General features: G+C 36.9%; 15 protein-coding genes and 3 long non-coding RNA genes across 38 annotated transcripts; 9 read left to right on the top strand and 9 right to left on the bottom strand.

Annotated features, from left to right (window-relative positions):
- Nucleotides 1-11,512: 11,512 nt before the first annotated feature.
- Nucleotides 11,513-19,076, top strand: LOC124180187 (cardioactive peptide-like). 2 transcript variants are annotated; one of them, XM_046565359.1, is made up of 5 exons: nucleotides 11,513-11,709; nucleotides 17,907-17,984; nucleotides 18,093-18,165; nucleotides 18,355-18,618; nucleotides 18,720-19,076. In XM_046565359.1, exons 1-4 carry the CDS (start codon nucleotides 11,689-11,691, stop codon nucleotides 18,612-18,614), a joined length of 432 nt encoding a protein of 143 aa, XP_046421315.1. In that variant the 5' UTR covers nucleotides 11,513-11,688; the 3' UTR covers nucleotides 18,615-18,618; nucleotides 18,720-19,076. The 2 variants fall into 2 exon arrangements, with proteins under 2 accessions (XP_046421315.1, XP_046421314.1); XM_046565358.1 differs by having other exon boundaries at nucleotides 18,355-19,076.
- LOC124180184 lies at nucleotides 18,611-27,767 on the bottom strand. Of its 2 annotated transcripts, none has more exons than XM_046565351.1 (5): nucleotides 27,632-27,767; nucleotides 25,228-25,362; nucleotides 23,266-23,469; nucleotides 21,603-21,853; nucleotides 18,611-20,111 (listed from the first exon to the last, which is right to left on the bottom strand). In XM_046565351.1, the coding sequence occupies exons 1-5, from the start codon at nucleotides 27,732-27,734 to the stop codon at nucleotides 19,839-19,841; spliced, it is 966 nt and encodes a 321-aa protein (XP_046421307.1). In that variant the 5' UTR covers nucleotides 27,735-27,767; the 3' UTR covers nucleotides 18,611-19,838. The 2 variants fall into 2 exon arrangements, with proteins under 2 accessions (XP_046421307.1, XP_046421306.1); XM_046565350.1 differs by lacking the exon at nucleotides 27,632-27,767 and adding an exon at nucleotides 25,970-26,470.
- Nucleotides 27,768-28,034: 267 nt separating this feature from the next.
- Nucleotides 28,035-31,547, top strand: LOC124180179 (5-aminolevulinate synthase, erythroid-specific, mitochondrial-like). The gene is made up of 3 exons (XM_046565336.1): nucleotides 28,035-28,165; nucleotides 28,906-30,226; nucleotides 30,429-31,547. The coding sequence occupies exons 2-3, from the start codon at nucleotides 28,940-28,942 to the stop codon at nucleotides 30,684-30,686; spliced, it is 1,545 nt and encodes a 514-aa protein (XP_046421292.1). The 5' UTR covers nucleotides 28,035-28,165; nucleotides 28,906-28,939; the 3' UTR covers nucleotides 30,687-31,547.
- Nucleotides 31,548-31,734: 187 nt separating this feature from the next.
- On the top strand, nucleotides 31,735-33,749 carry LOC124180181 (tubulin alpha-1 chain-like). Its single transcript, XM_046565340.1, has 4 exons — nucleotides 31,735-31,891; nucleotides 32,089-32,311; nucleotides 32,389-33,218; nucleotides 33,288-33,749. The coding sequence occupies exons 1-4, from the start codon at nucleotides 31,889-31,891 to the stop codon at nucleotides 33,582-33,584; spliced, it is 1,353 nt and encodes a 450-aa protein (XP_046421296.1). The 5' UTR covers nucleotides 31,735-31,888; the 3' UTR covers nucleotides 33,585-33,749.
- A 59-nt stretch (nucleotides 33,750-33,808) lies between these two features.
- Nucleotides 33,809-41,596, bottom strand: LOC124180175 (NHL repeat-containing protein 2). 3 transcript variants are annotated; one of them, XM_046565325.1, is made up of 10 exons: nucleotides 41,436-41,596; nucleotides 40,872-41,062; nucleotides 39,261-39,427; nucleotides 38,091-38,250; nucleotides 37,479-37,894; nucleotides 37,096-37,325; nucleotides 36,783-37,008; nucleotides 35,721-35,915; nucleotides 35,161-35,274; nucleotides 33,809-34,401 (listed from the first exon to the last, which is right to left on the bottom strand). In XM_046565325.1, the coding sequence occupies exons 1-10, from the start codon at nucleotides 41,489-41,491 to the stop codon at nucleotides 34,012-34,014; spliced, it is 2,145 nt and encodes a 714-aa protein (XP_046421281.1). In that variant the 5' UTR covers nucleotides 41,492-41,596; the 3' UTR covers nucleotides 33,809-34,011. The 3 variants fall into 3 exon arrangements, with proteins under 3 accessions (XP_046421281.1, XP_046421280.1, XP_046421283.1); XM_046565324.1 differs by lacking the exon at nucleotides 41,436-41,596 and adding an exon at nucleotides 41,188-41,378; XM_046565327.1 differs by lacking the exon at nucleotides 41,436-41,596 and adding an exon at nucleotides 39,569-39,923 and having other exon boundaries at nucleotides 40,872-41,181.
- Nucleotides 41,597-42,434: 838 nt separating this feature from the next.
- LOC124180183 lies at nucleotides 42,435-45,891 on the top strand. 4 transcript variants are annotated; one of them, XM_046565347.1, is made up of 4 exons: nucleotides 42,437-42,584; nucleotides 42,664-43,100; nucleotides 43,299-43,733; nucleotides 44,221-45,888. In XM_046565347.1, the coding sequence occupies exons 2-4, from the start codon at nucleotides 42,849-42,851 to the stop codon at nucleotides 44,689-44,691; spliced, it is 1,158 nt and encodes a 385-aa protein (XP_046421303.1). In that variant the 5' UTR covers nucleotides 42,437-42,584; nucleotides 42,664-42,848; the 3' UTR covers nucleotides 44,692-45,888. The 4 variants fall into 4 exon arrangements, with proteins under 4 accessions (XP_046421305.1, XP_046421303.1, XP_046421304.1 ...); XM_046565349.1 differs by having other exon boundaries at nucleotides 42,435-43,100; nucleotides 43,299-43,752; nucleotides 44,221-45,891; XM_046565348.1 differs by having other exon boundaries at nucleotides 42,437-43,217; nucleotides 44,221-45,889.
- Nucleotides 45,892-46,808: 917 nt separating this feature from the next.
- Nucleotides 46,809-110,463, top strand: LOC124181387 (protein hu-li tai shao). Of its 7 annotated transcripts, none has more exons than XM_046567913.1 (19): nucleotides 46,809-47,139; nucleotides 64,894-64,926; nucleotides 84,506-84,643; nucleotides 84,932-85,121; nucleotides 85,904-86,286; nucleotides 87,451-87,897; nucleotides 88,287-88,423; nucleotides 89,418-89,535; nucleotides 92,277-92,300; nucleotides 94,112-94,225; nucleotides 94,411-94,503; nucleotides 94,614-94,809; nucleotides 94,953-95,090; nucleotides 95,290-95,361; nucleotides 96,362-96,466; nucleotides 97,497-97,574; nucleotides 103,465-103,532; nucleotides 104,121-104,264; nucleotides 104,631-110,463. In XM_046567913.1, exons 3-18 carry the CDS (start codon nucleotides 84,536-84,538, stop codon nucleotides 104,247-104,249), a joined length of 2,400 nt encoding a protein of 799 aa, XP_046423869.1. In that variant the 5' UTR covers nucleotides 46,809-47,139; nucleotides 64,894-64,926; nucleotides 84,506-84,535; the 3' UTR covers nucleotides 104,250-104,264; nucleotides 104,631-110,463. The 7 variants fall into 7 exon arrangements, with proteins under 7 accessions (XP_046423869.1, XP_046423870.1, XP_046423866.1 ...); XM_046567914.1 differs by lacking the exon at nucleotides 46,809-47,139 and adding an exon at nucleotides 47,747-48,185; XM_046567910.1 differs by lacking the exons at nucleotides 46,809-47,139; nucleotides 64,894-64,926 and adding an exon at nucleotides 83,503-83,622.
- A 4,498-nt stretch (nucleotides 110,464-114,961) lies between these two features.
- Nucleotides 114,962-115,347, bottom strand: LOC124179526. The gene is made up of 2 exons (XR_006870090.1): nucleotides 115,221-115,347; nucleotides 114,962-115,135 (listed from the first exon to the last, which is right to left on the bottom strand). It is a non-coding gene; the product is annotated as an uncharacterized LOC124179526 (long non-coding RNA).
- A 4,214-nt stretch (nucleotides 115,348-119,561) lies between these two features.
- LOC124180697 (cuticle protein-like) lies at nucleotides 119,562-128,392 on the bottom strand. The gene is made up of 4 exons (XM_046566442.1): nucleotides 128,265-128,392; nucleotides 126,940-127,415; nucleotides 120,707-120,812; nucleotides 119,562-120,393 (listed from the first exon to the last, which is right to left on the bottom strand). Exons 1-4 carry the CDS (start codon nucleotides 128,274-128,276, stop codon nucleotides 119,812-119,814), a joined length of 1,176 nt encoding a protein of 391 aa, XP_046422398.1. The 5' UTR covers nucleotides 128,277-128,392; the 3' UTR covers nucleotides 119,562-119,811.
- A 7,091-nt stretch (nucleotides 128,393-135,483) lies between these two features.
- Nucleotides 135,484-137,048, top strand: LOC124179705. The gene is made up of 2 exons (XM_046564380.1): nucleotides 135,484-135,566; nucleotides 136,003-137,048. The coding sequence occupies exons 1-2, from the start codon at nucleotides 135,555-135,557 to the stop codon at nucleotides 136,738-136,740; spliced, it is 750 nt and encodes a 249-aa protein (XP_046420336.1). The 5' UTR covers nucleotides 135,484-135,554; the 3' UTR covers nucleotides 136,741-137,048.
- Nucleotides 137,049-137,519: 471 nt separating this feature from the next.
- On the bottom strand, nucleotides 137,520-138,997 carry LOC124179706 (pupal cuticle protein C1B-like). Its single transcript, XM_046564381.1, has 2 exons — nucleotides 138,841-138,997; nucleotides 137,520-138,368 (listed from the first exon to the last, which is right to left on the bottom strand). Exons 1-2 carry the CDS (start codon nucleotides 138,850-138,852, stop codon nucleotides 137,682-137,684), a joined length of 699 nt encoding a protein of 232 aa, XP_046420337.1. The 5' UTR covers nucleotides 138,853-138,997; the 3' UTR covers nucleotides 137,520-137,681.
- A 4,631-nt stretch (nucleotides 138,998-143,628) lies between these two features.
- Nucleotides 143,629-216,690, top strand: LOC124179618 (rhotekin-like). Of its 5 annotated transcripts, XM_046564201.1 has the most exons (9): nucleotides 146,943-147,255; nucleotides 154,162-155,554; nucleotides 210,917-211,107; nucleotides 212,080-212,289; nucleotides 212,428-212,607; nucleotides 213,136-213,230; nucleotides 213,392-213,606; nucleotides 213,717-213,987; nucleotides 214,663-216,690. In XM_046564201.1, the coding sequence occupies exons 2-9, from the start codon at nucleotides 154,550-154,552 to the stop codon at nucleotides 214,866-214,868; spliced, it is 2,373 nt and encodes a 790-aa protein (XP_046420157.1). In that variant the 5' UTR covers nucleotides 146,943-147,255; nucleotides 154,162-154,549; the 3' UTR covers nucleotides 214,869-216,690. The 5 variants fall into 5 exon arrangements, with proteins under 5 accessions (XP_046420159.1, XP_046420157.1, XP_046420158.1 ...); XM_046564203.1 differs by lacking the exons at nucleotides 146,943-147,255; nucleotides 154,162-155,554 and adding an exon at nucleotides 143,629-143,775; XM_046564202.1 differs by lacking the exons at nucleotides 146,943-147,255; nucleotides 154,162-155,554 and adding an exon at nucleotides 185,245-186,470.
- Nucleotides 181,029-184,821, bottom strand: LOC124179620. Its single transcript, XR_006870111.1, has 3 exons — nucleotides 184,720-184,821; nucleotides 184,118-184,244; nucleotides 181,029-181,639 (listed from the first exon to the last, which is right to left on the bottom strand). It is a non-coding gene; the product is annotated as an uncharacterized LOC124179620 (long non-coding RNA).
- On the bottom strand, nucleotides 215,797-217,693 carry LOC124179619 (HIG1 domain family member 2A, mitochondrial). Its single transcript, XM_046564206.1, has 2 exons — nucleotides 217,373-217,693; nucleotides 215,797-217,287 (listed from the first exon to the last, which is right to left on the bottom strand). Exons 1-2 carry the CDS (start codon nucleotides 217,509-217,511, stop codon nucleotides 217,127-217,129), a joined length of 300 nt encoding a protein of 99 aa, XP_046420162.1. The 5' UTR covers nucleotides 217,512-217,693; the 3' UTR covers nucleotides 215,797-217,126.
- Nucleotides 217,694-218,991: 1,298 nt separating this feature from the next.
- LOC124179636 (U4/U6.U5 small nuclear ribonucleoprotein 27 kDa protein) lies at nucleotides 218,992-226,916 on the top strand. Of its 4 annotated transcripts, none has more exons than XM_046564233.1 (4): nucleotides 219,000-219,156; nucleotides 219,422-219,582; nucleotides 220,461-220,541; nucleotides 226,897-226,916. In XM_046564233.1, exons 1-4 carry the CDS (start codon nucleotides 219,050-219,052, stop codon nucleotides 226,899-226,901), a joined length of 354 nt encoding a protein of 117 aa, XP_046420189.1. In that variant the 5' UTR covers nucleotides 219,000-219,049; the 3' UTR covers nucleotides 226,902-226,916. The 4 variants fall into 4 exon arrangements, with proteins under 4 accessions (XP_046420186.1, XP_046420189.1, XP_046420187.1 ...); XM_046564231.1 differs by lacking the exon at nucleotides 226,897-226,916 and adding an exon at nucleotides 224,413-224,546; XM_046564232.1 differs by lacking the exon at nucleotides 226,897-226,916 and adding an exon at nucleotides 221,056-221,320.
- On the bottom strand, nucleotides 220,959-230,488 carry LOC124179634 (Fanconi anemia group I protein). The gene is made up of 21 exons (XM_046564228.1): nucleotides 230,348-230,488; nucleotides 229,961-230,244; nucleotides 229,169-229,336; nucleotides 228,860-229,083; nucleotides 228,585-228,781; nucleotides 228,193-228,329; nucleotides 227,884-228,110; nucleotides 227,254-227,594; nucleotides 226,303-226,435; nucleotides 225,599-225,906; nucleotides 225,145-225,336; nucleotides 224,912-225,069; nucleotides 224,363-224,539; nucleotides 224,122-224,279; nucleotides 223,642-224,003; nucleotides 223,337-223,517; nucleotides 223,021-223,237; nucleotides 222,396-222,468; nucleotides 222,176-222,325; nucleotides 221,966-222,064; nucleotides 220,959-221,104 (listed from the first exon to the last, which is right to left on the bottom strand). Exons 1-21 carry the CDS (start codon nucleotides 230,429-230,431, stop codon nucleotides 220,973-220,975), a joined length of 4,002 nt encoding a protein of 1,333 aa, XP_046420184.1. The 5' UTR covers nucleotides 230,432-230,488; the 3' UTR covers nucleotides 220,959-220,972.
- A 91-nt stretch (nucleotides 230,489-230,579) lies between these two features.
- LOC124179638 lies at nucleotides 230,580-233,116 on the top strand. Its single transcript, XR_006870114.1, has 4 exons — nucleotides 230,580-231,576; nucleotides 232,038-232,270; nucleotides 232,354-232,563; nucleotides 232,768-233,116. It is a non-coding gene; the product is annotated as an uncharacterized LOC124179638 (long non-coding RNA).
- On the bottom strand, nucleotides 231,737-234,178 carry LOC124179635 (intraflagellar transport protein 46 homolog). The gene is made up of 4 exons (XM_046564229.1): nucleotides 233,953-234,178; nucleotides 233,321-233,730; nucleotides 232,813-233,019; nucleotides 231,737-232,571 (listed from the first exon to the last, which is right to left on the bottom strand). Exons 2-4 carry the CDS (start codon nucleotides 233,542-233,544, stop codon nucleotides 232,004-232,006), a joined length of 999 nt encoding a protein of 332 aa, XP_046420185.1. The 5' UTR covers nucleotides 233,545-233,730; nucleotides 233,953-234,178; the 3' UTR covers nucleotides 231,737-232,003.
- Between the last annotated feature and the right edge of the window lie 17,381 nt (nucleotides 234,179-251,559).

Here is a 251,559-nt window from a genome sequence, read left to right as displayed (position 1 = left end):
AAGAAGGCACCGAAAACCGGATTGACCAATGGGAAAATGGGAAATGCATATCGTCAGAGAAGCAGGTACGAAAAATTTTATCTGGGTTGTTCGGTAGCGTGTTCTCGCGTAATAAGCACGAAGGAACTGCTTGTTATTGAAAATTGTAATAGAGTCAGCGTTGAAAACTTTTTAATTGAATGGATACGATGCTGAAAGAACGCGCGTTTCAGCAGTTAAATACATTATTAATGTCGTCAGATTATCAGGATGACAACTTAATACTGTCTGGTGCTCTGTTGCAAAGTGAACGTTTTTTGCGTGCTTCTCGCGTGTGAATCTGGAGAAGGCATCTCGCGCTTTCGTATCTTAATTTTCTTCCAAGAATTATTATTGATGTCTACTTACAATTACGCGCTCGACGTCAGATATCATTATATAAACGAAATGACGAATCAATTTAAAAATTAATGCAATATACATCGTATGAATTCCTTTCGATGCAACAAAGATTTTTCATTCAAGACGAATATGACGACAGTAAGGGACACCTAGCGAGGTCTCATTCGCAATCGATTGTAGACGGTACAAGAACGGCTGATAATATCGAAGAAGATAACTCGAACGAAGAAATGTTGGCAATCTTGGATGCTGGAAGAGAACTGACTATGAATCGAGCACCAACCATTGCCAAAAGTATTTCTGACTTGCTTTCACGTGCTGTCAATAAATGAGAATATTTTATTCCTGATTCAGGTATAATTTTTGAAGTGAAAGGAGCATGATATTCAAAGTTCATTGCAAGCACGGAAGTTATTGTGAATCAGTCGTATTGTTACAAAGGGTGAAATCACCCGTCTTACCCCCCTTTTAATGATGTAGTAGTCATCACAGATGGAAGACGTTTATAAACCTCTTATGTCTTTAAAAAGAATAAGGTCATAAATAAGGTATTTTCATCGTCATTTTCTCCCACTTTTCGTGATCCGGGATGAACTGTCTACGTACGTATCTCGAGTCCTCTACATATAAATCCAAACTAAGTATGTAAAAGTAAAAGTATGAACTCAACCGTTCGAGTCTGACAATAAAGGCGAATCCTGAATTGAATCTGCAAAAGACTAATCCTATTTGAGCCACAGTTCTGTCCCTCCTAGGAGAAGCCGAAATGCTTCTGAAAATCTTGTCGTAAAACACTCACTTTTTCGTACGATCGTCGAGTCAACAAGGTGAGAACAATGTTACGGAACAGCGAATCCGTACTCGTACATCGTTCAGAATTTTCAAGAAAGCGTGTAGAGAAATGCAATTTAACGTGGTCATAGAATATTTGCAAAAGAACATTTGAAATTAGGTTACCCTTTACAATATTAATGTACTTCTAATTATTACTCTCTTGTATGGGGGTAGCTGGTAGCTGATGAACAAAGAATCTTGTGAAATACACGTCAAACAAAACATTATTTTCGTTGTAAGCGAAAATCTTTTTCTCACAAGGCACAAAGACCTTCTTAACTACCTCCTTCCTACGTTGCTCACTGCTCAGGAATTTTAAGATGTAAAAGTTTTATACGCGCAAATGTTAAATCGTTAAAAATAACAGTTTGTTATATCGGACCTCGATATTGAACACATTCCTTGTTCTTTGCATGAGCTCTGTTTTGCCCATTTGTCCTTCTTCAGCGTTCAAATCTTGTAACGGTATAATACGGTCAAAATGTACGTGACTTTTATTCAGGAATGAAGTGGAACTCGACATTTTTTACCAGTAAATGTCATGACTGGCAAAAAGATTTCAAGTTTTTGAATAAATCATGTCCGAGTTTTGGGCCCCGTTATTAATTAAAAATTGAAAATACTACGAATTCTCGTCATTTTTTCCCCCAAGACTTTTACAAGAAAAAATATGAAACTAAAATCGCGCGTCATACCGTCTTCCACAAAATATATACCATGGAAAATTCCCATTGCATTTTACAGGCTGTTTTCGCATTCACCCTAACGCCGAGCAATCTAATTCAATAAGAAAAGTACACCAAGCTTACCCGGTCACGGCTTATAACTTGTTGTAGCAACAATAAAAGATCCCCGAAAAGATGACGTTCCTTTATATCTTCTGCACGCAACGTCTGACAGAGCGTGAAAAAATCACGATCATAATTATTTTTGGTGCTTGAATTCAGGATAAATAACAGTTTTATTTTCAACAAATCGAGTATTTTTTCCGAGGAAGGAAACGTTCAGCTTACAAACAAATGAAAATAACGTTCCAGATTCCAATCAGCTCTTTCGAGACAGTCTTCTTTTTCAGAAACAAACGAATCATACGACGCAACGCAACTCCCTGTCTACTAATTAACGAAGATGCTAATGCTCGCCAGCATCCAGGGGTACAAACCGGCCTATTTTATGTACCAGAGCGTCACTCATCTTCTAACCTTGAATATTGAACACGAGATCGTGTTTTTTATTCTCACCTAGCACCGAACAAAACTAGAAATTCCCGACCGAAACACGGCTACTCGAACGAAGTTTGACGATCATAATCTCAAGGGTTGAAATGATCGCGAGCTGTATGACGTGAAGTGAGAGCAGCTCACTTTTATTTTAGATATCGAACGCAATGAGAATTTGTGTTTATTACCTTTGACTGCAGGTGAATCGAAGAGTTGTTTATGCTCGCAATCTCCCTCACTGGCACACACGCGTTAGGGGTCGAAACACGTCTGTATCGGCCGATTGTTATGATCTGACTGATGACCCGTTATCGCGCCCACGAACGGTACGTAAACTCGAAAAGCTGTATTTCCGCGCCTTCGCGTTACAATGGTTCAAATTAACAGTTTCTGTCGTATGAAGTTCGAGCGCGTTTTTTTAGATCTGCAGGTGTAACCTCGCGACAGCTTGTCTCACGCGTCTTGAAGCTTTCGTCTCGTAGCACCAACTGCGGGTGGAACGCGGACGCGCGGGTAAGAAAGAGCTGCGACCGAGTAACGTTGAGTCGATAACACTACCTTACCGACCGAAGTTAACGTCATGTTTTCGTAAGAGCTGCCGAAGGACAGGACGCGGGTTCAAATTTTCAAGGAGTCGGAGTAGAGCGGACGATGAGAGACAACACAAGTTGACCTAAACTCCGTATAAACAAAAAGCTGCCGAAAATGAGACGGGACAATTGTTGTTCCGTATCACAGACAGACACGTTAAAAATTATAATAGTAGAAAAAAGAAGCCGAGTCGAAAGTGAGGACGATACTGACGAAGAAATCGGACGCAAAAGAATCAGAAGGCGAGGATGATGAGCTTAGGGCAAGGGTCGAATCTCTGAAAAAAAACTATTGAAGAACGAAAATGCTTTCGAACTTTCTCTTGCCAAAAAGAATTTAGAAAATTAAAATTGTAAAAACTTACCGTACGCTAGCAAAGTTCCTCTTTCATGATTTTAAAGGTATTCTTCGTCCAGTGCCAGGTCTTTGTTATCTGATAAGTATTAGCACTGTGATCAAAATTGAAATAACGATCTATCAGACTTGTGCTAGAGAGCTCATCTTTTGGGAGGATCTTTTGTTATCAAACACTAATATTTGAAGGGGTAAGAACGAATCTACCCTGATATACATACCGGGACAATCTCCTGAAACTTGAAAATCAACCGTGCATGCGCCAAACAATTAAATCTCATTGGTCGGCGAAATCTTCCCGCAGCGATATTCTTGTCTGCGATACAGGGAGCCAACGAACTCAGGATGCGTACGTTTGAATTTTCAAAGAGCATAAGCATTAAATTCCGACCGTTCTTTGAAGAATCAACTTCCCGACCCAATAACAAATGCTTCCCAAAACCTTTCCGAGTTACTGCCTCAATCATTTGAGATTATGACCTCGAAAATTCGTATCAACTACACGGCTGCCAGGAACAGTATGACAACTGAAACTCGGGATGGCCAGCCTGCATGAACAGCCGATAAAACTCGCGCATGCGCGGTTGATTTTTTAAGTTTCAAAAGATTGTCCCGCTATACCTATATTATACACCCTGAAACTCACACATGCATATTGAAATTATTGTACTTCAGTCGAAAACTGATAACTCGACGTGAAATGTGTTATTCGCTAATCGTTTATCTATTCTGCGCCCCTTCAACTTAAAAAAGACGTTTGGATGAGACGCTCAAATGATTTCTACAGATCAAAAATTAGTTTTCAATTCCCCAAGCATAACACACAGCACTCGGAAGAAACCGAGGCTCGTCATTTCGGAAAACTCCTCTATATGTATGGATAATATTATAGAGCGTGGATTTAAAGAGATGCAAATTTTCCATGCATTCAATGTGAAAATTATTTCTCTGATAACGCGCCAATGCTCTTGTTCACAATTTGTATGTAGATCTTATTGTCACATCATTGCACACCCAAGGATACCGGGAACCACAACCTGCATCAGTGCTCTTAATTCACTTCAGATTGAATATACTATACGTAATATATTATCAAGCGACTCATACACATGTTACGCATGATAAAATTGAAATATGCAACTCACTTAATATATGAGAGGTTTCCTAAAATGACGAGGGTCAATTTTTTTGCATATCGTATAATGTTATCCTTGGGGTGTAAGAAACAAATTTTTTATTTGTAGAAATCATTATAATCGTATGTAGATGGATGAGTAAAGTTAGAATAGATACAGATATGCATACGCATTTTGGAGTCAAAAAATAATAAGAAATAAACAAACGAATACAAGGCAAGAGCAGACCGTGACATATAAATAAGACAGGATGCATGCGTGGGTGGGAAAAAAGATTTACGCTACTCTGGCCTTGTCAAATAAATCCTTAGCAGACGGCGCTTGCACGCATTCCCGAGGATTTTCTATCTTGCTTATCAGTGTTGTACATATTTTTCTGCACGTTTCAAACCCAACCAATTCTATCTGAATGACTGTACAGTGTACGCGTGGATATGTGGCATGTGATCCCTCTTCGACTAATCTTCGATCCTAACCATTGCGGGTTTGACGTATATTGTTAACATTGTTAATTTCGCAAGGAAGAGTGTCAATTATTGAATATTATTGACAAAATTCAGACACCATTTCGTTGTTGTAATTGTCCCAATTAAGTTATAACAAGATACTGCACTCACTCAGTGTTACGCGGATTTGATCGAGATGTCTTTAGATGTGTTTTTCTGAAGACACAAACATGATATGAATTTTTTGAGTTTCATCTCATACGGACGAGTTTTGAAAAAATTCGTGATTAGAAAGCAGAAAACTCTAGACTGGATTAGACATCAATGGTGCAATAAATGGCTGCACTTTCAGCATCCTTTGTCCAACGATTGTCGAAGCACAGAACCCTCCAAAGTATATTCGAAATCGTGAGACATCTCTCCCCTACTTCTGCGGCGGCTCTCCCAGCGTGTGTGAAAGGGATGCGTTATCAACTGATTTTGTTTCCGAATTCTTCATATTACAACGAAAATTTTTCAAACCATTGTTCATTCAATATAAATTATAATCAATAATTGAAAAAATATTCACAAATTAAGTCATATGCTTATATTGATTTTTGAAAAAGAAACTCCCCGAGTTCCCGGTTATTCCCGTAATAATAATAATAATAATTAGTAATAATTTATTATGCCCACGAAAATGTTGGACAAATATGACATGGAAAGCAAGAAGAGTACAGAAGTTCCTAAAACTAATTATTGTAATAAATAAGCCGAGTAAACGAAGAGCTAACGAGAGAAAGATTGACGTGTAAGCATCGATCATACATATAGTTATCCTGACCATTCGTCATCTCAATGCAAAACTCAGTTGGCAATGTAAAACCGAATAAACGAACCCAAGATCGTTACACGAGTAAAACTATCGTGGATATAAAAACAGCAGTTTTAGGTGCAGTTTTTTAGGTAAGCAAGACACTATTGTGTTTGAATCAGGAAACCAGCAAGGGTGAAATAAAAGGAGTAATTTTGCATGCCGGGCTTTATATACGAGTATAATTTTATATGAGAGAAAAATTATAGTGATATACTAAAGTCCGATCTTTTATTCATCTGTTGTACGTGGCGTCTACTTCAGAGCCAAGCGATATACGCACTACGAAAACGTTCTTATGAATTATTAAATATATTTTTAATGCCGGTGAGTTGAGTTATAGCTATATCTAAATTAAATGTGTCCCGTTCGAAACACACACGGTCTCTCGTTATTATGCTTTTCAAAATAAATTTCCATCGTCATGTACGAATACATAAAAGATCGCCTTGATGGTCTTCAGAAATACACGCTTTTTTCTTGCGCATCAATTCGTTACGTTGGTCGATTTCGACGTCGACGTATATATCTTCAAGTGTCCAAGTCCACGTATCGCAAACGTGTAAAAGGGCCTAACAGTGCGATTCTTTATGCAATTCTGAACAAGAATACTGCACCATATTTTCAATTGAAGCAGAAATAAAGAAACGGCATGGTTTCTATGAATTTACGATTGCGACGTCGTAGAAAGCAAAAATTCCCTCGCGTCCGTAGATCATTACACATGATCCATCGTGAGAATTGGCATGAATCATTCGTTTCATTTCCCTGTAATATTGTGCCCGAAAAGTCTACTTCAACTGGCAAAAATTATTCAATCAAAAGGAGAATGCTTAATTTTAGAGTTTACGAATAATTCTCTCTTATCACAATCGGGAAAGCTCTCAAGCAGACACTCCGAAATTCTCGGTTGCTTCAAGAAAACGGCAGAGGTACGCACAATAAATGCGGAAATCCGAAGTAATTATGCTCAAAGAGAAAAAGTTTCGAGAGCGTCAAGGTATGATATTTGATCAACCGAAGGGTAAAGAAAGGTCAATATTTAGAAACGAAAAGAGCTTGTGAGAGGTGGTTGTGTAGGAATACCAGCGGCGGATTTCTGCTATAATTTTGTACAAAAATCCATTAGAAACTTTCTCAATCTCCGCCAAATATAAAAGGGTCAAGGACTACCTTAGCAGCGCCTGCGATAAAAAAATCTTTACATGTCAATTTTACAATAAATTTTTTAACGCGAAGAATATTTCCCGCTTCATTGTTCGATTATCGTTTGATTTACAATTCCACTTTTGACGAGTAACGATGTTTACTTACAATATACCATATTTACATGGAATTGCAAGATACGAAAGGATATCTTTATCGTTTGATTCTGAAAACTGTAAGATCTCATCGTAAACACTTGGTCGAAATCATTGTTCGCGCCAAAGTATAACATTCGCGATGTAACTTGATGCTCCTTTACCGCAAAGTTTGAACAATGGAAATTGATTATACAAGAGTAATTATATTGTGCCGCCCTGGTGCAATTAATTCTTTGAGATTTTTTAAACGCCTTTTAAATCTCTTATGCAAATTTCTAGAATGTAATATAAACTCCCTTTAAGAATAGTTAAATCAGCATCGCTCTTTAGAAAAAATTGTTTGCGTTAATTTGGGGGCAGTTTCTCTTCGAGCTTGTGCAAGTAAATACTTAATTTTCAGTCACTCGCCCTGCGAAGAAACAAATCGATCTAGAACTCAATGCCCGTGCAAATATTTCACACAAGTCACTGCGGCATATCTCGGGGTAACTTAAGCCGAGTATTTGCGCCTGCATATTCAAATTCAACGGGATAGCCAGCAAAGCTGTTATCTACGCTACTCTTATTCTTAGAGCCTGAGTATTATTGAACATGTTCATTAATCGAGAACCTCTGCAATTCTAGCGCTAGTTATGGATTGGTTGAATGACTCCTAAATTTCATTATAATATAGAATAAAAAGTGATTGGACAAATAGATTTCCAAAAAAAAATTAACAAAGTATAAATAATATCGAAATAAAAGTGATACTGGAAATGATCCCCTCAAAAATACCAAAGGTTCAAAAACCTTGCGTCAAGTAACGCGGACGTCTCAATGTGATGAAAAAATAATCCTTCACGTATGTTTAAAGAATCGCCTGTACAGCGACAAAAGCAGCCCCAAAAATTATTAATCAAAGTCAATTAAAATCCATTTATTGAATAAATGAAATTTTATATGTTGAAATAAAGATTTAATTGATGCTATTCTAGAATCGCATAATTAATTATTGCACTTAAAGGAGAGACTTTCCAATAAATGAGATAAACCTTCTCTGGATTAATGTAAATGATATTTGCGTAAATTTAGTTTGGTGCTGTATCGAGAGTTTATACGTCTAAAAAGGGAAGGGATGTACATGTATGTTACCGCAATAACGGTGAAGTAATCTAGTTCCGCTTTACAAGTACACAGATCCCAATTCATCGGTTTGAAAAATAATACTGCGACAATAAAAACAGTCCATTCTTATCATAAATTCTAAGTAGAACATTATCTCGAATTGAATAGAGTAATTGGACGGTATTTGCCTATCCCTAAAATAATACCTACCAGTATATTATCTTGAAATGTGGAATAGTTTGTAGAAAAACTACATGTGTCAAGAAATTTTTAAATGTTCAGAATAATACCTGCGTGTTTAACTATCCACGCACAAAAACCTGTATTAAAACCGCTTTCTCTCGATTTAAAAAAAAAAGAAATCACCACAAATACGTTTAGCGCGACCTTAATATTTACATTCAAAAAAATATTTCTGCGACAAATGAGTCTGGTGAATATTCACCTTAATTACGACAGTATTCCACTCTTCATTATTGGAAATGAAATACTTGAGCAAGAAAAAATTTGATTACTCAGGGATTTTGAGAGAGAAAAAAAAACATCTCCATTTGTTATTCTCTGAATGAGGATGAGAGAAAAGCTTGGAATTAACGGAATTATAATTTTTTGGAAAACAAAGTTCATACAAGAAATTCTAGAGTAATATCAGTACAATGATGAAATATCGAAATTTCTAAAGGCTAGTAATACGTTATGGAAGATCGCTGTAAAATTTGCATGCGAGGTATTGAGATAAAAATTACCATCACACGTAGTAGCGGGTCATTTAATTTTAGTACTAACGAGTTTTGGTAATTATACAAGAAAACTAGGATACCGAGACCGCCTATGTGGCTACTGCTTGATAAATGATGCTTTCAGCGAAGGGTTTGATTCCATACATTGTTTGAAAATTCATTGACTACAACGTAACTGCTGATCCATTAATCAGGTTTGAATTCCTGTGTTTGATGGACGGTCGACTGACGATGTTAAGTTTTCTTTCCAGTACACCTAAAGTGTGTACCCACTTTAATTTGGACCTTTAAAAACACCCTTTAAATTATTTCGAACTGATAAAAAATTCTAAATTCATTGTCAGGTGGTTCAATCAATTTTCCAAAAGATGAAAAGTCGACGATGATACCCTGGCACCTCTCCAAATTAAGGCTTTCGATTCGCGATTCACGCTTACTGAGTTCGCGTAACGCAAAGCTCCCACATTTTAGACACAGCAGGATCTGATGGGTGAACCTTGTTACACTACTCAGCTACTAAAAGCTCCAGCAGTTTTTTCAGGATTTATACAGTCTGTTACGCGTGGGGTAATAACACCTACTTCCGGTTAACTCTTGATCATGCTTTAAATACTGTATACATACACGTACGTTTGCAGAATTTGTACGTCGCACACTCAAGGAATGTACGAAGCTTTGCTTTGCTCAAATCTATTTCCGCGAAACAAACCTTGCTACACCATCTTTAACAACTTCTCGCTGTAAGAAGTCCTAGTGCCTAAGAAAAACCGTTCACATCCGTTTCAACTAATTTTCCTTGTTGCTAGTTGTGAAAATTCCGTTGTGCTTACATCTTTAACTGATATCAGGGTCAGTTATAAAACTCGTATTTAATCGATAGCGAAAAACCAATCTTCAATAGTATCAAAAAGCGCATTCGCCATCATTCGCAACTCAATCACTTTCGCAGCACGCGCAAGCTCAACAACAATTCATGCGTTGAAGGAAGTTCTGAAAAAAAAGCCCCGTCTCTTGCAAAACATCGCCAGAGAAAAAAAAATTTTCGAAACTTAAATAGTCGGGAGGTTTTCTAGAAAAAAGAAATCGTATAGATTAAATATAGGCTCTGGATGAGGACTGTTTGAGTTGCAAGTCCTGAGACTTGTTACGCAGTTGCGATTTTTATCACTGAACTTAATTCTTTTCGAAACTATCACCGTTCGTAACTATTGAAGCTCTGGTTAAGTCGAAAGCGTTTTTCTGACCTAGTGGAATCTCGAAGTCAGTGAAATTTCACTTGTCATTGTCACGGCCTGGCGGGCTATAATAATTTGTCATTTACACCGAGTGAAAAATATGATGCATGCATGGTTGTGTAGAGTCCCAACTCTTTCATTGATGGGTTTGAGTAACCCAAAAAATGGCAGTTTTTATCATTTTGATGGTCACGATTACATTTTTGACGGCTTATCTTATCTCCCCGAATGAAATGTTGAGGACAATTTTTACCATATTTTTCTCTCTCGTCATTGTAGCGCATCATGCTAAATCGAACTCTCGTAAATTTCATGTATCATTTTTCGAGGTAACCGTAATAAATTTCTCTTCTACGCTGTCAAAGAAGTGTATTCAGATACATTTTTGACACGATTGCGTGTTTTATTTTTTCAATAATGAAGGACTATGTTTAATCCGATGGAATCGCCCGTGAAAGAAATAACTAAATCGATAATATCGATAAATAACTAATTCTTACATTGTGATTCGTCAAGAAAAAATGCAATCGAAATCACAAATTCCAACATTTATCTATAGAACTATAAACAAACATTGGCTTGTGGTATTTGGATAATAAACAGTGAAAACAACAACGTAAAAAGCAAATGAAAAATATTTGGAAATGCATACTTCGGCATTCCCAGTTCTTCTCCGCTGCTTTTCGTTGATCAATTTACCGTTCATCAAAGTAATTGATAAATCATTCTATTAAATCACATATAAAGGATAATTTCCAGTCCGAAATTCAACAGATATGAATTAAACAGTATTCAAAAGTTAAATACGAAAGATTGATTAGGTATCCAAAAATCGAATCAGCTCGAGTCTCCCGATTTCCGATTCCAGTTAAGTACATGAGAGGATTCTGGATTCTAGGATTCTAGGATTCATTCCTTTAAAAAAATCTAATTGTAAGAAAAATCATATTTCGTAGGTTGAAATAGATACCTACTGATCGAGACAGCGACTGAGAAAAATCTGAGTATAAAATTGAAAACCGAAGAAGCTATTCACTTGTCGTTTCGAATAAGCGATTACCACACGGAGGGTTAATCTCTGTAGTCCGTAGTACGATGTCTACGATACCCAAAGTTTTCAGCAGAATTATATCGGGGGTTGGGGATCATTTTCCTTTTTATCAACATTGGATTAATTGTTTTCTAATTATTATGCTGCCTACTCACCCCGTTCAACTGTTTATCAGCGCGTGTCAGGCCTTTGCGCATGTCTTAAGCTTCGGAGGGTTGGTGGAAGGATCGGAACATGACGTATAAGCAACGACCGCGCTGTTTGACTCGCATAGAGGACCGCGCGCCGATACCTACAGTTCTGACCACGATCGAAAGAAGTGCCCTGTTACACGATTCGAACGTTTCAATTTATTCGAGTAACGAGTAAATCGAAAGTACTCCGAAAGCTACGAAGGATTTCGAAAGAATCCACCGCGGAAAGGTTACCTGTTCTCATGACCAACGGCGCCATGAAGGTAAGATTTTTTATCGAAACAATATGAAATTACTGTTCGACTCTATCGTGTAGATTTTTGTCAACCTGGACGAAAAAATTTTAAGTCAAATCGTTGGATAATTTAATTGATGGCAGACGCAATTCAAATCGCAAACTCCGCAATTCTCTGTAGAACTAAGAAGCGTTCAGCTACTTGTTTTTGGAAATTCAAAAGTGAGAACAACCATTCCAAAAGTACGTAAAAAATTTAACTGAAAATTTGTACTAAGATTCTGGGCTTTCCGTATAACATCCGCACAGAGAACGCCTAATATCTTCTTTTTTTTCAAAATCCAAATCCAGAGTCAGAGAAATAAATTCAAAACCTAAATTTTGCTCAATTTCTTGTGATTTTTGTGCTGTTCCTCACGTTCCTCACCAACTATTCGCCACTCTTCCCAATTTTTTGCGACGTTTCCAGGATTTTAATTTGCAATTCCTGACATTCTCATTTGTTGATCATAGTCAATATCGATACAATGTTGTGATATAAAATACCTAACAATGATAGCGTTATGAAAAAAATGTGATGAATTTTTCAAAATTAGGCTTTTGAATAAAATGAGACAAAGTCGAGTGAAATCCAATGAATTTGCTAGATGGTGAGAGATTTTTAAACTATTTGAAACGAAGCACCCATGTCTAAGCTTTTATTTTTAATTCCAGTGATTTCTGTTCTTGTATTTTTTAACTTACAAATTTAATGGCTTGATAAACACTCGTCGTCAGTTTTGACCATCTCGTAATAAAATTAATATGCAGCGTCGATTTTTGGCCAGTCAAGCTCCTTGCAGGATTAGACAAACATCTTGGACCAAAGTTACTGGGTTTCGCTTAAAAGTTTACGTTGAGCCAATGAAATTACTATAAATCGATACGCCCAGAGAATTATAAACCTACTAATACTTGTTTCGTGTGGAAATCGTACCTTGCTAATTCTGAGTACCTTTGAATATCCTACGCAGTCCATTGGCAATGCGTTTCGTCTGTTTATTCTACAATTACAATACAGTAAGCCGTTCGTTATCGGCCAATAATCTAATAACTCTCTCGTTAAAAATATTTCACCAATGACCCTTTGCATTTATAAGAAGATATATCGCAATTGAAAGAACCCAAATGTAAATATTTATACACTAAATTCAAGACCAGGTAATTCCATTTCCCCAATCCATCTATCCAAGCTGTTTAACTACTCCTTATTTACTTATAAAACAAAGTTCATTCAATTATATTAAATAAATAATTTTCACGATGTATTTATCCAGAGTTCCACTTATTGTTAAATGGATAAATATGTTGTCCAATCGAGCAGATTATTACTGAGCTATACTCAGGCAATTAGAACACTCTTTACTGTCAGTTAAATATTTGACCGAGATCTCGGACATTTACTAAACTGTATGAAATATTGCAGTCATGTGTATATGTGTAAAAATCCATAGTGTTTCCATTATTCCTGTACGTTCTTATAAACATAGCTAGACTCTTCAGTCAGTCCTGATCGTCTAAATATTTTCATTACCGGAGCACAGGTGAAATATTTAAATTCATATCCAACCACCCGAATAATCACACATTTGTGTTTAGAGTAAGAAAACGATAACGTGAAGCAGAATCGAATAATAATCCATGTTATAGAAGAGAGCAGGTAGTTTAGTATGCCGTTAGCAACGTACCGCAGTTGCAATGCATTTTGCATATTTTCCACGTCGGTGTGCGGCGACGTCTATCAGTTATGTGAATTGACATCACGTCGAGTATGAGTAGATTTTACACGTGCAAAATCTTGAACAAGAGGTGAAAGTTCTGGTACAGCTCTGGAATGGCGAATCTAATAACGTAGATAGATGAATCGTCATATTTTTTCCTGATCGTAATTCACCTTAATTTTTTTCCGTCTTTATTTTATGACAAACCTCGAAGCCTCGACGGCGTTCTAACTTGTTGCTGTTGTCCAACAGTTTCGTTATTTACTCGGGCAACGGCTTGGCTAATTGATGGTGGAGCGAATTTGTTATACAAGGGATAATTAATGGTGCATACATGTTTCGGCATGTATAATACGTATATCTAATTAGGTTTTACAAGGTATTTGAGGATTTTATTACGCGCCATTACTGGAGGAAAATCATAAACGTGTTGTTGAAATACCAACCATGTTTCACGAAGTCAGGGGTAAAAGTAGAGTCGCCACTCGTGTCATGCCAATAAGACTCGCGTATCGCACAGTCAACTTGTAGTTAGTAGTGACGATCAGTCGAACAGAGAAAAATTTCATTTGTTATTGATACCAGAAAATTATAGTAAAATTTATACAATTACAATAACGATTTGAACATTGTTGGAATTACAAGAAAATTTCATACTAGTAATCGTTTAGTCTGATTTTACTTGTTAATACTACACTTTTTGCACCAAAGACAAATTATCATAATCGTTGCAAGAAACCATGCTACTAATGAACATAATAGAAAAAATAGTAAAAAAAAACTAATTTTCATATTGTACCTAGAACTATATTTTTCATTTACGGTAAAAAATAAAAACAGTTGAGTAGCGTATAATACCACAAATAGAAATTTCTCTCGGTGAAATAAACAGACTGTCTTTCCATGAAAAGATCTTTGACAAAGTTTTCTCGACGAAAATTTTCTCTGTCGCAACAATTCAAGCTTGATTTAGAAACGCAAAGAAATACTAATGATTAGAATCAGTTTACCGATAAGCTCTGACCAAATATAAGGTAACCGAGTTAACCGGTAAATTTGCTAATTACTCTGTACAGACAATCAAAAGGTTCAGTGATTATCGGAGATGTTGAAATTCTCATTGTTTCACTGGTTTTAATTTTTTCCAATCAGAAAAGTTACGTCTCTCAGGTAGGACTTGTACAACACGACTGAATCTGTATTTTACCCATTTGTCAAAATCGACTTGCACGTACAGTAATATTCATTAATGCCTTAAGATTCCGGCTAACTTGTTTGCGGTTCGAAAGAAAATGCGAGTTCGATTCTACACGAATTTTGTGACAATGTCTGGCGATGCGGCCGACCTGAGAAATTGGGAGTCATTGTCACACAATTCGTGTTGACTCGAATTTGCATTTTGTTTCGGAGCGAAAACAAGTTAGCCGGAATCTTAAGGCATTAATGAATATTACCGTACGAACCGGCTTTCGTTGAATTTGACACCTTAAATTTTTTTCCCAGTTTATGGTTACACGATAAATTTGCCCTTATCATAAATTCGTACTTAAACTTGAACGTACGTTCCTGGATTAGTGAGAGCATCGAACCATCATCGAGTAGAGTAAAGGTGTGAGTAAATTAACACTGCCATAGATCTATGGAACGTTTCCACAAACTTCCTTGTGTTTTAATCTGTTTCCAGTGTGGATTAACCGGTGAATCCGGCCCAAGTGATTTAAAAATTGATGTGAAAAAATCTTTTAGATTTATTCCGTACGACATGACTTCGCAACGGAGCTCCTCTCACACGGAAATGCATAACACATGTGGTGTCGCGTTTGAATGTATTTCGCCCAATTCTTTGAAGCTTGGAACGTATAGGATGATGTCGTACATCCATGCGGGCCTATCTCGACTGCCTGACAGATCGGTTCAGCAGACTTGATCGGATTTCGTAGCAATATCGCAGGGCAGATTTTCGGATTGCATTATAAACGAGACTTGACACTTTCACCGGGTTTTCACGCTTCGTGGTACACGGTACTGTTAAAGTATACATATTGTATAACCCGGCACGCGTTGGCGTGTAAATTTTTCACTTTGTTTTCTGAGGTTGACGAAAAGCCTGAATCTGTTCATTTCCAAAAACCGTTTCGTTGGTATCGATACGTGTATGTATATTTAGGGTGGCCCCCAATACGGTCATCGTCAAATTTTATTGCTTCCACTCATTGTCGGATATAAATTTTAAAAAGTACATAAAAAATCTCGGGCTCCTGCCTCGACCATAAATTCTACCGCAAAACCTTCGAATCTTCTCATTTGAATAACGTGGAATTTTTACCACTGTATGGTTAATTTTATTTTATATACGATGTATTGGTTGGATAATCTGAACACTGGCCAATTTCCTAGGCAGTCGTAAGCCGATCGATGAAAAATTTGGATCTCAGAAAAAAATAATTCACCGCAAAGTGCCAAAAACCCTGTGGTATTCAAATTAAAAAAAAATCTGAAGCCTTGCGGCAGAATTCGTCGATATTTTTTTACTCACTTATTTGTGGATTTTTAGCCTGTGGGAGTAACACCGTTCGATAATGACCGCAATAAAGATCACTCATTTTCTAATGTCTTATCTCCATTTCTAACCCTAGCAGTTCTTCCTTTCAAAGGAATAACGAAAATCCTGCACATACATATTTTGGACATGATTTATTCTAGAAATTTCTATAAATATTGTCATTATACTTTGTCGGACAACAATTTCTATGCATACCCACGGAGTCACTGTAATGCTATCGTCGGGTGACAAGTCATTGTGATGTTTCTGTCTCTTTTTTTTTGAGTTTTTATTCATGTGTGTGAAAGTATGGTAGGTACTGGGAAAAAGGTTTTTTTTTCTAAAATACCACCGGGTCAAATTTGCTGAATTTCTTTCTCAATCATGTTATTGTAAACATTATTGTACAAATAACATGGTTTATCAAATTCCACGTTGAAGAATTGGATTACCCCACGTTACCTTGCACGTTGAGTCAACTTTGAGTCAAACAATCGATCTTCTTTTGAGTTTGAAAAGCAAAATCTAAGCTCATTTTCACGATACACCAAACGAAATAACCATTTCAGTAATCCATAACCATATTCCATTCGTCGAAGCTGTATTTACACAAGCCTTATTATTCTATCGAACTTATTTATGAATAAATATCTACGTACGCCCAAGAATATGTAGGTAAAGATATTATAGGACGGTGATGACACATTAAAAAATATGCATGCCTCGAAGAGACCAACCAAGTATTTCATCTTTTGTTTCGTGCATCAATAAAATGGGACGAAAAAAACCTCGCATATGTGAAACAATGTACACAAAGTCGTTCATCTTTGTATGAAAATTTTTATGAATATTTTACGAAATTATAGCTCGAAGATATGGCCATGTTGATCCGGTATCATTCTTTATTTCCAATCGAATGGTGAAATTGAATAACAAATCGGCTGGCAAATACGGTTTTACATTATTCATTGAACACATAATAAATGTATCGAAAAATTTTACTTTGCCCCGTCGTACAATGCCGTCCACGTTCCAGCGATTCTGCTATTTACCTTGCTAAAATGATCTCTGCCACTTTTGCGCATTATAGATTTCAATACGCGATATTGTATTATTAACGTTACTTGTATTAATAATATACATATATAATTGTGATATCGAGGACGAAAACGGTAATCTTTTGTATCTGACATTTTAACAAGGTGTCGTCTGTCGAACGAGCTGCCACGGAATATTATAAAACACGGTATTGACAACCTTTTATAAAAGGCAATTACAATTTTCTATCGATATAAAATACGCAGGCGAACGTACCCTGATGAAATCCGTCTAATCGAGTGTCAAGTAAACACCGATTACACCCCTGAATATTACAACAACGAGATCAAAGTTTCCTTTCGACCTTCGCGCAGATTTAATTATTGCCTTAAACTCTTCCATTCGTTATATCGCCCGCAAAATCGATCTCGAATAAAGGTTTAAAAATTTTCCCAACAATTTATTGCAACAATATGATAATTTTCGCTAAGCAACTCCAACTGACATACGGATAAACGTATTGACTCAACATCAGATTATAATATTACATTCGCTCGTAATTGTACGACATATGTTGTTCCGTAACTATGTATAATTATCAATTATATTCGTTACGCAATTCGAGATTAGGCCTAATTATTCGCTTTAACGGCTAATCGTAGTTACCAATTAACACGCGTTGTTTATTCCACATGACGTAACAGAACACAGAGATGATGCGTAACTGCTGTTGAGTGCGGACGTAATTTGGTCCAGGTATAATTAACATCGATGAGAAACGTTATCGTGCAGTTTTGAACCCAGGCAGTTGTTTCTGCTTTCTTTATGCTCCATGCAATATTGAACATTGTCGGCATGGTGTTATTACTACTTTTTTAATTACAGGTCTCAGGATTCGTCTCTTGTGCCATTGTGATTATTGTTTTCATTGCCGTCGTAAATTCAGCCGTGCCACAGGACAGGGTACGTAAGATGTAGAATAGGAGAAGCGAAAACAAGTTTGCATAAACTGCGCGTGAATGAATAAAATATTGAAACTCACGACCACCTTTTACCGTTCCGCGAATACAGATAGACTCGCAGATTTTGGATCCATTCGTGGTGGACGCTAAGGCAAAGAGACCGTTCTGCAATGCTTTTACCGGTAAGTTTCACCAATCGAATGTAATATGTAAACGAGTCTTCAACATTATATCGTGTTTCTTGGTACGCTGGAAATTAGCATTTTTCGAAAATGTCAATTTTCTTCCAATGAAAGTTGGAGTTTCGTAACGTATCTGGAATTTCCGAATCCCTAACCATTCCGTATTTGAATTAATTTTTTTTTTTAAAGGTTGTGGCCGAAAGCGAAGCTCTCCCAGTGCCATCCAAAACTTGAATCCCCTAGGTGGGGAAGGTATGAAACTCGTTCGACTTCCGCTTCCGTTGTACCGCGCTCTGCTGCATGCCGCCTCATCCCAGGAAATGAATAACCAAATAATTGACCGCCAGGATCAATCCGCCGGAGACTTTAACAGGCTTCAAGAAATTCCCGTTCAAGAGTTTGAAATTCCCGCGGAAAAAAACCAGCTACGTGATCAATACGAGAGTTAATTTGTTAGTTTAAAATATATTAATACATGTCATGATACATATGTGCCAACTATAATGACTAGATTAACGAATACTTAATTGATATCGGAGCTATCTCACTTTAAATTCGAAAATCGATTGTCTTATTATTTGATGCTGGATCCCGTCAACGATGTTAAATCAGATTATTTTATTCGGTATATTCTAGAGGCAAATTCATCTGTGGTTATCGCTCTGTCTAAGTATCTGGATAGATAAACTGTACGTTGTTAAAAATTAATCTGGCATTTTTTCACTCTATTCAACATAAATGACGATTAAACAATAGGAACACCAATTTTGTTAATTTCGAAAACGAAACTCAGATTATTATGCTACATGAATTACCTGTACGATTACTACACCTCTATAATAACACTGCGATAACCTATATATGCCGATATTTAAATGTAATGTCTAATAAAATATCATGATTTCCTGTAACATGCGCAAGTGCGTTGATCGATTCACAGAAAATATATTATATCCTCTTGCACCTTCCCATCCGCGCGGTTCGCGTATGGTGTGTAAAATTCATCAACCGAAAATAATTCATCCACGAATATAGTTCAAATCCGTCCAAAAGTTAGTTTCATTGAGTAAAACTAAAAATCCACGGAATTGCTTCAACTTTCATTACAGAATATTCCGTTTCGTTAGTTAAAGGCTTTAAAATATACGTTACAGAATCCTATTTTCTGTGATTTCTACATTAAAACAAAAACTCAGGATCTTTCATTACTGCTTTATAAAGAAAAAAAAATGATATATATTTGCATAATTTCAGATTGGATGAGTATATTACACGTGAAATAATCTTATTTCTTACGATTGGAAAAAGTTCTTTTATCAATGACGTGTGGCCAGGAATGTTTGACGTACATTATCGTACATCTAGTGAGAAAAAATGTCAAGGTCTCTTTTGTGGAAAACGTGTGTCAGTATCAGGATTTACGAATGGACAAATCAGCAAGGTAATTTACGGGTATGCATTAATTGAACGGCGATTAATTCGTTATTCGTGTAACATTGGTGTAACGAGGGCATAAAATCTTTATCTGCGTGAGCGAATCTTCGGGAAAGAATAAACTTATTTTAGATAAGGTCTAATTTGACAGCTTCTGAATTTTTACACAGCATACACGTGGAAAAATTAATACTCGTCGCAATATGGCGTTAACGGATCACGAAACGACTGCAAATTAGTTACAAATAAACTGTGAGCTTAATTAACAAGCTACCCTGCCAAAGGTATTTCCGGTTACCGTTGTCTAAGCTGGAAAAATAATCGGACCTCCGGTTGACACTGTCTAGAATAATATTCGCGGGGATCTTTAAATTGACTAGAGCTATGTTATCATCGTTCCCCAGGGTGGTAATCGGTCTCTTCCATAAACCTGCGTAATGTCTGTAGTCCAGAGGATCGAATGTCGCTCCGCTCAAATCGTGGCGATATCCTTCCTTTGAGTGATCAAGGATCTAAAAACGAGAGAAAAATAAGCAGCAAAATTCGATGTCATCTCAGGAGACACGTCGATGAGACTTCAAACTTTTTCGACTGAGGTGAAATTTGAAATATCGATAATGTTTCACGGAATAAATATTGAATTTTGCCGGTTTTGATGGAATATTGGACAACACGTTAATGGTATATTACTTGGTGTACACACAATTGCACAGATTTTCCTCAAATTTTTTCAAACGAAGCCAACGCTACCAGGTTTATTTACTAAGTAGTGAGGAAATACTTGATTTCGGATGATTGGAAACGGCTTGTAACGTCACTTAATAACTTCTTCTCATACAACACGGAGATTCGTTACGTGAATATAACAGCTTAGATAACAGATTATAGATCTAAACGCCGGGTCAGCTATTCGGCCTGAACCCCTTTCTTTTCTTCACTCGATCCAACAGTCCCTCTTTTCGTTATCTGGTTATGAAATAAGTCTACAAAAGAGAATGAATTAAAATCTTGAAAGCTTGCCCATTCAATTTTCTTTGAAGGAATAAGTAGTGCTCGACTACAGTTCTCTTTTTCCGTCGGATTCTTTGAGAAGAGATGTCATATCTTCGCCAGTTATCTTGAGGGAGTATAAAAATCACCGGCAAGAAAGAAATGCCATATTTTCAGAACATCTTATCCTTGTAAATTTTTAAATTAACTCCGAACAGCTGCTATTAATGCGAGAAGGTTCGTAAACGACCGACAAGTATTTATTTATAGTTCAAGCTTTAACATTTGAACAATAGCCCGTGATTAATTAATAGCAGTCATTTTCCTCGAAGCAAAGATAAAACGAAAGAAAGCCGGCATCATTTTTTACACGATTAACTTTAGAACCGTAATTAATTGCAAGTTGCGATTTTTCATCAAATTTGCAGATGTATAATACTTGTTACTCTGACACGTAATATTCTCAGGAATTATAACGATTCATGTCTAAACTAGACTTCGTAATTAGCTAGAAATTAAATACGTGCTAAAATTCATTAAAATTATCACTGTCGACGATAACTACGAGTGTGTTGAATCAAAAAATACCTGACCTCGTCGTTTCTCATCAGGAACAATGTAACGACGATGCAAAAACTACAGTCCCGTGGATGATTCTGTTACCATTCTGCTGAAAGCGTGATAACTCGTACACTAAACAGACCTGGATGTTTCAAATTTCGAAACTTAAAACGAGGACGAATCTAGCGTCTTCAACCGCATAATCGCAGGTTATTCGCGAGCTTTCCTATATCGGTACAAAATCAGATGTTCAAAATTGAACTAAAAAAAAATGAAGCGCTAAAATACGATCACCGCCTCGTATGCTTTTTTGGACCTAGCCGGACGATGAAATAAAACAAAACGCCCTCGTCCAACTCATCCGCTGTTTTCGTTCCTAATTGCGAGCTTTCACGCGCTTTCCGAGAAAATTTAGCGGAAAATAATGGGTGTCGAGTAGCTGTGCGACTCACCTCGACGCGATACTTGAGAGCAAATGGCCAGGTGAGGCTCGCGTCGTACTCGCCTCGAGTAAGTCCTGCACCAACGCTCACGAATACCTTGTCCCCCTGGACGTCCCTCGGGATTACTTTCAGGTACATCGCGTATCCCCTGGGACCGACTTGAACGTTGGGGCTGCGGAGGTACCCTCGAGAACCCCACTGCGACATCTTATCGTCGAAGTGCTCGACCCGCAGGAAGTGGGTGAACGCCCGGATCGTAGCTGCGGTAGATTGTGCGGAAAAAAGAACATTTTTTTTTTTTTTTATACCTAACTCGCTACTTTTTTTTTTTCCTCTTTACTCGCGCTTGTTTCACCCTTTTATTCTACCGCAGACAGCGCGCACACTGAGAAAAATTTCATTTGTCACAGTAACTAGGAAAAATTCAGTGAAACGGGTATCGTTGAAAAACTGTTTGAATATTGTTGGAATTACGAAAAACGAGGCACGCGTAACCATTTTGCGCTGTCGTCGATCTTTTTTTGGTAATTGCAACTCAAAATCAGTTTTTGCGGGTTACTCGACTTTTTTAGTTAAATAAGGCTTTAGCGTCAATTTATTGTTGGAAAAGCGTTAAATTTTTGCAACACTTGCAAGAAAATATAGCAACAGTGATCGTGATGAAAAAGAATAGTAACGGATACTCGACTTTCTGGTAACGGATACAAAACTAATTTTTATTTTGTACCTAGAACTATATTTTTCGATTGTGGTAAAAAATGAAAATAATTAAGGACTGAGCGGTAACCGGAAATAAAAATTTCTCTCAATGCAGCGAGGATTTCTAACCGTGCGAGATTCGCTCGTTTCTCTGCCATTGCACTAGAATTATTTAGTATGAAATTTTGAAATCTGCAGGATTTCAACGACTGTTAAACAGTCTGATCGAACTTATATGGTTGCCGTATACTTTGAGCGGATATTTTAGGGGATGTTTTGCCGTCTAGGCTTCGGGTTGAAATTACGGGACCATCAGAGAAGTTCCCAAAAACTTGGGACCATTATTTTTTCTTTGTCTACGTATTCGTTGAAGAATTGTTTTAAATAATTTTGATAAAATGAAACAGGTTGTATTCTTTGACAGAATTAAGTACGTAATTTTAGTAATCTTTAAAGTAATTTCTGGGGAAAATTGGCGGAATATCTTAAATGTTGCGTTTTCTGTATAATTTTACTCGCACTCGGAGGACGGTTATTGAAAAGACAAATAAAAATAATGATACTAAAAGTAAAAAATTTGGATACATGTAGAAAAACATGGTAAACGAAATCTGAGAAAGGAACATCACAGCTTAGACATCTACCGACGCACGATTTCGCATGATTCTGGAATCATTAAATTTTTGCAAGGATATGAAGGCGTTTGAACGTTGGAATTGGCGTAACAAATTGTAATAACCCCTTGAAATCAAACGTACCATTTCAAAGGTATGTTATATAATATTAATCATGGTGCGGCAAGAGCAGATTGATAACCGGTGAAATACAGAACCCGTGGGTGATGAAGGTAGGAAATAAATCATTCATTGCGTAATGATGAAATATGAGTAAATTGAATACTCCAGGTGTGAGATATGTTTTAGGTGATAAGGAAATCAGCCCAAATAACATGACCTATGCATTCATTGAATACCTTGCGCTGTGGAAATTTCACTGATGGTGTTGTTCATCCTATCGACCTCTGCTTGTCTGGGATCGACATCCAAGCGACCTGCATCACCAAGGGACCGAAGCCTGGATGACGAAGATCTAAGCAGGATATTCAGCTTCTGATTTATCTCATCGATTCCAATTTGGAACAAATTTTCCAGGCTTTTTAGTCGCTGGTCTACCGCTTCTGTAAATCAGATAAATAATATTATATACCTAAGGATTATTGATCAATTTTTTTAGGATCGAGGATTTCGGTTTTTCTGACAGTCTACTACTTATCAATTTTTGCGAAAGCTTCCATTGACAGCATTTGGATCTGCCAAATTTAGATAAAATCTTGATGAGAAATTACTATGAATAATTTAAAGGCGATATAAAACTTATTGAACTTGGCTATTTTTAATTTAGAATAATCCCTACTCTCGTCTATTCTTTCAAAATAAACATTTTTCCACGTTTTGGTCGAATAAAAGGTATCGTAAGTGTCTCGACGCTTGAAGAAGATCGTTCAACATCACGACTCACGTGCCAAAATATTCGGAATGAAATGCAGCATTTTTCAGATTTTAAAACTGGCGTGTTTTCACGACTTTTGAAAGTTATTGCTGGTAGAGGATTCTTCAAAAAAATGTAGGAAGAACCAGTATACACTTTTTTGAGGTACCTACGCCCCCAGAAAATTTCGGGGAGAAATATCAGGACCCGGTTGAGTTGACACGGAAGGACCGAGGTATGTGTATATTTTAAAGAAAGGCAAAATTTTCTAGAAAATCGTAACAACAACACGGTTGGAAACGGCATTTTAATTGCTGTTCAACGTCAACGTCTCCGCCTCGTTGGTCACTTCGTGTTCATTAGAGATTTTCCCTATTCCGATACATTGTCATATCGGAAAACTAAACACAAATATAGGTTTTCATAAGTGGGATAAAATGCATCGGCGTACGTATTCTCGTTATAAATCGCTCTCTAAATGAAATTCCGAAAGACGTCAAAGGCATACCAACTATAGTGCCAAGCCTTTCCTCAGACATTACCAAAACATTTTCTTTTCCATCCACTATAAAATCAGTTGAACTTTTTGCTATTATGTAATTAATGATTGACTGTGAGACGTTGACTACAATGATGTCAGAACAAAGCCAGTGAGTCTGCTGTCCATTTATAACCTATTCTCGCCACAATACGGAGATGCGTTTGGAGCTGTCAAAATCAGGCCCTGTTACAGGTAGATGAGCATTCAATATAGCGCGAATATCCGCGAGATATTCTTGGTTATGACGGTATAATTTCGTTATCTTTAAACCCAGTTTAAAATAGTATTTGAGGGTCACCTTCAACAAGAAGTTACAAACAAATAATCAGCTTCCTTTCCCATTCATGCGCCCTCTCCATAAAGGCTATTGCGTAGACCGATTAAACTGCGAAGATTGATTGTTCAATACGGTATCTTATCTTACGGTATTGTAAGGTCAGTTAAATACAACGTGTTTAGGAATTCATTCACGGTATACATTCTGGTATTTATTTCAGGATAATTCATTGCAAACTTGTCGATTTTTTTTCTCTTTGTACGATTTCAAATACACTGAGAGATTTGGCTGCAGAGATAGTGAATTTGAACTTTTTCACAGTGAAGTTAAACAATACATTTCTACGTTTCTTCCGTTGTTACAACATTTCTCAGTTGAATTTGACGGATTCAGAAAAAAGTAAGAAATTGTCGAACCTGTGCAAAGTCTGATTCGGCTCTTAATTTGGAAATTATCGACTTTTGCTGGCGGATTCTACTTTCACTATCCAAGAAACTTGAATAAGCCATAACTTCTGTAAAAGTCAAATCATGGTTCGTTCGGTCCAATTTCATGTCGCAAAGTACGAAAATGTCCGAATTTCTCAGCGAATCGGGCATCTGAAATGGTCATATATAATTCTTACAAACCTGCTATACACGCGCCTGTAAGAACTCTGGTGACCGTTGCCTGCGCACTGGCAACTAACTCTTCGGTAGTGATTTGGCAGGTAGCATGTTGCGTTTCCGAAACACTTCCGTTGCCATTGACCGCTTGTGATCCAGCTGAGTACACGAGTAATCATAAAATGTAAGATATAAGAAGTAATCGTTACATTCTTGAACTACACAATTAGTCACAGGCTACAAGTCATAAACCACGGCTAAAATCCGCTTATACGAATCTCCCTGTGGACTAGCTTTATTTCTTTTGCGATGTGTTTACGTTTTTTCTTAACGGATATAAAAAGTTTGCACGGAGAGAAATTTCTAGTTCCGGTTACCGCTCAGTCCTTAACTATTTTCACTTTTTACCATAATCGAAAAATATAGTTCTAGATACGAAATGAAAATTAATAAAATAACAGTGGTTAGTAAGATTTCATGTCAATGAATCTAGAGTAAGCGTAGTTTTTCAAAATTTGCTCCAGTTATTTATTTTATCGACATTTTCATATATCACTCAAAAAATCAATATTTAGACGAAAAATTGGATTTTTTTTTTTTAATATCAAAAGTTGAGGGAAAAAATACTACAGAGCTTAGCAAAATGAAGATAATTTTTTTTATCCTGATTCTTTTCGTGAAATCAGAGCAACAAAAAAATTCATTTTCATTACGAGTTGTGAAAATTGAAACACAACTAATCGTGATTAAAAAATACGCTACTCACAATGATCTGGTGACTGAACTGTGATATTCTCTCCGAAACAGAAGCAATCATCGTCAATATTACAGAGAGAAACAAGTAATATTATAAAACACCGCGGAGCTCGCATTTTTAGTACAGCACGTTGTTAAACTTTTCGGAGAGTGTTAAGCCTCGGGTAGCCACGGTTAACGGGAGATTGACTGTATTTTCGGTGGGACTATTTCGGGCACTTGAAGAGATTGGTTGATCAAATTTTATTCGAATTCTTGTACTAAATTAGAGTTCGTTTCTTAACTGTTTTAAAGTTTTTTAGTAATTTACCAATGTAACACTGGACGGCACGGCGACGGGTTATTTGGATTTATATACATATATCGGCGTCGGGACTCTGCTGCTACATTTTATAGAATAATATAATTCTGTATTGTGCTCAGTGAGAAGGAGTGGGGTTCATAATTTTTCAGAGGCTGGAAATAAGATGACTACGTACGGTCTTAGGGATTTTCTGGATAATCAATTCTTTAATGTGTAATGATAATTCTTGTAAGTAATTAATTCTACCCTTCGATTTCATATCTAATTGCGCGACAAACTCGGAAATACCATGAATCGTCTGGCGTCGTATAACATATAGAATAAGTGGAACGATCATAATAATTAAACGTTCAAGATGATACTAAACCTAATTAATTGGCAGGGTATCTCTATTCCCTAAATCTAATTAATTACTCGATTCACTTTCTCCATCATGGATTCATACCGCATGGCATTAGCGTACACAGTGTTACGTGACACATACCTTTTTATTCCGATTCATAAAAATATACTGCTCGAGAAAAGAATAAGGTTAATAACCAACCTTTGCACAACAAACTGATCTGGAAGTAAAAAACTGCTTTATTTGAAGAAAAATTAACAACGCGGTCGCGCTCGTTACTGCAGATCCGCTGCAATTTCTTTTCCAACAATAACACCGATTTTTCATTTAAATATTTCCGCTTCTCTTTTGTTCGTGGCTACGTTCAGCGTTCCAAAATAAGAATCCAGCCCATGGGTAAAGGCATAGTCATAGTAGCAGTATTACTGAGCCGGAGAAAATATTGTCCCAGGGCTGAACGTCTTCATATATTTTCAATCAAATCCTGTACGCCGTATCCGATGTGTAACGGTTTGAATTGATTCAAAAAACATGAGTTCAAAGAACTTGAGAATCTTTCTGATTTAGCATAGAATTGCCAACTCATATCGTGTCTTTTCCTTATTCAAAATACCACGTTTAATTGATCGGAAACAGTACCGCATCCGTTACGTTGACTGAAGGCACCCATCTGTTACCGGTCTACTAATTACCTTTTTCTTCTCAATAACGCTTTTAAAAAACTATGCTCAGAGTCAACGCCGCAGAAGTTTTAAAGCTAAAATAGGCACGTGCTATACTGGCGCACTCTGTATATTTCTACAGCAACTGCACCTGCGTATTAACGATGAGACGTTTACCGTAACACCATTATGCAACGAACACAGATGTAAATTCAAATCGTGATGTGTCAGGATATTGTCATGGGCAAAAGATGTACTCATAATTACCACGTTTAGTTCTATAAATCAATGCACCAATCTAGCGATCGAGCTTCTTTCAAATATCGCCCGAGGCGACGATAACATTATCTCGAATAAGCTTACAATTAGACTGGTAGTTGCTGGTAGTCAGATCGGAATTCCCCGATTTCGTCAGGCCCAAGGCACGGATATTGTCCACCGATATATTTATTACACATGTGTCCATCCGTCTTTATTCCTCGCGCCTGCCAACGACAACGATCAGTGCGTTGTGCAAGGTTTTTCGGACGGTTAGTACGATTGATCCTTGACGTTTCACGTTCGGGTCACCCTGTGCCTGTGCCAATGCTTCGCACAGCTGGTTGCCGTCAGTCAGTTCAAGTCAGTCACTGACTCGCTGCCCAGTCACTGCTCAGTCACTTTCCACTGGCGTTCGATTCGCGTCGAGTTGTCCTCGTTTGAAGTTGCAACATAGCCTGATTTAAAAGTCTCCACTCCAGGGTCTTCACTCTTGTGCCAAACCGTTGGCCAAGGTGTCTCAGTTACTCGTCTCGCCAATTTTCGTTCGATTGTCTGAATATTGATCGAAAGTAATAAAAGCTTCCTCCGAATAATAATACATTACCAGTTCTATTGACGTTTCGTCCGCCCTTGAAGGTGAGTTTTAAATTGTAACATATGTATGCATTAACGGAAAGTGTAACGCCTTCTCGCATTTCCTCCTTGACACGTACATACGTGCAGCAAAAGTGAAACCGCTTTCTACTCACGTACATCTTTCAACCAGGACTATATCTCGCACTGCATTTACCTGTTTCCCCCCACACATATCCCCTACGATTCGTTATGTAATTATTCACTACTTATTATTACCGTGAATCGTGTTACCTGTAGATATTTACGAGATCGAAGTTAAAAACTTACAATTAACTTCTTTAAATGAATTCTTGAATTTCGGAATACTTATTCATGTTTTTAAAAATGTTTCGTAACGTTAATGTTACTAACTTCAATTTCCTACTACCTTCTGCTTTCACGAGGTTCAAGTTAGTAATATTAACGTAACGAAACATTTGAATAGCAAATCACTACTATGTTGCAATTTTTTTGAATGACTGAAGGTATTGAGATCATTGAATATAAGTGTATATTAATTTATCACGATTCACTGAATTTTAAGCAATATTGCAATAGCAAAATATCGATTTTCTTGAAAATGCATCATGTCATTAACGATACGACCTTCGACTTTATCTACTTTTCTAGTCCCCTTTCACATGGAAATGAAATCAGGAATAAATTTTCATATTGCTAAATATGTCTGTATTGAGTTTGGACTCTTCTTTAATTCCCGCTTCTTTAATACCTCTTATTTCGAATGCGTTCTATTATTTTAGGTTTAAAAAGTAAAACGAACAAAGAAGAAAAAAAATGCCTTGTCCATTTTTGGCCCGTCTCTCTGGCAGCTATGTTAGGAATTACGGTGCTTCGTTGCTAATGAACTACCGTCAGCATTGCCCAGTCATGTCACGACTAGCAAGTTCAGCTGCGGATGATGCGGAGCCAGAAAGAGATCTGGGAAAACATGCAAAGAGTCAATGTCCTTTTCTTTCCGCCGAACAAGGTGCGGTGAAAGAGGCAAGTACAGCAGTTCAGGAGGATGTGATAAAGCTGAATGACAGACCCTGGATGAATTTAGAAACCGAGGAGCAGACCTTTCCATATGAGGATTTCTTCCATGAGCAAATCATGCGCAAGAAACTGGACCATTCTTACAGGGTATTCAAGAAAGTGAATCGGCTGGCCGAGGAATTCCCTGCAGCTGTCGAATACTCTTGGGGAGAGAAACCCATAACAGTCTGGTGCTCCAACGACTATTTGGGCATGTCGCGCCATCCAGAAGTTACGAAATCGGTTAGACGAGCCTTGGATAAGTTTGGCGCCGGTGCCGGTGGCACCAGGAATATATCTGGTAATTCCCTCGGGCATGAGCTCCTCGAGAATCGGCTTGCAGCTCTGCACCAGAAGGAAGCAGGACTTCTGTTCACTTCTTGCTTTGTCGCCAACGATTCTACTCTCTTTACACTAGCCAAAAGCATGCCAGGTTGTCATATATTCTCAGACGCTGGCAACCATGCGTCCATGATACAAGGTATTAGGAACAGCGGCGTTCCCAAACACATATTCAGGCACAATGATCCCAATCACCTGGAACAGCTGTTGTCAAGGGTAGAAAAATCTGTGCCAAAGATCGTCGCCTTTGAAACTGTCCATTCCATGACCGGGGATATATGTCCTCTTGAAAAGCTATGCGACGTCGCAAAAAAGTACGGTGCACTTACCTTTGTCGATGAAGTACACGCCGTCGGTTTGTATGGATATTCAGGGGCTGGCGTTGGGGAGAGGGACCAGGTGCTCCACAAAATGGACATCATCTCAGGGACTTTGGGTAAAGCTTTCGGCAATATGGGTGGCTACATCGTCGGATCAACCAATCTGATTGACATGGTGCGCAGCTACGCAGCTGGGTTCATATTCACCACTTCCTTACCACCTACTGTACTTTACGGAGCTTTGACTGCCATTGAAATTCTCGCTTCGGAGGAGGGTCGATCCTTGAGAGCAGCACAGCAACAAAATGTTGCATATTTAAAGACTGCACTCAACATGGCCGATCTTCCAGTCGAGTTGTCACCTTCACATATCATTCCGATAAAGGTAAGAGATTCGATTTTCATAGCGTTAGATTGGGAAAAAAAAAATGGATACGTACTTGTATACATTGTGTCTAGGACGTTCCATGCACTATCAATAGCTTTTGTATTAGAGTTGGTTTGCTTTAGTAGCTCCGCGGTACAAAATATGGCGATAAAATTCTCAATCTGATTAATACATGTAACATATCTTTTTACTTTCACAGATCGGAGATCCTCAAATTTCTGCCCAGCTAGCTGATACGTTGATACGAGAAAAAGGTCACTATGTTCAGGCTATTAATTATCCTACTGTGGCCAAGGGAGAAGAAAAGCTGAGACTTGCACCAACACCATTCCATACAAAACAAATGATGGACAGTCTCACAAGGGAGATTAAAGACGTTTGGAACTCCCTGGACCTTCCAAAAGCATCCGAAGAACCTAAGCCAAAGCACATTGCTCGGGTGATTTCGGTCCATTGACAGTAGTAAACTATTAACTTGGATCAGGAAATTCAGTCTACCAATAACCAAAATATATATTCAAATAAAATTATTCATAAGCGTTCAGGCCGTACATATGCAGGTGTTAAATTACGTAAGCTGCATAATAATTTGATTGTCACGTAAACACGCCACGGAAATGATGACGGAGGACTTATTTGCCGCAAAATTGTTATTGTCATTCATTGTTATACAGCAGACACGTATTTTCATAATATATTCAACAACTTGACCTTATCACTCCGTTCCGTGTTTAAAAATGGACAAACCTCGACACATTCTGTCTGTACAAATATGAAGTCTACTTAGACGTTTCGAACGAGTTTATAACTATCATTGTTACATGTTGAATTATCTTTGTTAAAGAAACGGCATACTGATGGGATATTTTAATGTATTCATTATTCTATACGTGTATCAAAACGAGTTCTTTTTTTATGCAGTACTGATAACACCTGACTCTTACTTATTGTTGATAACATTTTTGGTCTTTTAATCTCGTGATTGATTTACGTACTGTATTTGTTGAACAAAGAGTTGAGTACTATATTATATTGTAGTAAATTACAAATCGAAGTTTATTTAATACGATCAATGTTACTACTGCGCACGTTCATACTTATATTAGCGCCAAAAGTGAGCAAAAACTATTAGTTAGAAATGTTGAATTAGAAAAATACATAGTACATATGTATTTGTTCCATTAACAGACAAAGTTGTTGAACAGCCGTCTACTTATAAAAGCTCTCTTCGTGTTTTGAACAAGCACGACCTGCTTACAATAATTGATCTGCTGAACTAAATATTGAAATAAATAAAGGTGAAAGATTAATTTTAAAACTGGATTTTGTTTTTAACATTCCCCAACATCCCGCAGTTTGAAGTCTATTTTCAGCACTAAATTAAAGCATGACATAAATGATTGATGATATTTAGGATATCGAATATTGCTGTTTATTCGTTACCTAACACCGAGTATATAAGAAAATAGTTAAACAAATTCACATAGCTTCACACCCGAAAACAAAGCATTTATTGCATGTCAATTATTGCTCAGCTGCTTTGTTTCTGTATAAACAAACGTTATTGTTTTCAGTCATCCGCGATAAATAATTTAGCAGAGAAGCACAGATCTTCTCTATTATTTCAGCTTAAAAAACCGTTTAAATCAACTGCACAACATGGTAAGTCAATCTAACGATTTAACAATCTTAAGTGAACCATTTATCTAAGTTGTGTGTACTTTCCGTAGAAGCCAAATAATCTTACCCATCTTTCTTGAGATAAAGAAAAATGTCCGTCTTGCGATCATAACTAAACAGACAATTTACTAGTTTATTGTAACATCTCTGAGCCTTACAATTATTCTTTACTTTTGCAGCGTGAGTGCCTATCAGTACACGTGGGTCAGGGTGGCGTGCAGATTGGAAATGCGTGCTGGGAACTGTATTGTTTAGAACACGGAATTCAACCTGATGGTCAAATGCCATCCGATAAAACAGTCGGCGGCGGCGACGATAGCTTCAACACATTCTTCAGCGAGACGGGCGCAGGCAAACATGTACCCCGAGCAGTATTCATGGACTTGGAGCCAACGGTAGTCGGTAAGACTTAGGAATTATTGGTGCAGAATTTCCCCGAAATTCGATTAATCGTCACAACTGAATCCATCTGTCTGCAGATGAAGTTAGGACTGGAACCTACCGCCAACTATTTCATCCCGAGCAACTGATCACAGGAAAAGAAGATGCAGCCAATAACTATGCCCGAGGTCACTACACAGTGGGGAAAGAGATAGTTGACCTTGTTCTGGACCGCCTTCGTAAGCTAGCCGACCAATGCACGGGTCTACAGGGTTTTCTTATATTCCACGCGTTTGGCGGAGGAACCGGATCAGGCTTCACGAGTCTGTTAATGGAGAGACTCTCCGTCGATTATGGAAAGAAGTCTAAATTAGAATTCGCGATTTACCCGTCACCCCAAATTTGCACTGCAATTGTGGAGCCCTACAATTCCCTCCTCACAACGCACACGACTCTGGAACATTCCGACGCAGCTTTCATGGTAGACAATGAAGCGATATACGACATATGCAGGCGTAACTTAGACATAGAGAGACCGACTTACACAAATCTGAACCGGCTTATCGGTCAAATAGTTTCATCGATAACAGCTTCGCTCAGATTTGACGGTGCCCTCAATGTCGACCTCACCGAGTTCCAGACAAACTTAGTACCGTATCCCAGGATTCACTTCCCATTGGCAACTTATGCACCGGTAATATCCGCCGAGAAGGCTTATCACGAGCAATTGACTGTCGCTGAGCTGACAAATTCATGTTTTGAACCTGCCAATCAAATGGTCAAGTGCGATCCTCGGCATGGAAAATATATGGCATGCTGCATGCTGTACAGGGGTGACGTCGTGCCCAAAGATGTAAATGCCTCTATCGCCACGATAAAAACCAAGCGCACAATACAGTTCGTTGATTGGTGCCCGACTGGGTTCAAGGTAATGAATTATCTTATGTTAGGTTTGTGTTCACAGGGACTGTAACGATTGTGTTATACGTGTTTTCAGGTGGGTATAAACTACCAGCCACCCACAGTCGTCCCTGGAGGAGACTTGGCTAAAGTACAGCGGGCGATTTGCATGCTTGCTAATACCACTGCGATAGCGGAGGCGTGGGCTCGACTGAACCACAAATTTGACGTTATGTACTCGAAACGTGCATTTGTTCACTGGTACGTCGGTGAAGGAATGGAGGAAGGTGAATTCTCAGAGGCTCGAGAAGATTTAGCTGCACTGGAAAAGGACTACGAAGAAGTCGGACTTGATTCTGTTGAAGGCGAAGGCGAAGGTGGCGAGGAATACTAATCAGTTTTCATATGCGACAATTTTTGTACAGCGGATTGAAATGGAGAAAAACGTGACTCTGATCCAGATTAACAAATGCCTGCAGAATTGTAGACAATGCATGTTGTGCATTAATATTAAATTACTTTTATTTTGTTCCTGTATTAATAAAAGATTTCGAAAATTATGAAATAACCATCGAGTTAACTCAATTTGGATAAATTCCAAGAACAAAAATGCCAGAATTTATCAAATGTAGACGTTTATATTTTCATTATAAAAATATTATTGTTCTATAAAGTTGAATATAACAGTTAGTGTGCGATGCGACTTAAGAGACATCCAGGGAATTCTCAAGCCAAGGTAATTATTGCCACATTATTATTTAACCTAAATATGTTTGTGTTAATGAAGCATGTTTATATCCTATTAAATGTGAAATAAGTGTTCATTCAATTTCTAATATTTCGTTAAGCTTGACTTTTGATTGTGCTTTGGAATTTCTACGTATGGTAAATACCAAGTCTAATTTTTTTGGTATACATTCATCAGTCTTGCACGTTATTATATCTAAACTAATGATGAATTCCACTGTCAATTCTCCTTTGGGTATATTCAGAGTTATCGGAGTTTTCAAATCACCTTTAGAAGCTTGGGTAGTCCATTTGTCTGGCAAATTTACCGACCATCTTTGGGGAGCATCTGAATTAAGCTTGAGATCGTTCATGAACTTTACGTCCAATGCAATCTCCAAGTTACCACCGTCTGAACTAACTTCTGCATCAAACTTGTAAGTACCATCAGAATGCGTTGTTTCACTTGGCAAATCAACAGAGATCTGTAACGTTTGGTCAGTAAACATTAAGCTGTTTCAAGAAAAGCAGCGATTTTTCATTCCAACTATTGCCAACACAAAGCTGTAATATTAATTTTTGCCAAAATTTCGAATATTCAACTCAAGTGTAAGAGGTACCGCACACTATGTAACTACCTTCCACTTAAATTACATATAAAAATCCATCCTCTTATTATTTAGTTAGAAACATTGTGTCGAAACAGAAAAAATATTAATTTTTATGAAGGAATTATTCAGATAAAATCGTAAAATGTTGTTTCTGTATAAACGATGGAAATGTTCAAATTCGACATTTTTGTTTTAATCATTGCATTTTACCCGGAAAAATCTTTAAGAAAGTAGATGGATTGTTTTTGCGATTGGAATTCAAACATATATCAAGTGCTCAAAAGTAAACAACTAAAATGCTAAGAAAATAAAATTTCATCAACAGTTTTTATTCTCTACCTGAAAATTAATGGAAGGGTAGAAATTTTCATTTTCTCTGATGTACCACATTTACATGAAAAATAGTCAAATGGCATGAGGCATGTCGTAGACTTGAGCTAAAAAATCAAAATTACAAGAGGATATCATTTTTGGCAAAAATTAACGTTCTAAATTTTGCACGGGCAAAAAAAGGTGTTTTCTATTAACAGTGCAGTAAACATTAATTACTAATTAGATGCTTTAAAATGAACTTTAACAATTTGTACTCTACTAGTAACTATGTGTAAGTCAACACATCATTAGATATCTTACGGTGTCAATTTTATTGTCCTCCAAGCTTATAGACACAATACGGTGGTTATTAGTGTCAGCGACGTAAATGATTCTGCTGCCTAGATGTACAGCTAATCCGCTTGGTTCATCAAACTGAAAGAAGTATCGAGAACCGTGTAAGGAATAAATGAAAAATCCAATCTTTTCAATAGTGCTGCAATAATTCGACGAAGTGGTACCGTACAAAAAAATGGATGTTCATGTTTAATTTTACTGTTATGATATGAGGTCTCGAAAATGTTAAGGTCCGCTAAACTTCTATCAAACCATAATATATAAAAATAGTTAAATCTTGATAGGTGGCTTTTGGTTTGGAGCTTGATGTTTGTGTCATGATATATGAATTTAGAATTACAACTGAGAAATCTCAGCCTTATTGGGTTATTGTTAAGAGCACCAGCCTTTTTATGTCTACGTTATCTGGATTAATTACAGAAAAGTAAGTGCAATAGCATCGAAGGAAAAATGAACAGATAATAAACTAGAAGACTGTAAATGTAATAATACAATGTGATCACTTTCATTCAAAATTCACACACCTTGTGGTTTGCAGTTGGTTTTCCGGCTCCGTAAAGAGTGCGACAGTTTCCGAGGAGATCGACTTTTTTTATTTTATGATTGTATGTATCTGCAATATATACAACCGAATCAACGGAATCCCAAGCCAAACCTAACGGGTGCTGTAGCTTTGCTGAACATTGCCTTCCATCTATGTCTCCAAAGTCATGTAAATTCTAAAACAGTTGGAAGCAATATTTTTATTCTAATATTAATAGTACCACCCATATGTATTCGGAATTCTTACGGGTTATCATTTATTTTTTTAAATAGCGTAAATTGAGAAGCGTATGTTGACGATACTGTGTGAAACAAGAATGGTTTCCTATTTAATTATCCCCACATCTGGTCATACACCAGTTTACAACACTGTCTAGAACTTTTTATGCATAAATCTCTGATGTTTGATCAGATTTTCAGTTCCTTTCACTAGGGAGGTTTGTTGGCCAAAAATCTATACTTCTTATGAATTTTATTAAGAGATAATCATACGTTGAGTATTTGTCAAATTATGATATTTGCAAACCGCGAAGATCTCTAACAATACGAGAACTGAAAATACTGGTATCACGAACATAAAGTGCGTGGTTGAATGTTTAATTTACAACATTGCACCGATAATAATTATAATGAATATAACGAATGGCAATAATGAATTAACTATTTACTGACACAAAAAACTTCGTTTTAGTGACTTTGTAGAAAATAGGCTCCTGAATAACATTAGTGATCAGAAAACGTAATTGAACAAAACTGTAAAATTTATAAATTATGAAGCGATTTGATATAAAGCGTCGATATCTGAGCTTTCGTTGATAGTTCCAGTATTCTCAATTCTTGTATTTTCAAAGAGATCCTGATAGCTTACAAGTATAAAAATTTGGTAAATACTCAATGTATAACTATCTCATGAGAAAATTAATAAAAAGTATCATATTCTCATCGACCAATCTTCTTCATTTGAGAATGTCCAAATTCTTCTCAACTTTTGAGATTTGTAACGAACCTGCTAGTTCACTTAAAAAAAAATTGCAATCATTTACCCCAGGATTCCTATCACCGCCGCATACACCAGAAACTTTTCCATCATCCAAGTGAACAACTCTGACAGAACTGCTCTCACTGTCTGCGAAAAAAAGCATATTCTTTTCCCTTGCCAACGCTAAGCCCGAGGGTTGGGCTAGGCCAGCAGCATGAGGATAAGAGTTATTACGATTTTCTTCTCTCCCACTTCCGACTATTGCGATACAGGTACCTGCCGTTATTGATCTGCATTGTGGAAAAAGAAAACGTTATACCATTGGGTACGGCGATAATGTTGAAAAAAAAAGAAGCTGCAGAGACTTAAAAACACACTTCTTTTTCCACCATATAGTGTCTTCCAAGAAGAAGCCCCATATCTGATGTGTGCCTGCAATGGCAATCATCAAGACTGGCACAGATTTTTCTTCCTGCTTATGGTGATGTATCGCCACATCCCATGGGGAAGATAGGCTCTGAGCCTTACCAACATTTCCGCCAACATAATCATGGCTTTGTTCACCTGTACCTACCAATGTTGTCACTGTTTGCAAAACAAGGTCGATCTGCAAATAGCAAAGGACATTTCCTTAATTTCAAAAGTTTCAATTATTCGTGTGTAAGATGACTGAGTTCTTAGTACCAGATGTCGTAAGTCACTTAATTTTTGAAGAAGAAGCGACCACGGTAAAGTATTTTTAATTATCAGGTTTCCCTACTTTTCTAATTGCGTGATTTTCTGTATCCGCAACAAAAATTTCATCCCCGAGACTGCAAATTCCTTGCGGCGCATTAAATCTAGCAGTTTGAAAATTGCCATCTCTAAAAGCAGGAGCGTATCCACCCACAACATGTTCGACCTTCCCTTTAAGGTCCATAATCAAAATCCTGTTATTTCCTGTGTCAGCGATGACCATTCTGTCCTTATTTTTAATATTAGCCAAATGTATCTTGCCAGGAAATAAGAGAGTATCTTTTGAGACCGGTAGCAAATGTTGTGATGGCTTTAGCGGCAAAGAATGATCAGATATTTCATTCAAAGACTTGAAATACGCAAGGGCAACTTTAATGTACAAGAACATTTCTTCTCTGTGGCCTTCGCCAACTAAGGCAAACAGTGGTTGTCCCTTTGGTCCTGCAAAAATTCATACTGGGTTTGAAATCTGTTTTTAGGCTACACACATTGACGAGTCCTAATTACTGAAAATTGATAGATAACGAATCACGTAAATCATATGAAGTCGAGGTGGCAACAGACCGGGAAATCCAAGAATAGCCAGGGAATTCTATTTCAGCAAAATTGCTACCATTCACCCTGGAAGTTTACTTACCTAAAATCACTAAACTAGGCCAACAGACAATTCCAATGTCTTGCCACATAGAAAGTTTGGCATCATTAACAACAGGATGTGCAATATTGTATCTCTGAACAGCAGCTAAAATTTTACTCGAATCCTTTTCATTGGCAAACTTTGCACTGTGAACACCGATCTATGAGAAAAGTTAATTTAACAAAGGTATCGGAAATATTCAATAGAACTTTAATATTGTTGTATTAGTATGAGACTGGTATTATAAAGAACACTATCGATGAATCTTATGAAGAAGTGATCTTAGATGGAATCATTTCAAAACAGCATTTAATGTATGCTACCTTTGACTGGATAAATAATCACTGTTATCTAAGACATATATTTTCAAGGAACCAAAAGAACTTGGTTGTAACAGAATAGTGAGATACACGAAATTGAAGAAAATAATATCAATTTCATTGTTGATACCAGTTAATATTAAATAAGAACATTTTAAATTCTCAAGAAGTTGACCAATGGCTTTTGAATAAATAATTGATGCGCCCAACACAAATCACAAAAACCTTCATCATTAATTGATTGTCGGGATAAATTTTTCCGCAAGGTAAATCGTGAAATTCCAAACAGCGAATTACATTACAACGTACTACTGACTGTGGAAAAGGTATAGGAGAAAAGAAAATAACGAATATTAGCTGTATAACAGCACGAAGATCAAGAAGCCTCTCTTATTCAATTCAGATGAAAGCACGCAAGCTGTTTCAATGAATTTAAGTCTGTTCAACTATCCACTACGATATGTTGAGTTCCAATGTAGATTGCGCTTGAACTTAGAAGTGGGACACTGTAATTATTTTGAAAATGGACCATAGTCATAAAGTAGAGATTACATAACCATGATAAACAACCCAAAGACTTTCCATAATTGTGTCCACAAAATTGAATTTGAATTGAATGGTCAAGGCTTGTTCCATTGAAAACTGTTGACTACAGTGGTCAGTTTGTTGATGCGAAAAAATTACAGCCAGTGCAAAGAGCTAGGTGAATATTTTGGTCATCAGATCTTGGACTTCTCGCAAATTATTTACAGTTTTGTGCTAATTCATGAAAGGAAATTCACATGATTATTCAGTCAGATAAACCGATGAAGCAGTCACAGGTCTGTACGAATAGAAACAAGGTACTAACAACAACAAGGCCATCCTCGATAGAAAATTTTTTCTCAAGAGCAGCCAAGTCTGGTAATATATGCATGCAATTGATACAGCAGTAGGTGAAGAAGTCGAGAACGCATATTTTCCCAGTGAGGTCCTGGCGCATAGAGATACTCCGCGAGACGTTGAACCATTCTAAGCCTATAAAAGTATAAACAAAAATGCAAATATTAATGTTAGGCATGTAAACAAAGAGAGAAGGACAAAATAACATCTTCCCGTTGAGTAAATAACGTTTATTTGTTCCAATCATTTTATATTAATCACTGTTTATTAAATTACAGGTTTTGGTCTAGATTGTTAGATGAAATCAGTCTTCAAGGGGTAAATCATATTTCTCATGCAAACTGGCGATCGTGACTCCATTTGCTCTGGCCATTGCTCCAAGGATGATTTGAGCGGCGTCTTTAATATCGTTATACTTATGAAGCTGATGCATCGTGTGTTCCATTGAAGATCCGTCAGTTCCTTTGGCTTTCAGCTGTTTTAACTCTTGGTCAAGCTTCTGTTCTGTTTCCACAAGCTCTTGATACTCCTTTGTAATTTCAACCCTAGATTCTTCATCTGACTTGTAATTCAATGACTTTTTTAATAGCTTCACGTCCGGGGATGACATTAGGAGTAAAGACTAGAATACCTGTGATGTAGGAATGTTCAACTACTTTGAATGTGAAAATGGTGAATTACAAAAAAAATTGCATTTTCCACAAAAAAACCATAGGCAAAATCTATGGAATAATCTAAGGAAATATCATTTTCAATCTAAACGTTTGCCATAAAACCTTTTGATGAGCTATGTGTACCGTGGTCATTTTATAGAATTTAATGTATGAAAATGTCACACATATGGAAAATTGTTGGTAAATTCACATGAAAATGTACAAGGTGCAACTTGTTTGGAGTGACTTGTGAAATTGTCTCAGGTTAACGTGGTCAAAGAAAAACGGTTTTGGGCCAAAGAGGGTACATCTGATTTTCAGCTTTAACAAGTGGCGAACTACCATTTCTCAATGTTTGACAAAGTATAACATTGATATACGTAAGTCGTAGCATTATTAGTACAGTGGGGAAAAATTTGACTATAAACAAAACTTGTTTTTCGCAGATAGTATTTAGATAACAATTGTACGTAAAAAAAAGTTGACAGAACTTGCAGTAAAATTCGTATAGTGAAACAAAGATGTGTCACACTACAGTAACAAACACAAAATTTGTTTCACTGGAATGACTTGTGACAATGAAAGCTAACCTATAAATTAAATTCCATTCTCATCCAGCAAACATATTAACTTCGATTGTGCTTGCATCTAGAGTGAAAAAACCTAAAGATTGGGTAATTTATCGCAATTAATAGCCCTAGATTTTCAAACTATGACAGTGTTTAGAATTATTACAGAGTACAGCGTTGAAGAAAAATAAATTCCGCTAGGCTATATTGTAATACATTGTTAAACGTCGAGTCATGGCAAGATTTTTGACATCAGACATAACGATGACAATGTTATCGTTTTATTTTTCAGCCAAGGTTGCTCCCTGTGTTAATCAGAAACAGATGAGGATCGTCACAAGCACAAGAAAAACATACCTTTTTGAAACTCGTTGGCACACGCGTCCTTTGCAGCGTATTTCTTGATATGCCGTAGAGCAATCTTCTCTTTTTCTCGAGGGTTCGTGACGCTCGTCACCTCTTGTCGTACCTCGATAGACACTTGTGTTAAATCTTCAATAACTTCACGGACGTTCATTTTTTCAGCACCGCTATCGCCGGTCCAGAAACTGTAAAGTTTATTCCAAATCATCCACTCGCACGTTTATTAATAGACTCTCAAGTAATGACGAAGAAAATCAACTGAGTTATCACAAGTCACAACCACAAACACGCCTAACTGACGTAAGCCTACGTGAGATTATGCAGCTTCGTTGCATATTTTATCTGATGGTGAATATCATTGGGCTCCATTACGGTTCTTCCTATTTGTTGAACCTAATACGCAACGCTTTGTATAGCCTTCTAAAATCTAACTCACATTCTCTTAATTACTAAAATGATAAGTTATTTGACGACTTGAAGCCTCGTCATTTTGTGAGTTAGTAAACACCAAAGCAACCGGCATATCTAGATCTAGTCACTTAGTTTCGTACAACTTACGAACGAGAAAGAAACGGAGTTCTTTTCAACAGGCGCAGACACCCGTAGCTCATCATGTTTGACAAATTTTTCAACTAGACGTCACGTTTTCAACGCAATACGTATTGTCTTTTACTGCTGAAATTTAAAAGTTCTAGTTCGCTGTGACAGATTAGCATGTTGGAGACGTAGACCTGAGCCTGGTGATATGCAACAACGCAGACATAAAGTTGCATAACCTTCGGAACATAAGGCGTGTGAATCCGGCATTTATAGACTCTTGAAGCGACAATCCTATTGGTCGATCCTTAGCTACTACGTCTCCGTCGTACGGTCAAATAACGGTATACGAAACGGATTAACCAAGCTCAATAATGTTACATAATTGATGTATTTTCCATTCTTTTAAGTTCGTGCTTATAATGATCAGGACTGTGCTATGTAAGGTGAGTTGCCTATAATACGGCGCTATGCGATGGCATTCATTTTTACCGGTAGTGATGAAATTCCCGTTAAGAAGAAATTGTAAACGAGTTTATTAAATTGAAAAGAAGTAATTTTTATTTAACTTTTTGGAATTGCGAAAATAAAAAATGATCATCAACTTAATTACTCGAAATAGGAAAATGAAATATAATTTCATATTCGAATGATCGAATTAAGAAAATAAAGGGTGATTCCAAATGTGGATGTTTAAATTAGAAAAATGAATTAATACTTCTTTACTCAATGTTTTGGAAGAAAATGAAAACTAGTCCCTAGTTTAAATTTTTTACTTGAAAGTTCAAAAATAATTCTTAATTCAATTTTCAGAGTTGAAAAATAAAAAATAATTCTTAATTTAATGTTTCGAAATATACAAAAATCTCAACCAATTTTTTGAATTAAATAGGTAAAAAACAATTCAGAATTGAATTATTGTATTGACAGGGTAGTACACTTTAACATTAACAATTATGATGGGTTAAGAATATACGATATGAATTGCAGTATAATTTACTTAAACTTAAATAAACGAAGTCTAGCAGTGCGGCCATTTTGTACCGAACCGGATAACAAAATCTCACATCTCTATCTATTCTTTTATATTCTATAGTTATTATCGGAAAGTAAGAGGGATTGTGGTCTGTCGCTCCCAAAGCAAAACGAAACTGTGTTGTCTCCATTTAGGTGCAAATAATGACAGATTAATTACATATCATGGACATGGTCAGGAATTAGCTCTCCACTTACTAGATTCTGCTCATAGTATCTCTAGGTAAGCCAATCAGAGCCGCGTGGAAGTTTCGTAACCTTACTCGCTGATATCGCCTGTCAGAACGGTGCCGTCACAAGAGCCGTGTAATTTGCACCCTGTTTTGCGGTATTCGACGAACATTGGTGCGCCTCCAATACTCAACGCGAGTTGAAGTATTTAGAGGAAAAGAAACAGAAATGGGAAAACGATGCCATGTGAAAAATTGTCAGACTGGACACACTGTAGATGGTATCACGGTATCAGACTACTCCGTTTTCAGAGTTCCGCAAAACCCCATTACTCGCGAAAAGTGGATATCATTTTTAAAATTGCACGGGAGTGGGCGTACTAATCGAAAAAATCTTCACGTATGCGAGAGGCATTTTCCAGAGAAATACGTTGAAAAAGAGTATAAATGTATCGACAGCGATGGAAATCCACTGCTCGAGGTGAGAACATTAAAGATTTATGATATATATATATCGGAGAAAGAAGTGTGTTAACTACCCTGAGTGTGGCGGATTGCTGCCTGCGTTATTCTCTCAGAAGACTCGACAATTCAATAGGTGTGTGAAAACATAAGGCAAATTACAGTTTTGATATCGCTTTTCATCACTGACACACTATGCGTTCTTTTTATATTACAGCGCAAATTTCTGAAAGTTAGACTGGCGTATGGCGCCGTTCCCATATATCCTGCCCAACAAGAGGTGAATGTTGTCCCAGGAAAGTCTACAGTGGACTCCTCATTATTGAAAGATGTAACCAATACTGCTAATATGGATGACGAAGAACACCCAGAGATTATAGCAAAAGATGTTAACAAGTCTATGGAAGAATTGATGATTTGCACCAGTTCTGATGAGTCTATTGAGGAAGAAATAATTGATGAGCCAAATCAAGTATTTTACCGGCACAATGAAATTTTATTTTACGAAGTATTTAGTGAGGCATCAACCCTGCAACTACCAGATAAATCGTGGGGCATTCATCGAGTTGAAACTCCAAGAAAGACAATCTGTGTTACTCAGATGGAAAGAATGCCGAGTGAGAAAGAAGCACCACTTGTAGCAGTGAAACAGGTGAAATTTCCATATCAGTGTTAGTATGAGATTGAAGTTGGTAACATAGCGTTACAAATTGTTTTAAAAATTAGTATTATGCAACTGTAATGGGTTTTGAAGGATTTGAATGTGTCAAATATGATTATGGTTTACTTTATTATGGTTCACTGAATTTCAGACTAACCTTAAATTGTAAAATCACCATTTCTTTCAAAAAATGCATTATTTCATCAACATTGCAACTACAAACCTGTGTGTTGATTCGATATTATTAAAAATATTTCGTGAAAGTGGCTACTCATACTTGAGGAGTTGGCCGTACTACACAATAGCACACAATGCAAAATCACCTTCAATAGCTTGAGTACCTACTTTCATTGCATATACGGTTAACCCTTATGATCATACAGTTTCACTGATCAAATTCACGTTTAAATATATCTTCCAAATGCATCAAATACGTATTTTCCAGGTTATTTCACTGTTCACGATGTTTCTTTTACAGATTGTGTTTTACGAGAATCTAAATTTTAACACGTACATTTACGATCGATCAATCCCCATACCAAAAGCAAATCCAAAGACCACCAGGGACATGGAATCTCTCATTGCATATTTCCATGCTATCAAAGTGTGTAGGGGAGGCCCACCTGTCGCGATGTATAAGGGTATTGTCCTTCGATGCGCATATAAGGATAAGATAAATAGATGGCGACACAACCTTTGTCCATTAAAAACACATGGTGAAAATATGTGTAAATATTGTGTTAAAGTATATAGAAATGCAGATGCTTGTATCTTTTTCAAAACAAAGGGGCATATACCACGATCACATCTGTTACCTTCTACGAAAAAAACGATTGCGATATTAAGAAAGTTGAAACGCAGTCAAATTCAAACACTCTACCGTAATCAAGTGAAATTGTCCCAGATAAACGAAATGTTAACAGTTCTTTATCGAAGAGAAATGTCTTAATAGAATAACATAAAAACGTGATGGCATAGTTCAATATAGCTAAGAGTCAAAAAATATTTTGCGGTGTACACTCACATATACAGAAAAATCAAGTAATTTTAGCTATTATTCAGTAATAGTGTTCAACGTAATTCTATTATGCATTATTAGAACCTCATTATTGTACGGAATTTATGGACTTGCAATGCACTACAGTTCAAAATAATTAATTCTAAAATGACTGATCAGAACTCTTAAAAAAAACTAAAGTCAATTGAAGACTAAATTCACGAGTAATAAATCGACTTCAATTTCGTTCATAATTGGTGAATCATCCTTACAATCCGTTATACATCAATTGTCTACATTAATAATAAATACTTATATAAATTCAACGTTTACATTTTATAAAGTACAGCTATTTTCGTATCTAAGGCATAAAGTATCACACCTGTGGTGCGAACAATATTTTTCCTCCTACGTAGGCGTAAACGGGATTTATCGGTTCGCTGCGCGGGTGTAAAATCCTGCTTTATACCTACTATAACAAAAAATCTATTTCAGACTGTTGAAGGCAACAAAATATTGTGTAGCTTTTAAAATCATATGTTACCGATCAGTTAGAATTTACCACTAGGTCTATGTGTTCGTACGTACAGTACTGATACGAAACAAGCAGATCCTTTATTTGCTATATTGTGACGTAATCGAAAATCTGAAGACTGACATTATAGCCTTTGCATATGATATGTATGGTTCAAGTGTCAAAGGTATATTCATACATACATGAGGATTTTACTCACATGTATTATGTTGTAGATAAATAATTTTAATAAAGCCAATCTATTATATTTCAAAAAAGTTTGTGTGTTTCATACTTGATTTTTTGCACTGTTTTTGACATCTTCGTTCTCGATTGAAAATATTTATTCACAAAACTCTTGTACATTTATCCAGAAAATTGCAAATTATAAATACCCAGTACTTGTGAGCAAGTGAGCCAATATCAGTCCTGGCAGAACTGAACGTTAATTAGAATTTATGTGAAAAAATTAATTTGAAATATATGAAATTTTAAGATGAATCCTCTAATTTGAAATGCCAAAGCCAAGCAATGAGACCTATCCTTAGTACAATATACACATTACACAAGCTGTAACGTCCTATTACAATCCTGCTGGAAGCGCAACTCTATTTAGTTACAGTAGAAAATGCTTATAGAAATCATTTGTTGGTGTTGTTTTGCTGATTTTTGACGTTGTGATTAAACCTTTAACTAATAACATCGAGTAATCCTAATGATATTAATAACAAATTTTCTAAAATATATTTATAAATATACATTAGCCCCTCCTTAAATTTATTATCAAGTTTGATTTGCCTATATGTAATCGTTGGTTGGTCGTTCTAGATGACTGACATTCCCAATCGCCAAAAATTGAACCGTTTATGTGTGGAGTGGAAAAAAATTAGCAAGGGATGGACTTTTGAGAATTCATCTGGGGGTATCTCAGGTATTTTGTTTTGTACCACTGGCATCTCGTATAAAGTGCAATTTAAAAGCCTCGTATTCGTGTTCAGTAACGAATGGTCCCACGTTACGTTACATCGATTTGATTCAGCGCATGCGTAATATCAACCGATCACGTGGACGGTTTCAACACTGTTGATTGAATCAAGAGGAATATCCTAGATTTTATTCGCTGTTTGATTGATGTCTTACGTACCGCGTCAAACCGATTTGATGTGGATATGCTCAATAAATGATCCTGTATAATTAAGGTGGGATTCCATGGGCAGCAAAAGGTAGCAGCAGTTTGGTAACTTACTAAATGTTACTAGCATCTGTCTATCGGTTTGACGCAGCAACATCGTTGCTCATTAAATGCTTAGAGCATGTACAGTAATTAAATGTCATACGTTTGCTGCTCTGTTGTTCGGATGAATGAACTTAAAGCAGCAAAAACTTGCGCCGAAAGTGCTAGTAACTTTCAGTGAATTGAGTAAAAATGAGTCGGTCGGTAAGGATGAGATTTTCTCTTCACAGTCATTCGCGATATTTTGTTTTGGCGCTGCGCGAAGCGGTCATTTCCGGTACGAAATATAGTACCGGGACGGGAGTATAGAATATTGTATTGCATTGAAAAAATGGTTACATATGGACATGGATGAACGTTCGTGCGCGTTGAATGAGTATGAGATGCAAAGCAGATAACGCGTGAATGATCGTGAATAAAAATCTAATTCCAAACATCACCGGAGTTCGTTAATGCGTAAAAGATCGTGCGATGATCTCTCTCGAAATTATAACACTACGCCACTCGACTCAAAGCGAGGAGTTTGACGGTTGACATTTTCCACGCGCTGGGGAGTCCGTCCGTCCAACGGAACGGCCAGTCACCCGGAATACCGAGGATACTGATTAGGCGAGAGTTTGCGGCCTTCGTTATCCGCAGGATTAGAATACACGTGAGTCATTTCCACATTGTACTACGATAGCTAGGTTAAGGGGTAATCGACCCGCCCATTCTCCCTGAATCCTCACCCGTCACACTCCCTGTACATACAAAGCCGAAAACTGAGCCAGGCATCAGGGGTGTGTCTCGCTCTCGGGTGTCGTAGGCTAATCGTAAGAGTGCCGACACAGCCATCGAGTCGACTGTATATTCACCGACATCCAACCGCCTCGCACTGATAATCATACATGTATCATTGACGACTGTGCAATTGGGTACAACACCCTTTGCAGAGTCTCGAATTCAAAATATTCGACAAATATACCGATCGCCGCCATTGGCCGTTGGTTGGTCGGCATCGACGTTGATGCGGCCAATATCCAGGGACGGTTGATCATGCGCGTATTTTCCGACCTGTCATCGAGCGACTGCACAAGGCCAGTCGCTTTTTGCAGCAATTTCGTCTTTCGGCGTGTTGACATCGCCGCCGTAACGAAATTCGTTCAAAAAATAGTAGATTCAGCCGAAGCGATGCGCTCGCGCCCCACCCCGAGTCCTTCCGTCGAGCGGATCTTCTCCCCCCTCCCGGCGTTCAACCATCGCAGCTTCGGTCACGAAACTGAGCCAAATCGCTCTGGGATACCGCGGTGCGAGGTTCGCGTGCTTCTGCCGGTTTCACGAATATACGTACACACATCATCATACGCGGTGCACGCGTAGGTACAGACGAGAATTTGATTAATATGAGTTACGACCGTTGCTATCGACGCGCTAATTCCGGTTGTCTCCTTGTTAATACTTGGTTAAATTTGTGATAAAGTAACGAGTTGCTGTTAATTCTTATTTACTTAAGTGGTGGTGTCGAGTGCGCGGAGTGATCTCTATATATATATCTCTCTCTTTCATTCACTTTTATCCTTTTCTCCGCGACTTATGTATTCGCTCATACTGTGCTAAGTATATGAAAGTGGCTTCCAGGTATTTGTTGATTTATTAATCCATCGCCGTGGACCTACGGTTTAAGTGACTACGACGGTAACGGCACACGGTCATCTCAAGGTGCGTGCCTACTTTTTACTCTTCGTTACTCATTTATTTTAGGTATACTCTCGACGGCGTTGTCGGCTGTGGGCCGCCACATCGAATATCAATGCCCAACTGTTCACGATGATTTTTCGAATCTTCACTGCTATTCGCACGTTCCGTAATCTCGCAATCTCGCCAACTCACGCGCAACAGATTTCTTGGTTTTTTGCAAATTAGTTGGCTCTAGTTCTTCGTTCGGAATCGATGCCCCGAATCTCGAGCTGTCAGTGAATTAATTTCAGATTGCCGAATACGTTACAGGTACAACGTATTTTTGAACTTGGTTCGCTTTGTCGTTACCCGATGTATCGGTGTTGTATTTCTTGGCATTACAAGCGAAGCGATGCCCTTTCGGATCTGGTTCAACTGCTAATTCGGATTCAAATATTTTCACACGGCGAGACCGAGCGGTTCATTGCTGATTTCTCGTTTCGGTAAAGCTTTCTCGTACCATCTGCATCTCGATTAATACTCACGAAGTTGATCCGGATTCGCTCTTAAAAAATTACGCGTAGAGCAATATTCTTTCACAACAAACGTTCCATTTTTGCAATGGATCACAATCGAGTTTCAAATTTCGCTTGAAAATTAATCGTTCACCTTAGAACGAGTCGTCGAAGTCTATTATGCAACACAACGGTAAAATTATTCAAGATATGTAAAGTTTAAACGTTTATTTCAGGTAAAAGCATTTTCATTCTTTTGTAGACCATCTAGAGCAAAGCGATAGAATTTGAGTTCATACAACTCGGCATCACCCTATTTTTGTCCTTTGACCATCGCTAGTCATTGACGTGCTTGCAGTGTTTGCCCATGATCAGATAACGGCAGCTTGCTATGCAGTTTTGGAAAAAATCGAAAGTTTGTCTGAAATTCAGTAAACCATTACGAAAGAAGACATACTTGCTAGACTGTTACAGATTAGGGCAAAATTTTTTTTTTCCGTTTTTGGTGGCGAAATTTAAAGTAAAGAAATCAAACTTTGATGAAACATCCAAGTTTCTAATGGTCCGAAACCCGGCGTTCAAAATTCCGAAAGGACCAAATGCTAAACGGGCATAACGCCGATAAGTCGAAAGTTCCTAAAGTGCTAAAATGAGAAATTTAAAAACTTTTAAACGTCCAAATTCCTAATGATGGAAAATTTTCAGTCCCCTAAATTTCCGGCTTGGTGAAATTTTACGACTTGGGTCTTTCTTTGCTTAGGATTTTCGACATGTTTACGTTCGGAATCCTGGTCATTCTGATTTTCGGTTTTTCTGATTTTTTACACCTACTCGTTGAGTAAACTACGCCGTGTGAATATACATTAATTTTCGGAACTTTACTCTATCGGAACTTTAATTTTCTCAACTTTTCTCTATCGTAAGTTGAATTTTCGGAATCGCGTTTCGTAACTTTGAGCCGTCGGGTATTCGATCATTCGAAACTTTGTTGTTTCATAAAAGTTTGATTTCCAATGCTTCAAATTTTGCCACGAAATAATTCGGAATTAGACGCTTTCGGAACTTCACCCCCGCCCTGAGTATATCCATGCAAGGATACGTTATTCGAATGTGAAAAAGTTACAAGTTGCGATGCATCTCTTATCGTTAAACTCGCGTCGTCGATCCTACACTCCACAGGATTATCTTTACGATGAAAACTAACGTTAAGACCTTTATCCAGCGAATAAATAACATTTCGAAGAAATACTCACATATCGCATACCGCGTACCTTCAAAGTGATTTTAACGTTGAAAAACGCTGAATATCTTTGGACGTTTCGTTATTTCGATATCTTAATACTGTTAACAAGTTGGGCGTCGTCGTGTGTCAGGCGTAGTATTTTTCTGGCTTCTCGTGTGTCGCACATGCTCTGCCTGTCTGTCAGGCTATCGATTCCATTCAACTACGTGTATGGGCATATTCGATGTACGGGGGACCGTTTTTCGACCCTCATATCCGGACTAACTTGACGGTGGGACAAAACACGGGGTGAAACGCGTGACGGCGCGGAACCGACGATAGCGGCCTTTTTACAAAACCACGTATATCTACAGGAACGACACTTGACTCCTGTTTGGCCGGATGGATAGAGGCCGTGTTACGTCATTGTACGGTATCACTTGTTGTTCGTTTTTTCTGCAAGAACAAAAACAAAACAAAACAAAAATCTCACAGAGTCAATAATGGGTTTACTGTTATGTGAATGAAACTTTCGTTCTTATTCTCTTTCTTTCCATCTCACGCGTGTCTCAGGAATATGACCGGGTTTCTCTGTAGGCGCATTGTCTCACATGGTGTCTATACGCCTGTGTTGTCGCAGAATTAATGAGGGATTGAAGAAGTTCGTAACGTCGACGTAACTTAGAGTATTGAAAAAAATTACTGTTTGGATTTTACTGCCTGAGAATCAGTTCACAGACGTTGTTTGTCATTTTTCATTTTTCTAAATTGGTCCGTTGCGTTAATTTTATCAACTTCAACATCTGGAATTAATTTATTCAGGTTAGTGTAGGTCGAGCTTCTGATTGAAATTCCTCAAACAAACAACGCATTAATGTTCGTTCGAATCGAGATTCAATTCATTGGATTCAATTCAGTTGTTGTTGTTAGGCTCGTCACAGACGTTGTGCAGATTCTAACGTTTATTCAATAATGTTCCCCACTTTTTACTTCTATTTTCAACGATTAGAGAACCTTCATTGGCGGCGGTTACCAGAATGCCAGAAAAGTTAAATTAAGGATTAAAATTCTAAGCAAAAGTAATTATTTTATAAAATGTAACGATGCAGTTTCGGGAAAAAAATTTCTATCGAAGTTTAGGATCGTTGTATAAGTTTGGTTAAACCGCGTAAAGCGATATATAGAATGACTGAAAGAATAAAATTCGGAAAATATGTTTATAATATTGCTTCGACATGGTCTGCTGATTTTAAAACCATCGCATAAAAATGGTTTTACTTGAAACCATGAATAAATATGGCTCGCAAACTTAACAGTACTCTAGATGCTTGATCGAAAATTCAAATTCCTATTTCTGAATTTCGATATCAGATTTCTCTCGATTTCAGAGAATGTGTAAAACCTCATTATCCGCTTGCGAGTAAAAAACGGTGAAATTATAGCTAAATATCGCATTAATTCAAAATTTCGTCGACTGCTAGAAGAGTTTTCAATCAACTTTCATACGGACAATAAGAACATTTCAGTCACTTTCCCCAAGTCGTCGGATCGATTAACTGTACTCTTTGGAAAAATAGTTGGCTATTTTTTTTTAATCGACATGAAAACAAAGGGATAAAAATCGACGCGTATAATATCCTAATTTTTTTCGTTTCCTTCGTTACGTGACGCATCGCGATTTCCCCGACACGTATCGATGGCTAATGATATACGTGTTATAGAGGCTGGATCTCGCGGCTGACGACGAGATGTAATATTCTTGAGAGGGAGAGCGGGAGAGAGAGAGAGAGAGAGAGGTGAAGAATTCTATGTTTAAAGTCTGACATCAATCAGTTGCCCGAGCAAGCGGCAATAATCCGCCCAGTTATACATGCACGCGTATCTCTGGCTGTACACGATATCACTCACGTGTAGACGTACGTTATACACACGTACATGCATTCACAATATGCCTACAGCTCAACTTATACGTCTTGTGGCGAATGAAACGCGCGCGAATCGCAAAAGACAAGTATACATATAAGTTTTGTGTAGGTATGCCACCAACTAGAATTGGACAATTGACGAAAACTGTATTTGAGTCTTCTTTTTCTATTCTGACGCTAACGCGACCACGGAATAGATGAACAAGATGAAAGTTGGTAACGTTAATGTAACTGAACATTCGAAAGGAAAAACACCGTTTTTAATCTGCGGCTCAATCTGCAGTAGTTTAATTTTTCAAGTATATACATATAGTAAATTCGCTACGGTCACTAACATACAATGTCAAATTTTCATATTTTCATGAAAATTTGTTGTTACAGTAACGTTGCAAACGTCTGTCGTGTATAGATGTATAGGCTATTCCTTGTCAACAGATCTGATCGCGGGACCTTGAAATTTTCTATTCTTTCAGTCGTGTGATAGTTTTTGACGAACGAAAAATGGATACTAAATTTCAACAAGTTAACGAAGTAGTGCATTCGTTGAACTTGGGTTAATTATAATTCCAGATCGCAAAAAAAGACATGGTAGTTAAACAAGTACGTTTGTTACTTCTAATTTACTTCTGCAGGAACTTTATCACAGCATGAAAACAGGTAAAAATGTACAATGTTGACCCGATGATTGTGCGTGATGACTTTGTAGTGATGAAAACAGCAGTACCTGACTAATCAACAACACAAAATTTCTGAATATATTTATACCGTGGAGGTGACGAGAAAGAAGGATTGAGAAAAAAAATCTCACAGGATGAAATAATTTTTCACTCGTATGCACGTCCGTTTCTTTGGTTAGAAACTGACCGCATCGCGTATAATGTTGGATTATGAGTTGCGTAATAATTAATTTACGTTCATAATCAGACCACCGCAACTTAATTTTTTTTTCCCCTCTCTCCATTTTTCTCGCTTGCTTTCGCATAAGCGACGATAAATAAGGAACGCGATAAGAGGGGCGATATTGTTTCCCAGATAACGACGGTGTTGATTAAATTATGTATAACTTTATGTTCTACTTGGTGTTATACTTGAGTGCCTTAGTTACCTTCGAATCGCAACAACAAAAGCTTTTTTCGCAAAGAAAATGTCTGAATAAGCAGATCAAAGATACCGTGTCTTTATTTACATGTTAATTTCCCGTTCGGAACTCGATAACCGCAAATGTGGGAAAAACACATTTTTTTTTCTTGAGATCCCCGGGATAAAAAATTGATGTTACAAAGTTATTCAAAAACTGGGAAATATATCGAAAATACGGCAAAATAGAATTTCGGCATTGGTCGTTTACCTATAATTGGCATAATTGTCTGACGTCTGTAATGTATGGCGTATTCCATGCCAAGTCACCTAACCTGTGACACTGATTATGTCAGATTTTTCTATATCACATAACGACAGTCCCCGACTAACAAACGTGAAACATGTAAAATTTATCATCTCAATAATTTATAACAAAATCGAAAATCATGTCTTTGTTCATATCACATTATCATTCAATTTTGTGAGAGCCGAAAAAACATTCATAACTTAGACTATGTAGAAATAACTGAACAGCAAGTTGAAAAACTTAAATTCTTCCGGAAAATAATATAGAAAAACGCGACGTTTCACTTTCGATTTGGTCTGAAAATCATCGGCCAGCGTCATAGAATTTGTGTAAACTTTATTCCAAAATCAAATAAGAATTGTTCAAGAGGAATGGTTGATTTTATTTTTTTGGCTTTTGGAGTCAAGACAGTCACGCTTAAAAAAACACCGCATTGTCAGGGTTACAGACTGCGTGAATTGGCACGGAATGCCTCATACAGACGCGGACAATGCGCATGCGTGAAACATGTACACTCCGACACATCGGCCGCGGCGTCTATCCTTTTCTTTTGTTTATACTGCGGTGACTAACACTGTATTATATACATTTTATTTACAGACGTAGGTATATTATTACGTAGTAGTAGACATAGGTATGTAAATACTTTATGTACAGCTATTTTTATGCACGCAGTAGACGTAATAGTCGTAGCTGGTACTTTACACTCTGTACGCAGCAGGATTTTTTTTATTATTCCCCTTAAACTCGCCGTATAGAATTTGTACGCGTATACATTTACGATCGACTGTTTTTCAAATTATTTGTCGTCTCTAAATTTATACCGTCATTCTTATATTTATAAAATTTTCAAACCAAAGTTCGACAGCGGCAGACTCGCCAAATTTTACCGCCAAGTCATAGTCTCTACGTTATTCTTAACAATCGCGATAATTCCAGTACGCACTATTTGACTGCCTTACATAAATGCTTGTATATTACACGTACACCATGTGTGGATCGTGTTATGCTGCACTTGCGTGGATACCTAGGTACGTAGAATTACGTGACAGGAGCACTCGCAGTCAGGCACAGAGATTGATTAATTATTGTGGCGTCTCTGTGATGCCGTTACGTAAGATAATATACAGTTCGCCAATTTCTCGGATAACTGAATTCGTTACTATTTACGTGTCGCGTGACTATAATCGTAAGGGCGTATGAGAAGAAATAACAATATGAGATAAATAAATAACGAGACTGGTTTTATGACAAAAGGGCGGACATCGATATCCTCGCATAAAAATTGGCGTGAAAATTGAAGACTTGTACGCTTTTTTGATCTTGTCAAATGCAAAGATAGATAATAAGTCTATTTACAGGGTGTCTAGTGCTTCTTCAATACCTTTAAATCGTGGAATTATCTTGGAAAGCAAAAGCTGCTCGGAATTATATCGCATGTTCTTATCCTCGCCATTTTTTTTTTTTTTATTTTTCAAACTCTGTTATCAAATTCATATTAAACGGTAGATTCTTTTCTTATACGTGATACGAGGTTCAATTTCGTAACGTTAATGTAACGATACAATGTTATAAAAACTACTTATTGTTTCGCGCAACATCGAAGCTGTCTGAAAAACAGTAAATTGCATTAATTGTAAGTAATTACGAAAAGTATGAATTTTCATGCAAATTGCGTGTTTTAAGTCAGCCGTTGCGAGTGAAAAACCGTGAAATTGACTTAAGAAAGAAAAAAAAAAAAAAAATGTTGGACACCAAAGTAGTATTTCTTGATGTGTTTAACGTAACATGCATCTGAATGTTTTGAAATTCTTTTGTTCGATTATTCGTTCGTTACATAAACTGCAAGTAGGACAAGTCAACCAGCTTTGAACTTCCCGCTATTCCCGTTATCTGCGAAAGTAAGTATACGAATTTTGAACAAGAAGATTTTTATCTTTCCAAAAACTCGGAGACTGCTCCCGCGATTTCAAAGGTCAAATTGCGCAGGCGTCATTCCCTTAATGTGACCTTGTTGACCTTGTCAGACGAACGCTCACCCTTCTGTACTTCTCGTTTTGAAGTGAGAAGCGAGGACGCGACTCTCGTTGAGAACCACACTGCTATGCCGGTACGTAGGTCCAGTTCTATGCGATCAATCGATTGATCGGCAGCTTATCGGATGTTTCGATTAATCGATTCAATTATATCAAGAATACAATTTTTTTCCCGGAACACTGTCTAAACATTGTTTATTATACTAGTTAAAAAAAATCTTGTCAAACTACAGGATTTTTAACTCATCGTCCATACGTTGGTAAAATCAGGACCTTGTGCACCTTTTTTGAAACTGCTGAATGGAAACTCCGGTATTTCTAAGGTCTGCGAAAACAAATACATATGTATGTTATATTAAAATGAAGACAGATGAACTGTCGAAAGCGTACTGCGTGATTGTTTTGTAAAATTCCGTGAAAGATTTGAATGAGAGTGTAATTTTTTTACACGTTATTTAAAAGGGTAATAAGTCATACGACGTAACGAAGAAATTTTTGGACTTGAGTTAAATATTGTTTACACATCAGGAGGAACGTTATAAGTTGTGTTAAAAATTATAAACGTTCAAACCTTGTATCAACGGGTCCAATGCATATGTGTGCATGTGTCGTACTTATTTATACTCCATGGGAAAGAAAAGGACGATTCTCGCTAAGCCGTCGCGTTAACTTCCAGAGGCTGGTCGTTTACACGTAGCGGTTTCGTGCATGCATCGTTCCTTCGTTGGTCAGATCGTTTCTTCTTCGCTTTGTGCCAGTACCGTCCACGTTGCTACAAACGGTTTGTTAGACCATAGTTTGTTAACCCCGTAACCATTAGACGCCAGGATTAAAAGTGTACGTACGTTCTCCGATCGGCAATGTTCGAAGCACAGTCAGAAGATGAAACTGATTTGTTGGAGAGTATCGAAAATAGAGATGAGAGATGTCAGGGTGGGCCTTATTTTCCCCGACCCAATTAAACCCGCTGGGTTTTACCCGAAAAAAATCATTTGAAAATTTTTTTTTTTTCACTTTTAATATCGTTTCCTTTTTTTCCTTTAGAAAGGTGAAAAGAGTATATTTTCAAATTATATTATATTTGTTTATTAACTGGTTATTTGTAATTTAGTGAATCGCGATAAAACGAAACTGTATAAACATATTGAGAAAAAAAAAGATCTAGACTATTGAACACTTTGAAACTGTTCGAAAATTGAAAATCAGGTTTTTCTTTTTTTAAGTACAACGTCACGTTAAGATTAGTAACTTCAATTTCATGTTATCAGAAGATGAAGACGATGACGATAAAAAGACGACAATAATTCAAAATAACGCATGGTTTTCCGATATCTTTGTAACGGTAACGAGTCAATAAAAAGAACTGAGTGGTTTTAACCCCTCGTCTCTGTAATACAGAGTTCCGTCGACGCTCGAACCGGTTTTTAAAATTTTTCCGTCTGGTTCGCGGCTGATTCCCACTCCTAGGTGTGAGTTTTGGTACCGCACTGTCAAGTAATACAAGTAATTCACGTAATACCCACGTGAAGTTTGCGTAAGGTCGCGCGTTAACCGTAATCCACTATAGTTAGTCAGTAAGTATGTAAGTAGGTAGATATAATAGTTAGTCTTGTAACGCTCGCCGTATCCACAAACTCGTGTCTGTACGAGACGGCTAAGTACACCGGTTGCGGAGGGGGGGGATGCATCCGGCCTCTTCTTGCCGCTGTCCGAGTTCGAGGTTAATTGCACCGTTACGTCATCCCCGGCACCGCTATGACTAAAAGCGTTCACATTGTTCACGCATCCCACTCCCTGTGGCTGGCTACTGGTTGGCTGCAAAAATCATCACTGTATTAATGCCCGTTTACAACGTCGCGGTCAGGAGAGTTGGTGATTCGAAAACGAAGCTTGAGGATTCACTTATAACGGAGCAATTTGATCTGTCGGTGCTCGATGCTTTCTTAATTTCGCTGAAAATTTTTTTTTTTCATTTTAATTTCATTTCATAGCTAATTCCTGTGAGAAATACTTTTTCCTTGTGTACGTAACCCGAATGCAAAATAGTTAGACTAAGGTTCGATTAACAAGTTAGACACACGTGTGTACGAGACGCCCTCTTTAAATAACGAACCTTCTATGGAAGACGACAACCGGTGTCAATTCGTTATGAGACGCGCGATGTAAAGAAATGTAAAAGTCTATCGTTCGTTAGTAAACATTTATTCGTTACGTTGTGAACTCCTGTGGGATTTTATTTAGGTCAGACGGGCGAGTAACTTTTCGAATGATACCACACTTGTCGAACTATCGGCTCAAATTTTTTTTTTTTTTTTTTAATTTACTGTGATCTAAATTCTAATTATCATATATTTTATCGACTGAAGAAGAAAATCATTAATCGGTAAAATTTATCTTGAGGAATCGATCACCAGATTGTGAATCTAGCATCAGTTCAGTCTTACACCGATTTTCTGATCAGGTAAATTAGTTTTGTTATGTGGGCGGGGTTTTTATTTTCTCTTCGTTGTCAAATATTTTATTCTTTAGTTTTAAAAGTGTTGGAAAAGAGTGTTTACCTGCGTATGATTACAGTGGTTACAAAATTTTTCTCAAATATTTTTGTTACTCGTTTAGGCTCTTTGTATTTTAATAATAATTGGAAGCCATAGTTCGTCAAAGTTATTCTGATGTTGAAAAACAGTACGTTACGTTAACGTTTGTACTAACTTCGACGACCGCGGGAATTCTGATGATTTTCAGGAGACTAATTTCGGAAAATTCGATTCAAGATTCCGATTTGGAACTCACGACGAATTAATTGAAGAAGCCCCTCGTTTACAAAAATCTTATACGCACCTGATATTTCAAAAGTATGGAGCTGATTTTAAAAAAAGAACACTTTTCGACCAATTCGCATCGGTTTTATAAGTACTACAGATATCAATTGTTATAATTTATTAAGGAGGTTCTTGAACGTTTTAGTTGTAATTAATTTTATTACTTACTAATACATTATTAGCGCGATCATTCGTTCGGTATTTAAAGTAGGCTTACGTTTGAAATCCCTCTTTTTTTAAAAATTTTATTCTACGTTCGCCTATTCAACTTCAGCATTAATGTAAATGCAGCCGATTTAGTATTGAGGTCATGTAACAGTCCTACTTTTACCGACTGAGTCACCCAATTCTCATTTTTGTTTATTCAACATACGCCTAGACAGAATCAGCTCGGGAAGATGTTTCGGATCGCCAACACCGAATTTCAGATCATCCAATCATTCGTAATTCACATTGATATGGTATACTTACCGGCTGATAAAAAATGAGGCTGAAGTCAATAACGTTATCGTAACGAAACGTCAGGAAATAAATCATTATTGCGCAATTTTAGAATTACTTTTCAAGGAGTTGGCTTTTCAAAATACTAGTGTCTTGTTTTTCATGCTTCATCAAATTTCGGATATTCCCAAAGGTGGAAACTAACGATTTTTCTTAACTTCATCCTTATAATAAAAAACGAAAAATATAAGGTTTATAGTTTTAGAACTTGCTAATCGGCTATTTTTTGGATCACTATTTGTGAATATGATATGAAATTTTTCAAACTTGATATGACAGACCTGATAAAACTGTCCAAGGAGCGCTGAGCTAACGGATTCACCTCCAACTTGGTTTTTGAAAGTCCGAAATTGTTCGGACATTCGATTAAATTATTTATTCACTCATATCTTACAATCAAATTTCAAAGTCTTCTCACCAAGTAAAAGCAATCTAACGGATTTAGTTACCTACGTACGGATGTGTTGTCTAAAACTGTGATAACCGAAGTCAATATTTCTTCTTCGTGATATCTTTGAAATAATTATAATCTAGACTGTTAAATTGGCCGAATCAGATTAGCAAATTACCGAATGAATTACTCAACATCATAAAAGAACGATAGTACATGTAGATTTTTCACGAATCTCTATAAATCGAATCGACCTAGTTTTTACCCATCTCAACTCGATATTAACCTTGACTAAATCTGTCGAGTTTACATCGAAATTATACGAAAAAAAAATACGGGTTCATTCTTTTTAATTGATGATAGTTTGGCACATTTTAATCGAGTATACGTGTGAGGGATTGTGCAACAAAGTACACCTCTGCAGCCGATCGATTTTACACCGTTACTAGTCGCACAGTATCTTCTCGTCTCATGTATAACGGGAAACTTATGCTTCGACGGTCTGGCTGGACAAGCGATGGAAACTATTATATTTGGCCAGACGCCCAGACACAAGGCTTGTGTCGTATACACCGACGGAAATAATTCTGATGGTCACCGACAATCTCCACGATGTGGCGAATAGCGCGAGGCTTGGTATCAATCAAACAAGTATTAGTTTTACGCATGTAGAACAACATTTTGTCTTAATTAAAAAAAAAAAAGTCAATTCAACCGGTCTACAAGTGCCGACTTTAATATATTGAGATCATCTATACAGAAATTTAACAATATTCGAATTTGGTACAAGGTCCGAGATTGATTTTTAATAAAAAATTTATGAAATACTATGTATAAAAGAAAAAAAAAAAAAATTGTGAAAAGAATTCAAGTTTGCGATAATCTTTCTTACCTGTTGAATGTTGTTTCAACAACCATTCCAAAGTTATTTAATTTCAAATGTGTAAAAGTTACGTGCGATTTTGATCATTCGTCCAGCGAGAAATGAATGTTGGGCAGAAGTTGATGTAAAAGTAGCACATAGCACCTTATAATACGTAATTCCAAACTGATATTGCCAGGTTGTTATCGCCTTTAGTACCTACGTGTTGTTTTAATCGTCGATAGATATACAATATGTATATAAAATGTTAATGTATAAAAATTACGCATCGACTTACGTGTCTCTTATCGGTTTACACTTTGATAACGAATCAGTCGCGATTAGCTCAGCCCGGTTATTCACTGCATTTCTTACCTCATCGAAGGCAAAACGTATGTACGTACATGCCTCGCGTATCGTTCTCCTGATCGATAATCCGATAATCACTCAACATTTTTCATCATACATTGATATATCTATATCTAAATTTCTTTTTTTGCTAAAAAAGAAAAAAAAAAACAGGTGCTTTTAGAGTGGAATTACATAAATTACATACTGTTACTTGTAATAATTAGAAAATATAATTGCATAAGTTGAAAATGACTTGAATGACGTGATTATAAAGCGGTTGAAATGCTTTATGAAAAAACAAAAAAAAAAAGAAACAACATTTTGTAATAAGTCTAGTATTTTGAATGTTAACCTTTAAAAAAGCGAATTTTTACATGATTTCAACTTTAACCTTGAGTAACTTTTGAAATAATCGAATTATTATAAAATTATAACAGGCCTTATTTTGTAGAGCATTGATTCCCAACAAAAATATGTATCGGACATTTGTGTACTCGTATTATGCCGCGTTACTGAGCTACAAAATTCAGAAATGACTAAAATTATTTTCACGTGTTAATTAAATTGAAAATTGCATTAAGGAACCACTAAATATTAACATTTAGGGCTCAAATTATAACAGGTAATGTTCATTAATGGGTTCCCATGCACTGACTTATTATTTTGTTGGAATCAAAACCCATACAAGTTTTCTTTCTATGGACATTTTACTTGCGTCGCTAGTCATTGGCACATAAAATTCCCTTACAATTCGAAAGAAAACTCGTTCCAATTTTTATTCCACAAAAAATAGTCTCTCTCTCTCTCTTTATATTCGCAATTTTGAAAGAATCTACTCAAATCAGTCCAGATTTTATTCCAATACTACATTCTATACATTTTCGTAATTTTTCTATGATACGTACTTTAAGAAAATAGTTGAAAATATGTTTGTCGAACAAATGTATTTACAAAAAAAAAAAAAAAAATTACGCAACAAGTTATTTTCAGTCTAGCACAAGCGCTTAAGCTGATGATAAGTTAACTGCCATCTTCTTGAAAAATGATTTCGAAGTAAAGTTTTTGCTACTCGCAAGATGTACCTAATTTTTTTTTTCCCCATCTTGTTTTATTCAAGACTTTCTTGAGTTTCCGGAAATCCTGTATTTTCTTCGATATAATTGCGCGCATTTTGAAGGTTTTCATGTATTAGTGTATACGCCATAGTTCACGTTGCGGCCGGATCAAAAATTTTTTTCCATAATAAGGTAGAAGATGAAAAGATGGATTACGTGTTCACATGCACACCTTTATTTGGCGTCTAAGAGTCTCCCGTGAAAAACGTTGCGCAACGTGACGCCGTCGTTGGGGTTGGTTGGACGGGCGGGTCGTCTTGAGACGCATGGTGCGGAGGGAAAAGGACGATTGACCGAGAGGCAGAAATCGAGCGAGAGAGGAGAGGGTGGGGGGGGGGGGGGAGGTATGGGGAAGGAAAAAGAGAAAGGGCCAGCAGACGATGGCACGTGTCGTCGGGGGGGGGGGTCATTGACCATCCTTGTATATTGTGTCCAGTGCTACGTGTGTTGGTGATAAATTGCACACACATGTGCGAATTTCACCCGATTCGCACCCTTTTGTTTGTCTGGTTATTTATTATTATTATTATTATTTTATTTTTATTTTTTGCTCGTTTTTTTCCCGACACTCCCATTTCTCACATGCGTTTCAACAGAAGAATCCCGGGGAAAGTTTTTTTATTTTATGTAATCACCTCGAATTATGTTGATTCTTAATTTTTTTTTTTTTTCTTTCTAGAATTTCATGTTTTTGCGACTAAGGGGAGTAACGGGCAGCTTTGTAGGGTTGGTACTTTCGATGCAAAAAATATCAACAGTTTGCTTGGATACCATTTAGTAGAGTTTGGATAAAAATGAGGAGCAAATCGAATTGATACTATATATTTCTTTTTTTTTTTCCAAGGTAGACAGTAAAATGTTGTTATCACTGTTTTCTCGCACGTAAATGCGTAATGTGATATGCAAATTTTTGCTATGAAGTATTGAGGGCGAAATATGGGGGTCGTTGGATCTGACAACAGTTCAGAGGTTCTACCGTGTATCGGTGAATTTGACTTGTTACAATGGTCACTTGAAGAATTAAATTTCATTTTTTATAGTTTACCGAGGTCAGATTTGCGGAATCGAAAATGGTGAATCCAATATGGTTGTAAAAAAAATCCCATGTATTTGGATTTTGGTTGAAATTAGTTTGCGGAGGTTTTTCAGGGTACCGGTAACGAATCCAAGGTCAGACTTCCAAAATTTTTATTGTAATAAAATAAAATTACAGTGTTTCAAAATAAAATAAATTCGCATTTCCGTGAAAAACAAAATGGTACCTGAATGGTTTTAAATCGTTAATTACGAATCTGAATTCGTAGTTCGAATCGTATATTAATTTTTTCCTTTTTCCTGGGAAATCCGGACCTGCAGTGTGAAAACGGGCAGTTCGAGTTCGAGGGCTGACTCACGGCCAGCCTAAATCCGCTAGTTATTTATTCAGTTGGCTCGCTTACCCTCGTCGTGAGGGTTGCGACGAATGCGGACAGGTATAAGAACCCCGTCGCGTGCAGGTGAAACCCGGCCATTCCGTTTCAACCCTCGCGTGCAATTCGTACTACGCCACCTCCTTCTTGTTGCCCTCCTCCTCTAAACTGCAACGCTGCGCTTTTAGCTGCAAACCGGAAGTGGTAATTGTCGGACCTGCGCTGCTATCGCGCGCTTCCGCTTTTGGTTTTTGCACCTTGCGGTATCTCGCTTCGTCTCTTTCGATATGCAACGACTTATTATTCGCATGTAATACCTACGTTGACACACACACGTGATGCGATGTCGTATGATCTATACTTATTTACATCGCGAACGGTTATTTGTACAAGAAATATGTCATGCGAGCAGATACGCCAATTACGAACTAAAATGATGAGGTGCAAAAGTTTTGATTAGACTTTCATTTTTAGAAAATTTGACGAATTTGAAGCTAACAGCCAGAGTTAGCAGCCAAACGTGGTTAACTTTTTGGAAATAGAAGAACGCAGTTCAGTTTTACCCTTGGAATTTTAGAAAAGTATTTGGGGTTCTAGGTATTTCACAAAGTTTAGATTTTCGGACTTTACTGCATTAGTACTGCTAGCTTCAGCCTCGTGACAATTTTTTTTGTTCGCTAAGATGTGAAATGCCTTCAAATTTTAGACCTCTAGGTCTTAACGCTCGTCGGAAACACGTTAATTTTTATTTTCCATCGAATTTTGGCCCACTAATTTGTTTTTATCATTATTTTCTGCGGTGGAATTTTTGTAAATGAAATTACTTGAAAAAAAAAGTGCTCAGTTAAATCGAAATTCTGATAACTGATCGCTTATCTGTAATTGGCGGAATTCGTTACGTAATTTAATCTTATCTGAGGTATGAATATTTATTTTAATTACTACGTGATAGCTTTTTCTCTATTTTTTATTCGACATCTTATCGAAGAAAATATGCCGCCCGAGATTTTTTCCTCCATCAGAAATTGAAGGATAATTTTTTTTTAATCTAATTCGCACAAGTAACGACTGACGCGATTATGTTACAGAATTTTTATCCTTGTAGTAGAAACTCAGGTCTAGCATTTTATCCACAATATTAACGATAAAAAATATTTAAAATAATAGTACATACATGAAACGGTGAGAGCATGGGAAGAAAGAAAGTTTGAAAGTACTGTAGAATTATTGTCTATGTAATACATGCTCCGAATAATGAACTTCCGGATTTCGGGTGCGTGTGAACGAACGACTTAATCCTGCCTACAGACTAAACACAATGGTGTGAATCGAACAATGAAAGTCCACGTTGTGTGCATTTGGTATCGAAAAATTTAAATACATTCAATATAAATGGAAATATGTATTTTTAGTCGAAACATCGGGCTTTGATGTTCGCAAAAAAGACATTCGGTATCGCGGTATAATAATTATAAATTGTAAGGAAATTGTGAATAATTATGGTAATTCGCTATTCAATTGATTTATTTAACGGCTAAATCTCTAACCTCAGATTTGTCAATCTATAAGCGATTTATTTTAATTTAGAAGAGACCTTTGATTTATCCCTTGGCACATGTGTCAAGATGCAATCTCGATCAATGATCTCTAAACGAAGTTTAGACGATCCGTTAATTCTTACTCCGCGTCAGAGGTTACATAATCAGTTTTCAATCTAGAATTAAATTTTATTCGACCGCTTTTGTTGTAAATACTTTTTATACATTTTTCTTCTTCTGTGTAATCGAAGATCTTTTGAAAAAGTAACATCATATGCCGAATTAGGATTTCATTTGCCAGATCAGATTAAAGGAGTCATTTTTCAGGGAAAATGTGATATTTGCGTCAGACTTTCTCGCATTTCATCTTTTTACGCACCCGCTTTACAAATTGAACTGAATATTAGGAGTTTTTAAAATAATGTTTCTTCGCCGTGATGCTGCTAGTTTAATTCCCAAAAATTAGAAATACAAGATGATGAAGGAAATAGTAATAATTCTCACGTTTTTCCAGCTCGGCCTTTTTCCGATCACGTAGCTAATTTCATACTTTGGGATACGTTGACTGTAGTGAAAATAAACTCGAATTATTTAGATAACTTTGTAACGTTGAACCGGCGTTCAAATTATTTTTATACATAGAATTTTAAATAATGTTTATCTTTACATTTTGTTACAGGGTACAGCGAGTTAGAAGGCTAAACGAAAAAACGTGAGTATAAACTTGATTCAGCATACTCTGCGAATTGAGAGGCTACGCGTACCTTCAAAATCCTTATTCATTTTTTTCATTTAGAATTTTACTACCTCTCAAACTATTGGGATAATTAGTCTGATTTGAAACACCGTAGTTTTGACGGGTAATAAATACAATGGTCACAGACGTGCGGTGGTCGCCAACCATCTTTTTCCTTTTCAATGATGCAATTTATTGCCTAATGTTATTCTCAAATTCAATTTGCACGCCTTATATGTATTCAGCGTAGGTAATTACATCCGTGCATTCTTACATATTTATAACACACGGACGTTTGTAGCATTTATATCTTATAATCAGATGTAATATATATACATGTATATCATGTCTGTATATTCACAGCTTGCGGGTTTTGGCGATTATCATACACCGGTCTTGACCAGAGTTGTTGAAAAGTTCGAATTATACTGTATACTTGAATTATAGACGTGTAATTTAATTTATATATGTATAGGCGACGATTTAACGCTCGTCTCACACCTATCAGGCAGTCTTAACGGTTCCCGTAGTAGAAATATACACGACACGTTTGATCGACCCGAATGATGATCCGAGCGTATTACATCAATGGTTTTATCAAATTAACCGATAACTTTTACTTACATTTACTTGTAATAATTAATAAATAAGTATAAGATCCCGATTGCAAGATACAGATTCGTGAGTCAAATGAGTACGGGCAATTCTTTGTTCTCATCATCGTATATTTAAGAAGAAGAGTCAAATTGCATACAGGAAATTAAACTTTGGGACACACCTGACCGTTGTACCCAGGCATTCTTACGTCGTATACTTTTGACAGATATAATGCATGTTACATACACGTTGTGTAGGATATCTAAGGTATTCTACGTGCGGTGAATTCATTCAACGCAGTCTGATGCCTGGTCGTTAATATCAATAGACGAAGGCGTTTTGTCTGCGCGTTGCATGGGCAGAGGCGTACAATGGAATGTAGATTATGTGTAGTTAACAGTTCCTTACGGAGTCTTGAAATTAACGTTAATGATCTCGTACAGGGATCGATATGTCGAGGCACTTGCATATGGGGCATTCCATGCGAGCCCGATCAACGTCTGACCCTCGCTATTTCTGATTTTGTTTGAAAAAAATTTCTGCAATTGCTTCAACTTTGAAAGAGTACCATGAATTTTTTCAGATTTATTATTTAACTGCTCAATTGTTTACAAATATTTAAAGTGATTTGAAAATGAACCTTTTTTTAAATTCTTATATACTCGGAAACTGTATTTTCTATTCCAAACGTTTCAAGAGTGGGTCAGTGATAAGCCGATTTTTTCTATTCTTTTGCGCAATTATAACATTGTTCCAACGGTTATTGTTTTGTCGTTTTTTTCCCCCTTTTTTCTTTTGGCACATTCAACTTTTTTCCACCGACTTCATAATGGTTGGCCTTGGACGGAATCCCCTATACGTACGTAGTTAACGACAGTCGCAATGATCAAGCATCTCCAAATCGTCACATTAACTTCATCTATCTACTAATGGACAATTCTGGTTGCAGTCATTTCCATAAAGTTAAAACGATATTACTGCATAATTACAATTTTGCGTTTAGTTTGTTGTTGTTCTTGTTTTTTATTTATTTATTTTTTGTTCTCAATTTTATGCAGAAAATATTATTTGTATCACATTGTAACCTGAAATATCTATTTGGCTTTTATTTCTAAATGTAGTATAAACGTAGACTTTTTAATGACACTCGTTTTTCTCGTCCTTTTTATCAGAAAAATACAAAAATTTCACATTTCCAACCTTTTTTTCTCCACGACCAAAACCTTATCTCGGTATTTGAAAGTATGTAGTCAGATCTATCGCACGTTCAATTAGTCACGTGGGGCAGTTACTGAGAAAATTGGAGCTGATCCCGCCTTGGCCTATCGGACACGGTTTATAGCAGTTACATATCTCTATAAATAAAGTGACGCTCTTTACACAAAAACCCACTGTAATGAGATTGAAGAAACTTTGCTATTACGATGCTCACCGATATCAATCCGTTAACAAACTCCAAGGTAAACTCGAAGCGCAAATTTTCTGCTACACCTAACAGTGTCGAAACGTACGATGTATAAACTATGAAACGTGAGAAAATAAATGTTTAATTTTTTACCCCCGTTTTACGTAAAAGATTAGAAGCTTTTATCGTAGCTTCGGAACGGGATTAATTAATACACGTTTCCGTTGTAATTTTTGAAACCGACAAGTACGTTACACCGGAGGACGACGTATAATCCTCTTGAGCACGGCTGCAGCCAAGCTTATCACATCTACCATTATACCCAGTGGCATTATATACGCGTAGCCGATTTAACGAGCGATGACGTAAGCCATCCGCGTGACGTCACAACCCGCGTTACATATCCCACCTATCATCCCATGTATCCGTTAACCGTAGACCGCAAACCTCTCGCTTTTTATAATTCTTTTCCCCTCTTATTATTCCCCACGTTCGTTCGTTCAGGTTCGCCTAAACCACTCCACTCCACTCCACTCTCTCTACATCTATCTCTATCTTTATCTCACTCTCCGATTCCTTTTTTTCTTTTTTTTTCAATCTGGTTCCGTTCCTCTACACCATTCAAAAGTCACGTCGACGATAGTTTACGCGAGTCTCACAGAATCACGTTTCACGATGATGTCATCGCTAATCTCAATTACCTGCTGAAAATTTCTGTAGTCGAGGAAGCCGTTTTATAACAAGCCAGTGCATACGCTGCTACTACTACATATGTATATATACATATATATATATATATAATTGTATCAGTAACGCTGTCGCTACACCGCCGTCACCGCTGATTGTGAATAATTCACTCACACTCTTTGCAGTTACTTTTCGTGCCCGCAAATACAGGATATATACCTATAACACACATACCAGTTAGTTTGATCTCGGCCTCGACTAGCAGATCGGATTGCCGACCGCTGCGGTCATCGAAGATTTCGGCGGCTTCGTCTCTCGGCTTTTCTGCCGTTCTTTTGCTTCCTTACTATATGTATACATACCTACCTCTGTCACTTCTCGTGTTCCGTATAATCATATTTTTCATTTTAAAATCACGTATTTTTCTCAGCCAAAACCGCTTTCAGTAGTCCTGTTCGTATTTATACATTATCAGTGGTATTGATTTATTCGTACGTAATGTTCGCGTTTAAACACGGTTTACTCGTCGTCTGTTTATTGTAAACGTTGCAGCATACGTTATAAATAAATCGGATTTCAACACAATCTTAAACTAAAATCAATTGGAGGTAAGATATATTGGAGAAAATTTTCGTTGACGCTGTAAGACATTATTATTACTATTGTTGTTGTTATTATTATTATTATTAATTTTTGACCGTTTTCAAAATCATACGTGTATTATATTAAAGTTCCTTGATCGTTATCTAATCGCTGGATTATTTCAAGGATTTTTAATCGTCGCGAATCTGATATTCTTGATTCACGATCAGAGCCTGCTACTAAAGGAAATAGTTGACTTTGAACATATAATACCTTATATATTTTACATATAAATATGTACGTGCGTGTATTTTCTACTGATTTAAAATATTCGAAAGAAAAATTGCATCGTAATATATTTCGCCCTCAAATTTCATTTCTCACCTAAAATTATATATATAACATTTAAAAAATAGCTGATTGCTAACCACAGCAGTTGAACGAAGACAAGTATATTGCTTTCTTGTTTCCTGTTCCAATGGTCCAGAAATATGAAAAATTTGAAAAGAAGTTTTGCCAGTTTACCTGAATTCTCGGATTCGTAAGACCAAGCAATTCTCACACGTTGAAAACAAGAACTGTAAATTTTTCCTCAAATAATAATCCACCTTCGAAAATGTGCAAATCGTCCGACATGCAATTTCCCCAAAATGATTATAAGTTTGTTGTAGCTTAGCGACGTTTGATTGTGGGCAATAATGCTCGTGTAACGAATCAAGTTGGGGGAAAGAAAAATTGATAGAAAATCGACAATTACGACGAGCCGATATCGCTGGCAAGTACGGTGCGTCTTTCAATGTGTATAACACCTAGGTACAGAGTCGGGGGTGCTGTAGGATCAATACCTATCCCACCACCCTACGGCAAAAGCTGCTCCGTCCTCGTTGCCGCCACCTCGACGCCAGCCGGGGTTTCCTGCTGCTGCCACAGAAGTGGTGGGCATTTGACGACCTACCCTGTCTCACCGGCTGGATCGAGTGGCGAGCGCCTCCCGGAAGTTGGGAATTCGTACCGATGACGATACCGGGAGAGGGGGGGGTGGGGGGTGGTATCTTAGGGGAGTGATTGCCGTAGCCGCCATCTTACGTTGGGTGTTTGAGTGGAACTGTACTTATGCAAATATATGTATATATATAGGCGAATAAGAAGAGCCACAGACATGTCGAAAGTTTCATATTTTGGGGTAAAAGAAACACCAGTGAAAGTTTTTAGTTTCGGCAGAATCTGTGAATCCGGAGGTCTGACAATCTCTTTGGCAGTGAACAAAGGATCTTTTTTTTTTATGAATGATTCCCGCTGCCTAAAACAACAGAGGTACATGTAGAGAGAAATAATCGTTTATAATATTGAGGGTGAACACTGATGAAATCATCATTTTTATCATGTGATAGAAACGATCGAAACGAACCTGAGCGAATTGCCAATATTAGTACAAGAAAAGCTGAAATTTATCGTAAACAAACTGTGCTAGTGTTTCTGATTCGACTCCAGGGGCTTTGATCACTGTGCAAAAATGACGTACCCTGATTACAATTACAAAAATTATAAATTTGTTACAATAATTACAGGGGTTGCAGAAAGATTGCAAATATTACAAACGATTACAGCACGATTAAAAATTATTACAAATATTGTAAGGGTTACAAAAAATTACACAGTTTACAAAACATTAGAGTGTAGATTGCATCATTACAAAAGATTACAAACCATTACGGAGGTTGCAAAGATTGCAAAAGACTACAGAGATTGCCGCAAACTACAAAGATCGCGTAGAACTTGCAAAAAGATTGCAAAGAATATACGAGATTACAGTAACCTGTGGACACCAGATTCCATCAGTAATTAACCCCTTGTCCGACTCGTAATCATTTTTACATTAATATTAATACTCGCTGATCAGATCCTGATATATTATCCGAAAAGCATTCCAATTGCGAGCGATTTGTGCTCGAGCCTCATATGATTTCAAGTTATTTTCATTGATTTTACACGCTGGTTCTAACCTAAATTTTCAAAATTCGTCATCATAGGACACACTTAACCATTGCATAAAAAAATGATCTAAACACGGATGCAAATTATCTTGCGCAACACCTGCGCTAGATACACTCGACTGAAACACCCAACGTGTAGTATCTTCGCTCTCTTTACGTTTCCGCAGACATCAGTGCTTTTGTCTTTATTCTTGGGTTACGCCCCGTCCTGCTATTCCTTATACCATAGAGCTGGGTCCGTGGGAATTTGGGTTAGGCACACACGCGGGCATGCTTACACTTTTTAATACGCCCTCTGTCGATGAATACCCTAGAATCTAGATACACATTGCTGCGGAAATGAAGTAAGAATAAACACAAGGCTCCAGTCTGTCACTTGGTCAGGTTGTGCAGGGTTACTGAATGACTAGTCCCATTTTTAAGCTGCACTTTAATATTCGTCACAGAATTCTTATGAACCTGGAAAAGTTTGAGAATTTTATTTGAAATCTTGACTAATGAAGTGAAAACGAAGTTACTGTTGCAATTTCGTTGAAAGTGTGCCGTTTCTTTATTTCTGCGTCAGATGAAAATGTTTTGGACTGTTTTTGATCAGAATTGTACGGAGAATCGCGCGGTGAAGCCCTTTTCCACCTTTGCGATAAGTGCAGTTAGATATTTGAAGATATACAGGGCAGGGGAGGGCAAAGTGAACACCCCTGAAAATGTTTCGTAATTTTGAAAAATTGAAAAAGAATTTTAAATTTCATTATTTGCTTGCTCTGGCAAACTTCAAACACGAAATCAACTGCATATCTTGAAAACTTAGGGAGAGGCGGGCAAAATTTGCCACCCCTAAAAATTTCAAAATTTTATTATTTACTTGCTCTATAGCAATTAAATCAATTACATATTCCGAGAACTTGAAATTCGGAAAAATACAGCCCTAAAAAAGTGAAGCTCCAAATCGAGATTCTACTTATTGAATCTTTTAAATGTGCGCGCAAAATGGGTCCCGTCCATAAGTTTCTCGTACTTTTCCAAAATTGATACACAAAAATAAGTTCAGTAGCCTTAGAAATTTGGAAACACCATATTGTGAATGCATTGAAAGAACCAAGGAAGTGAGAGGCGTAATGCCCCTGGAAATTTTCGGTAAAAATTTTGCGATCCATTGATTCAAACCTCTGTTCGAAGCGTTAACTTCTCAGGGTGTCCACTTTGTCCGCCTCTTCTCTACATAAACGTCGAAATCGACGAGGGCACCTCTTAATCCACCCTTTCGACGTAATTAAATTTCGCGAACATCGGCTCTACGGCACGAAAAAGTTGTTCGGTTGTCGCGTTTCTTTGTGTACCTACCTATGCCGTTCCACCCGTAATAAACGTCGAGTACCGGCTCTCTGTGTCGTTGCAATACCGCTATCCTGTAACTCCGCTGTACCGTTCAGATAATCTTTTCCATGGTTCCGCACCGCAGTCGCGCAGACAAGGTAAACCGAGGTACGGACGCGGTTTGACTGCGTAATCGTGGTCAAGTAACTGTCATTTTGGTCCGCTGACGATGAGTTTGAGATCAATCGACCATCGGGCATATTTATTCACAGTCGAGATCTTCCTTTGGCCGACGTTACACTGACGACGTGACGTTATACCTTGGGGAAAACAAAACATACTTATGACTCATTGAAATTCAAATGAGTTATGAATAATTAACGCAATAGTGTGTACCAGTGGATATGTTGAAAGTTTTTGATACATTAATGACTGTGAACTTTTTCAATGTGACTTCTCAACTTTTCGAATATATTTTTTTTTTTTTTGAAGTCACAAGTTTCCATTATCCTTGTATTCACTTACATATTTATTGTTTTAAATCTGTTCTCGTGATATTAAGTTGTTTATGGTTACGAAATACAAACCCGATAAACGTCAGCATTATGCAACTGTCGAAATGTGTTCATTATAAGAATAATGTCAGTAACGATAATAACGGCTATGACGATTATGATTATGACGAGAATGAAAATAAGAAAGAAACGATGTAAGAGGTTGATGTACCCGTGTTGAGTTACTTGCGGTAACGTGATTAAATACGTATACTTACAATGACGAGGTTCAGGTAGCACGTATTTCGCATTGAACCGATGATTTAGTGCAAACTTTGCTGTGAAATAATACATTACTTTTTCCATTGTTACGCAATTTGGATATATTCACATTTTCTGACTTGTGAAGAAATTAAATTTTCAACATAAATCGTCGACTGTGACAGATCCATTCGAAAATTCGACAAAGCGTTTTAATAGTAGTACCGTCAGTTATGGTCCGGTACAGAAATGGAGACAAATTTTTTTCTTCTAAACAATCATAACTCGTTCGTCTGCCTCGAGTCTGTTTATCAATACGATAATCAACTTGACTACCAACATCTTCACCTACGCATATGCAGACATTAACACGTATAGTCGACGAATCGAGAACGTTTTGCCGTACGGAACGGTTTTAAAGAGACTTCGTTATGTAGAGCGTAGCGAAGCAAAATTGATGGGAGAACATAATAAAAGCAGGTAATCGATCATCGGCTGAAGCCTGAACCTAAGTAGAACATGTTGAGTGAATTACAAACGAGATTGAGTAATGCTTGTAAAAAAATGGCCACGTCGATCATTGTATTTCACATTTTTTTACTTCCATTTATTTTATTATAAACAAAGGGAACAACGAGACCATGTCATTTCCGGCGTAGCTGAAATGATCGTATATTCAATTGTTAACTCGTCTCTTAGAAGTACTCCACTACTTTTTTCAACCGACTAACGAGTACGTAACAACGACTCGTTTCTCAGACAGCCAATTATTGACACGGGCAGCAGACTTGTCCAGGAAGTCGATCCAATTCTGTAGGATACTCTTCGACTCCATTTATACCCGTGTACTCCTCTCGCTGTGTATTTTATGTGATCGCTAACAGTGTCCAATAGCGTAACGACAAGTCCAGGGGTGGGTGGTTATTTACAAACGATCATTTGAAATGCTCGAACGCACGAAATCTCTGATCAATTTTAGTTACATTTAATTTAGATAATTTGAGGCTTTTATTTTCATCTTTAAACCGTTTTTTTTTTTTTTTTTTTTTGTATTCATTTTTCTCCTTCAATTGCTATCAAATTTCTATACGATTGTTGGCATTGATATAAAAAAAGGTATCAATGATTTCCGATTTCCCGTCAAATTTATGAAATTATTTAAAATCATGTGCAACCCCATGAATTCCTCCAAAATCATGCATCAATTTTGTCTTCGTCGAAACCCAGTGGAATTAAATTTATAATTATAATAATTTATAAATTACATTTGATTTTGTTTTCGACAGCTTGGAGGAAGTCTGAAATTTATAAAATTATTTTTCACGATCGTTTTCATTAAAAATGTTGCATAGCCTGATATATGAAGGAATGTTCAAGATGTCATGGAATGCCTCGTATATAAACTCTTCAAAAACAATGTCTTTCTTTTACGTGGGTCAATCATAAATGTAATAAGACAACAACCACAACAACTGACAATTAAATGTCAATCTTTGAGAAAGTAACGTTTAAAGGAGAAATGATCAAGTCTCATACGTATTGTAAAAATTTCATTGTGCAGAACTTGGATATAAAAAAAAAGTCTACCTTTTTTTAGCTTCCCTTACGACAGTCCCACCCTAATTTAAACTATACAAGGGTCGCAGACGTAAGTAGGAATGCGGATCGATAAGTGGGACAGGAAAATACCGCATGACGCACAGTATAAATTTTACGACTTAGTTAACGTTGCGGATAACTGTAGCTTTTTCCGCATACGTTCCCCTTCCCTCAATTTTCAAATTCATTTCGGTAAAATTCAAAAACATTCAGCTTTAACTACCGCAAAAGCTGGAATGCTCGACACGTATGTCTAACTAACTACGAAGATGCTGCAATTTGTTCCACTTAATTCCAATCGCAACGCTTAGTACGAAGGTTTTCGACCTTATTCTACTCGCTATATTTACCAACTGAACACGGATGTGATCATGCAATTGAATTCGGATTCATGAAAATACATATTTTTCTACCGATTCTTACGTCAGTGTAAAGTATGTACGTACGTGCTTTTACTCGTTACGTTACTGCAAAGCTACATATGGGAATCTTACTTGCTTAGCGGTAGATTTTGTTGAACCTACTGCGTTTGATTAGAAAAAAAAAAAAAATTACTCAACGGATGAAACTTGCGTTGAAAATATCGTTCCATTGATGAAAAGAAATAATAAATTATAAGAGTTTTATCATTCGTGTCGTTAAACCTGAAGCCTATGCAACACGACTTAAGGCTTAAATTATTAATGCACGCTAAATAAAGAGTCGACGACACCGTCGAGACTATTTTAAAAACTAAAGAATACTAAATTAACATAAAACTTGGCAACTGACAGGAATGTACAGTGTGCATAATATATGTGTGTATATATATATACATATATACATACACGTATGTATATATGGCGTCGTTTTAATTAACGACACTTACATTCCAAGGATCAAGAATTTTATGCACGCTCGCACACACGCTAAATTCGCGATTATCTCACTCGTATTATTGAAGACGAAGGAAATTCTTCAATTCTTATCGATAAACGATTAAGCGCTTGTTGTATATTTCTTTGCAACTAAGCAATCAGTCTTTTTGTACCACAATTTTAATCGCTTTTGCTTCAATACATCTTCTTGTGTGCGAATCCATAACCGATTATCGTTTAAAATGTAGGTTTAGTGATATGATTGCAATGATATTTGAATTTCCTCTGATATGAATATGAGTAATTCCATGACAGTTGTAACTTTGTATGTTTCAATCTTCTTTCACAAATATGTCGAGAAGTGTAAGGGATGCGGAAAAAGAGTTGGACACAACATTTGAAGGCGTTTGAACCACGCTATCTCCAAGTCTACTCGTATCTTTATCATTCCCTTCCAAAAGCCATCAAGTTTTATACAAAACTCTTTTTTACTCGTATCTTTCTTATAGTCTTTGAGATATTTGCCTGGAGTGATAAACCCTGTGAGTCATAGTGCTAAGAAAAAAAGTTCTTGCCACCTATTTTATATCAATTTTTTCTTTCGTATATTTAGAGAACTTTGAAAACATTTCTTTGCAGTTTTTGTCTTACTTCTGACAGTGTACTAATGGGTTTTTAATACTCGGGAGTAATTATTGTGATATAATGTGAATTATTATCGTTGGAAAATTGAAGTAATAATTCATTTCCGCGAAAGTTAAATCTCTACACGATACATTTTTTACATAAATTGTAAGTTTTTGGGGTTTTTGATTACGAATCTGAAAACAGCTTTTGAAAATTCAACATGGCCGATCCAATCAGCAACTCCGAAAACTCCTGCGTAGAGTTTTGTGATCGTATTCGATCAAATGTGAAAGTTTTGTTCACCATGTGGGATCCACCGTCTTGAATTTTTGAAATAAGATTTGAGCTTTGTAATCAGCGACACCAAAAACCATACAACACTATCATGTTACAAAACTCGACTGAGCACAATAATGTGTGACTCAGAGGGTCAAACGGACCCCCCTCTACAACGCATCGCAGTCTTCCAGTTCCTCTATAATTGTAGTTACAGCCCATGCCACTTTCTTATCATCATTTAACAGTTATAATTATCTCGCCTCGAATTTGACCCATTGCTTCTTCACCTCTTCCTCACAATACTCTCGTTTGTATTCGTATTAATACCACCGCCACGTATATCTGGAAACTTGCACCGTGATAACGGTGGTGAGGCTAGAGGGTTTTGTACACACCAATGATTCGTCATTCGTCATCTGCTATCAATTTGTCACGAGAATTAATTGCCGTTAACAAGATTTATCGTGTCTTATCGGAATTTTTCTACTCATACCGCGCGTTACCGACATACGATTATACTTGCGCGTACAAACGTTTATTGTTACAGGCATATTTTGTGCGTCTATTTTTGCAGTAAGTAATGATAATAATATTGTAAACATTTGAAATATGCATTGTGCAAAAAAAAAAAATAAAACTAATAAATAAAAACGAACAATTCAATGCTGAATATCACGGATTTGTATCTAATTGTAAATGTTTAACCGATTATCAGCACAAACCTCGTGCGTACCTAATGAGTGAACTGAATTCAGGATACATAAAAAAAAAAAACTGCAAATGACACAGATTTTAATGTGAACTCGTTAAAAATTACCGTTATTCCTTAAAAATTCGCCGTACCGGACGTACATCTTATCCATCAAGTTGAAACTGTTTCTTGCGTATAGTTGCTTCAAGCTCGGCTGAATCTGAACCGATCACGAAGTCCGGATCAGCGTAAGTGATTAACGGTAAATTGTTTTTTTTTTATTTTTATTCTCTTTATCTTTCTGTTATAAGCCGTACTGGCTATACGTTCGTCATGTTTATATTCTACAATGTGTCCTCATTTCAAGATATTCCGTCGTCGAGGGTAACCTCTTGGAAAAAAATAAATGAATAAAGGCTTTTTACGTTGGCATTATTGAATTCAACCAAAATGTAATTATTGTCAAGTTTTTGAGTATTCAGTAAAATATGCAGCTTATATTGTTTATCTGTGCACTGCTGACAGTATCTATCGATTGATTCCGGTTGCATAAGTTTTTTTTTTTTATTTTATTTTATTTTATTTTAATTCATCTTCCAAATGTTTCGAAAGCGGCCGGTACTATTCGTCTATTCGTATAGGCCAAAAAACGGGGCGTGACACTTGACTTTGACCACCCCGTACACGAGGGCCAGGCGTGAATCAGGGGAATTCAGCCTTAGCCAAGGATACTCTTGACTCGGTTGAGTAGGCTGCGTGTATGTGTGTAAGGCGTCTATTTGTAGTCACCCTATATTCCTGCTTTCCGAGTGTCTGTCTGTCTCGACCTCGAACAAAAGACCATTCAAGGCTCGAGCATGCGTGTGTAAAAGTACTGCTATGCTCGTGTGATCACTCTTCCAATTTTTTTCCCCCATGGTCTAGGTAAGTAAGCAATACTTCGAATTAATGCGGTGTTCGTAACTCTCAGACCACGACTACTTTAGAGAACGGTCAGAAGAGAGATCGGGTACCAAATTTTGTATGGATAATTGGGTCTTTTGTTACGAGGCTGGAACTAGTAACGTTTTTGCAATGATTCACGTTTCGAAATTGCAGGAATTTCTGAAATTCAGTAAATCATGAATGAGGCAAAACGTAATCATATTTTAGAAAATTGGAGTACTTTAGAGTCACTTTAAACTTGCAAAAAATAGTAATTTTTTTCCCACAATGCTTCGTTACGTTAACGTTACTGACTTCAGCATCGTATTTCGTTTGCACTAGTACTGAAATATTTGACGATTGAAATAACGCATTTCTTATCTTAAATTTTGACCATAAAAGGATAGGTACAAATATTTCTCACGTAAGCTCTTGAAACGTAGACTATTAACGTGTGAATTGGTATTTCCATGATGTTTATAGAACATGCTCCTAGTCCCTTTGTGTTCAGTCAATTCGGCATTCACTAACCGAGACTAAGCTTGGGGAATTTTTACGATTGGTACGCTTTCTATTTTAGTTTGTGCGTACGGTGCGTCAGAGAAATTATTTCAGATAGACCAGCAAGCAGTTATGACCGGACCGTTTTGTATTTACCGGATGATACGTATCCCTTAGTTTTATTACCCTGACGCCAGGAATGCAAACACCCTGAAACGAAGCTGATAATAAGCGAGTTGTAACTTGAAGTCGTGGTCGCGAAAAAACTACTAATTTCGTGATTAAATGGTGCTTTCGATATATTTACGCATAATTGGAATAAACGGATATTTTTACTTGACCGTAATAAAATATTTGTTCAGATCAAGGAAATATATTTAATCTGAATCAACATTTCATGGAATTCAAACTATCGTTGTTTGAAATAAATTTTATCAATTTTCTTAACCCGTTTATTTACTTAGACGGTAAAGTTTTTCTCTCGTTAAATAAGTAATTTACATGATCATATATTTTTTTTTTAATCAACTAAACGGATAGTTTACTCAAAGCGAAATATGCAGCCTTAGAGTAATGAAATGCCAAGTTCTGGATTGGAGCAACTTTCTTTATTGGGCTAGACTGCACGATTTGGAAAATCTCGTTCACCTAATTCCAGTGAATATTTTTGAAATCAAGCGTTTCTAATAATATAATCTCTTTGTCGAAAGAAATTTTTATTCACAGGCTATCGGTTATTTATTTCTTTCCAACACACAGACATGATCATTATACGTTTTTTGATCAAGATAGGATTTATTCAATTAACAAATCTTATGGTCTTTAATCAAGTGAACGTTTACTAAATAGATCAATTTGCAGTAGACTAAATAATGTATTTTGATTGGAAAAAATCAATTGCTACAAGCTGATAAACAATGTCTGAGTATTGGAAAATCATTCTTTGAATCAAAAACATACCCTAGATGTATAGAATTAGTTTTTTCTTTCGACGTTCATATTTATTAAATAAAAAATAATCCAATTCAATCAAGTGAATATAAATTTGATAAAAAAAAAAAAATTATTTCAAGCAATCAGTATCATTTGAATGGAGGAACTTTTTTCTCTCGAAATCAGTGTACTTGTTATAATTTATTATACACATATCCGTGACTTTTCAACAAATTTTCTTCCACGCTGATCGCATCAGCCTGTTTTTTCACACCAGTGCAGCGTTGAAAGAATGAAAGTCAGGAAAGGGTAGGTAGGTAAGGATAGACAAGCGCAGGAGGAGCCGTTGGGTTGTGCCAGGAGCAGAAAGCAGTTTACCGTATTGATCGTCTGTCCTTCCAGTTGCTGCCTGGTATGGTGGTCTGGGTCTCCGACCGACGCCCTTCGCCTCTCTTTCTATTCTGCGTCGGTGACGATTACAATGACGATTTTAATTAACGAATAATTAATTGTCAACAATTTTCCTCGAAAGATCCTCATTTGCGCAAAAGATCCTCCTGTCCTTTGTCCTTATACAGAGGCGTTGATGTTATTTCAGAATCAGGTTACACACGGTTTAGTCGATGTCGTTATTTCGTGCGTCTGGAAATCAAAAACCATAGAAATGCACCGGTTTAAGTCGTATCCGGGCTTTAATGAAATTAAACCAAGTCTCCCGTCCTTTCAACACGAGATCCCCTTATACGTTCGGGAGTAGCGTTTGCTGCTGTGTAACTTCAGCTAGCAGGTTCGTCAGATTCATCGTCGCATTTCTATTATCTATGACAGTGCGGTAATTCGTTTTATTTCATCACTTTGTGCACAAAACGCAGATATTTGGAAAATACTAGTGAAAAAATACACTTGAGGGTATAACAGACACATTCAAAGTAAAGCAGTTACAACAAACGATATTTTTCCGCTATCTCATAATGCCTTAGTCTGTATATAGTGATTAGTTTTTATAAAATTTTGAAAATTTTTATCTCTACAACTGTTCATTTAATTCAGTAAAGGATTTTCTTCTTCATTATACATATGGAGTTACATTTATAAATTATTATTATTATTAGGCGCCATCGGTTTTTTCCTTGTACATTGACCAGGATTCGATATGTGAATATGTATAATAATTCTTCTAATTGAATAGAAATCGACTTGTCGTTACGGCCTTTTATTTGGAATCTTGGCTACTCTTTACTTCCTTCATGACCCGTAGGGCTATGCAGGCATAGTCCCTTGAACCATGGAACGAGATGAAAAGCGCGGGAAGACTGGGACCGATAGAGAAAGGGATATTACATCATGCGAGGGTCAGCGATTTCCTTGAATAACAGCTGCTATTATTCTAAATTCCGACCAGTTGATGCCAGTAAAATACTGATTCCTGAGTCAACGGTCTTTATGCCGTTTTACAAGTCGTTCTGCGGCTGGGAAGAAGAAATATTGTTGTCTGAACAAATTGTAAAATATTTGATTTGTCATTACAGGCAATCCGAATTAGGAAGCTCGATAGATGAAAATCAAGTCAAATTATACACTTTATGTATAATACTCAAATTTCTATAAATTAAAATCAGTTGCATGTGATGTGATTTTTTTTTTTTTCAATTTTGGAGAATACTTTAAACATTTGGAAGTAGTTCGAAAAATAAGAGAAAAAAAAGACACCGTCATTGGGCCAACTTTGAAATGATCGTAATACGATTTAAAAGAGAAAGTGAAGATGTTTCAACAAATCTTTTATATTTCTTACTCGATGCCTGTGTTTATTTTCTTCGATAATTCACAAACAGGAATAATCGATTCAATCAATTGGTGCGAAAAAAGATATACTTATTTCACTTTAAAGTTTGGGAGATAAACATTCCTAAAAATTTAACTTCTAGACCCAAATCCTGAAAGTTTTTTTTACAACGCGTATAATACGAAAGCTCTATCTCATATTGATACTAAGAGATGACTACCAATTCTTTCATGTCTGGAACTTATTTAAGGTGGTTCTTTAGTCAATCCAAAGTCCTTAGCTGTATATAAGACTTGGACTGATTGTTAATAGGAATGAAGTAAATCCCCTCGTTGAATATCAGACTAGATTACCGGCCATAAACACCAAAACGAGCTTTTTGAAAATTGGATTTTTAACATAGTGCTTATGGTCGATATTGATAAAAAACAAGATGATGGTTGTTGAAATATCGATATGTTGTAAAGGAGACGTTGCAGACCGTTGCAAAAAGATTTTTAATTTTAAAAACGACGGTGTGTAATTTACAAATGTCGCGTCCGAGATTAATTATTAATACTAATTTAATATCGTTAATCGTATTTTTACATAATCTGGATTGATTTGTTACTAATAATAACAAAATGAATATTAGAACACTGATTTTGCATTGAAACAAATCTATTGTGCATCGAAATGTATGAAATTTTGGAACTATACACTCGCTATTAATTGTATCACAACGTTAGTCGAATGAAAAACTACGGACAGAACTTTATTAATAAAATTATAACAAAGGGTGATGATAAAATTCTTAAAATTCATAAATTCTATTTTCTTCTATTATTCCAACAACTTTAATGCAAATTATACACTTCTCTAAAACCGTGTTCTACTGACTCCGGAGTTAAGAAAGAACCACCTCAACATCTCATCTAAAAGGTCTGGACTATCGTGCAGAGAGAGCGTCTGGCCAGAGATGAAACCGGCGCAATCCGCCCGGCAGAGGCTAAGCATCTTTTGGTGCATTTACGGTAGTGGTGGAACGGTCTGGTACTTGAAGTTCAGTAGCGTGTCCAACGACGAAGGTTATACTCGAGCGATAGAATGCAAGTGTTCTTGATCTAGAAAATTTCGTGATACCAATTTGGTAGATTACGTTAGGTTACGGTTCGTGCTTGATAATTATTCCTCGGTTCGACGTCTTCTTCATCCTAGTTGGTGCAGTTTTGGATCTACTATTTACCGATCGATTCGTTCATCGTACAAAATTGCCGGCAGTCGATTGTTTAATTACAATTCTGCTGTGCATTATTATCAAGTATATAGAATTCAATTAATGAGTTACAACAGCGAATCTTGGATGTTCGTAGCCCAACGCATTCGGTACGGATCGAATTCACCATGTTGAAGTTAGCAACGTTATCGTAACGATTCATGCTGAGGAAAAACCGTTACTTCGCGATTTTGGAACTGTTTGAAATTCAGTAAACCGTAATAAAACGAAGCATAGTCATATTTTGTAATGTTGGTTACTTCAGAGTGGTTGTAAAAATAATAAAATAGTAATTTTTTTCCCACCCCAGTGTTTCGTTACGGTAACGTTACTAACTTCAATTCTGTTCGAATCCTCCGCGTATCGTACCTACAGTTGAGATAATAAACGCCACAACCGCCAATTGCCGTGGCGAAACTGTTATGTCTGTGAGCTGCTGATGCGAACTCTTGGGTTACGTAACTCGTGTCGGCAATGAAAGAACCAGGTCGAATGTGTTTTACCTGCACATCGTACTTTGTCAGTGATTCGTTGAGAGTGTGATGTTCAAAAGCGCGGACATGAGTTGCAACATGATTCGCGCATGTATTATTTAGCTGAACTTTAGATCCTAACTCGAGAGGCATAAACGCGCTAGTTTGTTTTTGCAATAAATCGTTGAGGGGATGTCGGATTAACGATCGAGTGAGCAGATATTATTTTATATAGACTTTAATTATTTTTTAACTTTTTTTTCCCCGAAGTAATCAAATCGATTTTAAATTTTGAGACATGATAGGGGTTTGCAACATTGCTTGTATGAGCATCGAATAAAGGTGAGAAAATTGAAGAAAACAGTGATAATACCTGCAGCTGATTTTCAATCATTTTGAGGTTGTGACACGTTACTCATGTATGAATTTTTCCGGAAACGGATTGAAATGTGGCCATTTTTGAACACGCTAATATTTTTATTTCGGCAGCTGAAGTATAATTTTAGCTTTACCTTATTTCTACTGACCGACGAATCAGTCTACGTTAATTTTCTCAGTGATAAACCGGCACGGGATATCAGTTAAACAATTTCTAACTAATGTCACGTGTCTTTGCCGATGATAACATTCAGTTTATAAAGTGATGTAAGCTACTAACGGGAGACGCAACGTCTGCGATCGTATTATATAATACTGTTTATATACATGCATAGATGTAACGACACATTAAAATTCTGGTACAGTGAGAAAAGAAGAACCTATTGTTGAGTTTATACTTAGCCTAATATAATAGGAATTTTTAATGGCGCGTGTAAAAAGCACCTGTTCATCGCTTCGTTCCTTCATATTATCGTCATCTTTCCTGCGGGCTGCAGGTGTTTTACGTATCAAATATAATCAGAGATTATTTGTAATATTAAAATTGAAATAAAGAGATGAGGATCTTCGTGAACTGTTTGTGACTTGAGATGTCGCCCTTGCACACGTCGCGGTGGTTATAAAATGATTAACTACCCGTAAATTGCACTGCCTTTGATGCTAGATAAACGAGGTTGACTCGCAATCAACTCTCTTCCGGTTTTCATTAACGCTTTCAATATCTACGTACTCGAATATTCTTCTAGGAACGATGTTTGTGTCCGCGAAATTTGTCGTTGTAAAGATCATTCCACCTATGGACTAACTAACTCCATTTGTGCATGAAATTATCTGTTATCTCATGTTAAATGGGCAAAGAGAAAAAAAGTAATGACCAGCCAGTGCACTCGTATATACATAATTAAATGTGAATTATTTTAACTGTGCGTCATGCTGCATCTCACTGTCGGTGTAAATATAGTTCATCAAGCACTCATAAACACTGTAATAAAGCATGCCGATTTTATGGAGGATTATCCGGATGAAGGCTCGTTGGTGAGTGTTCGTATGCTCGGAAAATATCGCCTACAGAAAATTACATGTGCCTGTAATTGCGCCACCAATCAACATATTGACAAGATCTGTGAAGTACAGGCTATTGACTATTTCGCATTAATGGGATATTATTGTTAATTGAGCTATACAATGACATGGAAACTCCTATTTGTTTGTTAAGATTTTTCGGATGTAAGTTTTTGAACGCTGTCGAATCTGAACATTTTAATATGTACGGAACGTACAATATTATTCGCAAAGAGTGTTTATGTTCAGATATTTAATAACTGTGTATGAGGATGTTTATCTGTGGAAAAAAAAAATTGTTTTTTAAAATGACGAGCGAGAAATTTTGAATACTAACTAATATTGGAAACAACCTAAGAATTAAAATCTCAAAACAAAAAACCATTTTAGCGACGGCCGTTAGTAGTGATTTTTTTTGTACAGTACACACCTATGCATTCTACATGATTAAATTTTTAATACTTTATACCTACATGTCGTTTAGGTTGGCAAGTATTTGAAAATTAGTTTTCATTCGATGAATATTTGTTTAAATGTACACGTTCCTGTAAACCCAGGCATACAACTTGTGACCGTATCATGATAATTAATAATCGTGTAGCATTATAATCAGTAGCAACTCGACTAACGTCAGAATGTATGCACGTGTAAACAATTCTAAAATTAAAATCAAGGTCAAGTGGAACAGTTGAATTATAATTTTCGAACGTTTCAAACAATCTCATCTTTCGATTATTATCTAATATTAATATAGTTTTTTATTTTTCTTTTTTGGTTGGCAAGTTTTTGCTTCCTAAATTATCGTATCTTATATACATCAAAAAAATTAAATTTTGCATTGTTTTTTTTATTGCAGGAGTGGGTGTTAGCTGGGGGTGGTGCGAGGATGGCGGACACGAGTCAGCAGGAGCTCTCGGAGCCGCACACTAACGGGGCAGTAGATGGCCTCACCGAAGAAGAAAAAAGCAAAATGCGGCCTGCGGATATAGATGCTGTAAGTTTCCCCTTTTAATCATGGAAATTCATGCGTTCTTTTGAAATTTATCTATCGCTCTGTTCGTTGCCACATAATTGAACTCAACTTTAGAACAAAATTTAAGAATTGATTGACAAATAAAAATTGATTTCCATCTACACAAGTAATAAAATAGTATTAGAAATATATTGTCCTTTTGAATTAGCTCATTGCTAACAAAGGTGAAGTAGCAGATGATGAAAAAAATTTCATTTTAACATGATTGAGAATTGAAGATAATTTCACTTGAATTTGTTCGATTCCTAGGATATGCGTGAAATGGAGAGAAGGAAGAGGGTCGAGATGATGATGAACTCTAGACTCTTCCGAGAAGAATTGGAGCGAATTATTGAAACACAGATGAAAGACGGGGGGGCGGGACCTTCCGGACTCCTTCAACAAATATCTGATATGATGGGGGCACAAGGTGCTCGCTTCAACTCAAATGTGTTCAAAAGTTAGTATTCTACTAATTCAGTTGCTTGAAAAAACCATATTCTGTTGTGGAAAAAATCTTTTTTCCATTTTTTACGTTTATGTTAATTATATTCCAACTTACTGCAAGGAATTCTAATTAGAACCGTCGAGAATAAAGTTAACTGATATACTTGGAAATTCTATATGCAATAGCCAGTTTCATCTCAGGAAGTCTTAATTGTACTATTCAAACAGACATTGAAATCAGAAATCGGTTATTCTGGAAATTCCAATTGTGTCATATCGTTATAGACATTGGACGTTTGCATTATTATTATTATTATTGCTAATATTATTATTATTTCTTTTTTCCTAAACTGAATCAAAATGAACATCTCAAGTCTTGGCCATTTTGTTCGTAAGGCGAGTCATTTTAAAGAAAAAGATTTGACAAGTTGTTAATTGTAAAAGGAACAACTATGCTTTGAGGTATAGTTGTGCAATGAAAATGTGACTAAATAAAAAATTTTGCGTTCAATCTGAGTAGAAATTCAGAACTCATCAGACTTGAGCTAAAATTACTCATATGTCCTGTCATTTGTGAAAACAAATTTCGTGCATTACTTCGCATTCGTCACAATCTTCTTATTTATATTTCACAATTGTCAAAATCTTTCAATTTTTAACAGCATAAAAATGTTTTTAAAGATTGCAATAATGAGTATCAGAGAAATGAATACTTGGATATACTTGGAAATACGTAGATTTTTACAACTAATAGAAATATAAAGTTATAAATCATTTTCATGATATCTGCTAAAGGTTCAAACTGCGTGGTGCCTATAAATGACATTCGAGGAGTCGAGAGTATGGGATATGCTAAAGGTGAAAAACTGCTACGATGCAAGCTAGCTGCTGTGTTCAGATTGCTTGATCTCTACGGATGGACGCAGGGTGTCGGAGGCCACATTACAGCACGTCTGAATCAAGATCAGGAACACTTTTTGGTCAATCCTTATGGTCTTCTCTATCACGAAGTCACTGCGTCTAGTTTGGTCAAAGTAGATATGCAGGGATCTGTCGTTGAGCAGGGAACGACCAACTTTGGTGTACATATTACCGGATTTCAGTTACATTCAACAATACACGCTGCTAGACCCGACATCAAATGCATTATCCACATCACCACTCCGTCCGTTATAGCTGTGAGTAGAATTTCGTCTGTTTTTTGTATTCCGCTCTTGATTTATTCGAGTTTGCACAAACCAATTCTACATCACACGCACGTATCTGAAAACTATCCTGCACAAAACAATACTACACAAAATTATCCTGCACAAGAATTTCTCACACGAAACAATCCTACCAAAAATTATGTCAATTGGATATTTTCCTACACAAAACGATCTCATCTGAAGCAAATTAGTACGTGGTACTATGAAGAAAATATCTACAACAGGCAAACTTTTTACATATAGACCATTTCTAAAAGTAAAATATTGGTATGAATACAATCTCCAAGTTATCTAGATCTCTATGTATATATACAATTCATGGAGTTGATTTACACTAATCTCAAACTGCAACATTTTTGTTTGAAAATAGTTCACACTGCACGCCCAAAATAAAACTGTAACAACTCAAAAAATATCGTTTCTTCAAAACTGCCATAAAAACACATGTACCAATTTATACTTTAACTTAAACACAAATTCGTAAGATAACTTTTATCCAGATGCTACGGTTTTGTTTTAGGCATGCGACTTATAAAGTTTGGCCGCGAAAATTTTTAGTATGTAAATTCGCAAATTTTTTTTCGGAAATCTATAAACATTGAATTTTCATACTCACACAATTTAACCTTTCAATGGACGGAAAGTTTGTTTTATCCATAATAATTTGTACAATATTTCTTCGAATTTGTAATTCTAGAAGTTTTGATCCAAGTAACTTCTGCGAAAATTAAACAATTAATGAAATACCTGAGTAAAAATCAATTGCAAGTACGTGAAAATAACTTTCTGCTTAACATATATAGAAGGTGGTTTTAAGAACCATAATTCTGTCACCCATATTCAATGTCTGGACAGATTGCGATAGAATATGCGTGCTATCATCACGAAACGTGACGAAATGTTACAATCCTGTTGGTATCAAGTATATAGGTATGAATAAATTAACGGAGTTCCTTGGTGACAGCTTATAGTCATGCATTCTGCAAATCAGTGAACTTTTCCTTCTTCCACCTGAATTTTGTTCTTTTTTTACATTGCCATTTTGTGATTTGATCAAAATTTTATTCTTGTATTATTAGTGTAGCACAATTGATGAAATTACGCATAACTCGAATCTTTCCACTCCTGTTCTAGGTTTCATCTTTGAAGTGCGGGTTGTTGCCTCTTGGCCAGGAAAGTATAGTAATCGGAGAGGTAAGCACGCACCAATATATCGGTGGCGTCGTCGAGCTTGAGGAAAAAGAAAAGATATCAAGAAATTTAGGTCCAGTGAACAAGATAATGTTTTTAACAAATCGCGGGGCATTGTGCTGCGGGGAGACTGTAGAGGAGGCATTTTACAATGTTTACAATACAGTTTTGGCTTGTGAAACGCAACTGAAACTAATACCAGTTGGTATCGACAACCTTACCCTTGTTTCGGAGGAATCAAGAAAGGCCATATTCGAAGCATCCAGAAAGCCCCCTGTTCCACACCATGCCTCAGTTGCCGAACCATCGCCTCTAGCTGACAAACTAGAAAAACGCTGGCGTATTGGTGGAACAGAATTTGAGGCGCTCATGAGAATGCTTGACAACGCCGTAAGCCATTTTTAAAAGCACACTTATATGCAACTATTAATTTCGTATTCAGATTGATTGAAAAAAATCAACAAAGTTTCACTACTGTTTATCAATTAATGATTTTCCCCATCTTTTTCAATTCAGAATAGGTATTCTGAAAAATAATTTATATACAGACTTGGCAGTGAAGAAGAGCAATTGTATTCCATAGTTTCTAATTTATTTGGTTAAATCCTCAAATATAATTTCGATTCTGTGTTAGGTTCATTCACATAATTAGAAACTGGGATGAAAATCTGGAGCCTCAAAATTCAGTATCCGTACATTAGACCAATATGAAAACAATGAAGGCGCATGTGCGTCTTCAGCTTCAAGCTAAACGTGCAGCAGTTACATTTTTATTGCAGGGTTTTCGCACTGGCTACATTTACAGACATCCATTGATCAAAGGAGAACCCCCAAGACCGCGTAACGACGTTGAGGTACCTCCAGCAGTGTCTTCCTTGGGCTACCTTCTAGAGGAAGAGGAGCTTTACAAACAGGGGTAAGTTTTTGTCGGTTTCCTCATAAGTCGCAAACTTTGTCACTAATGGAAAAGAGTTTATTGCTTGTCTAGTCTTTCTAAAATTCATTGTAGAGGATCTGTTAGGCACTTGAGTATAACATTAAGTGCAAAAGTATGTCGGCAGAACTAGATTTAAACGTTTCTATTAGAGTTTACAGTGTTACAGATTTTAGCGTAGTCATACTCGCGCCTACGTGACTCTAGGTAGAATTGGAAAACCGAGATTCGAGCCATGGCTCAGTTCTTATCTAATAGGCATGAAGCTAATGTGTATTATAAGATGACTGCCCGAGGTTGGCTTTGAGCGAGGCTGTCGGTACAAATCGACTTTCGCGTGTATTCCAATAACAGTCAAACCGTGTATGAGTTAGAAAAGAAGCCTCGTTGCTTAGGTACTACTTTAATTTCGTGCATATCGGTAGCAATCGAACGCGAGCATATTATCCAAGAATATTAGCTTATCAAATTGGCTGGAAACATTCAAGAACTATTAAATTATCGTACAGTTACAAATGCAAATGTAATTGTTGACAAACATGTGTTGTACCATATTTACGCTAATCTTATTTTGTTCACTCTGGGGATAATTATATGTGAAATTTTTCAGCCGATGTCTAGAGATGTGAAAATAAGCTCAAAACTACCAGAGTCTGATCACATTGCACATTCTGTAAATTATAAAACCTTTTCGCAAATTGTTTATAATTTAGCTTGTATTAAACGAATCTGCTCAGTCACTTCGACTATATACCAAGAATGTTGTGCCATCCATTTCCATTGTTATTGGTGAAAATAACATTGCTGGAAATTTTTCGATAAGTTTTCCTTACTTTTAATTGCGAGGGTGGAGCCCATTCATACTGAAGTTGACTCCTTTCCCACTTTGACACGCTACCTCACTACCAAGTTCTAAAAGATGATATTAATAAATTTAAGACAAATTATTGTATTTATTTGTTTTTGTGCTTTGCAGGCTGTGGAAGGGAGGTCGGAAAGGAACTGACAGATCACGCTGGCTTAACTCACCGAATGTTTATCAAAAGGTTGAAATCTTGGAGACCGGCACCCCAGACCCGAAGAAGATAACTAAGGTAGAGGTTATTACATTTGAAAATAAAACTGAATAAAGAGAACATTATTCGTGATGCACCATATATCTATATAAGCATATACAATATCTATAAATTTTTATTACGTACAATTGTTACGACCAGGTTGTTCCTGCCGATTTTTTATTTTGTTTTTTTTTTTAATCTTTAATGTACTAGTGTGAAGTCGAACAAACAGGTGACGATGAATTGGTGTCAAATTGCCAATTAGCCATAATTAAGAAGCTGTAAGGGTCGTAACACATCGCTATCACATCTATAAATCAGAATATTGTTTACAGTCAAGTTTTTTTAAAATGATTGACTGGAAACGTTTGAAAATTTTTCCCCTTGCATGCATAACTAGGCAACCTCTATAACATGTAACAATTGTTTAGAGATTTATTTACGTGATATCGATGCAGTCGCATTGAATTTTCAGCTTTCACATGAATCGTTTTTAGCGAAAAATTATGAAAAACATGCGGACGTGCGTTAATACTTTGGGAGAAACACACAAAAAAACAAAACAATTTAATACTCATTCGTGTTGTTATTGTATATCATTGACATAATAGTCAATTAAAAAGTATATATCTACGTATTTCTTTTAAACAGGCTCGTCCAGAGTTGCTAAAATATAAGATAATACGTATATCTCTACGCTTCAGAATAAGTAGCTACATTTATCGCTAAAATCAATTGAATCAATGATAATTTTGGATCAAATGACATTCGATGAATCGATGAAGTTTTAATTTCATTGTTTTTATTTTTATTTGTTATGTAATTTTTCTGAATCAATGGAAGGCTTTATTTCAATGGCGCATCGTATTATTACCTTTATTTTTATAATTGTACATTTAATTGCTAAACATTCCATACTAGCTATATACTCATTCCAAGTTCAGTACCACTGGTCTTCAGAAATATTTATATTTTTTTTTATGCCGAATTTAAGAATTTAATATGAATTTAACTTTGTTTTATTTACCGAGTTAAAGAAGTGAAAAAAATGAAATGCATCAACAAAAATATCAGTACCTAAAAATCAATTTTCACAATTTATGCCTAATGAATTTAAAACATGCTATTTACGTTTATTGTTCTGGAGTGTAATGGGCAGCCACAATAGTGACTAAATTTTTAAAATATCCTATTGATATATGTATGCGTTCAATAACTTTTAGCGATTATAAATAAAACGCTCTGTTTGAAAGACTTATTTACATGGGTTATTAATCAAACGAATATTACTTTTTTTCTGTTTTTTGTTTTACCTCTAACTCTCTTTGTAGTTTTTTAATTTCCGTCGTAGCAAATAAAGATTGCCATCTCAATTTAAAAGTTCGTTTTGATTAGTTCTGGAATTTTTCTCTTTTAATGGAAGTGAATGGAATAAAACAAGAACCTAGAATGAGTGATACATGGCACAAATACACACGAATACACCAAAACAAAATTCACTGAAAGGTGAAAACTATTCAAATTTATCAAATTCGAATGGTAATAGTTAACTGAAACTTCTCGCTACCAAGTACAATCGACTTTCGCTATTAGAGTAAAAACGATGCACAAGTGACGCAAATTTACAATTAGAACTGTTTCCTCAGTAAGCCCTTCGATTGTGTATTTTCAGGCAACCGACCTTAAACTGTAATTGATGACAGATGAAGTACAGAATCTATGCTTAATATATACATTCACATTTGTGTATGTACTTTATGAATTCCTTTTAATGATTTATGAAGTTGCGGTTGCTAATTTCGTAATTATGTGAGCGCAGCAGGAGGAAATTAATCACGATCTTACTGATAGCTTTCATAGCGAAAGTCGATTATATTATTTATTATTTATTTATATTATATATATATATTATTGGTAGACATGATATTCTTGAAAGTAAAAAGGTAAAGAAGCAATAGAGTTTGATTTTCTCTTATTATTGCAGGCCTTTCACTCATATCATTAATAGTAATTTAGGTAAAATATACCGTAGTATGTTATTAAGGTCAAATTTGAAGGGAAACTACCGCAGAGTTCAGTTTCTCAGTAACAGATATCTTTAAAGATTACGTGAAAATTTTTTTATGGATTGATATTCCACGGTATTTGAAAACAGCAAACTTATCCATCTCATCAACTATCAGTATCAGTTTCTTCTCAAAATCTTTGTGTTGAGCAAATTTGAGAAACAAGTTCGGTCGAAACTGACTATGGTGAAGTTTTACAAGTGGTTAGATTTCACCAGAATGATCCCTATTCGATTTAATTAAGATGCAATGATGTAATGTGTAAGGAGAAATTTAATTTTGCAATCTTCGGAAAAATTAACAAAATTACATTTTGTGTTTACAGTCACCCCAACGTGGCTTGGTTCTATAAATTCTCTTTCAGTCGTGACAATTTTGATTACTTTTCACACTGTCCATAGGTTACTTGATCAAGTTTTAAAACCACAAGTGAGTGGGAGGCCTGTTTATAGTATATCAATTTTTGTATGGTAGATGAAAGCAATGTACTTTTATGAGAAGTTTGGGGTCGTAGGCACCTGTAGTAGCAATGAATTTTATGTGTAAGTAGTAGCATGTAGTTTTTTAAAGTCTCACCTTATCATTATATCACGCATGAATAATCGCGTTTTTTCTAAGTTTTTTTTTTTTGTCCCGTTTTTTTTTCTCTTGAAAACACAAATTTGTGGTCTAATCTTGATGTTTTTTTTCTCCCTTCTTTTTCATTTATAGTGGGTGGATCAAAGTGCTGAGGAGGTAATTGGATATCCACGTTACTGGATTTATACCTTGGACTAAGTCTCTTTTATTATTATTACTAGATATTATTAGTCTGTTATGTCTCTATACCAATCTATCTCTCTTAAATTCTCTAGATCTGCACGGGAAGGTATCACTGCTGCATTGGTGTCGTCGTATCATTATCAGCTCCAACTTTCATTCATTGTTACTAATCAAAGGCTCATGTCGCTACTCATAGTCAGTTCTCATTTTCGAAATGATCTGAACTAAATTTTGAGGTTGTCTTGGGTGCGGGTAAAAATGTATAAAGTTTAGAAAATACAAAGGAATTTTCAAGTTGTATAAATCTCTTTTACAGAATGCTCAAAATTTTGAAAGTTGCAATAGAAAAAGGTAAAGTATAGAAAATAAGAACATAGAACTGTCAGAATTCCGCTATATTCTTATTCAGACGGTTCCGTGTTACTACTTTCTATACTTTGACCTTCCTTTTCTACATTTCGACTTTCTATACTTTAAACATTCCATGAAACACATCTGCGCGTTTTTGAAAATTCGATATTGTGATCCCTTTTATTTTCTATTCTTTCTACATTTTTACCCCCAACCACTTCTGATATAAAAGCCTTTTGAGACAGTATCGAAAATAAGGACTCGCTACGAATATCGATTTTAGTTATAGATATAACTAATACCCTTGGCTTTCACCTATCTAAAAAGGGACTCAAATATTCTTTGGCTTGTTTATTTAATACTTTTTCTTGCATGGTCAAGTATTATACATTTCTTTGCTTATGTTTCACGCATGATGCGGGACTAGCTTCTCACAAAATTGATTTTCTTTTTTTTATTCAACGTCGCACTATGATATCATGAGAAATGTGATGTTCTTAAGCACATCTATCTACAAACTACTATTGGACTAATATCAAACAATTTTGTTTGGGAATATTTGGTTATCAATTTGAAAATCACTTACAAATTAGAGAATTTACAGTTTTCAAGTGGTAAAAACTGTCGTTTTATAAGTGATATGGTTTGCACATCATTCTGCATACATAAGTATTTGATCTTTTTGTTCGCTCTTTGTTCAAATAATGTTTCTTTACTAAAAAGCAAAGTAAATGTGACTAATACTCAATTTTGTTACATCTACATGTATAGGTATATATATATGTATATTCCATATTCCATATGAAATTCAGTTTCTCTGTAATACGTGAACTCGCCCTGTTCTCATTCGTTCTACATTTTAATCGCAGCAAAGCTTATTCTGTTCTGGTTCTGTGTACATATTTTGATTTTTTTTTCTCAATGTCACTATCTATTTTATAAGTATAGATTGTCGTATTATATAAGCAAATCCATACACACAAATAGCTAATTGTACACAACTCAGTATGAATGTGTGCCTGTGATCTTCGTATTTGACGCGGGCCCCGCTCTGCATCCACTGCAATAACAAAACCAGATTTAGTCGCCCTTCGATTATCAATTTTTCATCATTTTATCACAAAATATATAGTAATTATAATTTTGAAAAACTTTATTTGTGAATTATTTTTATTTTTATTTTTATCTTTTACCAATACTAAATCTCATAGCTTTTTGCAATGCTCAGTTTTAGCTAAAAATCTTTATGTTCCTTCGGATACTGTTGAAACACATTATCGATTTCTTATTTACTATAGAAGAAAGTGGAAACAGGCACACATTTATTGCGAGAGTTTATTATTGTTTATTTATTTATTTTTTTTTTACAATTTAGCTACGTTTGAGTGAATAAAAATTTTGAGGGTCTCCTAACATTCTGGTTTTGTGTGCAGTGGGTGACGGATGGCTCGCCAACACATAGCAGTACCCCTGTCAAGATCGAAAGTGCTCTACAATTTGTACCCAAAAATACGAATCCCAAGGAATTCAAGCAGCTTCAACAACAGGTAAGTAGTAACATTTTTATTATTCATCTTTGACCAGAACGCAAAGCAAAGCCTACTAGTTTTTGAATTTCTTGATTATTTTTGTGCGTCTGAACAGCACAGTTATAATGACTGAATTGTAATTATTTACGAGAATTTAAGTATAGGCTCAATTTTTTGTTATAATAACGACAAATTCCGTGCAGATTAAAGATTATCGTCGGGCAGACAAAATATCTGCTGGTCCGCAATCGCACATACTTGAAGGAGTAACTTGGGACGAAGCCAAAAAAATGCAGGTAAGCGTTCGGATCAATGCCAGGTCTCCTTAATAGAATCTGCTTTGTTATCAGTTCTATGAAATTGAAACAAGCTGTTTAATTATAATTCCAAAATTTTATTCTCAAAGGATGCTACAATCAGTGCGACTGGCGAACAAGTTGTGTTGGTTGGAGCAGCTAGCAAGGGTATCATTCAGAGAGGATTCCAGCATAATGCAATGGTGTACAAAACTCCGTACGCGAAGAATCCGTTTGATGCTATAACGGACCAAGAACTTGATCAATACAAAAAGGATGTGGAGCGCAAACAGAAGGGAGATCCTTGTTAGTATAAAGGCCAAAAAATATTAATTTGTTGCTTGCAAATAGAGCTCTCCGTATTTTTTTATTTATTTTTTTTTACGTATTTGTTCATCTTTCTTCTTATTAGTGACACATTCAATTTCTTTAATTACTCTTCATTATAGATGACGAATCGCAATCTGAATCTGAAGCTTTGTCGTCTTTCAATGTAAGCCGTGCCACCCATGAATCCAGCACTGCCAAAAGCCCAATCCAATCACCTGTCTCTGTAACGTCAGAGACAGAAGAGGAAAGCAGAGATGGTGAGGCATTGACAATTTCAGTTATTTCACTAGGAACTAAAATCATTCATTAAAAGTGATTAAACGTCCATATTTAATTCAATGTCAGTAGAAGGCTAATATTCACGTCGTATCAACAAAATTGTCTAAGGTTATCAATGTCTATTGATTATACTGAAACATTTGTCACTCCATATTTATCGGTATTTTTTTCATACAGAACCACGAGTATTACGAATAGAAACGAAGCAAGTACCTGCGCCAAGTCAGCCCGAGGTTGTACTCAGTGATGGTGAGTTAAAGAAAACAATTATTCTTATAATCTATATAAAAGTAGTGTAGCATATAGACTATAGCGTGTTTTAAAATTATTCTCGCGTGGAATCGTTTTCAGACAGAAGTAAGTGACAATATTCATTCACATATAGGGTATTCTTTGTAAAATGTAACTGAAAACTGAAATATTTTCTCTGAATCTACGAAACTGCGAAACTCGATTATGTGAACTTTTTTATGCGCTACCCAGGTATTAAGATAGAATAATCTGAAAAATCGATGAGTTACTGAAATCCAACTTTTCGGATGTGTATTACGAGAAAACCCTTGATTTATGAAACCTGAGAACTCAACGTGATCGTTGGAGTGCATATTTGAATTATGCAAAGGGGCTAAAACATCTAAAGGAGTCGAGGAAATCGGCTGTTACATTTGACATAGAATGCCCTATAAGCAAAATCTGTGCAAGTGCATGTTCCTCGATATATTAGATTAAGCACCCACTTAACACATGCCATTTAAAATTTGATAAATTGCGTGAAAATTTAACGGTATAATTTTCCATATGACTTTTGTCACTTATTTAGCAAGTAGCATATTTCAAGTGTTTTTGTCCCAAAAAATTTCCAACCGTATATTGCTAAGGTTTATTGAATTTTATAGTAATACAATCTTTACGAAAAATTATCACTGCTCTTCAGCTGTAAATTTTGAGGCTCTAGTAGCTTGTAATATTCACGTTTATTGTGATGGTAGAGTATCAGTAGCAAATAAGGAAGTAGGTTAATCCACTACAATAATATTTTAATTATCATTTCAATAGTGACAAAAATGAGTAGAGCAATTGTTTTCTAAGGGTCAATGTCATCGTAGAGTCATGGTAAATCTTTGTAAGGAAAGTATTAGTACTAGTAGGTACTTGTTATCACGAATAGGATGACATTGTTTCTATCGTAATTACCTATTATCTGCATGAAGTACTTTAGTGCATGAGCATGTGATGGTTTGTGACACAGAACCAACAGCAGCTACCGTTGTCGCGGATTCTCCTTTGGTTCAACAGGCACAAATTCAGCAAGTAGAACAACAATCTCTATCTATTATCCAGCAGAAACCTCCAGGTAATTTGAAATACGTATTTAGCACAAAAGTTTGTCATGAATTAATATGGAACCTAGTCTTGGGCGTTTTTGGAAATAATTACATTCTAATTACAATTATTCCGAGTTAAAAGTTACTAATATAATTTTTAATATGAAAGAAAATTAACAGTTATAGTCCGAATTTTGAAATTGAAAAAAAAACATTACTAATTACAATTGTAATTTATGGTAATTACAAGAAAGACTGATGCTAGTTACATTTGTAGTTTGTAATTTAAAGAGAAACCGATACTAATTACGTTTGTAATAACAATTAAATAAAACTACTTACAGTCAGTTAGTAATTTCAATGTAATTGATTGCAAAAAGGAACGAGTAGTGCCCAATACTGCTTGGACTTGCATAAGTATGTTTTGAAGAAGCATTTTTTGCTAGCATCAGGACATAGGTAATACCTTGTAGCACTCAGATGTACTGTAGATATACTATAGATAGCATTGTTTGCATCTGAACAGTTTGTCTAAGAATCTCAATTACCCAGATCTGTGAAACCAATATCGAAATACTTTGGGGTTGAGCCTACATTGCCCTCTATGGTGACCTTGTTATAAATAATATTTCAAACTTAATTGTCAATTCAAATCGCAATCACTCATTTACTGAATGACTAAACATGCTAGATAGAGTTTTGAATATTATTCTGATGTAACGTGAAAGTACTAGGTAATTTTATGGCAATGTAATTTGAAATTCAAAACTTTGGCACTAATCAGCTGACAACTAGACGACTCATTTAAAATACCTCTAGTATAACAAAGTGGAAAATTCGTGATGCATGATATTAAAAATGATTATAGTGGTACAAATTATGGGTTAGTAGAAGTATGTAATTTTTATTTATAAGTACGGGTTTTTTGAAATAGAGAGTGGTGGAGCTTTACTTGGCGGATAGTTAAGTACCAAATCACAAATAGTTATTTAAAATGATAGTTTGTCGAACTGTTCAAATTTTTTAAATCGCATGTGTTGTCTTATTTTGGAACGGCAGTGGACGCAACGACAGAGTTCCTTAACGAGATGCGACGCTCTGCAGTAAGCGAACCACGAAATGATCTCAACAGGCGAGGTAGGTACCTTTTTCTAAAGTGTTGAAATCTGTTCTGATTAACACGGGCAACGTATATTTCTGTACATATTTTGAACAGCATGCTTATGTCTCGACTGAAAATGTTGCTTGCTTAACATGTGAATTGTTAGTATTAAATGTAACTGTTCTATCTCACGTATTTCTATGTCATAACTACTTGTGCACACTGCTTAATACTGTTTTGTCGACTAGCAATTAATTATTCTGAAAATCACAATATCTACCTAACTAAAAAATAAAATGTTTTCCTTTTAATTTTACGCCTCTATTCCAATTGGTGTGAATATTTTGAGTTATAAGAAAAGGCTAAGAAATGACGGACTAATATTGGATAGAGAATAAGAGCTGAGTTGTGTTTGGACAATGGTTACAGATTGTCAGTCGAGCAACTGCAGCAGCATCAGCAGCGGTCACAGCTACGGCTGGCCAACTGAACCATACGACACAATCCAGCTAGAAGTTGCTAGAAGCACAACTGTTGCACCCCGCATGACCCCACTGATCACTGAAATAGTGCACTCGACTAAGACTAAAACTGCCGAGTTAGAGCGCACTAAAATTAGGATTAAACAACCGCCGTTGGTGCCACCTAAGCCTAAACCCTACCTTGCTTTGAGACGGGCTTTCTTCAACAATTATTCTCCTACCGCTACACCCACACTTGTCACTCATAAAATTGTAACACCCGATAATGAAAATGAAGTTGTCAGCCTTAGTTATACACTAAAGAAAACGCAATCAGCTAAAGTCTGCGAGTTGTTGAATGTTAGCACTGAACAGTCGGTGCCGCTCGATTTCTCGATGCAAGTAAAGAATAGAGAAGCTAGGGAACAAAATATGAGTAATACAGATAGTGAGCCAAACTCTGGTGGAAATGTGAAAGAAATCGTAAATCTAAGTTGTAGTGCAGCTACACCAGAAACAGGCAGTAACACCTCTGTCGACGTGGTTGTGAGGACTTCATCGTTAAGGGGAAGAGCCGAGACAAATTCAGTTGAACGTGTACGCATTGCTACGGACATATTAGAAGAGACAACTTCCGTAGCAGGCCATAGTAATGACTGCGAAACAGTTTTTCGTCAAACCAGAGATGAATCGCACAAACCTTTGATTGTGGGCGCTATTCTAAAAAACATTAACGATCTTCACACTCTCTGCAAAGGGACTGATGTTGAACAATCTGAAAAATCAGATTCCAAGCATAAAGAAAGTCTGACAAAACACATCAAAAACCAGGACTTGGTAAGTCAGTCCGACGAAAATGGTAATTTATGTGCTGTGTCAGATGAGCATCTCGATAATGATCACGAAATTGTGGGGCATGGTCCGTTTGTTGATTATAATTCAAATTTATTTGAAGTAAATACTGGAGTAGCAGTCAATGAACAAAATATAGACTGTGTAGGAAGTGTTTTTCTGACGAGTGAGGCCAGTAATCAAGAATTGCTCGGCACACAAGATAAATCCGCAAGTTTTACAGAGGAAAACGCACTTCGTCAAAACCCAGAAAATTCATTTTCCGAACCAGAAGATCTTTCCAGATTTCCAGATGGGACTACAAAATTGTCGCCATTAATAATACGAAAGAGCAATGCTTCGACTCCACCTCGTTTTTCTAATTACTGTAGAATGGACAGCTTAACAGAACTAGTAAACAGCGTGAAAACTGACTTAACACCGACAAAAATGTTGCTGGCTATGCTGCCTGAGAGCAATATATCTTCCAAATACAACTTGGATTCAACAAGCATGAGTCTGATATACAGCCTCACGCCTACAAACGCCACGGATACAGATGCGGAATGCGTAGAAACCAAACATGAGCCTGTGGATTTGCTCGATGGGAGCTTCGATGGTACAAAGTTTCAACGTCTCGATAGCTGTAATACAGATGACAGTGCTTGCGATAACGAATCTGACTATTTTTGGGTTGATTTACTTAACGAAGCAAAGAAAGATGATAAATGCCGCGATCTAAACCAGACTATCGAGTTATCTGATAATTCCTCGGAAAGCTCTGATGAGTGTGACGATATCTCCAATCAAGGGTCTGATATTTTGGAGTTGCCATACTCGACTGTATGCGAGCTAAGAGAAACAGATGGAGAATCCTTCAATCATGACATGAAAACAGTCGCAAACCAAATAATTGCTGAGCTGGGAGACATTGAAATATATACTCAAGCTTCTAATGTGATAGATGAGATATTGTACGATATATCATGCTTGAAACTCGATGCAAATCTCAATAAGAACATTGTGTCCGCCGTTGTTCAGGATAAGTTGCAGGCTCTTAGCATAGCTAAAAATATGGCAAACACTTTGATAGCTAACTTGCCATGCTATGACGATACAGAGGAGGTAGATTTTTGCGAGCAAAATGATAATGATAGCATCATTATTATCGATGAAATAATTCATCATGTTATAGATGTGTTCGAATCCACCAATTCTTTTTCAAATTCTTCTCTTAATTCCTATGATCTGAAGAAAGTTAAAGAGTCCACAAACACCGAGCTTAAAGAAATGCAACACAATATTAAATACCAAACTGAGGAAAGTAACAACGATCTTTCATCTCAAACTGACGAGGATATAGTATTCTTCAAAGAATCAACTCCAATCAGTCCTACATGTGACAAAAATGAGTGGAATGTGGTTGAGCAATTCTCTTCGGTCAACGGAGTTGAGACAGTCGATCCAACGGACGTAGAAACTAAGAAAGATCAAAGTTTTCGAGGAGTATGCAGCTCGTCTAATGAATCATTCACAGGTAGAAAGAATGAAGATATGGTTGATGTGTGCGACTATCACAAGAGCAACGAAGATGAACGCCTTTTTATAACATTGGAAAGTTTTACTTTATCAAATTATCGGACAAATTTAACGTCTGACGTAAACAAGGGTGTGACTGACACTGACAATAACAAGTCGGAATTGATGAAATTAGAGGGAACAATTGACGAGGGATTATGTTGTGGCTATAAATCGTGTCCCTCACCGTTAGATTGTGACGAATGTTCATTTTTAAGATTTAAACAATACCGACCTATCGATGATCAGAATCATTCAAACTATTGTGACACTTCCGCAGATGGTGCATCTTTGCTAGAAAGTACGGACTCTGATATAACAGATAACGATACTTTGGGTGAAGCGATATTGGAGTTTTGTTCTGTACCTAAACATAGTCGTGCCACAGAAGAAATTCTGCTAAATTTTGAAATTGAGCGACATGAGACACGAAAAGACACTGTTTCATTTTCAAACACTTTTTATCGATCACAAGATAACGCACTAGATTTCATGTTACCTGAACAACTAGCACCGATATTTGAAGACGTAAATAATGAAGCTCTTGAAAATTCGTTCAATAGAGAAGTGACAGTTAAAACTGAAAAACAAGTTGACTGTGTTGACTATTTTTTAGACTCTGAAATGGCGATTGCTGAATTGTTTAACGAGTATGCCAACACATCAAGTGTGAATAAAACGCAGATGACGTCGCCCAATCCTTCTGTCGTGAGTTTGGAGTCTGCAAATACATTAGATTACTATTCCTGCAGAGACGATAGCCACTCGACTATGTTTCAATCTCTCCAAAACACGACAGAAAGCAGCCCAAACCTTGAAAAAAATTCTAACATGAGTTTGGAAATGCAATGTGAAACAGAAAAAATTGAAGAAAACCTAGATAGAACCTACACTTTGTCAGATTCAAGTACAAACAGCCTGAATACGATCAGCTCCATTGAAAGCGATGAGCATAAATGTTCTGGGAAGTTTATAGACCTCACGTACAGTGCGGATATATCAACAAACATGGACGAAACTCGTCTACAGGTGTCGATGAATCGTAACTCTTCTTCCTCGTCCTCTGAAGCGCTCTTATTGAACGAAGATCATTATTTTGACACAACCACAAATATGGCAGATGTATCTAGTGAAGTATTAGGCATTAAACTGCCAGAAACTGGACACGTAGACGAGGACAAACTAGATGCAAACAAGGGCGAAGATCAGAACTGTGTAGAAACGTTACCGCAAGATTGCATGGTATATTCTTACGACACTAGAGAGTTCATGCTCCTGGAAGAGGCTCTTGATGTCAATCATGAAACTATGCTCGAAATGCGGGTTCATTGTACGTGCGTGTCAGAAGAGTGCGAAAAGTTTTGTACTGGCATAGACGCAGATGTCGATGTCTCGGCTCCCCTTGATCTACCGCCTAGATACGAGGATACCACTTTGTACAAAGTCGTTTCCCAAATTAATCTCACTGATATACTTAATTCGGTACCTGATTCTCCAAAGCATTGAATAAGAATCCCATGATGTTTCATTGAATAATGCGATTCCGTTCTCAACCTATACATTTGTAAAGTGTTGACTTGTATTGAGATTTACAATTTATTATTGAGGAATACAGCCAATTTCTGTATCAAACGTCCATTCTTGTAAAGTACAAATAGTAACAAATGAGGCTGATTACGTTTACGAAACTAGTTTAAGAAGTCGATGCATGCATTGTGATAAGATTTAGAAACTCAGGACTTTGTTACTTCTGATTCAAAGTCTAAGTCGTGTAATATGGTTGTTTCTAATTTTTAATTTTATATAGCATATTTTATATAAACTTGAGAACTAATTATTAACTTTATAACGGTGTGGCTTATGTAACAATTACACTTCATTATAATACTTCGTACAACTGCGATAACAGCATTATAACTAGTTATCCAAGGACTTTCTTCACACTACTAGTAATACATTGACATCGTCTTTTAATTAAAACTGGTTAACTTCAATCAAATTAGGTTTATTAATACTAAACTGACGATATAGTCAAATTACAAACACTGTAAAAACGTAATGGCAATTGTTTATTTTTTGTTTTGTTTCTTCTCTTTTCTTTCTCTTTTTCAATCAGATTATAACGAACTTATTTTTTTTAATTACGCACATTTGAGTTGAAGCGATTTTTTTTTTTTTTGTTCACTTTTCAAGATTTACTTTTTTAATTACATGCATTTCAGTTGAGGCAATTGACTTCTGTTTCACTTCTCAATCCATAAAAAACATTATCATTACGTTTTATTTACTCAATTACTTGATTGATATATCAGACCGGTGTACATGTTGCTTATTGTTACTGTTTCCCTTTATTCTTCATTATTTTATGCAAATAAATGATATTCTATTTACGCATTCATACAAATACATATATCTCATTTATTGATCAATTACCGTGGAAGAAAGAGTCGCACATTTCAATCCATATAGGCATTATTATTATTATTATCATTAATTTAATTATAAGTGTGCAATAATTCTTAACAGCATTCCTTTTTGTAACCACCAGTATGAATCTCACTTAAGTATGCAATTACTATTAATTTTCTACTTCACCGGTGTTGGCAAGACTCGAAATCCTCAAGGCATCTATCGATATAAATGGTAACGGCAACAGGCATGGATATAATATAACAAAGTTCTTTTCTTCTGCATCCTATTGGCTCGACTTGTTGTTGTTGTATATAATATATGTATGTACAAACGTGACTTGCTTTAGTCCGTGTAAACAATCCTCTGAAGAAGTTTGGATCGGCATTCCCCTGCTACTAACTTGATGCACAAGTTTGTGTCTTTTTTTTTATCTGTCGCAGGTAAGGTATTTTTTTTCTGTTATCTTTACGATATCCCAGCTTTTCAGATAGTTTTTCATCGTTTAAATTCAACTTTTCTACAACTGTTGCCAAATATCTGTCAATAATGGCGCTTTTGTTAATGTGAAATAAAACATTCTGGTTCTGGATTAATTTTGCTACATCAATATATCAAAAATACTTATCAAGATTTTGTGTTACAGGAGAAAACACAGTGAATGGCGACCATTCCGACGCACATCACAGTACCTTCTCCCAAAGCAGCAAAGAGGTTCGTTTATTTCAGTTTATATAATAATTACTTATTTATATGTATCATTGGGTTTCGAGATATCGAAACAAAATTTTTTTTATTTTTCTTCTCATCCTTCGATATTGAGCAAGTAAATATATTTCGAGGGGATACGTGCATTTTGAAAACTGAAAATTTTATATTAATTGAAGTCATATGAATTTTCGGCCAATACAAGAACTGAAATAAATATAATTATGTAAGTTGTTGGTAGATAGTAACAATCTTCTTACGTACGTTAGATACAAACTTTGAAAGTTGCAGAACCTTTCAAAATATTTAGAGGCATGTACTTTGTTACGAGTTTCGAAAATTTCATGTTACGAAAAATTTATCATTGATGTTTAAGTACGAGAGAGATAAAATAAGCACGATTTTTACGTTTATAATTTTTTCTCAGAAGATATTTGGTAAATAACTCATATAGCGTATAGCAGCCTAGTTTGCTGTATGCGCAGCTTGCATGATTACCTAGGAGAACGTTGGAGATACTATTTAATTAAACATACATAGTATAATGCATGAGCATGTTGGCTTATGGTTACCACTGGGACCTTCCGTGTTAAGGGTTCCATGTCGCAGGATGTGAGCGTTAGCGAGGAGTCCCCCAAAAAAGAGAAGAAGAAGAAGAAGGGACTGAGGACGCCATCTTTCCTTAAGAAAAAGAAGGAAAAGAAGAAGTCTGTCGAGGCGTAGGTAGTTAAATCTGAGGTATGCCGAAGTTTTCAATTTCTACATAATAAATTTATAGATTCATCAGTAAACCATTTTAAACAACTGGAAAGGGCATGCACATGGTTCCACACCCAAATTATTCATCTTAGATATCGTGTAACTTTTACTGAACATGAAAAAATTGAATTATGATGAATTTTCTTGCAACTTTAGACTACAATGTTTAGAATAGATACGAAGAAAAGAGCCGAACTGCTGTTTATTTTGCAATAGTTGCCGGATATAGATTAGTTTTTATAGTTCTGCCACAATCCGTAACAATTGTTAAGTTCATATTGAATAAGATGGATTTAGTATGCACATACATTGACCTTTGAAATTGTTTTATTCGTTTCCTTACAGACACTGCCAGAACAGAAATTTAATTATAGATATAAAGAAAAATCTTACCCAAGGTCGAAGCTGAATTATTAAGGTTCGAAAAGAAAAAAAAAAACTGCAAACCAACAAAATGTTGAATAAACGAATAAATAATGAATTATGAACAAAAAAAAAAATTTTACGAATGTCTTATACCACCTGCAAGCAACCAAGCAACAATCACATCATCTTTCCAGGACTCAAGACTGCCATCACAATATTACGTCGACTTTTAAGAAAAACTATATTATACTATATTATATTGTTAATGTTTTTACCTTTTATTTGTTATAAGTGTTGCACTCGATATTAATCTATGGTCAACTTTTTTTTTCTTTTTATCTCACCTTAATTAGCTACGCAATAATGACACAATATACATATGACCCTTTAAATACAAAGATAACTTACAATTTGCCTTTCACGTATTTCACGATATAGCCAAATCCCAGCAGACATGAAAATTAAGTGAATATAGATTTTGTATGAACTCACATACGTCAGTAATACCATCCATTGCCAAAATGAAATTTCAATTCCCAAACTCCAAAGTTTGATATGTATATCCGTCGTTATCTTCAGAAATAATTAGTAGTGCAGACTTTATACACTCATAGAAACATTATTTTATTCTTTTTAATTTTTGTTTTTTTTTTTTTTTTTCTATCAATCCAACAATTTTATGTGATCCAAGAAGACGCTCTGCGTAAACGGATTCAACTTTTCTGGTAGATGAATTAAATCGTCAATAAAAACTGAATCTTTTATGGAGAAGGATTAATATGTTGCAACCAAGTTGTGTTATCATCTTTACAAATTTTTTGTAATATACGTTGCACAATGTGATACCAGATAATTTACTTTTATAAATTGATTTGAAAAAAAAAAAAAAAAGAAAAGAAAAGAAACCGTTGATGTCATAACAAACCAATGAAAAGATAGATAAACGAAAGCGAAAAATACATTTAAATTTAGATTTAATTGGGTATTTTACAACTTTCGTACATTCACATACGTGAAGATAGTTCGTCGGTAAAAATTTTTAAAGTACCTTCTACTGCAAATTTGGTATGAGAGCTGACAAAACTGTACACTTATTATTGAATTATTAAGTACTATCTCGAACATCTTTTTAGCAAGATTTATACAAATTGTGAATCAGTTGGTTCACCAATATTTGAAAAACTTATTGAATTAACGTAGTACAGTAACGTAGTGGAGATAATACAGTAGATGCGTAACTTATCATTTGATTTTTTCTCTGACCTTTGCACATTATATTGAAAGCCTAAGAAAAGGACGATGTTAACGAGCGAGTGTTGCTGCGACAGTGACAATGCAATGTAATTTAATGTAAGTGAAGATTTGCTTGGCAATAAGCTAGCTGAGTGTTGTGTAACAATACCGATAGAGAGCTTATTGATTGCCAAAATTTTTTCTTAATTTCTCGAGTAATGAGGAAATATTGACGAATAAAATAAACAACCATTGAGAAAGCTACAATAGCAGATGTGGTTACTCTGCCTACCTGTCTACCTCGCTTACCAGCTTACCACATATATTGTACATGTATACGTAGGTATATCGCGATGATGCTCGAAGAATAAATTATTTATCTATCATTCGTCGTATGTATTCGGCTTTTACCAATGGCTTTATTGTGATTATCAATGTCATAAGTATCGTACCCTTGTAACTTACTAGTACTCACGCGTTGTAATTTTATTTATTTATTTTTTTTTTTCAGTAAAAAATTCCCTTTGCCTTTTAAATTTAGTCGACGAAGCCTGAAAGGCATCAAAATAATATGTCAATTCTTTACTTTGCGCATTCATTTTCACGTATATCGCATAAACGTGTACTTTTACATCGGTAGAGACAAGCTGGTTGAAAATGTTGAACAGCCACAAAAAAAAATATAGGTATTGCAAACGACTACCGTATATATGATACAGTTTACCAAAATTTCCATGAAAATGCAAAAATTATAATGAAAAAGAAATTGTATGGAAAACGATATTATCAGAAATTGAACGAGATAGAGACAATCTCTGAAGCCGAGTAGAGACGAGAATTCTGTAGTCTTCTACCCAGTATTGAGTGTCTGGTTCAATAAGAATGATTGTTCTTACGATTAATTGACTTATTTCCGATGCTTGAAATTTTAATAAAATGTTGTAATTCAGAGGACTGCAGTTCTGAAGATGAGAAAGAAATTGTATTAATGTTAAAGGCAGCAGATTTAGCGGTTGACAGGTAGGGTTGCAGCTTCTATTCCGATCATAATTCATGTGATGGAGACGATGAAATTGTTTGCTTTTTATTTTTACTCTGTTGATGTTTTTGGTTGTTTTTTTTTTCATGCAACTCTGTAATGATATATTTTATTTTCCATTATACTATTAATTATTATTATAATGATAATAACATACACAATATTTAAAAACTGAAAGTTAAAAGGAGGAAAACTATACAGTTTATTAATCGTTAAGAAGTAATAAATAACAATTTAATACTTGTACCTTAAGTTTTCTTTGTACAGGAGATACATACTAGATGATAAAACGAACAATTACTTCATTTCTGAGGAAATCTTAGGTGTAAACATACGTATACATACACAACTACACTGCTACGAGTGTGCTCAAAATAAATGAGTACCCTTGATACCGTTTTGTTCCGAATATAAGTCGACCCTGATTGTAGCTCGACTTCTGATTCTAAGACTTTATTTCCGCAATTATTGTTCAAATACACCTGTAAAGGAAATCCCGTAAAAAAGCAGAGTACGAATTTTTTTTCACCAGGTTTAGGACCAAAAATCTTGAGCGTTAAATGTTCGGAATAATTTGGTTATACAATATTCTTTGTTGCACATGTACGGCATAAATAAATTCCCACGAATTCACGCGCACTGCGCGTAATGTAATGTTGTAATTGTATTATTGAATTATATCATGATTTGCAATCCATCATTCTAATAGTTTATACATATTATATGTATATGCATATATATTAAGGTGTTACCATTGGAAAGCAACTTTTTTTTTCAATGCAACTCTAATTATCTTTTAGTATGTACCGAAATAATAATCCTTCCCGAATTTTAGCTTGGAATTGAAATTTTTAAAAGTCGCTGATCGATTTTTAAGTTTTCCCATTTGAATTGCATAGGAAAAGTGCACATTTTTCTTAAAATAATTCCCATTTGGACGCTTTCAAAGATATCTGAATGAATCCAATGTACACTTGTAGAGTATTTAACGCTCTACAAAAATCAAATGGGAATTATTATTTTTTTTTAATGGGCACTATTCCTATGCAATTTATATGGGAAAACTTAAAAATTGATGAGCGAGCTTCAAAAATTTTAATTCGAAGCTGAAATTCGGGAAGGATTATTATTTCCGTACATATTAGAAGATAATTAGGGTTAGATTGAAAAAAAAAGTTGCTTTCGAATGAAACACCCTAATATATACATATATACATACATACATACATATGTATTATAATGTATAAGTAATATTATTGAATATACAGATATTTAATTTTAGCTACGATCATGCTTTATATTATATTAAATATTGAGATAAAGTTTTAATATGTTAGGCAGATAGGGCAGGAAAATAATACAAGAGGGAGAGATGGTGCGATTGTGAGAGGAAGAACGATTTAGCAGTGTGCAAACGTGTGTGCGAATGACAAAGAGATAGTGGAAGAGATAATTACCCTATTTTCATTTTTTTTAACATTATTATATGCAATATAATATATAATGTATATTTTTAAAGTTCAAAAAAATCTTCTTGACGTAAATTTTTGCCACATTATTAGTTAAAATTTTTGAAAAAATTCTAATGTAAAAAAAAAAAAAGTAATTGCCGTATGTTAAATATGTGCCTGTTCTACATTTACTTACTATACTTTGTTTTTCCTTTTGATTCTACTTTTCAAAAGACGGTTGCTGCTTACCACCTTGACTATATCATAATCACGTAATCGCCGCTTACTTTGGGTCGTTTGGTTTTTTTTCAATTTGGAAAGCTTGAAGAAATGATTGTAACTATCAAGTGAAATCATCATTACACTTGTATACAACATACACATGTATAATTAGGCTTTTTCAGTCGGATCACAACCGAGTCGTTTTAATGATTTCAATTGGAAATCAACCAATGTAGGGAGAATAAACTTGCTGAAAAAAACGACGGTTTAATCCATATTGAAATCTTATTCTTTTCTTCTCTAAGTTAACAAAAATTGGAGACAATAATAAGACGGTTTAGAGTGATTAACCTACCGGTCTTGGTTTCAATTTTTTTCTACCTTCCCATATTGAAAGAGAACATAAACTGTGTAATGGAGGGAATGAAAAAATCATTCTGACTACATACCTTGATATATTTCTTTCACTTCTAATTCCCGATATTTTTATCTATTATTTGAATGGCATGTTTTAGTAAATAAACTTAAATGTACATGAGGCTCAGGCTGCCCGCAGCGGCCTTTAAATACTGCTCGATTATTATGCTGATGTCTTTTAACTTATCATAAGAGAATGATGAGAAAAAAGTTAATAATATTAACATCGATTTACATATTAGAGACATTAATAAATTTACAATATTAGCTTCGCAATGTTTTACTTATTCGTACACGTTAAATATTACGTGTAGCACGTATTACAAAGTGTTTTATTTCTTCGAAGAAAAACACCGATAAAAAGTAATAAGACAATGAAAACAAAGAAAAAAAAAGTGCTATAACATTCTCGTCCCAAATACAGTCTCAGAATAAAATTTAGGTGAATAAAAAAAAAAAAAACGTTCGTTATTATAATTTTCCGTTGATCTACTTATTACCTTAAAAAAAGAATTTGATAATCAAAAAATCAGGCAGTGAATTAGCGTTGAATTTGGGACGGGAGTTTATTTTTTCTAATGGTCCAAATAATAAATTGAATTAATCAATTTAATTTAATTAAATTCTATAAGCTTTGTCACAATAAAATAATTATTAACTGGCCTAGGCAGCATTTAAGATTGAGTAACGAATGTTGCCCTGTAACGAGGCAACATACTTACACGCATATACATATACATAAATATTTATGACAATTATTGTACATTGAAATAATGAATTAATTATCGCCCGTGGGACTAAAACACTGCATCTACCACACCCACATGTGAGCATTTATTGTATAGACTTATAGAGATAGACTGCATAGTGAAAGACAGCACAGGTTTACAAATAGCGACTGTCGGGTAATTTTATAGCACATACTACTGGAGGTAGGCCACCCATCCCATCGACCTCGTGAAAAATGTCGAAGTGAAGAGAAATATATATATATATTCGGGCTTCTCCGTCTCTTTCGCTGTGCATTTGATCGACTAAGAGGAAACGTATCGGCCGATCAAGTGCAGGGCGAAAGAGACAGATTGTAACCAACATATTATACTTCTCTCTCTTTCTCTCTCTCTATCTCTCTCATTCCTCCGCTACATTTTTTGTACACGCGAAGCTAACTCCATTAATATATGCTCTAATTGTAAGGGGATAATACGTGCAACCCTCCCTTCAACGATCTTCATCCCCCCCCCCCACAATTTACATTTATATACAAAGAAGGCAGAAAGTCGTGGACGATACTTCTTTCTTTCTAACCAGGCGACAATTCCTATTACTTAGCGCACAGCCTGTCTCTATGAGTCTATTATGATTTATTGTAGCTAGCGATTTGAAAAATTGCTGTAAGAATGAGTGGTGACAGAATATGTTCGCAATAAAGTATATTCTTTCTGGTGCACTCGCTGTCTATTTGTCAGTTCGATACTTTCTCTTACGTAACGTAGCTGCGCTGTTCTATCTTCGATGCATGAATCTTCTACCATTTTTTTTTTTTTCTTTAAACTGCACCTTTTTTCAACCCGGATACCACAGTTTAAACCGTGTAAGAAGGAAGGTGACGTCACGGCCTGTCTCTGTGCATAGAAACAGTGCTTTGAAATTAAACATACAACTGCTACTTCCGACAAAAAGTCGAACGTAGTGTTTAGCGAGTCTCGGTTGAGTGTGATTTGTACACAGATTCACGGATTCATTTGGTGGCTGCGTAAAAGCCGAAGCACACGGAATTCCATAATTTATACGCAGATGCAGAAGCCATAACAAAATAAACCTAAGGTTTCTGCAATCTGGTTATGGCTACTGGAAAATCAATCAACGTAAATATTCACAGGCATATTCTGCTATGGGAAGTCAAGGAAAATCATGACTTGAGACAGCGATCGTGAGACTTCAGTCAATGCAGAGTTCATTAGATTGATTAACTTATGATAAAGGTACTTATACAGTTATTTGTCGTAAGAACTGTACGATCTCTCGCAAACAGCGAAGCTAAGCTGGCAAATGGTGTTTCACATTTCCAGGGCCGGTGGCATCACCTTTCTTCTTATACCGTAGCCAATACGCATAGACTTATAAGCTAAACTTGGGCTGTGGGATAAAACGTTTAATTTTTTTTTCAATTAATCGTTATTCGTATTAATCCACCAATCAACCCTTGACAAATGAATCGTTTTTTCGATTAATTGATCAATCTATTAATAAGGAAAACAATTAATCGAAGCCTTCGGTTAATCGATTAATCGCAAATTAATACAGCCTAGCATTGAAATTCACTCTACCTGGGACCCGCACCACGTGTGCTTACGAGATAGCGACTATTAGGGTTGAGAAAGTGACTTTGTTTCATTTTACTTGTTGCGCGTGCAACAAATTGCCGAAGCCTCAGGAGGTCATTCGGATACTCTACGATTTATCAAACATATATACGTAAGACATACACCATAATCTGAAGAGGAATAATTGAGTTGGAGTTCAATCAATACTTGTTGTTCCGTACTATTTGTAACACATTGCTGCACTTAACTTTTGACTGTAGAATGAGAGTCAGGGTAACTTAAAGTCCCGCCAAAGTGGCACGCTCAAAATTGGTTTGCGCGCGTTCCAGTTAGAGCATATTTCAATGAGACCTAGGCTGAGGATAGACCAAACTCTAGCGTTTTCAGTAGCAATGAAATTTCAAAGATGCAAACCAGAGCAACATTTCACGTTGTTTTTAAAATCTGACGGACTTACCGGACAGGGCGGTTTTATCTGCATTTCTACTTCTATACTTTTAGCCAGTGTAAATTGGGATATTCTGTTTTAGCGCGCATACTGATGTACATTGAGTTTACTTTTATTTTGAAAAAATGAACTATTATTAACAGTGTGTTCATTGTCAATGAATTTATACCTTGGGTCACTTACAAATGAATCGTAGATAATATAATTAATTACGCGTACACATTGCTAATGTAAATCACGAATAAATTTTCATCTAAAACCGTTGAACTTGAATCGTTATTGCTGATGAGCGTAGATAGGTATAAATATGTCGCTAATGATTTTCAATTATAGGTATTATTGTTTAAGTACTTTTGTAGTATAGACATCGGTACAGTTTAAATTTAATTATAATTTAATTTATACGTAGATGTATGGAGATACTTATTACTAGAATTTGGTGTGTTATTATGATTGAAAAGAAAAAGAAAACTATACCGATATAGTTATTTTATTCTGAACTTCTGCGCAGATATATCAATTTATCTAATGGGGCTTAGTCGTTTGTTTTTTTCTAAAAACAAGGACTTACAGCTGAAATTACAATGACGAGAAGTTGAATTTAAATTGACAGTAATGTAACGTTTTAAGATGATTAATCCGGTTATATTAAGTTCTCGTGCGTTCAACTAACCCATCTTACAATGCTTATTATGTAAGATTGGATTAGTAATTTGTATTTGTTCAGAGCGGTCATTAGTAATATACCATTTTATAAATAAAGCTTTCATAAAACGGTTGAAGTTTGCGTCAATTTACTATGTTCCATACCATGTACGTTCCAGAAAATATCCGCATATTCTATAGACACAGATCGTAGAAGAAATGGAAATACAAACAATCTTATTGTGAATGTATGAACATTTACTCGAATTCATTTCTCATTCTCTCGATAACTGTAATACCAAAGTTTTGACGAATATGGATGGTGTACCTTTTAAGAATCATTATCATCGTAATAATATTACGAGGCTAATTATGATCTTTCAAATGGTTTCAACGCGTGATCAATATTTTGAGTTTAACAAAAGTTTCATCGTAAATTAAATTTTGTTGTTGATGAAAATAATATTAAGTATTCCTTCAGCGGTAGTAAATTCGATCCAGTTTAAAGCGAATGGAATTCGTGATGAAAGAGATGAGAACAAGCAAGAAGAGTATCTTATCTCGAGTCTTATCTCGACCCTACGACCTATATTACTGCAATGATTCCGAGTCCATAAGGTTCCATCATTACGGGATCGTTAAAAGTGGAATATATTAAGTGTCAAATATATCTAAACTGACTATTATATTCACCATACGCAAAATTTAGAGAAAGTCACCAACCATTTCTTAGACGCAGGTATCATCGCCAAACGTAAAGCTCACATTATGCAGTGTTTCACAAGCGTTCTAAATTTTGAATAAACAAATTAGAACACCGAGTGGTATGAAGAGGTATTTGATTTGAATGTAAAAATAGAGGGTACGGTGCATGACTTCTGATGAATGCAAGAAATGAAACAGCCATATAGTTCTTAAACCAGATTTCTAGCTTAAAAATAAATTTACGAGCATTTTCCTTTGTGTTTAAAAACTAATATAATCTAGTTGTAAGACCGAATTTGGAAATGTTTACAAAATATCGTAAAACTAATTTTCGAGGCTGAATCCGGCAGGGTGGGAGTCAATGCTGAGTTCCACCATGCTTCGTTAGATAGGGATGAAAAAGCCCAAGACGCGGACCATCTTGTGTCTAAACATATGTAGGTGATGTCTAAACGGGCCTTTGATTTTCGTAATCTCAAAGTTCGAAAACTGACGTTTTAAATTTGTTCGAAAATGTACAACTTTCGACGTTCCATTGAAACAAGATCATTTAAAAAAATGTTCTATTGCTTTTTACAAGAGTTTGCCATCGATTATAGATTTTGACGGCTGTTTCTAACTTACTACCGAAACTATTCCGTAGTTCTCCGTAATTTTTCTCTCCGAATCTCCAACAGCATTTCACTTCTGACAGATGCTTAAAACAATGACAGGGTGTTTCAAACATCTTTCACGTAATTTTTTCCACTACGTAACCGAAGGATAACCCGTGATGCGGTGCAGCAGATATCTTGCGCCTCACGCTTCTCTACATTTCACTTAATGGAATGCATTAATACCCGGGCTTCATGTGCTCCGACTTGAGGTACTCGATGGAGAGTGAAAGTAAGTCAGGGGCAGAGTGGAGGACCGCAACGACGTAACAACGCACCACACCCAGTATCGTAATCTTATATGCACGCGGTGAGAAAAGATAGGCGCGCACACATGTTTTATACTTCCCTGTCGCGTCTACGTAACGCGGAGTACATATATTTTTTATACACGAGGTATAATACCTCGTCCTCTTAATATCCTCTCAATGCAGAACTGCTTTTACTCGTATAATTAGTAGACGTATTCAATCTCATCTGTATCAACTTTATCGCGTAAATCCACAAAGACTGGACGTATCCTCGTAATTTTTAGCTGTTACTAAAAGCTGAAAGGAAGATTGGTTGACTTGGTTCTTGACATCTGTGCGTTGAATGGGGTTAGGTTTTTGGAAACGAAGGTCTTGATAACGTAGAAAAAAGTTGTTTAAGTTTCGGACCAAGGTGAGGGCCCTCCTCAGGACGAATTGTATAATTCGATCTGTTCAATCAAGGATAATTAGTCGGTAAATTGATCGTCTTTGCGGACGCTTTTATGGTTATCTTGAATTTTGAGCTTTTATGGAAAATTGCTGGCAAATAAGTGTGGAAAAAAAAAGAGAATGGAAAATTGATGCGCAATATTATCATGACATGCAGTCACTGTTCAATTATTTATATGTTCATTAAGTTTCATTTTTCATCAATCATTTAAGCACCGAATGTTTCCAGACAAACTTTTGTTCTGTTTATCATGAAACTTTCCTTCAGTGAGACATATTTTATTTAAGCATGTTTAGATTTTATTTCATTTCTTCTCAAAGTTAGCGAAACTTCGTCAGAGTGGTACTGAATTTTCACTCAGTACCGAAACAATTTTGCAAAAATCGTTAGCCTTGACAACAAAAGTTGTTAGTCATAGTTCACTTCACCTTGCTTAAGAAAATAGGTTAAATATACGTAGAAATAAAATACAAGACAAAATAAGAAATTTTTATTTTCCCACTCAAAACCAATTGACTTCGGTAGTTGAATTTGAATCTTCCTGAATCTTCAATCGAACCATTTATAATTTTTCATCTGTATACGTGTTTGCTGCAAAATGCACATTTTGTACCCTTCGCTTGGCCAATAATGACATAGGGGCTGCAACTTACGATGCCTTCTGCAAATCTTCTTGGCGTACAATAAATAAATTAATGAATTTAATTAAAAATTGTCCGTACTATACCTTGAACATGTTTGTCGGGGAGTGCGTATGTTCGTTCACGTCGACGATCAAGGTAGATATGATGCCTTTGCGAGGCTTGCCAAGAGTATTTATACCGAAACAGCAAGAATTGTCAGGTACTAAGGGATTTCGCAATTCTGTATTGTATAATTTTGCGGAGCACGGCTGGTCGAGAGAATCGTGCCAGAGGATGTAGTGCAATTTCTTGAGGTGCCCAAGAAGGGGGACGTCTGAACTCGAAGCCGAAGCCGAAGGTCTAGGGTTACCGATTCGACGGACCACCTCAGTTGTGGTCGGTAGTTGGGTACCGGTTTTCTTTGCTCTCGGTGCGTCTGATCCCAGCCATGGCAACACCCGAAATCCAATTTATTCCTCATTTAATGAATAATGGCTTAAGACCTGCGTGTTAAGCAATACCCGGATTCCGGTCGTCTGAACTTGCGTCTGAAAGATTGAGGTCCGCCATCGAGGTCAGATATACGATTAACGGTTATCCCAGACTCTGAGAGCGTGAAACGACAAGTATAATAATTGATCAATTTCTAATTTCATTGAAAATAATCGAATCGCGAATAACATGCTGGTACATACTTGTGTTACGTGCGATTGTGGAATAACGAAATGATAGCTGATTAAAGACAAAATTATTCCAACATCGACTAGATAAACAATAGAACGCGTGATATTTATGAGAAATTTTGTGAAAAGCTCCGTTGAAATTTCAAATTAATTTTAATCATTATAGGGAAACGATAGTTCGAAGGAACTACACATATCAGATTGCGGAAAATTACGTATTTTGTTCGGAACAGTTTGTTTCAAAGCAAACAACGACATCACATATCTTTTATTGATTAAAGTTGCCGTACAATTTTTGAAGATATTTGTCGTAATCTTATTTAAACGTCTTACAACCAAATACTTCCAGTTACGTCTTTTCCAAGAATAGTGACAAAATTAGGAATATATTCGACGATATTTCTATACTTTTTGCAGACACTTTTTCTGTATCATTCCATGTGATAGCCAAAGAATTCCCGTACAACCATTTAAAACTTTAAAACTACGTACACACCACATTTCAGAACATTCTTCCTATGTTATAAGCTTGAAGAATTCACAGGTACGGCTTCTGCAGGGCCAACAGGATTCGTAAGATCGTCTCGTGACATTGCTAACTTTTGATCAGTTTGATGACTCGATCTATGTAATAACAAAGTTTTGGATAATTCGATCGCAACCCAGTTTTCATGAGAAACGTGCGGGGATCCTTTACAGCGTAGAAAATAGAAGATAGATATTAAATAGAGGAAAAAAATTACTGGCGCAAACGTAAGCCTAAAAAATCGCAACAAGTAACAACGTTAGTAGACAAACGGCAATTATATTGTAAATACCGAATGTAATACAAAGGAGTTTGCAAGCTTGGCCGGAGTAAATAATCAGAATTGCGTTAAAAATACAGTATATACTTATAGTGAAGAAGTATAAAATGCAATTTACGCGATCTTTGATCGCTCAGATATTGGATCCATGTCTGTTATTTGTAATTGTAGCAAATCCCTTCTATTTGTAAATGAATTCGGTGGATCAGTAAGTAGTTGTTGTTACGGAGGTAAAATGCTATTTGCCACCAATGAATTCAACTATCATACTTGGAAATTCAAGATGCAATAGACAGTTCCATTTTAAAAGAGCCGAATCAAAAAATTGATAATAAATCCCATGTTAAATCACGAGGGAAAATTCTCATTTACTTGTCTAGTTTTAAAAATATGCAACGTCAAAATGCAAAATGCAAAATGCCGTACTTTGGGAATGTTCAATTTTGTGTTTGAATTTGAAAACATCCCATCATTTTTAACAATGGGAGATTTAATACTTTTTTTTCGCAAAGTTTGAGTAAAAAAGAACATTCTACGTTGATGCAATTTTTTCCGTTTAGCGAGTCGTCTTTGTAAAAAACATATCACAAGTTGACAGGTAGTAATTCTTAGAAATTTTTAATAATTAATTAGTCGAAACAAACAAGTGCAATAAACACGCCATGGGAATATGTTTGACGTTGAAAATAGCAAAATAGGAACAATAGCAAACCGAATCATGACATTGAAAAGCTAAACAGCGGGCTCTTGCAAGAAGAGATTTCGAGCAATTAGCTATTCACAATTCATACAAATCTGCGATCTATGCACGCACGTATCTCTGAGGCTGCGATCGGTAATCGGGTCATTTCGTAATAGGATCGAAATTCAGTTCGCATATCCTGCGTAATGTACAGTAAATAACGAATGCGAAAATCGAAAGGTGTAGTCATGTTCAAACTTGTTTAGCAAAGATTGATCGGCTACACTTACACGTATATACTGTACATTATAAGTTTATTGCATATCTTACATCTATGCCTATATTATATAAATTATATATAGCCGCTGTCACTGTCCCGGCAGACCAGTTTATCCTCTGTGGAATTTTATGGAGATAAAAAAAGGAAACCCAACGACTTTTGGTGATTTATATGAGAGTTAAATAATTTATGTGTGCTCTCAAAAATTTTTTTTAGTAATTTCTTCACTAGGTTCTAAAAAGTTTTCATGGGAATTTCGGAGGATTTAGCGGTTTCTCATGGTGATACGATAATTCTCATGAGAATCAGATGTGGTTCTGTACATATAACAAGTCAGGAATTCTTGACTGCTTTCCACTGATTCATCAATACACAATATTGTTTCGGAATTGCTCTGTTAGACGAAACAACTTATCTAGTGTTCAATAATTTGTAGCAAGAAAAATTTAATCCATCTCCACCCTAAATTTCTCGATACTCCGAACAAAGGTCGTAGCTGTGGGCTTGAAATTTCAAAATTGCTATGAAAATAGGGATCGTATTTAGAGTGCTGCTGAACTTGACGAAATAACCGTAGGTTTTACAACCGTCGTAATTTGGATTCTGGATGGACTATTATTCCGAGGAAATAAGTGCAAGGTTGACCGCTTATACTCAGACAAACACGACGCGAAAGATCGCCGAGTTTTTCAACGGACGCAATTATTTTTATTGCCCGTACGCTCCCTACGGCAACTCAGTCGTTAATCATCCCCATACATGCGTACACTGACCGTGGGAGAAAGTCGGGAAGGATTAATTTGCCCACACAGCGTGCAATATTGCAAAAACTTTGCAGTAACTTAGGTTTGCAAAACTTGTAATATTTGAAAACCGTAAAATTGCTTAGTTTTTCTGCAATATTCTGTAAACCCTGAAGCAACATTTTGATATCCACTCTTTCAGCTTTATTTGCCATATTCCTGTAACGATTGAATGAAATGTTAGGAAATGCCGAGATCTCGTGTTTTTCGTTGAAGTTAATGTGTATTTACATTCGTCGATGCAATGTGATTTATTTGTTTCACTTATCCAACGTTGTAGTAGCTATTACTTCGGGAAAAGTAACAGAATTATACCTCATATCAATATTCCGGATGATTGAAACATTTAATATCACGTAAAAAACGAAGGTATAATACCATTATAATGATAATAGTATACTTACTCTATAAACGCAACATTTGATGAAATATGATCTGCGAAAAGGGTTTCAAATCCCAACAATAATTCGAACGCCAAGTACAATGACATAACTTTGTAATATCGTCTCAATGTTATCAGTTGAACGCAAGCAGACAATTTTAATGTTGCTGCAGTGTAGTTCTGATTATTTTGAGTGAATTCATGAAACTGCAATATTCCTGCTGAAATTGCAGTGTAGAAGTATTACGTACTGTTTGGGCGAATGTTAACTGATTCGATAACTTATTTGTTACGGAAAATGAATACGAAATTCATTTTGTGTTCGGTTATAATTTTTTTTTATGTCATGATTTTGTAAATTTCATCTTATTATACAGAAATTATACACCTGTCTGGATCGACACATTATACTTGATCATTCTGATACGGCATAACATACCTCAATATTTAAATCATTTCTCCTTTCAACGAGGTCTTAATTATCGTCGCTCGAGGGCATCGACCAAAGTTCATCACAGCTTTTTTAAAAAATTCTCATTTCTTCCGATTCGATACTCCAGCGAACCTTACCATTGTGTGTTTCCCACCTCAAGCAGCTTCAGATAGCAAATGATCTTTTAAAAATACCACTTTGATAAGAAGCAGTTCACGAACGTTCGACAATTTCTCCAAATGTCCACAATGGTCGTATATATTATATATAAGGACGTGCAATTATACTTATATATATATAAACAGCAGCGCTATATTACACCAAAGTATCGACGAGGTAGTTTTTTAATTAAAATATGCGCAACAAATGGCTTGTATAAATTTGAATAATAATTTATTGTATTTACATGTTAAAGTGACATATACCACAACAAATACAACAGTGGGCAGAATTGTTTTAGGTATGAAATGAATCATAGAACGGAGAAAGAGTATGTACCGGTATGCAAAAGAGAGGGACGGCCCGAGGGAGACAGAGGCGGTTCACATCTCAGCTGTCGTTTGTGAACGTCGCGCAACCGAAGCCGCAAAAAACGCCCGTCTCGCTTCACAATCATAGCCGATCAATTACCAGGCGTAAGAAGCACCCAGTCCGGAAAAAGTCGCGTGAGCCACAACCGGCCCGGGGGCGGCTACAGCTGGAGCTGCTCCGTAGGCCAGGGCGGCTGGGGCGGCGTAAGCTGTCTTCGCGATTATCGGCGCTGGTCCAGCGGCGTAGGCGTAGGCGGGGGCGGGGGCGGCGTATGCAGCCTTAGCGATTATCGGCCCGGGGGCGGCGTAGGACAAGGGCGCCGAGTAGCTCACGTGGGACACAGCTGGTGCCGCTGAGTAGGCGTAGGCAGCTGGTGCAGCGTAGGATGTGGCGTAAGCAGCTGGGGCGGTGTAAGAGGTGGCGTATATCGCCGGGTTGCTGACGCGGACGTCGGACTTGCTCACGCTGGAATAGGGGGTGTCGATCGTCTTCGAGTAGGTCGAGATCTGGGCGAGGTTGCCCGGGCTGCGAAGGATGTTGGACGACTGGGAGGTGATCGCCGGGGCGGCGTAGCTCAGGGTCGGTGCACCGTAGGTTATGGCTGCTGCGGGGGCGGCGTGAAGACCGCTGTAAATACCGGCGTTGGCTACCGCGAGGGTGGCGCAGAGGATGATCACCTGAGGGAGTCAAGAGACGGTTTTTGTTTCAACGGGCGTCGAGTTTACGCCAGATAATTTTCACGTGATGCGTGATCGGAGCGCTTAAAGCTCTTTACGGATCAAGAGAGTGGGCAGGAAGAGGGGATACGCGTTTTGACTTACTTGGGATGGTGAATTTTTCAATTTCTATAGTTTTAAGAAGTTGTTGTTAAATTTTTTTAAAACAAAAAATTATCGCGATAGGGGACGTCGGTTTTTTTGGGCAGTAGGAAGAATTGATCTTTTAGTTCAATTCGAGCACCGAGGTGCGACTAGGGTTGTCGTTACTCACCTTGAATGCCATTTTGAGATATTTTTTTAAGCTTCGTTCCGCGCTGTAGTCGGTTACTGAGAAGTGATGCTCTGGTTGACGACGATCGGGTGTTTTATACTCAGGGAATCACTTCGCCGGGGAACCACGCCCGCGTTTCGGGTCCGGTTTTACGGAGGCCTTCATCTCCGGTTGTTCTTGTTTTAATTTTTAGCTACTTTTTCCTTTTGTCATTATTTATGCAAGCCGTTTGCTTCGCTGCAGATTCGAAACGCTCGAGTTATGACACTCGGACAGTCTTAAGTGGGCTACCGGTCAACTTGTAACAACACCTTGCCATAAGCTGCAATTCAAAAGTAAAAGTAGTCGTCAAGCATTGTTACTTCAGTTATCAAGGAGTGCTCGACCGTATCATCGCTTGAATGGAAATTGAATTAATGATGACGTGAGATTAATGATGAGACAGCAAAGATCTTGACACGAGTCACGGACAGACAATAGGCACAGGCATAGTATTTCAGACGTCGTAAGTTAAAGATGTGTCAAAGGCACGGTTCGGTCCAGGAGCTGTCAATCCAGAAATATGATGTGACGAAGGTTCGAAAGTGCGACTGAAGCTAGTAGAATTGAATTTAATTGAAACAATATTCCCTTGAGCTAGAAAGTTAAAAAAAAAAAAAAGAAAACGTAAATTCAACTGCAATAGCACGATTGTTGATGACTTTGAAGAGATCGCATCATCGAATCATTTCTCCAATAAAAAAATTACATCGTCTTACTGATTTTAACGAACTAGGACTAATTTTCTTCGTAAGTGAATTCTCTACAAATCTTCAAAATCAGATTTCGGTTAACGGTGGAGCTTTTTCTATTAAGGCCACTTACCAATGATTTCACTAATCATATTTTTTTGACCAACTGAGAAGCCAAACAGCAAATATGACTTTGTTCATTTCTAGAGAATTCATCTTCATATCAAAACGAGTTCATTGAAATCGTTCGAACGATGGGATTTTTTTGATGTAGAATGATTTAATACTGGGATCTCCTCAAAGTCATCTACAATCGTGCTATTGTAACTCAAGTTTAGGTTATTTTTATAATTTAATTACGAGTACAGTACAATCATACACTTATTAGTACTACCATGGCGTTGTAATTCCGAAGGTAGCGCAATTTGCTCAAGGTTTTCTCACGGTGGAGTTGATCTCCCCTTTATGCAGGTTTTTTTTTCGAACGGTGGTCAACCTTCCACGCGATCGTTTCACGGCATGAGTTATTTTTTACTCCACATTCGTCGTGGGCCTTGAAGCATCGGGCCTTAAGGTTTCGGGACGGGATGCTGAGGAAGATAGAGTCGGCGAGAGTGCCGAGAAAGAGAAAAGAAAAAAAGAAAAAAAAGTGGAAAGAGGGACAGAGAGAAGGAAAGGCTTCGTCCTCTGGTGCCACATAAAACTTTACCACCCGCCAATGCCTCAACACACACACAGGCATACCCTGGAGTCAATCTGCATGTAGGTCGATGAGAGAAATATTTGACCAGTCCAGCCCCGCCCAAATGCATCGCTTGCACCGAGGTCATGTATCACTCAATTTTAACAATGTGTTATTTCCAATATTTAAACGCAAAACAACATTTTTTATTTTCTAATTCAAGCGCATTTTTCATTTTATATTCTAAATGAAAAATTCAAGGATTCAACCATTCGTCAAATGCCTCTGTTAAAATGGATCTTATACTTTTCGAGAAATTCCGTGGCCAATATTTTGGAACGACATTTTTTCACGCTGGAGAAAATGATGTTAGAACTGTCGGATCTTCAGCTAATTTTCAACTTTGAGAAAGTCTATTTAATAATAATGCTTCAATTATTTCGGTTGAATGAAGCGGTGATTTCATGAATATATTGAATGAATTGCATGCATGAAAACCAAATTTGTTCACCTGTATCTCGTTACGCACAGAGAGATGATAATGCCTTGGATGATTTTTCACAGATAAACAACGTGCGATTGCAGTACTTGCAATTTTCTGCCAATGATCACGACTAACTTGATCTAGCAAAAAACTTCAAAAAGTAGTCGTCTACAATTGAAAAACTGTTCTTGAAATACGATATTCGTTTAACATCGTCCGCGTCATTTCTACGATTATTTTCATACTGCCGAATGATTATGTGTTCAACAGGAGACACATAAGTAATAAAACGTAATGCAAGCAACCGCATTTGTTCGTCAAGCAGAATATATAATTGTAATAATTAGAAAAAACTATAAGTATTTATAATATATAGTATACCATCTCGTATTTTATATATTTAATTTTAAGTATAAGATGTAGATGAAAAGCATGGTTTACAAGTTTTTTTTTTTACTTTAAGTAAACCGAATGCCGGCTAAAAAGATACAATAATCATACTTGCGTTGCATGAAAGAGTCATCTGCATACGAACCATGTTAAAGAATTAATTGATGAAAATTCATGGGATTAAATTAAACTGATCCATTAAGTTTGCATTCAAATAAAACATATGTATCCTCGCTTTAAAAGAAATGGAGAGAAAAATTTTGTCTGTGAGAGAGAGATTCTGCTGAAACTCTTCGGGATGTTTCTTTGGTCCAAAAAATGAGGCTTTTGATGTGTAGTTACATTGATTCAACTTTAATTCCTCCGCTAGATTCGTAATATACCAAGTTTTCGAAAATTCGCAGTTTATATTTTACCATGGGTTTAAAATAATAATATATCTGTTTAAACTTGTGTCGATGAGAAACTTCAAAAAGATAATTGAAAATTAATATTTCAGACAAAACGATCAACAGGCTTTACTTATTATCGCATTCTATTCGTTAAACTGGTAATTTAATAAATTTCAATCGGGGTGAATAATGTCTTTATGGGTGAAACTACACGTCAGAAGCTCAATGTTTTTGGGGTAAACAATCACACCTAAAAATTTCAGCTCGATCCGTGATCCGAAGGTCTGTGACTTTCGTAAGTGAGTGTGATGCAGACGATTTCATATAATAAGTTTACTTGGGATAAGAATAGTTGAATCATGTAAAAATTTTACTTAATAACTGATTTGGCATACGCCCGATTGCTAATAACTGAGTTTATTTTCGAGTGGTGTTCGGTTCTTTTTCTCTTAAGTGTATCGGGTATCGAAATTTAGTCTATGGTGCAATTGGTAACGTGAACAACGCAGACCTGCACCTGATGCAACTAGGACTGCATTTAAATATGATACTCGACCGCTAGAACGACATAGAACACCTCATCTGAAAAAATCTCAAAATGTTGAGGGAGAGGTAGCCGAGAAAGACCGTATAAATAGCTACACGGATTTGCTAGATCTATCCAATTTGCCACTTGCAGTTCAAGAAGCAACAACACCAACTATCATCATGTTCAAGGTGAGTCACAAAAATAAGCTACTACCGAGGGAAGATTTTTCTTTTAAAAGATTCGATATCTTGTACTGCTCTTTGATTCGAAAATTTACCATCATCTCTTTCAATTTAGCTATCTTGAAGCTTGCGAATCATGAAACAATTACGATGATGTCGTTTGTAAAATCGTGAATAAATAAGAGCCACTGCGAAAATGATGGTTCTATGGTTTTCTAACAGCCGTTCGTAATTGAACTTGTCTGAAATCCGTATACATTATTATCATAATTTCTTATCAATTGATGCTCCATTGTCTAGAAAAATATCAACGAACTAATTCTGTATCTTTCGTATTTTCCAGCTCGTAGTAATCTGTGGGTGCTTGATGGCCGTCGTTAACGGTGCTTTTATTAGCAGTGGTTTGATCGGTACTTCCGGTCCGGCAACTGTCTCTCTGCAGCCATCATCCGTAGCCCTGCAGCCGGGTACTGTCTCTTTTCCATCAGTCTCAACGTCGTCGTCAAACATAATCCGTGGGATTGGTAATTTAGGTGCGATTTCCGCGTACTCGAAGAGCATCGACACAGCATTCAGTAGCGAAAAGAAAGCCGATCTTCGCATAAACAATCCCGACTTGCAGACAGCGATTCTGTCCGCCATTCCCGCAACTTTGAACTATGCCGCCAGAGCACCTGCACTTGCAGTATCCGGAACTGCTCTTGCAGGTAAAATGGCGGCTGTAAAAAGAGGATGAAACTTGATTAGCCACTTCTTGGACAGAAAACGAAAGAAATTTATACACCGAGTCAGTAGCATCTCTACATAATTTCCGTGTATTTTAAATTTACCTCCTCAAGAGAATTGATCTCTGATGTCAAACGGCTTATCCTCTTTCCCAAACGATTTATATATCAATAAGGATTTTCGTTTCACGCTTCCTGAATAGGTCAACTGGCTCTAGCCACTGGCCATGCTGCTTCTCCTACCCTTGGACTGGGGATAAACGGAGTGGCGGTCAACGGATACGGACTGGGAGTGAACGGCTACGGACTTGGAGTCCACGGATACGGTCTCGGCACGGTCAACGGATATGGGCTTGGGTACAACGGATACGGTCTGCAGACGGTGAATGGCCTGGGAGTAGGTCTTGGCGCAGTCAAGGTTCTCTAAGCGACCAGTCGATGTAAAATTACGGAACAACATTTCGTGGACTTTGTTATTTGCATACAATACTCCTACTGTTATGCGAGACGAAACTGACACTCCCACGTTATATTCAAACTATCGGAAAACACATTCAATTCTGTACGATGTCACAAAACGACACGTCAGACATTTTCTTCAATAAATATGATATGTTACACCCATAAATGCATCATACCTTTATAGTAATATTAAATTTCTCACGAATGTCCCGGTTCAATAATAAGCTATTTTTGAGACATTAATTTTACATAAGTAAAACTATTACGATGATTTCACCTGTAAAAAATTGCAGTAGGTATAGGTATAATAAACGGTGTCATTATTCTCGATTCGATACCTGCATCAAACTTGGATATTTTATGCAGGCTGTCATAATTTGATCGGCGAAAGTAACTTCGTAAATATTTTTTATCGAATTTATCGGTTTATTGAAAAATTCTATTTTTGAAAGCCTTGTACGCAATAATCAAAGCCGTTTTAATAATTACTAAGTAGATACATCGAATCGCATAAATGGAAGAAAAGGTAAAACACATTTCAAGCAGTCTATCACAAAGCCATTGCCCAAATAAACAATTAATAAAATAAAAACAACATTACGATATAAACGAAGCAAATTTACGTAAACCGAAATACGGTCACTTTCATCTTACAGAAGGATATACTGTGGGGGCTCTAGAAGGCAATGCTTTATTGGGCCCAGGTTATCGGCCCAGTTACCTCACGATGATCAGCTGCGATCAAGTTTGCGCGTCACACTGCCATGCTTTGGCGCGTGCATGACATACCCATCGGTGTCAGTATTTATATCTTGCCACGGTATAATATAACGTGTGAGCGACCACCCGATTTTATTACACGGTCCGTTGCCCCAACTTTCAGCCAGCTTTTTAGGGAAAACGTTGCGATTTAGAGAGAGAGAATGAGATATTTATACAGTGTACGGTACGATATGAAAATCATGCAATTTTTAAACCCTTAAGGCCCAGAGGCCTTACGCCATTTATTTAGATGACGGACCTGATGAGATTTTCACTTTAAGAATCTTGATTAATCCTTTCGAATTTTTATAATTGTTACGGACTTTACTGTGGTAAGACCTCCTGCTCGTTCTCATCGCAGCAAGATCTTTTTCTATGCGTTATTGAGTAAATCAGAGAACGGTGTACGGACCCCGATGTTGGTTTTCTTTTCGAGCATTCCAATAGTTTGAAGCAACGGAATTCAGCATACATTAAAACTTATCCGTGAGTCAATCGGTACCTCAGTTGCCAGAACAACCTATCGAGCCTGCTCTATTAATTCCAATTACGAATACAATCCAAGATTTAAAGCTGTATTGATTCCTTTTGTTTCTCTAACGCAAACATTTCAACCATCATTAACGCGTCCATTTCACAGATGACGAATTTCTATTTAGAGATCAGGCAAGACGGAACAAGACAGATCGCTAAGAGCTGTTGTGCAGTGGTAAGCGAACGATGAACAGGGACTTATCCAATGAGAATCGGCAAGGTGACAATTACGAACAAGGTATAGGAGAAAAAACGGACAGCCCAAATTTACGATAAGGTTAGAAGAAATAATTTAATAAATAAGTTTCATCGAAATGTATAGTCGTAGCCTCGGCGATAACTCAATCTTGACGTCTTTACCAGGCGTAGGAGATGCCGACTGGGCTGCTGTAGGTCATGTGGGACACAGCTACGGCCGGAGAATAGGCGACTCCAAGAAGACCGGCTGGGGCGGCGGCGTGAGCGTAGGCGGGGGCGGCGGCGTGAGCGTAAGCTGGAGCGGCGGCGTGAGCGTAGGCGGGGGCGGCGGCGTAAGCAACCGGGGCAGGATGAGCGTAAGAAACGGGGGCAGCGTAGGCAGTAGTGGTGTAGACGCTGGGGTTGCTGACGCGAACGTCAGATTTGCTGGAGCTCGAGTAAGGGGTGGTGATGGTCTTCTGCTGGGTGGCTACCTGGGCCAGGTTTCCTGGGCTTCGCAGGATGTTGTCGGACTGAGAGGTGATCGCGTGGGAGGCGACTGCGATGCTTGGGGCGTAGTGGGCCTGGGGCACGGCGTATTGTACCGGGGATAAAACACCAGCGTTGGCAGCAGCCAAAACGCAGGCGAGAACTACGAGCTGGAAATAGAAAAAATATCATATTAATTCGCCATTTATCTTCGTAATCTTATCATTCGCTCACTTGTAAGAACAGAAATGCCATTCACAAGTGCTCTGTAGTCGTTATACGGTATCTTATATTCTACCGTGATAGAAACTTGACACCCAAATGCGCATGCGCCAGAATTCATGTGATTCCATTGGTCAATTCAACTGATTCACGCCGATTTTTTCGTCCGCTTGTCAGGACGACCAACTACGTTGCGGCTAGATGCTAGCTGTTGAAGTTCGCGGGTGTCTCGATGTTATCTTGCGTTGAGAATTTGAAACAGCCAAAATTCGTTGGGTCTACAGTCGAATTGACATAACGTCGAAATTTTTGCGCGTATTGACAGTTCGCGTTGGAGTCCAACGACACAAAGTTGGCCAGTCTGTTGAAACAGACGAATGATTGGCGCTTGCGCGTTTGGGGGTTCAGATTCCTGAGACGGTCACGGTGTGTTTTCAATGTAGCTATGCGAAGTTATGGTAATACCTCTTTTCCTGATTTTCCTGATATCTGTTTAAATAAGTTGTCAAGAATATTCGGTCAAACCTATAAACCCCGTTAAAATTCAATACGAATCGAATACAATTAAAGTTCAACCGTTAGTTAGAGTTAGATGTAGCACCAAAGGCGATGGACGTTTGAAACTCAAGTTCAAAACGATATCAGACTCGCTACTAGAGTATGATTAGTCCGTTCTATTCTATTGCAGCTATCGAACAAAATTGAAGAGTAATTTAGCTTAGGGAATCCAGATTTTCGGAGTATATACAGATTCGAAGCAGTCCGACTCCTTTACCGGTAGCGAGTAGATGTCTCACCTTGAATGCCATTGTTGTTGAGGGTAGTTGGTTGATTGTCGTTCACTGGTAGTGTGATGTCTTGGGTTTTGAAACGAAATCTTTTATACCTCGCGGTATTGTCGAAAATAATTTGTAGTGGGGGCTTCAGCACCGGATCCCAGTCATGCCGGAACCCACTTGTTGGGGTCTGTAGGACCCGCGGGGCCTCGGGCGTGTACGTGGTGATATACTTTCGCTGTCGCAGTGTACGGCCCTCGCCTCCGGTGCCTCCACGACGTACGTAATTGTTCCAGGTACACCGCTTCGCGTCTCTTTGATCCGTCTGTGGATGCAAGAACTCTCCGACCTTGAACTGGATAAAGCGCCGCGGAGGATCTGCGATAATCGGCTTGAAAACGAAAGCGGCAATCATTATCCCACGTCGAAAATTATCCAGATGTTGTTATCATTATTCGGTCACCGTTATTATACCTTCCTAATTGCATACCGAGATTTGGAATGAATTGTTATACTACCTGTATAAGCTCTGTGGCGATCGCAGATGTCTGCATGTCGCGCAACTTTTCAGCACACATACGCGCGAAACATGTTCTTGTGTTTCGCAAAGTTGAACGGCATTGGAAAAAATCGGGGTTTTGATTATTGCGTATTATTCGCAGTCACGATTTATGGGCGTTGTCATTAATTATACGTGCTAAATCAATGCATACGAAAGAGTGAAACAAGGAGGTGTATACCCTATTCTTTGAAATTGCATAATTCCAACCATGCTTATCTCGTAATCTTATAATTGCTGCGGCCTCTAGGTCTGTGTTTGCAATTATTATATTATTTTTCCAATATATCTGTAACATATTGCACAAGTCCAATATACTAGCTTGTTCTTTGTTTCAGACGATGTTATCTCTGGTATACGTTCTACATTAGCTTGTACATCTAGCGAGTATCACGGGATATCCGAATGCGGCAAATTGTCCATCATTATTTATTTACTTATAGTCAGTTATCGAATCCATTTTCCGAACGTCAAATAAAACTTGACTTTAGGTTATTCTTCTGAAAATAGAGCGATCACATGTCAGATTATACAGACTGGCATTCCCGTATGCCGATCAAGCTGTTGCATTTTTGAGTTTCATCCTCGTACGAACTGTTGTGAATAAAATTTCCCAAACACATTAATATACAGTCAGTAAGGTTTGAAGGGTCTACCCTCCATCAACGGCTCTATTAACTAATAATAATAAAGTCAACGTTTTGCATTTGAAAATCGTTATTACTAAATAATGTAAAACACGTAATATCAGAAGCATTAAACTTTTTGCCCTATGCGTAGCTGAATATTTAAGCAGATTTGGTTCGAAGAAATGTGAGTGAAAAAAATGGAGTTGTTGAAAATTATGTCCGCTTGATAACGAACGATTTGATTTTTTCAGCAGCCAATTACAACTTAGTAGCAGGTAGTTAGCTTGGTTGCTATTTTCTTGTTGAATATTACAGAATTGAAGTATTCTTTTCCCAACAACTGCTGGGGAAGTTTGATTTTCGAAGCCTGTGAAATGTATGTAAAGTGCCTCGTTTCCAAACAGTGGGATAAAACGACGTTGTGTGCGCGCACAACCGAAATGCCATACATTACGCACTCGGGGTTTATTTTGCGCATACGCACAGTCGAGTAACTCAATTTTACATATTATGTCATTCACGCAAGTTACCTGGTCCCAATTTTACGTTATCTCAGCGGCAACTTCGTTTCTCCTTGAATAAAATTTTCCTTTACATGTGTTTGAAAAAATAGCGCGTGTCGCCAGTACGGGTGTGCGCAATGCGATTTATACTGTAAACTTTACGCTTATTGGAAATCGCTGACTTCTCCAACTTGTAACAAAATAGAGAATTTTTTTTCGGAACTGGAAGAGAAAACAAATGATTCAAAAGTTTAAAATAATGTACCAAATAAATTAGTACTTTCTTTCCATCCTTAGAACTTCGAGCATTTTCAAGCTACCATGGATTTAAAAACGCATTTTATAGGGCTTTCAATTTCTTGTAAGGAAAATATACCAGGACATTAAGTCATTTTTTCGGAAGGCTTTTTCTCCAAAACTATCGCTGCATAACATCAATTGACCAAGGAACGATTTTGTAGAGAATTTCATATCCTGTAAAAGTGATAATTGTGTGTTATCCTCAGAATTGTGGTACTTTCAAAGTCAAGAGATCGCCTTCAACTCTGTGGAATAAAGCCTCAATTGTTGGAAGTATAGCTTCAAATCATGGCGATTAACCCCAGTTACTGGGGGTTTAGCTTCGGGGGTTCACCGAGGTACTTACCCTAAAAAATTGGGCTCGTTTTACGAAAGAGTGTTGATCAAGAAATGGCACGAACCTTTTACTATAACAATTTCATTAGCATATTTGATATTGACGAAGCTTCTTCTACATATTATATACGACATCATACTTCAATTGCAGATAACTTACAATTTTCACCCTCGAAACTGACTGATGCTTGGTGGAATGACCCATTTACACTTACATTCCTAAGACTATATTATACTGATTCAAGCTGAAGAGTGTCCCAAGCCTGAATTATGGAACAAATTGATTATTCGATCTCCACTTAGGTATGGCATATATTTAAACCTTTGCAATTTTTTTAAAGAATATTTCAATCTTTGTAAGAACGCACGCAATATTTTATTTTTATATAATAAGAGTCCTGTACGTGCAAAGGCACTAAAAACAAATTGGAGGATGGACAATTTAGAGTACATCTCGAAAATTTCAGAATGAGATGAAATGAAATATGGTTGCTGAAATGAACAATTTTGCGCCGAATAATTCTGAAATAGAATGCTATGAACATATTTCATCATTGTTATTTGTCCGGCCTGAACCATTTCGCCAATTTTAATGATTGCAAATGCGAAACCTGTAACGAGACATTAGTGGTTGTCCGACGCATGCCCTTTCTTCTCGAAGAAAACGTACCGTTTCCGATTTGACCTATTTTTGTTCCAATTTGTGGTGTTATCGATAAAACTTTGATCCAAGTAACTAAAGCCTGTGACAGATTATTTTGAATTTCTTTGTAAACTGATTGCGAAATTACTAATTTTCTTGAAACGAAGCAATGAAATAGGGGAGAGTTCGACAGCTGTAATAGCTCAAAGAAAAACGTATACGTCCTGAAAACTGTTGAAATCAAAATTCAGTGGCGTTATTGATACAGCGCAGCGTGTTGACAATTTCGATATGAATAATTTTATTAAGAAAAATGAGTGTAAAATTGATAATCTTATATTTGGGAATAAAAGTATGTCAGGGTAAAATAGGATTGACTCTTGGTTATAGGATGTGCGATGTAGCGGCGTAAAACTTGCGGATCTTTTAGAGGCGTATGCTGCTGGTAGATATATATATATATTCTATTGTAAGTACTGTAATTGTATATACTTGTTCACCTTGTAACTCACGAGGTGAGGTCACGGAATAGGAGAAATTAATGTTACCGAAATTTTTTTTATATATATTTATTCGTTATTACGCTATTTACCCATTATTCATGAAGCTAGCTGACCCATTGCAAATTTTGCATATTTTCGCAGTGCATTTAATTCATTGTTAATACAAAAACGAGTTAATACAACACGAGTCTTGTCGCCAGACTAAACAATTTTTAAACGGAACGCGCCGCAGTTATTCTTATAGCATGAATTTTGCAAAAATTTATCCTCGGTCAACAGGTTTTGTTTTTTTTCATTGGAAACCATATTTTCGCCAGTTTGGATTAACAAGTTTCCAATAATCTTAGCTGGTTATCGTATTGAATGTTCAATGGTGAAAAGTTCGTTATTCAACTAATGAATTTACATAATGGCAAAGCTACCCAGATTACTTATAGGTAATTTTAAATCCTTGACACAAAGTTTTGAGCACATTCACTTTTTGCTATTCAAATCAGTTGTTAAGTAATCTCTAAACACAAAAAACTTGGCTAAACATTTTGGTCAATGTTCACAAATTCGGGTTACATACTTTGTTTAAAATAATTCTATCGATACGTTTGGTCTGCTGTCATCTATTACACCGTTTGTCAAGTAAAAATGAAATTGCGCCGTCCTATAACTTGGGAAAGACAATTAGACCCAATCGTAGTAGTATTTCTGAACTGCTTGAATCAAATGACAGAAATTATTGAACATTTTTATATTCTTTACTCAAATGATTCTGCGGAGATGGGAAAAGTAAATCGGCACAACTGCGTTGGAGAAAACTAGTCAGTTTTTTCTAGATTCAACGAATACTTCAAGTGTTGTGCTTTAAAAGATTATTCTGAATCAGAATTACGAAGTAGATCCGTCCACCTGCCTGATGCACGAAAATAATGCCGCAAACAGCTTCTTACAGCGTTTTATACCCTGTCGGGTAATCACTTCATCGGAGAAGGGAGCCCACGTTTTGGAAGGGGAACTTATAGAGATAGACACGAGGTTCGCATTCTAAGCCTTTGGTTAAACAAAAAAGAGCTGTTGGACCTAAATTATAGTCCCGACGAGGTATCTTCGCGAAGCCATGTAACAGCAGCCTCAGATACCAATCTGCGTTAATTCATTATTTATTTACCTATTTTAATCATTATTTACGGACACAACACAGCTACCAACGTCTTATACTCGTCAAGAGTTTAAGAGCATGATGAATTCGTTACTATTTATACTAACTAGTTACATAATTATCTAATCGATCACAAGCTAATTAAGTTAATGTGGTATAATTATTACTTTACGAAGAAAAAAGAGAACTTCGGTTCAATGCCCCATTGATATGAAACGTGTATGACTTGCTGAATTGATGTAAGCAGTGCTACAGAATCATGCCGATATCCATACATCGAAGAGATCAATGTACGTTACACAGTGATCGAAAAAAGTACCTAATCTAAGCTCTACCTACTTGTTCTGAAGCCTTGCGGGCAAAACGAATATGTTTCGTCACTATCCAAGACATATTCATGACGGTTCATTCGTTCATATACTTATTTATATCAATTTCTTTTTTATACTTCAACAAAGTGCAGCACTAACGTGATATCGCGTACACAAATTATACTGCACCAAAATCAGCCTAAACAAACTGGAGTAAAGTAACGTTAAGATCGTGATCTTATTGCTCTATTCCCGGATATTCATAGTTTAGATTTATTGAAATCAACGAGGCAATATTTTCCGAATAAAGTAAATACTACCTATCAGAAGTAGTGCAGTAAACTTGAAAATTTTTATTTCCATTATCATCTTTATCATAATCAAGACAATGCCAGTGGGAACTATCATTATTATCGTCATTTATTCGTGGCAGTATGTATGAATATCTACATGCGGTACAATCACCCGAGACGCTCGACAAGGTGTTCCTTTCGCTGGGGTGCTAACGATAAGTATCATGTTCACGATTGGCGACACGTGGAACAAGGCGAACCGAGGTAAACATAGTTAAAGAATAATATTTCTTACTGTGGAATATGAAACCAGGTTCCTCCCTCTGCGCTGCGTACAAGCATATAGCTATTATCATATCTATGATGTTTCACTTCCGCGTTGTCACTTCATGCATTAAGCTCACGAACGATATGCCGGAAGTACTTGATGGACTTGCGAATGAGAAGATAATCGAGGATTCGATCACTGAAAAGAACATTAAACGTTTTTCTCATTTTAACGTAACTTTGACGCATTATTTCCAAAATAATACTGTTTTGCCTTTTTTGTTCATTGTAGCCTGGAGATAACATTTTAAAAATGATTTTAAATAAAATTCGACAATGAAAGGTGAGTCTATTTCACCTACCGCGACGATATTTCACACGTGAAAATTTTACCTTGGGTATACGCAGACTTATCAGGCACGTACAGTACGTGATTCTGTATAAAGATTTGTTATGAATTTCAAAAGTGATTACTGGGATAGGGAAAAGTGTACTAATCTTTCTTTGCTTCTCGCACTTCTTGATGGTCCCAAAACTGGGGGGCATATAATGGTATAATTAATGTACTCAACACAATTATAATTACGTCATATTCAATAAACAACTGTATGAGTAAATTATTTAAAGGTATTTTGATTTTATGTACTTGCTACGAATAGTCCAATTTCTCATTTATTTACACTCCAAAGATGTAGATGTTACTTTAAAAACGATGACTTCAGTTGGGATAGTGAGATCCATATAATAATGAAGAAAAGCAATAATTTTAAATGCCCTAACCGTAACTTTTGATACTGAAATTCTAAGGATTAGTATATTCTCGGTTAGTTCAACGCGCAAAACGGTTTGAGATCGATTTTAAGGGTTGCGATTGCTCAAACACCTTTTTTAATTTTTTCTTGAACAACTGAACGCAAATGCCCTTCGTGAAGAGGGATTCTTTTTCAAGAATTTAAAATAATACAATGTTGAATTACAACAATTGTGGAACATAAAGCAAAACGTATTTTATCTGCGGATAACTGGCCGTTTTCTGTAAAAAACGTATCGAAACGAGACCCATACTAAACGACTAACACCGAGATAAAATCCCCTCATCTTTGAACTGATATAACAATAATCCATGCAAATGGAATAACAATAGGGGTATTGCAATTTCAAAGTATCATCGATTAATTATTAAGCAACAGATGAAGGTATTCTGTTCGCTGTTCAAGTTGCAAGCATTATCTATCCCATACATCTGATACCTTCAACCGAATGAGCATGTGGATACCGATCTTTGATGACAGGATTCAAATACAGACGTCAAAAATAATATCAATAATCACAACAGCAACTGTAGTCGTAATAATAACGATGAACCGACATCTTGGCTCACATCTCTACGTCTGACCACAGTCCGTGAGATTCTCATTATTGGATACCTGGTAATAAGAAATGTCTGGTAATCTAGTATGCGTATCAATATGGTAATTGAACGCAACTACAGAGGCAGGGTTGTGTGAAATTTCGATTATTTGCTAGCTAACGTTTCTGGTTCTCTGGGTAGAGGATCGTCGCCGCTAAGGTCAGTGCGAAATCGGATCCCTTGCCGATCTACGGTATACAGTATAACCGAAGTAATTGAACCTCGAATTCGAGTCCTCGGGCAGAGCGTAGGGCAAATATGCCCTGAGGCCACGATTACACCCCTCCATTATTCTCAAACAATTGTTTGCCATTTCGACGAGGCGCCTATAAAAGACGCCACGTATCCCAACTTCAGCATTCGCAAACAAAGGTTCGGTAATAAACGCACGACAAACGGTAGCGAAATGGCTTTCAAGGTGTGAGATTATAATAACAGCAGTGATAACTTTTACTTATTTTCTCGAACATCTTTTTCAATACCATTATTGAACACGCATTCAATCAAATACAGTAAACTATCTATTTTCCAATATTTCGTCAAGTCCGTCTAAGGAATTTCGACGTACCAGCTGCGGAATTTTTTCATTCACACACATCAAGTTATTTTGGATTTATAAAATCGTAGAAACGCTTTCAAAGATGGTCCGAAATTCTCGGAGTACAAGCTTCGTACTGCACAATTCGTTCATAAACTTCAAGCTTAATTAATTTTTTTTTTTCACATGCGGAAAATTTTTCAGTCGCAGCTATGTCTGTCAAATATTATACCTATCATTCCTTCGCCCAAAATCCAGTCAACTGCGTTGTTAACAAATCATTTCTAACGTATTATTATTTTTATTTTTCAATCAGTTCGTGGTCCTGGCCTGTGCCCTTGCTGTCGTTAATTGTTCGTATATTCATAACCCAATGGGGCATGGTTACGGTGCATCAACGACGCAATACGGCACGCAGGAAGTGCATTACCCTTCCGGCGGAGGAGGAAGTTCGCAGGGGGCGACATCCCAGACGGAAAGTATCCTGAGGGGTCATGAGAACCTGCAGGGTCAGCTCAGCGCAAGCCAGGAGAAGGCGGTGCAGATAAGTTCCGGCCAGTACTCGAGTCAAGGAAAGACCGATGTCCGTGTAACAAATCCTGGATCATATTCGACGGGCAACTACAACAACGGCCAAGGCTCCCAAGAGCAACAGGTCGTAACGTACACACCAACGCCTGGCTACAACAACCACCCTGGAAACAGATACGAACACTCGGCATCCTCGTCCTACCAACAATCGACGCCTGTTTACGGACATTCCACCACCGCTTATGTTCAGCCTACTCCCGTTTACGGCCAGTCAACGGGAGCCGTTTACAGCCATAATTCTCTACCTGTTTATCATTACGCTACGTCAGAATATGCAGGACAAGGAGGGTCCAGCTATTCGCACGGAGCAGCACCCACCTACTCTCACCCTTCGTCGAACCGTTATTCGCAGGCCGGATCGTCTGCGGGTGGTCCAGGTCTCCTTGGAGTATCATATTCCCCAGCGGTCTCCGTTTCGCATATGAGCTACACCAGCCCAGTTGGTATTTCTTATGCCTGGTAGGCTGAACATTGAAGTCTTGCACAGTGGAATTATACGTATAAGGATATACACTACTTATAACTAGATTCATTAACCAGAGTTTGATTGATTCATCGTTTGTACTCCCATTCGTAACGGAGTTAAGTGCAGTTATTGTCAGATCTGAGGATATCATGTCAGTGCAATATTTCGACAATTATTGTCGAACGTTAACATCACGTTGTCTTCGGCTTATTACGAATCAGTTGATCGTAGAAAATGATGCGTACACATAAGTACACCATGCATTCCTCGAATCGATGGTACAATAAAGAAATAAAATCCGTGAATCCGTGTTTTCATTTTTGTATTACTAGTATTTATCGCTATGACCGGTAAGGTACGATGCAAGTCTTCCAGAATTAGACAAGACTATTTATGGTCTTACTTAGTAGTTTGAAAATGTCTAGCTTCGGGCTGACGTTGAAACTGTATACTGTATGAACTGTGAACTCTTCCTAGACATATCACAATAAGCACCAAGTTTTCGTAGTCACTTGTTCTCGAACACCTGAGGGTACGTATTAGTTTCACATTTGTCACGTGAGGTCCATATGTGATATTTACAAATTTACCATTCGAGGTAAGAGCTCCTTAAGATCATTCCAAGGTATTCAGTAATAATCTCATGGCCCATATGGCATAACGGCATAAACGACACATACTGTTATATCCTAGAGTATCCCGGTTGGTAGAATGAATTGTAGGAAAGATAAAAAGACTAAGGTTACAGCATGAGAATAGAAGTTAACGAGCGTCAATTACTGGGCTTCAGAGTTTATTATCAACTTCTTACTGCTAGTCTACAAAATGAGTACAAAACCTAATATATAACATGTTTCTACGCACAGCTGGGATCCATCGAGAATTCAGCTCGACGTAATCAGTCATCGCTTGTTCTATATCTGCTTTTACGTATACTTTTACCAGGCGTAGTTGACGTGATCGTTGGCGTTGCTGTAGCTCAAATGAGCGACTGCATTCGCCGGAGAATAAGCCACCCCGACTTGATGCCCGGCTGCCTGGCCCCCATGGGCATAGTGAGCAGGGGCAGCATGGGCATAGTGAGCTGGGGCAGCATGGGCGTAATGAGCTGGAGCAGCATGGGCATAGTGAGCAGGTTCAGCGTGGGCATAATGAGCTGGTTCAGCGTGAGCGTACACGGATTGAGCAACGGGGGTAGGTTGAGCATAGTGGATGGCTGGTGCTGGGACATGGTATGCCGCCTTGGCGATGACTGGACCAGGTGCCGAGGTGTAAACGGGACTGTTGTGAGCAGCTGGTGCATGAGCGTAGTGCTCAACTACTGGAGCTGGAGAATAGTGCTGGACCGCTGGAGCGGAATAATGCTGGATGGCTGGGCCGGAAGAATAATGGTGAACACTCGGTGCTGCGGACGCATAGTGGCCAAAGTGCGCTGGGCTGGCATAGACGGCTGGGTTAGACACGCGGATGTCGCTCTTGCTGGAGCTGGAGTACGGAGTCTCGATGGACTTGGACTGCGTGGAGATCTGGGCAAGATTTCCGTGGCTTCGGTACGTGTTGTCGGATGTGGATGTTATAGCCAGTCCAGCATTCACGGCTGCGATGCACGCGGCAAAGAAGAAGTACTACGGCGGGAAAATCACAAGTAGTCAGAAGTCAGCCGGTATCGACGTACGCAGGATGAAAGTGGTAGGCGTATTCACAACGAGTGCAAAGAAATATAGGTATGAGTGAAATCAGTCAGAGTTTTGCAAAGTCATCGCGAAAATATAACGAATCGTCACTCCCGATACATGTGCGAAATCCATTTTTAAATTATTCAGTCCACTTACGCTGCATTTTAAAATCGAAGCATATTCGTAAAAATGTCGAAGGTAGCAAAGAAATTGCACAAATTTTTTTTTGTGTAAAAAATCTAAAGTAAGACGCAAAAGCAGGTTTTAAGAATGACAGTTTTACGAGGAATGTTCATGGTGTCCTCGTAACAATGGTTATGCGTTCTGAAGAATCAAAAAACCAGATAAGAACGGATGACAAATTCTCACTATAAAGCCGTTTTCCCGGATAGGTGGATTATGTATGATCTTTTTCCTTTACCTTTAGTGCCATTGCTGAACGATGGAAGGTAACACTATACACGGAGCGAAGGTAGATATAGAAGAGAAAGAATTAGAGTAGATAGATCAACTGGTGGCTGGTTCCATTGAGTGTGCTTTTATATCCGGCCAAGCTTTCTTCTCTTCCCTCTCCCGCGCCCTCGTCCTATCTTCCTTCGAGTTCCCCTCTTTTTCTTACATGTAGCAGCACGACGGCAAATATCAAAACAAGGTCTGGACCGTATAAATTGGCCAATATATCGTGCCTGTATGCGTAAGTGAGATTGAAAACAAAATGAATGATAACTTTCTAAATTCTAATTACTGTCAACGCGTAATTATAATGTGAGCTATTTTATCGTTGCCGGCACAAGAAGTTCGCAATTCGAGTAACGAAATTGCTTCAATCATAAATGTAATCGGCATCATTAATATCTCTGCGCTAATTGTACAGACCGTTCGGAAATCTGCTGCGATCAGCCTGCTACATATCTTTGGATGCAAAGAATATATAAGATAGGCACGTACATACACGTCGTAACATTGTTATATCATGGCAATACAGAGATTGTACACGTTGTCGTGCGAGTTGCAAAGCGTCGTTGAGACAATGACGAGGGAAGTTAATTAATTTGTTAATCGTCACTTTCATCTAACAATCTATCACACGTGGGCTAACCAAGCCTTAGCACAGAACCCTGCGGCGAGGCAGATGATAAGAAAGTGTTGTTTTCGACTTTTTACCCCAGTATTACATCTCAAATGGGTGTATAAAAGTCTCTGGCTGCGCATACAAAAATTAATGACAAAAAGTCGAATGAACTTCAGAGGATCATCGGTGCTTTAAGCAGTTTGTCGCATGTAATCACGTAAGCAACATTACGCGGCAGTTGTTACTTAACTTTCTGCCGTTCATTGCGATTAGGTTTAAGAAAAAATCAAGTCAAAATTTCCACACCAAGACTACGCATGGTTATTGCGCAACGTCAACTGGAATGGCCCCAGCCTCAGGCTATTGTCCACTCTTTGGCGGTTCCCGAGGTCTTATAACAGCTTACAATTAGTAAATTCAGAGTCAAAGTGCAGTTGGTGGCGGTAGGTATAGATTATAGGTAGGCAGGTAGGTTGGTAGGTTCTGCCTGGTGAAATTGGTTCTGCTTGTACATTTTTACCGGATACCAATCACATGTGTTTTCTAATTAAGGATCATCTGGAGTCATGTCAATATGATTAATTGAAACTGGCCAATATCTTCGGGACGTAATATCAATTTCTACTTGTGACAAGTCAAGATCAAAGAAATTGTAACATTATCCTCAGGACCACGAGAAAGTACACGCCCTATACAGTGGCTGTTCGTTATAAGCAATGCGTAGAAATTAGGCCACGAACGATCAGTTGCAGTTTGTCAGACTTGAGATAAGATATTACGAGATGCATGTTACGAAATTGCGTTGCAGCAGACACCGCGGGGTGACAATAAACGTCGGGGACGGCATGTATTGTATCTTTCATCGGACGGTAAAAATTTAAAGACAACAGATACCCAATTAAAGATACGAATCTTACTCTACCCTGTAATGTACAATGACAAATACATTGTAAATACAATGAGCTGCAAGTGATACGCGCAGCTGTGTCGTAACTGGAAATGTAACTTTCAAATTAAAAACCTCCAGATCCTTCTTCGCGTTGACTCCGATTTATCAACAGAATCAACTTTGATCGTTGAAGCTTGTTTTGGATATTTTGTTCCCCACGTCAATTTTATGAATATCGCATAAATGCACCGCAATCTCTTATTCGTTATTGGGAAGAGCGACCACGGAAGGAAAATTCATCATGCATACGATTCAATTTATATGTATGTACTTTCTGATTTTCAAGATATTATCGGTAGAAAAAAATGAATCATACATTTAACAAAGACTTTTCGATGGTTTCGCGCTTTTTCTTATGAATCTGTATTGTTTTTTACCATAGGTATTTGGTGGGCGACTGTACAGAGTCTATTGATAAGTTTTATTTTTGACAACTTACCCAAGATAAAACGATATAGGTACGCCGTGCACTCGGAATTAGTCAATCAATCATTTAATTGTATGCTAAAAATATTAATCAATCATCCCCGAAGATCAATAAAATTTTTGTATTCGCTTCCTTAGTGTTCGCGAACCAACACCAGCTGGTTTGTTAATAGTCGGTTGTATTATAGGAACGTAACTACGATCAAAAAGACATTTATTCTATATTATATGTGTACATACATACATTGATAAGTTACATTTACGTAACACCCGTCGAGTCCGCCGCCCGTAACTTTTGGACTCGTTCGTTTACATACGTAATATCACATGTGTGTAAGTAAAATAGGGCAGTGACTTGTAACTGACATTTCATCCTGACGGGCGCACAGGGTAGGGAATAATACCGACGTTCTCACGGGTGACGTAATATGTCAAACGGTACAACGAATAAATGGTCACCCATTATGTGCAGTTTTATTTACACGGTTCATATCCTGTCCAAAAACAAACGAAATGGGGAGGGGAAAAGAAAATGAACATCTAGGGAAACTAGAAAATGATAACAGAATTCGAATATTGGCTTTGATCAAGAATCTGATGAAATATAGTTGCATCTAATCATTTACCAGAAAACCGCTCGTAGGTGCGTAAGCCTCAAGCGGAGGGCGAATCCTTTATGAATGAAAGTGAAGAGGATTCATTCAATGGTAGATGTCTGTGCTTGTGAATGAATCAAACTTGTCGAAAGTAAAGCCACTCCACACTCTTGGTGAGAGAATGTTAAAAATTCACGGAATGTCCTTTGGCAGATCAGTGGCATAATGTATTGGTGCAATTTACCGATCACCGTTGAGTATTATTCTATCCTCTTGCAAGAGAAACACTATTTTCATAAAACCTTATGGACAAGTGCTATGGTCGAATTATCCTGTGTTCCAAGGGCGAATGTCGGGTGAATCAAGATTGATGAGAACAGAACTCCGCTCTTAACGAGATCGGTTAGGTAAAGTTGCGAAATGGAGGACCGACCGATCTGTATTATATGTCATTTGAATGCCGTCACTCTGCAGCGAAATCTGACAGTAGGTATCTCGATACGTTACGTTCCGAAATTGACGTCATTTTGAACGTATAACATGCAATTGTATGTTTAGTCTTACGCCTGGAATTTTTTTTCGCTTATTGTGCCTTACAAAATAGAATGAACAATAGTAGTGGGAATGGTCAATGCGAATGGACATTAATTTTAAATCAAGGATTCGAGATGATTTATTTATTCCGCATCATTTCAAAAGTGATGCATGATCAGCTGGTGTGAACCGAAATTGATCGGGTTTCATGAATATTTATGGCTGTGTACTATATTTGTTAGGCTTACCGAGGCCCATTCGCTGTGCCTGCCGGTTGGCTTATCGGTGAGAGTGAAAGTAAAATTTTAGACATCTCTTCTCCCTACGTTTGTATAAATTACCACGTAGAACCGCGCCCATCTCCTCGGGGTGTATTGCAAAACGCTTTGAGAAATGAGAATTAAACTAATTTCAGGAACTGTCTAAACCGAACTACGAACAATTAAGGACCTCTACATCGGGGTTGTGATGTGAAATTGTTCTTTTTATCGATTTAAACGTCGTTACTATTACAGGTATGTACTTCAAATAAAATAAGTACATAAATGTAGCCAATAAAAAATTTGCATCGATTCAATGTCATACTTTGTTGATCTAACCGGGGCCTAGTTTTGTCATACTTATTTTGAACATAGTACTAGTTGCACCCTCGCTTCGATGGTATATAAAATTCAGAGCCAATGAATTCGGTAGGGTGTGGAATCTATTCGAATATGTAATATCCCACGCAGGAAATGACATCACTCGTAATAATGGCCGTTAGGTCCGTCTAGATACCTTCCTATATTCTTTCATTGTATACATTTCTTACATAAAAATCACAGTTTCTGGCACTTGACCTCATGAGATGTAGCCAAAAAGAGAAAGAAGAAGAATCGTAGTCTACTTTTCATATAGTACGAACATAAAAAAGGGTGCTGCGATATTTCCTTTTACTCGTTATTACTTTTCCAATCTTCAGTAGACTTTCTGATTTGGATAGTGCTGTTTAAAAGAATGATTTCAATACAGAGATCACACGATCGGTAAAGGTGCAACCACGATATTTGATCGAGAGTCAATAAATCGACCATTCGAAGGTTTACGGAACTTTAAATAATAGGCAGCCTGTTTTGCCGACGGACAAAACGCCTGCAGGTTAAATACAAAATAGATTACCAAAGATCCTATTTGCAGATTACTTATAGCAGACGGAGATCAGAGCGGAGATCCAGCACACCACGTCTTATCCGTCGCGATCGAAATCCGTAGACTATATTTTACTCTGGGACAGCACATAATCATTCAATCGGAACAGGAATACATCTCTTGGCAATATTTGTCGCATAAAACACAATTTTTATTATTTTTTATGTTGGTATTTGCATTCGGTATTGTTGCACTACTATGGAATTTTCACATCAGTGATCGTATAGGCTTGGGTAATAGTCCGAATAAGTGACAATCGGCGCGGTCGGTAAGGACTGACTACAGCATCCTCTTACGGGTTCCCTGCTCTCTGTCGCTCCAAGGGCCTTTCCGCTATCTGTCTTTGTTTGGCTTCTCGGGCCCAACCGCCATAATTTTACAGGATAGGTAGTGCGGCGTGCGCTGCCAGGAATTATGGTCCAAGTACGAAACAAACACCCCAACATGGCGCCGCGTAAGAAAGTTGTAAACGCTTCGCGTAAGCCGATTATAAGTGCTTACGACAAGGAGAATAACTATCTCCGAGGGCTGAGTGATTACCAGTGCAAAGTGCGAAGGCGTGACACACTGAGGAGTGCAAAAAGTCAGGCGGTAAGTCAACGTTCGAGTTAAATTTGTCTACAATTGTCCGCGTCTACCCCGATCGTCGGTGACGGAAGAGCAACGAACTATCGGCTCGACGGACGGCTTTGGGGTATTTTTTCGTGAAGGTCATAGGATTACTTGATGCATTACCGTGATTCGTGTGATATTTGTCTGATCACTTGTTTCTCTTTTGCATTTTTACGTCCAATTAATTATATTTGAATTGTTACAAAGCTACATAGCTTTTCAATTCGTTTTACGATTAGTTGGTGCATCCGTAAATCTGCTGCAGTTACGCCGCATCTAGGTACCATGATATTCCTTTTATGCAACAAAGTCTGTTCACTTGGATAATAGATATGTATTTGTTCTACGGAAATATGTAGAGGGGCATCCGTGATACTTGGCACGTTACGATATGCGGGAGGGTGTAACGGAGGTTTGATTAGCTGCCGACCGGCTACTGCAACTTGTTGCTCGACAGCCGGTTGGTTGGGATTTGAAGATTCAAATTCTACGTGCAACGGGCACTGTTTTGTAAACACTGCGACAAGTAGAGCCATCTGTGGTCGCTGCAACGCGCAGAATAAAGAGAACGTCGTCTATCGACTTGCGGACAGCCGTGCCCATGGACTGATGGTAAAAAGAACACATTCATATGCATCGTGTTAGCCCCGCCGGTATCCTGGTTGTTATAGAATTAAGGGGATCTATCCTCGTTTTTAACTGGCTTCATTGCGATATTTATTGTGATATTCAACAATTCAAAACCATTGGAATAGAGCTTGCTATAGAAATCGATCCAAATTTAAAAAGAACTCGCTTGCCCTAACGGTGAAGCGATGAAAAAGGGCAACCATTTGCAGATTCATCAATATGCATAACAAGCGTCATTCTACTACGATGGCTAAGTTGTTGGATCGTGAAGGAAACTTGCATTTTCTGGTCTCTTTAAGAATAATGCAAAAACCTGCGAATTAATCCACTCGATTATAGCATCAGATTAACAAAATCACTGCCTTGAGCTCATCCCACTGTATGGTGTTAGAAAAATATCTTCGAGCAATTAGAATTCGAAGCTCGATTATCAATACTGTTGCAATTTTTTGAAATGAGTTTAATTTTTTTTTATATTATACAAACACAATACCTCCCTCTTCGATTCGGAATGCTCACAACTTTCTCAAGTTCAATACTCTGGTAAAAAGTAAGTCGTACGTCGACGCACGACACACTCTGAAATGGATAAACCTTGAAAATCCTGTAGTATTAGATATATTTACTTTTTCTTGCACTTCATTTCAAGATTTTTAAACAATCTTGACTTTTACCGAGTAAGTTTAAACATCTGGTAAGGAGAACTATTTTTAGAAATTAACTTTATGAAACCTTACAAATTTTCATAGCTGATCGACATTTTTTATATTTTTCTAATGCTTATTACCATTTCTCTATTTCTGTTTTTATATTGGTTTTTTTTTATGTATACTTGAACTTTTAAATTCTCTAGATACTTTTTTACTTAGCTGGTTCACGTGAACCAATTTGATATTCGTCGTACGTCACCGATGATTTATCTAATGTTCATTATAAGCGTTTTCTTGTTGATAATTTGTGTAATAATGTAATCTAAACTTTATTAACTGATTAGAGTAACTGTCATAACTTGTGATCAAATAGGTATACCGTTCACTTGAATCTGGCTGTTACCGTCGTTATACAAAATGAATCCCTGTAACAGTTGACAGAATATGTTATTATTTTGTCATTCGTTCCATGTTCAATAATTTAATTAATCAAAATTTCTGCCAACGCACGTGATTCTTTAACTTTAGCTTAAAGTTAAAAAGGAAGCATATTCGTGACACATTTGCCATAAATGAATTTCTAATACTGAAACCAAAGTATTGAAAGATAAAGAAAACGCAGCGAAATCAATGGTGACCAGAGTCAATTGCACGTCGAGTTGACATGTAAAGTGATTGAAAATCTAGGTTGTTGAATTCAAATTCTACAGTTCGTTTCGTATAATGCCTTTGTTATCAGTACTGTTCGCGAAAGATGTACGCTTTTCATTTCACGTAAAAAAATCAGACGGAAAAGGCATACCAATAACAAACCTGTAATTTGTATTTCGATGTTTATACTACCTCGTGAATGAAAATTAAGAAAATCGTGCGAATTTCCTTAAATGCAGATTCTGAAAACATTTGAGGTTACTTTATCTTATCCGATGTAGACCGTCGAATAATTCAGTACAGTGTATAAAAATGAAATTACATCCTTTTGTCGATATCCATGAAATTTTTAATTCCAAACGAAAATTTAAAACAGTTCATAGAATTCTATTTACAAGCAGATCAAACCAGCTAACTCTTACCGAACTGTCACTGTCATTTAATTCCATTAATTCTCAAAATAATTAATCAATAGAATATCCACCCGACGATAAAGACCAAAGAATATAGAGGCCTTCACGAGGATGTTAAAAAGTGTGATGCCGAACCGTTTCCACAGATATCCTACTCAATGCTATTCGAGGATCGAGCGAGCCTGCCTCGAAGACTATGAATTCAAAATACGTCACGTTAATTCAAAATACTCGAAGTGACTTTGAGTAAATCCACGTGACTTTGCTCCCCTCCAATGAACTAAAAACGACAAATTCACCTGATCGCGAGTTCCAAGACTTCACGAATCGAAATAAATTCATCTTCTCCTGCTCGCTCGGCATAATTCCGCAAGCACGGCCAACCGATCGCCGTCGGCAGTGTTCGACCGCTCTTTCACAGGATCACAAAGATTCGACGAAACTTGGTTAGCGTACCGACCTCACGGTCCGCGGTCCATTCCTCGCAAGGTCGACCCTTCCTTCCCACCTCGCCGTTGAATCGTCCGAGTTTCTTGTTTACCTCCGGCAGGTCCGAATCGCAACAAGTACACGCCGCTTTTATTTACGCTTTTCCCCCACGGCGAGTGCAGCCTCCCAGCTCTTGCCCCGTGTACCTACCAAGTGCATGTCCTACCTACGCTCACCTGCTAATCGTTCGGCTATTCTCACATCCCGCGATCTCACCTTTTCTCACCCGCTGTACTGGAGTAAATCGAATGGAACGCGTGCGTTCGCATTCGACTCGCCGCTCCAATCAGTCTCGTTCCATCGGTTGTTCCGGATCGATCCGACGTTACGAGAACCACGTGGGCTTCGAGTACCGTCCTGCGTGTGTTTGTTCTGTGGTTTATACCTGTACCTACACCTATACCTATACCTATACCTACCTGCCCGCTTGTTCCGTTCTCATCCGCAACCCGCGATCGATGATTGTTGTCAGTCGCGGTGTTTCTCGCTCCCTGTAAACTTCGCTCGTGTTTACGGTAAAGTCGCGTTGAAAGTCTGCATGTGCGGTGTATGCAGCACGTCCGCAAGTGGGATGGCAATTGTTTGTGTTGTGATCGTTTTATCCAACGTCGTTCATCCATAAACAAGTAAGTACATCAGTTTTTTGTTTTTTTTTTTGCTAGTTTTCTTAAGAGGTTGAAATTGGTGAAAATTTGGTAGTTAAATTACTGATTTTGCAATGCCGGATTGACTTGTATGATCTACCATTTTGGTACAACATAGAAATACATGTGCTGCTGATTAACGGTTTACCGATCGATTTCCGAGCAATCCTGAAATCGTTAAATAACGATTTCCCCTTAAAGATGCTCTTTTACATTTATGTCACAATTTTTATTCTCATGATTTTATTGTATCACGTGGAGTACTTTAATCTCGTGGTTAGGACAAGTGAGGGGCCATTCGATAGGAAGAATCGAGCATTTATTGGCGTTTGCTATTAGTTTCGTTGTAAGTTCAAGTTTGAATTACCTAGTGCGATATTATATATTTCACAAAACCTTTCGTCGAATATTCGAGACTGTTCGTGGAGGTGTTCAAAGAGCAGTCGTGTAAATCAATTTAAATCGCATTAGCTCGTAGAATTGAACCGGCGTGAAAATTCATGTGAGAGTGCACGAGACCTTTGGAAATAAATTAAATAGTCTTCCTTATTTTCAAGACTACTTGAAAAAGATTCGGAGTTAGCCACGATGCCGTACATTTTTGTGAGAACAATAGGATCTCCTTAATACAGAGGCGTGATAAAACCCCCAAATTTCAATCACAAGAAACTTCAATTACCAATCTAAACAACTCACAGCGATAAATACACTATCGTAATATTTTCTTCACTCCGAAAGCATGTCGATTCTGCAATGTCAGTAGATTGTTATAACTCTACGTTCGTAAATTCAATATCTACAGATTTCATGACGTAGATTGTCGGCGATTTAACAAAAGTTTACCTTTTCATTAGGTATGCGGTAATTTACTTATTTTTAACCTATAATGATTTCATGTTCTGTTTTTCTCTGTATAAATCAAAAAACAGAAGCTAAATCTGTTGTAGATAATTCATGTAGAACGAACTACAGCCTAAAAATTACCAGAAATAATCGATTTTCGATAAGTATCAATTATTATCATTGTCGTAATTACTGAGTACCTATTTGATTTAATAACTGAAAGTTAAATGAATATTTTTACCTGAAATTGAAATTGACTTTGAATGAAATTAGAAATTATCAAAAATATTTTTCGCCATCAAGACTACGTACTGAAATTTACGAAACTTTAGTTTAATATACAACCTTTCAAGAAAATACGAAATAATCGATTAATCAATTGATTTTTACCGATTCAATCGAGTCGTGATATCTCTCAAATTACTAATGAGTGGGTTCAATTAGTTGATATTACGAGGTATAGAAATTTTTTTTTATTTTGCAGTTAGAAGATGCTTTGATTTAATTTAGTTGCATCTCACAAGCCTGTGTTTCTCCGTTACTTATTCCAAGACATTTCTATCCAGACGATCCCGGAAGTAAATTTTTTGATATCCTGTCGATTAAGTTACAATATCTTTTCGTACATCGCTTCGTAAGTTTTTCACTTCTTCTTTGTACACGTTTTCGACATGATTTTTGCTTGACTCGAATTGTCCAATTATTAGAATAATCGTTTTTTTCGCACCACGAAAGGCCTGTTAAATTTGTAGGTACTATTACACATTTCACTATTTCAGTTTGGGGTGATTATTTCTGGAATAATCAGGAAACTAATCCAAGTTTTGATGACTACTTCTGATAGTGTATTATTCGTAAATGCTCTGACGACTCTGATCTCTAGGATTTATTTATTTATTTCAGTCAAACTATCAAAGTATCAATAATATTCTCAAATATTCATCATGTTTGCCTTATTATTTGTCTAAAAAAAAGGAGAACCCATTCAGTTTGAAACAAATTTATTTGCGGTTGTAAATGCGGATAACAGGTATGTACGTATGCATGCGTGTATTGAGGGATACTTATTTAGCAAACATCCGTATGTACAGTAGAACAATGCAAGTTGTATCCGTTGTTACGGTTTACCGATGGTTATTTCGAGCTCGCAATGCGGTTGTGTCCGACCTCGTGACATTACTGAATAGCTTCATGAGCAAGCTAGTCCGTTTATTTCAATCGTACATAGCTGGTTAGCCCCGCGTGATACGCATCAACTCACTCAGCAGCTGCTTGTGGCACTTTTTACACTCGCCGTTTATTTACCGTCAGAATAATAACATCGTGCGCTGATTTATCGCAGGTATATTACGAACGAACGCCGTTTCACCATTTGCAATACAAAGAGTGCAATAAGCTTGTAGAGATCTTGTAACTCGAAGCAAATTTACTCCAAGTCCATAAAATCCATGGATAATGTCACCATCAGATTTTGTATTGTTTTCTATCCCGTGAAACGCGCGGTCCTTTTTGAAATAAAAAAACTATTTTGAAAGGTCTGCGGAGTTCGATGTGTGAGGCTTGTTCTTGCAAAACACACAGCTCAGATCATCACTCTCGGTGTTTACATGAGCAGGGACGTAGACTCGTCTTTCTATTGTACACCAGTATTATCGGTCGCGAGTCGAGTCACGGTTTTCAGCCGAAGAGGTACTTCTACGAGAATAATCATAGGTCAGTTTCAAACACTCGTCTCACACGCCGTATATATCTAAACACGGTTGATAACCATTTCTAGACTTTCGCACCACGTCGTTTCATGCTTCTTATTCGCTGCCATAACCTGGATGAAATGTTAATTTGAAAAAAGATGTTGTTTCGCTTAGCCGTCGAGATGGTGCAATCAACCCTATTTCAACAGTAAATTATCGGGGGGATATTCACTTGTTGAAATCGTAAATCATTTTAAAAAACAATGACTTTGAAATCGCTTGACATCAATTGAAACGACTCGGAGTCAGGTCTGTACGCGAGTAATCGCGTGAAATCGCACTTGCATTAACGTATTAAAATCACACGCCATTTTAAAATCGCGTGAAATTATTTGAAATCATTTAAAATCACTTGTAATCATTTCAAATTGCTTGTCACCCGATCTATGAGTGAATCACCTATTGCAAATTATTTAATCTTAGGTCGTATCGTCAGTCCTGCAAAAAAATACTTCTTTTAACGCAAAATTTACGAGAACCATGGCAATATTAGCGAGTAGGCTGCAAACAGATGGTGCAAATTTTCAAGGTTGGCTCAAAAATGGCGGCTGATGTGGTACAACAACGACGGGGGGGGGCTACACCGTAATCTTGATAAACGAGTTTCGAGATATGAATAGTGCAAAAAAAATGGTCGAGTTCTCATCAGCAATAAAAATACACCCTCTTGAAAACTCGTCTTTAAGAATGAATGGAACCTACAGTCTGACGCAAAAGTTAATAAAAGAGAAAAAAACCGTTTACAAATGCTATTGTTTTACTGTATTTACACCAACCTTTTGTCATCCTCTGTGGACACAACTATTCATGTATTTTTTGGACGATCTTTGTAGATCCCTACGTTGAACAGAATGTGACCAAAACATTAGAATCGTATTAGAAACGCGAAAGTTTAATAATTTCAAACATGTTGTTCAAACTTTTTATCCAGACTGTCAATCCCATCCATTTTTATTTCGCATAATAGCACGCGTACAATGATCCTGGAGTATTTGTATATACCCATTCATCGGGTTGTAATTCGAGAACTATGGCGATGCGGTACGGCATGTTGGACAAAGGGCTCGACCCGATCCGCAGAAATAAAATCCGATAAAAGACAAAAAAAAAATAATAATAAAAACAGCGAAAGAGAGGCCGCATCAGTGCGCCCCTATAGATAGGGCCGCACCACTCGAGTGACATCCCCGTAATCGGATGGCAGCCAATATACAATTAGCTCAGAACAGGTTTCCTGAAATCCTATATCCCGCTTAGTCGTGTACGGCACGTCTCCAGTGTGCCAAACTCGTCGAATATCCAGAAAAAAAAACGTGTAAAATAGAACTGATTCGGTGATGTTTCAACGATGAACTCAACTTTTGAATAAAGATTTTATTCTTCGAAGCTTCTTTATGGCATGAATTTCTTTACCGACGTATCGGGTCTTGTATTTAACATGCTGAATGAAAATACGATCGGAAAAGAGCGTGCCAAATCAGTTGTGGAGAAAATAATTCATTCTTGTGATACCTTCGTTACCGTTTATATTTTGAGGTGGCGTCTTTTTCAATTACGTTTTGAGACAGCGTTTTACGCTCCTGTCACGTAGATTTGTTATATGATTCGTGATACTTGGAGTAAAAATACTAACGTTGCGCGTTTCAAACTTTAGATACTTTCGCAAGAATCAAAAATTCATTTCTGTTCTACTATAACAATATACAAACACTCGCTACGACAATTTTACAGTCAGTACTCCTGAAAAACTTATTATTTCATCTCGTCTATTCGTATTCTGTTAGTATGGATTTATCATGAAAAAGCTTACACCAGTCCGTCACTCCAGAGTTCTTAGGATGTAAAATCTGTGCGAGACTATAAAGGTTGTTCCTCCACGTAGAACATTGAAAAACCTGGAAGAGTTGAGGATATTTGTATCACCAAAAAAAAATCATTGACGACACAACGATACTTGACGAATATCTGTAAAAATGATATATTTCTTAACTCAAACTTCTGTACATCATTTCAAATGTTACAGTTTCATCGAAATCTTGTATTTCAAATCGAATGAAAAATTGACGTATCTAAGCGAAGTACAAAGAGGTTGAAACAAATGATATGCAATTTCTAACACTCTATCAAATCTTTCAATCGTCGTTTGAATTTTAAAAAGATACACAAAGCCAACTGCAACATTGACGCAAGTAATCCTCTCGGATAGTTCAACCAGTTTGCAATTATCATACCGAACGCCGAGTATCTGTGCATTGGTTGGCATATATGCATATCATTTATAGGCACGTATTGGTAAACCCGTATTCGTGAATAATTATGCACGCGTGCAGTGCGGAGAGTGCTTGCGGCGTGTCGTGCCTCTTGCGCAACGCGTTCGAAGAGTTACAGCGATCTGCTTGAGGAATGCGTTGGCTAGTCATGCGTAAGACAGTTGGGATGAGGGGTTGAACGACGGTAGCTGCGATTCGTGCGCGTGCTCGGTGTCAGAATTTTTTATTAACTTCAGGTATATTTACACAACTTGTTATACCTTGTACATTCTATCAAGAGTTATAACCGTCACTATCCACGACGTGTTAACCGCGAATTCCATATGTAAAATATGTAAAACAATTTGATTTGATCCGAGATAAATGATGAAATATTTTTCGTTTTCCAAAAATTCGACTTTATTTAAATAAATAATAATTTTTTTCATCGCGCGGTATCTTCAAATTTTTTTGTTTTCTTTTTAGTATATTTGTCCTGAGAGCTACTCATGTCGGTCAATTTCCAGCTCGAAATATTGAAAATTCAGTAAGTTATAATTTTTCGAGTGGAATGATCTATTTTTCCGTATTTTGTCGTTTTGTGATTTTTTTCTTTCTCGTTGAAAATTTCAATTTGTTGAAGATAACTAATTTGCATTGAAATATCATGGTTATAGAGTATTCCAGAATTTTTTCACGTTATTTGAATCGATATCTCCGTTTCTACGCAATGATTTTTGAGCGACATCAGTTTTATACACATAAGGAGGCTGGTGACCGAAAAATCCAGCCTTTTTATCAATTTTATTGCGAGATAGTCGCGGATTGAATACTTGTCGAAATAGCAACAGAGCTATTATACAAAGATCTCCTTAGAAATAGAAAAATCGAAAATACTGGAATTAAGAAAGAAAAATTTGGATATTCGATCGATGCTTTATTTTTTAATATAGGTTTGAAACGGTTAAAAATCTAGTACACTCGAATGGTTTGCTTTCGAAAACAGTTAATTCTACGATAGGTGTTTATGGGAAATTTTGATCATAGAATCAGATACGGTATCCGCTGTTAACTGTTAAGGTTTGGTGCGTTTTTGTATACCCTACTACGTACACATGTTTTATTCGTATATCTGCAAAGGGGAAAAAAGTAGGAAAATAAAGGAAAAAGAAGGCGCAACAATTGACAGGAAGCAGCGAGAGTTTTCACTTGTACGGATACGGAGCGTGGAAACGCAGTCTGTATGCCGCAGCTGAAAGTGCGATGTGTGGTGTAACGTTATAACTATTATGGGTAGGTTAGGTATACCGTTTGTTACAGAATCAGGATGCGAGTGAAGTCGCGTAACGCGTGGAGGTGATATTTAAACGTAACTGTGCCCGAGGAATTATTCATAATACGGTTGATAAAAATTAATTTCTTTACAATAAATAACGGGAAATCGGATCGGAACTTTTATAGTAAATCCGGGAATGATACTCTAAAAATATAGGCGTTTTTATCCTCAAACGACTATCTCTGAAATGGATGAAAAAAAAAGAGATCTGTAATTTCCAGGGTATATGGGATTACCATTCGTGACGAAAACCTTCCATTTTCAATTTGTTCCGACTTACGATTACTTGCATGCACACTTTTGGCGTAACGGGAAGTCGGATCGGACCAAGAATGAAAGGTTCCTGTCTTGTCTAGAAACCGAGAATATCCAGAAAAATACGTATCTCTGTTCTATACTCGTTTCCGAGGCAATCGAATTCTCCTGACGGACAGTTCCGACAACTTGATAGACTGGCACCCCACAAAAATGCTGTACGTAAGTTTGTAGAAGTTTCAAAAATGAAGATAGGTCGGAATTAGCAAAATTCTATCCCGCATTTACCAGGCATTATAAAACACTTCCTCACTCACTTCATTGATATCAAAGGTAGGCTCCGTCGATGGTGGTCTGTAATAGAACAAATCGTTTTATTGGATTGGAAAATAAATTACTAGAATGTAACGAATGATTCAAGTATACGCAATAAAGATTATTCATTTGCTTTCAGGGCCCATCAAGAGGAATAAAATCCATACCAGACTCTGCAAAATAACAAGCATGAATAAATATATACGTTAACCAATCTATTGTCACGATGTTTGAGTACTTCTAAAAAACAAAAAAATATTCTAAAAAATGTGTCTTTGCTTAAAACTCGGGATGAAGCTGGTCTTCGTTCAAGAGCAATAAATCAATTAAATACCGTACGAACTTTCAATAATTTTTAATACACGAACGAAGAGGGGCATAGAATTAATAATGGGATGATTATTTTTGTACAAGTTGTCAAGAACAGGAAGAAAAAATCGATGAATTAACGAACGTGAGTGAAATTTCGTTCTCGTATCATATTTTGGACAGGAAAAAAATCAACTACCAAACTTAAATCAAATAAAATGCATAAAATACGACTGTACGTAGTTCCGGAGGTAGCGGAGGAGGAACCGGAAGATGTGGCTATCGATGACTTCGACTCGCCAACCGAATTGCCCCCAGTTATGCAGCGGAGAAATTCCCGTCGTCCTACGGAACGTGCAGTCCGATTAAACGTTATCCAAAAAGATCGGAGAGCCGACTCCCTGGCCCCAAAGCTCAAGCATATACGTCAGCAAATTGGTAAAACCGATTGTCAGACCGATACCCTTACCCCGATTGTTTCCAAGCAGAACATGAATTTAAACAGCAACAACAACAACAATAAAAATAAAATCAACAACAACATTATCAATAATATAAGCAACATCAACAACGGTGATAAGAGTAATAACAACGGTTTGGAAAATCGTGAAAATGTAACGAAAATGGGCAAGATCACACCCCACATGGCCGCTTTGCCGAAGAAAAGCGTCTTCGGTTCGCCGAGGATCAAGGAACTGGCCATAAATCTTCAGGAGAAGATGGTGGAACGACAGCAAGCCAAATCGTTCAGAAACCGTTTGGGACACGCGGCGGAAGGTGACGATGTGATTATCCATGACGGTGCACGTAATCAGGGAGTGAACGTCATCCCGTTGTCTGATTCGAACGTCAGGAACGGGGACGTCACTCCGCGAAAGATGATTAGAAACGATGCTCGTGCCTCAGAGACGTTGAGTTCCATCATCGAGGTTTCGTCCTCACCTAAAGCTACTCTCAAAAGCTATCCTCAAAATCCAACGGCACCGCCGAAAGTAGAGGTGATCTGTAACAACAGACGAATCATGGTGACATCCAGGGGAGGAAACGCCGATATGCGTCGAGCTGTAATAGCGATTCCGAGTGGAAACACGGGACGCGTTACGAGTTCGAATAACGATTGTGAGGTTAATGATGCAGCGACGAAGAGAAACGATGCTGGTATCATCGAAAATGGAAACAACTCGGTTATTTTGAGGAGAAATAATAAACTCAACAGATACAGGGTGAGTCTTGCGTGTCAGTTAGATCGAATTAACGAAATTCTTATTTGTAATCTAATTTTATGTTACTTCACACATGCGCGTGTACTGGAATAAAAAAAAAAAAAAAAAAAAAAAGAGTACAGATGGAGAGAGACGGCGAAAGACTGGAAGTTACGAGGTCGGAAAGTAACTCGAGCCTTTCTAACAATACGATTAAAAAGTGCACGTTTGCTGACGAAATATGCAACCATGCGCCAAAAATTTCCAATCCTTTTTACAGTCGTCACGCGAAACTCTTTTTTTTTTTAAAGAATTTTTCCTGTATTATTTTCAGTCATATATACCCTTTTCAAGAAAGCTCATGTATAAAACCATGCTTCAAAAGCTCAACCAACCCAAATAATGCACTCAATCGAATAATTGACTTGTGGAAAAAATCAAGCAATCAATAAGGATAATAAAATTTTTACCTTCACAAAGGAACGTCATCACGCCACCACCAAAATTTGATAGATTCGTTGACATGTAACAGTCATAACTTTTTTCACATCCTTTTGATTTGAAATCAATATGAAGCATTGTTATCATTAAATCAGACCATTTTTATCTACTTTCGAGTATCGTTAAAATGTATAGATATTTCACTTGGTATTCAAAATCAGCGTGAAAAATTCATGTCTAACAAGCAATACCTTTTGAACTAGTCATGCGAACATTTTACAAATCGAGCAAATTAAATTACTTATTCGAATAAACATCCTTAACTTTCTTACCAAAGTCTCCAATTATTACTCAAAACACGATGCGTGCGGAGCAAAACGATCTTCGTTTCACCCGCGCGTTTACAAATTTTATCGAGTTCAATGAGTTTTGTTTTCTGTCTAAAATACTCTATCCATTGATAGATTTTTACATCGATAATGCGGAATTTGAAACCTGCCGTGAACTCAAACATACTAATCTCGGAATTTCTTTGGTATGCAAATACGTTACCCGTTTGAAATAATTCCTCTTCGTTTCGTATTTGCCATTCTCATATTTATAACCTCGACCTCACGATAATATGTAAATTTAAAATTAGTAATCTTGAATACTTTCACGATTAAACATGATCACACGATGCTGGAGCTATATCAACCAGACCTAGCAGCTGGAGAGCGGTTTCGTAACGTTCATTTAAACTAGGAAGTGAAACCTAGCAATTAGAATTTTGTCCAATCTTATCGAAAGCCAACACTTTTATATACTACAGGCGTGTAAAATTTCATTACTACGTTATCCCATTACATTTTTTGAACTTGAGGAGAAATAAAAAACCTTACGACCATCCGATGCGAGGTGCAAAATGTACGGTGGTAAAATTCGTTTTATATATAATATATGTATCGATTAGACTGTTTCAAATTTGGGAAATATTTTTTGTTTTTGCTGGAACGAAGCCTGAACATTAATTTTTTCCAAATCATCCATATATACATATATCACTCTGGTAAATTTCGCGTTAGAAAAAAATATCAGCAGATCGCAGAGCGGTCGTGATCGAACATGCGGACATTATATTTAACCTTTATAGTACAGGTATAGATTGCAAAGAACGCGAAATGGCTTTCGTGACTGGAAGCGTCCGTGTGTTGGTTGTTCCAGGGGATACAATGCGCCGACAATCGACCACCGAGATCGCGAATAATGTATGGGTACGAAGAATAATTGTGTAGAAAGGTTGCGTCATTGAATGGGGGTCCCGATCTACACGTACAACCACACGTCTGCAACAAGAATAACCATTGGCCTGTGCAAAGTCGTAGCACTTTGCTCCGTAAGACGCCGCGATCCGTAGCTCGATCTATGGACCGATCCCAAGGACACGCGAGTCAGCCAATGAGACAGCCTCTCTTTTGCTTCGATCGACATCAACTCTTTTAATATCATATCTTCATTCGACCGACAACGAAAGTGGGAAGTCATTGCAATTCGATTTCTCACCCTTTCAGCGTTTCTTGAATTGTTATTGGATCTTACTCGCAGCTTCTTCTTCTTCTTCTTATCTCGGCAATACGTACTGCCGGGCTTTTTCTATTCTCCTTACCTTGATTCAGACGGTGAAATGAAAACAAAACTTTTTTCGTATCGGACTTTGAGTTTTTACAGGCTTCGATAACAATCGAAACAAGTGGCGTTTCACTCGGTCGGTAAAGAATCGTTACAGTATCCTCTTAAGGATGGTCTCAGCCACCGCAAGGAAGAAGTCTTCTCCGCGATGCTTCGTCTCTTATTCACGCTGATGCATTACGTTATTTATTATCATATATGTCGGCTGACTACGTTGATCGGCGATGTTCACTTTCATTTGCGGTGGGATTCGCTTTCAGGCTGTAACAGGCGCATGTCACAACCTTATACCTGTGCTTCTCTACTGCACACGAATCACGACGACGCTTGCGAAGTGAAATTATTGTATTAGTAAAATTTATGGCATCGTTGATGGGTCGGGTATAGGAGGTATTGGCTTCGTGGAGCCTGGAGGTTCGTTGGTAAAAAAAAAATTGATCAAAATACAGACAAGGTGTTACTTTTGTATCGATAGACAGTTGCCGGTTCGTATAAATCGCTGGCATAACTCGCAATTAAAAATGATCCATCCGGTATTGATCAAAACTCGAATCGGTTCAAGTTTTTTTATATTCGATCTTCATTTTAGAACATTTAACGAATTTCTAGTCATACTTTTAGTACACGACGGTCATCCGAAGTGTTGTAAAGATTTCAAGCGGACTTGTGCATTGTTTTTGTTATTGCTTATTGCTTTTATCGTCGAAGCGTTGCGCTGTTATTTAATATTCTGCATTCACTCCGCGCGTTTCGCATGCCTAATGCGGCGATGGCTGTGTGCACAATAAATCCGTGCCATGGACATGTCGAATAGTTGCGATAATACGGCAGTAATAAGTTATATACGTATAATATCGTGTGCTGCGGTGTGTAAAGATCGTAAATCAATAATCTTCGTACGCGCGTGTAATAATAATAAAATAAATACCTAACTATTCAGGTTAGTTGACCCTGTCATAAAACAACGTGCCGCACGCTTCGGCTCGCGTATACAAGTATAAAAGATTACGGAATGGGATTCGGGAACGAAAGGAAACATCTTGATATCACGCGTCATTGCGTATGTACGCGTGTCATGTGCTTGTAGGTACGGGCATGTAAGCATTGTACGTACATTAGTATGTATTTGTAGAAAGTTGGCCTCCACGATGGAGAGTCCCATAAGTTGACCTGCACAAGCATTCTGCGCACGTTGGTTGTACGAGGTTCGACACTCGGGGTTGTTTCAAGGAACGGAAGAAAATTTAAAACGAAACTTGGTTAAATATCGATTAGACGCACAGTGTGCATCTAAAGTAGGGAAAGAGAAAAAACGCAACTTTGAAAGAATCTTCAGCAATGTGATTTGCGCCAATTACGGTAAATATGAATTAAACAACATCTCTATTATGTATGATGTGAAAATGAATGAATCTGCAAATAACAAAAGCTAGCATATATTTATAATTGATACGTACAAAAAAGTTACGACAACTCATCATTTCTACATTTTTTTCAGACGATCTTTGAAAATCTCTTGAGAAAATAATCCTAAAAACATAAAAATTTAAAAAACTTAAAAACAGCAATTTTCAATCATTTTAAACATTTTAATTGCACATATTTTTCCAAAAACGCTGACACTTTAGCTTGCGCTATTCGAATTTGTTGAGATTGATTTTTATTACTTGGTAGAGATTTTATTTTCATCCATTTTTAATGTCATTGGTGCAAATCGTGTTGTTGGAGATTTTTGAATGGATTTTTCTCTTTTTTTTTTTTATAATTTTTTATTCAGTCCGCGTGTCCTATTCATCCTCAATGACACCAAAGAAACAAGTTGGATTTTGAAAATATACATATTTGGGGCAAAAGTTCGTGCCAATTGCATCAACCTCCGACCTTGACCTCCTTGGATTCTATTTGTATACTTGTAATTTTTTTCTGGATCTCAAACACCGCAGTAATTTCGATCAGATTGTATTATTTTCTAAAAATTCTGATCCGCTCGGAGTATAAGAACAAAGTCAAAACGGTTTTATCGTGACAAGAATAACCGGTTCGTATCTTTCGGACCCGTTCCGCATGGAATTAAAGCTGCGCAAATTCACTTACTACACCGATGTATCGGTCCTTAATCCATATCAACAACCTTTCCTCGCATTTAATTTCTCAGAATAATATTCAACCACCGTCTAATCGGCTCAACATGTTCTATACATCCACTCAGGTTACGTGTAAATGTTTACTTTCATAGAGTCACTTTAATTCCGATAAAATGGAAGAAACAATCTTCATCTTCATGAAAGTTCGTATAAATTATTTGGAAAATTCTACTGCGTGCCGACGAAATGCAAGCTCGTAGGAATTTTCTTACCAGCCTTTCAAGATCGTCGCTCTTTTGCAGAACTACGCGGAATCCGAGGAAATAAAAACCGGATTAGAACTTTCGATTTAAACTTTCGTTTACTATCGTGTATCTACGTGTCTGTTACAACCACACCGGCAAACATGGCTAAACCGAAGTGAACTGTCGACCAGACAAGTTTTTCTGTAGCACTAGCATATACATATGTGTATGTATGTATATATAGTAAATCTCTTGTGTATATATATATCAAATCTCTTGTGTAAATAATACGTACCGTATAAGACACGAAAATTCTCCGCAGAGCACGACGGGCAACTTTTATAACCGGTTACCCTCCTCGCGCTCTATAATCGTTTGTGAACCGGACATTACGATTTCCTTGTATCTACTACAGAAGCCTATTTTTTCCTACACTTTTCACTTTTCATTGGTGCGTCGAATTTTTCGGATTCATTATTGAGGATGATTATAGTGATGAGAAATTTCCATGTTTTACCAATTTCTTTGATTTTTCATCTTCACATCGTGGATACGAGTGTTTCTCACCTGCTCAACGAAATATTAAGACAGAGGTTACTTCCAAGGTTTTCAATATACTTCTTAATTAATATTCGACGCGCGAAATTATCACATTTAGTAGGTAATTAAAACCTACACACCTTTTTTCTAATTGAGGAGAATATAAAAGCAGACATATATCTCTTTTCACTGTTGAGATTTGTCGGTGTAATATATACTCGAAGCTACCTGGCGACGTTTCGCTAAGTTTAGAAAATAATATCGAAAATAAATTTGTATAAAATGCAACAGACATTTTTTTTTTTTCAAGACTGTGAAACTTTTTCGCAATTTGCGCTGGTGGTCATATTCGCAAAACCAAGGCATGTAAAAAAACTAAATCCAGATAAAAGCACATTTCAGAGAAGATTCAAAATTTAATAGCACGATCAGTTGCAACGCAAGCGTCGTTGAAGAAATTCTAATGGTAGCAATTTAGTTTTTACTGGAAAGATATTTTGCCGAATAAAACCTTTTATATTGCTATGTACAGATAGGTCGGTAGGTAAAGGTATCCATATGTTGAAAAAAAAAAAGATCTTCACCAGACCGTTCACGAATTGACAATTCCAACGTTTCCGAATTCTCACTCACGTATTACAGAATCGAAGCAAAAAATGTCACCGTTATTCCGAGCGAGTGATTTCGTGCCTGGAATATAAATCGGCTGTCGAATCCGAAAGCAATTAAGAAAGTTAACGCTGCAGCTAGTATAACAAACTAATCGCTGTGTGCCGTCTAATGGTGTTTGAAAATCGAGATGCTGAAGATGTACCTCGCTATTAAAATCGAGTTATGAATCTAACGGGTTTCCAACGACGCAACAGAAAATAGAAAGTGAAAATAAAAATTCATGCAACGCGTATGCGTGGGCACAAAATTTGTCTCGCAGGAGAAAAGGTTTGATAGAAATGGTTTGAAAAAAAATAGAAAAAACTGGATGCTTGCAGTAAAATGCTAAACCTCTGGAGCACTTGATGTTTTTTCGAAATTCGTTCTTTTCGTCTCCAGATCTCGGGACCAAAGATACACGTACATGTGGGCGTCGTTTGGTCAATGCCCGTCGCATCTTGTTCAACTACGTCACAAATTGCGTTACCCAGATGTCGATTCGAATTAACGATGTCAACTTCGTAAAGTGCATCTATCTTCGGGTAGATGTAAACAAATATTGACTCTGTCCAAGCATTTTACACAGGTATATTTTAAAGTATCGTCAAAAATATGGTTACGAGTCAAGGTTCAGATAAGCCGTTGGGAAGTTTCAGCATTAAGAGTTTTGATCATTCGACTTTTTGACCACTCAGTGTTTTCCGATCATTCGAATTCTGACCGTTCGCAGTTTTCATCATTCGGGATCTTCGAACATTCAGTGTAATATTTGTATTTTCATATTTTCCTAGTCGATCTTTCTTTTCACTTGAAGTACGCGCAACTCAGAATTGAAAGTATAACTATATCAGAAAAGATGATTCGTACGTATTTGACTTGTATTTAGATTTAGTATTTTCGTAGAATATTTTTTACCGTTGACCAGAAAAAGTCACATTGATTTTCCGGCTTTTATCGAAATCTTGTTACTTAGATTCGAAACTTTAGAGAAACCTACCGACTACAGTTCTTCTCATGTAAACAGAGGGAAAAATTGTGTACGAATCAACGTCACTACATAAATGTTCGGAACTCCATTAAATCTAAACGTACCCAAAAATTCGCAACAGAAAAAAACGGCACAGAATTAGTTATTGAAATGGAACCTTTATCTTTTTCACAGTTTCCACGCTTTATCTAGTCAAATATCTGGTATATTTGCAAGTATACCTGTGCATAGGCACGTATACAGGTATGAGGACTGAAATTGTGTCAATGGAGCAAAATATGTGCCATTGTCCTCGGCTACGCGGAGACTGGAGATGATCTACATATTCCCGTTCGTCAGCTCTCTCGGTTTCCTCTTTTTGCCATAAACACGGAGATACGCGGCGGTAGAAGTTGCAGTATAATAATATAACCGGTGCCCGAGGCTTGACTGCTACGTGATTTTTACCAACTTGGCGGGAGGAATCGGTTCGTTGTGTATTCTACTGATATATATTGTCATTTAGTTCGTACTTCTTCTTCGCGAGTCAATAGCGGAACGTGAAATTGTCTGTCCCCGATTCAAGGTCAGTTTAAAATGCACAATGGATCATGAAGCGACACGGTTTCAGAAATTAATCTTGATTCAACACCACGGCGTAAGAAAATGGTGGGAAATGAATAAAGTATTGCCGAAAGATGGACAAAACTGCGTATAATATTTTGCTGACTTAAAAGAGATACAACTAAATGAGTGAAGAGATAACTAAAGTTGTTACAGTATTTTTTATCTTAGCAGTTGTTAGGTTCGCAATAATTAACGAGCCCTTGATTTACGATTACAAGCTTTTTGTTTCGATTTCCATTATTATAGCCGATTGTTGTTGTATAATTCGTTATCACTAGCCGGGTGATGAATTATTTAGGTACATTTAGAAATTGTTTTTACGATGTAGAGCGACGTCGAGTTATAGCTAAGATCCTATTTCCGGTTTTCTTGACAGTATTTTGCCGGATATTACGCAGCAAGCTGTTGGAATTAAGCCGTCGAGTTTCATTTAACAATGAACAAATGAAAGTATACAAAATTGTTCAGAATTGATGGATAAGGTTACAGCTGCATAATGAACGAAATAAAAATCGTTATTAAGTAGAAGTTATTTGTGAATTTGATAAGATATTCACGTACGAGATTTTTGTTTTCACGAATGACCGGAGCAACGGGAAATTTTACAAGCCTGCTCATTTTTTATGCGTGTCCGAATTTCTGTATCCCCAACTTGTAAATCGTCGGCTTATTTCATCATTTACAAAATTCGAAAATTCTATCTCACGAACTCTTCGACTCAAATACGAAATTTTAAACATGTTGACAAACGCTTGGGATTTTCATCGCAAATGAATTTCTCAAATTTGGTAGTATTACGGTTGACTAAATATTAAGTTGTATTACAATAGGGAGTAACGAGTTTGTGAATTATCGAAGTATTATATCTTCTAAAATGATCACGTCCAATCCTTTTAATAATATTACTTCACTCCATGATGGTTTGTTTGACTTGAAAGACTATTATCTACAGATTTGTCGAAACACTTCGTTTTATCGTGCTGGCATGGTTAAATATGCAACTTGACAACATCGCATCGATATTAATCATGATCGACAATTGGCAATATTACATTGACTACGAAAAAAAAAAAAAAATGTAGAGTGAAATCAAACGAATCTATCGGATGTTCAACAATTTTCGATCGATTTTAAACAAAGCATCGACATCTAAGCTTTTCGTACAATTGCGGTATTTTCTATTCTTGTAATTCAAAGATATCTTCGCTGTTCAGGATTATAACAATTTTTGTAAATAATCATTTTAAAACTATATCGTAATAAAGTCCATAAAAAGTATCGGATTTCGTACAACCAACAGCCTCTAAATGCCAACCATCTATAAACTGTCTCCTATTGATATTCGGGACTCGTTCGTTTCGTCTCAACTTTCCTCTTCAACTTCCGTATCCCGGTCACACGCATCAGCCCGCAAGGCGAAGATACGTAGATAAATTGTACAATTGCCACTTCCACATGTACCTACACAATGCCCCGCGGTCTTTGCTCTTTGCGCTTTGCTGTTTGCTCTCTGCTCCGGTCCCTAGTTTCGGATCTTCGGGTCTGGTCGCGCAGTGGTTTCTTCGGTTTCTAGATCGCGCGGCCCCCCGATCCTCGAGCCAATTTCTTAGCGAGATTAAAATGCCCGGTTGCAACTGGCCTAGTTGAAACCAAGGTACTGTAGAGAAGCCGGTAAGTACCTGCGCACACTGGCATTCGCGTTAAACCTCGTAAAGTCCGAGAATGCTTACGCGAGTTTTCTCTCGTTTGCATTATTATCCCCGAGTGCTCGTCCCCTGTACGTTTTACAGCACAATTTTGAAAATAATTACGGAATATTGTTCTACCATTTAAAACTTTCAAATATTTTTCTTTTCACCATGCAACTGAACGCCTAGCGCACCTACTCAATGACTTTAATGTCCCGCAGTGGCGATTCGTTGGTGGAAACTTGCTCTTAATACACGTGTGTGAGGCGGAGTCGTTGTTTGATTTGTGATTAGTCGAACGGAAAGTAGAGCTGCGCGGTGCAAATCGGTTACCTTCAATTAATGTTCCCGCATATTCGAATAGAAAGGCTTATACTTGCTGCTGTGCAGGCGGTGATATGGGTGTAAAGATAATACGGAGATGTGATTTGCCTTTGAAATTGCAACACTCGACGTCGAAAGACTCGCGCCTCTCCTGCGATTGTACAGCTGTATGTATGTGCATAACTGTAAGGACAGAATCTCCGCGCATCTCGTAACTCGCCTTATTTATTACACGCACGTCTTGGTATGGGTTGGAATTTCATCGTTTCGCTTGACGTCAAAAGTTCACGTCGACTTGCTAAGGTCGGTAATTTTTATAATTGATAATTTTTTGTCGCATGACTAGTAGTAGGAGTTTATATATCTTTCACTTCCATCCTGGACAGGAATTTTCTTCTTCGTTTGTCTGAAAAACTTAAACGGTTGAGTGGAACGGCAATAATTTCAAACGTCAAGCACATTTGGAGTATGCAGTTTCTACCACGGGAAACGAAATACAACCGTGAAACGATTTTCATGAATTTTTCACAATTTATGATATCGAAGAGATTCGAGGGCAAAAAAGGGCATAAATCACGCTATACTTGATTTTTCAATCACCTTAACGTCATGAGGATGTATCAGCATTTTGCAGACGTAAATTTCGTCAAACAAAAATAACATAACATTGCTCGACATTTTTCAAAAGGCTTTGTCTTTCCTAACTTGTCACTCCGACTGTAGTTCCCTTTCGTCCTTAAAGCAGTATCCACTGTTTCTTGGGTGCTGCGTCTTTCTGGTCCTCGACTATCGGAGCATAGATTCTAAAACAAAATTTTCCTGGCTAACCGAATAGCGAGATAATAAATTCTAAGATCGTAACGTGATCGTAACGAAACATTGGGCAAAAAGTCATGTTCTTCTAACTTTTACAACGACTTTGAAGAAACTAAGATTTCAAAATATGAGTAATTTTTCTTCTTTTTATCACGGTTTACCGTACGTCAGGATCAATTATTGAAATTACAGGAAAATATGATATTATTCCATAATCTCGAACGATTCCTCGAAATTCTTACCGGCGATCATTGCGAATATACCGCCCCGCTTAAAATAAGAGCTTGATACTTATCTGATACGGTTTACCGTTTCTCGGCAGATATATAGTAAGACTTGAATCGCGTCGTGTCGATCGGGGACAAGAATTGCCGGAAGAATTTGCTCGCACTCTCCGAGTGCATACGTAGCGTACAGGTATATACACTTGGGCATGAATACCTGCTGCAAATTTGCGAGTAACATGTAACCAGCAGGTGTCCTAATGCCTCGAGCAGACTGCTACTTGAACTGGCCTTACGGATGAAATAACCACCTATGGTATTTTTATATTCGCCATGTATTTATATGCCGCATGCCCGTGTGTACAAATGAAAAGAAAGCCAGCGACGATTCTATGCATCATTCAGGAGTTTGGAACTCGCGGTCGCTTTCATTATTACGATTTATTTACATATTTCAGATAATTAAATTTTAGCTAACGCGTACGCAAGATACGAGGATATGTATTTTAGTTTTTTGTATCAAAGAATCGTAGCGGCTCTTTTCGAAATACAATTTTCAGCCGACTGACACGTACGCATATAAATATTTGCAACTGTTTCGTGAACAAGTTAACAGCTCACTTAGTATTCTGACTGAATTTTAGATACAAGGAATACTTTCGATCGAACTACAGTGTTATTTGTGAAAATTTCAGTTTGATTTTTCTTTCATTTGTTTGTTAATTTTGTATCCTTTAAATTAAACTCGCATCGTCGAGTCATTTTTACATACATATCAGTATCCGAAAAGTGTGCGACATATGATGTGAAAACTCTAAAACGTTGAAACATCGGATTTTCTGTGGATAGAAAAAAAAAAAAAAACTCGAGGTAGTAATAATCGGAAATGTTAGAATAGTCAAAATGGAACGAATAATCATCACGAAGTACCGGAAGTATCAAAAATTAATTTTCATTTCACAATATCGCAGCAACCACCGAGTGCCAACTGTTGAAAATAATGACAAAGTGGTAAAAAGAATTCTGTTTTTTTTTTTTGTTTCTTTTTTCAAATTTTTGAGCAAATCTTCGAACTTGTTAGATCCGTGAGTTAGTTTAAAATCTTTACCGTTCTCACAACCTACAAATGCCTGTGAAACTTACGAATGTCTCGATTACGGATTCTCGGTGCATTCGCGGCGAACCGGAAATAGCGGTAAAGAAAAAACGAGAGCGCAAATCGTTGCTGTTGAATGGCTTTCCCGCGGTGCAGTTTTGTTTCGCACTAACTATTTACACGCACACTGAACCTACGCCAAAGAGTTGCGTCCATCTTTTTACGCGCAGTAGTAGACCAGTCATACCGCATACCGTTATTTAACGCTGCTGCCTCTGCTTCACCGCAAATCGGCATCCGACATGCAGTCGATAGAAGATACAGCTATGTGTCTTTATCTGCACGCGTGTATGTTGCGTTGCACGTAACCCGTAAGACCTTCGAAAGGGTTTACTGGAACAGGTGCCTCCGTGAATTAAAACGAAACATGATCGATTTGCAATAACAACGCTTACAAACTAATTTTCATTGAGGAAAATAGGAATTTTTCACAATGTTTCGTTTAATTTACGAATGTTAATTTTACCGCGGTTAAAGTTTCCTCGAAGAGATCGAAATATTACGAGGATGAAGTTAGTAACGTTACACCGACGATGAAGGTTTGGGAATAATCGTTACCTCGCACCTTTAGAAACGTCTGAAATGTAGTAAACCGCGATTAATAAAATATATATATATAGTGACTGCAGTGAAAATGAAGAGCTTACATATTTTCTTGGAATGACTCATAAGAATATTAGACTATCGCATCAGAATAATTAACGGACTCGATTAACGAAAATTCGTACAGTGCTTTAGAAAGAGCGAAATAAAATCCTGCACGTCCGGTGTAAATTCATTGCAATTTTTCTTAACCAATATACGTCATATACTACACGTCCATAAATCCGATCCACCAACTTTGCAACCTACATTTCGTTGAAACTGAAGTAATCTGTAACGATGCTTGCCCGGACCTCTGGTTCTACGTTCATCTCCACCAAGTCATCGTCCAGCACAAGGAGACCGGTGTGACTTTTCCAAATCTCCATTCCACTTCTTTTTTTCACCCCTTACGACTTCGAACTTCCAGAATAAACGTAGAACGCCTCGCGTCGTTAATCCATCACTCACTCGTCATTTCTACGTATAATCTTATATTGTTCACTCGACGAGACCCATCATGCCTACTCGTTCTATGCGTATGCAGGCGTCAAGACTGACAGATTGTGCAAGACTCGCGACTCACAATAGACCGTGATGCGCCGCGTGTGGGTGCATCTGCCGGGTGAATCTAACTTTTACAATTTACTATTTTTCTTCAACGCCCGTTCATCATTGCCAATCGTAAGTAGGCAGTTGGATAGATAGGCAGGTATCTAATAGGCGAGTTTACGATTCATTGCATTCACCCCTCGATCGAAGCTCTGTACGAGCCTGATCATTGCGCAAAGCATTCCTACCAGCATCAGTGCGACGACGATCCTTTCAACGATCCTCGCGCACGCGTGTAAAATATCCGTGTAATTTATGCGGGTGGGCGTGTTCAATTATTTACCATTTATACGGCGATTTATCTGTTTTCTTCACCCAATTTATCACTTCTCTTTGTTCTCTCAAGTTGTGAACGGTGTCAAGGAGAAGCGATAACCCTCAAATGCAACCCTTGGATGATCCATAGTTGTTTAGGCTCAATTTTGTCACTGTCATTTTGATAGAAGCACGTTATTCAATTTGCAGATCCCTGCGCTAAGCGCTAAAGTAGTTCTACGGTATTAATTGTGGCCAGAAATTTATTGACTGCGGAAAATATCAGGGGATGCGTGATAATCAATTTTCGGATTACGATAGAATATTTACAATTATTCAAAGATTTAATATAATCGCATACTGCGTGAACAATTTACCCATATTTATATTCTTATATTTTTATTTATGCATCGTGTAAAATTGTCGAATAATATGCATACACGTGTTTGAAGAATTCAGTTGAAATCTTCGCCTCCATTTTCTCTGAACTGGCAGAACTCGGATGGTCGGTTTTTACAAGGGGCACTCGCCGTTGGTCCGGAGAGTGATTTCTACGTAAGAAAGTGTAAATATAATTAGAATAAATAATGGAAAGCTGAACGTGTTCCTCGAACATTTGAAGAGAATGAATTTTCTCATTTGTCTAAGCTGTATGCTACGCATACATAGGTATATATGTATATATATACTATGCCGCAGATTTCACATTGAAAAAAAAGTTTTTAATTTTTAAACTTGACTACGCGAAGCATCGACTAAAAGACAGATGAACCAAATCCACTGTACGCTGTACGTGAAACGTTTTTAAACTGAACCAAGTAATCGTTTGAATTATATTAAAAATGTTACACATGTTTTTTTTTTTTGAACAGTCATTGAGACCTGAACGGTTTCACGACCACTTTGATATACCGATTCGATAAATCTGGAATCTTTGAAATCAAGTAAAGTAATTGAAATAAAATTTATGTATTCTAGATTTTCATGAAAATTCTCATAAACTTCTCGCTTCTTGATGATTCCTGAAAATTCTTTGGATACTGATTCTAAGCATTTCAACTATCTTATGGAAAGACATTTTTAAACTACAAGGGAGTCATCTTTCGTTAAATTTCTTGCTAAGTTTCGAATCTGTTTGGCAATCAGTCAGTCGGCGAATAATATCGATCGCTGACGAATTACTCACCCGCCCGATTCAGTTCGATCGCTTCGTCTCTGGCACACTCGAAATCGCATACATTGGCATAGGTGATTCCGTTGCTCGCGCAAACCGGGGTGTAGTCCAATGTGCATGCACAGACGGTTCGGCCGTCATTTACTTTCACCCGTACGGCATTTGCAGTGACGCATAGGACCGCAAGGAGGAAAAGGGCGCTCTTAGCAAGGGTCATTTTGCTGTGATTTTACTGGAGAAGAGAAAAAAAAGATAGCCGTTACGAATGCGTTTGGGTTGTCGTTGAAATTACAGACATGGTTGAATTTAGATAGGTCAACTTCTCAATCACTTCGAGATGACTACATAAAAACCTCTTTTAACCCTTTGAGTTGTCGATGTTATTGTGCTGAATCAACTTTCAGGACAAGATGCGTAGTATTATATCGTTTTCGGAATCGCTCATTACGAATCTGATATTAGATTTCAAACATGCAAGACGACGGATGCAATGTGGTGGATGAAAATTTCAAATTTGATCGATTACAGTCGAAAAACTCTATGCAGAGATTTTCGGGTCCGCTGATTGGATTTGCCATGCTAAATTTTCAAAATACGATTTCAGATTCGTAATCAGCAACACCAAAAACGTACAAATTATGCAAAGCATGTTTATGCGTAGTGGGGTAAATTTATCGGAAATGAATTATTCTCTCAATTTAAAAAATTTTTTTTTGAAATCATTTTGCTTCTAAAAATAATTTGCATTGAATCGCAATAATTACTCTGGAGTATTGAAAGCCTTGTAAAATATATATGTTTCTTTTACCTTCTAATCTACATTTACAAGACACATACCTAAGCAATTGAAATGAAAATCCCTAAAGAATTTTATTGTATACAAAGCTATGTGACGTAAATCGTACCAAAATTCATCCAATCATTCAATCATATAAAAATATCAACTATCCATTCACAAGCACGTATGTAAAATTACAATGACGTATAATTCTATAAATCAGTCGTCTTTCTTGAGTTTAAATTATATATAACGTAATTAAATCCTCTTCTTCAAATTATCTCTGCTGTTTATCATTTATTTACACCAGATCTCTCTTTAATTTGATATTTCTCGTCGAAATTTATCGCTATAACAGTGACTTAACCGGCTAATTTTTTGCAACACTCGCCGCTCGAAGCTTTTCAATGCCGACATGCTAGTTAAAGGCGTTTACGACGATTAGCGTTTTAGAAGAAACATATTTTAAGGATCACTTTACCCTTTTATTTTCTGTTCCCGACGATACTTCGTATAGACACTTTTTGCTAACAGACTGATATAATTGTTATTCCACTTATAATTTAGCAAGATGTTTTATTAAATGACGATTCAGCACGTCGTCGTGCTTACAAGACAGATTAGCAACGAGAGCTTGGCAGAGAGATTGCGACTTTTCCAGAAGGTATATGCAATTGGCTGAGGAACACAACACGTGATCGACCCCATGGGTCAAAGTCTATTCAATTCTTCTTATGATCTACGCGGGTACACTCGAATCGTTACAACCTGTCGGTATACTATCAGAAATGGTAAGAAAGTGCCAAGAAATATGTTGCAAAGTTCTCTAAATATACAAAAAAAAAAAAAAATTGTCGTATTGGTCTTTGTTGCATTTTCAGTTGTATGCTATCGCAGGGCTAATTTACTTGAAGAGAGAAATCTAACACCGACGAATTAGTAAGAATTGACGCTAATATTTTACCAAACATATCTTACTTAATCCGGCAAATATCTTGACGGTAAATTGCAATCTTTCGAAAAATTAATTTGACACATATCTTTCCATTATGCGAAAATATACTAATAGATAAATGATATTTATTTTTTATGGGCTACAAAGTGAAAATTATCGGTAGTTTTTGATCTTTATTTCTTTATTATAGGGTATTCTGTGCTAATTTGAAATCATTTCATGTCGACCTGCAAATTCTTTTTCTCCAAATTTTCACTAATATATCGTCCCCTTGAAGGAAATGAGATTCAAATTAAGTACAGTAGGCACAAACTACATCGTAGATAATACCGGTGCTCTTGCCAAATTGTAATAAAGACACTGTTAGAAAATTTTAACTAAACATAATGTTTCAGCAGGTCCACTTTATATTTGTCACATTTCTGTTAGTGAATATCAAACACATTTTTGTAATATCAGCACTTGAATCGTCATATCAACATTTAATTTGTCATTTTTACATTTTTTTTTCTTACTTTGCAATACATTAAAAATGGTTAATTCAACCCAAAAATTTTAGTGGACCTCCTAGGGCATTTTATCTCTAATCGTGTATCCAGTAATTTCTCACAGTTACAATTTCTTCTATAAATAATCGTCAGGCTGAAGTTTGGAACGTAATTGTAACGACGCACACTTTACGAAAATCATTGCTTGGTAACTTTAAAATCATTCAAAACTCAGTAAACCATCTAAGTAAAATTGATCTCAAGCTGCAAAATTTTGAATTTTTCTCCACTGTTTCATTATGGTAATATTGATCCGGCGATAAAATATTTACACTAGAAATTTATCTATTTTAAACGGCATTAGTCGACCCCCTTTGTGTTAGGATATAAAATCGTGCATCGGTAAAGATTTTTATGCATTTTGGAACAGATTTGGGGACGATCCGGTAAAAATTCACCGAAACCTATTTGAAGGACCATCTTGACGTAAATGTACTCTTCTACATACGAATTCTGTTAATGAATTAAACGCAACGTGTAAACTTTAAAATCGTGGAATATTGTACTTACGAATTAATCAAACTGGGCTAGCGATTGGTAGGAATTTTCTTGGTACTAAAATTCTTGTCAAATGCTCTGGCAGGAGACGAGACGCTGAATTACAACGTCAGGGACAGACAGACTTAATCGCAGAAAAGAACCACGATCAAAGTATATCGTTGTTTATCGATCATTGATAAGATTAAGCCGCGTGTTAATTTCTGATTTGCTCGTGTTTGCGTGCTCATCGTTGTTCCGCCGTTGCCACACAAGATTCGAAAACAATTTGTTAAGCTTAGTCTGTTTTATCCCTGCAAGCTCATTTATCTTGATCGATACGATCCGCTCGGCGGTATTTTCATTGCGAATAAAACATGACTGCCTCATTGAAAGCTGACGTTCTTTTTCTCACCAGTATTTCGCAATCATAGCGATAGCCGGCCTCCTTTTCATTCCTCCGTGATTTCATTGACATGTTTTTATAATGTACCGTGATGCGGAAATTTATTACTTCAATTGCAAGATCACGAACTCAGCGAGCCAATTTTTTCCTCACTGACGTTTATTTCCGACCGACGTTTTCGTTTGAATATTATTATTTTTGTTTTCAAAAGCATTTCCGATCGACACCTAAAAGTAGCATCAATAATATCGATAAACAGATTACGTATATTCTTTTATTTCAAGTTTACGTTTTCGCTTCATGAATATCACATTCAATAATTTTCCGAGCGACTTTCATCGAGTGTGATCGATTTCTGCGAGTATCCTCGAGATCCTGACAGACTCTGAAAATTCTAAAAAGATCGTAACTTACCTGCGATTGCTAGAGAAAGTTGCAGAACAAAGAATACTCACCTACCGGCGGTCGACAAAATACCGCAAAAACTTCTTACCGTCGTACAGCTTACGGTGTGTCGCCTGTTTTACCGACAGATCAAGGATCCATGTGAGAAATGAACATATGCATGATATTTTCATACATGCGAGTTGTACATAAATACCTGTGCAATTCTCACTTATATTTAATTTTTTATCACAACCATAAAATATGTTTCTGGCTTTTGAAATAAACGTGAAGATTGTAGGTGGAACTCGAAAAATGAAATTGTATAATCTACTTTTCGCTAATTTGACATCGGTGAAACGATAAAAATGTTACTCAGGACTTATTTCACTAAAAAGAAAAGATTTACTAAATTAAACAGAGCCATGTTTCAATTATCAAAAATCTTTAACGCACATCTCACACTTAGCTTGTCGACCAGACTATCGATTTTTCATCTCATTTCTATTGCGAGAAAACTCGGTGCATCAAATCATCTGCGTTCTTGGCCGGAGCACCAGTTCGCTGATCGACATTTCGCAATGATGCTCAGAGACCGTAGCTCGAAGGTTCTTGAGGCAGTGGGAATTTCTTCCACCGCGAATTCCCTCGTTGCAAAGTACCTCTTGAATTCACTCGACAGGCTCAAATTTATATTCCGAAATCCTTCACCACGCTGCCGTTATTCCGTGCGAAACTTTGCCTCGTTTCTCTCCTTGAAATGCCGTCTCGTGACAGCGGCTCGTGGCATTTGGTACTCCTACACTCGAGAGATTTGTGAAAAGGAAAACAAGACAAGATTACTAAAAAGCCTTAATTTCAAAAACTCGCTTCAGACACTCGTCGGCGTATCCTATTCGCGAAACTTTGATTGATCCCTAGCCAGCTAGTCCCTGGATTTTAGCTATTCGCTGAAAAATGCCCTGATTTATGCCGTCTAAGATTCGGTAATCTTCCAACATCAAAACGACACGCTACAACATATTTAATAATCGATGTCTCCAATCTTTCATGTCGTCGTGCACTGCTTGCTACTTTTCTGTCGTTGTAAGTTTCGCACGTTTTCCGAGACACTCTTTTCCGTGGTCCAGACTTTTGTAGTTGCCGTGAAGAGAGCTGGACGTTCAATGTCGCGAGACAAGCTTCACAAGTACCCATCCATAAAGAGTCTTTCTTCCTTGTTAGAGACTTCAGGCTTGAGGCTTTCAGCGTCAAGTGCTCCAGACGTCCCTGACACCAACTTCCGTACTCAAGGCGATGAAACGAGACCGTCGATTTCATACATTTCCAAGCATCTGTTTCGGTGTTTCGTCTCGCTTCTTCAACATTATTTTAACCGAGAAGTTTGATTTTCTTTTTAATAGCATCGCGTTTCGCTTCTCGTTTATTTCTCCTTACCGCAATCCTTGATTTACCTACATTTATTTCAAGTCCTCACTTCCTGTTTTATCTTCTTTTTCCGTTGTATGCTAATTACTACATGCTCGATTCTTAATTTCTAAAATTAAGATTTGTATACAATTATATTTCCATTTTTCACCCTCCCAAGTATCGAATTTCCTTTTGTTCTTTTCACATTCCTTCGCAAAGTAACACGGTTTCCGATTTGAAAATAAATTTTTGTGCGTTGATATTCTTTAATTCGCCCAAGTAGAGCATATTTTCTGCTATTTTTCATCCATATCCGGGATTTTTATGAGATAATTTATTGAACTAACTGTTACCGCTTTCGACATGCAACAGTGATATCTTAATTCTTAGTAAATCTCTGCAGAAATCTCTTTCTTTTTGAAAAATGTTTATCTTTTACTTTTCCACCTGTTTCAGGTAAGTTTCCAAAAATTCTGTACTGCATGGCAAAGGTCTAGAACAATCCCTGGTAAGTAGACTTACAGATTTTCCTCACATGTATCTGTCTCTCGATGTACTGCTCCTCCACCGGAAGCGTACAGTTTTAGATACGTTATATGTTACGTATCGCGTCATCCGGCAGTTTCATTTATCGCTCACGTCGAGAGTTTATTTGAAAAATTTTACGCCTGTAATCGTTCGCAGAAACGACATTATACGAATGGTACGTGCGGCTCGGTGATGAAGTTGATTAGGAAAATTCGACATTGATGATCACGCGATACGTATAATTAACAAATAAAAAATGGCTTCCTTCTGTACGCACTAAATCGTCTAAATCCTAATACATCGACTGAAATTACCTTTTTTAAATTCACATTCTGTTCACAATTCGTTGTTAAAATCAGTCTTTATACGAGACCGAAGTTAGTCGAGTCAACGCAACGAAGCATTGGAAAAAAAGGTGTTTATACTACATAGTGACGTTAAAGTTGTTGGATCTAAACGCATAAATACCTAGTAAAATATACCATTTTTGCCAGAGTTGTTGCGTATAATATAAGTATGCATATGTCTGTTCTTTACTATATTATAGAATGTGCGAAACGAAAAGTAGCTATTGGCAGTTGGCATCAAGGTTGTGGCGAAAAACATTTCCATTCTTCTCGCGGTTCACCGTGAACCGCGATAAACGATAAGATTAACCGTGAACATAACATGCAAACCGCGTCTACTACATATAAACATATTTTTTATCAGCTCGCGATTAGTTTTGCACGGTTTGTTATAAAAAATTTTCTCGGTAAGTTATAAGAACGCTTCCGTTGTTGACAGCAACTTTCAAACTTCTTGTAATTTTTCCTTATATAAATAGTACGGAAAACAAAAACCGTACTTGAAACTTGTTTTAAATCGGATCCAGAGCTTCGAACAAACTTGTGGAATTAAGATTCCGCGATTTCCAGCACAGGTAAAGAAATCTCCAATATTTGATGAAATTTAAAACATAAAACAATCGATTATATCTGCCGTCATTTCCGTATCAATTTATTCATGATTATTTTTCACGTTTGTTGTTATAACACCTATGGAGGCCCATAGGTACAGATGAACGTATGATATACAATCCTGTGTATAAATAACATTGCATGGACTGTAGCCTGGCATTCCGCGGCAAGTGATCTAAAAGTATACAGGCAAAAAAGGTACTAAGAATAGGTGATTGGTTGGAGCTTTAAATAGAGCCGTGCTTTAGCCGAGATCTCTGTGAGCCACTCGCTGCACTTCACACTGCGCCTCACTTTATTTATTTCACTATTCAAAAGTATTCGTTATAAGCAATTTCGTATCAACAACTCGTGCAGCCACTTTCGACCGATCGCTCTGTTCATTCGCTTCGCAATTGCATAGCTTGAATAAGCAGGTCCTTTGATATCAAGAATTCTTCTTACTTTGACTAAATTGTTACCAAGTCGGATTTTGTGCAACATGAAAAAAAATTTTTTAAACGAAATATTAACTTTTTCACTGTTATTGGACTTGAAAATCTTTTTATTGGTAATATTACGTTTGAGTTAAAATTCAAAATAAACCAAAAATGGCTGTACGATTGTCAAGGTAAATTGTTACAAAGATAAATGTTGTTTTTATTTTTTGTTTTATTTTAAGAAAATTTATCGTTTTCACTAACTATATTCAGACTCTGTAATTTATGCAGTGATTTGGTATGAATTGGTATTTCTAAAAATTGATATAAAAGTTTATGCTCTTGGCCAGAGTAATCGAGGCAGAAAATTTTACAATACGACAGCTGCGTATATTGTCATTAACGTTTGAAAACACTAGAAAAACAATTAAATTATTATGTAAAAATTTGTCCGGACGTGTCTAATTCGAAAAAGATATAGAAAGATCGGGAATATTACGCATAAAATAAATAGTGCAAAATGTGGAAAACCGAAAAAAGTCGGGCAACAAATTAATCCAGTCTTCGTATTATTTTTTTACATTTTATAGAACCGTTTATAGGCATGTTTTAAAATCTTCACCTGAGTAATTTTGTAAGCTGCTAAGATTTGCATTTTTACCAAGTATGAAAATGTGTGCGTCAAAATTAAGAATCAATAGACGATTGTTTACAAAATTGAATAGCTCTGGTTTAAAAATAATCAGATTTAGTAATCTGAGATAAGCGAAAGGTTTTTTCCCCGGTTGTTGTTTACAGAGTTGTTTTCAAAATTGTTTTCTCATCAAACAATGCGCCGTTCAACTCCTCATAGCAATGGTTAAACTCTATCCAATGACTTACGATAAGCTATACCAAGAAATTTGTAAACACACTTTTGGACTTGAAACTTATTTGCAATTCGTGTGACGAGCTCAGTTTCTCACGTGGCCCGGACTGGTGGCAGGAAATTTTCCACGGTATGACCGAATGTGATCGCATGTCAACTTATTTTTCGTATTCAGCCACAACCCCGCAATGTTTTCCAAATTCCACGCGCCTTGTCGCGCGTTCTTCGTTATCATGCGCTCAGCAATGGTTTCGACTTTCATTAAAAAACTTGTTTCCCAACATCAACGCTTACAGTGATCACTCACGTTTTCCGGCAACGATTATACGCGTCTGTGAGTCTTTTTTAAACTTGGTGATTTCGGTTTTTCACCATCTCCGCCACATGTACAGTGAACAAAATGTATCGGTACATCTTCGGAGGACTGTTTTACGTCGTATCAAAGGTAATTAAACTGTAACGATCATTGCTCGTCAGACGAGTAAAATTAACAATAGCAGGCCGATAATCGTTGAAGTTTTATCAACTGGAATGGTCTTCGAATCACCTTTTTCTTCTACCGAAGCACCGAAAGTTTCTACTTTTCTACGTGATAAATATTACTTCTTCGAATCGTTTACCGTTATTATCTGAACCTGTACCAATGCAAGGCCCGTGTGTTAATTTTTTACAAGTTAATTTTAAGAACGATCGCTTAGAAAAAAAGAAAATAAAAAAACAGTAGCGCTTATTTCATTGCACCGGTGTAAATGTGTGATTTATACTTGAGATTGCATCAGGGTGTAACATGCACTTTAATAAATTGTATAATTAAATTCGTTGATACACGTATATCACGCTGTATACTTCAGTTGCTATGCAGGAGCCATCAGAGGTCATCCCGAGTAATGAAATTATCTCCGTTTATCATATAAACAGCTACACTCCCATTCGTAGAAGGACAGAGTAATAATGCATGCGGCATCAGCGCTGCTAAAGCTTATTATACATATTAGAAGTGAGGACTCTTGAAAGATGAGAAGAAGTATTTTTGGTATTGGGCTTTAATTTCCGGCATTCTTGAAAGAAATATTGGAAAAGATTGGTAATTTTTAAGATTTTTCAAAATGATGTTATCATTTTCTTTGGATAAGGTACGCGAGGAGAGTACGACACGTTGAAATCTCTTTACGTCGTTCGTGTACGTCAAAATTAACAAAATTAATTTTTTCTACAATACGTATACCAAATAATCTTCTTTCAACTATGAAGCGATGGGGAGTAAGAATAACATTTCACAATCACCGTTCGTGTCCCGATACTCAGCACACGCCGCAATCGGCGGATATGACGCGAATCGCATGCATAAAACGTCGTTTGATTAGTTTCGTTTCATTCGAAATCCGGATGATGTCATCGCGACCCGACAATGAAACCTGTACCGATAGACAACAGGCAGAAAGTCATTCACAATCTGTAACAAATTATTACACACTCGCCCACACCCTTGACATTTTCAACAATGTTCGTGCAGGTTCTACAATCCACTTATTTTTCCTCACCGTGGAACTTATTTTCATGAATTCACTGCACCGAAAAATCACTTCTCTGTACGCTGATTGAAGTTGTTTAAAATTTTGGGTAATGATAGCTTTTGCTATTGCGTTTGTAGGGTGGCTCGCGAATATTCGACAAACATTTACGAGGTGAATACGGGAATATGGCCTCAAAGTTTGGAGTGAGAATCTGCTTTTCTACATTTTTTAAAACCCTTTTGGGCCAACACACAAGTACAAATTCCAACGGTATCATTTCCTAAAGTTTTACAGCGATTTCGCTACCCTGAAAAAATTAAAATATGCTCACTTCCTCGGCACTTCGAGTCCCTCAACTCGGCTTGGAATTGAATATCGGGATCTCTTTAAACGAAGAAGAAGCTCCACGACATCGAATACTTGACTAATCTTTACTCTATCGCTGATAAGACATTCGACGTAGATAATGAATTAGTCGTCCTGCAATCGTCAACCGTACACCGATATCTGCGTGTCTACAGAGACTATCCCATGTTATACTCCTCGTACTCTTGTGAATGATAGTCAGAGTGTGCAGCGAATCGTTCTGATTCATTGCGCTGCGTAACTCGATGGAGATTTTTTAATTGCTCACACGCTGTCCTCGGGTAACACGAGTGATGTTGGGGTAGGCAAGGGCGGAACAACCAATTATCACGTGCCCTTTTCAGACCACGTTCGATGCGGGGGGATTCTTCTCATGCGCGATGATGTGTCGACGGTGCTGCAATTTTCCAAAATTTCCAGTGTTAGAAATGCGGTGTTGAATGTAACACTGAAAATATCCCATAAAAGTTCACACTGTTTTAGGGTTGATCCAAAGACCACTTGGTGTCAACAATCGAACGATTTACACCGATGATGTTTAATTTCACACTAATCGATGTGAACGTTTATGGACACCGTGAATTTTCTAACAGTCTCGGTTTGTTGTCCAGACAATTCGTGGATATCTGATCAGAGTAAAGTAAGCTCAAAGATATTAAAATCGAATCAGAATTGCCAAAGTTTACGTTTTATAAAGTGTTAAAACCTTTTCTCAAAATTTCGATATCTCAGCTTGTGCTATTCGAATTTGCTCATATTGATTTCCGTCACGCGTAGTCTAGGAATGTTGTTTCATTCTTGTTAAATGATTATGCAATACGAGTATAAATGAATATGAGGAAAATAAATGAACGAAGTGGCGACTGGTCGAGGTCCAGATCAGCTATTCGCTGTGTACTTACGACTGGTGGAACTGTAATGCTCCGTAAAGACACAAACACACGTATAATTAACTCCGCAATCCAGGTCGGTGAATACCGAGTGCTGTATAATAGGATATAAAAAACCACGATGAGCCAAAGAGCGGAGTACGTATCGAGGATAAAGAAGGAATTAAAAGGTAGAAAAAGGAACCGACGATCAGCTTATTTAGCCGATGCCTGGGTTGGCTGGCTATTCGTAATTAGAATCTTTCACCGCAACGACTCGCGCTGCAATTGCTTTTTTATAGATGAACGTTGGACGCGTGCGTTTGTGTACGTGACAATGCGCCTCACAAAGTCGGCATGCAGGCTGATCGTTAATTCTTTCGGTAAGCATTTAAGCAAGTCTTAACGGTAACCACAGAACCACTCTTCCTCCGTATTCGCCACCTAGGCTTCTACTTATATATACACAATATACACATGCTGTAAATCTCCGCCTCTTTTCAACTAAGGTCCCGCAAGTTTATTTCGGAAACAGACCTGCAGACGAACGCATCTATTTATTTGGCTAACAGTCGCCTTTAATTTAACAATACATCGACCTGAATTAATCATAATCATGTCAAAAAATATATTGACGTGTGTAACATTGCAGGTGGGAAATTAAAAAAAGATGTAATATATTTGTTCCCTTTCGTTTCAAGTGAAAATATAAACTTCACTTTGACAAAGTATAACTTAAACGTGCGCAAATTCGTTGAAAGGAAAGTCCATTTTTACGTATATTTGAATCTATAATTTGACGTACTCCTCACGATGTTTTTCTAAAAAAAAAAAAAACCCGCCAAGTATCACTCGCTAATTTTATTATTTTTTTTTTCTGGATTTTCAATTCCATTGCGTAGCAGTTGCCAACCATTCGCTAGCAATCACGCAGTGACAGCAAACTTATAGTTGGGCGTCGAAAGCTGCATAAACAATTACACACTGCTTATATCTCGCTTGGGAAGATACATTAAGTTTCAATCATGCTTTTATTTTAAATTAACGGACATGTGCTTGGAAATAATACGTGAATTGAATCATTTTTGATAAAGGATTGCATAAAGCGATTGAATGCATACATTTTTGGTAAAAGAAGCTATTTTTGTGGCCAATGACCGAATTTAATATACTTGGCGAAAGGTTTTGCACCAGAGATGCTGTTTGAGGGGATGCATCGTGATACCATTGGTTCAGTTTTCTCCCCTCTGGCAGTAGCGCACATGGCTTGACGTATTTCAGAAGTCTGGTATGGGGTCGATACGATTCATTCGCCCTGCTCTTGCTCCTATCCCACAGCAGTTGCAAGCTGGCTGGTCGGGGGTTGAATCTCGTGAGGTCACATCCCGTCGCTCGTAGTTCCCCGCGGCACGAACATCCTGTTTCACTACGCTTCCTGCATGCGGATGTGCTACAAGGGACGCCGTCTAAGGGGTGTCAACGTCCACTTTCGGACGCTTAGACCACAGCAAAGGGATGTTGTGAATTTGATACTCTCCGATGCGCCGCACACTTCGCAACTTTCAATAGAGCTGTTGAGTTTGGAAATAATACTTCAATTTTACCCCCACTTGAAAGATTTGCTGCGAAAATCAAGCGAATTGTCATCCCGGAAGGATATTTATTAAGTCCAATTTTGATGGTTTGCTTTTGAAACTCGAAATTTTTTCAATCATAGTGGGACCGTTACAAAGAATTTTAAAGACTTCCTCCAAGTAATAATCGTCGTAACAACCTTGCTGTTGCGACGTGATTGCAAAATGTGTTTGGGTATACCCCGTACATAGGTTTCAAGTACAAGATTCTGGACGTGCGCGTAAGCAAAGTATAAATTCGATGTTATATCACTCTGAACGCTTCGGCACGATATGTAACTATATACGTTTACATTGTTCCTCAGCTACCTATCTTATGCACGGACGAAGGCACTTGGGTTCGATTTTAAGAACCGGACGTTGTTACAAACGCCACGTGCTCCGTGCACGAACTCGACGCACGTATCAAATTCCATCCTTCGAACGATCCGAGGTCTTGACGATTTTTAATTGTGAGGTAGGTGCGTTTATTCGCATGTATGCGACATGCACAACATACGTACCTAAAATAATCTTCCAATTTCGCAAGTTCGCGACGTTCTACACAGTTTTTATGATGGACGTGAGCCAGGTTTTCTGCATTACCCAAATTCCATCATTTGATCAATATTTATTACGTCATTAATCACTGATCGTAAATATGACTCAGTGGAAATATTCTCATGTCTTTGAATGGTCATTGATTTTCTGCGGTTATGAGTGCACCACTGATTTTTTCGTAATATTTACTGATATCAGCCAGTTTCCTCTGATTCACATTTAAAAAGTGAAGCTTCCGTAGTCTGTGTCCGGTTATTTTAAAACTTGTCGTCTGCTTGGTAAAATACGATAGCGCTGAAACGTTCCTCTGACTCAAACATCACTGCAGATATAATTGCAAGTCTGATAGTAATTATGTGGACTTTAATGAGTAAAAAAAAAAAATACGCGTTCACAAGTACATCGTAAAATAATGAACTGTACATGATATTGTCTGATGGTTATATCTAATCACTTCCCCCGGTATTGTCAATTCTATTATTAATTCAGTCTCGCTTCCTGTCAGTAGAATATATTGTTTTCTCCAATCGGAATTTCTATTCCAGTTGCAATGAAACTTCAAAAGAATTCATTACTTCCGAAGTCTCGATGAAGATAATTTCATCGGCTAATACGAAAATTAGTCTTTCATTTAGATTCTATGGGGGCCATAGCAGAGCCCGGATGTTATTCTAATCAATACATTTTTTAAATATCAAAAAGATGTAAATAATGCGTGTTGATCTAATTACTTATTTTGGAAAATTCAATGAAACCTATGCTTGAGAAAAACAACATTTAGTCTAATTGAAAAGAACTGTTTTTTGCATTTTGCCGAAACAAATAACGGTTTTCACTTAGAACACATTTCCCCTTCATATTGAACGAAGGGGTTTGAAAATGTACTTCATTACATTAAATAATTGCTTTTTACGAGTGTGACCAACTTTGTATTATCGGATTCCATCTCGAAATATTAAAACTTGTAAGTGATTGAGGTTATATTGAAGCATAAGATTAGAGCCTTATTAGTAAACCGAATAAGAAAAGGTAAGAACACCAAATAGATTAACGCGACGTGAAATTGACAGTTGAACCATAATGTTATTAATCATCCAAGGAGATGAACTGATACCGACAAGGAGAGTATCGGACCTCCGGATTACAGATTCTAATGAAACTTCTAGAAATGCCCGGTATACAATATAGTATTCTCAGTCCATCACGTACACATTTTTATTATCATCCCACTAAAAATCTATTTGTACAGATACTCTGCACAGTCGTGACTCTCGCTGTTTAGCAAACCGCTTGTTTGAAAAACTTTTGCGTGCTAGTTACGGTATAATTAGTTTCTGCGATAAATTTATTTACGTAATCGCTACATTATCGTAAGCTGAATTCAGACAAACGTTTACTCATAAGTAGCGTAGCCATTGTATTTTTTCTAAACGAACCCGCAAAGCATAATCTATACAAGTTGTCAAAAAGGTGTAACCTCATTCGATTCGAAATGCCTGTTACTACGTTATTATCCGTCATTCACGCAGCCGCGTTGTCACTACTTCGAAGCATATCAACCAAAGTTCTACCTATTCGTCCGTTGTTCACGTCGACCTGCGTCACGCGCATATATGCTATACATAAAACATGAACCATTGACTACACCAAGAACAAATCGTACGATTCATCGTACACCTTCAATGCCTTTTCCACGGATCATATACCTACAGCTACACCCTGTCTTATAGTTATGCAACAAGCACGGGGTTCGCTTCGCGAAGGAAACCATTATGGGAAGATCCCCGGCTCTGCGGCAGGTTTCGAGATTCATCCGTTCGTCATTGTGCCGTTCAACAACAGAAAATCTAGCAGTGACTGGCAGCCGGTTTATACCTGAGATCCTCTCTGCCTGCCCCTACGAACTTCCTCCGTCGTTCTTCCTCTTCAACGTGTCTTCGAACCCCGCGAAACAAACGAGGTGTGAACGTTTGAATCCACAACGTCGAAAGTTTGTTTGGAACTGCGGAAAGGATCAACGAGATGAAAATAATTGATACGATCTATTACGTGTACCATGTACAATTGTACACTTGGGGACAATGAATCTGAGACGGCTAATTTTTTGCACTAGACAATTATGTTGGCAACACTGAGAAACCAACAGCGCCACAGTCGGCCGAGCGCGAAACAAACTGAATCTCAATAAACACGACATAACCCATCACCGTCCAATCTAACCTCCTAACTGGATTGACAGGTCAACAAGTCATTATCCCCGCGGTATATTAAGATTAGATTCATGCACAACCACCGGTCATTGGCTATGTTAAGTTTATTCAGATTGAGTTTGTTCCGCGTTCAACCGACTATGGCTCGATAGGTTTCCCTGTGGTCCCAACATAACTGTCTAATGTAAAAAGTTAACCCTCTCAGATTCATTGTCCCCAAAGTGTACAATAAACACATATCCGAATGCCCAACCCGAGAAAACCTACGAGAATATTCTGTAGGGTAGATACAAATCGGTTGACAACCACTGCCGTGCTCATCGGCCGGCCGGCTGGTCCCTTTGTGGACGCACGTGCGTGTCCCCTTCCTCTTTCCTTATTTTTTTTCCTTCACTCTCTCCCTTGTTCTCCCCATTCCCCCCTCCCCCCCCCCCCTCCCTCATTCTCGTCTCCTCTCGTTGATTTGCCTTCCTCCCCACCCGTGGATCTCTCTCTCTCTCTCTCTCGCTCTCTCGCTCTCTCGTCGGACTCCCTGACGGCAGTCAGGCGTCATTGAGACACAGAACTGGCAGTGTACAAGAACGGCGTGAACGGTGCTGTGTACCAGTGATGCTGCCGAGGCAAAACAAATTCGGGGTTTCGTCGAGGACTAATTAATCGGCTATGCAAGAGTAAAGAAAATTCGGTGCTAAATTTAAGTGCGATACGTGTAAAATTTTCTACAAACGATTCCTCGTTTAGTTTAGTTTATTTTGTTTGTTTGTTTGTTTTTTTTTTTTTGTTTTTTATTTGAAACGTCGGTTCGATCGGTTGCTTCGCTTCTCTACTGCGAAAAGGAAATTTTTGTAACGAAGTAACAACCCCGAGGCAAGAAGCGGGGATACGAGAGTCGTTACCGCGTCTAATTGGGCGTCGCGGAGGAAACTGAGGATTTAAATATCGAAGAACAACAATATCGGCAGCCAGGCTGGCGCGACTAGGGATTTCCTGAACGCGAGCCAACCTGCGTTTCGTCCCCCCTTTCAGCCAATCTCCCGTAGTCGTGGTGAACCACGCGATGTTGAATATCCCTCCCCGTAGTAAGGATGGTTTATAAATAAATCTACGTCTTGTTGTGGAGGCTGAACGCGTTCGCTGGCTCCCCTGCCTTTGTTGCCACTCGGTGACTCGCCTTCTCCTCATCCTCCACCCCCCCTCTTGCCACCCTTCGCACTTGCAATCGGCTCGGATCGCCCCTTAGGAGATAAAAATCTCCGTTTCGAACGGTGCAAAACTTGGACAATTGCGAATCCGATGTCACTGATGTTGGCGTAAAGTGCGAATTGAATTAAAAACAAAAAAAAAAGAACTCGAAGCAGTCCGATAAACTGTAATATTAATAGTAGTGATTGTTGAAAAGCTAAACGTTTGCGATTTGTCGAATAGAGGAAGAGATCGAGACGTTGCCCACCTCTTACACCTGTGCTGATGTGAGTGTGTAGATTATATGTATTGACGGAATCTTGTTTGTCGGTTTAAATGGAAATAAGGTTACGTCATCGCTTTGATGTAGCCTCGCGCTTATCGCATTGTCACTTCATCTAGTTAACTGTGTTTTAAGAACAAGGAAAAAAGAGAACGTTCCGAACAGTGTCTTGTTATCACATCAGTGTGGTGAACGAATTCAAATTGCACAGTTCACTTATACCTGACCGTCGTTTTTTTTTTTTTTTTAATTTATTTTTTTATTCTGTGCGAAACTTGGATCAAGTTTATTGTGATCGTGTCGATTGTTTCGATTCGGTGTTTTTGTGATTCTTGATCGAATATCGGTAAGTGATATGGACTCGTGCTTTCCACCTTTGGCCGCGCTGAGCCTGCGGGATCCAAAGAAAACTGGAGGGCAAACCTTGGCCAAGAATCGTCACAGCAGTGGCGATAATACTGCGAAGACGCCGGTTCCCGGAAGTCCGGGAAAGATCGAAATCCTTCAAGATCTGGACCTCTACTATATACGGCAAATTGCTCACAACCTCAAGGTAGACCCATACGTACAAGCATGCTGTAGTAGACGCGGAAATTCACTAACCGCAGTGATCCTCGGTAGCGAAGTCACGCCTTTGTTGTTTAACCTCCACAGGATGCTTCGTAATAACCATTTCAACTATCCCAGAAGGTTTCGTTGTTTGGTAATTTCTTTTTTTTTTTAACGAAGATAACGAGTCCTAATTTTCCTCGATATATCACTTTTTCTATCCTCTGCCACCCCCGACTCCTTTTAGGGTCGACAACGTCACGGATATTCACAAACCACTCTGGAGTTGCTGAAAGAACACTCAACAAGATTTTCAATGTTTACGCTTTGTGTGACTGCGTTTAATAACGATTGTGCAAACTGAATTTCAGCCAGGACATGAGAACCACTGTTCCTGATCTGGGGTTCTGAATTTTCTGCTACCTTTTTTGTTTTCTTCTCTGCTAACTACCAATTTATTTAAATTGCTGCTATTTTTCGGGTAGGTTAGCAAATCACCAACGATTATACCGGTGAAGTATAATATGTATAGTTTAATTGTTATATTAATCTTTTGAAGTCGAAAAATTGTCTGTAATTGTTTTTAAGGAGATATAGGACCTCCGTCTGATATGCCAATCGCATTTTATTAAAAAAAAAAAATTTCCGGGTCATAAACTATCGTCAAACTTTGCGAAATGATAGCGATTATGGTTGCGTCTGTGGGTTGACTGACAAAAGTTCGAAAAATTGATGATAAGATATAGAAAGTTTGTGATTTAGTTACACTAACGTACCCTAAATCGAGTGGAAACTGTAGCAGCAAATACTTCGGTGTTTCCATCAATTTTCCGAATTTTTCTTCGTCAACACACAAAAATAGAATTTTTCATCTAAATATTGCTGTTTTGAGTCATATATGAAAATGTCGATAAAAAAAGACCTGAAGCCAATTTCGAAAAACCGCAAGGGTCGTTGACATCAAATCTTACCAAGCTCACTCAAATATCAAAGGCAACAAAACCATATTGTTAATAATTTCTGAGAGCCGACAGGTGACGCGGGCAGGGGGGATTTCTACCCCACTTCCTCGCTTTTCGCCCCCTTTTCGGACTGATGGGATTAGGTTCATTGCTTCGCGTATTCTACATCTCGACGTTTCGAGCACTAAAATCTGCCGCACCGATCTTCAGAAGTTGTCGGTCCATTGATCCTTTCCGTATCAATAGCAGCTATTCAAAGTCAACTAGATATTGAAGTGCGGAAGAATCATGACCTGCCCCACGGCATACTTCGACAAAAAAAATTACTTTCAATTTCTTTGCAACTCGTGCGCAGTGTGTATCGAAAAGATTTCTCACTGGCACAATTTTATTGTGTACTTATGCCAACAACAGACAGTTGCAAATTCATTTTTCAACAATTATTGTAATCAGCTAAATTACGGAGAGAGTAAAGATAAAAAAAAGTGAACGACCTACCAATTTAATTTAAAGTATAATTATCAAATCCAATAAACAATTCGAAAAGGTCAATAACCTTACTTTGTTAATCGCCGTATTGAAATACAAACCAACGATGATCATTGTTCATGTACATATTTTTATACCTTGATCTTTATTTTAGGTTATAAATATTTTGAACGTTTGGAAATTATATTCAAGATGTACGTGATTTTTTGTGCGGTATCTTTCAAACTTTGAACTCAATCTACGCGTCTCGATCAAAAAATCGTCAATTAAAACATAAATTATGCGCTTTCGCTGATTTGGAGAATTATTATGTTTGAATATTAGAACTAAGAATAGTATTGCTATAAATATATCCGATCCAGTTTAGTAACCCTGACCGTGCGCTTTACGTCATGAGCCATAGAAAAAGTCGGAGAGAAATAAATTATTGGTTTATTTATTTATTTATTAATTTATTCTTCTTATTTTGCGAACTTTTACCTGAAGTTCCGCTCCGCGCCGTAGTTCTTATTTTAAGCGTCCCGTAAGCTATAGTCGTAACTCGTAACTTGTGGCCTCTCTTAATGCCCACAACAAGGACACAACAGAATTCTCAGCTTCCAGTTCACAATCGGCTCGAGGTTACTGGCTCTTGGTCATTCAGATACGATATGTTCGATGTAAATCGCGTACACCGAAGAATTGTTTATTTATCTCGAGGTCTTTCTCGTTTCTCAACTGCAAGATGTAGTAGTATATGTTATCGAACGGTAACTTGGCGTATTGTTCTTACAATAAAGCAACCTGATGCCATTACCCTGTGTAAGGGGCAACGCAGTGATACTAAAAGTATCCCCAACGCTGCTCGGATGGAAAAAATAATCTTAGTTACTTATACCTAACGGCATATCGATTCCACTGGTGCCTACGACCATTAGCCCGCATCTATTAATCTACTCTCAACGGTTTCAATTTTCTCTGCAGGATGGCGATGATGCGCTGGCCATTACGGCTTTACACCAATAAACATCACATTTTAAACTTTTTACATTATTTCCGATGTGTTTTAGCCCGAGTACGTGAGTTTCGAATTCGTATTGTACTAATGGCATCGTAGAATATCCAAAAATTTATCGAATTTTACGAGTTCAACAATTATCGCAGTCTGTGTGTGTCAAATACAGCGAAGAATTATATCTGGAACACACCTGATAAGCTGAAGCCTGTTGCTTTATTGTTAAATCAAAAAGTCGTAAATCCTAAAAAAACTTTTTAGGGCGCTGCGTGTAGATTCGTAAATCAGAAAAGGCGTAAAAATCAAATGAATGTTTGAGGAGGTAAACAAAGTTTGTGATAGTAATTCTTATCCGCGCTATCTTAACGCACCTTACATTTTGTGTTATATCCTAAAGTGTCGATCGATCAAGCGTGTTTGATTTAAAATTTTCACCGATCTAAGAATAAACGCATATGGGTCAGTGCAATATTTCGCCTTGAGGTCGTCACGTCGTGTTTCCGGACCGTTTACCAAACTTCGTACATCCTGGAAGGATTTATTATCGGATCTTGGAAGTACGAACAACTTGCGGTTTCGGTACGCTCAATGGATCGGCACTTTAGGTAAATCAACTTCCAGCCATGTGTGAAATCGATTTCCGAATTCGATTCGTTTCAAAATACCTGCGACTTACGCATATCTGTAAAAACGATTTTTCAATCAAATAACAGCGAAAACACTATTGTACATTCATTCCTGTATTATAGTTTGATTAATGTGTATTTATGTAGTGCCCCCATTAGGCGTGCGCAGGCAAGGCCTTGAAACGTTTGAACAAAGTCAATATTTAGTGTTAGAGACGGTCGACAGACGCGCGTTGCCGTCGATGTAAGACGATTCTGAATACGATATTGCGGTACGAGATGTCGAATCACGCTAATGAAGTTTAATGTGATACCGATTGTGCGTTATAAATTTTTACTCGTACGGTGATCGAACCTACATGCATAGTCCAAGATGGAAAAGTGACATTGTCTCAAATTTAGTCCATGATTTACAATATCGAATATAAATATCGATAAAAACTATCCGGTATTCCGGATCTTTGAATACTAGATCTCGGTTACGAAAAAACAGCGAAGTTCTCAGCATCAAAAAGTATATTAAATGAGGCTCAAAAAAGAAATGCTGACCCAATCGATTCATCATACATTTTCTGTGTTCAAAAGCTCCGCGTTCAACAGACTCTCAGGCAGGTGGAGTTTTCTTCTTGTAATATCTGCACTTGACTTGCAGGAGAGGCTAATGGATTTCCTGTATGCATAAGCATACTTAGGTGGTCTCTTTCCCCTGCACAAGAGACAGAATGATCGAAATCTCATCTCAATCAATACGTTCGCTAACTTGTTCTGTAGGTTCATTAGCCATCGATCGAAAAATCGCGTAACGTACTCGATCAAGAAATTGAAAATAATATTTATGCCAAGTTGGCAAAAATCATTTGAATTCTCTTGCATTAGTTTTGCATATTCACTTGACGTTTTTCCTGCCACCTTGTGTTCACTTCAAAAAATGGTAGGTAAGGAAAAGAGTTCTTTACGATTGTTGATTTGGATTGGAACGAGTCCTCGATGATTGTTATCCTCAGGTTTTGCGATCGAATGGAAACTTGCTACAGTTTGCCGTATCAACATGGATCGGTCTCTAAACTTGATCTTCCTCCACAGTCTGGTGAACCGTAGCACCTTCCTCGCTAACATCTTAACTCCATCATTCAAGTGTAGAGTAAAACTAAGAATAATAATAATAATAAATAGAAATAAACTATAAGAAGAACTTTGAAAATTGAATTTGAGAACACGATTGCTGCTGAAAATATCCCACATCTTGACAATTATTGTGGGAATAGCAATACGTAGCTCGGGATTAGTTCGATGAGTATCCGCGACTTCTAAAAATGAAAAAAATCGGGCCCAGCGATGACCGATGGCTATTCAGCCTGCCCTGGATGTGCGAACCGGTGTTTGTGTCAGGTAGAATCCAGACTGACATCATCGTCGTTTATTGTTACGAACACACCCAATTATGAGTCAACGTTTTAGTTGTCCGTCGACGCCGGTGTATAATTCTTAAAACTCATTCCGAGTGCAGGATTACCGCTACTGCCGATCTTCACATGCCGATGTTACTTCTCTATTGGTCTTCGTTTTGGAACTTTGGGTCTCCAAATGTCGATGACGTAAATGGCTCTTAATTCTATTGACGCATTAGCAAAGGATCATAGTTTTAGTGAATATACGCATCGAAACAACAAGTGCGTTTGATTGTTAATGTGAGTGTTTACTTTTCACCACTTTAGTGACGAAAAAAAGGATTTTCCTTGAGCGTAGAGCTTTTAAGTATATTAACTTGAAATTAAAATACGGAGTCTTATCGAAATATCGATTCGCTTGGCTTGAATCGAACTAACGAACTGTCCGTTAGATTAACTGAATTATCTCGAAAACGGCTGCAGATCATTTATAATTTTCAGGGTGTGTACTCCGTCACTTAAATGCAAGATTAAAACTTTGCACTTTAGACTTGATCCGACTTCTCGTTATTTATACAGCGGTAAATGATTTTTAACAAACAAATAATGAAAAGTTGCGAGCAACGTAAAACAATCTCAGGCCTTACTAACTTGCATGTGTATGAGAAATAAATTTAATTCTTCAGATTCTATCAAAATTTGGTAATAAAAAAACGTACACTATTTAGTATTTTGATTTCGCCCTTCACGATAAGTTTTGCAAAATTTCAAAGAAACTTTGAAAGTTTACACAGACTTAATAAGAGTTCTCAACATCAAGTAAAAATTTGTGAAGTTGAAAGAAGTCACAAATATCGGAAACATTGCTCGGATCAAACTGTGCATTAATTTGTTTCGGTTGAAATTGAATTGCTTGTTGAGCTTATTATGGGAAGATAAGTGTGATAATTTTAATGCCTTGATGTACCGTCGTCCATTTCAGGCAAATGTTCTTTCTCGGTGTTTAATAAAAGTCGAGGAGCGAACGTCTGACGTCATATGTGTAGGGTTAGGTTGAGTATACAAACGTTAGCTGTTGAACCGTATCCCGTCATTTAACGTTTAATTAAACTTTGCCGGTCCTAAGCGTACATGCAAACAAGTGTGCGGAATATACGTCAGCTAGTTATACACTGTGAGATATAACCCCGTAGGATGAAATAGTGAAAAATATTTGCCTATGCGATATGCGATTCACGCTTTAAACTACAGGACCTAAGATTTGAACTATATTTTGAGCCTCCTTTGAAATATCTCAAATATTCTGTTCTCGAATTGTACATGCCGTCGAAAGGTACCCAAAGCGACGTTTTTCTACCTTCAAACTCGATGTAGAAACGTAGAAACTTTTTTTAGCGAAAAACTCTGAATAACGAACGATTCAATGTTCGTCAGAACGTTTACTACTACCGTACAAGTAAAAAGTCATGTTCCCATTCGGAGACGTTCGGAAAGGATCACCTTGAAACCTTCGAGGTACCCACTGAAATTCACCCACGCGTCGCCCCGTTCCAGTAAGCCGTAGAGTACTTGAAAGTTGTGCATAAAGGATGAATGGGAAGAGAGAAAAAATTGTTTTCAGAATATCCAGCAATTTTATTTGCGGCTAATGATAGAGAACACGAATACTCGAAAACGAGTCAATAATTTCAGGGTACGTAGCCAGCGAGCAAATTGCTCAAATTCTTCAAATCTTAATTTATGTTAATTAAATTTTCTCAGATTCATATCGTGCGGAATATATGTCACAAAAAATGCTGTTTCATTCGTCTTCAATATCATCAGCGCAAATAATGTTACTGGAGATTTTTGAACCATTTTTTTTTCCCACTTTTCCTAACTTCTGATTCAGACTCCGTAAACTCCAAATTAGCCCCGCGAAGTTAGGCGGCTTATTTTTTTAATTGAAACATTTTCTCACGCAGTTTAATTGTTTGTACATTTTTTAGTTCACTTGTACTTTTCGAGTTACTCTTCGAAAAGAACAAAAGAACAAAAAAACACTACGGTATCATATTTCAGTTAACCGTGGCATTATTTCATTTGCCATAAAGTACACTGCCTACTAGCTACCAAGTGCCGAAAATTATCGTTTAACCAAAATGTAAATACGAGTTTCAACAGCCGGCACCGTTGATGCGATCTCTGTTCTTATTCCCCTATCAAATATATCTTGAAAACACATTTTTTTTTTCCCTCAAATTCAGCCGCGTTTCGAAATTTTCCGCAGCTTTGTTTTTCACTTAGAATACGTTTATCTGACAACGAGTAATAATTTCTCACAAATAGAATTGTCAAACGTACGCAGACTTGACATAATTTTCAACTTTTATTCGCACGTATACGTATACTTTTCGTATCACTTTCTTTAACGTCACATGGGTGTGATCTTGCATAAATTCTTTTTTTTTTTTTTTTTCGGCAGTACGATCGCGTCGCTGGGTTTCGTTGCCGAGGTTTTTAGCGTGAATGATCCAGGTTAGGCAACTGTATATCTATACGTTGCAACATCGCACTATACGTATAATAGTTGTATTCACGCACACTCAACGCGGATACACAGCGTAACTTGATCAATTCTGCACATGTTCTTTCATGACTCGTCGTAAGTATTGCTCGTTAGCAACTAACGTCACCGAATATAATTACATAATTATCTACCTTCTGTGTCTCGTCAACTTGCAAGCCAGACTATATACTTCACTTTATTAATACCTGTATATCATTATACGCATAACATACCTGAAGTTTGCTCTTACCGTCACTCACTTACTCATCGCGTGTCTACTCAACCTTATTTATTTACCGACAAATCGATACAAGCTACTTTTTCGTCAATGTATAATTATGAATGGGATATAAGTAATGAGAATAAAAAGAAACGTCGAAACGTTCGTGATAATTCGGGAGAGAAGTAGGTAATATTTTATAAGAGTCTTGCACGCGTGTTGTATACCTATACATATGTGTGATTGCTGGGGCAACAATTTTTCTATGCATATGTATATATGTAATATATATATGAAACTGTTACAAAGAGGCGGTGCTACAGGCGGTTTCTATGACAAAATTTAAGGCGCTGCGTCCGGCATTTTTCGATCGAACAATCGTCGCGCGTTTTATCGTCAGCAGATGAACCTCGATCACTTCCTCGGCACTTCTTTAGCGGTATAAAATCAAAGTTGTCTCACGATCAGCTGAAATAACTAATAGCACGATAACAATAGGTACGTAACTATATCCGTTATCCATCCATCTACGTACCACGCAAGAATTGTCAATCAATCCGAAACTTTTTCGCGGATTATATGTAAAGATACATCCATGACCGTCGATACATCAATTTCTTGATTAACGACGACCAATTCTACACGAATCGGTTGTACAAAAAGAAATATTGTATACGTGGTGGTTCTACATACTTTTTCATATGGGAGAAAAACGATTTTGCATGAATTCGTCGCACAAATGAAAAGTTCTACAAGTTCAATTTTACATGTGGCGTGGGCGGTTCAACACGAGCAGGTTATGTGCTTGCCTCTGCTGGCTCGTTTTTATGCAACGATGACTGCTTGTAGGATACGGTCTACAAAGATTTTTAACCTTTGTTGTGACCTTTGTAAGCTGTGTCCTATAGGACCATCATTATTCTGTAGAAACGAATCCGTAAAATAGAAACGAACTTGTAGAACCGATTTATGTATAAACTATATCAATGAAATAAGCAATTCTCATACAGTAAAACTTTTCTTTATTTTCATGGTACCTCTTTGTGTTTATAAACTTCTCTTCGTTTTATTATTAATATCTATCTTATCACGCCCAACCTTGAAAATAAGAAAAAACTTAAAACGTCCAGATTTTGTAGTTCTACTTATAAAAATAGTTAGGGAAAATGTTGGATACGTGAAAACGTGCAATCTTCAAATTACAATTAAATCGGAAGTAAATTATGTTGTACTTGCAATACTCACAAGCGAATTACTTTTAACAAGTGATAATAATGAATACATCCGTCGGTAAAGATTTTATAGTGCAGCGAATTTCGAAAATCTAAACGGCCTTATACCACGTTATAAATTGATTTGCAAAATTTTTTCACTGTCCAAGACATTGACATCAATAATTAATTTTCTTTAAATTGCCAACAAGTTGCTATTGAATTTGTGTAAAAGTTTGAGGGAAAAACTTGTGTAGTATATATGAATACGTTTTCTTTTCCTCCTTGCAAGTTGTAGCAGAGTGAAAACTTGACACAATTATCGCACAGTAGGCTAAATAAATAGATGTATAAAAATGTAGAAAAAAGAAAACCCGCTGTGAAAACACTGCTGAGATTATTCTACCTTCGTATCGCGGTCTGCGGGTGCGGTTTCTTCGGTAAAGCGGTAGAAATTATTGTCAAATTTCACATGAAGTTTACAAGAAAGCTGAAACGTTTATCTCGGCCCTTATACAACCGTCTCCTGTGTGTTTCGAATATTTATACCCACAGACCTCAACTTTCGCCGTTGAGATATTCGGATATCATAGTTCTGTCTTGAAATACACCAACGACGTTAAACCTACGCCCGGATTTTCAAGACTACATTTATATTATACAGGGCACACTGCATCTCGTGTATTAAAGTATAAAAGAGTGACATGGAAACTTATGTCACATTCAATATATACAATATACAGAGAGATATTTGATATATGCTCCCTACTGCCTCAAATTGCGTCCGATTAGAAAGGCGCGAGTTCTGCTAAAGGAACTTTTTGACACGTGCGAAATGTAACGGAGGAGTGGGCGACAAATGGTGGGGCAATTCGCCGGTATAATAATAATAATACACTGGAAAAAACTTCCTTTTTTTTTAGAAGTTGTAGATGTGTTTATTTGTCTTCCCTGTTGTATTTTTTTTCATCCGATTATTAATTTGTTTGATACCAAATCAAGATGTTTCTCTCACAAGTAGGTAAATGTTGCCAAAAGACTGTTCAAATAATTAAACCGTTTTGAATCTCCAAAATATTTACTCGATTCAAATAAAAAACTTTAAATCTGGTAAATTTTATTCGAATCAAAGCGTTCGTTTTCCGGATTCAAAGTATCTTAATTACTTTCAACATTCCGTAGCGAATGTTTACTTATTTTTAAGAATAACAAAAATTGAATCGAAAGATGAGTAAATTTTTTTAGATTCTAGTACGTCGTGTTTGAATCACACAAACTATTAATCGATAACAACAAATTACGGATGATTTGAAATATATTTACTTGTATGAAAGGAATTTTTTCCCGTATAATAAATAATAGCACGACGCTGAGACGAATTGTCAGGCGTAAAATATTATATGTTCGTGTACGTCAACGGGAAGTAAAAAATGTAGAGGGTGTCGATGATACCATGATTTTGAGAAATGTGAGGGCGAGTTTGTGAAGGTTCATTTATTGTTAGTGGCGAATTGAGAGCGAGTGCATCGTATTGCAGGCAACTCGACGACCAGAGAGGTGCAAGATTCTATTCTGGATCTCCGGTTGTCTATTTCTGGAGAATCGAGACTCTTCCGTTGAGTGTAACATATCTTTCATGTACGATTCGACAAAATATACACAAGAATGTAAAATAATATAAATTTTCAGTAATTGTAATTTATTGAAAAATGTACGGTTGAAAATTGCTAAGACAACAATGGTACCAGTCATCGCAAAAGGGTTGTCCATATTCAATTCAATCAAATTTTTAACGAGTGAGGAATCTTTGAAAATCACTAAAAGTCGTGGAAAATTATTCGATGTCACACGAAGTTCGTCACAAATCACGTAACATTGAGTCACTTGGATTCACCTACTTTACGTCACGTAGATACAGTAAGCATTGATAGATGATGTCGTATGGATCGAATGTCTCGTAACCGAATTCCTGCAAGTCTGTAATTTTCAAGTAACAGTATTCATTGAGAAAAAGGTAGAAGTTCGTAACTTTGAGTAACAATTAAACTCATTGAAAAAAAATCAAAGGTTCGCGACTTTAGAAAGATTGCAGCTATAAAATGAGCATGCTTCGCTTCGGATGCACCACGATTTATGGTTTACTCAAACTTGCAAAATTAATTGCGACAGTCATGGAAATCATTCCAGTATGTTACGGTTATGAAGTTTAACCATGTTATTGAGGCCAAGTATACGTAATCATTTCAAATCGCATATGGAAATAAAGTTATTTGAACCAACACACAGTTCCTGAAGTCGTGTAAAGTTTCTAAAATTCATGAGATGTTATACCTCTGTATAATAGTAACACATTTATTTAAAGAAATTTCTTATAAAACTAATACGATGCTGCTAACAGTAACAGCAATAACAATGATTTCAAGAATTATTATCGCAGCAAAATACCAGGAAGATGTGAAACAAGAAAGCAATGAAGAAGGTGACAACGACTTCTATAAGGAAAACGATAATGTTGACCAGTAACGACAGCAACATGGGTAGTGATAATTTTAGTATCCAACCGCAGACAGATCCGTGGCGTAACACGAGGAGAAAAATATACTGTGCAATTTTGTTGTTGCACTAATTTGTATAATTTCAGTACAGTGTTCTATGGTTAAGGATCTGGATCGAAATTAACGCGGGAAAAATGCTACGCGCTTTATGTAGATACGTATCTATAAGTGTAATATTTTTAGCAATGAATTGTTGGGTCACAATGACGAGGGAGGCCGCACTGCCACTTTCTCAGCATCAAGCACGAGCGATGAACATCCGCGCTGGTAGAGTTGATCTCTGACCTTAGAATAAGAGAGCTTAACAAGCGACTCATTGCAAGTTCCACGACGCTTTGTGAGAAGACTGTACCGCTGGCTTTGGTGTTGATCGTAATTAATGTTTGATGACTGGGGGATACCGTCTCGATTCATCAATATCATGGGACACTTGTTTGTCCACGCGGATTATTAACTGATAATAATTATTCCATTTCGAATTTCAAATGTACCGGGCATTCGCTGGGTATGAGCAATATTTGAGAATTAATTCGATCAAACTCGGTGTCACAATTGACCGAAAGTCACGTGCGTGTGTTGGGTATCGTTACCATGCATGCGATGTAAGTTGGACCGGTTGGCAGAATTGCCAAATTTTATTCAAGACGTTCCGCGGTCAATTTTGAATAAATTTTTACCGAACCTGGTGCAAATTTTTATTTGTTCTTGCGACAGTGGGTGTAGCAAATCGATGGGTGTCATGTGTGCATGTATTCCACAGCACGGATGTGCCGTTATTGTAGCCTGGCATTTGGTCAGAAAGTTTATCTTCCATGCCAATGTGAAACATGTATGATGTGGGTTGTAACAGGAGCTCAGCGACGATCAGTCTTGCGTAACAGAGACTCTCAAGGCAGAGTCTCCCATCAGCCTTCGACACGCTTGGCATTATGCTCAGTCTACTCAGGCTTTCGGCATTTTCAAACTGTCGATAGGTCTCCACGTACTGCCCACGCGACTTAGCGTAGCTTGAATTTCGTTACACTCAACTGAAATTACATTAAGATTCTCAGTTTGGGTAACACTCCGACAGTTTTGTACAATGTTGACCAGCGAATGATAAAAAATCAATAAGTTAGAAATTGAATGTAACAAAGCCTTAATAATTTACTTGAAAATAATTTGCGTCATCTCGAAGCACCAAGTTACGGTGTAAACACGTATAATAATCTTTTTTTAAAACTCAGTGTACGATTAACGTTACGTTTTTACTTTTCGTCAGAGATTTTTTCTATGATGGTACAACCTGTGACATCCTCCTCCGCCAAAAAAATTCCATATTTGAGAACACCTCGTTTTCAGTCTAATCAAATTTAAATCCTTCTCGAACACGTAGCTGCAATTGATTTTCAAAAATCACAAACAGAATTATTTGACTTTTGATTCGGAAAAATGTCACAGAAGCTTCCGAGATAACGTTACATTTTCCGGTGTTTCTTTCATCAGATTTTTTATTTTCGCAATGATTTGGATTTTCAGAAACGGAAATTGTACGATAGTAATTTTGCTATTTAAAATTAGAAAAACGTTAAAAAGTTTGTACAGAAATGATATCACACACGAGAAATTAAATTCTTTTTACTATTTCAACGTTAGGTAAAAATTATTATGGTAACAAATTTTCAACCATACGACGCAATGCATCGGTATAAAAATAGAAAACGATTCACATTTATAAATGTATAATAATTAGCTGTTTTTGTGAAAATTTACCGGATGGACAATCAAATAATTCCATTTACGCGTTTTTCGAGAATCAATAGGGACGTTGTTAGCAATTAGCAATTTTAAAAATTGTAATTTTTTTAGGAGTTTACTTGTAATATTGTAAACAAAATTCCCAGCAAAAATGAAAAATCCGACCGCCATAAAAACGGTACAAAAAATTGCCGACAGTGTCAAATTGTATTTGTCTCGACCGACGGGCATTTTTCCCTGTCTACGCCAATTCCTCACCCGCCAATCACAAACTTCCATAGCTACGCCATTGCACGAAATCAGCCAATCGTTTTGAATCCTGCGCCTGTGGCACAGGGACAGTGAATACCTGCTTACTCGGTATTTCCGACACTATTACAACAACTGATAGCGCAACAATTAACCTTCACTTTTCTTCCACCAGACGGAGGCATTTTTCTGACAAAAATATCTGTCTTCCCAGAAAAAAACTGACCAAAAATCGCGAGTCGACTCGTCAACGTTAGGGACAATTTTGGCCACTCGCGGCGCCACTCTCGCTTCCCCTCGGTCCGCGTTCCCAATGCGTTTATATGCATTTCGTACACCTGAGGCTCGGACGCCATGGCGCACAGACCCACGGATGCATCGCCATCGCGACGTGCGAAAGGATCGATATTTTACGGCGCCGCTGAGCCTCCCTCTCTTCCTCTCCCGACGGTCCTCCTTTTCGTTTCACTCTCCTCGTTCCCTTCTGACCCGCGGGCATGGGCACTCCGATAGCTCAGACATGTACCAACCCCACAGCCTACTTGCGCTAAAACCACCCCTGCCTAGCTGCACACCGCCTGTCGCGTCCCCGTCAGTCCAAGTCCGATAACCGCAGCTTTCGGGGTTCGATCCGGCCGCCCTGAGCTCTGAAAAGCTTTCTTTTCACTCCTGCTCTCTTACGCTCCTGCGATTTTTCCGTCGGTATTTTTCAAAGCCCTGCAGCGTTTCTCTCTCTGGAGTATAAATGTGAAAGAAAGGAAGAAAGGGGAAACCCCGTGGCATTCGTCACACTTGGCAGATAGTCAAGTGTTTTGTAAAAATCGCGATTGAATGTATTGGATACGAATTTACTTTCATTTTGCGGTGAAATTTTTGTTGTAAAAGTCTTTCGTATACAGTAGAATTTAACATAGGGATAAATGTTTGAAGGAATATCTTAAGTATTGATAAACAAATCGGGAACGCAAAGAAGTTATACTCGTACTACTGTTTATTTGCTTTGAAAAATATGGAACGCCTTTCTTGCCTTCGATCGGGAAACACTTTAGGATATTACTTATCCTACTATACGTATATTCTTAGAATATTTATTCTGTCCGATGTATAAAATTGGAAGAGGTTCACGATCGGTCGATTCTGTAGTAAATCAAACAAACCTACGATTATTATCCCTCCAAATTTAAAATTTTTACATCTGGTTCACACCTTTTTTCCAAAAATTTTAGTTAATTGTTATATCTAGTATTATTAAATTCCTGATTTCCTATCGTTCTCGAGATAATGTCTACTGATCTGCTCATCTCTAAGCCTGTTAACAAGGTAAAGATTAAACCACAGCTCGTTTCTGACAGTTGCACAATCCAAAAGCACCGACTCGTCAAAATTACACAGGCACGCTCCAGTTTTATTTTGATTTTCTTTTTTTTTCTATATTTTGCCTGCACTTGTATGTGGTACGTTGAAAAGACACGTTGCGAAATATCACTGTAATGTATAGGTAATATAGACATTGATAAAAATTGTTTCAACAGATGGTTTGAGAGCCAGTATAATTGCTAGAGTAGCCTAACTTATCTAAAAATTAATGAATCAAGCACGAGAAATATATGTAAGATAAAGCATTCGAGTAATAAATGTTTCCGCGATTGAAAATAACTTTACGTTCAACAATGAGTGAATTTTTTAATAATATTTTTTACTCCATTTTGTTTGAGTCAAATAAAAATCATACCGTTTTTCTAATTTCGATATTTACAAACAATATTGCATACAGTGTATCCTATGCATTGATTTGAACTAACGAATCATTTCTTTAACGAATTAAGTAGCAAAAAAAAAAAATCAAAAAAATTTATTTCATGCAGGATGTTAAAAATTGTGCGTCACCACTTTATAGGGTGATGATCGTAAATTTTGCGCTTGAGAATGATCCGTTGAAGTGGAGACGCATCATTTTCGTATACACCCTACACTTATATACTACAGCTCTGTGTTTATTTATGCACTCGCTGCATGCCTGGGAAATTATTCGCAATAAATTATTAGAACATTAATTTGACGTGGTAATTTGTTGTTACAATTCCCGGTCGAAGTACGTGTATGAGAGGTGAGCAATACCCGGTATTTCATTTGGCAAATCATTGTAATTAGCGATTCGCGTATTAATCATCGATGGGTTGTTTCTCGAATACGATCAGGCAAATAGGTACATATACTTACCCGAATACCTCCAATTAGTATAATCACTGTAATAACGAGCCAATCACGCTCACTCTGCAATTCTCTATCCCATACTTATATCTGTTTGTATCTATAGATAGTAATCTAAATATCTAATTGATTATATTTCTTCGTCAAGTATATAATGAGGAACACTCTTTGATCTCGAGGTGTTTTTTTTTTTTTTATTTCTGTTATTTTGTACTTATACTTCGACGACGAGTTATTTATCTCGGTTTTGGTTTGTTTTATTCAAAATTATGTAGGTGAAGCTTCATTAACATTTTTTTTCTGGATTCAATTAATGGAAAACACTGTTATTGACAATAACGTCAATCATATCGTTTGGCGACATGTTTTTCGGTGTCCACGATATCTCAGGAACGGCTAAACCGATTTATGTACTTCAAAATTTTGTGGAAGTAGTCTTAGGTAATTTATCCTCTTTACCACGACGTCACTTATGTACAACTATTTTTTTACTTTTGATTTTCCTCTGAATCAAATGAACATAAGTCGTAAATGGGCGAAAAACCTAATTTCAATTCTAATCGGCCGCCATTTCGTTAAGAAATTAAAAAAAAAAAAAAAAAAACGAATCTTGGTGAAGAAGATAAACTATCCGAGAATGCTAACTCTAAATTTAAAGTACGGTTAAGCCGTTTTTGGGATATCGTAATAGTTGACGTTATTGTCAATGACAGTTACTCTAATAAAAAAAAATACTTGACTCAACTTGGATCTACGTATTATACTTATGAATAAAATAAACCCCAACCGAATTGAATAATTTATATTCGAGTTGTGAAGTCCGGAAATTCACCCCTTTTTTCAGCCATCGCTATGACATTGTACTTGTATCATAAATTTAAATCGCGAAAAACTGTAGTTAACAAATAAGAAATAACAGTCAATAAATCAAGTAATATAAATAATAAACAGTTAGTCTGAAACTGTGCATGTATCGGCGTAAGACATTTTTAGCACGGCTAAACTTATTGTACGTACTTTACCGTGCGACGTTTCGCATAATTTCACGAAATTTTTAAACTACTTTTGTTGCCAGATGCTGGATACGTCCCGTCAAATGTACCGAATAATTTCCGATACTGGCACCCAGCCAGCCATGGACAGTTGTGGCCGTGCTTCAGGTCTAATCTCGTATTTTACGTATATTTTATAGTCTTGTCGATTACTCCATTCATCTGTATCATCCGTCGATGCGATTTCTCGGCAAAGAAATACAGATGCGTTCTCATGAATTGCCAAACAAGAGTGGTAAGATTTAAAAGACGGAGATATGATTCCTTACAAAATATTTCAAACCACTGTCGAATACCTCACGCAACGACATTGTTCTTACGTTGGTTGTTCGGAAGGCATCGAAAATTTCTATTCAACCAGCTAACATCTCCCAATTATTTACGACAGTGATACCACCACAAATAAAAATTAGAAGGAACATATTATTATACGAAAAATTATGAACACATTGTATCTATTATTTTAATTTTGAAAGTGAAAAATTCTATCCGGGAGCAAAAAAAAAAAAAGCAAAAGATGAAAATCTTATTCGACGACAATTGCGTGGGTCAAGAATCGTATCGTTTGTAACCAGATAAATCGTTATTTATTTAAGGATTTATTTTATTCATCTATTATCCATAAGCGATATTCCGTTCAGTGGCGATCTAGCCGCAGCTTATCGTTCCTTTTTCATCGCCTGCATACACGCGTAACTATCATCGTAATATTAGTATTCCTCACACAGTTGCAGCACTTGCCGCTGTGCAGGATGTCGACGAATAGGAGAATTATTACCTGATCGGAATTTACATTACACGATGGGGTGAGAACCGCTCATCGAATTTAGCCGCCTTTCCCTGCAGCCAACCATGGCTTAGGAATTATATCACGCGTTATATTCGCTGCAGGGCTACGCAGAGAATGGTTTTAAAGAATATATTTTCAAAAACGTGGTTTTGATTTTCACCTTTACCGCTTAAATAAAACTTGTTTGATAAACTAATTTTTACATACGGGTAAGTTAATTCAATTCTCATTCCTTCATTCGTCAACTCAACAAAACGATAAATTCCTTTTTTATCCCGAAATTCGGAAGGTTTATTTATATCCTAAAAACGATCGAATCACGTGTAATTTTCTATCACGGGTTTATAATCGCTCACCTAATTTCGAAATTAATAAGTTCTTTTTACGTTACGAGAGGTACATCGAAAATTAGAAAAAAAAAATAACCCGATTTCGATCACTCGCAAAATCGATCCCATTATTCGGACGTAACAAGGAGCAAAAAAATGTACAAATAATTCGAATATTATTCACGGAAAAAATTAGCGAGGTACAGAAGTGTTCCAAGAATTTGGAGAACGATTATAACGTTTATAACGTTTATTAATTAGACTGCGTCACTGACGGAAAAATAAGAAAATAATTAACGATAGTAAAGAAGGCGTGAAAACGAGGACATATAAAAGAGCGTCACGGGCCACATGCAAGAGATGCCACGTCCGAGTGACATTGTATAAAACATGTCGCATAGCATGCATGCTATTTAGATACGGTTTCGTTCTTTATTGCCGAATACATGCGTAGATGCTTTCACAGCTGGGATTGATGCAGCCGATCCGAAAAGACTCGGCCGCGTTATCATTCCCCTTTTTTACAGCTTGGACTAATCGTTAAAATTAAAGTATGTCGCTTGAAAGAAAACGTGCATTCGGCGAAGCTCATTAAGGCCTGCCTCTGCACCATCAGCTTGCGTTTTAACGACTGTTTGCGCACTGCTTTAGAGTGGCTCTAACATTCATTGATTCGACACAGGGTGGTTGAGTTATGATGGAACAGATTTACGTGATAGATTCTTCGCCGAAACTTGGAACTATGAGGGGCTTGGTGTTTTTTAAGGATTTCTGGGAAGTGGTATACTTTTCAAGTAACGAAATTAATTTCCCTTACGGTGATAAAGCACGGCGGTGAACAAGCGTGTCAAGAAATTCGAATTAGCCGAAGATCCGTACTTCTAAAGCGTAAAATTCACCTTGAACATTTTTCTTTCGCTGTTCGATAAATTGAAACAATCATTGGACACAAGCGTGTTCGAGAAGTTGGATTTTTTGGTACAATAATAATGAAACTTCATCCGACTGATGAAAGGATGCGCAAAATTGATTGTGACAATGAAAAAAAAATATACCGCTGTTCGTATACCACGGTATGGAGAAAGGAATTTATAGGTAATGGTTTTGCGCTTGACCTCCTTTTTTCGGGTCAATTGAAAAGTGAAATAATATTCATTTGCTGTTATTAGATCAGAAAAATTTAATACATTTATTCCGGCAGATGTAGAAATGAATTATCCACCAATTACGTAAGCTTGAAATTTCCATTAGGTCGTCAGTTAACAGACAGGAAGAACTTCGTTAAAATCATTATTGGTTACGGATAACGAAGTAATTTTTTCTTGAAATGTAATACACCGTTAAAATCGATTATGGGTGATTAGTATCAACTATTTATTCACGAAGAAAACGATCCGTGTACAATTCATTAAAATCGTACAGACAATATGGTTTAACATTTTTTTTAAACGCACAGTGTGTATCATAATCGATTGATTCTGATACTTTGGTGACTGCTAATGACAGACTTGATATATTTCCAATTGGAATTTCAGTTGGAAATCAACCTTGACGTTCCCGATTCATCGAAGTAAATTAAATACTTGATTATGAGAGTATTAACGAGCAATCTCTCATTGCTGATCGAAACCTGTTTTTTTTTTTTTTTTTTAAGGAAAAATAAGTAAGTTTGCTTATCGGTCAACGGCATAGCCATTTTCACGGTTGTAAATTTTTCCCCCACTTTCGTATCACACTCACAGTTTTATTAATAAATTAAAATAATTCGCGCCTCCGCAAGCGGCTTCGTATTCCAGGGGAGTGAAATTTGAATCGTCGCGTGCGTGGCATCACGCCACTTTGACTACGGTCAAATTGCTGATTCTTGATTAATTGCATAGGAATATATAAGTATAACCCCAAGCTCCCTGTCTTGCGAAATTCGAGCATTCTGCCTGCATGCAGCTAACGAATGGAACAGCCGCGAATGCTGCTGCAAAGAAATATTCTGCGAGCCTCCGGCATTGAATTTCCCCTTCGCAGTGTAGTTATAACACGCTGTAACCTCTACTGTACACCAGAAGCCAATAATATTCAAGGAAATATGGCATAATTATTCCGACCTTACGCCGATGATAACACGACGAACGTGATAAACCTTGCAAGTATGATTTTATAAAACAAGACTAGAGAGGAAAGAAGAAAATGTGAATTTTCGATTACGTTTGTACGATCGGCACGCGATGTCCGGTGTCAAATAGTTTCTCTTTTCGGCAATAAATTTTGCCGTCACGATAAATATTTAAACAGATATAAAGCGTGGAAAGTCGCGCGGGCGTTGATCACGGTTATAAATAATTATTATAACGCGGGCCAAGAGGCCAATTGAAGATGAAATATAGATGCTCTTTTAGGAGTAGGGTATTCGTTGTAGGTATCATGTGCGCACGTATTATTATGGCAGATGTAGTTTTCTAATCGAACGTGAGAAGGAGCCGGCTCGCCGTAAGCTCTTTCTGTACAAATTATTATTATAGGTACGAGAAGCGAAAGATCTCGTTTTGCACTCCATCAGCCAGGGATAAACTATAAAAATGTAGATACGGTGTGTCAAAAAAAAAAAAAGATCTTAATAACTGACAATATATTTAGAATATAACTGATTATGAATCCTGCAGTTATTGTGTCGTATTTGATTGAACGCGTGAAATTCTTTTAAGCTTGACAATTTTTCTCTGATTTTTTCGTCAAACGAAAAATGTTTAGAGAAATGTTTTTGAAATTGAATTGAAAATCCTCCAACGGATAGCTTATCTATTTCCTACGAGTAGCACCATTTTGTTGAATGATTTGTGAGAAGCTTATACAAATGTGTGGAGAATTTTATTTCCAAAGTTATTTTTCATGTTTTCGTTGTGGTTAAAAAAAAGCTGCAGTCAATCGTTACAGACCGAGTAAAATATCATTCAGGTATTTCAACTATTGTCAAAGCCTGCGCAACACTGATGCGAAAAGTGTTTCATGCCAAAATAACGCCACGTAATATTGTATTCCTGTAATAAGTGCGGTAATTCAGTTCGTAAAACAAAGCCCCTTTTTCTATCAGTGAGTCGCGGGCTTTTGGACAATAGTAAAAATGAGTGACGATCAACACGGTTGGTAAACTCTTGAATAAAAGATCGTTAATCCGTTGACAAGTTTCTCGATAAAGATACTATATCTAGTCGAGTACGTATCGGATATTAAGATAAAAATCTACATTCAATCGATCAAATCAAATTTCATATCCTTTCTATTCGAAAAACTTGACAGCTAATCCCATGGCGAAAAGATACCGCAGACATGTGCCAATTCGATGTCACCGGTCTTCTTTATTCGTGCCTTGATTGGCTGTTGAATATAGATATACTGTTACATGTAACAAGTGAAGTTGCACAATTTCGATGCGCGACGGAAAAGAGAATCAGATTTTATTAAATCTTATCACGCGACGATTTTTGCAAAGTTATAAATAATTTGCCACACGGTTTATTTTAATTTTCGTTTTTTCTTATTACACACATCGTCCATCGTACGACAGTGTGCAGCAATACCTACATTACCGAGACTTTGCATGCCCGGCGAAAAGTGCGTGCTGGACATTTTTATATAATTCAATTCTGAATAGTGTCGGATACTTCCCTCTTCCTCTTTCCTCTCTTTCATTCGTCTATAATTTCAAGCTATATACACTCCCGGCTCGTACGGCTGCGAGGCAAGAACCAGAGCAAACAGTTTGCCGCAGGAAGTCGATCGGATTAGTCAGAGTGCAACATCAGAGTGAATCCTCGACTTCGACGACGCCGCCGTTTCCGGACGATTACAAGAAGTCGAAAAGAATTTCCTTCTCTCCTCTTCTCTTTTATTACCACCAACATCGCTACTGTTATATTTTTCGGTCCGTTATCGCCACCGTCTCTAGTTTGCCTCGCAAGCTTAGGAAAATCACGCTCTGTACGTCCAGATATTTTTGGAATATCGAAGATGCGTCTTTTGGCTGCTGCTTTGAACCAGACGGTGAGCGTAATAATATTCTTGCACACACCGGCACATACGATATATCTTTCTCAGTTCTCTTCACACTCAGTTTAACTTGACTTTTCAACCGATTGAACGTTCGATCATCCGTTATAATTTATACGGTGCGATATAAATGATCTGAGATTTATCGCCGAATTGTATAAGGGATTTTTCGTTGCCTGCAAATATTTTTCATTTAATTTAACAGATACGAAAGTTTACAATAAATGACTTATTTAAATTGAGATGTTATTCTTTTTCAACACAATTCGATTCCTGGAACACTAATGTGTCTGTAAAAAACCTGATTGCAACAAACAAAGTGTCACTAACACACTGTTTTCAGATTTTCTATCATTTTGACCAAACTGTGGCACAGATTCAAAGCTGAGAAATTTAGAGATTCATTCGTTACACTTTAATAGATATTACATAGGTTTTTTTCTCGAAATCTTTCGAGCCTTAGAATAATTTCAGTAAATTTTCGCTTCAATCCAAAAATGTTGCAATATGTTAAATGATCTATTTGTTTGAATTTCAAAAAAAAATCCGGTACCCAATTTTGTTTTCGATTTCGTGAAATTTGACTTCACGATTTGTTTTTTATTCCAGTATTATAGTCCAATGTCAAATTGAAACTAATTGAAGTCAGAATATCGGAATCGGTGAGGCAATTGAAAAAAAAAAAATGTTTGTACGCCCACAAATTGAGATGAAGATTTTAATTAGACTGATGATAGGAAAAAAAAACATAGAGTCAGGCAGCAAGAGAAATCATTGTATAATAAAGTTTTTATCGAAGTAACCGTAAATGTTTACATAACGTTGGCATTTGTGCCTATTTAAATGTTTAGTTGTAAATCAAGTGTTAAATTGTTATAGATCACAGAATGGGTATAATAGTAATTGGCATATATTTGAAACGCTTAATACAAATTGTTTGCACAGTTTTCTTGTTACTGACATTCAAACAATTCTACGTATACTAAAGAATACTCGAACATTAGTTTTACTTTAATGTTGCAAATTCCAAATTTTTTTTTTTTTTTATTCCAAAGATCTCAATATATTCTATTCCTGATATATCTTTAAATGCGAGAATGAAATCTGTTTAGAATCTTCCGTTCTATCCATTGGCAAAACGGTATTTTAATTGAAATATTCTTATTCTTAATTGTCATTAATATTATTTCTTTATTAATATTTTTTTTTTCTCACATCTCCGTGTAGGAGACCTAGGTTTTTTAGTCTTGCAACGTTCTTTAAGCAAAAAAATCGTCAACTCAGTCCGCATGATTAATTAGAAAAAAAAATACATTCAATCGGGTTTTCCTGGCGGATTGTACAACGGAATTTTTAACGTTCCCGAAAATCGGAGATAATTCTCTTTATTCAACCTTTCTACGAATTTAGATAAATTTCATTTACTGCAGACGTATCCGACGACAGATTTTTGGTGAACATGCGCGGTAATGGAAGGCGATTGCGGTCGCGGTGCATCAGTCAAAGGGAAAACCCAGCAGATGCGCGAATGTGAGGAATTCGCGGTACATCTATATCTATACGTGTTTGGGCATGTAGGCATTGGCACGTGTTTAGCCGCGTGTCGACGGAGATTGCGACGCAGATCTAAATGTTTTCATCCTACCATCCGTGACGAAGTGTCTGGAAGACGATCCAAAAAAGTAATCGATGATTGCACGTGGATAAAAGTAAAAAAAATAAACACAGTTCCCACTGATTTGTGGTGTGAAAATTGAAAAAAAAAAAAAAAGAACCGAACGATTAGTCTGGAACTCAGATTTTAACTTTTATACACCAATATCGATCTGTACTTACGGCAATGTATATAATTTGAAAAAACAGCGTCATCCACAGTCTTCTTAAAAATTCTACACATAGTACCTAAAACATTCGGAATAAGAAATATTCTGCAATTCGCAAAAACCTTTCAATGTTTCTAATCGTGACCGATTTCAACTTGGACCAACTTGTATGAACTTTTCTTTACCTAATCCATGAACGTGGATAACTTTTTAAATTTTGAAGGTAACGTTGAGTATGCCCCAGCAATATGTAGAGATCGGTAGATGTGGTTTTTGGCTCACCTCTTTTAAAAGCTCTACTGTTTTTTGTCCACAGCCTATGTTCTTTCACCTTTAAGGAAGAGCCTAATAAACTTATGTATATGCATGCCGTATCCAGCTTACTATTTTTTCAAACCTTCTTCTTTTTTCGTAGTTTCACTTAGTCGTTTTGGTAAGAAATTATTTGCCAATCAATGTTTGAACCGGATTAGTTTTACGAGACGAGTTATCTTGGTTCTTTGTGCAATTCAGAAATTCTGATTCGTCTTCTTGGACGAGGGATCTCTGATTTTTTCTTAACTCCTTACAGATATTTGCGTTATCGAGTTTAAAGAGGAAACAACGGATTATTTACATCGGTAAAGACGTGCAAGTTATTCTTTCCGGCTAACTGTTAACAGACCTTGTTAAAAAATGTTGACCACGGTAGTATTAAGATGTAGTATCAAGTTGAAAAATCCAGAAAAAAGTATAACCTACTCTCGAAATATTAATATTGGTGAAGTTAGTTGAACGTATACTATTGTAAAAATCAGTGTTTCAGAGCATATACTGTATTGGAAGACTGCATTTTCAGAAAAAAAAACCTCATATCAAAAAAGGTATGGAATCAAAATTGTGAAACTGTGGAATCTGGCGAATCTTAAAAAAATTTTCAACATGTATGCGATAAAATTGGCCCAATTTGCATGAAGAGTCCCGTATTACCGATACATCCAGAGTTAGCCGGACAAAATGGGTCAGGGATCATTCGACACGGTTTTCCTAATCGGCTTGACCCAAATATCTTAATATCGTAATTTCGCACACGCGTTTTTGTCCTTATGTAATTGCGTACGCTTTCACTATACTTTGAGTTACGCAATTATTGTAACATATCTTGAATACTCGATGCTTGAGTAATTCGGGCAATTTATTATTGCTTTCGGTAAATATAATTTTATTCTTTTAACCATTGTTGCAGGAATATGATCTCGAGCAGAAGATCGAAGTCGAGATCAAAATGCGAGAAGGATCCGCAAGGCTTTTGGCAGCTGCTCGACATCGGGCTCAAAGTCTGGAAGCAGCCAGAGCTCTGCTCACCTCTAACGAACGCATGTCAGCCTACATGGCGGAGCTTCAGCGACGTAAAAAAGAATCGTCTAACAAACCGAGGTAAACATTCCGTTATAGACGATAATCTCACACTTCGTGTTATTATTTTATTTTTCGATTATATTTTTCCAACGTTCGTGATTTCTGTGCTAAAAATCTGAAAATATTATTTGTCGGCCGACTCGAGTTGGTTCGTTTTCTTTTTAAGTTTTTTTTTTTTTTTATACATCTATTTTGACGAAACTTAAATGAAATATACGTTAAAAATGATACTTTGCAAGACTTCACTACGAGTTTTGGTCCGAAGCATGAAAAGCTTTTAGTTCGAATGCTTGTACTCGAATCTTATATGAAGCGAAAAAAATTGTTTTAACATTTATAAGCCGTTCATTGTTGTATATTTAATTACAATTTCCATAACGTAGAATACAATTAATGAAGGATGTTGCAGTATAATTATGCTATCATTCTTCTAAAATTGTATAATTGCTTCCAACAATTATTTTTTCTTCGTGTGCGAAATGCGAACGAGATCTCCGATGTAAGAAAAATTATGGTTAGAAAACTTGAATTAGGGTCTAAGAAAATCTTGAAACACATAACTACAACAACCTGCAAAGTGGAACACGTGGTTCACATGACCGTATACATATATGCTAAAAATAACCATGTTTCTTTTCCTTGTGAACACTTCGAATGATAGTATTCATTTTAATAATCTTCTCAAATGACCAAACCGTGAACTAAAATACGTTTGGCGTAAACTTTAATAATAAAAACCAGTGCTGTGCAATTAATCGATTAATAGTAAAAATAAATAATCGAAAGAGCCAATTAGTCGACTATTCCAAGAAACAATTAAACCGAAAGGCTAATTAACCTGGCTCACTAAAAATAAGCGCACAGGCTTCAGCCCTAATACGAACCTTGGAGTTTTATTATACCTATCGTTTCGCAATTTCATTTATGTAGCAATAAATGTATAGAATGATGACTCGACGCTGAACCCATTTGTGACATCGCCATTTACAGTTTACCCGTAAGTGCGGCAAGAGTCTCATTGTCGGACCTACGAATACCGTTAATGTGGAGGGATTCAGATCACTTCAAGAACCGGGGTGATTATCGACGATTCGCCGTGTTTTGCCTGGCCCGCGTCGGGACCGAAATCCACGACACGGCTTTGCTTTGTCCGGTGGACAGGGCGCTTACCGATGTGACCTTCCCCGATGTGCTTATCTTGTGAGTATATTTGCTTTTTTCTTCTTTTCTATTGCGCGTGATATTTCCATAATTTTTAAGAGCGAAATCAATTTTTTGTAGCGACGTTCGTACGATATGCCGTTGACTGGATTTAATTCCTGTTTTACATTTCATTAGTAACAACGTGCCAGCGGAATTCGAAGTCACGCTGGAGATATACAGCCACATTTTGCAGGAGGATTTGAGCATCGCAAGCACGCCCCGTAGAATCAAACGATCCATTCACTCTTCCATTTCCCGAACAGTTGGAAAAAGACTCGCTGCCTCCCTTAGGGATGAATTAAACTCCGGTGAAATGTAAGTTTGATTGATGATCATTGCATGAAACGCATTTAAAATAGTGCTACAGTCACTCTTTTTTACTATTATCAAAGCCTACGTATCACTGATGTGAAAATGCCGCAGTTTGTGCAATTATACATGTTGCAATTGCAAACAAAAATATTGAAATACTTTTTTGGTTCATGCTAAAAGAAGGCCAAGAAATGAATTCGTAGAATAAGGTAATAGTCAAAATAAGTTGCGTTCAACACGGTCGGCAAGAGCTGACATCCTCTTGATCTGATTTTTAGTACCCACGGTATAAACGATCGAAAAAATGCTGTCGAACTTTAAAAAAATTTTCGTTATTTTTTGTGAACTTCTTATGGCAGTGAAGAGGTTTACATAATTCTGTGAATCTCCGAGACGTTATCAGAACGAGAAAAATAAGAAGCTTTATTAAAAATCATAAAGTATAATTATTCACGAGTTTATCTGCACGTAATCAGCACGGATTGGTAGTTTTGTGAAATACTACTAAAGAAAAATGTTTTCCTATTTCAGTGGACCACATTTTGAATTAATGGCATCTGCGAGATTGACTCTAGACGACACAGATGACAATATACACACACACGACCTCATCCTAAACAACTTAGGTAAGAAAATAGTAATCATTTTCGCCAATGTACTATTACGGATTGTTATAATATGATGTGGTTTATGACGTTTCAACGAGTGTCGATGATTACAAAACTTGGAACACCTGTAATTAGGTTACTTCCCATTTAGTTGTCATCCCGCGATATGTATATTTTAGAAAATAAAAATCACTCACTGCCGCTCTTCGGGCACTTCTGCTGCCGGCTGGCTGCGCAACCAGAATGTGTTACCAAAGAAGCATGCAGTGGCAGCATCATCCTTGACGGACAAACCTGCTGGGCAAGAATCCAAAGATTTACACTTCACGCTTGGGACTCGCGAAAACTCGCTGACGAGGAGCAGAGTCCATTCAGCATCTTGCCGATCAACAGGGTAGCTGAAATTAATTGAAAGATATCTTTAAAATGTGAAAACACCCAGAAGAAATCCTTATATGTCATTTTTCCCGCTCATTTAATCGTAATCCTCCAATGTTCCTCCAGGAAACATTAATTCAGCGATCAAAGTCTTCGTCGAGAGAGCTACGGATCAGCAACACGATTGAGGGGTCTGAAAAAATGACTACTATAAGATTGGAAACTGCTGACGAGGCACAGAAATGGTTGAGGCAACTCGTAGCTCATGCAAAGGATCATTTGAGGTGGAGGCACGCCGCTGAGACTATCCAAGATGTTCCGTCTATAGAAAGTGCTAGGAATTCATTCATCAGCAACAAGCGTCAAGGGTCTCTTTACGACGAAACGCCATTGATCGGTACGTTTGGTTTCGCCTGCTCAGTGAAGACTTGAGCAAATGCTATATTAGTTTCCCATGATCCTCCGAAATTGAACTGAATATAGTAAGAAAATATATCTTCCTTGCGACATTTAACAATTTATAATTAATAATAAATCGCGCTTGCCATAACTTGCAATAACTTGCCTGCTAAGCCAGTTACACGGCGATCAAAATAATTAAACTTTTTACAGATCTTGATATTTATGTGGGCTATTTTGTGGAAATGTTCCATGGAGAATTTAACGTAAGGTAAATTTGCCTGCATTTATGCTATTCGGGGTACATTTTACCGATCAACGTTTGTTCATTTTTCACGATTGATCAAATTTCTCACACTCTCCAATCATTTACAAGGTGTGTACCCTGAATTGCAGAAATGCAAGCTGATTTACGTATAGTAGGTATGTTAAATTGCTCATGCCACATCTCCGTGAAATAAAATAGTATTTTTTTACATTTGGGAAGTTGTGTGTTTGTGTCAAAGAGTCGTGGACCCCATAAACAACTATTATTTTATCACTGCATTCAAAAATTATCCGAAAGCCTGCAATAATATTGGTTACTGGCTGGAGTATAGCGTCGCCGTGAATTCCAAGTATGAACTTGTCTTGACATTTAAGAATGTACGGGTTTGTTTCTCCTCTTCCATAGAATCTGTTGAAACAGATTACGCAGCGACACGGCCAACTGTCCACGAGATTTTTGGGCTAACTCCCAGCACCAGTTTGAGTAGTTGCAGCTCAACAAGCAGCCCGCCAAGCCTTCGTTCTCGATCATTAAGTACCAGTGGGGCCAGGAAATCAGGCAGTGCAACCCTGCGATCGCATTGGCCGTTCTCAAACAAAAATCACGATTAATCACGTGATAACTGTGTCAACGCGTCAACTTTTTTACATTCGATTAACCGTGTAAAATAATCCTTCGCACTTTTTGCAATGAGGAATACTTGAAGCACGGAAGTCACGATGAGTTTAAAAAAATCGTTTGATTTCGGTCAAAGATATTTTTGCCCTGGTCTAGTTCACTGAAATTGACTTTTCCACAGAGACGCGAACCTTGTTCGTTTGTTCGTTCTGTATATCTTTCCCATTTGACTACGCGTAATGCGGATAAAAATCGAAAGAAATAATAAAAAGTTTTGTAGTATATCACGGCAATATAAGTCATTCATTTCGCAGCATTCAGAGTATTTGCTGCTGTGTTCAACACGTGGAAGACTGTAGTCAATTTTTGATTATCATAGACATTACACCTCCGAGATATGTTGAAAGATATGATAACATTTCAAAACGTGAAAATAAATAATTAAAATGCACGTATTATTCGTCTGATCTTTAATGATTTCGCAATCAATACTCAGTAACATTTCTTTAAAAAGAAGTACACAAAAATATCGAGATTATTAATATAAAAAATGTCTGAAAAGTACAGTATGATATTGTTTTCTACGTAGGTGTGTATAATGTGTGTGTGCATAATGTAGGTATATACATCTTTTTTACTTTTTCACTCCTCGTCTTCAGTTTCGCACAAATAAACTGCGCGTTTATTTGCATTGGGCGAGCATCGCGAAGAAGATATCAGCATTTGATCTAATAAACAATTAAGTTGTCATACAAGTAATTAATGTTTCAGTATGAATTGTAACTAAGTGGTCCAATTACGAAGTGCCCTTCAGAAAAAAAAATTTTCATCAATTTATAGTATGAATTTGACAAAAGATGAATGATGATGGTAAACTTTTTTCTGTTTCTTTTTTTTGGTTTCTCTTTGCTTTTTTTTTTCTCTTTTTGACAAATGAAATTGTTAGACATACAGGACAAAGTTTTGTACGCGCATCACCAAGTTGTGATGATTATGCAATAAGTTTCGTTAATTTTGTTGCCAAAGGAAGTACAGAGAAATATAGTTGAACATACTCATTGGTCATCTCTCACACAGAGCTGAAAGTCAGATTTACTTGGAAAAAAGTCTGGAATGGCATAGTCATCTCTTTTTTTAAAGATTTTTTCCACTACTTCACGACAATGTTTCTTGCTTACTGTTGCAAAATTATTTTTTAGAGCATTTCAATTTCAATCGTTCAATTACCGCGCAAAGTACTGTTCAGTAATGTATACGAAAAATGCAAGATCGGTTATTATATTCGTCCGTACAATTCACAATTCACTAGATTATAGTATATTATCTAATCGTATCAAGCTGCCATATTACACATCATACATGGAAAAGAACTCCGTTTTATTTTTGTCCCTTTTCTTAATCTTTTCTACAGTAAAATTATATACATAGATGTTTATTTTCACGATGTGTGCAAAAGATTGCAATAAATGGCATACCTATAACAGAAAAATAACGATTCATAAGTATGATTTTATGATACACTTGGAGGGGATTCGTTTTGCAATTTTTGAGATATAATAAAACAATATGGTTTTCGTTGAAATTTCTTTAAAAACTAGTAAGTAGATATTATAAAAGTTTTCTCAGATATTGCTACTAGGACCTTTTTGTACGTAATTTTTCATCACCATTACGGTAGTGTGTCTATAACGTAGAAAAGATTGCTATTAATTCAGAAAAACGTTGTATCACTATAATTATGATCTAAATAAAATTACATCTATGATTTAATAATATGTGTATAATGCAATTGTAATAAATCAGAGTATTTATAAATATTAGTTTTTATTAATTATCAATGAAATAATGCCAATAATTTTATTCAGCTGCCTCCTTGATATTAAAGACTTAAAAAATACATGTAATTACATATACAATATTCAAGGTGGATATTGAAATGCGAATCGAGTCTTCGACGGTGACAGTCAACCAACAAAAAATGTCCCTACAAAGTTAAAGTCTGTTATAAACCTATGCACATGATATATACATACATAATACCTATACAAGTTTGAATATTGATTTACGCAAAGAAAAATCTATTTTATTTGTACAATATACGTAGCTTAAATAATAATTTGCAATTAGTAATTTCTCTCACGCTTGCAAAATATCATTACGAGTGTGTAAGTAATACGACTCCTAAAAATGAATGGAGATTACAATTTTGACATCGCACAACTAACTCTGCACAGTATACAAGTCAGCAAGTCTATTTCCTGCTGGCGGCTGCACCCATCCCAAGCACAAATGCGACAACGGTTAAACCTTGGGCAACGACACGGGCTCGCATCATGTACTGTGACATCTGACGATTCCCTGTTTTAAAGGAGTAAAGCCCGTAGGATAGAGCTGCAGTTGTCAAGAAACAGCCTGAAAATGTCATTACCATTGAGAAATAACCCTGAAACTTACAAGGTACCTGTGAAATGATTACTAAAGTATGACAGTCAAATACCGATTGGTACCAAAGGATTCTCTCTGAATTTACGATTCAGCTTCTGCGTAAATGTCTCAGGCCCGCGAGCGACGTTGTCCATGTCTTCGCGAAGCTTCACCCAATCCAGATCGGCTAAACTATCATTTGGAACCGACATGATTATTCTTTCTGAAAATAGTCACACCTAATTAACACGTTCGGATAATTCTGACAACTCTTTTTCCTTAAATCAAAATACCAACATTGACTTTCACGTCCTCTGGTTTAGTGGTTTTAGGTTAGATTAGTTCCATCGCCACGGTTTAAGATATAGGCATAGATCGTCCTCCTCGATGCAATTTTAAATACCCTCAAGTATACGGTTCAAGCACGAAGAGATATACACGGAGCGCCACATTCGACTAGATTTTTACGGGCAGCAAAATGCCGTGGCAGCGGGCACCGCGAACCTCTCATTTCTGTAGCGATCTCTATATAATAATATAATGGAGATTAGTGGCGCGAACACTGCGACAGCTTATGACAGTGAAGAACTGCTTGTGAAAAATAACACTGATGGACGCGTTGTGACGTCCCAACTGACACTTCTGGACGACTTAGAAGCTAGACTCTAAATTGAATCGCGGAAATGTATGTACTAATCAATGTGTATAGATTAACGATGGGATTATAAATTTGATTACCAATTGGAATGTAACACAATATGAAATTATATACGAAATTGTACTTCAAGGAGTGTGCCTCGAATGGAATGAATCTACTTTTGGGCTGAGAGACCCTTTACTAATTGAATTGATTGCTTTATATTTAATATTTTATATTTAAACCAAAATGATATTGTTTAATAAGAATTTTATCCTTCAATCAAATATTTTCCTTACGGCTTAGTAACTGCCAGTTGCAACGCACCATTTCTGAGGATATCAGCCGTTGCCACATAGCGTTACATACACGGAGTTTGTATTGATTTACATCGATACACTTTGCTCTCAAGGGGACAATACACCAATGACATTTTGGTAATTTCTCATACTTGTAGTACGGAAAGGTGAGAACTCGAATAACAATTCCCCAAAGCCGTTCAACTCTATGGCTTATAGTTTACGAGAAAATCGATTTTGAAATACTACTAGCGTGTTGTGTTAAACGGTAAGCACCCGACAACGAGGTCCGTGGCGCACCAATAACAATATTTGTGGTAAATTAAATGTTCGTACATAGCATAACAATATTTGTGATAGATTAAATTTTCATACAAAATTTGCCAGCCGTCGTGAAATTCTGTAGAAATCGTCTATGCAATTGTAACAGTGTCCCGCAGGTAAGTAATACTAGAAAATGGCCGGTCGGCCATTACCTATTTTTATTACCTACCTACGAAACTATCTTCATTACTTATCGGATACCTCATTTCTTTTAATTATTCGCGGAACTGTGGGCCCGTAATGGGCCGACGGGCTATTTCCTAATATCACCTACCTGCGGTACACATTTACCAAACATGCGCCATAATCCAACCAACCCCCCACCCGTGGGCCCACTGCGATCCCTGGCAGAGGCGTGGCTTAAGAATTACACCTAGCGGTGAAAATATGCACTATAAGTTACGCTGTATAAATTCTGACTCTTTGGCACGAAGGCTCAGTACTACACTACACCTCAAGTTGTGCGGAAGTGAAACTACGAGCTCTTCAAATGGGTCGTAGTCGAACCCCATCTCCAGGTAGACGGAGAGATCGGTCTCGCGAGAGAGACAGGGATCGTGACCGACGAAGAAGACGATCCAGGGACAGAAGGCGAAGGTAAATATTTCGATACCTATATTCAAAGAGATTTACCATTGTAACGTTTGTGCGAGTATTAAAAGCTTGTGAGTGGAAAAGTAATGCAAACTAGTGTCCAAATAACGAATTGTTTACTCTTTTTTTCGCCATTTCAAGAAGAAGTCAATAGTGTAGGGGCTAAATTTTCTGCCTACATATCCCACTCCATTTTAACACATTGCAGATTGTTCTATAAAAAGTTCTCAGTTGTGTATAAAATAATGCGTTCTTTTTTTCATCATAGATCTGGCGATCGGGATAGAGTTAAGTCACGAGAACGTGATAGAGAGCGCGACAGGGAGCGCGACAGACATAGAAGATCTTACAGCAGATCCAGATCCAGGGACCGAGAAAGACCTAAACCAAAATTTAAGCCTCCTACTGCCGAACGTCCCATTATTACAGGTTGGTTGTTAGTTCAAGCAATTGTAGAGGCAATTTCAGTCAGTAGTTACCCTGAAAGATCCAGTTTGATCTACTTGTCAAATCTGTTAATGTTCGACTACTATCGCACCTCACAGTCCAAATGTTCAAGAATTAATGGTTTCCTCAATAATATGTGTTTGCTTTACGAAATTGATGGATAGGTTTAATAACTGAGGGGGAGACTGGAAAGATTTAAGGCTTTTACTTTGAAGTATTATGCTTAAACTCAGAAAAATAATTGATTTTTTTTTTTTTATATATTATATGTACAAAGTTTACTGCAAAACGTAACTGCATTTGCTAGAAATGTAAATACAATTTTTAAGAATATTTTGACTATTATACAATTGGTGGAACTATATCAAGTTTGAATTGTTCGTAACTTAAAGATGGTGATGAAGAAATAAAAAAGTGGAGGGCCTCAGAGATGCTATAACCTCAAAAAGTGTCTACCAATTTGAAAATGCTGCAGTCAAAACCAGCCCCCTGCAACTAGATCGAGCGAAAAAGTAAAAAGAGTAACCTAGTTTGTCACATAATTTTAGTTCTTATTGAAGGCGCTAGTAGTGCAGTTGCACGGGTTGCACCACTGTATCAGTGGGTTGCACTCTGTAAAGGCCGTAAAGGTAATCGCGCAAACCGTGCAACTGTACTACTAACGCTCTCTACCGAGTGTGACAACATAGACTCGTTTTCTGAAACACGGAGTGACAGGGGGCTGGTCAAAACCCCTTTAAACTTCATCCATCTCATACTGTCAGAATCAGTGAGATGAATGTAGAAATTAAAAATGCTCATGCAATAAAAGTGTGCTCCAACGACGCAAAAAACAATTCATTATCATTTGCTAATTACAGAGGCTGATCTCCAAGGAAAAACTCCTGAGGAACAGGATATGATGCGTTTAATGGGATTCTGCGGATTTGACACAACGAAAGGTAAAAAAGTCGAAGGCAATGACATTGGAGCTGTCCACGTTATCCTTAAACGAAAATATAGACAATACATGAATCGCAAAGGTGGTTTTAATAGGCCACTCGATTTTGTTGCGTAAACAGCAATCTATTTATCACTTTTAAAAGTGTTTGTATTCCTGAGAGTGAAGAATACATTATTTTTTTTTACTTACTAAGTATAATGTATAGTTAATACATTAATGTATAATAGATATAATATTAATAATAATAATTAACGGACAAAGAAATTAAATGTCTATTTCTGTAACACATCGTTTATTGTAATTTCATCAAGAACTTATTATTTAAATACAAAAATATAAAAATTTGTATTGATAAAAGCCTGACGCGCAGCATCTGTTTAACAATATAATATTGTATCAAACCTTATGTAAAATTTTTTCTGTGACCTCTTACAACTTCTGCGATTGACGTGTTGTCTTGGATTTTTTTAATGGCGGTTCAGGTGTGTTACCTTCTGCATCTGAATTTTCAGGGGATTGACCTGATTTTGAAGTACTGGTACTTGTGCCTTGAGTGGTTAGCTAATGACAATAGTAAACAAAAAAATAGCGGTTTAAACATATCATTAGTGGTGGATAAATAGAATTATGCAACTAGTTGAATTTTTGATCAAGTGTTTCAATTTATATTAATGATATTAGTTTACGCCCAATGTCTAAGCAAAGCTGCCTAGATGCTAAAGATTTAAAAGTTAAAAGAAATTCAATATGATATGAATCAAATAACTATATTGCGAATGTTTTAAGTAATTTGCGTTTTAGTTCAATTTTACTGGTCTCTTTAACCCACAATGAGGTCGTAACCAACCTACTAGTGTTATTGCCTTGTTTCGAGTGAAATATATAACGCTCGATGATTTCCAAGGGCTGTTGATAAATTGTCAAATGGAATAATTGCAATCATTCTTACTATTTCAGCCATTCAAACCGTTGAAAAAAATTCTAAAAATTCGGGCACGTAAAAAATTATGAATTAATGGAATGTTCGAATATTTGAGTGGACTTTTGACTTGAGTTTCGTTATTCAATTTGTTTCGATTCAACCATTTTTTGCATACCCCTGATTTAAACAGTACCTATGGTGCATGTAGCGAAATGCACTATTTCGTTTCCAATAGATCCAACTTTTTCGTCTACCTGATTTTAATACCAAACTTTAAACTTTCCCTCAAACCCACTTTATAGAAAATTTGTTGCATAGAATAAAATGCACAAAAAGAATTAAATATGTCAAGAAATGTATCAATTAAAAATGTAGATTAATGGATATAAAAAATTTGGAATGTAAGAGGATCTTATGAAACCATTATATTTCCATCGATAGTTTCGTATTGACTAACGAAAATGAAAGTACCGAATCTTTGCACAAAAGCTGGAACTCACCATACTAACATCCAATTCTTCCAGACCTTTCATGAGAACTGGATTTTTTATTCTAAAATCTCGTGTAATACTGTAATTAACGTATTCTTCCAAACCTGCCTGCAAGAATGGAAGTGAAAATTTATTTTTAATAGGCTGTAGTAGAATATTTTATCGAATCACTTTTTAGTTGAACTTTTCATGCTGCATCATTACCAGTTGTAATCTTACCTTAGTTTTTTTACTTAGCAGCAATACATTCTTTCCAAATTGCTCGATCTCGTATACTACTTTAGGTATGAGTTTGGTTTCCTTCAATACTTTGCTCCTTTGTGCGTATGAGTCTACTATTTTTGACTTGGATTTGATTCTTTGATTTTCCTTTTAGTAAGATAAGATGAAGGTTAAAAATATGATTTACTTGAAGTTCAACAATTACAATTTCCCTTACCTCAATGTGTGTTATAAGGCTGTATAATGTCTTAGCAAGTGGCTTTCCGGCTAGTTTTACCAGTGGGACAAACCTGGAAATTTTATGCATGTTCCATTTGATATAGTCAAAGATTAGATGTCCATAGCGTTTTTACTAATTGGTATAACCATACAGTGAGTACAATTTTAGTACATCATTAGGCGTTGATTCTTGTGAAATTGCATATATTTTTCATAGTCGATCAGGACGATTCAAGGTGCAAACAGTACTGTGATTTTTCAAGCTTACTTGAGAAAGTAAAGCGAATAGTTTGGATATTCGAATACACAGGAGGTGCAGAAAGGCAATTCATTTCCAAATTTACCGACGCACTGACAGGAGATTTATATTTTGTTGTTTTCAATGTAAGATAGCAGTTCGAGAGCAAGCACTCTGTCACTTTTCTCATCACAACTCAGTTACTTGCGTAATGCCATATTCGTTTCTTCTGGACTCTATCCATATTTCCCACGGAAAATGCTTTGGAAATGCACTTTATTGCTTGCATATTGAAAAGATCAATCGCCTGAATGTTTGGTTCTCTCATTCTGTCCGAAATCAGTCGAAAATACCATTATATTTTACACGTAATAACGAGCCTCACCTAACGGCTTGGAAAACGGGATTTTGGGCTGTTGATTTGTTGTAAAAGTATCTCGTGTACATGCTAAGTGTACCGAATAGATTTTGCAAGTTCTTGAATACTGCATCCGCGTTGACTCCAGGTGATATTGAAATATTAGACAATGTCTTTAATGTCTGGACGATCAAGCACAACTGAGAGCTTAGTTTATGTTCTTTATCTCTGAGTGCATTTCGACCTATTATATCATGAAAATAAAAGTAAAAAATATTAATGATTAGTTTTAGGTCATTGTACTATGTCTCGAAAACATTTAACTACAAGTTTGGATACATACGTTCCTCTACACCTATTTCAGGCATTGTCGTGAGTACTTGCTCAGCTCTTAATCTACTTAAAAACCATGTCGTGTTATCCAGCTTTTGCTTCAGTACATTACAAATAAGGGAATGTACTTGAAGTGCAGACTGGTCATTCAGAATTTTAAACTGATCTTCTTCCTGCATTTGACTTTCTTCCTGTTCAATAATACGTAATCATTGATTATGCATTAAACTATGCTTGAAGATGCGCAATTTAATCGAAATAGCAGCTTCAAGAAAAATCAATATTGCAATTACCCAATCATTAAGATCACCTTACCTCGTCTACAGTCCCCAGTATTTGACAGAGTTGATAGACTATCTTGTCAATACTATTTCCATAGTCTGTTATGTAATCTTCAATCTTTAGTATGAATTCAATTACTGCGACAGCCATGCTTTGCTCCATTTCTCTTTCCATAGCAAGTTCATGTAGCCATTTGAGCATATTTGCAATTTTTTCCCCATGGTAGGGTAACTTCAATGTCAAGAGTGAAAGAATTTTCATTAGAATTGAAGGAATTCTTTTAGCGATTAATTCATTTTCATCGTCTTCCTCAAGAACATTTGTCAAAAGGTTTTTCACCGGTGATATGACGCTCATCAATTGCAATTCCAAGTCAGCGTTTGTATCAACTTTTCCTGAGAGATAATGTACAGTATATATTGAGAATTTAATGCATTACCTATTTATACGTATTTACTCACATGTGAATAGTAATAATGAGTTTAAAAATTATTTTTATAATGAAGTTTTTACCACATATCCTTAAAAAGTTCAGCAAATCTGATTGTGAGGATAGACTTGTGCATGCTAGGTTACACAGTTCTTTAAAACAGTCCAATCCAAGTACTGCAGTTTGCTGGTCGAAGTTACGTACATCATCTAATTGTAACACAATTTTCGTGTATATGATTCTGAAAGAAATGAATTATCATACCATGTATCCGTTCTGTACGACTTTCAATTTTTCTGGTATACAGGATATAATGATCCTTACTCGCCAATTTCAAAACATTTCAATACATCCTGCCTCTTATGCTTTCGCAGGTCGTTGTTTTTTAACTGCTTCGTACGCTGCATAAGCTGAATGCAGGTTTGCAGTATATAGCGGTGAAACAATTCCTTTTCTTGCAATCTGCGCGATTCGATTTGAGATGACCAGGGCACAGCATCGCTACAATACGTCAAATGGATTGCATACTCAAGAGATTTCATGAAAAAGTATGTGAAATAGTTGTTTGCGTCAAAATCCGACATTTTACTAAAATTAATAGATGTGGTATTATTTTCGAGCAAGAAAATTACAGCATTGACCTAAACTGAATTTATTAAGGTGAAAAATGACCCAGGGTGTTTGATACCCACTATCCTCTCGCTTCATATCGCGTCGAGAATTTGTAGATCGTTTTAGACCTATTTACATATAATCTAAGTTACATTCGATGCTCCCAAATTTGCAAGAGATATACAGGTAACTCATATGCTTCCATTGCCTTGTGAAGTCGATGTAAATTTATATACAAGTGTGTTACATAAACATACTTACGAATATAGAAGAGTAACTATTTTGAGTACGGTTTCTAGATCTAGAATAGTTTGTGGTAGTTTAATGGCTACATTGCGCCCAGGTTTCTTGAAGGAGGCATCTGTAACATCCTTGTCTTTTTTCTTCTTACCCTCACCTTTCTTTACCTTCGGTGCAGGCTGAAATTGTTCGCATTATGATATCAAGATATTCAGCACATCGTTTTAGGCTACTACATTGACAGTAATTGTTACCTTTGTGCGGGTGATAAGTCGATTGTAGCCATCAAATAACGTGTAAATCTTGTGGGCAGGATTCGTAGAATCATTTGACCAAGTAACAATTCTGTATGCAATGAGAGCTTCATAAACTGTTATCATCTCTTTCAAGTTATGAAGTTTCTCTTGACATTCTGGTATATTGTCTAATAGATCAATATCATGATCCTGAAAATTACGGAATTGAAGCTAATACTGTGAATGTCAAAAATTTTTTCCTTTTTAAATCACTATTTTTTAACTTTATAATAACTTTGGCATAGTTGAGTTAATGAAACCTCAGTATGTAGTAGCGTATTACAGTTCAATGATCCTCAGGAAATTCCAAAAATAATGAATAAAAAAGATATGCAGCATAACATTAACGTTCCAAACTTTAACCTCGTTAAAAATTAACAAACCTATCTGTAAATGTGACTGTTTTACTTACCACTTGAAAATGCTCAAGTTCAGACTTGGACATTCTGTTGCAGAGGGATTCTAGTATGAATCCCAGCTTTTCAATTTCATTAGTCTCTTCAGAAGCTGCCTCGACATATATTCGTTGCATTACTAAAACCAAGTTCCCAATTGGTTCTTGTAAAACTGATTCTGCACCACGAATTGACGTGCATTTATCAAGCTTGAATGGTGGTAGAATGTTAGTGTTAGACTCGTAGTATTGTTCAAAATGTTCAAGTAACATTTCCACCAAGTATTTTGACAACTCAGGATTCATCACAATTGCATCAGATAATCCTGTAAAAATATATATTTCACAATTTAGTAAGTTGATACCAAAATAGTTAACAATATAAGAAACTGTTATGAATTTCCTTAAGTGAGCAGTACCTTTTCTATCCTACAACTGAGCATTTTTCTATCTGAACATTGAAGGTTCTAATGCTATGATGGAAATCATTTAGAATTCTCTTATAATATATCATGTATAATTATCTTAGTATATACTATACAATGTACAATTTTCAACCAAATCGTAACTTTGACTTATAAAAAGCTGGCCGAAGGTTCGTAGAACAGCAAAAATTCGGTAATAAAATCACGTAATGACAAAAACCCCTTAATATTGAGCACAGGTAATTTAATGGTCTTGAAGTGCTGCTATTTCTGCTTTACAAATTGTAGTGATCATACCTTCATATAAGCATGATTTGACCTCTGCTTGTTGGGTAAAACACCTTTTGAGAATGCCCAGCACCTCGTAGCATAACAGCGTATTGAGTCGAGGGTTCTCTTCTACTTTTTTGGTGTGAACTTCCAGACTTGCCTGGAGAATTGGTAAAAACGATTATCCAGTATTGTGATGTAGCGTAAATGAGCAATGCATGCATTTCATAAACCTCAGGCACCTAGGCAGTATGTCTGTACACTCAAGGCTTTTACTTCAGCCAGTTGGTAGAATAAAATCTAACTACCCAGATCTAGCAGAGATCATTTTATGTGCTTAGTGAAACAGATCAACTTGGTCTGTCTTCTACAGTACAAGGCAGCAGCACTGTTTTTAGCCACCCCACTATCTTTAGTGTTCAAATCTTTTATGTGCTTGTAGTACTAACAATTCTAACATAGTAGTTATGAACATACACTATACTAAGGTGACCAAAAACGATACATCTATACCAGTTTCTGGAAAAATACAAGTTTTTTCCAACAATATATGAATTCGCCAATGACAATTATATTTGGTATGTATGGAAATTTGTCTAATGTAAGTATTTTTAAATTCAGATTGAAAATATGGTTCATTGCTCAGAGAACAATCATCGTGAATGAGAGCCGTAATTGCCCGAGTAGGTAATTTTAACCTGAATTAGTGGCTACTAGAACTAGGAACATGGGGTTGCGTTACTTCTGTAACGCTATTGGCTTCTTTTTATAGGAGCATTATATATTCTGAAACAACAGAAGATTGACTTCGCAAATGATACTCAACATTATTATACCAATTTTTTGAGAAGTCTAAATTAATATTCGGCACAAAGAGTAGCCCTTAACCCAGTTGATAGGCTCGACATTTGTCCCACAAATACAATTATTCACTGTAACGGAGCAGTGAGAAACTAATGATTTCTAATGTTAAAGTACTTGTGTGTAAGTTGATGTGCTAGAAGCACTTGACGTGCCGCGGCTTGTTGACTGGCTGAGTGCACCTAGAGTGTGTAGTTTCAAGTTCTTCAGTAGTTGTAGAAATCCAGTCACAGCCATTTTACGAATTTGGGTTTCCCTGGAGTACAATGCTTTGCGCAATACCATGCTTAATGTGTCTCGTATTTCAGATTGTAATCGCACAATGGGGAGCACTGCGAAAATCACCTGCGTCGCAGCAGCTGCGTTTATTATTAGCAAATTCTCAAGCAACGTGATAATCCATACACGACACTCAAGCACAACTATAGGTACTTTTTGGCATATGTTTGCAAGGCAATCTAAAATAAAATTAATTTTCATGATTTATCAATTAATTTTATCGTACTACAGGAACATTCTCCATCAGCTCAGCCACTCTTTTTCAGACCATCTGAGATATCATTTTAATACTATGTAAAAGTAGTCACTGGGAATTCGAATTGGAAAACAGTAGTATGTTGTGTAACAAGGGATGAAAGTTGACGATTGCAGCGTGTCTGAAGTTTGCGTCTGAGCAAAGCGAGTGTGCTAAAAAATAATTTTACCCCTTAAAAGTGTTGAATTAAAATTCTAAGGAGAGCAACTTACAGGTGTATTGGGTAACACTAGCACCTCCACAGATTATTTTATCGTTTAGTGTTTGCAGCACAGTTGGACCAATTTCTTGTCGTTTTTTTATTAGCTTTTGGATTATTTTGTTACCGATTTCCCATAACACTACAGCGTGGGCTTCTTCACCCAGCTTTACTCCCATTGCCATCAGCACAAACGCTAAGTCAACTAACCCTTTAACTACCATGTGTCTATCTTTGATGCTGCAACAACAAGGAAACAGTTGTAAATGTTCTTGAAACTAATGTATGACATAAAATCTCGGTACTCTGTGAAGCATTGTACCTGTTTCCTATCACAGTATTTAATGTTGATGAAATGCTACAATCCTTGTCCAGAACTTCCCTAAGCCAAGAACTGTGTTTTTGTCGCTCGTTATCACGGATTATACGGCTTAGTGCACTTCTCAGAATGTCCAGAGTCTGTGAAAAGTTATGCGAAGTAGCAAAGAGTTAGCAAATTTATACCTAAATTTATTATTTGTATTCTGAGTATATTTTTAGAAATCCAAAATAAGCATGCATTTTGAGTAAAGCACGATTTGCAAAAAAAATACGAAAAATCATGTGAACTTCCTAGATATTTCAAGGTTTGTTTACTGGTTTTAGTTAATTCATGGAAAACTTTATGATTTAACAATGGTTAAGACTGAATAGCGTAATGTTTGTAATATTTACGTCGTTTTCATATATGTCCGATACGTTCAACAGCAGTGTCATGATGAATGGATCAAGTACATATGCAGGAATATTTGTTGCATTGCGGACGGATTTTATGAAATCTTTCAAACTATTCTGGTTCACCTCTGTAGCATGGAATATGTGATAAAGAATTGTACTTTCCGCCTCTTGAATTTCTTTGACAGTCAACACACCTGCAATTATTTGAAACTGAAAGAGTAAGGAACTTTTTCTGTCATAGCTAGATTACTGAATGGCTGATTAATGTTTACCAATGTTTTCAGAACACTCTTGCGAATCTTCTTCTAATGCATTTGCGTACTGCGTTTGAAAGTATCTGCAGAGAGCCATAATGACACACTCCGCGTCTTGCTGACGGCAAAAAGTTAGTAATTGATGCACCAAAGGAGGTAGCTCGTTGGGTTGCATGCTTGACAGCCTATTGCACAGAATTCCAACCACCTTTCGGTGCTCTTCTTTGGACATTGATATTTCTCTAAAAAGATCAAAAACAATCGTTCATGTTGCATGGTCGAACAAACTATCAATAATAGTGGTATTTTGTTCTTCGAATCAGCCACCTAAACATCGTTGTGACAGATGGCAAAACTGCTGTGTCCCATTGGCCAGAGTACAAAGATTTGATGATAGTTTCTCTGTACTCTTTTCCCGACATCTCAGAACCATTATTGACTACAATTTTCCTGTCTTCCAGGACTTCTAATACTTGTGGGAGAATGTCTTTCCAACTGCAAGAATCAGAGACGTTTATATCATGACACATTACATTCATGTCTATGCTGTAACAGTTCTTTGGACAGATAACTTGTCTAATTGGAGTAAATGGAACCTTCAAATTACTAACTAAAAGTTGCAAAAGCCTATTGTTTATAAACTTATGATCTTATTAACATAGAAAAAATATTTCTAGAATTTATTAATTATGAAAGAAACAATTGAGAGCATCATCAATCTGCTATAAATTTTTTAAAATTAACATAGACATAGTAGTTGGTCTATCAGTTTATCAGTTTGAAATAGTCTGTCTTACATATTTGTAAAATCTATTGTGAATTATTATGATATTGTATTCGTTTACTGCAGCGAAAGGATTCCCAATAATAACAGTCTGATGAGATATTTAATTTCTTAAGGCATTTTTAATGCAGTTGATCTAGCTGCAGTGCTATGCCATGCACATGCAGAAAATTATTCCACTTGATCGTTCTCTTTCAACGGTTATGGGGATTTTGCTACTAATATTTGGAATGTTATCTATTAAGCATGTTAAAGTATACTTTTCATTTTAAATTGCCAATGAAAGTAATTCAGCCCTTATTGTTTTTGCACAGGATTCTCGGGATTATTCTGACCTCATAAATTCATCATCATTTTTTCTGATCCGTTCCTGACAAAACTCGACTAGTTTGGTAAGATACGTAGATGAGTATTGAGGAAAGTCCATAATGATCCTACAGACTATCGTATTAGCTTGGCTGTTGGTGATATTTGCTGTTTGAAGTGCTGACAAAGTCGCTTCAACAACCTTGAGTCTTTTTGACTGGGAAGAAGCAGTGTCGTTGAAGCTCTCCAAAATGTTGCTCTGTAGTTTTGGAAAATCCATATGACAAATTTTGTTCTGGATCATCTCACATAGCTATAATAACAAAAGTAGAGACAGTTCACACTTTTGTTCTTTTTATACGGTTTATGTCTAAAACTGGGTACGTACTGAAAATGAAAAACAAAAAAATACTCACATCTTTCAAATCAACATTTTGGATGAACTTGGTAAGCTGACTTGGATTTTTTTTTCTAGCTAGGTCTTTGATCTTATCGTCCATTTTTACAAATATTTCTCCACTTCAGTTTTCGGCTCATTAGAAATCATGAAATCAAACGTGAGACGGCTGTTTAACAAATTGTTTTCGTTTACAACCTGTTGCGATCATATACAAATCATACAAATCAATGCATTCGGTGTTCGAAACACGCTCAACTGTCAGCGCTTTCGGCGGCCAGAGTATGAACGACAAAACCAGGCAACAGAGGGAATATAGAGATCAGTGGGGAAACTTAATGGGTTCCATTCTACTGATGCGTTCATTTTGTGATTCATTCTTCAGCCAACGTTAGCTAGTTGGTAGATATCGCCGGTCTCTGGATGTCCGCAGATTGAATTCCATCTTTATTATGTATTGAAATCAATTGAAATGGAGAAGTTGAGCAGATTGTGCAAGTTTTGGAAATGCGCACATGAGTGCCTACCGCATGCTTTAATCTATATACTTATATTCGACCAGTGATTTGAAATAAATTTTCTAGTCTAATTATCTATCCTGATATACACTGAATATAAATGTAAAGTGTGTAAAAATAAATGTAAATCCGAACTAGCAAATTTGCGTGAGTTAGAATCTGAGCTGCAAATGACCTATTAGTATAAATATTACTAAATATAATGACATGAGTTTGAAAAAATAAAGTAAAAAGATAGCTCGTTATACTTTGTGACGTCCCTAGAACAACCAAAATTGTACAACTTATCAAAAGAAGGCGTGCAATAGGATGGGTCTATTTCAACAAAAGAAAGAAATTGAGACTCTCATAAGCTAAAATAAAGAGACACATTCCTCGGGAAGTTTCTTCCATCCCTCTGATGACTAATGATCGAGAGGTTTCAAGGCAAGGTAGGAAGTTGGAAAGCTTGCAACCACCCTGAACGATTTCTCGGAATTTAGGCTGACAAGTTTTTTGACTTCGCGTCGAGAAATCTGCGTCCAATTGGACCTGAAGGTCTACAAAAATTATCAGATGACAAGCATCCGGAGGATGGAGACGCGATTCGGACAACCAGTGGCTGTAGATTAGGATGGTACGTGCAGCGTTTTCTTGTCAGCTTGGGTAGTGAAAATGCTGTATGATGATGACATCCTATTCCGGAATGTGGTATAGGCTACTTACGAGGATCGGCTGCTGAAGTATTGAGGTAGCCAAATGGACCAATTGGAAGTTCAAAATGCATCGACGCTTGAATAAGTTTCATCAAAAAACGAGAAAACTTAATCGTCTTCTTTTTTCTCATTATATATATTATATATAAGAATCAATTATGATAATTAACCTTTAGAAATATTATGAGAATGATGTAAATTTTCAAAATCGTATTTATTTGTCTTTACATCCTAAATAATTATTTATTGGTGTTACACATGCATTTTTAAGTCCCCTAACAACGTATAGAAAGTAAGTTTCACCCATAAATGACGTTACAAGGAGCTTAGGCAACGCCAGAGCCATGGAATATAGGTTGTACGTACGTACCACTGTGCAACAAAGGATTAGAGTGATCTGAAACAAAAAAAAAAACTAATTTTAGAAATCATTACTAGTATTCAATGTCTACTGCGATAGAATTAATATTGATGATCTCTAATTTCTAAAAACAAGGTAAACATCGTGTGCAGTGCTTCCATTCTGGCATCTGGGTAGACTGGAATATCGACGAGGGTACAAGCAATGTCGACGAGACGGGGCAAGTCACAATCTAGCTGTGACAATTCAACCGAAGTGTTTTCCAATCGTTCGTCTACGTCTGCAGACCATTGTTGCATGAGCGTATCAATGTCAACTGTTGGTTTTGAGAGATGTACTGTAAGCGGGTGCCTATTTGTGTGCAACTGGTTCATATCGTTAATCCACTTTTCAATAGACTTGGAATTTTTTTCCGGATCGTCAATGCGCTTGATCACTGCCTGTTTCATAGGTCCTGAACTTGTACTATGACTTCGCAATTGCAAATGCAGAACGGCAGGCTCCGATTGATTAGCGCAGGGCTCATCCAGAACGACTAGCCCTACTTTATCAGCGGTACCATCAGGTTTCGGAACTTTAATGAAAGCATCAATATCGCCGACTGCTGGAATGTAGTCGGGCACGAACGGAATGAGCTTGTAGTCAAGGTCAATTTTCTGCGGTGAGAATCTGTACATAAAATACAAGTAGTTGTTAATAGATGTTCGACACAATGGCTCGTCAAAAGACGAAAAGTTAAAAATTATACATTCAAGAGGTTCCACAAATAGATCTCGTTCATGCTACCTCTTGGAAACGAATAATAATGTTATCCTAAGTACGTTATTTCAGTACAAGGAAATATTTGGCATTTCTTTTTTTACAGATGCCCACTGAAAAACATAGAAAGGCAAAAACCTGACCAACTCACCTTGTGATATTCTCGAAAAGTTCTTTGATTTCAGCTGATACGTGAAGATCTTCAAATTCCTTTGGATCATAAGTTTCAAAACCTTTGGTTGTTCCACCTTGTATATCATCGTCATCCGTCTCTTCACTATCAGAAGCATCATTCATGAGTGCGCTTGACTTGCCAAACGATGTGGGTTCAACGTGGTCCGTAAGCTTGTTCGAATATCTAGTGGAATAATTTTTGAATATTCCATATATGCTTATAGGATTTGAACGTACTTAACCGTCTACCAACACAAAAATTAAATAAGATGCCAAAGGAATGTATAAATATTATTCTTACTTTAATCTTCCAAACATTTACGGTGTTTCAAATCTATCTTTGAAAACAAAAGAAGACTGGATTCAACTTAAATTTAATAAACTAAAGCACGAAAGTTTTCCACCCTTGGGACAGTTGATAAGTGGTGATTACAGATGTCGCGTTGATTACAAAAACCCACAGAGCATGGATAAGATTAAAATACCTTGAAGGCTGTGGGGGACTGAGATTGCCTCGTAGACTTCCAACCCCAATCTTCAATGAGCTGTGGCTACCGGTATTTTTTGGACTTCGTTTCAATGTCGACATAGCTGTGTTCACAGGGCTCTTGATTTCTTCGGCGTTGCGTACCTCGATACTTTCATCAAATTGGCTAAATGCAGATATATTTTGTGCTTCTTCGTCCTCACTGCTATCCTTAATGTCCATTGTTTGTTCGGTTAGTGGGCTGGAAAATAAATGATACGCGATACTCCTGTGGATGTGCTTATTCTAAACGGCTGACAGTGGAGGGTAAGGATCAGCCACGGAGCAACCAACTGCCACTGGTAGATATTGTGGTATGTTGTTTACAAACGTTGCCATGGTGTTCTAGTTCTCTGCTATCCTCCAGACCTGCAACTCTGTGTTTCGGAAAACGAGTCTATGTTGTCACACTCGGTAGAGAGCGTTAGTAGTACAGTTGCGCGGTTTGCGCGATTACCTTTACGGCCTTTACAGAGTGCAACCCGTGCAACTGCACTACTAGCGCCTTCAATAAAAACTAAAATTATGTGACATACTAGGTTACTCTTTTTACTTTTTCGCTCGATCTAGTTGCAGGGGGCTGCTCCAGACATTTGATCGAAAAAAAAAAATATATTCGGGCTGGGAATGGTTAATTATTTTGGTTCAGCGTCCGCTAATTGAATCCAAAATTTATCAAATCTGGAGATACTTTTATTCGCTGACATTCATAATTGAAACAAAAAAAATTCCAATTCTTGCATTCCTGGAAACATCGGTGCGAGCGGGGACAAGGATGCGATTGGCAACCACTTGCTCGATCGACCGAGTATATCTATATATACTCTGCGAGCGCGCCTAATTTCATGCCTGGCACACGATTGTGGACCGCCTTCGGTGCATGGCCGCCTAGGTGTCGCGTCGACGCTCCAACCTAGCTAGTATCACGAAACGCCGAGCGTTACAGATCTCCCTACTCATCTCGGGTGAGCGTGTCAGAAGTCTACTAGCGCCACGTAGAGGAACTGAAAAACGGGTACAAAACAAGAAGAAGCTACGTCGGAAAGTGTCATTCAATTCTGATCTGGCGGTAAATATTTTGCGCCAAGAATCGACCATAGAAGCACGATGAACGGTTTGGCAGCGGAAAAAAGTTCGCAATCTCAACAGTCCAACAGCAAATATTCATTCTCATCGTTCGATAATCTCAACCTCGTACAGACGGTTTTATTTATCATCAGTTATCATTCCACATTATTGTCAGGCTTCTAGGTTCCGAACTGGGTCCGCGATTTTTGCGACGCAAGATTCGCGGCCCACCGTTCCGGCATCGCTGAGTTTGCAGAACATTTCTCAGGACGCGAACAGGGCTGGATAAGAATCAGGATGGTACGTCGTGACACGGACAGGTACGTCATTTCGCCCTTCGGTGACCTCCAAAATTTCGTTTGTTTTGCCGTATCTATCACCGTTCTCGAGATATTCGCGATTCAACTTAATCAACCCCCACTCCATGGGAAGAGTAACAAAGAGGGAGGGAGAATTATTATCTTCCGTCACTCAGAGAATTGATACAAGACTCTTCTGAGCGCCATGCGGCATCAGTCGTTTCCGAGCAATCGGGACGAAATCACAGGTTACCGGTATCAGCTCAACATTAAAACCGTGTTGATCAAGTTGTGTCGCGTTGTTCGATCAGTGTGTTTCGTGTCTCGAGTTTTCATTGTTTTGTATAACTTCAGATTTCAGTGAAGTCTACTTTTTTTTCGATGAGTCGTGTGTCAATTTTATTATTTCTTTGGCCGATTTTCGGCAAATGCGCAGTTGCATTGTTAGCAAGTTTATTCAGTCGGTCGAAACAGACAGCAACAGTACAAAAAGTGAGTGTAGAATCAAGTGTTATTGCAGTGCGGATTTTTGGATTACAAGTGATGAGTGAAGATCTAAATGACGTGACAAGTGCGTCGCTTCACCAATAAATCTGAGATGCTACAAGAACTACTACACGTAGTGTCGAGCAGCCCAGAGTCGAGGTAACAATACTTATTTTAATTATTAATTGATAATTCAAGGTGGTGAATTTAGTGCCGAACTTTTGTTCTTGCATAACATGCAATGCATAAATATGAAACTAGACAACAGTAATAACTAATTTGAAGACTGAAAAGCCAATTTACTAAATTAATTCAAGTGTTATATTTTGTTTTTCGCAGATTTAGCCTGAGACTTCCGAGTAACTTTTCCCTTTCTCGGCAACGTTGGTGAGTTTGCATGTGTTAGGTTATGGGTATTTCCCTGGGATTCCTCTGTCACGTGGCGTGGCGGTAACAATTGTTACACAAATCTTCGATTTCTTAGCTGCATGGATAGGCTCATTCACGATCACAACGTGCTTCACTTGCAGTCCAATAATTTTTTTTCGCAATTTAATGTACCGTAGCTTACTCGAAGTTAGAAATTTTGCACGTTGCTAAAAGTGGAATGAGCATCGCGACAGGTAACCGTCGCTTACTCGGCACTCGCGAGATCGAATTGTGTTTCGCAAATGATGTAATAATCTACGTTTGAATTTACCGATGATGTCGTTTAAGTGATGGGTTCACCTGAGGTTTGAACGTATTCAATTATTCACAATATTGATAAATCGATAAAATTCCAAAGTCTGGCATAACGTAACGTAATGAAATTGCATCTTATATTATTATATATCATTTTCAACCCTTTAAAAGTCAACAAATATTGATCAACTGCAGGCTTAGCTCGCTTAGAAAAATGCTAATTGGCATACAGGATGTTTTTAATCTATTTTACAAAATGTTAATGTACCGATAGTCTGCCAACATTTACTAAAATAATACATACAACACTAGAGTTGGCGGGACATAACCGCGATACTGTATTCTGAGTAGGCAGACTATGATATAAAAACATTTTGCTCCCAACAGGTAACCAACGAAAATGTAAGTCAGCGACCACGGCGCGAATGATGAAGAATGATGTGTGTTGGAAAAAATGGCGAATCGTTTAGATCGAATATAGGTAACCGGGTAGGTAGGTGGACGTTTTGGGATCCGTCGCGGGGTTTATGCATGTGTGTGTGAGTCTCTCTTTTCCGTTGGGTGGTTCCGTTGGGGAACGGGTAAGGTTAGGAAGGTCGCGATATACCGTGATGTTACTGACTTTTGTAATCCACAGCGTCAAACGATCACAGAAATCTTGCTCTCAAAAGACTCCGTATTCGAGTCTCTTGACCATTTCCAAGCATTTGAATAAGAACGAGATTGAATTTCTTATTTCCTGTAACTCTGCAACCATTTTTCAATTCCAACAACTGAAAAAGAATAGAAACGGAACTATTAGCAGAATTATGGATCCCGTTTCTTCAGGTTACCGAATTAAGCATGTTTTATTCCAATGAGAAACTGTGCGTTTTAATTTGTATCTTCGTTTATATTCGATTTTATCTGTTCTTTCCGATCCCGTCCGATCCGCGACAATGTCACATCTTATAGCCTATTCATTTCAATTATTCATTTAGAATATGGGATTGCAATTTCCCGATTCTGTTCTTTCCATCCGAATCCATTCGTTTCAAAAAATACAATTCATCCGAATCCGATTCGTATGCTTTCATATTCTTTGAAACGAATTGATTCCCACGGAAAGAACAGAATCGGATTAGAATTTGCAATCCCCCTATTCTAAATGAATAATTGAAACGAATAGGTTGTGAGAGGTGGCATTGTCGCGGATAGGACGGGATAGGAAAGAACGGATCAAATCGAATATAAACGAATAAACAGATTAAAACGAACAGTTTCTCATTGGAATATAACATGCTTAATTCGGCAACCTACAAAAACGGGATCCATAATTCTGCTAATAATTCCGTTTTTATTCTTTTTCAGTTGTTGGGCTCGTTATTCAATTCAATTATTAAGTCATTACCGATGATTATTCCATACAATTGATCTCTGTGATCGTCTGAATGGGCAAAACGCATCTCTGGACCATCTATCGCGTTCCGTGGTACGCTAGATGGGGAGAGATGCTGAGCTCGAAGACTTCGCGTCGAAGAGGACCGCCGACCGTCACGCCACACAATAATGCATGCCCTCCAACCTCCTTCCTCATTTCAAATTGATTTGTAATCTGAGAACAACAATCCGCATAGCAATGTATCTCATACAAAAAGATACAGATGCGGATTGGGCTTCTACAGAATTTTTGGGACAAGTTCCACATAATACAAATTTTTTGACAGTTTAATCTGTCGCGCCTTTTTGCGCGTAGATTAATCACGAGAGTTGGACGCAGCCTTTTGCGCGTAAATTAACCACGGGAATCGGACACGTTTTTACGCGCCGATTTTGAAAACGGTATATGGAAGAGTTACACACTTTCGATGTGTTAATCTTTCAACTCTTCGGTCAATTATGTACGAATAATAAAGTTTTCAAGTTCCTCGGCGCCTTTTGCGCGTGGACTTGATACCTTTCAGTCGTGAGAGAAAGCGCGTTATTTTACAACCGGAGCTCAACGCGCAGGTATAGAAATCTCGGTAGTGTTCAGTGAAAGTGGAGAATCTTGACGTAAGTATTTATAAAATATATATGAAACGTACAGAAACACTCGTTTAACTGATCGTATTATTTTCTGTTTCAGGGCAACAAAACCAATTTTTTAACAAATGCACTGAGAACTATAGAATTTTCAGTCGAAAAAGATATTCACTTCAATAACTCAATGCAGAAAAAGATATGGATTCAACACAAATTTTAAATGCTTTTTATTCATCAATACAATTAATAATCGAAGCAACGAATATTAACGTGAATATCATGTTAGACTCGATCCATTTTTGGTCTATGTATGGACTTGTGTGATTGTGCTAACCATACCTTCGTTTGTTTCAGGTAATAAAATTTTAGCTTGTTTAAGGTAATCACCCCTTTGTCCGATCGTGCTAATCAAACCTTTATCTATTTCAGCTGATAAAACCTGTGTCTATTTCAGCTAGCCTAACTTTTTATCTGTTTCTGCTAATTAAACCTTTTGTCTGTTTTAGGAAATCAAACTTTTTGTCTGTTTCAGCTAACCGAAACCTCTGTCTATTTCAGATAATGAAACTTTTTGACCGTTTCGCTAATCAAACCTTTTGTCTGTTTCAGCCAATCAAACTTTTTGTCTGTTTTAGCTAATGAAATCTTCTATCTGTTTCGACTAAATAATTTGTCTCTTTTTTTGTTAATTATATTTTTTATTTATCTAACTGTAAGTTAAGAATATTTTTAACTGTATTGACATATGTCACTAATTATATATTTCATCTGTTTCAGGTAACTGCATTTTATTGACTGTACAGAAAACTTATCGTTCCTTTTCCTAGGCTTAGGTCTGGTTTAGGTCTAGTTCAGGGTCAGTGATCTTGTTTTTACCGATAGATAGATTGAGCGATGTAGGTCAGAATCATCATGATCACGAAGTGTGGTAAAAGTTATTCAGATGTTGTTTTTCTTGATGGTTTTACAGTATTTTATTGCGATTGTTTTAGTGATTGAGTTGTTTGAGTGATTGAGTAGTGATTCCAGCAGGAATTTAAATGTTTTTCAGTGCTTTCCACAGGAATATAAAATTCGTTTAGTGATTCCAGCAGGAATTTAAATATTTTTCAGTGCCTTCCATAGGAATATAAAATTCGTTCAGTGATTCCAGTAGGAATTTAAATATTTTTCAGTGCTTTCCACAGGAATATAAAATTCATTCCGTGATTCCAGTAGGACTTTAAACATTTTTCAGTGCCTTTCACAGGAATATAAAATTCGTTTAGTGATTCCAGTAGGAATTTAAATATTTTTCAGTGCCTTCCACAGGAATATAAAATTCGTTCCGTGATTCCAGCAGGAATTTAAATATGTTTCAGTGCTTTCCACAGGAATATAAAATTCATTCCGTGATTCCGGTAGGAATTTAAATGTTTTCAAGTGCTCTTCATAGGAATATAAAATTCATTCCGCGATTCCAGTAGGAATTAAAATATTTTTCAGTGCCTTCCACAGGAATATGAAATTCGTTCAGTGATTCCAGCAGGAATTTAAATGTTTTTCAGTGCTTTCCACAGGAATATAAAATTCGTTCCGTGATTCCAGTAGGAATTTAAATGTTTTCAAGTGCTCTCCACAGGAATATGAAATTCATTCCGCGATTCCAGTAGGAATTAAAATGTTTTCAAGTGCTCTCCACAGGAATATGAAATTCATTCCGCGATTCCAGTAGGAATTAAAATGTTTTCAAGTGCTCTCCATAGGAATATGAAATTCGTTCAGTGATTCCAGCAGGAATTTAAATGTTTTTCAGTGCTTTCCACAGGAATATAAAATTCGTTCAGTGATTCCAGCAGGAATTTAAATGTTTTTCAGTGCTTTCTACAGAAATATAAAATTCATTCCGTGATTCCAGTAGGAATTTAAATGTTTTTTAGTGCTTTCCACAGGAATATAAAATTCGTTCCGTGATTCCGGCAGGAATTTAAACATTTTTCAGTGCCTTCCACAGGAATATAAAATTCGTTCCGTGATTCCAGCAGGAATTTGAATATGTTTCAGTGCTTTCCACAGGAATATAAAATTCATTCCGTGATTCCAGTGGGAATTTAAGTGTTTTCAAGTGCTTTCCACAGGAATATAAAATTCGTTCAGTGATTCCAGCAGGAATTTGAATGTTTTTCAGTGCTTTCTACAGGAATATAAAATTCATTCCGTGATTCCAGTAGGAATTTAAATGTTTTTTAGTGCTTTCCACAGGAATATAAAATTCGTTCCGTGATTCCGGCAGGAATTTAAACATTTTTCAGTGCCTTCCACAGGAATATAAAATTCGTTCCGTGATTCCAGCAGGAATTTAAATATGTTTCAGTGCTTTCCACAGGAATATAAAATTCGTTCCGTGATTCCAGTAGGAATTTAAATGTTTTTTAGTGCTTTCCACAGGAATATAAAATTCGTTCCGTGATTCCGGCAGGAATTTAAACATTTTTCAGTGCCTTCCACTGGAATATAAAATTCGTTCCGTGATTCCAGCAGGAATTTAAATATGTTTCAGTGCTTTCCACAGGAATATAAAATTCGTTCAGTGATTCGAGCAGGAATTTGAATGTTTTATAGTGCTTTCCACAGGAATATAAAATTCGTTCAGTGATTCCAGCGGGAATTTAAACGTTTTTCAGTGCTTTCCATAGGAATATAAAATTCATTCCGCGATTCCAGTAGGAATTAAAATTTTTTTCAGTGCTTTCTATAGGAATATAAAATTCATTCCGCGATTCCAGTAGGAATTAAAATATTTTTCAGTGCCTTCCACAGGAATATAAAATTCGTTTCGTGATTCCAGCAGGAATTTAAATATGTTTCAGTGCTTTCCACAGGAATAGAAAATTCATTCCGCGATTCCAGTAGGAATTAAAATATTTTTCAGTGCCTTCCACAGGAATATAAAATTCGTTTGGTGATTCCAGTAGGAATTTAAATATTTTTCAGTGCCTTCCACAGGAATATAAAATTCGTTTTGTGATTCCAGCAGGAATTTAGATGTTTTTCAGTGCTTTCTACAGGAATATAAAATTCATTCCGTGACTCCAGTAGGAATTTAAATGTTTTTTAGTGCTTTCCACAGGAATATAAAATTCGTTTCGTGATTCCAGCAGGAATTTAAATATGTTTCAGTGCTTTCCACAGGAATAGAAAATTCATTCCGCGATTCCAGTAGGAATTAAAATATTTTTCAGTGCCTTCCACAGGAATATAAAATTCGTTTGGTGATTCCAGTAGGAATTTAAATATTTTTCAGTGCCTTCCACAGGAATATAAAATTCGTTTTGTGATTCCAGCAGGAATTTAAATGTTTTTCAGTGCTTTCTACAGGAATATAAAATTCATTCCGTGATTCCAGTAGGAATTTAAATGTTTTTTAGTGCTTTCCACAGGAATATAAAATTCGTTCCGTGATTCCGGCAGGAATTTAAACATTTTTCAGTGCCTTCCACAGGAATATAAAATTCGTTCCGTGATTCCAGCAGGAATTTAAATATGTTTCAGTGCTTTCCACAGGAATATAAAATTCGTTCAGTGATTCCAGCAGGAATTTAAATGTTTTTCAGTGCTTTCTACAGGAATATAAAATTCATTCCGTGATTCCAGTAGGAATTTAAATGTTTTTTAGTGCTTTCCACAGGAATATAAAATTCGTTCCGTGATTCCGGCAGGAATTTAAACATTTTTCAGTGCCTTCCACAGGAATATAAAATTCGTTCAGTGATTCGAGCAGGAATTTGAATGTTTTTTAGTGCTTTCCACAGGAATATAAAATTCGTTCAGTGATTCCAGCGGGAATTTAAACGTTTTTCAGTGCTTTCCATAGGAATATAAAATTCATTCCGCGATTCCAGTAGGAATTAAAATATTTTTCAGTGCCTTCCACAGGAATATAAAATTCGTTTCGTGATTCCAGCAGGAATTTAAATATGTTTCAGTGCTTTCCACAGGAATATAAAATTCATTCCGCGATTCCGGTAGGAATTAAAATATTTTTCAGTGCCTTCCACAGGAATATAAAATTCGTTTGGTGATTCCAGTAGGAATTTAAATATTTTTCAGTGCCTTCCACAGGAATATAAAATTCGTTTCGTGATTCCAGCAGGAATTTAAATATTTTTCAGTGCCTTCTATAGGAATATAAAATTCATTCCGCGATTCCAGTAGGAATTTAAATATTTTTCAGTGCCTTCCACAGGAATATAAAATTCGTTCAGTGATTCCAGCGGGAATTTAAACGTTTTTCAGTGCTTTCCATAGGAATATAAAATTCATTCCGCGATTCCAGTAGGAATTAAAATATTTTTCAGTGCCTTCCACAGGAATATAAAATTCGTTTCGTGATTCCAGCAGGAATTTAAATATGTTTCAGTGCTTTCCACAGGAATATAAAATTCATTCCGCGATTCCAGTAGGAATTAAAATATTTTTCAGTGCCTTCCACAGGAATATAAAATTCGTTCCGTGATTCCAGCAGGAATTTAAATGTTTTTCAGTGCTTTCCACAGGAATATAAAATTCGTTCAGTGATTCCAGCAGGAATTTAAATGTTTTTCAGTGCTTTCTACAGGAATATAAAATTCATTCCGTGATTCCAGTAGGAATTTAAATGTTTTTTAGTGCTTTCCACAGGAATATAAAATTCGTTCCGTGATTCCGGCAGGAATTTAAACATTTTTCAGTGCCTTCCACTGGAATATAAAATTCGTTCCGTGATTCCAGCAGGAATTTAAATATGTTTCAGTGCTTTCCACAGGAATATAAAATTCGTTCCGTGATTCCAGTAGGAATTTAAATGTTTTTAAGTGCTCTTCATAGGAATATAAAATTCATTCCGCGATTCCAGTGGGAATTAAAATATTTTTCAGTGCCTTCCACAGGAATATAAAATTCGTTTGGTGATTCCAGTAGGAATTTAAATGTTTTTTAGTGCTTTCCACAGGAATATAAAATTCGTTCAGTGATTCCAGCAGGAATTTAAATGTTTTTCAGTGCTTTCTACAGGAATATAAAATTCATTCCGTGATTCCAGTAGGAATTTAAATGTTTTTTAGTGCTTTCCACAGGAATATAAAATTCGTTCCGTGATTCCGGCAGGAATTTAAACATTTTTCAGTGCCTTCCACTGGAATATAAAATTCGTTCCGTGATTCCAGCAGGAATTTAAATATGTTTCAGTGCTTTCCACAGGAATATAAAATTCGTTCCGTGATTCCAGTAGGAATTTAAATGTTTTTAAGTGCTCTTCATAGGAATATAAAATTCATTCCGCGATTCCAGTGGGAATTAAAATATTTTTCAGTGCCTTCCACAGGAATATAAAATTCGTTTGGTGATTCCAGTAGGAATTTAAATGTTTTTTAGTGCTTTCCACAGGAATATAAAATTCGTTTCGTGATTCCAGCAGGAATTTAAATATGTTTCAGTGCTTTCCACAGGAATAGAAAATTCATTCCGCGATTCCAGTAGGAATTAAAATATTTTTCAGTGCCTTCCACAGGAATATAAAATTCGTTTGGTGATTCCAGCAGGAATTTAAATGTTTTTCAGTGCTTTCTACAGGAATATAAAATTCATTCCGTGATTCCAGTAGGAATTTAAATGTTTTTTAGTGCTTTCCACAGGAATATAAAATTCGTTCCGTGATTCCGGCAGGAATTTAAACATTTTTCAGTGCCTTCCACAGGAATATAAAATTCGTTCCGTGATTCCAGCAGGAATTTAAATATGTTTCAGTGCTTTCCACAGGAATATAAAATTCGTTCAGTGATTCCAGCAGGAATTTAAATGTTTTTCAGTGCTTTCTACAGGAATATAAAATTCATTCCGTGATTCCAGTAGGAATTTAAATGTTTTTTAGTGCTTTCCACAGGAATATAAAATTCGTTCCGTGATTCCGGCAGGAATTTAAACATTTTTCAGTGCCTTCCACAGGAATATAAAATTCGTTCCGTGATTCCAGCAGGAATTTAAATATGTTTCAGTGCTTTCCACAGGAATATAAAATTCGTTCAGTGATTCCAGCAGGAATTTAAATGTTTTTCAGTGCTTTCTACAGGAATATAAAATTCATTCCGTGATTCCAGTAGGAATTTAAATGTTTTTTAGTGCCTTCCACAGGAATATAAAATTCGTTCAGTGATTCGAGCAGGAATTTGAATGTTTTTTAGTGCTTTCCACAGGAATATAAAATTCGTTCAGTGATTCCAGCGGGAATTTAAACGTTTTTCAGTGCTTTCCATAGGAATATAAAATTCATTCCGCGATTCCAGTAGGAATTAAAATATTTTTCAGTGCCTTCCACAGGAATATAAAATTCGTTTCGTGATTCCAGCAGGAATTTAAATATGTTTCAGTGCTTTCCACAGGAATATAAAATTCATTCCGCGATTCCAGTAGGAATTAAAATATTTTTCAGTGCCTTCCACAGGAATATAAAATTCGTTTGGTGATTCCAGTAGGAATTTAAATATTTTTCAGTGCCTTCCACAGGAATATAAAATTCGTTTCGTGATTCCAGCAGGAATTTAAATATTTTTCAGTGCCTTCTATAGGAATATAAAATTCATTCCGCGATTCCAGTAGGAATTTAAATATTTTTCAGTGCCTTCCACAGGAATATAAAATTCGTTCAGTGATTCCAGCGGGAATTTAAACGTTTTTCAGTGCTTTCCATAGGAATATAAAATTCATTCCGCGATTCCAGTAGGAATTAAAATATTTTTCAGTGCCTTCCACAGGAATATAAAATTCGTTTCGTGATTCCAGCAGGAATTTAAATATGTTTCAGTGCTTTCCACAGGAATATAAAATTCATTCCGCGATTCCAGTAGGAATTAAAATATTTTTCAGTGCCTTCCACAGGAATATAAAATTCGTTTGGTGATTCCAGTAGGAATTTAAATATTTTTCAGTGCCTTCCACAGGAATATAAAATTCGTTTCGTGATTCCAGCAGGAATTTAAATATTTTTCAGTGCCTTCTATAGGAATCTAAAATTCATTCCGCGATTCCAGTAGGAATTAAAATATTTTTCAGTGCCTTCCACAGGAATATGAAATTCGTTTGGTGATTCCAGTAGGAATTTAAAAATTTTTCAGTGCTTTCCACAGGAATATAAAATTCGTTCAGTGATTCCAGCAGGAATTTAAACATTTTTCAGTGCCTTCCACAGGAATATAAAATTCGTTCAGTGATTCGAGCAGGAATTTAAATGTTTCTTAGTGCTTTCCACAGGAATATAAAATTCATTCCGTGATTCCAGTAGGAATTTAAACATTCTTCAGTGCCTTTCCCAGGAATACAAAATTCATTCCGTGATTCCAGTAGAAATATAAATATTTTTCAGTGCTTTCCACAGGAATATAAAATTTGTTTCGTGATTCCAGCAGAAATTTAAATATTTTTCAGTGCCTTCCACAGGAATATAAAATTCGTTCCGTGATTCCAGCAGAAATTTAAATATTTTTCAGTGCTTTCTATAGGAATATAAAATTCATTCCGCGATTCCAGTAGGAATTAAAATATTTTTCAGTGCCTTCCACAGGAATATAAAATTCGTTTGGTGATTCCAGTAGGAATTTAAATATTTTTCAGTGCCTTCCACAGGAATATAAAATTCGTTCCGTGATTCCAGCAGGAATTTAAATATGTTTCAGTGCTTTCCACAGGAATATAAAATTCATTCCGTGATTCCAGTAGGAATTTAAATGTTTTCAAGTGCTCTTCATAGGAATCTAAAATTCATTCCGCGATTCCAGTAGGAATTAAAATATTTTTCAGTGCCTTCCACAGGAATATGAAATTCGTTTGGTGATTCCAGTAGGAATTAAAATATTTTTCAGTGCCTTCCACAGGAATATGAAATTCATTCCGTGATTCCAGTAGGAATTTAAATGTTTTCAAGTGCTCTTCATAGGAATCTAAAATTCATTCCGCGATTCCAGTAGGAATTAAAATATTTTTCAGTGCCTTCCACAGGAATATGAAATTCGTTTGGTGATTCCAGCAGGAATTTAAATATGTTTCAGTGCTTTCCACAGGAATATAAAATTCATTCCGTGATTCCAGTAGGAATTTAAATGTTTTCAAGTGCTCTTCATAGGAATCTAAAATTCATTCCGCGATTCCAGTAGGAATTAAAATATTTTTCAGTGCCTTCCACAGGAATATGAAATTCGTTTGGTGATTCCAGTAGGAATTAAAATATTTTTCAGTGCCTTCCACAGGAATATGAAATTCATTCCGTGATTCCAGTAGGAATTTAAATGTTTTCAAGTGCTCTTCATAGGAATCTAAAATTCATTCCGCGATTCCAGTAGGAATTAAAATATTTTTCAGTGCCTTCCACAGGAATATGAAATTCGTTTGGTGATTCCAGTAGGAATTTAAATATTTTTCAGTGCCTTCCACAGGAATATAAAATTCATTCCGCGATTCCAGTAGGAATTAAAATATTTTTCAGTGCCTTCCACAGGAATATGAAATTCGTTTGGTGATTCCAGTAGGAATTAAAATATTTTTCAGTGCCTTCCACAGGAATATGAAATTCATTCCGTGATTCCAGTAGGAATTTAAATGTTTTCAAGTGCTCTTCATAGGAATCTAAAATTCATTCCGCGATTCCAGTAGGAATTAAAATATTTTTCAGTGCCTTCCACAGGAATATGAAATTCGTTTGGTGATTCCAGTAGGAATTTAAATATTTTTCAGTGCCTTCCACAGGAATATAAAATTCGTTCCGTGATTCCAGCAGGAATTTAAATATGTTTCAGTGCTTTCCACAGGAATATAAAATTCATTCCGTGATTCCAGTAGGAATTTAAATGTTTTCAAGTGCTCTTCATAGGAATCTAAAATTCATTCCGCGATTCCAGTAGGAATTAAAATATTTTTCAGTGCCTTCCACAGGAATATGAAATTCGTTCAGTGATTCCAGCAGGAATTTAAATGTTTTTCAGTGCTTTCCACAGGAATATAAAATTCATTCCGCGATTCCAGTAGGAATTAAAATATTTTTCAGTGCCTTCCACAGGAATATAAAATTCGTTCAGTGATTCCAGCAGGAATTTAAATGTTTTCAAGTGCTCTTCATAGGAATATAAAATTCATTCCGCGATTCCAGTAGGAATTAAAATATTTTTCAGTGCCTTCCACAGGAATATAATATTCGTTCAGTGATTCCAGCGGGAATTTAAACGTTTTTCAGTGCTTTCCATAGGAATATAAAATTCATTCCGCGATTCCAGTAGGAATTAAAATATTTTTCAGTGCCTTCCACAGGAATATAAAATTCGTTCAGTGATTCCAGCAGGAATTTAAACATTTTTCAGTGCCTTCCACAGGAATATAAAATTCGTTCAGTGATTCGAGCAGGAATTTAAATGTTTCTTAGTGCTTTCCACAGGAATATAAAATTCATTCCGTGATTCCAGTAGGAATTTAAACATTCTTCAGTGCCTTTCCCAGGAATACAAAATTCATTCCGTGATTCCAGTAGAAATATAAATATTTTTCAGTGCTTTCCACAGGAATATAAAATTTGTTTCGTGATTCCAGCAGAAATTTAAATATTTTTCAGTGCCTTCCACAGGAATATAAAATTCGTTCCGTGATTCCAGCAGAAATTTAAATATTTTTCAGTGCTTTCTATAGGAATATAAAATTCATTCCGCGATTCCAGTAGGAATTAAAATATTTTTCAGTGCCTTCCACAGGAATATAAAATTCGTTTGGTGATTCCAGTAGGAATTTAAATATTTTTCAGTGCCTTCCACAGGAATATAAAATTCGTTCCGTGATTCCAGCAGGAATTTAAATATGTTTCAGTGCTTTCCACAGGAATATAAAATTCATTCCGTGATTCCAGTAGGAATTTAAATGTTTTCAAGTGCTCTTCATAGGAATCTAAAATTCATTCCGCGATTCCAGTAGGAATTAAAATATTTTTCAGTGCCTTCCACAGGAATATGAAATTCGTTTGGTGATTCCAGTAGGAATTAAAATATTTTTCAGTGCCTTCCACAGGAATATGAAATTCATTCCGTGATTCCAGTAGGAATTTAAATGTTTTCAAGTGCTCTTCATAGGAATCTAAAATTCATTCCGCGATTCCAGTAGGAATTAAAATATTTTTCAGTGCCTTCCACAGGAATATGAAATTCGTTTGGTGATTCCAGTAGGAATTAAAATATTTTTCAGTGCCTTCCACAGGAATATGAAATTCATTCCGTGATTCCAGTAGGAATTTAAATGTTTTCAAGTGCTCTTCATAGGAATCTAAAATTCATTCCGCGATTCCAGTAGGAATTAAAATATTTTTCAGTGCCTTCCACAGGAATATGAAATTCGTTTGGTGATTCCAGCAGGAATTTAAATATGTTTCAGTGCTTTCCACAGGAATATAAAATTCATTCCGTGATTCCAGTAGGAATTTAAATGTTTTCAAGTGCTCTTCATAGGAATCTAAAATTCATTCCGCGATTCCAGTAGGAATTAAAATATTTTTCAGTGCCTTCCACAGGAATATGAAATTCGTTTGGTGATTCCAGTAGGAATTAAAATATTTTTCAGTGCCTTCCACAGGAATATGAAATTCATTCCGTGATTCCAGTAGGAATTTAAATGTTTTCAAGTGCTCTTCATAGGAATCTAAAATTCATTCCGCGATTCCAGTAGGAATTAAAATATTTTTCAGTGCCTTCCACAGGAATATAAAATTCGTTCAGTGATTCCAGCAGGAATTTAAATGTTTTCAAGTGCTCTTCATAGGAATATAAAATTCATTCCGCGATTCCAGTAGGAATTAAAATATTTTTCAGTGCCTTCCACAGGAATATAATATTCGTTCAGTGATTCCAGCGGGAATTTAAACGTTTTTCAGTGCTTTCCATAGGAATATAAAATTCATTCCGCGATTCCAGTAGGAATTAAAATATTTTTCAGTGCCTTCCACAGGAATATAAAATTCGTTCAGTGATTCCAGCAGGAATTTAAACATTTTTCAGTGCCTTCCACAGGAATATAAAATTCGTTCAGTGATTCGAGCAGGAATTTAAATGTTTCTTAGTGCTTTCCACAGGAATATAAAATTCATTCCGTGATTCCAGTAGGAATTTAAACATTCTTCAGTGCCTTTCCCAGGAATACAAAATTCATTCCGTGATTCCAGTAGAAATATAAATATTTTTCAGTGCTTTCCACAGGAATATAAAATTTGTTTCGTGATTCCAGCAGAAATTTAAATATTTTTCAGTGCCTTCCACAGGAATATAAAATTCGTTCCGTGATTCCAGCAGAAATTTAAATATTTTTCAGTGCTTTCTATAGGAATATAAAATTCATTCCGCGATTCCAGTAGGAATTAAAATATTTTTCAGTGCCTTCCACAGGAATATAAAATTCGTTTGGTGATTCCAGTAGGAATTTAAATATTTTTCAGTGCCTTCCACAGGAATATAAAATTCGTTCCGTGATTCCAGCAGGAATTTAAATATGTTTCAGTGCTTTCCACAGGAATATAAAATTCATTCCGTGATTCCAGTAGGAATTTAAATGTTTTCAAGTGCTCTTCATAGGAATCTAAAATTCATTCCGCGATTCCAGTAGGAATTAAAATATTTTTCAGTGCCTTCCACAGGAATATGAAATTCGTTTGGTGATTCCAGTAGGAATTAAAATATTTTTCAGTGCCTTCCACAGGAATATGAAATTCATTCCGTGATTCCAGTAGGAATTTAAATGTTTTCAAGTGCTCTTCATAGGAATCTAAAATTCATTCCGCGATTCCAGTAGGAATTAAAATATTTTTCAGTGCCTTCCACAGGAATATGAAATTCGTTTGGTGATTCCAGCAGGAATTTAAATATGTTTCAGTGCTTTCCACAGGAATATAAAATTCATTCCGTGATTCCAGTAGGAATTTAAATGTTTTCAAGTGCTCTTCATAGGAATCTAAAATTCATTCCGCGATTCCAGTAGGAATTAAAATATTTTTCAGTGCCTTCCACAGGAATATGAAATTCGTTTGGTGATTCCAGTAGGAATTAAAATATTTTTCAGTGCCTTCCACAGGAATATGAAATTCATTCCGTGATTCCAGTAGGAATTTAAATGTTTTCAAGTGCTCTTCATAGGAATCTAAAATTCATTCCGCGATTCCAGTAGGAATTAAAATATTTTTCAGTGCCTTCCACAGGAATATGAAATTCGTTTGGTGATTCCAGCAGGAATTTAAATATGTTTCAGTGCTTTCCACAGGAATATAAAATTCATTCCGTGATTCCAGTAGGAATTTAAATGTTTTCAAGTGCTCTTCATAGGAATCTAAAATTCATTCCGCGATTCCAGTAGGAATTAAAATATTTTTCAGTGCCTTCCACAGGAATATGAAATTCGTTTGGTGATTCCAGTAGGAATTAAAATATTTTTCAGTGCCTTCCACAGGAATATGAAATTCATTCCGTGATTCCAGTAGGAATTTAAATGTTTTCAAGTGCTCTTCATAGGAATCTAAAATTCATTCCGCGATTCCAGTAGGAATTAAAATATTTTTCAGTGCCTTCCACAGGAATATGAAATTCGTTTGGTGATTCCAGTAGGAATTAAAATATTTTTCAGTGCCTTCCACAGGAATATGAAATTCATTCCGTGATTCCAGTAGGAATTTAAATGTTTTCAAGTGCTCTTCATAGGAATCTAAAATTCATTCCGCGATTCCAGTAGGAATTAAAATATTTTTCAGTGCCTTCCACAGGAATATGAAATTCGTTTGGTGATTCCAGTAGGAATTTAAATATTTTTCAGTGCCTTCCACAGGAATATAAAATTCGTTCCGTGATTCCAGCAGGAATTTAAATATGTTTCAGTGCTTTCCACAGGAATATAAAATTCATTCCGTGATTCCAGTAGGAATTTAAATGTTTTCAAGTGCTCTTCATAGGAATCTAAAATTCATTCCGCGATTCCAGTAGGAATTAAAATATTTTTCAGTGCCTTCCACAGGAATATGAAATTCGTTCAGTGATTCCAGCAGGAATTTAAATGTTTTTCAGTGCTTTCCACAGGAATATAAAATTCATTCCGCGATTCCAGTAGGAATTAAAATATTTTTCAGTGCCTTCCACAGGAATATAAAATTCGTTCAGTGATTCCAGCAGGAATTTAAATGTTTTCAAGTGCTCTTCATAGGAATATAAAATTCATTCCGCGATTCCAGTAGGAATTAAAATATTTTTCAGTGCCTTCCACAGGAATATAATATTCGTTCAGTGATTCCAGCGGGAATTTAAACGTTTTTCAGTGCTTTCCATAGGAATATAAAATTCATTCCGCGATTCCAGTAGGAATTAAAATATTTTTCAGTGCCTTCCACAGGAATATAAAATTCGTTCAGTGATTCCAGCAGGAATTTAAATGTTTTTCAGTGCTTTCCATAGGAATATAAAATTCATTCCGTGATTCCAGTAGAAATATAAATATTTTTTAGTGCTTTCCACAGGAATATAAAATTCGTTCAGTGATTCGAGCAGGAATTTAAATGTTTTTTAGTGCTTTCCACAGGAATATAAAATTCGTTCAGTGATTCCAGCAGGAATTTAAACATTTTTCAGTGCCTTCCACAGGAATATAA

The sequence above is a fragment of the Neodiprion fabricii genome, chromosome 4 (assembly GCF_021155785.1).
Source record: "Neodiprion fabricii isolate iyNeoFabr1 chromosome 4, iyNeoFabr1.1, whole genome shotgun sequence".
Classification (NCBI taxonomy): domain Eukaryota; kingdom Metazoa; phylum Arthropoda; class Insecta; order Hymenoptera; family Diprionidae; genus Neodiprion; species Neodiprion fabricii.
Note: the sequence above shows the minus strand (reverse complement) of the source record. Positions and strands in the feature narration are given on the sequence as shown.

Excerpts from the sequence above, each read along its gene's own strand:
- LOC124180184 (XM_046565350.1), bottom strand. The coding sequence starts at position 26,075 with ATGCGAGCTCCGCGGTGTTTTATAATATTACTTGTTTCTCTCTGTAAT. Across the intron at positions 23,470-25,227 it reads TACAGGCGCGTGTATAGCAG|AAGCGGTAGACCAGCGACTA; the intron begins GTTTGTAAGAAT and ends TCTGATTTACAG. Across the intron at positions 21,854-23,265 it reads TGAAATTTCCACAGCGCAAG|CTACGATCCGGGCGTTCACC; the intron begins GTATTCAATGAA and ends AATCTACCGCAG.
- LOC124180187 (XM_046565359.1), top strand. The coding sequence starts at position 11,689 with ATGACCAACGGCGCCATGAAG. Across the intron at positions 11,710-17,906 it reads TGACCAACGGCGCCATGAAG|GTCTCAGGATTCGTCTCTTG; the intron begins GTAAGATTTTTT and ends TTTTAATTACAG. Across the intron at positions 18,166-18,354 it reads GTTCTGCAATGCTTTTACCG|GTTGTGGCCGAAAGCGAAGC; the intron begins GTAAGTTTCACC and ends TTTTTTTTAAAG.
- LOC124180697 (XM_046566442.1), bottom strand. Across the intron at positions 120,813-126,939 it reads GTCGGCATCTCCTACGCCTG|CCCTGAGTATAAAACACCCG; the intron begins GTAAAGACGTCA and ends GGCGAAGTGATT. Across the intron at positions 120,394-120,706 it reads ATCTCAAAATGGCATTCAAG|GTGATCATCCTCTGCGCCAC; the intron begins GTGAGTAACGAC and ends TGACTCCCTCAG.
- LOC124180181 (XM_046565340.1), top strand. Across the intron at positions 32,312-32,388 it reads CTTGGAGCCAACGGTAGTCG|ATGAAGTTAGGACTGGAACC; the intron begins GTAAGACTTAGG and ends ATCTGTCTGCAG. Across the intron at positions 33,219-33,287 it reads GGTGCCCGACTGGGTTCAAG|GTGGGTATAAACTACCAGCC; the intron begins GTAATGAATTAT and ends ACGTGTTTTCAG.
- LOC124181387 (XM_046567910.1), top strand. The coding sequence starts at position 83,518 with ATGCTGCATCTCACTGTCGGTGTAAATATAGTTCATCAAGCACTCATA. Across the intron at positions 84,644-84,931 it reads GGCCTGCGGATATAGATGCT|GATATGCGTGAAATGGAGAG; the intron begins GTAAGTTTCCCC and ends TTCGATTCCTAG. Across the intron at positions 97,575-103,464 it reads AAATGATCTCAACAGGCGAG|GAGAAAACACAGTGAATGGC; the intron begins GTAGGTACCTTT and ends TTTGTGTTACAG.
- LOC124180175 (XM_046565324.1), bottom strand. The coding sequence starts at position 41,246 with ATGGAGCCCAATGATATTCACCATCAGATAAAATATGCAACGAAGCTG. Across the intron at positions 37,326-37,478 it reads AAAATCACGCAATTAGAAAA|ATCGACCTTGTTTTGCAAAC; the intron begins GTAGGGAAACCT and ends TGCTATTTGCAG. Across the intron at positions 35,916-36,782 it reads GCGGTGATAGGAATCCTGGG|AATTTACATGACTTTGGAGA; the intron begins GTAAATGATTGC and ends CAACTGTTTTAG.
- LOC124180179 (XM_046565336.1), top strand. The coding sequence starts at position 28,940 with ATGCCTTGTCCATTTTTGGCCCGTCTCTCTGGCAGCTATGTTAGGAAT. Across the intron at positions 30,227-30,428 it reads CACATATCATTCCGATAAAG|ATCGGAGATCCTCAAATTTC; the intron begins GTAAGAGATTCG and ends TTACTTTCACAG.
- LOC124179619 (XM_046564206.1), bottom strand. The coding sequence starts at position 217,511 with ATGTCGGTTCCAAATGATAGTTTAGCCGATCTGGATTGGGTGAAGCTT. Across the intron at positions 217,288-217,372 it reads GAATCCTTTGGTACCAATCG|GCTGTTTCTTGACAACTGCA; the intron begins GTATTTGACTGT and ends TGACATTTTCAG.
- LOC124179634 (XM_046564228.1), bottom strand. The coding sequence starts at position 230,431 with ATGGACGATAAGATCAAAGACCTAGCTAGAAAAAAAAATCCAAGTCAG. Across the intron at positions 227,595-227,883 it reads TAGTGTTACCCAATACACCT|ATTGCCTTGCAAACATATGC; the intron begins GTAAGTTGCTCT and ends ATTTTATTTTAG. Across the intron at positions 225,337-225,598 it reads AACTTGAGCATTTTCAAGTG|GATCATGATATTGATCTATT; the intron begins GTAAGTAAAACA and ends CGTAATTTTCAG.
- LOC124179636 (XM_046564230.1), top strand. The coding sequence starts at position 219,050 with ATGGGTCGTAGTCGAACCCCATCTCCAGGTAGACGGAGAGATCGGTCT. Across the intron at positions 219,157-219,421 it reads TCCAGGGACAGAAGGCGAAG|ATCTGGCGATCGGGATAGAG; the intron begins GTAAATATTTCG and ends TTTTCATCATAG. Across the intron at positions 219,583-220,460 it reads CGAACGTCCCATTATTACAG|AGGCTGATCTCCAAGGAAAA; the intron begins GTTGGTTGTTAG and ends TGCTAATTACAG.
- LOC124180183 (XM_046565347.1), top strand. The coding sequence starts at position 42,849 with ATGGGAAAACGATGCCATGTGAAAAATTGTCAGACTGGACACACTGTA. Across the intron at positions 43,101-43,298 it reads ATGGAAATCCACTGCTCGAG|CGCAAATTTCTGAAAGTTAG; the intron begins GTGAGAACATTA and ends TTTATATTACAG. Across the intron at positions 43,734-44,220 it reads CACTTGTAGCAGTGAAACAG|ATTGTGTTTTACGAGAATCT; the intron begins GTGAAATTTCCA and ends TTTCTTTTACAG.
- LOC124179618 (XM_046564201.1), top strand. The coding sequence starts at position 154,550 with ATGCATAAAATACGACTGTACGTAGTTCCGGAGGTAGCGGAGGAGGAA. Across the intron at positions 212,290-212,427 it reads TTCCCCGATGTGCTTATCTT|TAACAACGTGCCAGCGGAAT; the intron begins GTGAGTATATTT and ends ACATTTCATTAG. Across the intron at positions 213,607-213,716 it reads GCATCTTGCCGATCAACAGG|GAAACATTAATTCAGCGATC; the intron begins GTAGCTGAAATT and ends ATGTTCCTCCAG.
- LOC124179635 (XM_046564229.1), bottom strand. The coding sequence starts at position 233,544 with ATGGACATTAAGGATAGCAGTGAGGACGAAGAAGCACAAAATATATCT. Across the intron at positions 233,020-233,320 it reads AGTCCCCCACAGCCTTCAAG|ATATTCGAACAAGCTTACGG; the intron begins GTATTTTAATCT and ends TTATTCCACTAG. Across the intron at positions 232,572-232,812 it reads CTTTTCGAGAATATCACAAG|ATTCTCACCGCAGAAAATTG; the intron begins GTGAGTTGGTCA and ends TTTTATGTACAG.